We start from the raw sequence: 288,358 nt of genomic DNA, 5'->3' as shown, positions 1-288,358 counted from the left end.
ATCATGTAAAAACCATATGGTTTTACCAGCCTACAGTTCCACCGATCAGCTCCCAATTAGGAAGTAGACAGGAGGGATCTCAAGCTTACCTTCATTTCATCCGAGTAGACGAAACCGTTCGAAGTAATTTTAATTTGGCTCAATTTGTCGGCCAGGAAACAATCAAAACTTCCATAATTGATTTCCCAAACAGAAGGAGGAAAAAGTCATCCTCAGCTTAGCACATCTTTGTGCCCAGAATTTAATTAACACTCAGCCAAGGAGCTTCTCCCATAGATTCGAAAAATGGGCCTCATTATAGACCTGAGCTCCCTTTCTTTTAGCGCAGCCAAAACCTGGAGAGCAATGAGTCTCATCTCACTCCGATTGCACCTCCCCCTGCCAGATGTTACCTCTACAAGAAGAGGCCTGAGCAGAGCACAGCTGTGGCACCTGTCCTGCTGCATGGTTAATGCATGTTATAAATGACCATGGTCCTTGTCATTAAGGAGATAGCAATTAAAGACAGATTGCAGATGGTTTATTCATGCCCTTCTAGTTAGGATAATGGAAGTGGTTATGTAGCATGCCATTCCTAATCATTGGGCCACATCAATTACTCAGGGCAAGGTTGAAGGAATGGCGCAGCCAGAGGCAGGGAAATAAATAATGGAGATAAATAACAGGAGATCATCTGGAAAACATACAGGGAAATTTGATGCCAGCCACCTAGGTTGCTCTTGACATGCCATCTTCCCCCCGCCTCCTCCTTCTTTGCTGTGGAGAAACAAAGTAGCAGTTTTCAAACCCAGAGCCCTCCTCCTTCAGAGAATGAGAGAGATTAATCTGGGATGGGGTGTGTGGACAATCTGGGATTTGCAATTGACTTGGAATAGTTCAAAGGAGAAAGAACTGGATGCAATCAACTGGAAAAGGATAGAACTTTTCAATTAAAAAAAAAACCAAGAGCTGTCTTTAAAACACATTTGCTTTATCCCAGATCAGACTTTTAAAAGAAGAGCTGAACGCCTTCAATTTTAGACTTCAGCAAACAGGCATTTTGCTTCAGCAGATTTCAGCAAACAGGCATTTTCTTAAGAGCAGGATTTCTTTTTAATCACAATAGTGACACTGTGATGGAAAAATCTCCTAAAATAAAGAGTCAAATCTTTTCCCGCGATTTAACAGAGACTGTTGGACTAGTCTCTGATTCTCACAGACTGGAAAAGTCCCAGCAGGTTTCTTGACAATGATTTTCAGAAGTGGTTTGTCATTGCTTCCTTTCCAAGGCTGAGAGAAAGGGACTGACCCAAGGTCACCCAGCTGAGACTAGAACACCCAGTTCCCCGGTTTCTAGGCTAATGCCTTCACTGCTACACCAGACTGGCTCGCTAATGCATGACTTATTCATTTATCAAATATCTATCCTGCCTATGAAAGAAAGAAAGAAAGAAAGAAAGAAAGAAAGAAAGAAAGAAAGAAAGAAAGAAAGAAAGAAAGAAAGAAAAGGATCCTTACTGCATCTCCCTATGTAAATGTATTTGATTTGTTGCTTGAATAATGCAGTCATAAAACATTCTCTTCTCATCTTTTTTGTATTCTGAGTGTGCCTGTGTGTGTGGTCTAAAACAATTCAAAATGAATAAAATGTGTGTGTGGAGAGCACTGTTTTTACACTGATTCCAAGATTGGATTCTTCTTCTTCTTCTTCTTCTTCTTCTTCTTCTTCTTCTTCTTCTTCTTCTTCTTCTTCTTCTTCTTCTTCTTCTTCTTCTTCTTCTTCTTCTTCTTCTTCTTCTTCTTCTTCTTCTTCTTCTTCTTCTTCTTCTTCTTCTTCTTCTTCTTCTTTTCTCTCTCTCTCCTTCTCTCCCTTCCCTGCCATGAATACACAGTGAGTCAGTCTGGGCAATTTTGATGTTTGAATAAGCTCTTTGGTTTTTGAATTATTTTGAGATTAACTGAATTTGAAATGTGTGCAGCCTGCAATGTCTTGCTGGCACAGAAAGATGAGTTGGGTTAGCGACAGAGAAACTTGCAAAAGTACATTTTCCCTGTCATTACTTGCTAACGCCGAACCTTGTCCTCACTTGTCAGGCTGCCAGGTGGCCATTAAGGCAAGGAGAAGCTGATTGGAAAAGTTCCATTTGATATTGTCTCTCTTGACCAGCTTCATAGAGTTAGAAGAGGGTTCATTTGGCACAAAAAATGCCAGGTTTTTTTGTGCACACCCAGAAGGCAGGATAGGGAAGACAGCTGATCCCTGATCAACATGTATAAAAACCTAAGAGAACAAGTCCTAGGGTAGTAGAAAAGGAGAGCTTTGTTCCACAACCTGAGTGCCAAATAAATCCAGACATAAATCCATCTCTGCGTAAAACAAACCAATGTTCCTTATGTTCAAATTGCCAGCATATGAAGGTGAGAAAGAATTTTAACTGGAACCAGACAGAGAAATGCTCTTGTGCTTTTTTTTTCCTACCTGATCTTTTCAACGAAAAATAATTTGCATTTTTTTAACAAAATAAAGGAAGAGAATTTCAGGAAAGATCTTGCAGGCAGGGGAGAAGGCGCAGTTCGTAGTCTTACCAGCAAGGGGTCAAGGTGTCTATGCATGACCTGGTTTGCATAAGAGCATCTTTTTTGCAACTGTTCGCACACGCCTCCCTTCTTACACCAACCCACAAAGAATGACCTCCAGAAGGAACTTCTATCACTCTTCTTTCAATAGTTGGTGTCAGAGACATTTGCAAAGAGTCAAGGGATGGAGCAAGCAGAGGGAATGGCCTTGAGGGAAGGAAAGTAACTGGAAAAAAAATATGTTTCTATAGTTATTACAATAAAATAGTACAAGTAGCACTCAGCTTACAACCACAATGGAGCACCAAATTCCTATTGCTAAGTGAGGCAGTTCTTAAGTGAGTTTTGCCCCATTTTGCAACCTTTCTTGACACAGTTGCTCAGTGAATCCCTGCAGTTGTTAAGTTAGTAACACAGTGATTAAGTGAATCTGGCTTCCCCGTTGGCTTTGCTTGTCTGATGGTCACAAAAGGTGATCACATGATCTTCCCTTCCAACTCTGTTATTCTATTGTGCATGTCTGTCCAGCTGCTAAGACTTTCAAAATCTGTTCTCCTAATCCATAACCTTTGAACCAGATATGAATTCTGTCCTTTCAGTAGAAAATTACCTCAGGTAATGAAGCATCTTTCAAGTAGCTTTGCCATTAGAAAAGTTGTTAAAATAAAGTCCACGGACATCCTGTCTGAAATGTATCTTGATGTGTGTGGACCAGTGGTGTGATTCAAAAAAATTTACTACCAGTTCTATATGTGTGGCTTGGTGAGCGTGGCAGGGGAAGGATACTGTAAAATCTCCAGTCAGAGGTGGAATTTGCCGATTCTCCAAACCATTCAAAATTTCCGCTACCGGTTCTCCAGAACTGGTCAGAACCTGCATAATACCACCTCTGGTGTGGAACATATAGAAAGGTGTTTGAATTTAAAATTAAAGGAGATTTTTTTTCTCACTCTCTCTCGAGTAAAGTATCCTCATATCCTAGATTAGCTTTATCCACCCTAGCAGCCTCATGGAAGAAAAAGCTATGAATGCAGTGGTGGGATTCAATTTTTTTTACTACCGGTTCTGTGGGCATGGTTTGGTGGGCGTGTGAGGGGAAGGATACTGTAAAATCTCCAGTCAGAGGCGGTATTTGCCAGTTCTCTGAATGACTCAAAATTTCCACTACCGGTTCTCCAGAACTGGTCAGAACCTGCTGAATACCACCCCTGCATGAATGGCTTCAGTTTATTTTACAAATTTGGGCAACGATAATCTTCTTGTCTGTAATATGTTTCATAAGTCCTTCACCTGTCTTGTTGGTGTTTGTTTTATTGTAGTATGCATAAAATCAATATTTCACTAAATGAAATTCAGTCTTTAGTTTGGGTCAATACCATAAAGATACCTTCTCCATTTCTTCTTTCCATGAAAACCTAGCAGATGTAATTGATATCAATTCTGTATTTTTCTTATGCCATGGTGCAAAGCTCAGGATTTATTTTAAAATTTGATTACCTTCTTACATTAGACAGAAGTTGATATTTCAGTCTAGATTTCAGTCTCCTCCATTACATTCAGTAGAGAAAAAAGTATTAAAATATTCACAGGTGGTGCTATTATTATTTAATATTATTATTATGTGGCCACCAAATCTCTCTTTTTTTAATCTGCACCACTAAGTACTGAAGAAGGCTCCTTCCATCTGCAAAGCAGATACATTTCCACTGAGTGAAGACCTCTCTCCCAAAGGAGCCCAAAAGATGGAGCAGCATACAGCTCAATTGCGATTTTATCCCCATTTCAAAATCTCTGCAGACAGTGCAAAGGAAAAGCCATTCGGGATCCAGCCTTGTTAAGCTGGAAGCCCTGAGCAATGGAGGCAGACTGTGGTCTTACATGGAAATAAAGAGGGAGGAAATTCTTTGCAGAACTATTATTAGGTTTTAACAGTTTGGCATCTAGAGAATTACCAAGAGAAACAGTAACAATCTTTTCCACTGCCTCCAAAGAGTGCATGAAAGCACCCTTGGTTAAAGCTTCTTTTATAACAATAAAACATTTCTGCTATTGTCATTTTAATGGAAAAGTTGCAGAAAAAGAGGACACAAAAGATCAGGACCTACCTGGAAAGTCCTCCAATTTTATGTTCAACATGCTTAAGACTAATTCATATTTCATGCTTAGTCCCAGTGAGGTGTATTTGGTTTTTTGCTTAACAGGAACTCACCCACTGTGGTTTAGAAAGCTATAATTTATGGATTACCTTGCTGTATCAACTAAGCTCTAAGGTTAACTTAATAAATCTTGATTAAGTATATTGTGACATGCATATTGCAAATCCAACCACCAAGTTTTAACCACCACCAAGTTTTTTTACTCTGCATTATAAAGTGATGTTCAAGTGATATTTGGTTGAAGGTTACATCCATGCATCCCACAGTCTGGAATCCTGCTGCAGTAAAACTACTATCTATTTATGTATTTATCATATGATTTTAAAAATATCTATAACAAGATGGTGCCCACTAGATTTGGCCTCTATTTTTCTCTCACACTGATGATGGGACTGACAGATAACCTCAGTCTCAATCTTACCAGGGATTTACTACATAGAGCAATAACACTTACACTTATATGTTGATTTCCAGCCCTCTGTAAGTGGTTTAAAGAGTCAGCCTGTTGCCCCCAACAATCTGGGTCCTCATTTTACTGACCTCAGAAGGGTGGAAGACAGAGTCAACCTTGAGCCAGTGAGAATTGAACTGCTGGCAGTTGGCAGAATTAGCCTGCAATACTGCATTCTAACCACTGGGCCACCACGCCTCATATACATATGTGTATATGTGTATATGGTGTATATGGGGAGAGGAGGAGAGGAGAGGAGAGGAGAGGAGAGAAGAGAAGAGAAGAGAAGAGAAGAGAAGAGAAGAGAAGAGAAGAGAAGAGAAGAGAAGAGAAGAGAAGAGAAGAGAAGAGAAGAGAAGAGAAGAGAATCCTGATTTGCCTTGTTCTCAGCTAATGCAACAGATGGCTTATCAAGGAGATATCCAACCTGGAACTCAGGAGAAATTTCCTGACAGTGAGGACAATTAATCAGTGGAACAGCTTGCCACCAGAAGTTGTAGATGCTCTATCACTGGAGGTTTTCAAGAAGAGACTGGACAACCATTTGTTTGCAATAGTATAGGGTTTCCTGCTTGAGCAGGGGTTGGACTAGAAGACCTTCAAGGTCCCTTCCAAGTCTGTCCTTTTGTTGTTACTGTGTTAGTCAGTCCAATATATTTCACCTTCCTTTCTTGCTCTTCTCCTTTTTACAGCCTTAGCAGTTCACAGCGCCTTCCCATACTAGCTTTCATTAAATGGCAGATGCTTTCACAAATCCATCAGCCTCTCAGCAGAAACCCATGAGAAAAAAAAGAATCTAATGGTCCCATTTACTTCTCCTTTTTTTACACAGCAGAACCAACAGCCTTTTTCTTTCCTCCAATTATTTCAGGGAGAAGGGGGTGAGTGTAGATGGCTTTTTAAGGCAAGCTTTGCCAAACGAATTCAATCTACTATTAGAATCCTCCTCCGAACTGGACTGCTCCTAATTACACAAATGCGGGGCTTCCCATTCACATTGAATACACAGAAAGCACTGTTGTTCCGCAAGAGTTTCCTGAGGATAATCACATACTTTTGTGCCTATTTTCTAACTCTGTCTAATTTTTTTTTTTCAAAAAAAAAGACTTATGGGAGTTCTCTCTCTCTGTCTTTCTATTTCTGTGTGTGTGTGTCTCTCTCTCTTACTCCCTCGCTCTCTCTCTCTCCCTCTCCCTCTCTCTCTGTCAATCTTGTGTGTCTCTCTCTCTTCCTCCCTCCCTCTCTCTCTCTCTCTTTCTATCTCTCTGTGTGTGTGTCTCTCTCTCTTACTCCCTCGCTCTCTCTCTCTCCCTCTCTCTCTCTCTTTCTATCTCTCTGTGTGTGTGTCTCTCTCTCTTACTCCCTCGCTCCCTCTCTCTCTCTCCCTCTTCCTCTCTCTCTGTCAATCTTGTGTATGTCTCTCTCTCTCCCCCTCTCTCTCTCTTTCTGTGTCTCTCTCTCCCTCTGTCCCTCCCTCCCCTCCCAGTGGTGGTTTTCAATTTCTTTTACTACCTTCTGGGCATGGCTTGGTGGGCGTGGCAGGGGAAGGATACTGTAAAATCTCCAGTCGGAGGTGGTATTTCCCGGTTCTCCAAACGACTCAAAATTTCCGCTACTGGTTCTCCAAAACTGGTCAGAACCTGCTGAATTCACCACCTCTGCTCCCCTCCCCCCCAACCAAGAAAGTCCAGTTGCTTCTTGAAAAAGCCCCTTTGGATTTCTCTCCTAAGGAGCTGGAATTTCAAAGGTTTTGAAACTAAAACACGGGGTGGGGTGGGGAGTTAAACCAATGACTCACTTGGTGTCTTTATTTGGGGGGTGGGGGAGCATACTACCATTATTCACCATGTCAATTTAGAATAATATTTCGTGATTTTGACCGGCTTTTTTTTTTCCTGTCCAATGATATATTTTCTCCAAGACAGCCTAGACAAGTCCCTGAAGTCTCCTTGATAAGGTTTTTCAGAAGTAGTTTGCCATTGCCTGCTTCCTGGGGCTGAGAGAGAATGACTGGCCCCAAGGTCACCCAGAAAGCTTTGTGCCTAAGGTAGGACTAGAATTCACCGTCTTCTGGTTTCTAGCCTGATGCCTTAACTGGGGTAAAAGTTATAGTTGTTACCCAGCTATTGAGTTAAGGCAGTTAAGTTAAGTTAAGGCATCAGGCTAGAAACCAGGAGACTGGGAGTTCTAGTTCTGCCTTAGGCATTAAGCTTTCTGGGTAACTTTGGTCCAGACTCTCGATTTTGACATAATAAACTGTATTTTTTGTTTAAAAGAAAGAACTACACTAATAAACATGTAAGTCTTTAAGAAACTCTATGACCCTTCACTGCTATTCAAACATTACTTTTACTTCTACTGTATAGTATTCATGCTGTAGCCAAACCAAGTTTAAAAACTAATTTAAAATAAACCAGACAAAATAAGACAAGCTCACTACAAACGTTTATTGCTTCCTTGATCTCAGCAATCAGCAACACAAACCAATTTTTTTTTTCTCCAGAAGCAGCTGCAAAGCAGGCAAACATTTCAAGTGCCGTGAGAAGGTGGGACAGCTTAGGCAAACAGGAGGCTAGTATTTTATACATTAATTTCTGCCATCATTGCTACAGTTTAATCTCGGCCTGCTGTGCTCAGAATATTTGCTACAATGCTATAAAAGGAGGGAAGGTGTATCTGTGCCCTCCCTGTGCCTCGGTTCTGTCAAGTTGGCATTTTGAAATCTATCCATCAATCTCACTCCTGTGGAATGTATTACTATTTAGCATATTTCATATAACCGCGTAACGTTTATTTCAGGAGGCTCTGGCCAATGCATTGATTTCCTTCGGTATTTATAGCTGTTGGTGCTTAGCCTCGGCTAAGGCATACTTTCACCATAAAAGTTTAACATTAGATGGATATTATATCACATTGGTGGAGGAAGTGAGCCAAAGGCCAGAGAATTTTATGGACGAGGTACAAGGAGTAAATTCAATCAATCAATCAGAATAGAGCTGGAAGGGACCTTGGAGGTCTTCTAGTCCAACCCCCTGTTCAAGCAAGAGACCCTATATCATTTCAGACAAAAGGCTGTCCATTTGTCTCTTCTTAAAAAACCTCCAGTGACGGAGCACCCACAACCTCTGAAGGCAACTTCCGTTCCACTGGTTAATTGTCTTCCCTGTTAGGAAGTTTCTCCTTAATTCCAGGTTGCTTCTGTCCTTGGCGGGTTTCCATCCATTGTCATGTGGTGCTCCATTCAAAATTCAAAGAAAGAAAAACTTAGACTCTTTAGATTAGAGCAAAGAATTCTTTTACTGAAAATGAAGTGGTAGCATCAAATAGAATTCTGAATCTGAGAAATTAGGGCGCGCAGATCACATATACAAAGTGTTGGAAACGTTCCCACCCCTCATAGTCCAAATGAGTCTTCCAATTAAAAGTTGGGAATACGATCATGTGAGCATCTTCAGGTGGTGATGAGGCCTCTGTCCGTTGACCTTGACATATTTTGATAAAGATTTGCAGCTGCGCAGAGAAAAGGAAGCTAAGCGAGGAATAGAAAGTTAAGAGCAAGAATTTATACTCCCCCCCCCCCCAACTCCTCATTTACACAACACAGGAATGTAACACCTCCAGCTCTCTTCCCAGACATATCCCCTCCCCCTGTTACTTATGGCAGCCAAAAGATGCAAAGCAGTAGAAAAGGTCTTGAAGACTGACACTTGCCTTGGTTTGGAGAATAGATTGACTCCCTCTTCTTTGGAGCAGTCCCTCAAATACTGGAATACTGCTCTCCTGTCACCCCTAGTCCTTCTTTTCTCTAGACGAGCCTTGCCCAATTCCTGCAATCAGACCGCTGCGTATTGTTCTCTACCCATTATCAGAGGAAGGATAATGAGCGACGTGGTGGTTTAGGGGTGAAGTCACTCGCCTCCTACTCAGAAGATTGAGAGTTACCCTTTTCTTCTTTTCATCCCTTCCCTCAAATTTAGTGAGGAATTTCAAAAGCATGATTATAGAAATACGATGGGTTTTTATTGTTACTATTAGACAGTATATTGTGTACTTTTATGGAAGGACAGAGAGGAAGGGAGGAGGGGGAGGAGGAGGAGGAGGAGGAGGCTTGTAGGTACTATGAATGGTACAACTTCTTTTTTTACATGGATGCCCTCTCAGACTAGAAAACTACAGAAGTTAATTGCCTCACATCAAAAGCCTCAAGATTGGTATAACTTTGTATTACAGTTTGTACATTTATTCATGTCAGAAGCATCACAATTAAAACGAGGCATACTATAGGATATAAAATATAAAATACAAGTTTTCCGCAGGTCACCACAATCACAAAAAACAGAACCAACCAGATAGCCCTATTTGTTCAGAGTGTTTCTGGATCTTATACCTTGCAGTCTATTCAATGATTTCCATATTTCCCAGCTTAAAACGACTGCATTAAAAAACCCATTGTATTACAGTGGTCATATTACTTAAAACCACTGTATTACAGTGATTATTATATTATATTATATTATATTATATTATATTATATTATATTATATTATATTATATTATATTATATTAATTACATCTCCTTGCAGAAACAAAGAACTATTAACAAAAGCTTTGGATTAAAGAAAAATAAGTGATTCTTTGTCACCACCATAAAAAAAAAAAAGTATCCTGAATTATTATTACATGGCACAATGGTAGCTTTACCCCAACAGCTTGCATTGTGTGCTCTGCATCTCCCTAAGTCCCAAATAATTAAAATTATTTATACAAACCAGGAAAGCTGCAAACCAGGAGAAGCATTATACTCTAAATAACCCTTTTTTCACCACAAGTGCATTTCCTATTCCCCCAAACATGTCACTGAAATTTGGTCCCCTTACGAAAAAAACAACCAGCTTCGCTACAAAACTATGTGATCGGGCTTAGTTTTGGGGGGAGGAAAATTAGGGGGGGAAATTGTGCCTACCAGCAACCATTGGTATTCATCTGGCTAGCGTCCTGTCAGTGTGTGAGAAAGTTGAGGACTGTTTGGAAACTGAAACATGGAAACAGAAACAGTATTTGCTGTGTGAGCAAGAAGGAGACAGCAAGGAGCCTGGGCGTGGCTTAGCTCAACAATTCTGTATTAAAGCTGCTTGGTGCTGTGAAACTGAAACCGAAACTCCTGTCCTCTGCTTGTGTTTTGCATTTGGAACAGATTTCTTTTGTATTTGGAACAGGGGGAGTAGAACTCCTTAGCATCAGAGCGTATTAATAATAATAATATAGGAAATACCAATGCTCTAATGGTCATTTTGAAAATTCCTTTCTTAGTGAGCACCTAGAAGCCAACAGGAACATACGTGCCAAATTTCAAATTTGTAGGCTTTACGGTTCTGGAGATTTTGTGATGATGCATGAGTGGTTTCTATATATATGAAAACCTATGACGTGGTCCTAATACAGATACTATCTGTGTAAAGAAAGAGCATAAAACACTCTCCAGAGTGATCTCGGCTTTCTTGTCTTTTCACAAAGAGAACCCTTCAAGGGCTGGCAGACAATAAACAAGGAGTGCTTTGTGGCCTATTAATCCTTCCCCTCAGTGACGCACTTTGCCAGTGGAGCTCCTACCGATAATTGTTTCTTTATTGCGATGAAAGGAACTGTCGGCTAAATCATGATGTTTGGGAACAATAGCACATTGGAAAGTTCACTAAAATGGCAAGCCATCATATGAAGGCCAGGTTTCTCTTTCCCATATTTGGGGTAAGAAGGACGCCAGCAAGCCATCACCGGGCTTACAAGGTAGAGGCCAGGCCAATAAGAACTGTTGACTGCTTTTTATCCCAGACTAGGGCTGAGGTTAAAGAAAATCGGCACTAAATGTACAGAATCCCCTCCCTTTACAGAAGATTGAATGCATGCTTAAAATTAATTTAGGCTTTATTGGCCAATCATACCTGCTATTTTGACTTTCCTGATAGCCCCTCAGGCCCATGTCCTCTGTTACAGGCTATGTGAAGGGATGAGCTAATTAGACCATCGGGGAATGAAGAAGAATTTTCTGATTGGAAGCTTCTTCTTAGCAAGAAGCAGAAAACCTACTTAAGTTTCCATTTTCTAACACTGCTGCTTCCATTTGAAAACTCTGGTTTGGTTTGGGTTAGTTTACTGTCCCAGCACTCATGGCCACCATTAGCCATGGGAATAAAAAGATAGGAAGATAGCTTTTAAACTCATATATGAAGAGAAGGAGAAAGAGAAGAAGAAAGGGAAAGGGAAAGGGAAAGGGAAAGAGAAGGAGAAGGGTGGGAAAAAGAAGGGCAAGACGGAAAAGGAGAAGAGCAGAGAGGAGAGGGAGAAAGAAGGAAGGGGGGAGGAGGAGAGGAGAGGAGAGGAGAGGAGAAGGAAGGAAGGAAGGAAGGAAGGAAGGAAGGAAGGAAGGAAGGAAGGAAGGAAGGAAGGAAGGAAGGAAGGAAACAGATAAACATACAGCCTGTAAAAATTCAACTGAGAGGAGGAGAAGGAAGGAAGGAAGGAAGGAAGGAAGGAAGGAAGGAAGGAAGGAAGGAAGGAAGGAAGGAAGGAAGGAAGGAAGGAAGGAAGGAAGGAAGGAAGGAAACAAACAGATAAACATACAGCCTGTAAAAATTCAACTGAGAGGAGGAGGAAGGAAGGAAGGAAGGAAGGAAGGAAGGAAGGAAGGAAGGAAGGAAGGAAGGAAGGAAGGAAGGAAGGAAGGAAACAGATAAACATACAGTCTGTAAAAATTCAACTGAGAGGAGGAGAAGGAAGGAAGGAAGGAAGGAAGGAAGGAAGGAAGGAAGGAAGGAAGGAAACAAACAGATAAACATACAGCCTGTAAAAATTCACAGTAGCAGATGGGCTTGTAAATCTTTCATCTCTGAGAGACAAGTCAAAAATTGCTGGTCCTAAGAAGAAGAATGTAACTTTTCCTTGCTACTATATACACTCAACTGAAGTCACTCCTTGGATAATGTAAAGACAAGATGCAGCTAACTCACAAACTTTGCATCCATGGTATCTGAATTCAGCAGCTTGTCCCGAATGCTGCAAAACATGGTTTCTAGCAGTGAAGTTCAGAAATTAAACAATTACAGGGGCAGATCTCCACAAGGAATTGCTCTTGCTCTTAATCTGCAAGCATTCATTATACAGATAATCAGAGTTGGAAGGGATCTTGTAGGTCATCTAGTCCAACCCTCCACCCAAGCGGGAGACCCTACACCATTTCTGACAAATGGCAGTCCAATCTCTTCTTGAAAGTCTCAACTGATGGCGTTCCCACAACTTCCAAGGGCAACTTCTGTTTCATTGGCTGATTGTTCTCACTGTCAGAAATTATCTCAAACTTAAAATCATCTAGTGAGGAAGAGATTTCCTGAATTCATTCTTCCATGTAATTTAACAAATGCTTCTGCAGCTCAACATCCAAAGGTACATTAATTATTTTTAAATTATTTCTGGTCAGCTGCCCATGTACTTTAAGTAGTTCAGTTTGTAGATCGGTAATGAGCTTATCGTGATGAGATTGATCTTTTTCTTCTAAAGTCTTATTTCTGGTTTCATGAGAAATAATGGTTTTCTTCAAGGCTTCCAATTTTTTTATCAAATATTAGAGCCTGAGTTTTCATGATTTCAAGGTCTCTCTGGATCCCAGATGTGCCAGTTTCCAATTTATAAATTTACCGGCCATCTGTTTAGAAAAGAACTGCATTTCACCATTCATTCAAAGCTCATTATTTGTTCTTGCTAAGAAAGCAACAAATCCAGAGCCATTAATTGTGACTCTTTATCTAATCCATCAGAACTTGGAAGAGGGCATCAGCCCATTTTCTCTGTTCAGGATTTCATAAGCTCATCTAGGTTTATTCTCTCTTAATTAACTGGAGTGGAACTCAAAATAAGTCAGTGGGAACGGTCTTCTTCATTTTATGAGCCATGCCATTAAAACAATGTTAAATTGTAGGAGCATTTCACTATTATCTTAGTAATTGAAGTGGTATGGATTTTTTTCAACCTAGGTATATGATACAGTGTGTGTGTGTGTGTGTGTGTGTGTGTTGGGAAGTGGGAATGTAATTATTTGAACAGGTATGACCACAATTGTGCCCAGAATTTCTGTTGCTAAGTGAGACAGTTGTTAAGTGGGTTTTGCCCCTTTCTTGCCACACTTGTTAAGCAAATCACTGCAGTTAAGCAAAATGTTAAGTTACCGTTGATTTTGCTTGCTAGAAGTCACAAAAGGTGATCACATGACCCAAGACCAGAGGTGGCATTCAGTAGGTTCTGGAGAACTGGTAGCAGAAATTTTGAGTAGTTTGGAGAACCGGCAAATCCCAACTCTGACTGGCCCCGCCAACCCCATCTCTTCTCTGCCTCCCATCGAGTCCCTGCTGATCAGCTGGGTCTTCTTTGGTTGCCCTGCACAGGAGAATGGAGCTGGAAAGCAGGTTAGTGGGGTGGGGAGAGAATGGAGATTTTGCAGTAACCTTCCCCCGGAATGGGAGGGAATGGGGATTTTACAGTATATCCTTCCCTTGCCACACCCACTAAGCCATGCCACGCCCACCAAGCCACACCCACAGACCGGTAGTAAAGAAAAATTGAATCCCACCACTGCCCAGGACATTGCAGCCATCATAAATATGAGTCAGTGGCCAAGTATCCAAATTTTGATCACATGATGTAAATGTGGAAAATAATCACAAATCACTTATTTCAGTGCTTTTGTAACTTCACACGGTCACTAAATGAACTTTTGGAAATTGAATCTGCTTGTATAGAGAGGAAAAGAAAGTAACCAGCCCCCCAAATTTTTTTCAGAAGGTCCAAATTTTCAGACTCACCCACTCCAGTAACTTCATCTTGGCTATCTCCCTCCCATAAACACAAAGATAAAGCATAAAAATGTCCTATCTAAACCAAGAGCTTACATAAGGATTGACATGAGACCTATATGCTTTTAATGCTTGCATATCTATCAACGGCAACCCTTAATTTCTATCGCATCTTAAATAATCCCAGGCCAAATTTTCACCAACTGTATCTTCGTTCTGTTCCTGTCTGGCTGAGATCCCTTTTCAGTTTAAGAGCAGCTCGGCTCTCAATCGATGGCTCCCTACATTCACATTCAGGAAGCAGCCTCCACTTTGCTTCTAAACAAATAATTTCATCATAAGATAATTCTCAGTAAAACCACAATACATTTTCACAAGATGTTACAGGAGCTGGAGCCATTTCGTTCTAAATAATGGCTTCTTTGCCAGACAGGTAAATTGAAATTGATTTGTTTCAGACTCCTGTGTGGGAGCACACAATGCCACTTTGCAACATCACTATTGACTTCGGCAAAGCAGTCCTCAACCTTGCTTTTTCAAGGACCCACAACAGATGTAGTCTTTTTTTCCTTTTTTTGCTACTGCTTGCTGTTTCCTATCGAAGCTGCAACTTTGTCACTCTGGCACTGTTTAAATGTCAGTTTGCAACAAGAACGTTTCTCTAAAGTGATCGCCAGTTTGCCACCCTTGAGAGATGGTAAGGATTGGTCACAATGCCCAAAAGGGGCTCCTAACTCCTCCCTAAAAAAAACAATATTTTAATTCATCAAAATCTACTAAATTGCATGTGTGTGAATACATTGGCATCTTGCAATATCTCCTTTCCAGGTCATTTATTTATTTTTAATATAACTCTAGTCATTCAAGAAGAAGAATAGAATAACAGAGTTGGAAGGGACCTTGGAGGTCTTCTAGTCGAGCCTCTTGCTTAAGCAGGAGACCTATATACCATTCGGGACAAACAGCCATCCAGTCTCTTCTTAAAAGCCTCCAGTGATGGGGCACCCAAAACTTCCAGAGCCAAGCTGTTCCACTAATAAATTGTTCTAACTATCAGGAAATTTCTTCTTGGTTCTAAGTTGGATATCTCCTTGATAGGTTTCCATCCATTATTTCTTATGAAACCAGAGGACTGCTACAGCTTTCTGCATTAGAGCCTGTAAAAGGCTAATGTACCCTTGATTCATCTACGGAGGTATACAAATTTGAATGGATTAATTGGGGAGAAGGTAATTTTAATTAGATAGGTTATAAACTTCTGGGTTAAGACCTCTCATTAATTTTGAGCACTATATTGGCCTGATGTCTTACAGAAATGAAAAATAAGAAGAGAACCTTACAAATAGCTTTTGCCTTCCAGCACTGAACAGTTGCTTTATTAAACTGAAAAGCATCTTATATTTTTTGAGATCTGAAAAGAAAGCCCACCGTAATGTGTTAGAAATATGTACATTTATTTAAACTCAATTGTTTTATCAATAAGCTAAAAGGCTTCTAACTAATCAACTTAGTTTTCTTTAATTGGTCAATGGCCTTCATACATTATATTTGTTTGACAAATAGACCAAGGCTGTAACCGCAATTGGAACTCAAGTAACAATAGGAAATGTGTTTATTTGCTTAAAACACCAATCCATTATACTGAGTACCATTTTTCTTCAGTTCTAAAGAAGTCTTGGGTAATCTGAACCAGGGAATCTTGGTCATGATTAGAACCATGATCCAATAGATCTGGAAAACCCAGGATGGGGTAATCTTTCATTTAGCATCTGCTTCACTTAACAACTGAGCTCCCAATCCCAATTTCAGTTGCTAAATGAGGACTACCTCTATAGATCAGTAAGTTCACATGGTTTGCATTGCAACACATTTTATTATATGCCTCTCCTACCCCTTGTATACACTGATGCCCCGAAGCTGATTTTTTCTTTGATAAGAGGAAAGGTTCTAGTATTGTGCCACATACTTTATTCATTCCTAATCCAAAAACCTGCCGTGTCTTAGCCTCCTAAAGCCATGTTTTTCTCACGCTTGACAACTTGGCATGCTGGCTGGAGAATTGTGGGAAATGAAGTCCACACATCTTACAGTTCTTGTTCTTAAAACCCTTGTTCTAAAGGGAAAGGACTCAATAACATCTCCGTCTTCTTTAAAAGGCAAGCATACCATCTTACAAAGAACGTAGTTATTGGAGCAGGGAAATGTCATCAAATCTTTCATCTTGCCAGCCACAAATTCTCCCCAACTTCTCTTCTGCTCTTTATGAATTCAGATAAACACCAAACACCAGGAACCATACACGTCTATCTGTCTCACCATACTAACTTCTCCTGTTATACCCATTTGTGCCTATGTTTTTCTCTGCTTCTCACATAACATGTTTCTCCTACCTTCCTTTGCTGTATAAACCATCCTTCAACTCTACCCATTTCCTGGGCACATTTGACCAGAATAGGTTCATTCTATAGGTCTTTCCAAGCTGTGAAGTTCATCATGTCATACAAAGAGACTGGCTTTCCTAGGTTCTCATATATTCTGCAAGTCTGAATTGGTACTGTAAATCTGCGCCTTTTGATGGACTGCCTTTCCCATCCTTCCCTATTACTAAAAATAACCATGCTTTATAGTGGCAACATTTACGACTTCGATACTTACTTTTGAAGGGTAAAGGAAAAAATGTTCTGTCCTGGAAATTTATAGCGAACAGTGTGCGCAGTTTCCTGTGTCCAAGTGTGTATGCCCTTTTACACCGTTTTCATTAGTCTTATTTGTTTTATTTCTGATCGAGAACCACAACAGGATATTATTTTTAGAAATTCTCTTATAGCTGGTCATCGTTGCCACAAACGGACATTTAAAAACAGTCTGAGCCCACAAATGCTCCTGTGTCGAAGAAAAACAATTTTCAAAGTCTATTGAAAGGATAGAACATTACTGCAGTTTTACTTACAGCAGGGTTCAGATAATATCTCATGCCGTGTTTGGGGATTAATTTAACTGCTCCTTCATATACTCTGGAAACCTCTGGGATGGCTCTAGCTGGAAGCAGAGCAATAAAAAACTTCATAAAAAACAAATCTAAAAAATGGTTACTGTCATGATTTCCTATCTTATTGTAAAGTATCCTGAGCTTTGAAGAAGAACCTATTCTCCAGAGAACTTGAAGGCAGGAGAAGGAGCAATGGATAGAAACGAATCTACGAGAGAAGCAACCTAGAACTGAAGAGAAATTTCCTGAAACTTAGAACAATCAATCAGTGGAACAACTCACCTCCAGAAGTTGTGAGCGCTCTGTTACGACTGTTACGGCTTTTAAGAAGAGGTGAGACAGCCATTTTTCCAGAATGATGTAATATCTCTTGTTTGGGTGGAGGGTTGCACCTCCAGGATCCCTTCTAGCTCTATTATTCTGTTCTGTTTTGTTATTCTGTTATTCTTTCTATGATCACGTGTATCCATCCCATCAAGCCCAGAAAGTAGGAACTCCTGCCCCGGGGAGGGGATTGAAGTAGAAGACCTCCAAGGCTCCTTCCAACCCTATTATTCTATGTTCCACGTTCTAAGTTTCAGCCACCTTACAATTTAGCCTGTAGCAAAAATGCATTTTTTCCCCCGTGAGTTCCAGTCCATTGCCAGTAGTTCTTGCATTGTGTACATTCTACAAAGAAAGCAAAACAAACACAACAAACCAGAAGTGACATTAATACAGGTGTCCCAAAACAAGTATCCAAAACATCAGACCTGAATATTTTCAGAACATCTAAGTAGACTATTTGTTTGCAGCATTTGCAATACAGGTAGTCTTTGACTGCAATCGAGCCCAACGTTTTTGTTGCTAAGCAAGATAGTTATTAAGTGAGTTTTGGCCCATTTTATGACTTTTCTTGACACAGTTGTTAAGTGAATCACTGTCATTGTTAATAACAAAGTTGTACAGTGAATCTGGCTTCCCCATCGACTTTGCTTGTCAGAAAGACGCAAAAATGGATCGCATGACCCTGGACACTGCAACTGTCATAAGTACATGCCAGTTGTCAAGCATCTGAATTTTGATCACATGACCCTGGGGATGCTGCAATGGTTGTCAAAAGTGTGAAAAGTAGTCATGTTACTTTTTTCACAGCTGTTGTAATTTTGAATGGTCACTAAATGAATGGCTGTAAGTCAAGAACCACCTGTATCACCTTCCTGAGATTATCGTTTTGTCATGGACCTGTTGGAGCTTGAGTCCAAAGGAGGAGGATGAGCTTGAAGCTGGAGCTGATGGAGGTTGAGGGTGCAGCCTTGTTGACTCCCAGAGGAATGTGGGAAGGAGCAGGACAAGGTAGCCCCCTGTCCCTCAGGCTTGGGACAGATTGCCAGCAGGGAAGAATGGGGGCAGGACAACCGAGAGAGAGGGGAAGAGAGGAAAGACAATGGAGAGGAGGAGTGACAGAGCTCAGGTGATGAGTAAGGATTTGCCCCTTCCTGATCCCTGAGCACGAAGAGTGGAGAGGAGGCAGGAGCAGTGCAGACTGACCCAACAACTCAGGAGGAGAGCACCGCTGGGGACTGAGACTTAAAGAGACACCATGGGGAGGGGCACTTGTCGGAAACAAGTGCTGAATTCATGGTGTTTCATGTGCCGTTGCTGACATCGGCAGTTCACTGGACTCCTTGCCTTGTTGCCACCTTGTTCCCTTCACCTTGTTGGATTCCTTGCCTTGAAGCCATCATGCTAATAGTGTTTTGCTGGACTACTCACAGCCAGAGACCGTTGGAGGTGTCTGTGAGCACTTTGCTCCAGGACTTATCATAAATGCAGGAGTGTTTAGGGCAAAGTTGGGGCAATCAAGGGGATTTCAATCTATCAGCTGGCTGTGTTGCCTCCGTACCTTGCCCCAGGTTGTCATACATTTTGGTTTATTCCATTCTTTAAATAGATGCTACATTTCCAAACAGTCAGCTATCTCAAGGCAGCTTTTTTTTCTATTTTCAACTGCTGTATATAGTACCTACCGTTAAAAGGGAGGGAAATCCTAGTTCTCCCAAAAGATACATTAATACAGCAATGTCATGTAAAATAAAAGAGTATTGAAACAACCCTAAAAGAGAACAAGGTCTTTCATACAGCAACTGCTCATAAAACATGTATTGAATGCTACTGCTTATTTCTGCCACCTGCTAGCTGACTGCTCCATCTCTGCCACCTCCCATTTCTGAACCTGGCTGTGTCCCAAGATTGTGCACTCAATATTTGGCAGCAAAATGGCTGATTTTCAGCAATATGATCTTGGTGCTTGTTTTTGATGTGCTTCGTTAGTTTTAAGAATAGCAAAAAAACCTGATGCACCCGTAAAGCCTCAAACCGTCCAATAAAAAATGAAAAGCTGCACCATCAAATCATTCTGTAGCCTCCTGACAGGCCAAGAACCTGAATTGTGGATTTCGACTTACAATTGCCTACTGTTCTATTGTGTAATGTGCCGATAGGAGGTTTCCCGGAGCCACGGTGGCTCATAGGGTAAGATGCTGGGCCTGTGCACCGCTAAGGTTGGCGGGTCGATTCCCGTGAGTGAATAAACTGTGTAGGGACAAGAAAGGAGCCTCCCCCGAATGCCTACCAGCATTCAAGCATCCTGTAAGTAAAATATAACACCATCTGAAAGAATTCCTTTCACAGAGGCAGCCAGCCACCTCGGTGATCCCTGGTTAATATGTGCCATATGCTTAAAAAACAGAAAAGTTTCCTGAAAAAAGCTCCTTCAATCTCTTGGATGTCATAATAATTGAGGAAGCAGTAATTTCAAGAGCAGATATTGTCTAAGTACAAGAGGAAGAGGAAGAGAACATGGAAGGAGATGGTTTGGATACTCATATTTCAATTCTCTGTTATTTTCTGCTTTTTCTGCTAAGACACAGAGAGAGATGAAAGTCTTCTTGGAGGATCAAAAGTGACCATCTGCTCACTGCTATATTTCTACATCAAGAGAAACCAGCTTCAATTTTTTACCAATAGACATTCAAGACTGATGGAACCAAAATCTTGAGGAAATCTTGCCTATCCTTGACCTATGACATATCCTCCTTTTTTCTTGCCTTCTTTTGTTTTTCCCATGAAATCACCAAGTTAAAGCTTGTAGTTTAAATAACTACAAAATGGACAGACTGATCTAAAAAGAGTTTACAGACAATATCATCACCGACGTTTGGAAGTCTATTGGAAAAAATATCCTATGCAGCTCCAGCAACTTCCACCTTTGATCAAAGTCAACACTGTTGACATTTACTTGACCAATCAGTTTTGGCACAATCATGGTTCAGCAGGGAAGGACAATACCAAGAAAGTTGTCCTCTCTTGGTATGTGTAGGAGATGATCGGGCTGAGCATGTAGGACAGGTCAAGCATGCCGTCAGTCTTGAATCTCTTCACACCCACAAGAGATTTTAATCCACCCCACCTTGAATTCTGTTGATTCTTATCTACCGCCAATTTGCGTTGACTGTTAGTAGTTCAGATTCTTTCAGAGAGCATTAGTATGTATTCCTGTGCTTGACAGTATGCTTGATGTCAACAGGTAAGGGTGGGAACAAACAACAGGGTTAGTAAGACCCTGTTTAACAAGGATGTATTGATTATCTATGTGTCAGGATTCCGGCAGTTACTTCAATTAAACCATGAGCCTCGAGCCACACTTGACTTCTATCACCTCTGCTATTATCTATCATCTGTCTGTCTGTCTATCTATCTATCTATCATCTATCTATCTATCTATCTATCTATCTATCTATCTATCTATCATCTATCTATTTATCTATCTATCTCTATCTACCATCTATCTATTTATAGTGCAGGGCCATATTTGAATTTAGCAATTTAGGCTGTCATCTTGAGGTGAGGCAAATAAATCTAATAAATAAATAAATCAGATCCAATCCACTACTTGAAAAATCCGAGCAAAGGCATTTCAAGAAGATTCCTATTAAATGTAAATAAATTGTTGAACACATAAAAGAAATCCACCGTTTGTGAGCAGGAATGGTTTCACTGCTGAACTGATCTTGCTATTAGCAATAGCACTTTATACTTATATACCACTTCACAGTGCTTTACAGTACTCTCTAAGTGATTTAGATCCTCATTTTATTGACTTCAGAAGGATGGAAGGCTGAGTCAACCTTGAGCCGCTCAGAATTGAACTCCTGGAGTGAGCAGTGAGTTAGCCCTGCAGTACTGCATTCTAACCACTGCGCCACCACAGCTCTATTAGAAAATTATTTATAACATTCAATCCGAATCTGCCATCTTATAAGTTAAAATCATTATAGGATGAATAGATATTGGAATAAGTTCATGCCTTGCACTTTTGGCCTACTAAATCATTGAAAAATGTCATCATACCCCAGTGAACTGTTAATGCCCAATCAAAATGGTACTAATTCAATTTGCTGAGATGTCCTACAAGTTACTACAATTGTGTTCTTGAACAAGTCACATAACCCAAAAAGAGTAGCCAATAATGCCTCTTCCATCATTTGTTCGGACAATACCACTGTCTACAGACCATCACCAGAAAATAAATGGCATTTATTAGTTTTAATTGTCACATAAGAGGGTGGAGGTAGCCTCAAACCTCTCCTACAGATCTTCTGGGTCTTCATTCCCTTACCCATCCTCCTGTCCTTGGACTAGAAGTTTTGGAGGTGTCATTGTAATTCCCTACACTCTAGAGGATACTATTCTTGATATATTCACCCAGGAGGTTTGTGAGAGAGAAGGGGCTTCAAAACGCTATCATGCTTCCAGTGAGTACTATGATTAAAACATAAAATAAGTTAAGAGTGAAGAAAAGGATAGACTAGAGACACCGTGTAGCCATGAGCAAACTAAATCCAACCCTTCTTGAGTGCCGTTGACCCTTACCTAAGTCTAAGGAGGTGTTGGCCATTAGTTCAGAAGATTTCTTGAGTATTGGTTATAGCAATAAATCAGTTTAATTGAACCTTCATGTGTGGACCTGATCTTTCTCACCTGACATTAATCTTCTCAACTCACAGTCAACACCTGCTTAGATAAGGGTCAATGGCACTAAAGGAAGATTGAACTTATTTGTTCATAGTTACAGGGGGACTCTAGACTGCTCTCTCTTTTCTCCTGCCCCCAGGTTCTGCCACTCCTTCTCCTGTGAGTTATATTAGCCCTTTCTCACTTTTGGAAATAAACTGATCTCACAGGGAATAAACAAAATTAAACTTTAAAAAAAAAACAAGATGCAATTATAGAAAACCTCATTTTATCTCTAATTATCAGAAGGGAGATAATTAGTGCTGAAAAAGATAGATTGTTTCAGTCCAGGAACCCAGCAATTGCAAAAACAAGGCCTCAACAGAATATAAAGATCAATCATAAGGATTCCAGAAGACCAGAACATGGCACTTATGCAACAGGATAGTCTTCTTTTAGCCCAGAGTCCCTCAAAGTTTGGTTCAAATTAAGGAAAAGGCAATGGCTTTAAATTGTGAAGGGAAATTAAAAAATGCTTATCATATATAGAGAATAGAGGTAAAATAATGTCTATTTTTATCCTTGAATCCTATTTTCTTTTTAATTTATTTAACCTTGATTTCCTTTCTGCTTCTATGAAAGTTCCAAATTTTAATCTGGAACTGAAGAGTGATCTTGGTTTTCTTCTTCTCTCCATCCAACACAAAGCTTCTGCCAATAAAGAGAATATTCGTAGCTCAGGGTTAAAATAAAGGTTAGTAATCTGAGAGAGTCTTCGGGGCTCTCTGAGCTTGGTGGTTTTCTTGCAGACATTTCATTACCCAACTAGGTAACATCATCAGTGCTAGTGTAATTCCAGCACTGCACTACAATAAAGCAACCAAGTTCAGCAAGCACCAAGTATCCCTCACAGAGCTTCTGGAGATCAGCTTTCTTCTCCTGGAGATCTGTCTCTTGTTTGCCCAAAACCCAAATCTCTTCCTTCTTCAAAGATTGGGAACAGACTGAGTAAAATGAATGCAAGTTGGCTTTCTGCAGAAGACTGAACTCATCACCCGTCATTTAAATGAGCAGAATATTTTCCGTAATCCAGAGTTTTTGCAAAAAGGGCTAAAACAGCCCCATCTTCTCTTTCATTGGAGAGCTTGCTTTAGAAAAAGGAAAACTGAAAACAAGCATGGGTATGGGTGTGTCAAGAAAAGAGTGAAGCCTAAAAGACAGCAGAGAAGCGGGAGTGGAACAGCTTGCCTCGAGAAGTTGTAGATGCTCCATCACTGGAAGTTTTTAAGAAGAGATTGGACAACCATTTCTCTGAAATTATAGAGGGTTTCCTGCTTGAACAGAGGGTTGGACTAGATGACCTCCGAGGTGCCTTCCAACCCTGTCATTCTGTGTTCTCAATAGAAACTCAAAACCCCAAAGCAAGCACCTCGACAGCAGTTTTCAGATAACAAGAGAAAACAATTCTCGGTTACCAGAGCTGAAGACTTGGGGAGAAAAGGAAAAATTTAAAGAAGAAATAGTTAAGATAAGAAGATAAGAAAACATAGCATTAGCACAGAAATAGAAACATGGAGATAAAAATGTATAGATTAAATAAGAATAGATATAGAATAAATTTACAATAATAGAAAGATAGTAGAGTAAGATAGAAGTTTAACTTTGTACAATAAAACAGTTTCGCGTGGGAAAAACAAATAGCCATTGTGCTATTGTGCTCTCTACTATATTAAACACAAACCCTAACGCTTCCCATCATTAATATAATCTCCTGCTGTCACTTTTATTCTCTTAAACAGTGAGATTGATTGCATTGCATTTATTATATCTTCCATTTCTTCTCCTGTATGCAACATGGTGAGCTAATTCTTTGAGGAATATCTGTCCCTACTGCTAATAAATAAAGTGTCATCAGTTTCTTGCTAAAAAAAATATTTTCAAAGGGTAATGGTTTATTTTTTTTTAAAAAAAAAGCAAACCTCAGCAGGCACATGTGCCTGGACCTTTAAAAAAAACAGGTTTGGAGAAATATCCTTTCTTCTCCTTTTTCATAATATAAGAATTCAAGAGACTATTAGCAAGCAGTAAGATTTCGGTATTCCCTATAACACTCTGTGAAAGTGAAAGGGGATTTTGAAGCAGCAGCAAAGAAGGAATATCGATGCCTTTGGTGTTGGAGAAGGCCCTTGAGAACACACACACACACACACAAACACACAAAAACCAATCAATGGTTGAACAAATCAAACCAGACTTCTTACTCAAGGCACAAATGGACAGGCTCAAATTATCCAACTTTGGAGAAACATATTGTGAAGACTTGTCTCTCCAGAGAAAGCTGTAAAGGTTGGGAAAGTGAAAGGAAAGAGAAGAAGAAGACCAGCAGCAAGACCTGAAAGACCAGGTCAGAGATAGGTTAAAACTCCCTTTTGACAACCCTGTTATCTCTTAATTTGGGATAGAGTTGGGGTGACTGAATGGAGCTGAGCATTTACCGGCCGGATGCCCTTCCTGACAACCCACAAAGTTCACAGCAGGTTCTTTTATTCTTTGCACCCTAGGAGAGAAACATCTGCTGCCATCTAGGATTGAACTCTCAACTTTCCGAGTGGGAAACAAGCATCTTCACCACTAGGCCACCATGCCGCTCAAGGTCAGAGATAAATTATCATGGAGAAAATCTATGCGGTCCTTAGGAGTAGAAAACAACTTGATGCACATCATCGTCAATCAGATTTAAGTGTTGGAAATAAATGCTGCATTTGTTCTTGAGATACTGAGAAGACCACTTACATTAATTGAATTTCAGTAAATACATGCAAGTGTAGCAATTAGTCACTATCAGTAAATTTTCAGTGGTATCACGCCAGCAACTGTGGAGTAACTGATCAATATTTTCCTCCATGCAGACGGATATAGAGTTATAGAAAAAGAAGCCCACTTCAACATCCACCATATATATGAACTTGAACTCACAGAATTCCCTAGCCAGAATGGCAAATTCTAACAATTCTGGGAATTGAAGTCCACATTTGTGGAATGTCTTCAAGTTGAGGAAGTTTGTTGTAGACTCTGGATCTTTATTGCCTCAACACTTTCACTAAAGAGCCAGTCTAGTAGTATCACCCATGGATGGCAGAGAGGAGATGCAGAAAACTCTTTGTTATCTTTAAAGCTGTAGGAGAAGAGCAACCAGAACTGATGAGTGGAGTTAAGTATGTCATCAGCTTAGAGTCCTTACATTCCCACAAATGGTCCAAGTCTAATGCCTCTTGAATTCCATTGGCCCTTATTTGGCTCCAATTTAATGTGGAACTTTGGTTGACTAGACTCTTGTGTATAGGCTTAAATAAATCTGTGCGATTTAATGGATGGTCCTAAGCAGTGGTGGGATTCAAATAATTTAACAACCGGTTCTCTATCCTAATGATTTCTTCCAACAACCAGTTCACCAAACTGCTCAGAAAGTTAACAACCAATTCTCTTGAAATGGTGCAAACTGGCTGAATCTCATCACTGGTCCTGACCCTGAGCACCTGATCAAAGATCATGAGGCTTTATCCAAGATAGATCTGCTGTCAAAGAAGCTTGTCTCTCTTCAGGTTTTAATCTTATATGCCCCCCAAAACAAGACTCATCTTCAATACTGAATTCCATTTGTTAACTTTCAAGAAACTGCATACCATCCCCATAGGAACCTGATAAAATATTGAGGAGATCCATTCAATTTTCCCTTTTGCATCTGTGATCCTTCCTTTCACCTGGAAATCCTAGAACAGGCTAACTAATGTACAGCTCTTCAGATATTAAGCCACCAGCAGCAACCACAACCAACACATAATTCAGTCCTTTCCAAGAGAAACCTTGGCCACCCAGATTTGGGAGTGGATAATTCCAAATGACTACTAGAGCGCAGCAAAGAGTATACCAAAATGGAACTTTCATAGAACTGGGAACAGCCGTCAAAGATGGTGGTCTGGATGAAACTTACAGGACACACAATGTTAGCTCTACAGTGTACTTTTAACTTTTTTTAAAAAAAAAGAATTCTTTTTTATAAAAAGAGAGGAAGAGATGTTTCCCTGGAGACATTTATTTCTGAATGACTCTTTTCCTACAAATCTTGCTGTCAGTTTATTGATGTTCACAACATTAACAATGTCCCTTTCAAGTACAATTGTGTTAGACTCCTTTCTTCTGCCTGCCTTACTATTTCCAGGCATAGCAGGAAGCAAATGACCTAGAAAAAGAGGTATTAACCACTAGCATGGCGAATAGCAGGGGCCCCCTTGCTCTAACCAATGTTGAAGGCCAGGTCCTTAGAGCAACACATTTCTCAGTCTTTGCAAGTTCTCGTCAATCCTAAAAGAACACAGAACATAAAATAATACAGTTGGAAGGGACCATGGAGTTTTTCTAGTCCAACCCCCATACCATGCAAGACAAATGGCTGTCCAATCTCTTCTTAAAAGCCTCCAGTGATGGAGCACCCACAACTTCTGAAGGCAAGCTGTTCCACTGGTTGATTGTTCTCACTGTTAGAAAAATTCTCCTTAGTTTTAGCTTGTTTCTCTCCTTGATTAGTTTCCATCCATTACTTCTTGCCTTGCCTTCTGGTATTTTGGAAATTAATTTGACTCCCTCATCTTTGTAGGAGCCCTTCAAATATTGGAACACTGCTATCATATCTCCACTAGCCCTTCTTTTCATTAGACTAAACATCCCCAATTTCTGTAACCATTCTTTGTACATTTTAGCCTTCAGCCCCTCTGTTCACCTTTGTTGCTTTTCTCTGCACTCTTTCCAGAGTCTCAACATCTTTTTTTATATTGTGTTGACCAGAACTGGGTGCAGTATTCCAAGTATGGCCATACTAAGGCATGGAAAGTAGTTACTAATACTTCACATGATCTTGATTCTAGATCAAGATAAAAAAAAAGTCAGGAAGGTTGATCTAGAACATCAGCATGATGGGGCACTAGTGAGACACTTTGCCAGCTTGAGTCCATGCATGTGCGGATATTCTCTAATTTTATTTTGATAACGAAAACCAGTGAGATGGGTTGCATTGAGAGAGAACAGCTGATACAGTCTATAGCCAACAATTTAGCTATTAGATTAAGCTTGGCACTTTCACATGTGATCAAAGCTATGAGTCTGGAGAGAGTTTTTTTTATTTTACATTCACAATTCCCAAGTGGGAAAATAGATTTTAAGTGTTGGACTAACGTTAACACCTAGAAAGTCAGGGATGTGCAAATCAGTGGCAAATCAGTCCTGATTCGAGAGCTTACAGTAAGAAGAATCTACTCAAATTTGCAACCTGAACACAACAAGGCTGACAATAGGAGAGTCAATTTGTGTTCCATCAGATTTCTGAATCTCCTTCAAATCTTTCCAAAGCAATTTGGAGGCACCTTATTCAATCTGACACTGTAACTTAATTTAGAGATTCGATTGGAAGACTGAACTCAATTCGGAAACCATCAAATCTGATTTGGAACAAAGCTGGGAATCGAGACTTCACACAGACCTTCTGGCCTTCATTTGCACTGTTTTACAGCAAATTCTTTTCAAATATATGTATTTAATATATATATATTTATCCAGCCCATCACCATCCCAAAACGTATTTCCCTTTAGAAATGTGGCTGTTTTCTTTTTATCCTACACACAATGCCCAGATGTGCTTGACATCTAGCTGAAGGGTACAATGAGAAATACCCCACCAAAAGAGGGCAATTAAATAGGGACTGAGAAATGTTTGCATGACAAAAAATTCTCTCTGAAAGACGCCATCAATCAAAGTCCCTTATTATCTCTGAATGTGACATCAAATCCATGTACAGTATAATACATTTTCTTGTCAGGTACATGACGGTATATGTCATGTACCTAATTACTCTGCTGAAGGGGAAAGAGTGTCTCAGACTTGAATAGCTAGCTGGGGGAGAAGCTGAGCAAATAACTTCATTGCTTACACCAGCACAGTTGTGAACAAGAGTGTCTGAAACAATCTAAGGATGCGTTTTTCTTAGCTCATCACTGGAAGGTCGACACATCTGCTTGTCTCCTTCCGTGTACCCATAGAGGGAGGGCTTCTAGCCCCGAAAACCATTACAATTACACCGTAAATGGAAGAAGGAAAGGGAAGCAGATTTAAATGCACTACAAGCCAGGAAGCGCATTTGATGATGCTTTTAGCAATGCACATCCTTGAAGACCAAGTACAAAGTGAGGCACATTCAATCGTCTTCTACAGAGACAGAAGATACTTCTTCTCGCCAAAAATGAAGTGGCATCTGTACATGAAAAGACCAGAACTTAGAACATAGAATAAAAGGGTTGGAAGAGACCTTGGAAGTTTTCTAGTCCAACCCCTGTTCAAACAGGAGACCCTCTATCATTCTGGACAAATGGTTATCTAATCTCTTCTTTGAAAACCTCCAGTGATGGAGCACCCAGAACCTCTGGAGACAAGCCGTTCCGTTGATAATTGTTCTCGTTGTCAAGAAATTTCTTCTTAGTTCTAGGTTGGATCTCTCCTTGATAAGCTTCCATCCCTTACTTCTTGTCCTGTCCACAGATGCTTTGGAGAATAGCTTGACCTCTTCTTCTCTGTGACTACCCCTCAAAGGACTGAAAGACTGCATACCACTCCTACTCCCACTCCTCTGATATCTCTCTGAGTCCCTCAAGACAGCTATCATGTCACCCCTAGTTCTTCTTTTCTGTAGGCTAGTCATATCCAGTTCCTACAACCATTCATTGTATGCTTTAGTCTCCAGTCCCCTAAGCATCTTCTAATTTTTTAACCCACTTAACTGATGACAGGAAGTCTCTCCCCCTTGCATGGCGAATAGAAAGCTATTTTATGGCCTTGTAGGATATACAAGCAACACACAATGTAAGGCTACAATTGAAATGGGTCAGCAGTACACACCTTCCACATCATCCATGTAGGTGGTCGTTTTTAGCTCACTGAATTGTTGGAGGATAATATTGTTTTTAGTGCTTTTCTTGTCACTGTTTGTTGCTGTTGTTTGCTATCCAGCATTACAGTTGCAAGATGGGTGGCTATATAAATTGGTATCATAAATAAATATAATAAAAAATAAATGTTCCAACAACCAGCTCATTGCAGCAAGCAATACATTAATTTGTTTGCTTGGGGCACAACATTATTTATGTTACTTAACTCTAAAAGGCTCAGGTGTAAGGGAAGATTCTCTTCCTTCTTGTAATGCACTATGGAGAAGGCCTAGTTCAATCACAACCTGTTCTTTTCATTTGGATCCAGTTGGGTTAGAGCAATCAATAAGCAAATCATTTGGGTATTAAAGATTCAATGAAATGAAAGCTTCATTCAAGCCTATGTTTTAGTGATAACTTCTGGGAAGAGGTCACATGGAGAATGAAACTGGCTGTAATGTTTTCAGATGTCCTTATTCTTTTTTAACTACATACATACTCCATGAAAATTAATGAGTTCTTCATGCCTTTTTTATTGCTAAGCTAGTCCGTTAACACTAGAAAAAGAAATTTATGGCTCCAGTTACTAATGGACTCAAGACCTGATGTTACTAGTGACTCATGAACAAGTTGCCTGTAGACATAAATTATTTATGTACAGCTGCAATGAAAAATGGTCATTCTTTCTTAGCATTTTTTGAGAGAGAAGGAGAGAGGGGAGGGAGGGAGAGGGGGAGAGAAAGAGAAGGAGGGAAATGTTTTCCTTTCCTTTTTTTTTTTTTTTTTTTTGGTGTGATTAAATAAAGGACAGAAAAGAAAGTCATGGTAAAAAGCAGATTGTTGATTTTGTCAACAGGAATAGGACATCCCGCAAGGAATTTGGATCAAATGTACGGCTGTGAAAGTTGGACCATAAGGAAGGTTGAGCGCCAAAGAATTGAGGCCTTTGAACGATGATGCTGGAGAAGACTCCTGCAAGCTCCTTAGAGTGCAAGGCTATCAAACCGGGCAGTCCTAGAGGAGATCCATCCTGACTTCTCTTTAGAAGACCAGATCAGGATGAAACTCAAATACTTTGGCCACCTAATGAGAAGGAAGGACTCACTGGAGAAGAGCCTAATGCTGGGAAAGACTGAGGGCAAAAGAAGAAGGGGACAACAGAGAATGAGGTGGCTGGATGGAGACACTGAAGCAGTTGGTGTGAGCTTGAATGGACTCTGGAGAATAGTAGAGGACAGGAAGTCCTGGGGTCGCGATGGGTCGGACACGACTTTGCAGCTAACAACAACAACTTAAGCCTCTCATCACTGTCAACCTACAATATTCAGTAAATTAAGTAACCAATATGCAATGAAATTAATTAAGTTTCCCTTTTCTTTTCTGATTGGAGTTATTGCAAGGTATGAGTCTTCACCTCTCGGTCTGCCATTGTGCATTATTTCACAGCATGATCGGGCTGGAGGGCACCTCATAGGTCTTCTAGTCCAGCTCCCTTTCCAAGACAGGATTGGAACCCTGACTCACAATAGTTCTGTCTTGCCTACACAAGGAGTGTGAACTGTGATAGAAGGAGGGAAAGCAACAGGCAACTAATCCTGAAGAAAGTCCAGACCCTTATTGGAAATTTAAGAAACAAGGATACTAATTTGCATCCAACTCCAATGATAATTGGCTCTTTCCAAAGGTTAGCCTTTTGGCAGAAGGCAACAAATATGAACTCGTCTTGTTGATTTCTTTGTATGGTTTATATAAATGCTGAGCTCACAAGATGAAGGTTCATTTCCTGAACTTCCTGCCAATTAAAGTAACATAAGCAATAGAGGCTGTCAGCTCAATGCTAAATTCACTGAGTTATTTGCCTATAGTTTGGGGGGGGAAAGGAGGGGAACCACATTTACAGGTGTTTGGCACACCTGCACACATCTCCTTTCTTTTCAAAGCAAGGCTTTGATGCTTCTAAGAAATAAAAATAGAGTGGAAAAGAAAAATCCTTTTTTTAAAAAAAAGATGATAATGAGGCTTCCTTTTAATCCAAAATTCATGTCTCCCAACTCTGAGGAATGGAAGACATGCTGGCTATTTTTCCAGCCATCTTAAATCTATTTATCTTCTTGCTGCAGCATTAATAGTTAAAAAAAAATAAAGAGGATTTGAAAGTGGGGTCAAAGCGGCCACCTACCTTAAGATTGTACAGCTCTCTCTCAATAGGAGGGAGGAATATAACATCACCTCTCTCCTGTTTACAACACAGTCCTTTCAGAAGTTCCAAGAAGGTTCCACACCCACTTGCACTATTCAGGTGACCGTGAGGGCAGAGATAAACCTCCAAGTGGCCTCAATGATTCTCAGAAAGAATGCTAATGACCAGATGACTGCAAAGAATGTAAATCCTACCTACGTCCACCATCAGTCAGAACTTCTTGGATGAGAAGCAAAATGCTGTCATGCCCTTGTTGGAGTCTGATTCTGAGGGGGAGATTGAGCAGCTGACAGGGAGTGGGAGTGTGGCTCTGGTGGCTGGGGAAGAAATGACGGGAGGGCACAGTCTGGCTGGGCATTCAGAGGAAGACCCAGGCCCACCCCCTCTTCATCCTAGGGCATGCAGGGAGGAACAGAGAAGGGAGCAACGTGGCTTACAGGAGACAAAAGGGCCCTGATCCCTTCCATTAATTGCAGCTGGAAGAACAGGAAATAAGAAGGGAGTTTGCACATAGCACCTTGATGGAAGCAAAGCGTGCATTATCTTTGTTGAGGCTTATCTGGGTTTTGACGTCCTCCTAACTATGTGTGCTGCATTATCTTTTGGAAGTCTGCAATTTATTATCCTGGCCTGTCATGTTAATTACTTCAGCGTGGTTTGTGTTGGTATTTTTATTTCTAATTTATCTTTACTTTGGGTTCAGACTGCATTTCTTCCCTTCATAGACTGTTTTTGGAAGAGTCTGATCTCCAGCCAAGGATAACTGGACATTGGGGGCCAAGTTAGAGGCATTAAAGGGAATTTATCTACTTTTGTGACTTTGTTATTTTTGTGCCATGCCCCGGGTCATCACAAATGCCTTCAAGGGAAAACAACGTCCAGTTGCCTTTTTGAAAAAAATGTACCTTTGGGACAACTTTGACCTGGATGGCTGAGAATCTCCACAGACATTTTTTTTAAGAAAATAAAAATGGGAGAACAATGAGGCAGAAGGGCTCCATACTTTCTGTGATATTCAGAAAGGTCAGCCGAAAGTTCATGTCCATCACTTAGTATTAGAGGGAGATAGGAAAGAAATGGTTTGCAAACAACTCATTCACCCCAAGTCCAAGGCCTTGGTTTGCAGTGTTTTGTTCTGCTCGCTTTGCAACCTTGGAGGAAAGAAAACGAAGGCTGCCCCTGTAGAAAAACCTCTGTTTAATTTGCTCGTAGGGAATAATGACACGCTTGGCCGTCCGAGAATGTTATTACCAACGCGTCTGTCTTAATCAGGAGTATCTGAAAATATTAACTGACACCCAGGTCATTGCCTCACATTCATTGTGTCCCTGCAAATAATTTCCACCATCACCACCCCATTGAAAGCAATGATCCAAGCAGAAATCGAGTTACATGCATTTTGAGAACTATACTGATTGTGGACCCCAATTTCATAATAGCTTTTACTTTCAAGCCATATTTAAGTAAACTCTGATAATTGCCCTGCGCCGAACAGATTTAGAGATGTTACAGTGTGATTCTCTCTAGCTAGCATGACTGTTAGCATTGTTTGTCACCGCAATTAGTTTTCAAGAATCTCAAAAAAGATCCTGCATGGAAAAATGGGTGGCTTATAGCTATAGCAATAGCACTTAGACTTATATACCACTTTATAGTGCTTTACAGCCCTCTCTAAGCGGTTTACAGAGTCAGCCTCTTGCCCCCAACAATCTGGGTCCTCATTTTACCTACCTCGGAAGAATGGAAGGCCGAGTCAACCTTGAGCCTGGTGGGATTTGAACTGCCAAATTGTAGGCAGCTGGCTGCAAAAGTAGCTTGCAGTACTGCACTCTACTTATGCTAGTTAGAAATATGATCAAAATTGAGGGTCTACATCCGTGTTTTTTCAAATGCTGGGGAATTCTGAAAATTGAAGTTCACATATTTTAATAACTGCCAAACTTTTAAACACTGATCTGCATGTCTGTGGAGATTCTCAGTCATCCAGGTCATCCAGGTAGTTGATCCTGCTAAAAAAAATTATGTTAATAAGTGAAACATCTGTTAAGTGAGTTTTGCCCCATTTTTGCAGCTTTTCTTGCCACAGTTGTTAAGTGAATCATTGCAGTCATTAAGTTAGTAACATAGTTGTTAAGGGAACCTGGTTTTCCCTTTGAATTTGCTTGTAGGAAGGTCGCAAACACTGATCACATAACCCCAGGATGCTGCAACCATCATAAATATGAACCAGGTATCAAGCATCTGAATTTTAATCATGTGGCCATGAGGATGCCGCAATGGTTGTAAGTGTGAAAAACAGTCATAAGTCACTTTTTTCATCGCTGTTGTAACTGTAATTGTTCTGACCCAAACCTTGTTCCAAGGAAACAAACACCAAACAGAGGTAATAGCAAAACCTTTTAATGATTCTTTACTAATTCCGTTCCTTCACGGTTAAAAGGCTGTTTCAAACTAATTGTCTCTGATAAGAACAAGCCTTGCCAAGGTTGTGCATGGCCGCCAAGAACACTGGATAAAGTTACTAAGAAATATTTCAAACACAAAGAATCTCCAAACACAAAACAAGATATTCTGAACATCCACAAAGGCGAGTGCAAAAGCTTCTTTGCTTCCTGAAAAGAACTCCAGTTTCTCAGCTGCCTTTTAACTCTTCAGGGAGGGGCCATTACCTTGCAGCCTTACTCTCGTTTTGTCAAGGCAGGAGCACAGCTAAACTCCTGATCTGTTTGCATGGCCTATCTACAAAAGATTGTTATTTTTCTTTAGCAGGAGAACACTGTTGGAATAACTTGTTCAAAATCTGCTATGCAGGCAGGTGGATGATCAGCATGGGCTCTACCCCTCACAGGGATCTGTGTTGTGATTTCCTCTAAATTATGAATTAGGTTCCTCCTGGCCAATTGATGAGTAGAAACAGTGATGGAATAAGGGCACAGCTGTGCTAGATTTTCCAATATAAAGGAAAAAAAGTATCCCCCTCTGATAAAATACAGTATAAGTAAAATCAAGCTGCCTCTAACTGCAAGGCAAGGTTGTTAAAATCAAGAATTCTGGGACCAGTTTGTTCTTTTTGGTGGTTTCAGAATTTTCTTAGGCTGGAAATCTAAATGTCTGGAAGTCATTTGACCTTTTTCTCCTCCACCAAGAGAGTTGATGTGAGCACAGAGGGGAGGATTTTATTTAATTGGTACTAAAAAAAAATAGATAAACTAAGTAGGCATTGTAACTCAGAGCAAAAATCCAGTAAATGGATTTATGGCAGTAGTAAAACTGGAAAAGCAAAAAAGATGGATAAAAAATGGATAAAAACTATTTTTTTTAAAAAAAAATGCAGAAGCAGAAACGAGGCATTCTGCTGTCCCTATCATACCCGCTTGGAAGTGGGTGGTGGGAATCTCTTAACAGCATCCAACATAGTTCAAGGCTTCATTTAGCGCTAAGTTTTCCTCTATGGCACCACAGCAATCCAGCCATTTTGAAAAACAGAACAAGACTACTTCATCTTCCATGATGTAGGAATCTTGTTTTACTTCCCAAACACAAATTTTGCTGCTTGTTCTTAACTCTGTTTTTAATCTGCATCATCTAATTGATGTCCTCATATGGCTTTACAGGGTTGTTGTTGACTGCCCGGAGTAACTTAGGGGAGATGAGCAGGGTAGAAATGTAATGAATAGGAATAATGTAAGCTCAAAACCTTTGTTGAAAGTCCTTTGAAAGAGAAGAGAAGAGAAGAGAAGAGAAGAGAAGAGAAGAGAAGAGAAGAGAAGAGAAGAGAAGGGAAGGGAAGGGAAGGGAAGGGAAGGGAAGGGAAGGGAAGGGAAGAGAAGAGAAGAGAAGAGAAGAGAAGAGAAGAGAAGAGAAGAGAAGAGAAGAGAAGAGAAGAGAAGAGAAGAGAAGAGAAGAGAAGAGAAGAGAAGAGAAGAGAATTCTTTATTGTCCAAGTGTGATTGGACACACAAGGAATTTGTCTTGGTGCAAATGCTCTCAGTGTACATAAAAGAAAAACTACATTCATTAAGAGAATCATAAGGTACAACACTTAATAATAGTCAAAAGATATAATAAACAATCAAATCATACAAGGAAACAGTCAATATAGATCATAAAGATACAAGCGACAAAGTTACAGTCCTACAATCACAAGTGGGAGGGGATGGGTGATAAGGAGTGATGAGAAGGTTAATAATAATAGTAGTGCAGACTTTGTAAATAATTGGACAGTGCTGTGAGAATTGTTTGTTTAGCAGAGTGGTGGCTTTTGGGGAAAAACTGTTCTTGTATCTAGTTGTTCTAGTGTGCAGTGCCCTATAGCGTCGTTTTGAGGGAAGGAGTTGAAACAGTTTAGGTCCAGGATGTGAGGTCTGTAGATATTTTCACAGCCCCCTTTTTGACTCCTGCAGTATACAGGCCCTCGACGGAAGGCATATTGGTAGCCATTGTTTTTTCTGCAGTCCTAATTACTCTCTGGAGTCTGTGTCTGTCTTGTGGGGTTGCAGAACCAAATGACTTTGGGTAGACAGGTAGTCCTTGACTAACAACCACAATTGAGCCCAACATTTCTGATGTTGAGTGAGACATTTGTTAAGTGAATCTTGCCCCGTTTTATGACCTTTCTTGCCACAGTTGTTAAGTGAATCACTGCATAAGTTAGTTGATAAGTTGATATATCAGTAACTTGGTTGTTAAGTGAATCTGGCTTCCCCGTTGACGTTGCTTGTCAGAAGGTTGCAAAAACTGCTCAATGGTTGTAACTGTGAACAATGGTCATAAGTCACTTTTTTCAGTGCTGCTGTAACATTGAACGGTCATTAAATGCAGTGTTGTAAGTTGTGGACTACCTATATCCTCTTGAAACTGAGTTCACTTGAGGGACCTACTCACTCCATTGCCATTGGCCCGTACCACTTGTGCCGACAGAGGAGGTATTATCTATTATTCCAGCTGGTAGGGTCGAGGAGGAAGGACTTCTCTGCAGTTGTTCCTGCCCTCTGGAACATCTTACCCCCACCCCTCACCCTGATGTGAGGTTGACCCTAACCAGAAGTGATATTCAGCACGTTCTGACCAGTTCTGCCAAACCGGTAGCGGAAATTTTGGTTAGTTCAGAGAACCAGCAAATACCATCTCTGACTGGCCCTGCCAACCCATCTATTCTCTGCCTCCCATTGAGTCCCAGCTGATTGGCTGGGTCTTCTTTGGTTGCCCTGCACAGGAGAACGGAGCTGGAAAGCAGGTTAGTGGGGTGGGGAGTGAATGGGATTGTGTAGGAACCTTCACCTGGAGTGAGGTAGAAATGGGGATTTTACAGTATTCTTCCCCTGCGATGCCCACCAAGCAACGCCCACAGAACTGGAAGTAAAAAAAATGTTGAATCCCACCACTGGCCCTAACCCTCCTGTCATTTTGTAAGGGCTTAAATACAAGGCTGTGCCAGTCAGCTTAGGACCCTGGTGGGGGATCAGCACTATGGAGGTGAGTAATAACAGATCTTGCCTCCCACCTTCTCCTACTCCACCCCCTCCCCATGTGTTCTTCGTGTCAACGTCTGTTTATGTTTTTAACTATACACACAACTGTAAGCCCCCAGTTTTTAACTTTATACACAACTGTAATATTGTTTTATTCAGTTTCCCAGAATGATTTATGCTGATTGTTTATTTAGTATCCTATGACTGTTGCTGATTTGTGGTGAATGTATTTATGACTATGATCATGATTTATCACTTATAGCTTTTATGTACACTGAGAGCTTATGCACCGAAGACAAATTCCTTGGGTGTCCAATCCCACTTGGCCAATGAAGATTCTATTCTATTCTATTCTAATTCTGATTCTAATTCTATTCTATGATAAGATGGGAGACCAATAACATTTATCAATAAACAAACAAAAGCGGAACTAGTGAACTCAGTCTGATGAAGGAAACTTTTGGAGAGGAGAAAGTACAATTAGGCAACCGTGTCTCTCAGGATGCTGTTTGCTCCCATCAGAGAAGACAAGACTGATCATGGGACTCTCTCTGGGGCAGGAGGTGAAGTTCTCCACTGCCCAACCCAACTCTCAGGTGACACCACAATTCATCAAAGGGATGGGAAAAATAGTCCTATCAGTTCCCAAAGAAGACTTTTTGACCTGAGCTATGCCCTTCTGACAGGCTCCATTACTATTATTGAAAAGCCTCTCCAGGATCTCACATCCAAGTATTTATATCTCTCGCCACAAGTCCTTGGGAGGGAAAAGAGAGGGGGATAAAAGGAAGAGAAGAATTTGTTCTGAGTTGATATTGAAAGCCCTACTATTTTTTTAAAAAAAAAAATCTTCTTCCTCTTTAACAGTACTTCGAAAAACAGACAGGAACCTTTCCAGGTGTATCAGGGGGAAATGTATGTGGGCTTTTAAGCTACAGAGTGGCTGGACTCAGTAATTTTTCTGGAATTCCAAGAATAATAATGATAAATACCAGGTGATATATTTCAAGCTGAGCCTGAGAAGTGATGGCAAAACAATGTTATAGTGCTAAACAGTATAAATGGATCAAGAATGCCACCTGCATAAATCACTATCAACAGAACTGTGCCAAGGGGCATAAGGTGAGACCTGATTCCTTTAGATACTGTGCAAAGCTTTCTAATGTCATAAATTACATCGTTCCATTGATTTGTAAAAAATGTACTTCTCCTAGGAGAACCCAGAGGGACCTCTTGATGGAATCATATTCAGGATCATCTGATCTTTTTTCCTAGGCTGTATTCTTTTCCGGACTATTGTTCAACTGATCCAGAGTGCTTTGCCAGGTCAAGTAAGATTTTGACCTTAAACCATTATGTACTGCATTGGGTTGAGTAACCTGAAGTCATTTCCAGGTGCAGCAATATCATCTTTCACCATTAGTTTTTCAGCTTTCCCCGCATTGAAGCCTTTTCCAGAGAGCTGGGTTTTCGCATAATGTTGTGGTTAGCCAGCAGCAGGTGCAGACGGTGGAGGAGAGCAAGGACTCAGATGAGGGGCTGGGACCATCAGGGAGTAGACTGCTGCCTTCGGGGATTGTAGGGGCTGGCAGCAGTGATGAGGAGGTTCCCGAGGAGCCTGTGCCAAGTGCGCATGAGCGCAGGAGGATTTGTAGAAGAGAACAGCTGGAGCAGCACAGGTAACTCGGGAGTAAGGATGCAACATAATGGCCCCTCCCTCCAGGGAATATAATCTTGTTTTCAAAAGGTTTTTGCCTTTGCAGAAGGCAAAAATGCTCTAAGGACCCAGCATTGTCTGTGGAGACTCCGGTTTATCTGAAGAATTCTGTCAAGGCTTCTCTGGTTGGACTAATTGGCTGCAAGCCATCTTTATCTACAAAGAAGTTTATTTGAAGATTAAAGCTGTGAAGGTTTGAGTTGCTGCATTTATTTGAGATTATCTTGCTGGTAACAGGGTAGGGTCAGAACACATAAAGACTAAACTAGGATAATTAAACTAGGATAGGTTGCGTCTGATCCTTTGTGCCCGAAGAGAGAATTCTAGGTTGATTGAACCATTGTCAGCATTAAATGATTCCACTGAAATGGATGGTGATTTCATCATTATACTAATTACTATACTGGCAGGAACAGCCAACACCACAGGACGACAAGCTCGGGATCCAAAAAGATCTTGACAGTCTTGAACAATGGGCCCTACCCAACAAAATGAAATTTAATTTGGAGAAAAGTGAGACTTTACACCTGGGCAGGAAAAAAACAAAGGTACAAATACAGATTAGGCAAAACCTGGTTCAAAAGCAGTAACTGTGAGAGGGACCTTGGAATCTTTTTGTGGACGATCATTTAAACACGAGTCAGCCGTGTATGGCAGCAGCCAAAAAAGCGAATACAATCCTGGGTTGTATAAACAGAGGCATAGAATCAAAATCAGGTGAATGAGTAGTACCACTTTATAAAGCCTTAGTAAGATCACACCTTGAATACTGTGTCCAGTTTTGATCATCATGCTACAAAAAAGAGGTTGAGACTTTGGAAGAAGTGCAAAGAAGAGCAACTAAGAGGATTAAAGGCCTGGAGACTGAAACATATGAAACAACAGTTGCAGGATTTGGATTTGGCTAGTCTAGAGAAAAGAAGGACTAGGGGTGACATGATTGCAGTATTCCAGGATTTGAGAGGATGCCACAAAGAGGAGGGGCTCAACTTATTTTCCAAAGCACCAGAAGGCAGGACAAGAAACAATGGATGGAAACTAATCAAGGAGAGAAGCAATCTGAAATTAATGAGAAACTTCCAAACAGTGAAAACAATTGACCAATGGAACAGCTTGCCTTCAGAAATTGTGGGGGCTTCATCACTGGAGATTTTTAAGAAGAGAGTGGACCGTCACTTGTCTGAAATGGTATAGGATCTCCTGCCTAAGCAGAGGGCTGGGCTAGAAGATCTCCATGATCCCTTCCAGCTCTATTCTGATACAATAATACAATTACATACTGTATTGTTTTTCATTTGTGATGTCTCATCAGACAGAAATAGCATGGTTCCACAATGGCCTTCCAAAAAAGAATTAATGTATGAATGAGAAATTTAAGAATACCAGAAGAGGACAAGGACTCCCCTAGCTTGCTTTCACCCCACTCTCTCTGGACCTCCAACTATGTGGGGTACACTCAAGAGGCATTTTCTGTTTGCAAGTCTTGGATTGGCAGATTCTTTCTGAAAATACCCAAGTCCCATCTATTCTTGATCGATGATAATCAGCGCCTTAAATTGCATTAGGAAACAAATCCATCTCCTGTAGCAGTACAGTTAAGTTACAGTAATACAACTCAGCTCTAACCAGATGTATTTTATACCCGCTCACTAATCTTTAAGTTAAGGATTCCCCTGCCCAGTCATGTCTAACACATCTCCATTTCTTAGCTAAGGGAGCCAGCCTTGTCCAGGGTCATTTGGCCTGCATGATTATAAGCCAAGATGCACGGAACATGGTTACCTTCTCACTGAAGTAGTACGTATTTATCTACTCATATCCTTTCAAACTGCTAGGTGGGCAGACTCGGGTCTCAAAGCCAGGCTTTGAGCTTTCCAGCTTAGAAGTTCAGCATCTTTAACCGCTGAACCATCAGATTCCTTAGGATTAAGGAAAGGCAGGATTCAGTTCTCCCTCATCTCTCATTTCTAGATTCAGCAGCTGGATTTCCCACCTCACCTCTTCTTTCTCAATCAGCCTATTTTACAAAAATGTTGCAGAGAAAACTGGGAGAAGGACATGTGGTACAATCAATGACCTCCTAGGAGGAAAAAGAACCCATATTTGCAAAATGGTCAGCCATATAAACTGTTTCAATACATTTAATTAAGTAGCAAATTAACCAAATATTTGTTACATAAATATCCAGAGCTTCTCCCTACTGAATGTACACCTGGCCTCACTCTTTGCTTACCTCAAAATTACTCCCAAAGACACAATCTTTTTGTATATTTTTGGTCAGTACAATTAAGCTTCCTTTTCCTCTCCAGCTCTCAATTTAAGTATCATCTAATTTTCTAGGGTTCTGCACAAAATAATTGCTTGTTGCTTGGAATAATTAGGAAGACTACTGACTGTAGTTTTCCCAATACACGAACCTAAATATGAAATTGTGGCTTTGTCTCTATATTCTATAATACATTTTTTAAAAAAGAAGTTTTAAAAATAGAAAGGAGAGATCTAATTATCTGAAACATACCTGCCAACATTAAATGTACTGAAGTGCAGTGGCAGGTTACAAATCATACCTAATAAAACAGAAGAAGTAGAATAAATAGATAAGTAAAATATAAGGCATATCAGTAAAACAGACTTTTACTGATCCAGGGAAGGAAGGGAGGGAGGGAGGAAAGAAGGAAAGAAAGAAAGAAAGAAAGAAAGAAAGAAAGAAAGAAAGAAAGAAAGAAAGAAAGAAAGAAAGAAAGGAAAGAAAGAAAGAAAGAAAGAAAGAAAGAAAGAAAGAAAGAAAGAAAGAAAGAAGGAAGGAAGGAAAATGAGGGAGGGTGGAAGGGAGGGAGGGAAGGTTTAACAAATTCAGCATTCATTCTACCAACAATTTCTGCTTATATGTTGTATTATTATAGCAACCTTCATTAATTGGATGCCCCTCCAATGTTTTAGGATAAATAGGGTCACGTGAGTTGTACCCTAAAGCATCTGAAAAGCAGGAAGACTGTCTAAAAAAACCTCTAGCAAAAGTTTGCATTGTTTAATATTGTTCAATGTTTGTGCATTGAGGTGTGCAGTTCCATGTTTTATTGTACTTGGTTCTATTTGTTTCATTAGCATCCCCTGATAATTTCCCACAGTTTTCCTCCTTGCATTTTTCTTTTGTATCCCGACAGCTTGCAGAACTTCTTTGTCTCAAGATTAAATCTATCATATCTCGAGTTTGTATAATCAGATCATTAAAATGCATGGCTAATGTGTATAAATCCAAACTCAACTTATTACCATGATCCTATGCTCCATAATTATTAAATAAACAAGAGTTGGAGAAATTCAGAAATGCACTGAATATGCTATTCCAACAATGTTTTTCTTCATTGGGTAGGGACTTTTCCCCCATGTCTAAAGGAAGGTTTGTTTTAATAGCACTAAGGGATGGTGGAAGGCTTAATATAGAACAGAATGGAAAGTCACAGCAGCCAAAAAGGGCAAGAATTGTCAACTAAGTAATTTCGGAGGCCACGTCATAATCTTAAACACAAATTATATAATCTATTTAACATTAGACAATTTTGAATTCCAAAGATTTCAATGGAAGAACCTCAAAAGGTTTCACATCCATCTAACCTTGATATATTCTTGGGTAGAGAAAAATATTTTTCTACATTTCCTTTTTATTGTGTTGCTATAAATCTTGATTATACTATTATACTGTTTCAATAAACATAAAATCCTTAGATTCTTAACATTCTATTATTTAGAGTATTGAAGGTAAAGAAGAAGAGAGGGAAAATAGATATTCTGTCAATATTAGTTACAGTTTAAGATATTAATCTTATGAGAATTATGATTATTGGGCTTTTTCATTCGAAAGTAAATATAACATTGGAAGTGAGGCAATGCAGAAGAGCTCACATCGAGGTATTTGTCATGTAACAAAGATTTCAGTCTTAAACTAAAGTGCTTGATATCAAAATCTCCATTGTATTGTTATTTGTGTGTCCGCGTCTGTTTATACATGTTTTCAAAGGAGAAAAAAATAGATGAACCAGACAAGTTTAACAAAATTGAAACGTGAATAAAACAAGAAGCTCTAGAGCAGGGGTGTCAAACGTGATTTCACGGAGGGCTGCATCGGGGTTGTGTTTGACCTTGGAGGACAGGGTGGGCGTGGCCAGGGTGGGCGTGGCCAGCTCAATATCACTCATCAAGGCTCCGTTTTCAGCCGCGATAGCCTTCTGCGCCCTCCGCCAGTGAAAATGGAGCCCAGGAGGCAGCAGAGACACCACAGGCCGGTCCTTTGCCATTTCCAGAGTGGCCCTGCAGGCCAGATCTCAGCACCCTGTGGGCTGCAATTGGCCCACAGGCCTTGTGTTTGACATCCCTGCTCTAGAGTTTCAAACCTCCCCTTTTTTACATTGAGTTGAATAAAGGAGAATATTTGCAGTTGAGGGCTGAAGTGAGGGATCCTCTGTGCTCTTTGTGTCAGGGCTCTGGCAGTGACCCCCATTTAAATCATGAGTCTAAAGCTGAATTTCCAAAACTTAAAAAGTATTTATTGGGAGTTAACGTGCCGGCGCTGCCTGGGTATAGCCAACTCTGAGACACATCATTCACTATCACCCTTGACCCTGGTTTTCCCCCCACCCCTCTGGGTGTATCATAATTCATATTCTCCAATGAGACACATCCATAGCCAAGAGTCATCAATCATGTTCTCCAGTTAGAATTTTGTGTGGCAGAAACTTCGGTCACCTAGAAACTATCTTTGAAAACATTTATGGAATGCAAGCTGCCTACTGCTCCCCTCTTCAATTTCTGTTGGCAACTTTAAAAAAACCATGCAGACATTTCATTACCCAACTAAATAACAGCATCATGATGTTAGCACCGATGATGCTGCCTAGTCTGGATAATGAGACATTTGCTACAAACCAATAAAGCTCAGAGAGCACCAAACACTTTTCTTATTTAGTTAATTTTTCAGCCATGGTGCTTTTGTGGATCTCTTGAAGAGCTTAGGGCATCCAGCCCAAGACTTAGGACACTAGGTGGTACACTTTCTTGTAGATCATTGAGGTCGGCCCTGGAATCACAGATACATATGCTACTAAGAGTAAAAAGCTGGTTTAACCTTCCTTCCTTTTTCCCCCAAACTCAACCTAAAGATGTGACAGACTCACTTAAACAAAGAAACCTGAGTACAGTTTTGTGATGCAGGTCGAGATGTTCATTAGGAGGAATATCTCGGAGGCCAAGCTTTAAAAACCTGTTTCCCCAACCTGCCCTGTCAAATATGCAACTATTATCATATTTTTTAAAAAATTAATGATACAGATTTTTTCTCTCTCTTGTGAATCAAGCAGGTCAGTCTTCTATTTGGCCTTGAGATGTGTAAATGTGTTGAAAAGTGTTTGGGGCAGGATAACTGATCATATCACTGCCACGAATCACTTGTTTGAGATGGGCAACCAAACTAATTGGAGGAAGGGGAAGGGAGGAAAGGAGGAAGGGAGAAAAGAAGGAAGAAGGGTGTTGGGGAGAGAGGGGGGGAGAGAAAGAGGGAAAGAAAGAAAGAAAGAAAGAAAGAAAGAAAGAAAGAAAGAAAGAAAGAAAGAAAGAAAGAAAGAAAGAAAGAAAGAAAGAAAGAAAGAAACTCTAGACGCCTTCAGCTTTTGCTTGTTTTCCTCAGTGAGCCCAAAAAAATGAAAAAGGCTATATTAAATATTTATTGTTCCCGGACCAAAAGCTGTTTCATCACTGTTGCATTTCTTTTTAAGAGGAGAAAAAGTCTTCAGCAGACTTTACGTCAATTAGATTTGACATTTCAGGTCTGCTTACATAGGAAACTGACGTGCAAGAAAGTCTCCGATTAGACTTCCGCCGTAACATTTTGGTGCCTTGAAGTTTCCCTTTGGGACTGCGCTCCAAATTTTCCAAGTGGGCAGTGGGGAGTTGAGATGAAATTACATTTCACAACGCATTTACGGGACAGAGCGACTGTTTTTAATCTTGGATGGTGTGGGAGGGATAAAGGGAGGAAGATCATAACATGACGGAAGCTAAAATAAAAGCCTTTGTACCCATCCTCAGGAACGTTCTCCAGCTAGTGGGCTGCACCCTGGGATTTCATAAGTCCCTTCTTTTGATCCTTTAAAAGTTGCAGGAACATCAACAAATCAAAGCGCTGCCATCTAAAGAGGACAAGATGAAGGACAAAAGAAGAAAGGAGAGAAAATTAATTGATAGGAGTAAAAAAAAAAAACCATGCAAAACCTTCTGCCTCTTTCCTTATGCTGAATCTAACAATAACAAAAAAGCCTGTTTACTTGGAGCATTAAAAACGTGAAGCTCCACACCTTCCGGAATCCATTAAAGGCTCCAACTCGGGGCTTCCCTGCAGAGCCATTCTAACACAAGGCAATGTGCCAAATGCATGATGATTTGTGTTCTGTGGAACAGAGAATCGGGGGTCATCTCAATCATTTAGTGAAAGGTAATATTTCTGTACGGCTTCAGTGCCTTTCAAATCATCGCAAGTTACCCAGGGTTGGAACAGGAAGGCAATTATAGCTCCCTGTCAAAGAGAGAGTTTCAAACGTACAAAAGATCACCGATCACATTTCAACCTATCCAGGTAGGTTGACCAAGAGCTGCTAGTGGAGATTTTGAAGGTTGGTCAATAGGATGAGCTGTTGCATACAAAAGGCAATAAGAGGGAGCAATGCTGCACATGGGATTGTTGGAAGTTATAACCCACCCACCCTCCTAGAAAAATGAAATACTTGAGGATATATTAAAAAGGCAGACTATTTCCCCTGAAAGAGAAGTAGAAATTCAGAAGCAGAAACTCACCTCAGAAGCAGAAGCTCTCCCCTCACCTTTGTTAATGGGTGGGCCAGAGTATTCTACATAACAAAGCCCTCTACCCATTTCACCACATGGCCTGGGAAGATTGTATCAACCAGCACTCAGGTGAAGCCATGTGGTCCAGAAAAAGCCTACAAAGTTAGCTAAGACCCTGCCCCTGGGAGTCTGACAGCCAATGGGATCCATTTCTTGCACAGGAACAGGAAATACTAAGGTGTGGCCCAACAGAGGGTATATAACTAAAGGTCTCTCAGCATCTTGGGGCTTCTTTTCCTTCACCCAACATCTTGAAGCATGTGATCGTCCTTTTCACTTTAGAGTTCCAAGCCATGTGGTCCTGTCCACCATTAAACCATCTTTTTAAGCAGTCACCAGGCAGTGTCTTTCTTCCCCACTTTGAACTGAACCCAGAAGGATATTTCTTCCAACAGAACGTATGGCATCATATTCCATTGTTCCCTCTTATTGCTTTTGGTATGAAACCTTTTTGGCCAGAGGTGGGATTCAAATTTTTTAACAACCAGTTCTGTGGGCATGGCTTAGTTGGTTAGCGTGGCTTGGTGGTCATATTATTGGCTGGGCATGGCCAACTCAATATCACTCACATTGAGGCACGCATCTCCTCGCTTGGCCTCTCATGACTGTGGGGATGCTGCAACAGTTGTTAAGTGTGAAAAATGGTCATGTCACTTTTTTCAGTGCCTTTGTAACTTTGAATGGTCACTACACACAAGCAAGGTACCAGCAAAGGAGGGGGAAAAAATTCCAGAGAAGTTCCTGAGACAGGAAGTCTAGTCCTTCCAAGAATGTAACAAGGGTTAACGGAGAGGCAGTTTCTGTAAGCAACACCAGAATGTTTTCTTCCTGCCTTCCTTACAGGATTAGGCCCGTAATTTCGTCTAACAACCGGTTCTCCAAACTGCTTAGAATGTTAAAAACTGATTCTACCGAATAGGTGAGAACCGGAAGAATCCCACCCTTGTTTGTGGCTCTCTACACAAGGAGCATTTTATAGACAAGAAATGATAAGTAAATATAGATGGCTAACTTATTTTGTTGTACTAAACTATTCTCAAGGGGGTTGTAAAATAAAATTAAGAGAAGATTGGACAACAGAAGGATATACACATCAATAGTTTTCTTATATACATTTTTTTTAGTTTGTCAAGCTTGTATGAGAAAACAAGTATAAGTATGAACATAACATATAAACATATAAGTATAAACAGGTATAAATATATACATAATAAATGAGTACGAATAAATGGGAACAGTAGGACAAGGACGGGAGGCACCATGGTGCGCTTATATATGCCCCCTTGCAAACCTCTTAGTAATGGAGTGAGGTCCATGGTAGACAGTTTAAGGTTAAAGTTTGGGAGTATGAGGATGTAACAACAGAGTCAGGTAATGAGTTCCAGGCATTGATCACTCTGTTGCTGAAGTCATATTTTCTGCAATCAAGTTTAGAGAGGTTTACTTTGAGTTTGTATCTATTGTTTGCCCGTATGTTATTGTGATTGAAACTGAAGTAGTAATTGACAGGTAGGACATTGTAGCAGACAATTTTGTGTGCTAAGCTTAGGTCAGACTGTAGGCGGCATAGTTCTAAGTTGTCTAGGTCCAAAATTTTAAATCTGGTGGCATAAGATATTCTATTGAGAGCAGAGGAGTGGAGTACTCTTCTCATGAAATACCTCTGGACTCATTCAATCGTATTAATGTTTGCTATAAGGTGTGGATTCCGGGCAGATGAGCTGTATTCAAGAATTGGTTTGTCAAAGGTTTTGTATGCCCTGGTTTGCAGTTCAATGTTACTGGAGAAGAAGCTTCACAAAATTAGGTCTTAATGCCTTTTTGGCAATGCTCTGGGGCTTAGAACTTTTGAAGTGAACACTCCTAGATCCTTGACAGAGTGAGAGTCATCTACGAGGTCGTATCCTCCCAGTTTGTATTTAGTGTTCTGATTTTTGTTGCCAATGTGCAAGACAGAACATTTGTTGAGATTTGAAGATGCCGATTGTTCGACCATTCTGACACATAGTCAAGGTCGCTTTGTAGGGCAGCAGTATTGTCAGTGGTGTTAAATAGTTTTGCATTATCAGCAAAGAGGACGCAGTTGTTTTTGATATGATCACAAAGGTCATTTATGTCAATTAGAAAGAGAGTGGGTCCTAGCAGGCTGCCTTGGGGGACACTGCTGTTAACTGGTGCAGGGTTTGATAGGGCACTCCTTATTTTGACTACTTGTTGCCTGTTTGACAGGGATGCAACTATCCATTTGTGCAGTGATCCAGAAATGCCACAAAAGCGTAGTTTTAACAGTAGTTTGTCGTGTACCACTGAATCAAAGACTTTGCAGAAGTCTATGTAAATTGCGTCTATTGCTTTACCCTGGTCGAGTTGGGTAGTCCAAATGTTTCTACAATGTAGGAGTTGTAGATTACAGAACAAATTTTTCCTAAAACCAAACTGTTTGTTAGACAGTAGGTTGTTTGTCTCTAAGTGGAGAGTAATGAATTGGTTGATTATTGATTCCATGACTTTTCAGATGACACAACATAATGAGATTGGTCTGTAATTTTCAAATAGGCTAGGGTCTCCCTTTTGAAATATAGAAATGACTGTGGCTAATGGCCATAGGTCAGGCAAAGGGCTGGATCTAAAAGTTACCTCGTAGATTGTGCTTAGTGGTTCAGCTAGGGCAGTGGAAAGCTTTTTTAAGAAGTAGGCACATCAGGGCCAATAGATAGAGATGGTTTTAGTTTGCATAGTGCCTTTTCAACATTCTCTTCTGCAAAATCAATATGTAGTAGGTCATTGCAATTAGTTGTGGTACAATTAGGAAATGTGGGGCATGAGCCATTGCTGTTGAGAAAGACCGAAGAACGTGTTGAAAATATTGGCTTTAACGGCTTCATCATTACAGTACTTATTTATTTATTTATTTATTTATTTATTTATTTGAAAGAATCAAAGCAGACAAAGAATTGTTGGTTTTGAACAAATAGAATAGAAATAGGATTTGAAACAAAATTAGATACAAATGATGAACATGTTCAGAGATGGTATTCAGAAAGTTTTTGAATAGTTTGGAGAACCGGCTAATCCCACCTCTGACTGTCTCCATCCCCATCTATTCTCTGCCTCCTAAGTCCCAGTTGATTGGCTGAGTCTTCTTTTGCACAGGAGAACGGAGCTGGAAAGCAGGTTAGTGGGGTGGGAAGGGAATGGGATTTTTCAGTATCCTTCCTCTGCCATGCCCACCAAGCCATGCCCACAGAACTGGTAGTAAAAAAAAATTGAATCCCACCACTGAACACGTTATTGCTAAAATGTATAAATTTGTATTGAAGTAGGAGACAGAAGAAAAACAAGTGAAAGTGCATGATAAAATAGGTTAAAAATTTGGCTACAGTGTACAAATGGATCAATGGGAAAATATGTGGTTGAAAGGATTGAAATTTACCTTATCTTTTGGCACTAAATAAAATGAGTCAATAACATAGAGTATTATTGGTATTTCTCACTGAAGAAACTGTCTAAAACTGTCTAAAATTACTTCTAATTTATGCTGGAAATGTGAACACATGAAGGGACATGTGTGGTAGACTTGTAAAAAAACCCAAAATCCTGGATATAAATAAATATTCAGAAGACTTTAAAGACTAATGAACAATTGAAACCAGAGACTATTCTTTTGGGATTAATGGACAAACTAGCTAGGGAAAAAAAGCCATAGAACTTTCGTTTTAATATATGACCACTGCAGTGTAATTTCTAAATGCTCAAAACTGGAAACATTTAACATTACCCTCAACGGAGGAAAGGTTGGTGAAAATGATGGAACTTACAGAGAAGATATTGGCTTTCTTGATTAGAGAAAAGACAATCTCTATATTTATGGCTGATTGAAACACTCTTATAGAAATTTTGTGTGAAACAGAAAGAGATGCACTTATGACTTGTGGTTTTGGTGATTAGAAAATGTTAGGGGGGGAAAAGCAAGCTTTTTTGTAATCACAGAGGAAGAGATAACTTTGTAATCGTGCTTATACTTAATGCAAATGAAATCAGAAGTTTTGTTCCTTTTTATTTTCTTCCTTTCTGCCCTTTTGTCTTTTTCTTCTCTCCCTCTTTCTTTGCTTTCTTTATTCTGCACTAGCTTATGATCTCTTCAAAACTTTTAATAAAAAATTATCTGAACTGTTCCTTTATTCCAATATAAAACTGTGTAAGTTTTTTTCCTCCGAAGATCATAATCCCATTTGTTTTCATTAGTTAAGGCCTTGTCTGCTTCATTATCCATTCATGACATTCATATTAATTCCATTGTGCTTGCATTATATTTACGCTCTTTTTTTTTGCTCATTTCATAATCCTTGTCCTTTCTTTTATCATTTATCTTGCTAGTGGCACTATTTTTTTTTAAAAAAAAGATGATTGCAATATCTTGGTTTTTATCTTGATAAAGATACCAGCTTTTCTTGGTTAGATGGGTGGCATATACATTGGTGATAGATAGCTTTATAGATATGATTGATTGATTGATAGATACATAGGATGGATGGATGAATGGATGAATGGAGGAAAGATAGATAGATGATAGATAGATAGATAGATAGATAGATAGATAGATAGATAGATAGATAGATAGATAGATAGAATAGTTAGGATAGATAGGTATGTATGATAGATGGGTCAAGGGAGAGAGGGAGGGAGGGAGAACAGAAGGATGAGAGATGACTGAGAGAGAGATAATGTCAGGATTCCGGCAGTTACTACCCATTTAAATCATGAGTCTCAAGCTGAATTTCCAAAACTTAAAGAGGATTTATTAGGAGTAAACATGCCAGCACTGCCTGGGTGTAGCCAACTCTGAGACACGTAATTCATTGTCACCCTTGATCCTGGTTTCCCCCACCCCCCCACCCCCTGGGTGTATTGTAATTCATATTCTCCAATGGGACACATCCATAGCCAAGAGTCATCAATCATGTTCTCCAGTTAGAATTTTGTGCAGTAGAAACTTCAGTCACCTAGTTACTATCTTTGAAAACATTTATGGAATGCAGTTTTGGTTTTGCAAACTGCTGCACTGCTCTCTCCTCCTGTTCTGTTAGCAACTCTAAAAAGACCATAGAAATATTTTATGAGTTGACAGATAATAGGAAAGAGAGAAAGACAGGAAGGAGATTGGTGGCATGGGTGGTAGAGAAACACAAAATTGGTTCCTGTTCTGCACTACAATTACTAGCCAAATATTAGGCAGACAGATAACTCCACAAAGCATTCATACGAAGTATTTTTATTGGTTCATCAGGCATCCTCACGGTCACATTGAGATTCATCTCAATGTCCAAATCTTTGCATATCTGACTTTATGGTGTAAAATGATGGTAATCAAAATGATGGTAATCAATCAGCTGAAGTTGGAGGTGTGCAGGGGGGAGCATGTGGGGGCCCTCCCCCCAGAGCATTAATTGAACCTGCCAGCCCTTGTTTGGAGGAGATGATGGATGCTTTCTGGATGGCAGTAGGAGAAAGAGATTTGGGAGCTATACCGAAGCATTTCAACTCAAGAAGTTGTTATAACCCAGAGGTAACCCAGCTGTCTGAAGAGACATCTTTCTCTATCCCCAGGCATATGGTTATTCTGTCAGATTGGAGGGAAGAGAGACAACTGGGGTTGGATTTCTCTCAAGAAGACAACCCCCAGATTATTCCTGGAAGTCCATCAAGGGCAGATTTACATCAACAGTTCCATAATTTAAAGATGACAGATTTGATCTCACAGTCGGTTTGGACAGGAGGAAGCTTGAGACCACGCATATTCACTTACCCAAATATCATGACGAATGAGGAGACTATACAGATGCCAGTTGGAGGAAGCCATAAAGAAGCATCAACTAACAGAGGTAATGTTGCAGCCTCAGAGGCAATCCCCTCATTTTCCAGAAGGAATTTTGCCTCCTGCAGAGACTATCCATCCAGGGTGGGGATTTTATCCAGGCAATGGGTGGATTCAATGCCAATGGCAGCCAGCACCAACACAGCCCTGGTCTGAAGGGGGGTTGCCCAGACAGCAGACAGCAGCCACACCCCCTCTGTTATGATATTATGATATTAGCTGTTATGATACGTACAGAATAACCCTTGAGTAATAAGGATATGCACTTGAATACATTTATGAGAGTAGTTATGAATAATTATTCAGCCACACAGAGATACACTAAATTGAATTAAAGTTTACTTTAAGAAATAGCACAGTCCAATAAATGGTTCAGGTCATATACGTTTAACAGTCCAAAGAATATCCAATTACAAAGTCTTCTTACTGGTTGCCTTTGTCATTTACAGTAAACAAAGATATCAAAGTATAAGCACAGCATAATACAACAGAGAACCTTAGATACCAACAGAATGTCAGAGAGCGCAAGCTATGATCTCTAGCTCCATCTTATGGTAATTTGCAATGTAATCAACCAATCAGAATATAGTATAAATCAATACAGTGATTTTGTCTTAAAGCTACAAACATGCATTGTTGGTTAATATATTGCCAACCCAACTAATTGGTATACAGATTCCTAACAAAAGCAACCTTAATGTTCTGAGAAATCTTTTCAAGGCCTTTGACATATTCTAAATACATGGAATTGGTGGTCCATTGGTAGAACTCTTGTTGCAGTAGAATTCCACGTGACCCATTAGAGCAGGGGTCTCCAACCTTGGTGACCTCTACATTAGAGACAAGTTGGTGCTTAATAGGATTGCAATCTTGATTATATTGAAAACGGCCTCATTTCTTCCAACCCTGTTATTCTATATTCTGTTTCTTTAGTATTGCTTCATTAATGTTGCTTCCAAACAGTTATCATTTTGATGGTACAGCTATTAATTCCAGTGATTGGTGATAGTTTTCTTAAGAAAAGTCTCTAATAGTCTGTTCAATTGATCGTCTTCAAGTATTTATATAGAAAGAATATTACATATGTAGGTCCATTTCTGTGTCTCTATGGGCATTTGTTTACAGGTGTGAGTATGTATGTGTGTGTATTACATATCACAATACCACAATGAAGCTCACATCTCTAGAAAATGGAAGCAACATTCTAGAGAAAGGTGTCAATGTTCCGACTGATGAACCCAACCAAAGTAAGCACAGCTGAGACAATCCAGTCTCTTAACATAAAACTTTATGGAGTACATCATATCGGCAAAGATGAGGGCAAAACCAGAACTAACCATTTCCCTGCAAACCCATATAGTCAAAGCTCAGGTCTTCCCTCCCCTCCTATTAGATCATTGTTCAATGGAGACTTTTGGTATTGTTGTGAGAAAGTCTTTTCCGGCTCTGGTAAACACCTGCCAAAATGCCCTTGGTTCCCACACCTAGCATCTTGATGTCTGGAGCTTAAGTTCTATCTCCCCCTTCTTTCCCCTCATAGTTCATTGGCAAGCTGAGATAACGATATCTTAGAAGTGATCATAGCAAAAGCGCCTTTTGAAGCTTGACACAGGGGTGTCTAACGTTGGCAACTTCAAGATTTATGGACTTTAATTCCTCTGGCTGGGGAATTGTGGGAATTGAAGTCCATAGGTCTTAAAATTGCCAACGTTGGACAACCCTGTTCTAAAGAAAATTGCCTTCCAAAATTCTCTGCCAGTTGGCTGTTAGAAAGTTGCACTAAGAAGATTGATGGCCAAATCGCCAAGGACCAGGCTTACCAAGATATACCTTTTGCACATGGTGATTCAATAATATGCATATTATGCATACCATTTAGCTTGTTTCTCACAGCATTATGCTAATTAATTCAACATCAACATGTTTAACTTGCAAATACATTTCAGTGTGATAACAGCAGTGTTGTATTAACAGCTCTAAGAGATTTGCTGAGAGGAGAGAAGTCATTTGTTACTGAAAATATAAGCAAGTCATGGGAAGTATAACAAGACCATTATGGTACCCTCTCCCCTCCCCCCTCAAAAAAAGTTGCATTAAAAAAAGACATTAAAGTGCCTTTGAAGTAACGTGGATGGCACTACGTTGCAAAACTTTTGATTTAAAGGCAATAGCATCAATAAAACAGTAACTCATTCCAGCCTTTCCTAATACAGGTAGTCCTCCACTTATAACCATTCATTTAGTGACTGTACAATGTTACAGTGGTACTGAGATAATTGACATAGATCATTTTTCACACTAATGACCATCGCAGCATCCCTATACTCATATGATCAAAATTCAAACTTTGCAGTGTCCCAGGGGTCAGGTGATCCCTATTGTGATTTTCTGACAAGCAAAGTCAATAGGGAAGCCAGATTCACTTAACAACCATATTACTAACTTAACAACTGCAGTGATATAGATGGATGAATGCATGGAGGTATGGTGGCATCGTGGCATCGTAGGACAGATTGTCCACTCATAAAACATTCCTGGGTTGCTCTCAAGTTGCCATAAGAAAGAGGGGAGAGATCTGATGGGCCAGTTTGGTTGCTAGGACCAGTAGCGCATTCCACACATACATTTCTCCAGATTGTGTTTCAGGTTACCAGAGCCAGCCGGAGAGGTGTGCTTTCTACAGCCCTCGAAAGTGCTTCATTGGAGAATATGATTTATGACACACCCTGGGAGGAGGGGGGGAAACAGGGTCATAGGGGGGGCAGTAAATTACATAGGGCAGAGCCCTATGGGCTCTGGGCTCAGAGCACTTGGGAAAAGAGCCAAAACATTGTTCCTAATAAATAACTGGATTTCTCTTGAAACTTGGCTTGATGCTAATGAATTAATTAGGGCATCCGTCAGAACCCTGACACAGATAATATCATGTGCAAAATATTCATTTCAAATACTCTGCTCTACTCTACGACAAGAAAAGAGGCATGTTCGCAGCTTCTTCCATCCCCATGAAGTGTTTAGGACATTTAACATCAAAATAAAATCAATTCAATGTCATGCCATCTTACATGAGATGCGTCACCAAACCAGGCAAGTTAATCCTTAGCTTCCCACAGATATCTTCTCAAAGAGCCATGGCATAAGAAAGTGAACTGAGAGAGCATGGTTTGCATGTCTGGGTAAAAGAAGAACAACCATCACTAGGAAGACTTGGCCAAACCCTAACACAAAAATAATGACCTTTGAGAACCACTGACCATTTATTTAAGATTATCAGAAACCAAAGCTTGCCAAGGAAAGAAAGACATATAGAACTAGTCTACAGTAGTTCTTCTAAACAAAGAGATGATGAGTCTTATAAGTCATTATGTTCACTAATTAGTGCCATTTTGAAACAACAGGCATTTGGAGGTGAGACGGTTCACAAGTCACAAAAATAAAAATGGTTCAACAAACACATCTGGCTGATCCTTGTGCAAGTCCTAATACAAAATACATTTGCTAGATCCTATTCAAGGTACTCAGTCGCTCATTATTTGGGCTTTTCCCCACATATTTCAAGTCTGTGTGGGTGTGTTTTGTCGTGAAGGGCTTCACTGTAACCTCTGAGGCAGCAGGACAAACTGAGCAAAGAAAGCTGTTAGTAAATCAATCCTAAAGTGATTTATTTTCCCAGCGACAGATCCCAAGCAGACAGTGTATATTTATCATTTGGACAAGACTTAATAAAGATAAATTTATGGTGTGAAGCTTCTTTGGAAACAGTCAGCTGCCAAAACATACTTCTGTGATAATTAGCCAGTATTCATCCATTATTTCAAGAAGTACAGCTCAATAACATAATTCAGAAATTGAATTCACTAGTAAAATGCAAGCAGTTTCAATAGACAAAGGGTTGGCAGAGGTCTCTGTGCTGAAGGAAAATATTTTATTCAAGATCTGGATTCCGTAATTGTAATCCTGATATCTACAACTCTTAGAATTTACAATCTAAATGTAGACCAGCGATCACAAAGGAGAGGACGGAATGATACAAGTTTAGTTAGGTAATACCAATGTTGAAGAACATACCTCAACAGTGGAGACTTGATGCAGTCAAGACACTTTCATACCAATGTATTGGACTTACACTCTCACCACAACACAACACCATTAATTCAATATCTGGAAAGGACATCACACGCCAAGTAAGTATCAGCATGGCTTTTACCAACAGAAGTTTCGTTGTTAGAATTCATTGAGTAGAAGAAAAAGGCTAGAAAAAAGCAATGTATCAAACATTATTGCACTTAGTACTTAGACTTATATACCATTTTAAAGTGCTTTACAGCCCTCTCTAAGCTGTTTACAGAGTCAGCATCTTTTCCCCAACAATCTGGGTCCTCATTTTTACTGACCTGGGAAGGACAGAAGGCTGAGTCAACCTTGAGCCCAGTGGGATTCGAACTGCTAAATTGCAAGCAAACGGCAGTCAGCAGAACTAGCCTGCAGTACTGCATTGTAACCACTGCACCTTCATGGGTCATTATGGGTTGGAGTCAGGCTAAGCTAGTTCCACTAAGCCAGGAGTGTCAAACTCATGGCCCATGGGCCAGATGCGTCATGTGCTGGTCCCGCCCCTGCCTGGTTTAGTGAAGATGGGAAAGTCCCTATACATCACATGACTCTGCCGTGATGATGCAAGTTTGACACCCCTGCACTGGGCCATTTCTATATGCAAAGGCTGATAACTTTGACCATGCACCATGTGAACTACAAGTAGTGCAAGTAGTTTTGATAGGGTTTTGCCAATGGAGCCAATACTCTCTCCAGGGAAAATATTGTAAAAATCATTTTATGGGGTTTTCTCTGGAGCTGGATACTTGTAAACCTATACTAGAATAGATCAATCTTGCAAGGAACATTGATGAATCTATATGCCGGGGGTGGGGAGGTAAATTTAGTTTAAGAAGAGTGTTGAGTTGATATCCACTCATGTAAACCAAAAATTTGGTGATAAACCACATGAAAAATGCTCCAAAAGTTCTTCTCTGGTTCTTATTTTGACATGGGCATGAATTATGAATCCAAAGTAGCCACTTATTAAAAGTGACTCCTTGAAAGTAATGGGGGATTTCTGTCTAACAAATTTTACCTAGACAGCAGCCTGTCAAGTCTCTGGAACATGAAATGGAGATCTCTGATGGCTGTAATTAAAAAGCAAGAAATTGGCTTCAGTTCTGAAGAACTGGAAAGTTTCTTGGATGAGAAGCAAAGCGTTTTCAAGAAAAAAACTAAGAAAGTCCCGTTGTCCTTTGAAAAGCACCTTTGGGACAGCCATGACCTGGATGATTGAGAATCTCCATAGACAAGAAATTGCCTTAGGTTCTTTTTAACATAATCTCCCCCACCTTTGCTTGTTTCTTTGTTAGTTTTGCTGAAAAACAATCCTCTGAATTGTGCAAATAAACAGCCCTCCTTGGGGATCACAGCCAAAGGCTGTGAAAGGTTTCATCAATGGGAAGAAGTGGGGCTTCAACCTGTCCTCCTATTGATATTTGTATAAATGAGCAGATATGATAACACCTCCTTTAAGGACAATAAATTTATTTGCAAGGGGGTTAGTTACATTACTGGGAAGTTTGAAAAGTAAAGTAACAGGGCTCAGGATCCCACCTGAGATATTTGAACATAGATCTCACAACCAAAGGTGGTGAAAAGTGATTTTTTTCAGGACCTTGGACAGCTCCAGGACTCTGAAATAGGCACATATTGTGTATATAATTGCAAAATCATTATAAAATGTTTTGTTATTGCAAGGAAAGCCAAAGACCCATCTTTAAAACAACAATAATTCCAATAGAAATCTCATTTACCAGAATGTCTGAGTATTTAAACATTTGGATGGCATCCAGTCATTCAACAGGATGAGCTACATTTAATGGGCAAGTATTTTTTTCAACCGGCAGTTGCCTTTCAAAGAGTTCAAATAATACCTGTTCTCCCTGATGGCTCCCTATGGCTGATTCTGTCCTCAGGTGACCTCACTGTCAGATCCATCCAGAAAGCCTAATTCTGGGCTGATTTTTTAATGCCAAGATAAATAAAAACAAATGCTTTTTAACAACTTGGCAACACGATTTCTCCAAAACAATTCTTCTGTGCATCGACTGTGTGCAAGAAAGATTTTCTAATTAATTAACCTGCACGTCTCTTTCTCCTTGCAGCACTACTAGTTTCCATCAGTGCTGACATCAAATTGTCTGTTTGCTTCATCACAAGGAATTTCTTCCCTGGAATTTCCCAGAGGTCATGTGTAGACCAATTTTCTCTTGTGCACCTTCCAAAACTCTGCTGCAACATATCTGCAAGTGCATATGGGAGGCCAAATGGTTCTTCAAAGGTTAGAGATCCTTCCAACTGACCAAGCATTGCGTCCAATAGAAATGGAAGCTCAGGAGGTATTTTGACAACTCCAACAAATAAAGTCCCTGAAGAAGATGGAAATTTTTCAAACAAGGGAATCATTATTTTTTAAAGGCCATCATCCCTCTCCCAAAACAAAACAAATCAAACCCTACACAAAGGTCAATATAAGAATGACAAGAACAGGCTCCCAACTGTAATCTGAAAGTAGTTTCATGCAACATTTCTGGAGTGAAAGAACAAGCGAGGAAGGGCAAGAGGAGATGGGATATCTTTATTTTAAAAAATCCCATAGGACAACGTTTGTTACAAAGCTTGGGTGGCATTAATAAAACAGAGATCGAGATCTCAAAACCCTGCTTTTCATCATTCTGGGGATAAATCTATGATGCAAAGATATTGACAACAGAGCAAATGATTCTTCTCTTTGGGGTGCTATCAGGTTTTAAGGGATGAGCTATCATAACCAGAGTGGTCTTCTTTGCTTCCCTGTTGTTCCTTTCAAATATCCCCGATGATACTTGTCAACGAAAAAACTCCCTGGCTTAAGAAATCAATACTGAACATGAACTTTTCAACTTGATAGCAACTCTACCTTGTATGTGACCTGCCTTCATGTCATTATTCCAGATAATAAAACCAGCATGTTAATATTTTATTTGCAAGAAAACAAGACCTTTTATATCATATTCATTAGATACCACAGTGGAACCTTAGAAATCAAGTTTATTTATTGTGTTATGGCTGAGCTCCACAAGATTCCAAATGACAATTGTATCAATCGTCTTTTTCTTCTTTCTTGGGCTTTCTTGTGACTTTTGAGCATGCCCTAATTCTAGAAAGGACCCACTGAAGGGAGGAGACAGTTTTGCCTTGTTCTTACCAACCTCACTGCCATCTAAAGTGGGCATGCACAATCAAGCTCCACATCCTACCAACCCTACCACAGAAACTCTTCTTAAAGTAGAAGATCCAAAAGCTTTCATCAATGGGAAGAAATAGGACTTCACCTTAGCCTGCTAATGACATTTGTATGAGTGAGCAGATACAATAGCATCTCTTTTATATGGGCAATAAATTTATTTGCAAGGGGGATTATACATTGTTTAGAAGTTAGAAAAGTAACAGATAAATGGAATGGAAAAGATCCAAAATAGGCTGAATAAACAATCAGTTATAATTTAATTACTCAGGAAATAATAAGTCTTTGGCTAATTTTGCACAGTAAAGTGATGAGTTGATTTTCTTAATGGATATTGGATAGTATTAAAAATGCCTTAAGCAAAATGAGTTGGTAATTGGGTTGAATATGATTCCTTCTTTCTTTCTCTGAAGTCACATAAAAATTAAATTACTCACAAAATTGAGATATTGCAGTGCAAAATGAAGGGGACAATGTGAAGGAGAACTTTCCATGCTTCTCCATTTGTAAAGTGGGGATTTTTTTCATGGTTAGAGGGAAACCATTGTGAAAGCATGGCTATCAAGGAAGAAAGGACCTCTTATATGATGCCAAGAAAATGCTTTCGTTGTTGCATTATCAAGCTATGTGTCAGGATTCCGGCAGTGGCCCTAATTAAATCATGAGCTTCGAGCCAAGCTTCAAATTCCCAATTCTGGCTCATAGCAAATCACTCTAGGGCCAGAACCTAGCAAGAACAAGTAGATTATAGGTCACATATGGTTAAGGAGTGTGAAGTTATACTGGACAAGGCATGCATTTGTATAGAAATATCTCTCATGAGATTTACTCAGATTAGGCACTTGTACCCACATTGTATTTAAATAGGATCAGGATGTTTCCTATTGTCTCCATAGTCACCTGATTTCACCCGTGAGGAGTGAGTTCAATTTTAACTCCTGGAAGACTTTGGAGACAGGCAGACTAGCTATATTCCTGGGTTCTAATTTGCAACAGATAATGCTTCATCAGTAATTGCTACAAAGGAGGTACCAAAAAGCAAAGGTATAATAGAACAGAATTCTTTATTGTCCAAGTGTGATTGGACACACAAGGAATTTGTCTTGGTGCAAATGCTCTCAGTGTACATAAAAGAAAAGAAACATTAGTCAAGAGTCAAGAGTCCTAAGGTACAACACTTAGTAATAGTCATAGGGTACAATCAGCAATCAAATCATTCTAGGAAACAGTCAATACAAATCGTAAGGATACAAGCGACAAAGTTACAGTCATACAGTCACAAGTGGGAGGGGATGGGTGATAAGGAGTGATGAGAAGATTAATAGTAATAGTAGTGCAGACTCTGTAAATAGTTTGACAGTGTTGAGGGAATTGTTTGTTTAGCAGAGTGATGGCATTCAGGGGAAAACTGTTCTTGTGTCTAGTTGTTCTGGTGTGCGGTGCTCTATCGTGTCATTTTGAGGGAAGGAGTTGAAACAGTTTATGTCCTGGATGTGAGGGGTCTGTAAATATTTTCACAGCCCTCTTTTTGACTTGTGCAGTATACAGGTCCTCGATGGATGGAAGGTTGGTAGTAATTGTTTTTTCTGCAGTCCTAATTACTCTCTGTCTGTCTTGTTGGGTTGCAGAACTAAACCAGACAGTTATAGAGGTGCAGATGACTCAATAATTCCTCTGTAGAACTGTATCAGCAGCTCTAATTTGTACAGATAGTCCTCAGGTTATGACCACTTGTTCAGTGACCATTCAAAATTACAATGCAAAGTTGCAGCTATTGCAGCATCCCCACAGCCATCTGCTCAAGATCTAGGTGCTCAGACTTATCAAATCTCAACATCACAGCAAGGCATTGTCACACAATTGTCATTTGCAACTTTCCCTACTGGCTTCCAACAAGCAAAGATAATGGTGAAGTCAACAGGGAAGATCACAAGTTACTCCCATAAGTCAATCCTGGCTGCATTTTCTCTTGAGGAGCCCTGTTACAGAGCATGAGATCCCAGGGACTTCATAACAGATGTCCTGGCCTGCCCATGCCCTGTAGCAGCTACTATGGACTCTGCTGGCCTACTCGTGCTCAGTGAAGCCTGCCAGGGGATCCAATCTGCAGAATGGGATAACTTTCTGCAGCCAACTCCCCACGGCCAACTCACTGCAGGACAACTTCCTGTGGGACAATTTACCAATTCAATTTAATTATTTAGGAAGTGAATTACTATCATTCACATTTCATTTGTCCCTCCTTTTGCATCCTTTCTTTAATTATTTTATCCCAGCTCTGCAGCAAGGTGTCCCATGATGTCAAATTGCCTGTGGTGAGTTGGCCAAGGTGATTTGGCTGTGATGCGTTATCTGTAGTGACTTGTCCTAGAACCCTTCTCACCTGTCCATCCATTGCTCACACTGGCCCACTTGCAGGCCCTGCCAACCTACTGCACACTGTAGCACCCACTTACCTATCTACCTGCAGTTCTCACCCACCAATCTGCTTACCTATAACTCCTGTCACATAAGGTCCTCTCTTAAAAGCTCATGTTGTCTCTGGATTACAGTGGCAACCACAACTCCTGAGATTACACATCACATCAAGTGTGCAGTCATGTAATACTGCATTTTATGACCACATTGTTTAGATTATTATTAATACTATCACTTTAAAAAGTGTACTTTGATGGCAACTAAGAGAAGTTACCAGAGTGCAAGATTTAAAGGTGTGCCATGGGAGGTGACGATCTAAACTCTAGAATACAAGCTATATTAAATGAGGGGGGGGAATAATTGAATTTTTAAAAAGAATAAATAACATTATTTAGAGGTTCAGTTGAGGCTTGTCATTTCTCTTAATAAGTTGGAATATTCTTCCATTATCTCTTATATTCAAAATGCTATCTAATTTGTTTTTATATCTTAATGAACAGCTACTAATAGGATCTAGATTAATGAGGACATGAGTGCTATATATAGCAATAGAGACAGTCAATAGGTATAAGGATCCATAAAGGAATAGTGGGGGGAGAGAAATAGAGGGAGAAAATAGAAGGACAGTGAAAATGGCGTAGTCATCCCATTATCATGAAAATTACTTCAAGACAGATCATCAAAAAATACTGTTTTATCATCAGCGAAGTCAACAGGAATGAATACCACACAAAGCCTTAGACAGCTTCATGAATATCAAAGCCGGTGCCATTTTTCTATTCAAGACATATATATATATATATATATATATATATATGCATTATTTTGTTCATTTTTATTCATAAAAAAAAACAGAAAAGGATTTTTCTCACTCATATCCTTTGTTATTTTCTTTTCAGAAGAAACTAAGGCTCAGCCTTTGGCTAGAAGAAAGAAGAAACAAGAGACTATTAAAATTAAGCAGTTCCCTTTTTCAACCTAGCTGAGAGCACAATATGGAGAATTTTTTTTTTGCAAAGTGGGGGGGAGAGGAGGAAACAAGCACTGGAATAAGGTAATTATATGTTCCAAATAATATTATAGTTTAGCATTCCTTAACCAGGGTCCCACCCCAAACATATATGAATACGGATCTCACAGCTAAAGGCTGTACAAATTTCAGAACCTTGGACAGCTCCGGGACTCTGAAATAGCGCATGTATTCCAGCTGCTGAGTTCTGAGATATAGTAAGCCTCCCTCCAGGTTAATTTTTCTTGTTCTTATTCTATTTGAGAGAAAGTAGTGAGAGCACGTAGGGTGAATAAACTCTTGCTTTCCACTCCTGCCATACTTTTCTTTTCTTTTCTTTTCTTTTTCTAAACAGATAAGCTTCCAAGTGATGTGAAGGGCTGAAGGGCTGATGAAGGCATCCATCATTCTTGTTTTATTACTTTTGTTTTATTATAAAAGATAAGGAATCTAAGCCTAGATAATCTCTCCAATGTCAGCCAATTCAAACATATAAAGATCAGCAGGGAAGGCCAAGTACAGGTTATTTTCAGTGACATCCCTCAACCAAGTTCAGAAAACATTCTGATTCATCCAGTATCAGCAGGATAACAATGACTCCACCTGACTGCCTTTTGGATGGCGGTTTTCAATTGTACAGTTTTAATTCTTGTGTTTTCACTGTCCAATTTTAGAACAGATAAGATTTTTCTTTGTTGAGCTCTGTGTTGTTCTTTCAGTACGATGTGTTGAGTTCCTTTAGGAGGAAGGTTGATCTAAACATAAGCAGATGCATTCATCCATTCATTAAAAAAGGCAGGAAATGCCAACAGGTGCCAAGAGACCCTTGAGCGGGGAGTTAATGTCTATAAGCACCATGTTGCCTAACCTAGCCTTCCTACCAAGTTCCTTCACAGCTCTTAGAAGTTAATCCCAAAATAATTAATAATTTCTCCTGCAGGAACTGCATTGACTGCCAATTCCCTTCTGCATCCAATTCAATATGCTAGTTTTCACTTTCAAATCCCTACATGTCTTCAGAGCAAGTTATTTGAAGGACAGTCTCTTCCCAGACTCATATACCTGACCCACCTGGGGGGGGGGCAGGAATATTTACAGGTCCATTGAGCAGGACCAAGAATAAGAACCTTCTCTGTGGTGGCTCCATCGTCTCTGTGGAAGAACATCATCTCCATGGAAATAAGATCTCCCCCTCACTCTTTCATAAGATCCTGAAGACGTGGCTTGACAACAAGCCCAAGGTAGGACCCCAGGGTAGGATGGAGCTCATCAAATGGTTCATTTGATTTTGTCACCAGCAGGGTGGGGGATTACTGCTTTTTATTGGTTTTATATTGGGCTTTCATCTTTGTAAGGTGCCCAGAGTCACTGAGAGTGAATTGGGCAGACATCAGAGGCGGTATTCAGCAGGTTCTGACCAGTTCTGGAGAACCGGTAGTGGGAATTTTGAGTAGTTCAGAGAACCGGCAAATACTATCTCTGACTGGAGATTTTACAGCATCCTTCCCCTGCTACGCCCACCAAGCCACACCCACAGAACCAGTAGTAAAAATAATTGAATCCCACCACTGGCAGACATATATATTTTCTTAAATCAATCAATAATACAAACAGCTGTGTCTCCTAGCTGCTTAGAGTAGCCCCATGGAAAGATAGTTGCACATAAATTTAGCAGAAAATACATCCTGTGGAATGAAATTCCTCTCTTCTCCATCTTCCACCTTTTGTGCACGGAATCCTGCATACTTGCAAAGACACAAATACACATGCACAGACACAGACACACGCTTATTTGGATCAATCTGAAGTGACGCTTCTCTTAATTAAGTCAAAAGCACAAATTCCATACATATTAATGAGCACTCTAATGAGCATTAATTTTGTATGCTTTCCTCATTAACAAGCATTCAAAACCTTGACCAATTTCAGTTTGACTGAATGCCAGCACTCAGGCGACCCGTCGGTAGGAAAAACATATGCTAGGCAGGTCTCCAAAGGGATCTGAATGCTAGATAGAACCTTGGCAGTTGCAATGTCAAGTTAGCAAAAATAAATGCCACACAAGAGGTACCGGGGAGTGCCCTTTTCTTCCATGTGTCTAGCTGAGAAAGAAAATCACTAGGAAATAACGGAACTTAATTGCTTTATTTCAAAAGTTGCTCTAAAGAAGAAAGAACATGAAATGCCAGAGGTGGAAAAAAAAGCAATCCGACTAAAGTTACTTAGGTGGCCTTTGTAAACTATGTCCTTGAATATTTTAAGAACTGAAACAAAGCTTATGAATATATAGATACATTTTCACATTTCCAGTCCTTATCAATTATTTATTTACAGTACATTCGTGTCCACGAAAACCTGAACTTCTCTGAGCTGCAATTTCCACATGCCTGGAGGGCACCAAGCTTTGGAAAGTTATGAAACCCTTTCCCAAGTACCAGTCTAAATATATTTAACAACAGATACAAGATAAAGAAAGTTCAGTGATAATCGTCCTGACAGAAAGAAAGCAAAAATGTTTTTGGACGATGTAGCTTCTCAGATCAACTTCTGGCATAGGTGTTATTTAGTGGAGCAAATGCAGAAATCACTCCATGAGCGAGGCCGTAATCTAGATTAGCCAAAAGATTGGGGTGCAATTTTGTAGATTGGGGATTAACGGGAAGAATTTTACTCCTTATTTATGTGATGTATCAAAAAGCATTCTCTCTGTATAATTTGGTGTCCTCTCCACCATGTTTTTGGAGAAGAGTCCCAAAGGTGCTTTTTCAAGAAGCAATTGGACTTTCTGGTTTTTCTTTGAAGACGTTTCACTTCTCATCCAAGAAGTTTCTTCAGCTCTGTCTGAATGATGGGGAATGGAATGATTTATACTCCTTGCAGACAGGTGGTTATTCGCATTCTTTTAGAGAGTCACTGAGGTCACCTGGAGGTTTATCTGTGTCATCGGGGTCACCTGAGTATTGCAAATGGTGTGGCGCTTTCTTGGAACTGCTGAAAGGACTGTATTGTAGACTGGAGATAGATTATAACATATCCCTCCCCCTCTGATGAGAGAGGGCTGTTCAGTTTTGACATAGATGGCCTCTTTGACCCCTCTTTCAAACCAGAGATCCTCTCTGTCCAAAATGTGACCTTTGCTGTCTTCAAAAGAGCAGCCTTTGTCTTTTAAATGCAGATGGACTGCCGATTCTTGTCCTGGTGGGTTTGTTCTGTTATGTTGTACCATGTGTTTATGAAGTGGTTGTTTTGTTTCCCCAATGTGCACAGATCTGCACATGGCTCACTGAATAAGCCTCCAAATGCTTATTAAGCTGTGCCGCCCGGACAGCTGAAAAGCTCTGCGTGTAGGTTGAAGCATTTGAAAAGCCTCTTTTTTTCCTGTTTTTTCAACCTCATTTGTGCCACGCAAAGCAGCTGAGGTTGAAGAAGCAGGAAATAAAGGGCAGGTAAGAGCCCGGGAGGGTGGGTGGGCCAAACAGCAGCAAAAACACAACCGGTTTGGTGTCTGCTGCTCTTCAGAGCTACCAGTTCTATAGAACCGGGTAGAACCGGTAGCATCCCATCCCTGCAAACTAGGAACTAGCTTGGGGACATATCAAGCATATTTAGGAATCTGAGCAAGGAGCATTTCTCCCTTCCCCTCTGGAATAGAGAAGACTCTTAACTATAAATATCTTTTTGGAGGATAATCGGAGCTTCAGTAGCAATGCCAAGCAAATGGCCTAAAAAGGAGAGCAGAGTGCATTTAAAGAATCTATAGAGAGAAAGCAAGAGATTAAGTGAATGGGATAGGAAGAAAAATGGAAGGTACTTCCTCTGGGAGACCCCTATTGTCCTTTGTGTGCCAAGATAATACAATAAAAGAGAGAGCTTGCTCTTTCAGGCCAGCCTCGGAAGAGAGAGTGCTATTAAGTTCTGCAATAAAACTCTGTTTTCAGAGACACCCAGCTTAGATATGCAGGCTGAAGCTGCTGGATGAAGCAGATAAGCCTCCATATTTCTAAGCGCTTATCTGAGATGAGCCAAATATTCCAAGAAGCATCCTTTTTTTGTTAAACATTACCACTCAATGAGCCTGGAAATGGAGAGAGAGAGAGAGAGACTGACTTTGCAGAAAGTTGCACAAGTTCAAAATCCCATGCAAAGACGCAAAGGATTTCCATCCCCCACTTTTTTTTAAAAAAAAAAAAGGTCTAAAAATGGATTCTGACATGAAATGCCATTCAAATTTTGTCCAGAAAATTAATGACCACGGGGATGCTGCAATGGTTGTAAATGTAAAAAAAAAAATAGTCACAAGCCATCTTTATCAGTGCAATTGTAAGTTTGGTCACTAAACGAATGGTTCTTCTAGCCCCTTTCCAAATCTCTGGTATCTTTCCTCCCTGTAAAATAACATTTACTGTGTTTAGTAGAAGTTGTAAAAGTTCATCTTCAAAACATTTGTAGCAAAACCCCATTAATCCATTTGGTCCAGATTTGTCAGGTTAAACCAGTTTTCTTGGTTGAATCTTTGTCATGTAGCTCTTGTAATTTCATACTGTGGTGACCTGGGGTGTGGCACTAAGGCAGCATAGTCACATAAGTAAGAAAAGTCCCTTTAATACCCCCAACATCCAGTTACCTTCGGCTGGAGAAAAAACTCTCCCAAGAATAGTCTTTAAATGAAGGAAATTCAGCTCGAAAACAAAGTACATATAAACTCTAAATAAAAATCCACACAAACCACGCTGCAGCAATTAACTGGACAGGGCAGGATAAGGAATTGCAGACTTCAAAGGCCAACAAAACACACACAGTTGGGAAGAATAACCTAGATAACCCTCAACAATAAAAGATAACTCATGATTTGCTTCCAACAAGTTGCTGGGCGCAAATTCCCTTTTTAAACATTGTGTTCCCAGCTGCAGCTAATGAAGGGAATCGGGGCCCTTTCCTCCCCTGTAAGCCATGCAACTCACGTTGCTCCTTTCTCTGTTCCTCCCTGCATATCCTAGGATGAAGAGGGGGTGGGCCTGAATCTTCCTCTGAATTCCCTCTGCCTTGCTCTACCTCTCCTCTGCTCTGTCCAGATGGACTTTGCCCTTTCCCAGTTTCTTCCACAGCCACTGGAGCCACACTCCCACTCCCTGTCAGCTGCTCGGCCTCCCCCTTGGAATCAGATTCCAACAGGAGCATGACAAATACACTGGTAAATTCAGAATAATAAAGTTGGAAGGGACCTTGGACATCTCCTAGTCCAACTCTCTGCTCAAGCAGGAGCTCCTACACTAATCCAGACAATTGGTTGTCCAATCTCTTCTTGAAAGCCTCCAGTGATGGAGCACCTACAGCTTCTGGAGGCAACCCATTCCATCACTTAATTGTTCTAACTGTCAGGAAATTTCTCGTTAGTTCTAGGTTGGTTGTCTCCTTAGTTGGTTTGTAGCCATTGCTTCTTGCCCTTCTCATGCTTTCTCAAATGGCTTGACCCCCTCTTCTTTGTGACAGCCCCTTAAATATTCACTGAAATTCAAATTAAATTCAAATTCAAAATTCAAGGTTCCCTCCTTGAATTCAATGCAAACCCAAGTTGACATCAATTTGACAGGGCCAAAATGCCAGGCAGGGGGGAAAAAAATGTATATTTGTTTTTGAAATGTATTTGCCATATGCTTGCAGTTGCCATGGCAAATGAGACAACTTATATCTTACTTATATAAACAACTTCAGTTGCTGTTCCCTCTGTCAACATCACCAACAAAGAGCACTACACAGAAAAACCAAGTTCAATTTTTAAAAAAAACCAAAGCACTTTGCCAACCAAGAGCAGAACAGTAATCTCTTTGACAACAGAAAATATTTAAGAAATTAGAAGATACAAGCCGCTAGCACAATACCCGCTCCAATCTCACTATGGAGGATATTCTGAAACTCCACATTTCATGTAGTCTGATGAAGAGAAGGATTAGGGATGACATGATAGCAGGCTTCCAGTTTTTGAGGGCTGTCACAGAGAAAAGGATAGGACAAGGAGTAACAGATGAAATCTTATCAAACAGAGACCCAACCTAGAATTAAGAAGAAATGTCCTGGTGTGAGAATAATTAATCAGTGGCATGGCTTCCCTCCAGAAGTTGTGGGTGTTCCATCCCTTGGAGACATTTATTTGTCTGAAATGGTGTAGGGTTTCCTGCCTGAATTGGACTAGAAAACCTCCAAGACCCCTTCCAACTTCTGAAGCAGGAAGTACAAGAGTATGGAAGCAGAATTTAATAGCTCTTTGGGAGCTGTTTGTAAAACCATTCACTCAATAAAATGAGAAGACATTCCATTTTTAATTTGTTTAAATATGTTTCTCAGCTTCATCTTCTCACTTTGCTCACTTACAAGACCAGCAACTTGTTCTGCAACAGTTGTCGTCTTCCAGCAAGCAAGCAGTTAGCATTAGTAAGCTCAGATGTTTGTGTGAAATGGTATAAGGTCTCCTGCTTGAGCAGGGTTGGGCTGGGAGAGCTTCCACATCCCCTTTCAGCCCAGTTATTCTGTATTCCACTGGGGCACCTCTTACCTGGCTATCTCTCTTCAGCCTGAAATAAAAGATGAATAAGGATCATGAGCTGCTTCACTACAAGTGAAGCAGTTCATGTGCCATTCAACTCATGCATTCTAGTGTTTATCTTACAGTTCAACTCCAAATCACTTCACCTGTAATCTGTGCAATGACAAGCACCCATAGATCTAAAGCCGAATCACAGAAACAGATTCATCTGAATCCATATAGATCTGCCTGCCTATCATATCTAGAGGTAAGTTAGAACTGAAATAGGTCAACTTCTGTTCTATAAATAAGAAGTATCCTTTTGAATATGCAAGGAAAGTCTTTGTTGGGTTTCTTTTCCCATTGTCAGCACAAAGAATGAGGCAGTGATAATATATTATTTTACAGCTGCATTAAAGCAGAAGAAGAAAACAAAATCATTAAAATACGTACAGTGACATATTTGTATCTTATTTGAAAAACACAAGATAGATACATGTAAAGGGAATTGTCAAAACAGGATTAATAAAGTACAACACATTGCATTTGTTTGAGATTTGATTGTCATCTTGTCACAATAATTCTAGGACAGCTGTGAAAGTCTGCACTTCAATTTGCAGGTCTGGGCTCAATTTCACATTAGCAATAAATCATTCCATATGAATAGGTTATTTTTTCCTCCCGATGTACAACACACAAGTTTATTAATGGAGGAGGGGCGCAAAGCATTAAATAAGCAACAGAGTTTCCTGGAACTGAAGCTGGATTTGAGATACATGATACTTTCAAGGTGCATAAAACGCACATACAGCAAAGGGAATATGGGAAGCTTTATTGGGACCCTCTAGGACAGGAATTCTGGGAGTTGAAGTCCACAAGTCTTAAAGTTGCCAAGGTTGAACACCCCTGCTCTAGGAGCTGTGGTGGCACAGTGATTAGAGTGCAATAGTGCTGGCTAATTCAGCCAATTGTCAGTGGTTCAGTCCTCACTGGCTCAAGGTTGACTCAGCCTTCCACCCTTCTGAGGTCAGTAAAATGAGAACTTAGATTGTTGGGGGCAAAATGCTGACTCTATAAAACCACTTAAAGAGAGCTGTAAAGCACTGTAAAGCAGTGTATGTCTAAATGCTATTGCTAAGTGCTAATCCAATGTTGTCTTCATCAAGATGGGTAGTAGTTGGCTTCCCTGATAATTGGGAATTATACTTTTCGTGACTCTTAATCTACATGGCCATTGATGAGGATTGTAGTTCCGTTCCTGATCAACCTTCTCTGGCAGGCAAGCTAGTCTCTCTTATAAGATGAACAGAAGATCTTCCATAACCTGATGCATACATTGCCATGATCGATTGATTGATTATGCGCCATCAAGTCATTGTTGGTTCTTAGCAACCACATTGATAGATTTTCTCCATGGTAATCTGTCCCCAATCGGGCTCTCATGATGCAGCTATTGCTGCTGTAATTCAGTCTATCTATCTTGCTGCTAGTTGTCCTATTCTTCTCTTTTCTTTCACCTGTCTCAGCATTAGAACCTTCTCCAGAGAGCTGGATCATCACAAAAATATGTCCAAACTAGAATAATTTGATCCTAATCATTTGTGCCTCGAGTGAAAACTCAGAGTTGATTTGACTGATGAGCCATTGATTTGTTTTCTTGGTTGTCCCCCTATTCTTGACAGTGTGCTTCAACATCAACTTTCAAAACGTCAATATCTTCAAACTCCATGCATTGTGATGGTCTTTCTTATATGCTGAAAATTTATACAAAGTACAGTCATACCCCGGCACACAACTGCTTCAAAACTCATCAAATTGAGTATTCAGTGCATTTTGAAGCAGAAATCTTGTCCTGGCTCTCTTTTGCTCCCAGTAGTTGACACGCAAGGAAAAACTTGCTGACATTGGCTGCCTCGTGACTCACTATTTTTGTGACCAAAATAGATAGGTACTCATTGGCTTTAGTATTTGTCATGTCTTCTGGAACAAGTTTCCAATGGGTACTGAGAAAACCTGTATCTGCAAGTAAGTCTTACTGAATCCAATAGAATAATGAATAATATTTACATTCAAAAGTAGGATATTTCACTGAAGTAGGATATGTCTACTTGAGAATTACACCCATTAAACTAAGTGGGTTTATTTTTTAGTAGTCTTAGGTGAAATTATGCTCCTAGAGCTTGCGAAATTCAATCTTTCCAAAATACAATATTTAATTGTCATCTGTAACACTTTGAAATAAATGGATGAATTAGTTGAGAGTGTTACCAATATATTTTACATTTCTCCAAGTATTCATCTGAAAGAGATTTAGAGAAAAAGCAATCAGATTCAGATTCTGAAAGGAAAATATGCTGTTTAAACACACAAATAAATATTTCAAAGATACAAATTGAAATAGAAATTCTGAGACTGTTGCTTTTAATTATAAATTAATGTGAGTCAGTCAGATATGGAACAGATGTTAAAAACAAGCAAAAGCAACATGGATGAAAAATGGATAAATTTATTCACTTCTAATGTAACAGTTTAATTAGCCAGTATTATGTATCTGCAAGTTGCTTATGTTTGGTTTTATACCACTGTATATATCAATATATTTCTCAGGGCATTTATGAAAATAAGCAGTGTTCATTTTAAAAATTGTACAATTCTTATCAGGGGGTGGGGAGAGAGTGGGAGAGAGAGAGAGAGAGAGAGAGTTTTGACCAATTCAGATGACACCAAGATGTGTTTGTCTCTTATTCTGTTTTGTAAAGCTAGTTAGAATTGTGTAGAACAATGTGATCGCTTCCACTAAATAAAAATTGATTAAATGTTGGTATCCCATTTTAGTGTGTTAATTTTGCTGTCCTGACAAAGTTAGGTAATATCTATCTGCCTCCTGAAGTTGTGGACGCTCCAACACTGGAGGTTCTTAAGAAGAGATTGGATAACCGTTTGTCTGAGATGGTAGAGGGTCTCCTGCTAAAAAAGGGGGTTGGACTGAATGACCTCAGAGGTCCCTTCCAACTCTGTTATTCTGTTATCACATACAGTAAAGAATGTTCGGTTCTCTCTATTTTGGGAAACTCTAAAGACATTTGAGCTCAAATGTGGTCTGAAGTCAAGGACTACCTGTATCCATTGAAGGCAGTTGTCTCTCAACTGCTTTAGATGCTGCATTCGCCACATTGGCTGGGGAATTCTGGGAGTTGAATTCTGCACATCTTAAAGTTGCCAATATTGAGTGACACTTATCTAAGGGGAAGCAAAAACTGAGCCTTTCTTGAAGTTCTCCCATTTTGATTTTTTCAAGTAAAAGTTAAGATTCCCTTAATAATTATTTTCCATGGTGATAAACGTCTCTTTTTTTTCCAAATAGGTGGTCTCCCAATATTATTAGATTTTTACTCGCATAACATCAAAGCAGTATCGAGAGGGCAATAAATCAAGCAAAATTCATTCAATATCAAAAGAATGGCTTTCTTTGTTTTTAATAAGAGATATTGCACAGGAAAGAACTATTAAAAAATCATTACTACAAAACAGGTTAATTGAAATGCCACATTAATCAAAACCAGTTTTCTTCGGAGAGCAGACTCACCCAGCCAAGAACAAATATGCAATAACAATTTTGAAGTCTTGTGTTTAAAAAATTGGGCAAGCCAGATTAAGAAAAAAATGCAAGTATTTTATGTATGCATGCCCATATTCAACAATTGCCTATATTTAAGTCAAATCCACAATACTTAACAAAATAGTTATTTTCCTTTTAATTCATAACAACAATAATTAAATATTTCTGCTCCATTCTGTTGTGACCACTACAGTTTTTTGTTTAAAAATGCATAAATAAATAGAATAGAATAGATTCTTCATTTAAAAATAAAAGATCTTAAAATAGCTGTAAAAATGGGTTTACTGCATATAATCCCAACTTCTTCATCAGAACATAAATTAGCAAGGATGAAAAACCTGGAATAAATCAAATGGAATAACCACAACTGGAATTTTTGGAAGCAGGGAGGTTTGTGAGGGGAAAACAGCAATAATCATGCTAGGTTATAAAAAAATGGATAAAAATATTAAACCAACAAACCAGTTTTTAATGAAAGCTGAACGCCTAAGGTTGAACAACTTGCAACCCTCAAGACATTTGTGATCCTAGACTTCCGGTTTGTTCCTCGTCGGTGTTGGCATTGCGATCATGGATGGATGGATGGATGGATGGATGGATGGATGGATGGATGGATGGATGGACAGGATTAGGTCCTTACTGCATGCATCTATATTTACTCTCAATAAAGATAGGGAATGGAATTGTGTCAGAATAAAGACCCTTCAAAGAGACTTCAAGTTTCATTAAGTATAACGTAGGGGAGGCAGAATGTCTGTTTGATTCAAGAGCAAGAACACTTGGGACCCTGCCTATTTCCAACTGGCATTCTCTCTGTGTTACACACCATTAGGTAAACGGCTTGGCCTGCTTATACTCCATGCTGAGTAGAAACCCTGGAGAGAAACCCAAGTATGAGGTTTTAATTGCCACTGCTCATTTCCAAACAGATTAGAAGTCATCACTCATAGTTAATGGGGCCAGACCGAGAGAGAAATCCTCTTGCTCCTAAATAAATGGACACCGAGTTACTTCACTCTCTGGATTAGCTACAGCAGATATTTCTTTTGAAACTGGTGGACTTCGTTGGGATTTCAAGGGCATAGAATAGAACCATACGGCTGGAAGAGACCTTGGAGATCTTATAGTTGAACCCTTTGCTCAAGGCAGGAGATCTTATATCATCCCAGTCCATTTTTAAAAATTTCTAGCGATGGAGCACCTACAATCTCAGGACATAAGCTGTTCCGTTGATTAATGTTTGCTATGGGCATATTATTTGGATCCCTGACATTATGAGCAAGTTCACAAAACACCTACTGGGAAAAATTTCCCTATCTCCAAAATACCTGCCCCGGGGGACGTAAGCAAGCATGAATTTACTTGAATGCTATTCACTACAGACCCATCTAGGTCTCTATTCCTGCTTACCTTTGTTTTCTATCCAAGTGGATGGAATTCCAAAGAATGACTTAGGCGGAGAGATTTACCTTTTTCATTTGCTAAGAGCGCTTTGAGATTCTATTGAGGTCTAGAAGGAAGCTGAGCTTTTGTTCCGTCGCTTCATTCTGGTTTGTTGAAAATGGAAAGAAAATATCAAGAGATAGAACCGGAAGGCTATGGAAGAAAATAGAGGATTGTTTATGGCAGAGTCATGTCCAAGCACCCAGGTGAAATCTGATTTACTCTTCCAAACTGCATCCTCAACATTACCTGGACACACCTGATTGAATCCAACTTTTCCTATCTAAAGTGTTTCATCTCCACCTTTTTTTTAATTTTACTTTTATTTTAAACATTGAGAGCATCCTCTGTTTCTGGGTGGAATGGGGAGGCGGTGGCTGAATGAAGCTGAGCATTTACTGGCCGGATGCCCTTCCTGACCCCTATGCGGAGCTCACAGCAGATACTTTGCTCTTTGCACTGTGTTAGGGAAACATCAGTCAGTGCCTAGGATTGAGCTCTCAATCTTTTGAATGGGAGGAGAGCATCTTCACCTCCAGGCCCCCATGCTGCACGTATACATATACACATACATATACATATGCATACACATATACAATACGCCCTTTCCCAGTTCTCGTGCAAATAAAGAGAGGGAAGAGAAGCAAACTCAGGCTTACCATTATAGCTGTTACAATAAAAGTAGCCCTGACCCATATGGCATTGATTTCTTGGCTGCTTTATTTTATAGGGCTGGCAGGTAAGCTGAGGCTATTCTCTCCTTCAATTCATTTTACTCAGAGTTAAAATCTTGAGTGGGACAGTGACTCCTTTTAAATCGCTCTGGGTAAAGAAGCCAAGAACAGATAACTAATTGCAAGCATCAGAAGTCAAACCAAAGGAAGTTGAAATTTCAGTTAATTCCTGTCTCTCCTTTTTCTTGGAAGCAGAAGTTTGGATGCTCGGTCTGGCAATCCATTAAATCGAATTAAAAAGAAAAGTGGTGTTGGCTGCAGCAGTTTCTGTCCTTCTGCCTTCCCTTCAGAAGTCAGGAATGCCTCCTCGCTTGTAAAAAGGTCGGCAACCCTTTTCTTTCACAGTAACTGGCTGCATTTCTTTCAGCCTGGCGTTTCTGCTTCAAGATACAGCTCAGATCTCCACCAGGGAAAGGAGAAGTTTCAAGGCCACGCTTCTTTGAAAAGGCTGAGGAGCTTTGGAGACTTGAAGAGAGAAATTCAGCATCCATCTTGCCTGTTATTCTCTGTACCATCAGCTTATTCTCATAATCTGCCTTCTCCTTCCCCCTCAAAATCCCTCTTCTCATTCCCCAATAATAAGGCTTATCCTCAAGGAAGCTGGGGTTTTCCCTTCCTCACACAGGCCCAAACAAATATGCCGGTTTAATCTCAGAATATGCTGCAGCCATCAAAATTGCAGTTCATCGTTGTAAAGCTTAACTCCTTCCTTAAGTGCCCTGCATGAATTTCTTTGGGATAATTATATGCAAAGCTTCCCAGGTCATGAATGGCTAAGCGAGCTATCAAAAGAAGAGAATCTGGGGAAATGCTTGATCTTGAAAGCATTCAGTTACACCCTTTATTTCTCTAACAAAGCTGCTTAAGCACCAGATAGCAAGAAGAACTGGAGGGGCAGGTCATCCAAAAAAGAAATAGCAAACGGAAACTTGATAGAACTGTAGCAGAAAAAAATAAGTTCAAAGCTAGAAAGATACTGCACCCATTTCAGTGTCTATTACTTTCTAATATTTCTGTTAGTCAGATCCTGCCAGGTTTTTTTTTTTTCCCTTCAATCGTGTCCCATTCTTAGAGACTACCTGGACAAGACTCTGCACTTTTCATGGCAAGATTTTTAAGATGCGGTTGGCCATTTCCCAGGGTTGAGAAAAAGTGGTTGGCCCGAGGTCATCAGCTAGCTTTGCACCTAAGTTGAACTAGAACTCTATTCTAGTTCCTAGGATGGAAATAGACCTTCTAGTCTGTAGCTTGATACGCTGGCTACTATACCCAATTGCTTCTCTGGCAAGGATTATTCAGATAGATGATAGATAGATAGATAGATAGATAGATAGATAGATAGATAGATAGAGCTATAAACAGAGAGAGGTGGGGGAGAGGGAGATGTAGATATGTTAATATGTAGATATGTAAGGGTGTGTGTGTGTGTGTGTGTGTGTGTGTGTGTGTGTGTGTGTGTGTTATGGTTCGCCGGCAGCCTGTGCAGACGGCAGTGGAATCGGAGAGTGGGGAAGAACGGGGACCAGTCCAAGAGTCTGGAGAGGACTCAGATGAGGGTCCTGCATCTGATGCAGAGATGGAACCAGGACCACCTGGGAGTGGGGTGCTGACTCCGGAGCCTCCAGAGTCTGGCAGCAGTGAGGCAGAGGAACAAGGGGAGCCTGTTCTCAGTGTGTGTGTGCAGAGCTGCTAGAAGGCAAGAGCAGCTGAGACAAAAGGGGCGACTCGGGAATAAGGCTTGGAGGTGATTGCCCCTCCCCTAATGTATAAAGGAGGTGCAAAGGTTGAGAAACCTTTGCAGGAAGCAAAGTCGTTTGCTCTTTTCGGATTAAACCCTAAAGCTCTGTGTGGACTTTGTACTTTGTCTGGTTTTTTTATAATTCATTTGGCACTTTAGTTGTTGGCAGCAATTCAAAGGAGCGAAAGGTGGGTGCTTATCTCGAGGGACTGTTTGGGACTCACTACAGGCTGGGAATGAACATAATTCCCAGCATTGAAATAAAACAAGAGTTGTGTGGACTAACCGTGTGCTTAGTTACGGTCTCAGGAAACCTTGGTCAGAACAGTGTGTGTGTGAGAGAGAGAGAGAGAGAGAGAGAAAGAGAGAAAGAGAAAGAGAAAGAGAAAGGGAAAGAGAGATTACAACCTCTTCAGAGTACAAGCTTTTCATACTATGATGGGTTAGCCTTGAAGGGTGTCCCTTCAACTGATGCAAACTGCAAGCGCCAGATACCAGGATCCTCCTTCTAGTTTTCAGCAAGCGGATCCCGGTATCTTTGCATTTGCCATTAGAAAATGCTTGCTTGATTGATTGATTGACTGACTGACTGACTGATTGATTTTAAAAATGTTGACCCACTCAGCCCCCAAGTAGGAATTCATTCATCAAAAATGCACACGACTATTTACATAAGCTGAAAAGGAAACGTGTCCTTCCAGTCTAACTCAATTCCCAGGGATTAAATGCACGTGTCCATGCAATTTTCAGGGCAACAATGCTTCACCTTCAGCTCTGGAAAGGATGCCATGATCAGCCTGGGAAAGGATGCAGATGTTTGTAAAACTTGCCGGCAGTTGCTACCTTTCTCTTCCCGTGCACTCCGAGTCACCTTTCTGGAACTGAATCCAAAACCATTCTAGAAAATAAAACATACCAAGGCCAATTAGGCCCAACGCCCTGCTGGTTTAAGGCCCTTCTTGGCATCTTGTCTTCAATAACCTCCAGGAAAAAACCCAGAAAGGGAGTCAGTAAGCCGCTGCTTAGAACCACTATCCCGCAGCACTTTCGAAGAAAACGACGGTAGTCAGTTGACAAATAGCATCTTTTCCCTGCATCAGCATTTGCCAGGAATTTCTTTCCGTTCTGATTTCCAGCCTCTCCCTTTATGATCCCCCACTTCTCCTTTCTCTGCGGCATTTTATCAATAGACCATAAATCTGAATGCATTTGCAAGTCTAATCCCAAATTCGCTCACTGCACTTCTCTTCTATTGCTTCCCAAGTGCCCATTATTGTTTTAAATTTGTACTTACATACTGTAGGCTTTGCAGCTTGCATTAGTCACCGACATGGTGTCCTAAGTAGAAATATAGCATTTGATGGCAGAGAAAGGGAGGGAGGGAGGGAGGGGAGGAAGAGGGAGAGGGAGGGAGGGGGAGAAACTTTGATGTACCATAAGCAACAGTATTAGACCCCTCTGAGAGCTTGAAATTTCCCATAATTCTGGAGAGACTGAGGTATAGCAAAGGTGCCAGTATAATCAGAATCCAGGAAATTATGTTTTCCTTTCATAACCCCAGTTTTGCCTTGTATTAGTCTGGTGCACATTCATCATCCATCAAAATGGCATTTGTACTAGAGAGTTTAAGTTCCAATGTGCTATTTTATAATGTGTGTGTGTGTGTCTGTGTGTAAGGGGGAAGTCAAGAAGAGTTGAGAAGAAAAGTTGAATTCCCAGGTATGACGCTAATAAAGATTTAGTCCTGTCCTTTCCATCGTGGTCCCTCCCACAATTAATTCTATCAATAATCATATTAAAGAGCAGAGACGGTATTCAGCCGGTTCTGACCAGTTCTGGAGAACCGGTAGAGGAAATTTTGAGTAGTTCGGAAAACCAGAAAATACCTCCTCTGACTGCCCCCCACATCTCTTCTCTGCCTCCCATTGAGTCCCAGCTGATTGGCTGAGTCTTCCTTTGTTGCCCTGCACAGGAGAACGGAGCTGGAAAGCAGGTTAGTGGGGCGGGGAGGGAATGGGGGTTTGCAATATCCTTCACCTGGAGAGAAGTGGGAATGGAGATTTTACAGTATCCTTCCCCTGCCACGCCCACCAAGCCACGCCCACAGAACCGGTACTAAAAAAAGTTTGAATCCCACCGATGTTAAGGAGCAAAGCACCCAATGCCTGGCTTATCTTTCCCTTTCCTTTACAGAAACCTGTTGCTATAAATAATAAAAATGAAAGGTGAACTGCTGACCGAGATCAAAATCCTAAATCGAAAAGGCTGAAGGAATGACATCATTCACCCACTGCGTGCCTACCTAGAACGGCCACAGTGTTTGTTGCTTTGGAGAAAGCATCCCTCATCCTTGCAATGCTTTCAAACTTTGTTTTGAAACACCTGTCTTGGCAAGCACAACATCCAGGCTTTTAAAACAGTGGGAAGCTACACCAACACTTGTCTTTGCCTTAAAGCACCTCCTCTGTCAAAGCCTGACAGCCTCTGATTATCTCTCGCCCCTCCCGGTTGCCTCATTCTGTTTTATGGTGCTGAAGTCCCCCAACGTAAGATGATCAACCTGTCACAGTCGAAGGAACAGCCAGTGGCAGGTTGGGATAGAAGAAAGAACCCACCGTGCTCCCGCCTCCAAATGTACTTCATGGGGCTTTCAATGAATTTGTAATGTGGCTTTGACATTTGTGAGTACCTCCAGCGGTGGCTTTCAGATTATTTCATGTGCTCCATTGTTGGTAGGTAACCTTTAGCAAGGCATTAAGAGCACAAAGGAAGGTGTGTAAATTTCAAATAATAAAAGGCTGATTAATTCCCCGGCTTCCATTGCACGCGCACAACGCTAACAAAAGAATGAAATGCCTCCAGAACCCCCAGGAATTCCTAGGCCTTGAAAAGAGGATTATCAGAGGAGCACCTACAATATTAACGGAAAGTATGAGAACAATGGAGTAAAATGGGGTAATATTTGAACAAATGTATTTGGATTCCTATGAAGCACATGTCCATTTCTGGCAAGGACTGAGAAAGAAAATTGCAATGGACCATGAAAGGAATAGATTTCTGATGATATTCCACAAAAATAAGAAGTCCCAAAGATGTTTCTCCAAAAAAGCAACTGGGATTTCTTGGTTTTTCCCTTGAAAACATTTTGTCTCTCATCCAAGAAGCTTTTTCAGTTCTTGGATGAGAGATGAAACATTTTCAAAGAAAAAAATAAAAGTCCAGTTTCAGAAAAGCACCTTTTGGGACAATCATGCATGACCTGGATGATTGAGAATTTCCATGGGCAACTTATCCTAAAAATTTGACTTCCGTGCCAGTTAAAGAACAAGCGATGGACCACTCTGTTACTAATTATGGATCTGATCTATGCAATAAGTATAATACCGAAAAAAAATTCCCCCAGCCTTTCTGGAGATAAATTTGAAAATGATGGAATCTAGCTGATGTTCTGATCAAGGGTTCCAAATCGTAATTACACACACACGTCTTTTAAAAACAAGAGTTATATTATTGCAATGCTGGGAATTGTTTTCATTCCCAGCTGGAACTGATCTCAAACAGACCCTGAGATAAGCACACACCTTTCAGTTCTGTGAAGTGCTGCCAAAAACAGAAGTATCAAATGAACTAGAAAAGAAACCAACCAAAGTACAAAAAAAAAACGAAGTACAAAGAGCTTCAAAGAATGGCTCTGAACCAATCGAACTACTTTGCTTCCTGCAAAGGTATCGTCATCTTGGCCTGACCTTTATAGCTTATGGGAGGGGCAATCACCTCCCAGCCTTACTCCTGAGTTGCCCCTTTTGTCTCAGCTGCTCTTGCCTTCTAGCAGCTCTGCATACATGTGCACTGGGAACAGATCTTAACAGATTTAACAGATAATCAGAGTTGGAAGGGACCTTGTAGGTTATCTAGTCCAACCCCCCCACCCAACCCTACACCATTTCTGACAAATGGCAGTCCAATCTCTTCTTGAAAGTCTCAAGTGATGGGGCTCCCACAACTTCCAAGGGCAAGCTGTTCCATTGGTTGATTGTTCTCACTGTCAGAAAGTTTCTCCTTATTTCCAGGTTGAATCTCTCCTTGTTCAGTTTCCATCCATTATTCCTTGTTTGGCCTACAGGCACTTTAGAAAATAGCTTGACCCCTTCCTCCCTGTGGCAGCCCCTCAAATATTGGAAGATTGCTATCTTGTCTCTCCTGGTTCTTCTCTTTGCTAGACTAGCCAGGCCCAGTTCCTGCAACCGTTTATTGTGTGTTTTAGCCTCCAGTCCCCTGATCATCCTGGTTGCTCTTCTCTGTACTTTTTCTAGGGTCTCAACATATTTTTTATAATGTGGTGAACAAAACTGGATGCCGTACTCTAGGTGTGGTCTTACTAAGGCTTTATAGAGGGGTATTAGTACTTCCCTTGATCTTGATTGTATCCGTCTGTTAATACAAATTAGGATTGCATTAGCTTTTTTGGCGGCAGCTGCACACTGCTGGCTCATATTTAGCTGGTTGTCCACTAAGACTCCAAGATCCCTCTCACAGTTACTGCTATTGAGCCTGGTTTCACCCAATCTATATTTGTACTTTTGGTTTTTCTTGCCTAAGTGTAGGACTTTACTTTTCTCTACATTGAATTTCATTTTGTTAGATATGGCCCAGTGTTCTAGTCTGTCAAGATCCATCTGGACCTTGAGCCTATCTTCTTGAGTGTTAGCTATTCCTGCCATCTTAGTATCATCTGCAAATTTGGTAAGTTCCCCTTCTATTCCCTCATCTAAGTCGTTAATGAAGATATTGAAGAGTACTGGGCCTAAGACGGAACCTTGTGGCACCCCACTGCTTACTTCCTTCCATGTAGACTTAGACCCATTAAGGATTACTTGTTGAGTAAGGTTTGCCAGCCAGTTGTGAGTCCATCTAGTGGTGGTGCCATCTATTTCACCTTTTTCTAGCTTACTAAGAAGTAGGTTGTGGTCTACTTTGCCAAATGCCTTGCTGAAATCTAAATATATTATGACCACAGTATTTTGCTGGTCTACTAATTTAGTCACTGTGTTGAAGAATGAAATAAGATTTGGTTTGGCATGATCTGTTTTTAACAAACCTATGCTGACTGCTAGTTATTACTTTATTTGTTTCTAGATGTTGGCAGATCTGTTTTTTTTATTATCTTTTCCAGTATCTTCCCAGATATTAATGTTAGGCTGATTGGTCTATGGTTTCCTAGGTCTGGTTTTTTTTCCCCTTTTTTGAAGATGGGAACCACATCAGCTCTTTTCCAGTCCTCTGGTAGTTCCCTGGTGCTCCAGGATTTTTGAAAGATATGGTGCAGTGGTTCTGAGATGACCTCTGCCAGCTCCTTTAAAACTCTGGGATGTAATCCATCAGGCCCCGGTGATTTGTTTTCATCAAGATCAGACAAGTGTTCTCTTACTATTTTTTTGCTTATTTTAACTTTTATTTCTGGTCTGTCTTTTACAGTTATGTTTTTGGTGGGTTGAGCTATAGTTTCTTTTTGCGTGAAGATGGATGCAAAGAATGAGTTAAGCAGCTCTGCTTTCTCTCTGTTGCCTGTTACTTCCTTGCCAACTTCTCTCTTTAGTGGACCGACTGTTTCCTTAATTTTTTTCTTGTTATTTATATGTTGGAAGAAACTTTTTTTATTATCTTTGACTTTTGTTGCAAGTCTTTGTTTGTTCTAAGTCTTTGCTATCCTGACTTCATCTTTGCAAATTCTGGCTATCTGCTGATATTCTGCCTAAGTTGTATGTTCTTCTTTCCATTTTTTGTACTTGTCCTTTTTTTCTTTCAATCTGCCAGAGAGATCTTTGTGCAACTATGCTGGCTTCTTCTTGGGTTTCTTGTTTTCCTTTCTCAGCTGTATTGTGCTGGTCTGGGCTTCTGTGATCATACTTTTTAGAGTTTCCCAAGATTCTTGAGTTGTTTTCCCCTTTAGGATTTTCATCCATAGAATCTTTCCCAAGTTCTCTCTGAGTTTGTTCCTCTGCCTCGCTGCTGCCAGATTCTGGAGGCTCCAGAGGCAGCACCCCACTCCCAGATGGTCCTGGCCCCATCTCTGCATCGGATGCAGAACCCTTGTCCGAGTCCTCCCCAAACTTCCGGACTGGTCCCTGTTCTTCCCCACTGTCTGATTCTACTGCCAGCTGCCGGAGAACCACAACAACTGGTAAGTTTCTGGTTGTAAATCATTTGTTTCCAGACAATTCTTTTAGATGCAGAAAAATGTCTCCATCAACACCCCAAACTTTAATGAGAATGAATGAGAAACAAATCATGCACAAACAGAGGAAAACAGCCATATCTTAGCTGTTGGAGATGTCCATAAACATATTGGAAGATATGGAGACCATAGTTTGAGATAATGGCAGCCACCTGTTGCCTTTAGAAGTCTTGAACTTTAGCTTCCTTCATCTCCACCCTGAATGAAATATTTGGAGGGATCAGGCTTCCAGATATCTATTCACCAGATTGCCTAACCTGATCAGCGAGGAAGGAAAACAAAACATTGTAAAGAACATACAAGCAGCATAAGAGACAGCTTTAAGATCAAATTGAGTTTATATTCAACTCAACAGATGTTACTATCTGACTAATCTTGTAAATCACCCAGAGTCACTTTGGTGAGATGGGCAGTGTAGAAATTCAATAAAAACAGTCAATCTTGTCTGGATTTATAAATTAAGCAGCATTGTGCTTGCTTAATTCTTGTTAAAAAAAATTTCAATGTATTTGCTGCCTATGTCATGATGGGGCTACTCTAGGTAGATAAATAAATAAATAAATACCTTAATATTTGGAGGAGAGGTCACCAGGAAGTCCCAAAGATGTAGACTAATCTAGGAAGTGGGGGGAAAACATCTGGCAAAGTATTTGTATGAGTTACCAAAATTATTATATGTCTATGCCCACGTTTTCATAAAAGTAGTCTAATATTTTGAAGTCAGTCAGACCCATCTCTAGGACGTTTTTACATTTCTGTTCACATTCAAATGTGAATTAAATCATTTTTTCCCAATCAAAATATATTTATGATCCAACAGAAAATACAGTCAAAACCCCCTATCCATCAACAATCCCTAGAATTACATTTCCTAGGTCCATCCATAGAAATTCAGCAATGAAAAAATTACATTGGCATTTGCAGAATATTTAAACTCATTAAGGAAATTGTTAATATGAATTTACTCAAGTAATTAATACAGAACAATTTACATAGTTATTACCACTAATTATGAAAGTACTGTACCATCAGATCTTTCAATATTTATCCATGCTGTAAAATATGTTCCTTTTCATTGACATTCACACAAATTCTATTATTTTCTATTTATATTTATAATGTTTTCATTATTTCCAGTAGTTTGAAATTTGTGTCCAAATGCTTCATTCTAGATTTTCCATAATCAAATAAATCACTGTTTAGCAACTTAGGCAGGTCTGAATATTTCTCTTAATTGAATTTTGGAATATAATGCAGACCTCTTTTTCTTTTAAAAGGCCTTTTTTATTAATATCTGTTAATCATTTAGGTTTATCTTGTAGATGTAAGCTTGCATTAATATAAAGTTATTACAGCGAGGCCTTGAAAGTGTGTGCACAAAAATGAGACATTCTTTTTCTTTTGTTCCACGTTAAGGCAAGTGAAATAAAGGATTGTAATGGAATGAGAAGAACAATAGTAAGAATGGCCCACATTATTTTCCAACTTAAACTCCATGTTGCCATTTTAACTTGTCTGAAAAGTCAGGAGATTGATGTTCATCATCAGAAAATCTATTGCCTGAGCAGAGGGTTGGGCTAGAACAGGGGTCCCCAAACTTGACAACTTTAAGACTTGTGGACTTCAACTCCCAGAATTCTCCAGCTAGAATTCTGGGAGTTGAAGTCCACAAATCTTAAAGTTGCCAAGTTTGAAGACCTCTGAACCCTTCTAACTATGTCATTTTGTTATATGGTTGCATCTACTATTCTTGTTAGGGTTTTATAGACCTTCTGTCTTTACACTGGATCAGATATATGCCATAAATATGATGTCTTTGTCAAACATTATAAGTTCAAGGCTAGAAAGTCCAGGAGAACAACACAAACCATGTTTCCGGAACAAGAGATGATGTTCCATGCCAAAGTTGACAGAAGAAACCCCATATCATCTTCATTTCTGATCTGTGAAAGTGAAGTTATCTTGGATAAACAATGCTAAGACCGGTTAATTTCACAGTTCTACCACAAAGATTTTACTCAGTGATAATTATATGCTTCATATGTAGAAGGTTTCAGTACCTGACATTTAGTTAAGCGAGAATTGCTATCAGTCAAGAATGAAAATATTGAGTTTACCCATTGCATTAAGCCATAATACATTTAATTTGGCTTGACTTTAGCAAGATCTGTAAACCAAGCATTGTTTGGTTAATACTAAACTGAACTAATGATTTGAGCTGGCATTATCTACTAACCTAGAATTCCAAAGTATTGGTTTGCTTTAGAATAGATTGTAGCTTACAATAATATGTGAAATATCGAAAATAACTCCCCTATAATATGAGCATCTATATGTTGAGAGAAGGGCAGGGTATGATGGAGAAGACCTAGCTTCAAATCCATAGTCAGCCATTAACCTCACTCGGCAACTGAGGGCTGGTGACTCACCCATGTCATTAGGTGTTAAGGGGATAAAATAGCAGAATAATTATAGGTGCTATCTTGAGCTTCTTGGACCCATATAGGCAGCTACAAAAATTGACTAATACAGAGAATCAGATGAGGATACCATTACCTCTTTATTGTTTTCTTTACTGGGTTTCTTTGAAGAATGTTAAATATAATTTTACAATGGCATTTTAAACGAAGTAGAAGAGACTAAGACCTGTTGTGAAAACAGTAACATCATCTAAGTAGTTTTAGTTCTATAGAGGAAGGTTGGAAAATATATCAAATCAATCTTTATTGCAGACATAGATCAAAATGAGAGAGTTAGAATTGCTGTTTTGATCTCTTGAGACAAAATTACATGTTACAACAGAATGAGGAATCTAGGAATCTTCCTGTTGTTATTGGACTTACAAGTTCTAGCAGTCTCAAATATTTGCTCTCTGCTGTGCTCTGATGATATTCTGCTACATTATATATGAAATAGACGTCCATTTTGTTCTATTTTGCGGGGAAAGTAATCATGCAATTGTACTATGTGTCCACTCCAATCTCTTGGCATGTCTCTAGAAAACCACTCTTGGCAAAAATTAGAGTTTCTGTGCAGTTTCCCCTGAAATACACACTTTATGAACTGTTCTCTCCAAAGTGTGGATTTTATAGTCTTGCATTCTCCTGCCCCAGTTTACACATTTTACATGCACTTTCCAGAGCTGACAATCAAGTCTCAAAGGTCAGAGAAGGGAAAATGTGAAGCGTTATACTCTGATTCTACACATTTGCCAGGAAATGTAAATTAGTTTAGCACATTTACAGGTGAAACTCGAAAAATTAGAATATCGTGCAAAAGTTTGTTTATTTCAGTAATGCAACTTAAAAGGTGAAACTAATATATGAGATAGACTCATTACATGCAAAGCAAGATAGTTCAAGCTGTGATTTGTCATAACTGAGATGATTATGGCTTACAGCTCATGAAAACCCCAAATCCACAATCTCAGAAAATTAGAATATTATATGCAATCAATAAAACAAGGATTGTACATAGAACAATATTGGACCTCTGAAAAGTATAAGCATGCAGATGTACTCAGTACTTGGTTTGGGCCCCTTTTACAGCAATTACTGCCTCAGTGCAGCATGGTATGGAAGCTATGAGCCTGTGGCACTGCTGAGGTGTTATGGAAGACCAGGATGCTTCAATAGCGGCCTTCAGCTCTTCTGCATTGTTTGGTCTCATGTCTCTCATCTTTCTCTTGGCAATGCCCCATAGACTCTCTATGGGGTTCAGGTCAGTTGAGTTTGCTGGCCAATCAAGCACAGTAATCCCACAATCATTAAACCAGATTTTGGTGCTTTTGGCAGTGTGGACAAGTGCCAAGTCCTGCTGGAAAATGAAGTCAGCAATCCCCAAAAAGCTCATCTGCGGAAGGAAGCATGAAGGGCTCCAAAATCTCCTGCTAGACAGCTGCATTGACCCTGGACTTAATGAAGCACAGTGGACCAACACCAGCAGATGACATGGCTCCCCAGATCAACACGGACTGTGGAAAATTCACACTGGACTTCAAACATCTTGCAGTGTGTGCCTCTCCATTCTTCCTCCAGACTCTGAGTCCTTGGTTTCCAAATGAGATGCAAAAGTTGCTCTCATCAGAAAAGAGGAATTTGGACCACCGAGCAACAGACCAGTTCTGTTTTTCTTTAGCCCAGGTAAGACGCTTCTGACGTTGTTTGGTGTTCAGGAGCGGATTAACAAGAGGAATATGACATTTGAAGCCCATGTCCAGGATCCATCTGTGTGTGGTGGCTCTTGATGCACTGACTCCAGCCTCAGTCCACTCCTTGTGAAAGTCCCCAACACTTTTGAATGGCCTTTTCCTGACAATCCTCTCCAGGCTGTGGTCATCCCTGCTGCTTGTGCCTTTTTCTTCCACATTTTTCCCTTCCACATAACTTTCTATTAATGTGCTTTGATACAGCACTTTGAGAACATCTGACTTCTTTTGCAATTACCTTTTGAGGTTTTCCCTCATTATGGAAGGTGTCAGTGATGGTTTTCTGCACACCTGTCAGGTCAGCAGTCTTTCCCATGATTGTGCTTCCTACTGAACCAGACTGAGAGACCATTTAAAAGACTCAGGAACCCTTTGCAGGTGTTATGGCTTCATTAGCTGATTAGAGTGGGACACTTTGAGCCTAGAATATTGAACCTTTTCACAATATTCTAATTTTCTGAGATTGTGGATTTGGGGTTTTCAAGAGCTGTAAGCCATAATCATCTCAATTATGACACATCACAGCTTGAACTATCTTGCTTTGCATGTAATGAGTTTATCTCATATATTAGGTTCACCTTTTAAGTTGCATTACTGAAATAAATGAACTTTTGCACGATATTCTAATTTTTCGAGTTTCACCTGTAAACTTGTTGAGTGCATGACATTTCTGTCTTTAAAAACATGGAAAAAGAAAGATCTAAAATAGGAGCATTGCCTTTTCTCCCCAAAGGTCAGACCAGACTTACTATATGACTAACTTGCTGGTTGAGGAACATTTTAAGAAGATATTGGTGCAACCAAGAAAGAGGAGAAAAAGAAAGTTACATTCAGATAATTTACGTGTTAGTTAAAAGAAAGACTAAGGTTATTCACCAATCCCACATTCAAGCACTCCTCATTCTTCACAAAATAAAATTACAAGTAGATAGCAGTTACTCCCAATTCTGGTCCAACCCTCTGCTCAAACAGGAAACCTCTACCATTTCAGATAAATGACTGTCCTATCTCTTTTTAAAAGTCTCCAGTGATGGAGCACCCACAACTTCTAGAGGCAAGTCGTTCCACTGATTAATTGTTTTCATTGTCAGAAATTAGTTCTAAGCTAATTTTCTCTTTCCATCTGTTACTTCAGGTGTCCTGCCTTCAGGTGCTTTGGAGAATAGGTTGGCCCCTTCTTCTGATTTAATTCAACCCTCTGAATTAATGTAATTAATTCAATCCTTTGGATTAAAGTTGTAGGTAATATATTTGAGCGAGAAATTCTGAGATTTCTGGTTCTTGCCCATCTGAACTTTCCACATTGATTTGGTCTCCATCTCATACACGTTGCCTACTTTCCATGAAATATGATGTTTACAAGATATCAACCCCCGGCATCCAATGGAAAGAAAAGGAGGGTAGGATAAGTCATCAAGAATATCTCCGCATTATTGCCATTATCTTGACAAAAGAGCAGAGAAGGCATCGCCTGCCCGTCACAATTAGGGTGATAGATGTCTTGTTCTTTGAAGCTTGTTTGAAAGTCAATTATGCAGATTATTTTGAGAATGCCGACAGATGGTCTTCTTCCCCCCTTATGAGATTATCAACTTGAACTTTGATATGTGCATAAAGATGCCATAATTTGTCAAGCTCCAATGAGGCTAGTTAATCTCATGTCACCAAAGGACTCTGTAGATTGCTATATTTAGTCCTTCTCTTTCCACTGTCATCGCCGGCATTCTCACTTTTATTATTATTATTCAGAATATTTCCTCTCTTTAACTGGAAGCTTTGCAACACTGCCCCATAAGCCAAATATTGATCTTATACTCTTATGCTTCAGGGTTTTTGATTAACACCAAAGGTGGTTAAGGAGCAGCTTTCTGTCGGCATCCTACTAATTTTAAAAATTATTATTATTCACTCGATGCAGTCGCAAACCTTTCTTTTTTACTGCTCAGCCTCTGGTAAGTGGGGAAGAGCTACCGATTGATCCGAGAGAACCTGAATAATTCAAAAGTCAGGCTTTTCCTGGAAAGCTGAAAGAAAGAATGACCTTCAACATGAGTCCTTCCCTTGCCAAAGAAACAGCAATTCTGACATTTTAATGATAGTTTTAATGGATCAAAGATTTGAGGAGTTTATTGGGAGGAGGCAGGGGCTTATCCGCTTGAACTAAAGTCATCATGACCATGCAGTGGGTCAGCAAACGGAAAGAATATTTTGCCTGGCAGGGGAGATGGCAATTAAAAAAAAAAAAAAACTAATTGATATATTTGGGAGTTTGAAAGAAAGGCAGTGATGCGCTCACGTAATAGGAGAACTCCAGCTTCATCAACATTGGTGGGATTCAAAAATTTTTTACAACCGGTTCTATGGGCGTAGTGTGGCTTGGTGGATGTGGCGGGAAGGATACTGCAAAATCCCATTCATTCCCCACCCCACTAACCTACTTTCCAGCTCCATTCTCCTGTGCAGCGCAGCCAAAGGAGACCCAGCCAATCAGCTGGGACTCCAGAGGCAGAGAATAGATGGGGGCGTGGCCAGTCAAAGGCGGTACTCCGAACTACTCAAATTTTCCACTACTTGTTCTCCAGAACTGGTCAGAACCTGCTGAATGCCACCTCTGCTCCATTCCCTCCCCACTCCTAGGGGAAGGTTGCTTCAAAATCCCCATTCCCTCTCCACTTCACTAACCTGCTTTCCAGCTCCCTTCTCCTGGGCAGGGCAACCAACGAAGACCCAGCCAATCAGCTGGGACTTGGGAGGCAGAGAATAGGTGGGGTTGGCAGGGCCAGCCAGAGGTGGTGTTTGCTGGTACTCCGAACTACTCAAAATTTCCGCTACTGGTTATACCACCTCTGTTCACCAACTGGATGGCAGATGAGGAATAATTAATGACAAGTGTGCTCTGAATCTCTGGCTACTGCTTGAATGGCTGGATACAAAAATGTCTAATTTTTTTTCCCGCCAATATTTGAGGGGCTGTCACAAAGAAAAGGAGGTCAAGATATTTTCCAAAGCATCAAAAGGCAGGACAAGAAGCAATGGGTGGAAACTAATCAAGGAGAGAAGCAACCTAAGAACCAAGGAGGAATTTCCCGAGAGGGAGAACAATCGTCCAGTTGTTGCCTTCAGAAGTTGTAGGTGCTCCATCCCTGGGAGGCTTTTTAAAAGAGACTGGACAGTGGGCCATTTTGTCTGAAATGGTACAGGGGGTTGGACTAGAAGACCTCCAAGGTCCCTTCCAACTCTGTTATCCGTTTGGTTAGTCTGCTAACATTCTCTAACCTCGTCAGTCCAGCCAAACTTCTGTATAGGAAAAGAGGATTTTGTCATCTTTGCCTTGGGCACCACCAACTGCTGAGCAGTCAATGTTTTCTGCCAAATTCACAGCAGTGATTCCAGATGATCCTGGTGAAACCTTACAGCCCAGCAATGATCCCTGTGGACCAGGGGATGTTGGTGCTACTTCCGCATGACCCTGGGCTCCTCCCCTGCTTCTCACCAGGAGTGACCTTTTAATCCAGACCGTCTCTGTATTTCAAAGCTGCATTTTGACCGGATGAAAAGTTTACATAAAAAGTCAAGGGTGGTACTGGATTTTTTTTTCCTTTCTCCCCCCTGCCCGCTTTTTTTTTTTGATGAATGTCACACTTGAAAGCAATTAAGGGGGTTGAAAAGGAAGACACAATTTCCCATTGTCTAATTGTCTTGCAGCACCTTCAAAGTAATAAATTTGTCACATTGAATTATTAATGAGAAACGAATATTTGACTTGCAACGCGGAATAGAAAAGAGTTCATTATCCCTTGGCATTGTTCCTTCCAAATCATCAGGGTGACACCGGGGAAGGGAAGAGAAAAGGCATAATTGTCTGTCTGGTTCGCACACCTTCCCATTTCAGACTCCTGCAAGAGGAGGCAAAAATAAAGATGGCAAAAGCCGTCTCAAATTAAAACTCCTGCTTGACTCTATTTACCTTTTGGGCTGCTGCAGGGCGGTGGGATAAACTGACATATCACGCTGTCCAACTCCCTGTTTGGAATTCTATTTTAAAGCATGGTAAGTGTAAGGCAGAGAGCACTAAATCGATTGAATTATGGGGGATGTTTTTTTCTTTCCGTCTTTGCCCAGCATTACTAGTTCACTACTCAGACTTAAAGGTTAGATTCAAAGATGCAGCTTTTTAGCACGCTGCTTTTATGACCGGCGCTAGAAATGGCACAACAGAGCAGCAAACCAGCAATGCTGAACTATAATCCTCAAGCCATACTTAGAGCAGCTGGTTAACTTACATCTATAGGAGAAGGCCGACCTAGCGTTCAAAAGCACCTGAAGGCAGGACAAGAAGCAATGGGTGGAAATTAATCAAGGAGAGAGGCAAACTAGAACTAAGGAGAAACTTTCTAATAGTGACAACAATTGGAAGTGGAACAGCTTGCTTTCAGAAGTTGTGGGTGCTCCCTCACTGGAGGTTTTAAAGAAGAAATTGGAAAACCTGAAATTTTATAGGGTTTACTAGCTGAACAGGGGGTAGACTAGAAGATCTCCAGGGTCCCTTCCAACTCTGTTATTCTGTTATCTTTTTCCCCTTCTTGTGCACTCCAACAGATGAAGACTCTGTGGTTTTTCGATGGTAGATATGGTAGGCTTCCACTTTTCTGCTCTCAGAGGGTTTGCTTTTGGCTATGATCCTTCAAGTTTGCAACTGTCAGTTTTCACATCTAAATCATCCAGGCTTGCAATGGAAAATGTGAAGGTATTTTTCTTCCCAAGTATTTGGGCTGCAAGCTCTTTGCTGCTCAGCTGCAGAGGTACCCACAAGGCATGTAATAAAAATCAAGAAGATGGATATGGTGGCACAGTCAAAAGTCTACTGTATTTTACACCCATGTTGTGTTCTTGCACTTATTTAATTACCAGGTGGTCCAACTGTGGGTGAGCATATTGTGTGTATTTGTGTGAACATCCAGACTTTCATTATACAATCTTTTCTTCAATGGTCCGAAAACTTCTCGGTTTCCACAATTCCACTCACTTCCAAGGAAAGATGCTACATGGGAAATCTCCCAACCCATCAGGATTTTTCAACTTGAGAAGTGTATCCAGTGAGGGATATTTCATCTTTAATGAAAAAGGTGGAAGAGAAACCAACAGTAGCAATTGCCACTAATCTACTATACCCCAAACACCTCATTGGTCAATTCAACTTCTTCTGGGTTCAGAAGCAACGACCACACCAACACGAATATCTTGGTCATCTATCAGATGAGAGAGATTTTCAGTTTGGGACTTCTTTTATTCAATATTTTTAGCTCCAAGATATGACGAGAGACCAGAGTTGTGGCTGCAATGGATCAGGAAGTTGCCGGTTAGTTCCAGAGTTAGGCGAGGTTAAGGTTATGCATAACAGGATCCCTGAGAATGAGGTAGAAAAACAGAATCCTCTTTTTCGGGAGACAGAAATTTTTGTGACATTGCAATGCAGATTTCAACCCCGCAGAAATTTCTGAATGCCTTCTGGGCAGGGAAAAATCAAGTCCGGGGAAAGAGTTATTTGCTTTTCTGAATCTATCCTTTCATTTCCGCAAATTGCTGTCCTGCATTTTTGATACCATTCTGCAGGAAAGAAATGGCTTGTGCCAAATCAAGTGAGGGTGACAATTCACTGCAGCCAATTCACCACATCCAACTTGCCACAGCCAATTCACTGCAGGACAAGAGTTGTCTGAATATCGAAGAAATGGTGGACTAGAATAATGAAAGAAAGGATGCAAAAGGAGGGACAGAACGAATGGCAAAGATTAAAATAATTTATTTATTTTATATAATTAAATAGAATTGCTAAATTGTCCTCCATGGCTAGTTGTCCAATAGCAAGTTGTTCCATGGTGAGTTGGTTGCAACAACTTGGCTGTGGCAAGTTGTCCCAATCCGGATAGTGATAGTACAGTTAGAGCAACACTTGTAAAGAAAAAAAAATTAAACTCAAACTATAAAAGCTAAAAAGGACTGCCATAAACTAGAGGTTTATATTGCTCTTCCAGGCATTCTTCCTTATCAGCTTCACCACAAAATATCATTCCCATATATCTGAGACAGGACAGGTACATCATTAAATTTATTCCGACTCTACAGGCATCGAACTGAGCATATTTCAACTGAAGTTATTCATTTTATTATCTCAAATTTTATATGTATCTGCCTGTGTAATTAAATAGATGTGGGCAGATAAAGTAGAAGCTATGAGCTGATGCAAGGCAGAATTAGCTATCAAGATCCCATCTTATGCGTTTCTGGATTCAGCTCTTAATGATACATAACCACTGCAGAGAGGCAATGGATTTGCTTGGTACTCTACTTGCTTCCCCAGAGGTCAATGTCAAAGTGAGGTAATCTTGGACACAGATCTAAGATGCCTGATTTGGTTGCCTACATATATCTTATCTGTAGAATTTTCAATAGCAATTTCCTTGTGCTTACAATGATTACATGCACAAAACACCAGATGAGAAGGATACAAGGACTGCATTTAAAGATCTGTAATCTCTTTTCATATTTTTTTTTCATGTGCAACTGGCACATTGAATGTGTGACAGAGCAATTTGGGATTAGTTGATGGAATGGATGGAGAGAAAATTGTAACTTTTCCATTTGAATAGAAAAGCACTTAATTATGCATACTTACACGAAGACAGAAGCTGAAATGCTCCCATCTGAAATTCACTCCCCTCCACTAATTTTGCAATGCAGATGGTAAACATTTAAAACAATGTATAACAACCTTTCCAAGAAGTAATGGATGGAAATTTATCAAGGAGAGATCCAGAACCTAGAAGTAAGGAGAATTTTTCTAACAGTGAGAACAATTAACCAGTGGAATAACTTGCCTCCAGAAGTTGTGAATGTGCCAACACTGGAGCTTTTTAAAAAGAGATTGGGCAAAGATCTGCATGAAATGGTAGATGCTCTCCTGCTTAAGCAGAGGATTGGAGCAGAAGACCTCTAAGATGCCTTCCTTTCCAACTCTGTTATTCTGTTAATGTTGTGTAGGCGTCTCTCTTTACTTTACTTTACTTTACTTTACTTTACTTTTTTACTTTATTGTATTGTCATTGCACATCGTACAATGAAATTAAGTACCATCTTCAGTGTACTATACAGTAGAATTCAAAAGAGCTACTGCCCTGGGATAGAAGCTGTTTTTCAGCCTATTTGTCCTTGTTTTTATTATCCTGTACCATCTGCCAGATGGTAATAGTTCAAAAAAAAAAAAAGAGTGCCCAGGATGAGATGGATCTTTGAGAATGTTTTGAACTTTCTTAAGGCAGCGGGAGCTCTAAAGCGCTTCCAAAGAGGGGAGACGGCAACCCATGATCCTCTAGGCAATGACGTTAACCCTCTAGAGTGCTGTCCTATCTGCCACGGTGCAATTGGCATACCACACACAAGTGTAGGAAGTTAAGATCCTCTCTATGGTGCAGCAGTAGAAGGTCACCAGCAGTTTTTCATTCAGTTGTTGTTTTCTGAGAAGTCTCAGGTAGTCTAATCTCTGACCTGATTATTTCATGTCCTTTGTGGTAAGCTTCATTGTAAGCGAGTGTATGGCTGGCCCAACTGAATTTCATGGCTGAGCAAGAATTAACAGATTTTTCTTCAAACTTGATTTAACATACTAACCACTCCATACAATGGCATATTAGCAGGCACGTTGAATGTCAATTTAGTCATTTGTCTTTCCTCTCTGACACACTTTGCAGGCCTGATCTAAGAAGGACTTTTCCATTAGGATAGAAAAAAAACGATTCTCTTCTGTATTCTTGTGCATTGTATGGTTGAATAAGATTTTCAACATAACCAGCCTTGGCCCACTTTGTTCTCCAACCTTGCCAAGCTGTTTCTCATTGTTTGGAGTCTTGTTTTCTGATGCAGCCTGGCTCAAGAGTGTAACTTCATTCTTTTAGAAGTGATTTGCCAAGGTCAGCCTCTGTGGCAGGAAGAGTTTTGCTACTCGTGTCCCACATATACAGACAATAAGTGCACTTAATTAGAAGGAGGAGGAATTGGAAGAGAATAGCATATAAACTCTAAAACACACCTTGGAGATGAAATGGGCAAAGCCCAATTCAGGAAAGGGTCTATGCAGTAGCTATAATATTCTAGAGAACCATTTCTTTCACTTTTCAAAAAGATAAAACTCCCCAAAAGTTGATCTGCACTTACTCCTTTATTGAAATCTGCTTCTTCTGTGAATGTTTCCACCTGTCTATATTATGAAGTTGTTATTTTCTTGTTTTTCTCTGCTTAATAAATCCTTTGCCTTCAGAAGTCATGGATGTTCCATCACCGGAGGCTTTCAAAAAGAGACTGGACCACCATTTGTCTGAAATGCTATAGGGTCTCCTGCTCAAGCAGTGGATCGGACTAGAAGACCTCCAAGGTCCCTTCCAACTCTATTGTTTTATGTTCTATGTTCTGTCTACTTCTACTTCATCTATTTGTTCACGGGCTTGTCCTTCAAATCCATAAAACATCTGCACTGTGGCAAAATAATTAGTCACTATTGTCTATAGACTAATTTTATTCTGGTAGGCTTTGGTCGCACATGGCAAGAAGCATCATCCCCCCACTTTTACTTTGTCAAAGTAATGCAACCTGCATCATGGTGGGGAACCATAAGCTTCACTACTTTAGGTTTGCTGGATGAGATCAGAACATTAAAGGGTAGGGTTTGAGTTGTGGCAGCACAAGACTGCTTTTGTCATCCTGTCCTCTTTGACCTTCTCCCCCTACCAATGCTGCAAGCAAGTTGACCTGTTGGTTTGGTTAGCTTGAAGTTCAAACCCTCTTTCCTTGTTCTTGTAGAATTGTCATGTATTGGATCAGTGGTGGGATTCCAATTTTTTTTTACTACTGGTTCTGTGGGTGTGGCTTGGTGGGCACGGCAGGGCAAAGATACTGTAAAAACTCCAGTCAGAGGTGGTATTTGCCGGTTCTCCGAACTACTCAAAATTTCCACTACCGGTTCTCCAGAACTGGTCAGAACCTGCTGAATACCACCTCTGTATTGGATCCTTCTGTGTCCCCTGGGAAGAATTGGCATGTTTCTAGATTCTGCGCCTTCCAAACACAAATGGGATGCTCGTGTTTGAGATGGGATCGATTTATGCACTCCCACTAGGTCTAGGGTGGTGAGGATCAGCCAAGAAAGAAAACAAAGAAGCTCAATTCATACCACCATCCTTTCTCCTGAGCTGGACCATATTTGAACATACTGACAGTTGCCCTGAAGCCATAGGAGATTATGACTGTGCCTGTCAGTGGGTCAAATGCGTTATTAGTTTGGAGTGTCTACATCCCTATAAGAGGCCTAAATCCAGCCCTTATTGAAGTCTGTTGATTCTTATCTGGTGCCAATTTGCCTTGATCATTAGTAGATCAGATTCTTGTATATCAGTAGTATGAAATAAGTTGGTAATACTTTTGAACTCAATCCTCGCTCCTGACTTTTTTCACCTGAAAGAAGCTATCCTTTGTAAACCTTTTCTGTGGGATTAATAGTATAATTACCTCATTTTTAAATCGGATTTGTATTTTATGAATATAGGAAAAGTTACATACAGATGTTATAATGTCAAAACGAACGGGCTATAACCTTCAGCACACACAAATAGTAAAACACTGTTCTTAACAATAAATGTTCTTTTGGGTACTTGGGTCTGATATTTTGTACTCTACAGCCAACCAAAACTGACGGTTGTATAATTCAAAATGTGTGGAATTTCTCTTCAGTAATTCATCAGAGTTATTTCCTGAAGGACTTTGACAATTGTACAGTAATTTGTCCTTGCCTTGTTCATTCACTTGGGCCTTCTACTCACTATATTGGCAAAAGACAATTCTTTTTCATGTTCTCATCAACAAACGTTGACCCACATATAATCAGATTTACTGAAAGTGCCAAAATCAGTTTTTCAATGCTAACCAGAGATCAATATCCTATCATTCAAAAATGATTGTCAAATAGGTTGGTTGAATCCTCAAATGCCTCTTTTGAATTTGAGACTCTTTTTATCCATCCACCAAGAACCAAATCATATCCCTTGTTGGATAAGACCAAAATCCTTTTAGATGAGGGGGAAAATTCATCTACCAAGCCTTGAGGAATTAACTGAGACTATGAAGATTAATCTGCTTATTTCATTTTCCCCTTCTTTGTACAGATTTTAAGCTTTTCATTATATTGTGCCTACACATACCTATTCAAGAAAAGGGGATACAGAATGCAATTAGATATGTTTCCATATATCTAAGAAAGCCAGATAGCTAGTTAGTCAGCTAAGTAGATTATTCAATAGATTATAAAGAAACAGAGACAAAGAGCGAGAGAAGGAGATAGATAGATAGATAGATAGATAGATAGATAGATAGATAGATAGATAGATAGATAGATAGATAGATAGATAGATAGATAGATAGATAGATAGATAGATAGATAGACAGACAGAGATAGATAGATAGATAGATAGATAGATAGATAGATAGATAGATAGATAGATAGATAGATAGATAGATAGATAGACAGACAGACAGACAGACAGACAGACAGACAGACAGACAGACAGGAGAGAGAGAGAGAGAGAGGTAACCTTTTCCTTCTAATTCAATATTTTTTATTAATTATTTTCAATAAACTAGAAGACCTCTTCTGGATCAAGCCAAGATGCACTCAAGAATCACTCAGGGTTGGACAGAATGCAACTCTTTCTCTGAATCCCTGGAAATCTGCTACTAGCCTGCACTGAGTTAGATAGAGCTAGTTCTGGTGAGGCATTGAGCAAGGTGTCAGGCAAGGTCCTGTGGTCCTTGAGGAAGACAATCCAATGCATCCTAAGGGAATTTCTCATAACTGACCTCATGGAAGGATTTGAGGAGATAATCAGGAATAATCAGGAAAGAAACAGGAAACTGCAACCCCATCTCTCCAAAGGTTTGCAGTAGAAACAATTATGCTCAAGAAAGATTTATGCAGGGACAGACAGATTCCTTTAGGACAGGACACAAGCGATCTTTAGAAAATTTCCATCACATTACTAGGCAGATAAATTCTGGGCTGTGTGTGTGTGATTTTTTCTTATTTTCTCCAAAGGCAAGACTCACTTTTAGTGTGTGAGAGAAATTAGAGATGACTTTCCCTACTGGTGTCTTCGTCTGTGAGTGAAAAGCCAGAGAGACTGCAAACTCTTGGAGAGATGCTGGTCCCATGAAAGTGAGGACATCCACAGGCATCCCTTAACTACTTCATCTCTAAATAAGTTCAAGAACCTTGCTCCAAAATTCTTCTATCTCTTTAAAAAAAAACATAATTTCTAAAACCAATTCTCTTTTGTCACATTGAACAGGAATTGGAATGGGATTAGGAAGGGAGAATGGTTCTGCCAAGTGTTAGATTTCATTTTTCTTTTCAGAGATATCTCCATCCAGCGAGTCACCACCATTTATGAGTTTTTACTCAACTCCTAGTGAAGAATCTCTTTAATTAACAGCGCTTATTCAGCATATTTGGAAGGGGAAGAAAACAATAGAGATGAGCTCAAGTTTACTTTACCTGTACTTGCTTATTTATTAACACAATAAAGATAAGGCAGAAAAAGATACTTTAAAGAAAATCAATGCTTTCTTAGATAAAACATCAATGTAATTCAAGCAGCCCAAGTCAATTGCTGCTGTTAAATTAAGTTTACAACTTGAACAGTGGTCATATAAAGCTGGCAGGGCCTGACAAATTAAATTACTGGAGTAATACATCACTCACAAAAGTATTATTGATAGTGACGGGGTGATATTGAATATAAATTATTCATTTATATTGATTAAACAGCACTTCTTTACCTTTATCAAGGGAAAAGCCACTGACAAAGCTTCTTAGGGGCCTCTTTTAGCTAGGGTACAAAATTGGAGACATTTCAACCTAGATGGACTTTTCGCCAACCAATCAAGCCAGGTACCGGAAATGTTTGGGAAGTTAGAATCACTGGTAGAGCAGCCACATGTTCGGCGGCACTTGAAATGCAGGTAAGCTGCCTGGCAGAGGTCTTGCTAAAGAAGCCAGGATCATTGCTGGAGCTTAGAAGAAGAATGTCTGCTTCCAAAAGCAAAAAGTTGCAGCTTCAGCCTCTCCCATCTCAAGTTGAAGGCATCTAGCTTGCTCCTTCATGTATCCCAATTGCTTCCTTCCCAGAAGTCTGCTCATTTGTCACAGCCATCACTAAATATACACATTTGGCTGGCTGGCTGGCTGGCTCACTCATTATTTCTCAGAATTCAACTGGCTGTTGAGGGAAGAAATCCTCCCAGTGATAAGATCTTGTTCCAAAGCTTTGTCCCAGGTTCCATTCTCAAGGCTTCTTGAATGAGTTTCAGCTGACCCATTGGGCTTTTTATGTTAAGCCCAGCTAATAAAGTCTAATGAATTTATTCACTGCTGCTATTGGGACAATTTGGATTTGTTTGTTTTTATCTAGCATGTGCAACCAGGCATCACCACAGAAACATTTATTTATTCTGATTTACATTTTCACATGGGTAAATATTTGTGTGAGTATCTCTGCATATTATAACATGTGTGGCAAACCTTTTGATCTGCTTATGCCTTTCCCTTTTAGTATTAATCTGACAACAGGCCTCACGGTTTATGGGTTGTAATTTTAGTGTAGTTAGACCATGTGTAATTGACAGACTGGATTTTATCATAGATTTTGTCTCTTATTTATTATTTTATTCTAGAATTTTTAATTGGATATGTTTTTATTTGTTCTGGTCTCTGGTCTATGAATGTAATAAACTGGATTGAATTGAACAGTGAGGAAGGAGGAGAGAGAGTGGGAGGGAAGAAAGGGAAGGGAAGAAGAGATATTTTAACAGCAACATTTGGTAAAATCTCACCTTTATCCAATCCAGATTTCCCAACTGGATTGGCCTACAATTCCATCCAGCAATTCTGGATGAATATCATGGGAATTGTAATCAAAAACACATCTAAAGAAACTCCGTTTGTGAAAGCTGTTGCATTGCTTTTGGGTTTCCTCCATAAGCCTTCTCAGAGGATAGTTATTCTGGTTGTCTAAAGTTGGCAAATAGATTTTCTAATAAAAACCCTTCTCCCAGAATCTTGTAGCCCCTGGGATTCTGCCCCAGCTTCCTCCTCCACCAGAACCTGGGGCTCCACTCATTTCGTTGCAGCGTTTCTTCTGGGCTGCAAAAGGAAAAAAAAATCCTTCTGAAAAGGCGAAAGGCTAGATAAAAGTTGCGGAACCAATTAAACTACCCTGCTATAGTGTTAATAGAAGAAATCTGTCTTTTTGTTCCCCGCTGTGCTTTACTGAATAATAAGCTTCCAATAATAAAGCCATCTTGTAATAAATATGTACATTTTAACAATTCAGCTGGTTTTCCAATGTCAGGTTTTCCTTCCCTCCCTCCTTCCTTTTATAAAGCAATGTTCTTCCCAGCCTTTTTTTTTTTGGCATCTTTATGCTTTTTACACATATATAGATTTAGAAAAAGGATGCTTTTGCAGCAAGAAAGCTGGAGCAGCTGCCCAAATTATCTCTATTTGAAATAAAAAGGATTTTGTTTTATATACTTGACCTTTGATGGACTACTAACCAATAAATCTTTTTCATTTCTCCCTTCCTGCAATGAAAGTCTATTTAGGCAAGCACAAAGCAACCCTCCTGATTGCTAGTTCCAATAAGGAAGAGCAACAAAGGAGAAGAGATTGTAGGAAATTAGTTTGTTTCATACCTGGTTCTTGTACTTGTGTAAAAAAAAAAATGACCCTACCTCCTTCAAATCTACCTTGAATAAAAGTCATTGGGATAATACACTGCAACATTTGCAGGATGCAAAGATATATTTAAAGCAGCCCTCATTCCTATGAAAGGGTTTTTTAAGAGAATTCAGCAAAAGGTATTTTTGGCTGCTGTCTTATGTTGTCGAACTAAAAAGTTTGTTTTCTGCAGAAATCCAGGATTTCCCAAAGTAGTTGATTTAAAGCACCCACAAGCAGGATGGAGGTACAGATAATCCTGGATTTATAACCATAATTGAGCCGGGAGTTACATGCGTAAGTCATTGCATTTGTTAAGCAGATCACCATGTGATTTTTATGATCTTTTTATAGCGGTCATTAAGCAAAAACCATGGTTGTTAAATGACTCTGTTTTATTCCAAGAGGCATTTTTGCCAGAAACCTCAAAAAAAACTTCCTTAAAAAAATCACAGCAGTGTGACTTTGAGACACTGCAAATGGTCATAAAGGCAGGAGGGGGATTCTACCGGTTCAGATCGGTTCTATAGAACCAATTGTTATGATTCTGCACAGTTCGGAGAACTGCCAAATCATGCTCCTGGCTAGCCCCATCCCCTCTCCAGCCACCCCTCTCCAGCCACCCCTCCCCTGTCCTTATCGTGCATGCCTGACATCGCTGATTGTGTTCTCTCCCTCCCGGGGTATTTAGGTATTTCTTTTTTTTAAACCCTTAAGGTATTTCTTTTTTTTTTCCTCCCGATGATCAGCTGTTCTGATGATCAGCTGTGCAAGGATGCCCCTCACTGTCTTACTGCTTCATCCAGAAAGCTTCCCTGAGACCCAGGAAGCGAAGTGGGGCTCGCGATGGAGGAGCTACAGCCCCCATCACTCTGTTTTTTTTAGTATTTTTTTAGTTGACACCTTTCTGGGCCCCAGGGAAGCTTCCTGGGAGCAAAAATGCCCTCCCAGGAGGCTCCTCCGAGGCCCCCGGGAGGCTCAAAAATGGAGCACAGAGGGGTGCTACATGCCCCCCCCCCCCAGGCTCCGTTTTTTCCCAGGGAAACCTTCTGGGAGCAAACACCCCCCCCCCCCGGAGGCTCCTCTGAGGCCTAGGAGGCAAAAAATTGGGGAGGAGGTCAGAAGAGGAAGAGGAAGAAGAAGAGGAAGGGGAGGGGGAGGAGGAGGAGGAAAAGGAAGAAGAAGAAGGAGAAGGAGAAGGAGAAGGAGAAGGAGAAGGAGAAGGAGAAGGAGAAGGAGAAGAAGAAGAAGAAGAAGAAGAAGAAGAAGAAGAAGAAGAAGAAGAAGAAGAAGAAGAAGAAGAAGAAGAAGAAGAAGAAGAAGAAGAAGAAGAAGAAGAAGAAGAAGAAGAAGAAGAAGAAGAAGAAGAAGAAGAAGAAGAAGAAGAAGAAGAAGAAGAAGAAGACAGGTGCAGGCTGTTTGGGGTGAGTCTCTGTTGTCTGCATCTCAAACTGAAGTGCAAATGGTTCCTGCAATCTGCAATTTTTTCTGGAAATCCGTTCATGACCCTGCACCACTTGAAGGGTGTTCATCCCAAAGTGCATAGCTAAAAGTCTATGGAGATTCTCAAGTCACCCAGGTCACGGTCCCAAAGGTGATTTTTCAGGAGGCAACTGGGCTTTGTTGTTTTTCTTTGAAGACAATTCATCCAAGAAGCTGAAGAAGCAAAACGTCTTCAAAGAAAAACAAGGAAGTCCAGCTGGCTCTTGAAAAAGCACCATTGGGACACTCAGTTTTGAATTGGCCCCAAATGCCTTTTAGAAATGCAGGCAGATGATCTGAGAAGTCGATTTATTGGAACATGTGTAAGGGACAGAAAAATCTCTCAAGATGATGAGGACAGGACTGCTACTGAGAAAATTGCTATTAGTACTTGGTAGATTCCCAATTATGTTTAAAATAGCTCTAATGACTTAACTCATTTTCTTTATTTTTTTAAACAAACTTTATTGATTATACAACTAAAATGTCAAACAAACACATACACAACACACAGAAAGAAAAGGAAAAAGAAAAAAAATGATTAAAAAAACTAGCAATTCTATTATCGACAGTTTATGGTTCCTTGTTTGTTATCAATATTGGTGACATATTTACAAATACATCTTATTGCGAGTATATAATTACTACCTCTTTTACATTTTACGGTATTTACTAATATATTTTCTATTTTTGTTCTATCCAGTCATACCAGCATTCCCAGCTTCTATAATATTCTGATGTTTCTTTTTCCTGAAGTGCTAAGGTTAACTTATCCATCTCTGCACAGGCTGTTATTTTCTGAATGACCATGTCCTCTGTTGGAATGTCTGCTTGTTTCCAACACTGTGCAAAGGTTATTCTGGCTGCAGTAAGAATGTGCAGTATTATATATTTGATTTTTTTAGAAATTTGTCTATAAAATATCCCCAGTAAAAAGAATTCTGGTTTTAATTCAATTTGCTCCGCCGTTATTTCCTCTAATCATTTTTTTTAATTCTGTGCCAGTATATTTGGGCTTCAGTGCAGGACCAGCACATGTGAAAGAATGTTCCGTGTTTGTTTTTACATTTCCAGCAATTGAGATTCATGTTAGGAGACATCTTCGCTATTCTCGAGCACAAGAGGTGCCATCTATAAAACATTTTATAGGCATTTTCTTTATACGTTGCTGATTTTGTAATTTTATTATTCCTTGTCCACACCTTTTCCCATTCTAATAATGTAATGCTACATCCTATGTTTCTACTCCAAGCTATCATGCTGCCTTTGACTACTTCCTCTTCTAATTCTATCTCTAATAAATACTTCTAAAATTTAGTTATATTTTTTTTATCTGGGTCTAATAGGATTTTATCTAATTGTTGTGGCTTAGCATAAAGTCCAAAATTTTTCTTATCCTGACTATATCTATTTTGAATTCGCAGGTAAGCCCACCAGTCTACTTATAGCCCTAGTTCTTGGAGATCTTGCCATGATTTTAAAGTTCCTTGCACATCAAGAAGGTCTTTGTATTTTATCATTTTGTTAAGATCTAAATTATTTGGATGTATCATCGCCTCCATTGTTGAGATCCAGATTGGGATTTTTTAAATAATGTTTTATTTTATTCCAATTAGCCAATAAGGAGTCTCTAATTATATGTCTGTGGAAACAATTCTGTTTGTTTTTTCCAGTGTCCCATAAAAATGCGTGCCACCCCCTCTGTAAGTCGTGGTCTTCTAGAAATAAGATTCTTTTATTTGACAGGTTTACCCACTTTTTCAGCCAAAGTAAGGAGGCTGCACTATAGTATATTTCCCAATTTGGGAGTGCCATACCTCCCCTGCTCTTCATATCTTGCATTGCCTTTAGGTTTATCCTCAGTTTTTTTTCCCTTGCCAAATAAATTTGGTGGTTGTCTTGTTAAGTTGCACAAAGTAATTTTTATGTATTTTTATTGGTATTGTTTGGAATAAGTAAATAAATTCGGGCAGAACGTTCATTTTTATAGTGGCAATCCTCCCTAGTAAGGAGATTTGCAATTTGACCCATATCTCTAAATCCCCTCTGTCACAGAAGTAATTCTTAACAGGATTTCACAGTAGGAGGAAAGCAACAAAACAAGAACAATGGGAATAAGCAATAAGAATAGACAACCCAAAGCAACAATAATCATATCCGACAACACATGACCGAGGGTGGCACACAATGCTCCTTCACAATCAGAAGACAAAACCCCACAGCCTGGGAGTTCATCAGACTCCATCCCATCTCACAGCTGGCTGGAAAGATGCAGAAGACACATGATTGTCTAGGGAGATTCTCACGCCTGAAGGGTTTTTTTTTTTTTTTCAAAAGGCAACTGGACCTTCTTGGGGTTTTTTTCCTTTTGAAAATGTTTTGCTTCTCATCCAAGAAACTTCTTCAGTTCTGAACAAGCTTCTTGGATGAGAAGCAAAATTCCACAATGCGTTTTGGAAAAAAAAAAGCATCTTTGGGAAAAGACATAGGATTGAATATAAGCAGGAAGCAATGAAGACTCAACACTGAATAATCATCTACTACTTACTCATGCTTCTTCTGAGGATCGGGACACTAAGATGCCACCAGGAGCAGGTTACCATGCTTGGAGAAAGCCACAAGAGGCCTTGGGGGGGATGATGCCCAGCTGGCTGCCTCCAAAATAGGAAAAAAAGTGGATTCTGGACATCCTGCTACTTATTCAAATGCCCTTCTTGTTTATAAGAAATAACAAGGGATTAGCTCAATATCTATTGGCAATGCAGGCCAGAGGAAGATGGATGGAATCTATAGAGAAGCAGTATTGCTAAAAATGCCCTTGGGGACAATAAGTGTAGAGCAATTGATGCCTTAATTGATCTTTAAAATCTCTGAAGGTAGCAGGTAGAACACAGGTTTCATTCAAGGCTTTCAATCACATGGGGAAGATGTCATATCATATTTATTTACCTATTTTGTCATTCACTATAGTTTTATCCCACTCTTCCCTAACAGCCCGGGGAAGCAGGGATGAGACTGAATTATACAGGTAGTTCTTGACTCACAACCACAATTGACCCCAAAATTTATGTTGTTGAGTGAGACATTTTGTTAAGTGGGTTTTGCTTCATTTTACAACTTTTCTTGCCACCGTTGTTAAGTGAATCACTGCACTTGTTGCAATTAATAACATGGTTGTTAATTGACTCTGGATTTCCCATTGACTTTGCTTGTCAGAAGGTCACAAAAACGGGACTCTGCAACCATCATAAATAAGAATCAGTAGCCAAGCATCTGAATGACGATCATGTGACCAGGAGGGGGGTCTTGTAATGGTCAAAAACCACTTTTTCAGTGTCATTGTAACTGGGGTCACTAAATGGATTCTTGAAAGTCGAGAACTAACTGTACAGTTTTATCCCACTCTTTCCAACATCCTGAGGAAGTAGAGTTGAGACTTGAGAGTTAATTATATATTTGCTTAAAATTGTCCACCTTTGGAGTTTTCAGCAAATAATCATAACAAGGCATTCCTTTCCAGATTTGACCCCAGGACATTAATTTTATTTCCTCAGCTGTGATTTATTTCTTTCGCTGCAATTTATTCTACCAGGAAGCCTGATCATTATTTGCATTGTCCCCTCCAAAAATAAACCCCATTGCTTTAAAGGAGTATTTTCAGCAACAATGGCCTCTTTGGGAAGACCAACTAAAGCAGAGAGCAAAGGATTACATTCTTCCATTCACCCATTCCCTCCCTCAGCTCAGACGACTCTGTTTACCTGTAAATAATCCTATGAGCTGGAAAAGACTTAAGAGATGTTGACTAAATTTAAATCACCTTCATGGCCGTGTAGAGATTTGAAACTTGGCCTCCCAGGTTTTAAGTGTTAATGCTATAGCATCTTGATATATCCCAGTTTATGGACATTTGTAAATATACAGTAGTTAACTGTGGCTAGAAGTGTCCAGCTGAAATATTCTGTTTTTACTAGCTGCACTTATCTCAATTGCTGATAAAAACTGAAGTCATTTAATGAGCAAGGCACAAGACATTATTGTAGCTCTGAGATCAAAAGGATGAACTGGCCGTATAAGATACAGAAATCACGACTAATCTAATTGCCCAGTGGCTCAAATTAGGGAGCATCTATCGAAAGGAGAAATAGAGCTCCAAGCATAGAACACAGACTACTAATGAAATAAACACTTTATCTAATTTGTGTAAATTTCAGGAAAAGAAATTCAGCAGGTTAATTAACGATAACAGAAGAAATTAAAGTTTTCTTATTGCTGTCTGAAAAAAAGGCTTAAGTAGAAGGATATTTGAATATTAGCAGAAATAACTTGTGAGCATGACAGAGGACACCGTTACCTCCTAGAAAATCAATATAGTTTGCTCCTTTACTGGAGTCCTTGGTTGAGCTGCCATCTGTTGGGCTTACTCTACTGTAGAATTCTAACACAAGGATGGCTTTGAATCAAAGGTTTACATCCCCCGTCCTTTCCCAACAATTTGGAATTGTGATCAGTGTAAATAGCAACAGCCAGGTCAAGCTCTTTGCCAGTTATTTGAAAGCTCACCACCCCAAATGTAATTCTTCTGCCAAGATTTCTTCAAAGTATCCATTGAAATCCGGTGTTTTACCACAAATTCAGAAATATACAACCTGAAGAAATGAAACTTTCCTGTGCCTTAGGGCTAAAAACACATTCTGATTGTTCCTGGATCAAGTTATGAGAAGATCTGACAACATATATACAATGTATATTCAACCAACCTTCATAATGTGTACTTTGAGGCAGCACTGAAGGTTGGCATGACCTGGTCCAGAATATAAATTTGCCCAGTGCTTAGATTCAACTGTATTACAAATGTTGTATTTCCCCTGAAGTCCATCTATGGCTTAGAATGGTAAATGAGATTTTGTAAGATTCTGCTCATTGGTATGTTCAGCACAGGAGATGCTGGAGGCCAGCAAGTGTACAAGCTTCCGCTCAACAGTTATTCTAATTCTCTTCTATCATTTTCCATCAGTATTTCTTAAGAATGGCATCATTGGCCAGAAGAAAGATTCCTGTAATTATTATGACTAAAAGATGCGAAGGGACTAACTAGAATTTCAGAAATTGCAGTTCGTACACGTTCCATCTGCATTTCTTTCTCCCTACTCCTGAGATTTGCTTGTCCTCAGGATCAATGGCCGAACAGTATGATTTAGGAAGCAATGGCCAAAAGAAAATATTATTAAAATTAATTTTGGATGCTTTTTAAAATATTTATTGAATATTTTACTCATTATTATCCTGTTCCTCTGAAGGGCAATTAATTTTCCCAGGGAGGGACACATGAGAAAGTAGAATTGTTGTGTAGGGCCAAAACAATAGGGCTGTGAAGGTGCAGAGGCACGCATCCCATATACATAAACTGGGGGGGGAAATAGCAGTCGATTTCAAAATAAAAGCCACCCACATGGGCCACACAGTGACAGCCACACAGGGATTGCATGTGGCTCAGGGACTGTAATATGCCCAGGTCTGCTCTGGCCAAAATTCTTCAGGCCTAGATTTCATAGGTGTTGCTTAAGGCTTACAATTTAAAACACAGGAGGTAAGAGGGATGAAGCCAGGAATAAACGGGGACAGGTGCATAAGTACCAATTCACAAAACCTTTATCGGCCAGAAGGCAAACTCACGAGGTTTTCACACAGATTTATTTTAAATATGGTTTTACATTCTGTAAGCTGCCTCATGGGCGAATAGGCGGCAATATAAATTCAATAAATAAATAAATGATACCAGTTTATAAAGCCTTAGTCAGGCCACACTTGGAATACTGTATTCAGTTCTGGTCACAATATAAAAAAAGATGTTGAGACTCTGGAAAGAGTGCAGAGAAGAGCAACAAAGAGGATTCGGGGGGGCTGGAAGCTAAAGCACATTGTTTTTTATGTTGCCTTCTCATGCTTTGAAAAATAGTTTGACCCCCTCCTCATCCTTGTAGGAGCCCCTCAAATAATGGAACACTGCTATCATGTCTCCCTTAGTCCTTCTTTTCATTAGACTAGACATACCCAGTTCCAGCAACCGTTGTGTGATTGTCAGAGCACATTCAGCCCTGACAAGGCCTACCACCAATTAACACTAAAGAGCACCAACATTAGCTAGTGTTCCTAGGATTCTTCTACTTACGACTGGCAGTGCTTATGGAAGGGACTCAGGTTCAGAGTCTGAGTCACCCGGTGAACAGTGATGGAAACTGTGGACACTTCTCTATTCCTGCTTAGATCTGGATTTTCAGCGTTGGGCCTCTTGAGTGTCTTAACTTAGTCTTCCCCATCTCTAATGATAAGTGGTCATCCAGGACCATAACAAGCAGAGAAATCGCTGAAACGCTTCATACTTTGGGAGAAGAGAAGACCAAATCGTGTTTGGTTTAGTGATCAAGGCACCCAGACTAAAAAGCAGGAGAATGTAAGTTCTAGCCCCACCATAGGTATGAAAGCCAACTTGTGGGGCCAAAGACAATGAATTCTAGTCCCACCCTTAGAAACAAAAGACAACTGGGTGACTTTGGGCCAATCACCAGGAAACAGAAAGTTCTAGTCCCAACTTAGGCATGAATGCTGTCAGAGTTCCAAAGAAACTCCCCAATTCCATTCAGCACTCAGAGACAAAGTCCATCCAAGTAAGAATTCATTAAAGAAATCATGTTGGCACATCTGGGAAAACTCGAATCTGAAACTTCCAGGTATTCCCTTCCCCAGGTGAAAATCAAAGATCCATCTCCTGAACCCATCAGTCCATCGCATGGCCCAATCAAACATCATTCTATCCAAAGCCAAACCTTCGCCAGCCCCCATCCAGATGCAGGATGACACGTCCTTCACTTTTGAGAAGAATGTTGTTGAGTCTAATCTACTATTCACTAAGCATTCTCCCCTCCCAAATTCTCAGGCACAAACTGTGGCAGCCTCAAAGCTTCTAAGAAAATATATGGCTAATGCAAATACGGCTTCCATGGATGGCAAAAGCTGGCTGGTTGACTTTGGGCCAGTCACCAGGGGATGGTGAGTTCTAGTCCTGCCTTCGTCATGAAAGTCAGCTGGGTGACCTGGAACCAGTCATTCTATCATAGAATTACACACCTCACAGGTTTGTTGTTCGAGGGAAAATAGGAGGAAGAAGGAATATTAGGCATGCACACCAAGTAATAAATGTAGGATACAAATAAATAAACAAATATTGCAGAAAATAAATTGGTGTGTTTATTGTCCTATAGTAGCCTGACAATCTTGATAATGACTTTAAAAACCACATCAATTTTCCCCATGATTTTATATTCGTCATTATTTATTGGATGTAGGTCTCATCTTTTTGTTGGTGAGTATAAGAATAAAAGTGGGGGGTAAAGATGACTTAAAAATAATTAATTAAAATAATTAATTAACAATCAATTGTAGAAGTCATTGACTGGGCTAATTCATTCATTCAAAATAATGAATTGGGTGAGTTAGATGAATATTTAGTCTAATTAAACTTAAAAAAATCTGCCTCATGGTACACCAACAGTTTTATTAAGCTTCTTTGTTGGTTTTAACTGGTTTTGTTTTCAGATCTTTTTCTATTGATGTTTTATGGCATTTATTGAAAGCCAGCCTGAGACATGCCTATAGGTGCCGTACCGAGGGTTGCAAATAACTAAAATTAAACTACAATTAAGCAAGATTAAAAGCATAACAATGTCTACAGAGATTGAACTTCAGCAACTCAGAGTTGATGGCACAGCAAGAGCTGACTTAATAATATGATTTGGAAGTTAATATTTCCTTGCCAGTTTCCAAATTACCCCCAAATTCTTAAAAGCTACTGACTTCACAGCAGCATTTGCAGTGGGAGATATCATTACATACAGCTTTATTAATGTACTTAATATTAGTTCTAGGCATTTTGGTCATTGACATATATTTTTATATTACTTCAAACATTGTCCTTCGGTTCTCAAAATACAGTGTTTAAGTTTATTTCTACTCATGTAAGCAGAGATACTCAAGGCAGAGCTACCATTAAGGAACAGAAAACAGATATCCTTTCCCTTTCAGGTCAAATGTTAGTAATAAAGCCAGATGCAAAGGAAACATTGAATAAAAGAAGCATTACATCCATGTGGGGGGGGGAGGGAGAGGGGGAGAGAGAGATTGTGTGTGTATGTATGCGGAGGAGGGCATGATGGCTCAGCAAATAAAGACACTGAGTTTGTCGGCCCAGGTTCGAGACCCAAGGTCCATGCCATGGGGTGAGCTTCAGTGGTGTGATTCAACTGGTGTTTATACCCCAGGTGTTCATTGTGTTTATACCCCAGGTATAAACACAATAGAATACAGCATTCTAACCACTGCACCACCACCACAGCTCTTCTTCCAATATCTGAGAGGCTGCCACAGAGAGAAGGGGATCAACCCATTTTGCAAAGCACCAGAAGGCACGGCAAGAAACAATGGATGGAAGTTAATCAAGCAGAGAAGCAACCGGGAAATGAGAAGAAGTTTCTTTCATTTCTGATTGCAGTTAAATGTGCAGAGCCCTCTTTGCTACTCCTTCTGATTCCTACAAAACTGATTAATTTTCCGGGCAAGACCATTAACACTAAATAAAATGTATTCCTTTCCATCAGTCACCTGAATATCACATTGGCTATAGCTTTTATTTAAATCACAAAGTGATCTGTCTGGATAAAGATTTGTGTCCCCCCCGCCCCCCAAAAAAATACCCCACCATCCAACTGACAAAAGAAAGATTAGCTCTCAGGTTTGTACATTTTGTCCAAGAATTCAATGCTAATATCATCCATCTGTCTAGCTTTTGTTTCATTTTTCATACCTCTCAGACAGAGATTGATTCTGCATAACTACAATTATAAATCTCTATTTTTAGAGAAAACTGTGCATATATGGAAGAATTTGCCATGGAGTTCCTCTTTCCTATTTTTTTCCCCTTTATCTTCCATTTAAAATGATCTCAGAAAGCTGGCTTTGAGAAGAACGAAGGCAAGCTGTCATCTGTCTTTTCTGTGTTTGAACATTGAGTGTCTTCTATCTACAACAGGGGTCCCCAAACTGGCAACTTTATGGCTATGCTGGCTGGAGAATTCTGGGAGTTGAAATCCATAAGTCTTGAAGCTGCCAAGTTCGGAGACCTCTGACCTAGAATCACAAGATGGATTCTCAATTCACCCTTAACTTCTTCAGGTAAAGATCAGACAGGCCCATCATCTTCAGCTCGGCACCTTGTTGGCATCCTGTCATCAAAGCACCAGGAATGGGAAGGGGAACAAATGGGCGATAAATCTGTATTTGCCCATGGTGGGAATTCGGGAGGAGGGAACAGCTAAAAAAGGGAAGAGTATTTTGGAATCTGGTTTGTGCCAGGCATCTTCAAGGCCATTTCCCCTGAGAGTGGAATTTCACCAGCCTCAACACCTCAGTATTTCTCAAAACATCTCAGCAATATCAGACTGGCTAAAGACAGACTGGGGGCAGGGATGGGGAACCAAGGGGCATAGTTGTGTAGTTTTGCACAGGAAACTTAGATTCCACCTAATGTCAGACCTACCCCAGTCTGATCCCGTAGGGAAGGAAAACTCTGGACTCTGTGTGTCTGAAGCGAAAAGTATTTTTACAGTCTGCAGGAAAAAGGGCTAATTAGGCTGAGATCCACATGTCTTTCTCTAGGACAATAAGATGCCAACCCCTAGGTTCTAATATATGGGACAAGGAGCCATCAGTGCTTCCTGTAGATCATCGCTTGCGTTCAGCATCAAAAAATCACAATGGGTTTGACACGAGAGTGAGCCACTGCTTTCAAAATCTCAGGCCATTATCTGGATCCCTGTTAGGACAAACAAAGAAGGCATTGTCGATCAGACCTGGATGGTCCTACATTTCGATACAATTTCATCTTGAAATTTCTGGTTTTATCTTCTCAAGGCTTAGCTGTAGCTGAAAAAAGAGAGAGAGGAAAAAATAGTCGGTTACCGAATGGACACTTGGTAACAAAAGTCATTTAGGAAGGAAAGCTTCATTAGAAGTTCTTGATGGCTGGTTTTGCTGATGGATGCAATTCTGCCAGGAAGAAAAAGCAGAAACAGAGCAATTATTCTATGAACATTAAAGAGACCATTAACTGAGAAATAGGAAGGATGTCACACCTGATTTTCATTTCATTTTTGCATTCTTCTCCTGCTTTAAGTTTTTTTTTTTTGCTAAGCGCAATGATCCAGATAGGTTTTGCCCCAATTAACTATTGTGTTTATACCCCAGGTGTTCCAAAATAAGGCAGCACAAACATTTGGGCTGTCGTATTCCACAGGCCCCTTGGCGAAAAGCTGCAGAAGTTTTGTTCTTCAATTTTTATTAGAAACAGGAGTAGGGGAGAGATTAAAAAAAATGGAGAGGACAAGAGAGAATGTTGCCTGCACAGCAAAGGCTAACAGATATTTCACAGCTCATGAATAAACCCCACACTGAATGAAACATTGCCACTGTGTTGATCCCACTGCATCTCATTAAAGGTAACTGAACAAAGAATGCCAAAGAAGCATTTTTGAATCTTGTAATTATGAGTAATGTCAGGCGTGCATCATTTTAGATCTTAAGACCAAAAAGGGGAATGCTGACATTTGATAAACTTTCCCCAAGATGGATTTGATCTTTTGATGCATCAAGCAGGTATCGCTTCTCTTTTTCTCTCTCCTCCTCTCTCTTTCTCTTTCTCTTTCTCTTTTTTTCTCTCTCTCCCTCTTTTTCTCTCTTTCTCTTTTCTTTCTCTCTCTCTCCCCCCCACTCTCTTTTTTTGTTTCTGGTTTCTCTTTTCTCTCTTCCCTTTCTTGTTTCTCTTGTTTCTGTCTATTTCCTTTTCTCTCTATCTATCTCTCCCTCACTCTCTCTTTCTCTCTTACTTTCTTAGTAGCATGTAAGTATCTGATGACAAACTATACTGTAGCTGACATAAAGATCGGCAGAGGTGGGGTGGATGAGATAGAAGAAAACTAAGCACCATCTAATTCAATCACTGACACAGGAAGCAACTGCCCCTCTGTAACCTGGCTCTGTGATAATCCATAGATGGGGTGCAAGTTATAATGGAATAGAAGCAAAGGGCAGAAACCATATTTATAGTGAAATTGACATGACTTTGGCACTGGAAAGGAGTTATGGACTAAGGCATAGTCAGCTGAATAAGACAAGTGGGGTGGGGGAGATTCTATTGATTTGTGTTTATAGTTATTTTAGGTTTAACTTTATATTCTGTCTTTTCTACACTTCCTTTGGATGGGGAATCTACATTTCACTCCCATAAGAGCCGTCCTGTGATATCAGCTGGGTTGAGAGAGAGTGAATGTCTCTAAGACCGGGGTCTCCAACTTTGGCTACTAAGACTTGTGGGCTTCAGCTCCCAAATTTCCTCAGCCGGTCATGCTGGATCAGGAATTCTGGAAGTTGAAATCCACGAATCTTAAAATTTACAAGGTTGGAGAACTCTGCTCTGAGACATCCATTGAATTTCCATAACGGAAATGTGCCAGGATCTCCTCAATCCATGTCCTTTTTTAAAAAAAAACTTTGCATAAAAAGTACATACATAGAAAACTACCGAGAGAATCTTTTTCATCAAGTCTTTAATGGCCATATGCAAATGGCTTCAGTGCAAGCCATTGAGTATGTTCATCCAATCATTCACCTTCCAACTGATGGTTGAGGTTCTACAAGCCATAATAAGCTGAAACCTAAGGACTTCATGCAAGTAGTAGCTCAGAATCTCCAAACGGGATTCTGCTCTAAGGAAGCCATTCGCTGGACAGTTCTTGGATCCATTTAGAGCACCAGGGCTCCAAACTTGGCAACTTGTGCACTTCAACTCCCAAAATTCCCAGCAGGGCTGATGGGGAAATTCTGGGAGTTAAAAGTCCACATGTCTTAAAATTGCCAAGTTTGGAAACCCTTCATTCAGAGCATGAGATATATATATCATCAAACTTTCCAAGCCAAAAACCCCATAACAAATTATAAAGTTCGCTCAGCCTGCCCTCAGTCATTTAGAATCAGATACAACACAGCATTCTCTTTCCAAAACCCGAAGTGACTCCAGCATTAATTCTCTCTTCATATTCTTCCTAATCTGATTTATTTAATAGTTCAGGTCTCCTGTTTGACACATATTTATGGGCAGATAGCCTAAGATAATGCCTTCTTGGATCCTCAGTCATAAAACATTCCTTATCAAGCAGCTTTAGCCACGAATATATTCCCAATTTATGAAGGTAATATCATATGCCCCGTTATCTGTGCCACTTCTCCTGTTACAAGGTTTCTGTCACTTTCAGAGTTCGGCTTATCTAAGAATCAAATATGAAATTTATGAGGTTGATACCCTTTATTTCACAGCCTTTTTAACCTGGATGGTTTTTACTGACAATAGTGTCACCAGACCTCTAGATAAGAAATTGGAATAACTTCTATCAAAGTTGTTGCCTTCTCCCCAGAATGCCCCCCGATCATTCAGTGGCTTCTGTGACCAGGTGCTTTTATGGAAAAAACATTCTGTATTTGACAGCTTCCAGTTCTCATTTCGGTATTAAAGGGTGGAACCAGTGCTTCCTCAGTAACAAACTTGCAAGCTTTTATCAATTAAAAATGGAAGCTTGTTTCCTTAGTTAATGTATAGTCAGTTTCTGGGTTGTTGTTATTGTTATTATTATTTAAGATTTAATCTTCAATTTGATTCACCGTCTGGGACTGTTAAAAACTGAACAGTTTAAATCCTATCCAATCCTATCCTATCTGGGGAAGCCTAGGACAGTGAGCCCCTTTTATAACCTTCTGATAAGCAAAGTCAACGGCGGAAGCCAGATTCATTTAACAACTGCAGTGATTCCTTAACTGTGGCAAGAAAGGTTGTAAAATGTTAAGCAAAACTCACTTAACAGGTGTCTCATTTAGTAACATAAATTTTGGGCTCAATTGTGGTCAAGGACTACCTGTAGATGATCTAAACTATCCAACAGTCTAAAATGATTTAATCTATTCTACTCCTTTCTTCTGCAATTGTATTATATTAATCAGCATTCAACTAGGGAGGGTATTATGCGTGTATGTATGTTAGCGTTTTTAAGACACTTTTTCTTAATGTCTTGCTTGTGTTTTTTTCTTCTTTTGTCCTTTAAAAAAAATATTTGGGTGTTTTGTATTTCTTTCGTTCTTTAGAATAAAATAAATATAATATATATCTAACGTTTAAAGTTTAAACCAAAGTTGATTTCACTGATAGAATTCTGCTATTCATAATGTAGTCTGTAATATTTCTTAATACATCAAAAACTTCCCTTTTTGCTGCTCAGTATCAGCCACAAAGATCTGAATACACACAGAGTGATGTTTATGAGAAAGAGGAAGTAATAAATGAAAAATTAGGAGCTAACATTGAATTTTCCCAAGCAATGAATTAAAATGTGTGTGTGTGTGTGTGTCACATTCACACACACATACACACACACACACACACACTCCAACCTGCATTAAATATTGAAATTACAGTGGAGTCCTCGGAGTTTTTCTGCATATTGGTGGTGTGCATATTTCATAAGTGCATAGGCAGCGCTTCTCTAATAACTCCTAACCCCTGAGTTCCTATCATTCAAGTTTAAATTTGAAGAAGCACCAAAGGAGTATAGAGCAGAAGAAGAAGAATGACCAACATACCCAGAGGCAACATACTCTTTCCCTCATTTTGTCGGTGGAAAAGTGCCTTCGAGGTACGTAATTGAAAAGTCTAAAACCAGAACAAAAGATATTATGAGAGGCACATTTTTATAACAAAGCCTTGATCTTGCCATTCTTAAACAGGAAACAACAGAAAATTGCAAAGGTTCCGTCCCCATCTCAGGAGTTTGCCTTCGAGATAAACCTTCAGCATCCACATTATAGACCTCCCCCAAATAGGAGACCATCTCCCAAGGTACTTTTCCAAAAGGCAACTGGATTTCCTTGGGGTATTTTTTGCCTTGAAAACGTTTCACTTCTCACCCAAGAAGTTTCATCAGTTCTGAAGTTTTGAAGAAGCTTCTTGGATGAGAAGCAAAACATTTTAAAGGGGAACAAAAACAAGAAAGTCCAGTTGCCTTTGGGGTAAGCACCTTCACGACATGAATAATTGGATGCATTCAAAACATGTCAACCACCTTTATTGTGAGGGGCAGGGGGTGTGAAAAAGAAAACGGTTGTTTAGCCCAAAGCAACAGAAGAGTTTTAGACAAAAGGTTATTTCAGCTGCAGTTTTTAGATATCATATACTAGTTGGAAAACCATTAAATTGTAGTTCTTTATTCCTGTAGAAAAAAAACTACCTGTAAAAGCAATATATTTGGGTTGCAATCATCCTTCTTTTTATAACATCTTGTTTTCTTATTGTTGTAGTCAAGAGGTCCAGAAGGGGTCAAAATAACTTTTGCTTCTAAGATGCTAATCTCAAATTTAGTGGTGATATAGGTATTAAAATATTAATAAATCCCTCAAATGTGGGCCATAAATGCAAATCACAAATTAACAAGGCCATAAATAATGCAAACACCAAGTTAAAAATAACTTTTTCTCCTTTTTTTTAGAGCTGGGTGAAAGAAAGGATAGCACAGTTCTTGTCCCAGACAAGAACTCATTTATGGTTACATTTACCTTTGAGTGAAATCAATTGTAATTAAGGTTCTTTTTTAAAAATGTAGAAACTAAAGGTGAAAAGACCTAATTATCTTCATAATTTATATCACGCAACCTCATGTCCATACATATAGAGATTCAATCCTTCTTTCCATCCTTATGACATAGACCAATCCCTCAAGAAAGGAAGGAGAGAATGGAGAGGGAAAGTGAAAGAAAAAGAAAGGTGTAATGCACCTTTGTAAGGCAAACTACAAAATATTGCTGTCCTGCTACAAATAGTGTAGCAGTTTCTGTCTCAAAGACTCTGTGAAGAGATGACTTTTTTATTTCAAGAGTTTATTCATTCATTCCAAACAGATTCTGGCATAGTGCAGGAATAACACTAGGAAGAAGTTTCATTCTTCCAATTCATACGGGTACACATCACAAATTAGTGACTCTGGTCAGCTAAAAATAATTGAAACATATCCTAAAACATACACTTCCTGCTGGACCTGATGAGATACTTAAACATAATTAGGGAGAGAAATTGTCAATTTCTGAAACAAATACTCCTCGGCTTTCTTTACCTGGATTTTCTTCAGATTCCTGGAAATACCAACATTTAATCCATTATACAAAAATGATGCTGAGGTCCTAGAAAGAGTGCAGAAAAGAGCAACAAAGATGATAAGGGGTCCGGAAGCTTAACAATGTGATGAGCAATTGAGGGAACTAGATACGTCTAGTCTAACAAAGAGAAGGACTAGGGGTGATATGATAGCAGTATTCTAAGATTTGAAGGACTGTCACAGGGAAGAAGGCATTAATTTATTCATCATAGCACCTGAGGGGAAAACAAGAAGCAGTCAGTGGAAGCTTGTTTGAGGGAGATCCATCCTGGAACTAAGAAGAAATTTCCTGATAGTGAGAACAATTAGTTAATGGAACAGCTTACCTCTAGAAGTTGTGAATATTTCATCCTTGGAGGCTTTCAAGAAGAGACTAGGCAGCCCAGTGGTATAGGGTATCCTAGTTCAGGAAAGGGTTGGACTAGAAGACCTCCAAGGTTCTTTCAACCCTATTATTCTATGTTCTCTACGTTCAAATATTAAACAGGTCTGATGCTATTTCAGTTTGGTTTTTTTTAAACCAGTCAAGGTTGACTAGATGCTGCAGAGATTTTATCATCTCTGTTGTCCCTGTACATGGGCAAATTGTGGCCACAGCTAAAGCTTCTGGAGTTGTGGGTGATCCACTGCTGGTGGTTTTAAAGAAAGATTGGACAATCAACTGTCCAGAATGGTGAAAAGACTCAGACAGATGGCTGGCTTAGGAGATCTCCTTTCCAGCCCTATGATTCTATTATTCTAATTTGAAGCTAGGGAAAGCGTATCAGTCCCACCCTTTTCCCAACGGGGGTCACACATTGATCAAGATGCTCAAATCAGTCCCCAATATCCTGCTTTACACATATTGCCCCATAATTCTGTTTTGCCATTTGTACAGTCATCTATAAATCTCATCTATAACAGTCCGGGAAACTTGTAGGACCTTGGAGAGCTCCAAGATAACGCTTGCATCAGCGAAGCTAAAGGTTTTTATTTTCCTTGGCTAGAAAGCTCACTCACATTTTTGCCCACTTCGTGAACAGCGAGAGTCTAAAGTAGTTGGTCTTATAGCGCAGGGTCTGGAATTCTCTCCGCTCTGTCCAACTCCATTTTACATACTGATGAATAGCCACTGAGGAGCATGAAATCTCAGATTAAAGAAACATTAAGTACCAAGACTTGCTTCATGTGCTGTTTGTACAGTTTTCAGCGAGGGGGACATCTCTTTCAAAATGTTCCAAGTTCACAGGCCAGATTTCTGATTCTGGGTTCAATGCTGGCTTGTAGCTTCCAATATGTTAAGGTAGAGTTATTTCTTTTTTTTTTGTTCCTTCCTCGTTTTTAACCACTTAAGAGTGTATGTGTCAAGGTTCCAAGGAACGCCCCCCCAACAGAATCAAAACTCCAAGGCAGGCATGTTCCTCAAAGCACAGATTGATTAAGCATGTACGATTCCACATACGGGGAAACCCGACTCTGAACTCCCCTGAGGTTTCCCCCCAGTTAAAAGTAAAGTTTTCTTTCTCCTGCCCATGCAATCCATCACATGGTCCAAGCAAGGGTCGGTTGGTCTCAGATCCCACCTGGTGAGAAAGTCCTTAGTTGCCAGAGGAAAGAATTTTATTTTGGCTACATGTTTCCAGCTATGTCTACCTCCCCCCTCCCATTCCCACACTTCAACTCAGCTGTGGTAGCCCTGAAGATGCCAGGGAAAATGGCTTCAGGGCTGACAGGATGTTGCATATGTATTAATATTGCGCGCTTTTATTTTTTTGCTGGACATCGCACAAGTAAAGGACTTAATAGGATCCCATCTATTGCATTTCATCTTTTTTTTCTTTTGTGCTTCCAGTTTCAGAGTGATATTATGATTTAATTTGTGCTAAGTAATCACTACTTATGGTTTATTTTCCTATAGAGTAACTGCAGTTATAAGCACTATCATTATATTTTCATTGGAAGGCCTGAGAAGAGACCAGGAGAAAATCTATTTATGTTGTTAAGAGGTGACACCTACTTGATGGCATATGGTCATTCAAGTCAAAGTCATCAGATTCTGGTAGTTATTTGGTGTTTATGTAAGGAAAAATCTCTAGATGCAGATAAAATGACTGCTTTATGCTGTGATATGCTCTTCTAAGGCATCCATTTCATAAATTGGGCCTCTTTTATTCAGTACTAAAATGTTCTAACATGCCTTTTCCTCACTATTTTACAAGTCACTCAATTACCTGAAGACTTCGTTTTCTGGGTTTCCCAAACATTTTCCATACTCCCCTAAACCCTGCTTTCCTGAATTTCTGTTCTCCATTGACAGTTGCCCTCCATATACCTAAAAAGACATTCACATACTGAGTACTATTTTGGGATAGATTATCCTTGATCTGAGCAGACTATCTGGAAAATGATCTTCCTTCCAGCTTCAACATTGTTGAAAGACGATTCCTATTAACCCAGAAACACTGCAGTGCAGACAAAAAGTAGTGCTAATTTGCTATTCAGTGAAATCACCAACCTGTCCACTAATTTGCACATATAACGAAGCATGCAGTGAAGGAAATGATGTTGCCCTAGATGGAATAATATTTAGATCCAGAAAGTCTGTTTCAAGCACAAACATATTTGGTCATTATAGCAGCTGCTTCATTAGTTAACATTTCCCAATAAATTGCTATGAAGATTGACACCTTGGAATTAAGTATTACATGTTTCGAAGCAATTATAGTGCACAGTTAAGATACAGGCACTTTGGGTATGAAGAATTATCTGTGCCTTCCCTCAGCGTCTCTTCACTGAAATCATTCGTATTGGCTTTGACATCAATTATTATTTTTAAATAATCAGATTATGCTGCTGGGGCAAATGTGGAGAATTTACACTTGCAATAAAGTTCTTGTATTTTAATATTTGAATTTAGTTATAAGTTAGCAAAGCAAGATGAAGAAAAGATATCAAGAAATCCAGATACATCTATTTTCAACAGGCAATTTAGGACAGAATGTGCAATTCCCTTAAATTTCTGACAATCTTGTCCAACAATTCAGCTTTTTGCTTTGGAGTTGTATCCTTTCATCTGTTAATGTAGATGCATACAAACAGTCCTCTACTTATGAACTTTTGAATTACAAACTTTCACTGATTCTGATTATGTTACCTAGTTTAGATAATGAAATATCTGCATAAATACAACCAAGCTCAAAAAAGCTCCAAGGACCCCTCATTTCACCAACACAAAAAACCCTGATCTCTATGGAGAGTCTCCAATGTGTTTTTTCAAAAGGCAACTGGACTTTATTTTTTCCTTGAAGACTTTTTGCTTGTCATCCAAGAAGTTTCTTCAGTTCTGACTGAAGTGTGCAAGGGTGAGATTCTACCAGTTCGCACCTATTCGCTAGAACTGGTTGTTAACATTCTAAGCACTTCGGAGAACCGGTTATTAGAAGAAATTACTGGCCTAATCCTGTAAGGAAAGCAGGAAGGAAACATTCTGGTGTTGCTTACAGAAACTGCCTCCCCTTAACCCTTATTACATTCTTGGCAGGACTAGACTTCCTGTCTCAGGAACTTCTCTGGAGTTTTTTTCCTCCTTTGCTGGTACTTTGCTTGTGTGGAGTGACCATTTAAAGTTACAATGGCACTGAAAAAAGTGATTTATGACCATTTTTCACACTTACGACTGTTGCAGCATCCCCACAGTCATGAGAGGCCAGGCGAGGAGATGCGTGCCTCGATGTGAGTGATATTGAGTTAGCCATGCCCAGCCAATAACATGATCACCAAGCTACGCCCACCCAGTCACATGACCACCAAGCCACACCCACCAACCAAGCCACACCCACAGAACCGGTTGTTAAAAAATTTGAATCCCACTCTTGGAAGTGTGTGTGCATGGAGGGGGAAGGGGAAATAGGAAGAATTAGCATCCTCTTTGAGAGTCATTGAGGCTACTTGGGGGGTTTACCTGTGCCCTCAGGATCACCTGTATCAGAATGCAAATTGGTGTGGAATCCTCTTGGTACTGCTGAAAGGACGTAGACAGGAGGGAAGGGGTGTCATATGCCTTCCCCTCTGCTGACAGAGAGCTACACAATTTTACACTCTGATTCAGGTGACCCAGAAAGCACGGATAAACCCCCAAGTGGGCCTCAATGACTCTCAGGGAGAGTGCTAATGAGCAGATGACTGCAAGAAATATAAATCCTTCCATTCATCATCATTTCAGTCAGAACTGAAGAAGCTTCTTGGATGAAAAGTGAAACTTCTTCAAAGAACAACAAAGTCCAGGTGCCTTTTGGGGGGAAAAAACCTTTGTGAAAACAAACGTGACATAACTCCAACCTGGAAGGTGGGAGAAGTCAGAAAGGGCTTAGTTTATGGTGTATGCTTGGCCACATTGTGTTTTGGGTAGCCGAGTATACACCATTTGAACACCACCCCATCCTGTCTACCATCACTTCCCGGTATTATGGCATATCCACCACTTATGTAAGATATTGTGCATATTTTTTATACTTGGTTGGACTTACAAATAAACTGGACTTACAAACAGCCTCTTAGAATATAACCTATTCATGTTGAGGACTAGCTGTAATTTTTTTTAAAAAAGTGCTCGAATTATATTTGCTCTTTGGGAGATATAAAATTATCCTCCCAAACACATACAGACACTTGTAATTAAATTATATCCTCGCTACTCCTTAGATATGTGTAGGTTTATCACTAATGAATCAAAAGAAAAATAGTTTCAAATTTGGTTTATCTATAGAACATAATAGACAAAAAGAGGGGTCAAAATTAAGGAGAAGACAGAGGAGAATAGGACATAAATTAGAAATTCTAGGGGAGGAATTGACAAACCAGGGCGAATTATTTTATATGGGGCTTCCCATATAAATAATATGATGTTTACTCTCTCTGTTTTCAATTTTCTTTATACAATATATAAAAGACAATTCAGTTGACCCACTGGGAGATCAATTTGTTATTGTTTAATATAGCAGCTACAAAAGGGCAGAGCAATCACCAATGTGATTCAGCAAAGCTGACTTTCCTAATCTATTTTGATTTTGGGATTTAAGGGGTAACATGGATTTTAAGTTATAGTCAAAGTCTGGCTCTTATTTTAGCACAAAGGCAATCTAAAAATAAAAAAAAACCACCAAGCAACACTTGGCAGTTTTGCCACCAGATTTGAAAGATGTCATCTGAGTTGCGGGGATCATGAATTGTTTGAGGATTCATACCTAGCCTATAAGCTGCCCACCCCTGATCAAAAGGATATAAAAAGCCAAACAGAGGGACGTTTGGGTAAGTGTTCTTAGCAGTAGATCTCAAGACTCATTTTGTACTTGAATTTCAGGGGTTTACTAAAGCTATTTCTCTTCCAGCTTGATGTGTCGTCCCTCCCACCGCCGCTCCTCTGTTTGAACATTCAATCCATTCTGAACATCTGCAAAACATATATTGGGAGGAAGTAGATGACACATCCTATTTCCATAAATATACAAGCTCACAAAAAAAAGTCCAGCTCCAGAGGAGAATGCAAAGTTTTCTTTAAGCATCTCTTTAGTGCCCTTTGTCAGCAAAGATTCCAGGCAGAAGTCAGTGATTAACATCATGCTGACATAAGCAATCTAAGTTCTTTAAGGAGACCTAAAAAAAAAAAAAAATCACCTTCAAGGGGAAATCCGCCATACATTTCTTGCAAGCTGTTTTCGCTGGAAAGGAAAATGTCTGTTTTTATTTTCTATGCAATTATACTAACCAAAGGAATCTGCCACAATGTTAGTCCTTCTGCTTATAGAGAAATTTTCTTCACATCCAAAGTCACTGTTGTGAACACAGCCTTCATATTTTACTCAAAACAACCTTCGTTTCATGATTTCTTTTTTAAAAGGAAAGAACTGTGCAGATCCTATATGTATAGCTTGGTTTATTTTGCACTGTTGTTGTACCTATTGGTATTCATTGGTAGAATATTTATTATCTTTTTAATACTGCGCAATCTTAATATATGGGAAGGGAAGGGAAGAAAGATAGGGAGGAGGGAAGAAAGGAAAGAAGGGCAGGAAGAAAGGAAATAGGAAAAGGGAAGAGAAAGGGAAAGGGGGAGCTAAGGGAAGGGAGTTACGGGAGAAGAAAGGAAGTTAAAGGGAAAGCAAGGGAATTAAAGGCAATTAAAGAACAGTTCTTGAAATGGCTTCATTAAATTGTATACCCTTCACAAATCAACAAAAATAAAGTTATGTAAGTCCTATGGGGCAGACCAGAACAAAAAACAAACTTTAAGGAAGTCTAGAAGCTATTTATATTTAGATTGACAATAGTAAACTTGGAAATCTGATTATGCCTCTTCTCTTCCCTCTTTCATATTCATGTGAATACATGTTTATTTTGTTTAAAGCAATGTTTCCCTTTTTAGTAATGGATCTTTCCTTGCTCTGTCAAAATAATCTTTAATCTCTACAAATTATTAGTTTTCCCACTCTGGGGCGGTATTGGGGTCCACAATTCATTTTGTTTGTGCCCCCATTTTATATAGTGCTTGAAGCTACAACCACACAGCATGACCAGATAAGCAAGTTTCACTAGTCAGGTTGAATGTCCAGAAATAAGAGGTGAAGCTAGAAAATCCTGGAAACTGAATAAGCCAAACCACCTGTTCTCATTTATGAGTGAATTCATTAAGAGATACTCTGTGACTTCTTCAGACTTCTTTTCCCCAGGATACAAAACAGAAGAGCTAATTTCCTTTTCCATGTTCTGCATTGGTGAAGCACCAAAATATTCTCTCTTTTTTTCTCAGCCTCACTGACTTCTTTTTACACGCCTGTTTTGGATCTCTCCTCATGATTTCAGCTCCCTATCCTTCGCTCTCTTGAATCCGAGGCTGACCTGTGTAGATAAAAATATTTATATATCTACACTTAGACCGCTTGAGGTGCAGGCTGCTTCAGGATCAGTTTATATTTCCCCTTTTTCTAGCTCAAGGGAAGTTACTCGTTTCAGTGCCCACTGTGAAAATTTTGATTCAGAGAAGGACTATGCTAAAAGGTGCTTTGAAGCAAAAGAAACAGCCTTCACATCAGAAGTGTTATTCAGCAGGTTCTGACCAGTTCTGGAGAACTGATAGAGGAAATTTTAAGTAGTTTGGAGAACTGGTAAGTATGAGCTCTGGTTGGTCCCACCCACATCTCTTCTCTGCCTCCTGAGTCCCAGCTGATCGGCTGGGTCTTCTTTGGGTGCCCTGCACAGGAGTATGGAGCTGGAAAGCAGGTTAGTGGGGTAGGGAGGGAATGGGGATTTTGCAGTATCCTTCCCCTGCCACGCCCACCAAGCAACACCATACCCACCAAACTATGCCCATCGAACCGGTAGTAAAAAAAATTGAAACCCACCACTGCTTCCCATCCAAATCACCAAGTTCAAATGGCTTCCTTAATTCAGTCAAAGCACTTAACAGACATTTGAGAATAGCATGTATCTGCCCCATTAAATCAAGAATTTATTATAGGTTTCAGTGGGAAGCAAATATAATTACAGTGCAATCCAGTGCTAAAACCTGACTGGGTTGAGGGAACTGACCATCATAGGTAGGAAGGGACATGGAATCACAAACTACATCAAATGGATGAAGTTCTCCCAAAATGCTAAGTTCTAAAAAAAATCTGAAACCTCACTTTGGCTTAGTATGGTGTATAAAGACACCTTGCAGATCCTGCCAGATTTGGTTAAGCAAGGGACACAACCACATCTCGTATGAATAAGAGGGGGGAACAGTAGTCAGTGGAAGGCATTGGCAGTGTAGCACCTAGGGCAGTGATGGCTAACCTTTTCCGGACCGAGTGCCCAAGGCACACATGTGTGCGCGTGAATGCATGCATGCATACCGGAACCCCCCAAATGCAATGCATGCCCCCTGCACATGCCCCCTGCCCCACCATATGTGCACATGACCCCCCGCACCTCACCCTCCATGCATGCACATGCAATCTCCTGCACGCATACAACCCCTGTGCATGCATGCACCCCCAGCCCCCCATATGCGTGGCAGAGACCCAAAGGCCAGCTGGCTGGGGGGAGGCACGTGTGCATGCACATCGGAGCTGAACTTGGGTGATGACCCACCTACCATCAGAAAGGGCCCTTCATGCCATCTCTGGCACGCGTGCCATAGGTTCACCATCACCAAACTAGGTCAATAGCCAGGGTGTCTGCAGATTACTTTTAAAAGAGACTAGAAAGCCAGTTTGGTCTAGTGGCTAAGGCGCTGGCCTTGACCCTAGGAAACTGCATTCTAGTTCCCACTTAGGCATGAATGCCAGCTTGGTGACTTTGGGCCAATCACCAGGAGAGGATGAATTTTAGTTCTGCCTTAGGAGCCAAGGTGGCACAGTGGCTAGAGTGCAGTACTGCAGGCTACTTCTGCTCACTGACTGCTGCCAGTTGAAATCTCACCAGGCTCAAAGTTGACTCAGCCTTCCATCCCCTCAAGAGCAGTAAAATGAGGACCCAGATTGTTTGGGGGCAATAGGCTGACTCTGTAAAACTGTTTAAAGAGAGCTACGAAGCGGTATATAAATCTAAGTGCTATTGCTTAAGCATGCATGAAAGCCAGCTGGGTGACCTTGGGCAAGACATTCTCTCTCAGCTCAACTCAGCTCATAGAGTTGGTGTGGGCAAAATAAAGTTGAATATTGTGTATGTTTGCCACCATGAGTTATTTATAAAATAATAAAGGTCGGATAACTATCAAATTAAATGAATATTAAAAGAATTTAAAATAGTAAACACAAAATGAAGAAGACCAAAGTTCTCCCAAGATCAGGATATTTCACAACATTTCAGTAGGAAACATTTTACGGTCTCATCGGTGGCTGGTTTCAATTTTTTTTTCTTTTTGAAATGTAATGATCCTGAGATTACAGCATTTTTAAAATTATTCTTATTGAGGAATTCTCAAGACTTTCCAAAAAAAGGTGCATGAAGGTTCCTGACAACAGAACAGATTGCATTTAAGGATCTTCCAAGGTTGCTAATCTTAGTTCAATATTGTACCACCTACGAAAACCGGTTGGTATCTTGCAGACAGCCTTCTCCAGCAGCATTGGTCTCTATCCATCTCAAGAAAGCAAAAACTCAGTCCTCCACAACGTTTTCCCACCATGGAGAAAATGTTCACGGGCTCCGTTTCATGCAAGAGCAGAGACCACCTCTTCCATTCCCCACTGCACAAGCCACCAGGCCAATGGTACCGATCTGAAGGACGGATCTGAAGTTACTTTAATGAAGCAATTTACGCTGTTAAATATTAATCTGTCGAAGCAGTTAAAGCTACATCTGTAACAAAACCAAGCAATATATAATGGAGAAAGGTAATGAGGGGGGAGAAAAGCACTGCCAGAAGTCAAGGTTAAGAAGCTGGCTAAATAAAACTGAGCAAGCAAGAGAAAGAAGTGGATAAGCAAAATCAAATCCCTCTCTTTAGACTAGAGGAAGTCAAGTTGCAGACTGGACAACCAGCATGTAAAAGATGTCTCAGCACATAGAAGAAGGGGGGGCGTGGGGAGTATTTCAGAAGTCGTTCCCCCGCCCCCAGTTTTTCAGAGAGTAAAAGAAAAGGAGAAGAAAAATATTCTTAGTTTTGCAAAACTAAGGAGAAACGTCCTAACAGTGAGGACAATTTACCAGCGGAACAGCTTACCACTAGAATGTGTGAATGCTCCATCACTGGAGGCTTTTAAGGAGTGATTGGCGGCCATCTGTCTGGAACGGTATAAGGTCTCCTGCTTGAGTAGGGGGTTGGACTAGATGACCTGCAAGGTCCCTTCCAATTCTGTTATACTGTTATTCTGTTATTCATGGATCTAAAGCTTTTTGTGATTGTGGACAAATCTCACTTCTTCGTGGATTCCCAAATTAGCAACCTTCTGAACAGAGATCATGGCTCTCTGCTTAATATTATGGAAAGTATTTCAATGCTTCCAAACCGAGGTAATCCCAAAACATCACCGCATATCAAGCAACTGCAAAACAATGATTAAAAAACCATGGCAGGTGATGCACCTTTTTGGAAACTTTGAATCTCAAAGATGCAACTAATATTTGCACTGAAAACAAAGCTCAAAATCTGAGTTTGGTAGTAGGATTTGCCTCCCTATTAAAAAGAACAGCTGCCGTCTTGCAAAGCCTTCAGATCAGAGATAATAAAGTTAGCATGCAAGAAGCTAGGGCATATTTAAATCGATGTATTTTTGGAAACATCCTTGTGACGAAAACAGCCAATTTCCTCGGTAAAAGAAAATTAAGCCATCAGCTCTATAGAATCAGCTTCTTTCTCAAACTTTTAATGAGCCTGGAAAAGTGAGCATCACAGCTGTATTTATATCTTAATTTATACAGCAGGCATGGGGAACTCACAGTTGCGTGATTGAATGGGGCCTCCAAACGATTTTCTTGGTTCCTCTCACAAGCATGGTTGCTAAACTTTTGCAGCCAGCTTGTGATCAAAAATCAATAAAACCCATCAAAGAAGCCCTAAAATAAAGATCTTCCCCAGCGGGGGAAAAAAAAGCAAGAAACAGGACGAAACAACTTAAAATCCTTTTAGAAAATGTTTTAGATGAAAGGATAGCTCAGCTGTATCCTAATGGATAAAACTTAAGCATTGTCAGATCCTATGTTGATGAGTTTGGAATCTGCCATATTTCTCCAATCCTTTCAGCTGGGGCCTTACCTAATCTTTTAAATCATTCTGAACTACATTTGTCAAAATAGAGCCATAATGGCTGAAGGTATATCAGCCAGTTCATTCAACTGGATCAAGGGGTGAGAAATCAAGTTGCTGTGGATGTTTTTAAGAGTCAAGGAAAGACAAATGGGGGTGGGATTGGTGTGCATATTTAGCTTCGTGAAAATAAAAGATTTAAGTTAGGCTCAAAGCACCAGAAAACTCACACAGGAGATGAAGATAGTCTTTTAGTGTTTTTTTCCCCACAACAATTATTTAAGGCCTCTTGATACTGTTTATGGTAAAAATACACATATATAAACTGAGGTAAACTGCATTAAGACTTTTTTTTTAATACTCATCTCAAGACTTTTCTGCTATGTGTTCACAATGGACTGATACACACACACGCGCACACATACATATGTAAGAGAAAAGAACAGACACCTTGAGATCTCCGGAACTAAAATTATATTTATTATACTTACTAAGCGTTCGTCAGCCTCTGCTGACATTGTCAGAGTATTAAGCTACCATTACAGAGATCTATGCCTTTATATATCATTAATCAATTTTGCCCTTGCACGTGTAATAGGCCCTTCCAACCACCTCCCATCTGTAGTTAACTGTTGTTTTTGCTTCAGTCATGTTGGTCGATGGAGGTTTAACTCTTGTTACCTCCCTTGTCAGACCCAACTTGGATTGCTTATCTCTAAGGTGTGTGTGTGTGTGTGTGTGTGTGTGTGTGTGTGTGTGTGTGTGTCATATGTATATGTGTGTGTGTGTATGCCTATGGTTATATATTTATTTATTTTCTTTTGAGAGCGGGCATCAGAATATCATTCTTTAATGTGTACCAGTGCGTTCACAGAAAAAAAGTGACAATAAAGGTTACCTTGCCTACCTTATCTTATTATTATAATTGGTACACATCTCAACTGAATCCCTAGCAGCTTGCTAAAATTGCATGTTATTTTGATTTGTATCTGCAACAAGAGCTCAACATCTATAAAGAGGGCAGAGAAGAGCAACAAATAAATATTAGGAGACCGAAAGCTAAACATATGAAGAATTGAGGAACAGGTGAGGAATTGGGTATTGTCTAGTGTAGTGAAAAGAAGGACTAAGGGAGACATGATTGCAGTCTTCCAATATTTGAGGAGAGCTGCCGCAAAGAAGGAGGGGAACTCAACCTATTTTCCAAAGCCCCTGAGGGCAGGACAAGAAACAATGGATGGAAATTAATCAAGGAGAGAAGCAAACTGGAATTAAGGAGAAACTTTCTAATAGTGACAGCAATCAACCAGTGGAATGCCTTGCCTCCAGGAGTTGCAGGTGCTCTGACACTGAAGGTTTTTAACAAAAGATTGGACAACCATTTGTCTGAAGTGGTATAGGGTTTCCTGCTTGAGCAGGGGTTGGACTAAAAGACCTTCAAGGTCCCTTCCAACTCTCTTATTCTGTTGTTTTGTTTATTCTGAGGCCCATCGATGCAATCCTTCTGGCTGTGATTCGTCTAATTCTTTAATGGAATAGCTTGCAAGAATTTTTTTAAAAAACATGATATTTTCTTTTGAGTACTCACTCTGAATGCTATATTTTTTTTCTTGTAGCATCAGTTTCGTTGTTCTTTGATGGAGTTCTCTCTCTCTCTCTCTCTCTCTCTTTTTACTGTTGAGAAGTTGACATCCAAGAAACAAGACCTTAAGAATACTGTTCATAGTATTGATTAGAAAGTTCATAGCATTGATTAGGGAGAAGGTTAAAGTTACAACACAAGAATTCTAACAAGTATCCTTCTTTCAAATGAGATCAATAAAGAGAACTATTCAATTGTCCATTTCATCCTGCCTTCTGGCTCTTCTACGCCTATTAAATGAAACCACAGCATTTCAGCTTTTGTGCCTAAATCAGCCTTTTTTTTTAAAAAAAAAAATCCCATTTCTCAATTCTCTCCATCTCTTACACAAGCACACACAAAAACATCCCTGTGCCCTGACTGTCATCCTCCAAGCTCTATTGCATTTTTTTCCTATTTTTCCTACGATGATCCTGAGCAGGAAACTCATTAAGAAACCAAATTACTACCTATCTGAGATTGGAACTATTGTATTGACATCCATAGCGGATGTTAAATGAACTGTAAATCCAATACATGAAAATAATTTTCAAGTGAATTAAATCAGGTTTCAGTCAAAAACAAAGCACAGGAGACTTAAGGCATGCGGTTTTCTGAACAACTAGATTTTTTTTTTCTTTAGAAAGGGGGGAAAAAGCCACCCAAATTTGAGAAATCCAGGGCAAAAACCATAAAACGGCATTAATCAGATTGTGCACAATGACAAACAAACTGAGCCAGTGCTTGGGATTCAAGGACAAGAAGCTTCAAATAATGTCGGTAAACCTGGAGACCATCCAGGTTTTTTATTTCTAGGTCTAAATAGAAGAAGAGGAGAAACTGAGAACCCCCATAGAAACTATGGCTTTCCATAAACTTCTCAAGACCTTCCTTGAGTACATTCATTTAAACACACACACACAAACACACAGAGAGAGAGGAGGGGAGGGAGGGAGAGGGAGAGAGGGAGGGAAAGAGAGAGTTAGAATTAGAACTAGAACTAGAGAGACAGAGATAGGGAGATGGGAGGTAGGGAGACAGAGATAAAGATAGACATAGACATAGAGATGATAGAGATAGAGATATATACTCTGTGTGTGTGTGTGTGTGTGTGTGTGTGTGTGTGAGTGTGTGTGTGTGTGTGTGTGTGTGTCTACACAGGTAGCCAACTACAACCATTCTTTTAGTGACTGTTTGAAATTACAATGGCACTGAAAAAAGTGACCTATAACTCTTTCACACTTACAACGCCATTGCAGTTTGCCCAGGGTCACGTGGTCAGAATGTGGACACTCGGAAACCGGCATTTCTCTATGACAGTTGCAGTGTCCCAAGGTCACCTTTTGCCACCTTCTGACAAACAAAGTCAGTGAAGAAGACAGATTCATTTAACAACCGTGTTAGTAGCTTAACTGCAGTGATTCGTTTAACAGCTGGGTCCAGAAAGGTTGTAAAATGCAGCAAAGATCACTTAACAGCTGTCTTATTTAGCAATGGAAAATTTAGGCTCAATTGTGATCATAAATTGAGGACTACGATAAGTGTAAAACGATAAGTGGCATGCCTGCAAAACTTTCAAAATTTTTTGAATCCCACCCCTGATCTCACCCCACCAATGAATACCACCGACAAGCAACTAGTATCTCATGGCTGTTGAAAACGTAACAACTTACCTGATTGTCAGTTCCAACATCAATACATACAGGAAGGCACTTGTCAGGTCTTATTCCAGCACAGGCGGTGTATAAACACAGTTTGCCAACTGGTATTCCCATTCCATATACCCCCAGATCCCCAAGGCCCAAGATACGTTCTCCATCTGTGACAACAACAGCCTTGAAGGACAAAAAAGTGGATAGGGAACTGCATCAGATCACATGAAGAAGGAAAGACAACGTGACAAAGAATTCATAGTTTAGCTTGCGAGCATGGATTGGCTGCCTGTGCTTCGAAAGGGTTATATTTCAGTTTAACATGACTTACCTTTTGTTTTTAACGTCCTGCTTGGTTCTACGTTCCATTTGGTCATACTTAAAGAGTACAGCACCAGCAAGTTAGTATCAAATTTTGTAAATGATGGCCACGGTGTTTGAATGAATTGATATCATGTGCTAAAAGGGTGGCTTCAATTGTGATACTATGACCATCACATTGCAGCTGTCCCTGGTTTCAGCCTCTGGCCCAGTTAATGCTTGATCCTAGCCTAACTAACTGTTTTGACACTGGTCCTCAGCATGTTACAGAGCAATGCAGAAATATTGAACTCAGCATTCAAAGAACCAGTTTGGTCTAACGTTTAAGGCACCAAGCTAAGAAGCAGGAGAGTGTGAATTCAAGTCCCACCTTGAGCGTTGAAAAACAGCTGGGCGACTTTGGGCCAGTCCCTCTCTTTCAGCTCACCTCACCTCATAGGATTGTGGCTGTGGGGGAAAAAGGAGGAAGGTGTGTTGGATAGGTTCGCCGCCTTGAGTTATTTGTAAAAAAATAATAAAGGCGAGATACAGATAAATAAGTAAAAATAAAATGAGAGAAGGAAGAATAACGTGGTGGTAAAATAGCTGATTGCGCAACCTTGCGACTCTCAGGGTAGCCCTAAGGATCCCTATGTAAAATCTGTTGTAAATAGGAGTCTCCGACCACTTGATTTCTTAATGGTGGGAGATTCCTAGGGTGTAAAAGGAGACCGTGCAAACTGCAACGTTAGAAGATCAATACAAATGCTTCCAGTATGAGTCCAAGTGTAGCAAATATTTTCTCTGCCAAGTGTGTGTTTATGCTAGGGGGAGGAAGTTGGGAAGACGTGGAGGAGTTTCAAACAATGGACCCGAAGCAATTTATGAGCCTGCATTAAGGGATTGATAGAATGGGAAAAGACAGCCCATTAACCTGTGCACAGGAAATATGTCTGTTGTTATTATTACTCATAAATTCCTCAGTTGCCTGTGGAAAGAGGCGCCCAAAAAATAGTGTGACTGATAGAAAGCGATAGTAAACAGCCTGTTAAACAGAAATAGTAAACTCTGCACAAATGGTTTGGGGCTGCTGCTGTAAATCCAGCACAAGCCACACAAACTTGCATGGAAACCTCTCCAAAATGTGTTTATGATTCTAGAAGAGCAAAGTATTGATGAAGTGGCTGGAAAGTATTCACAAAGGTGTAGTGTTTGTTTTCAAACTCCAAGCTCTTCTGTCCAACTGAGTGTCAGCTAGCTCGGTTCTACATTAAATAATCCACTGTTTGGGTTGAAGGCACTTTTCAAAGGAAGGTGCTTCAACTGCAGTTGTATAACACTTTTACAGCAGCCTAATCCTCCTTCATAGAAATGAACCCTAAAGATATTGTTTTTTTAACCATTTTTTGAAAAATGTTTGATCAAGTCAAGAAGAGGATGAGGAAGATGATGACAACATGATGTTTATTAAAGAATTTCTGGGCTCCATGGTGTTATAAAAGATAACCTGAAGGAGAAATATGAGATTTTTAAGTCATGTCTACATTCTACAATTCTCACAAAATTTTACAAGGGTTCGAGATAGCTGCTGCCTTCCATTTGCAGTTTATTCAAAATCCATTCGAAAGGAGAGACGGAGTGGTGTCTCCAACTATTTTTTTGAAGATGGATCTCTGGAATTTCTCTAAAGCGTGAAACAAAAATTTAAGGACAGTGAATAGATATGATATTGCCCTAGCAATAAAAGAAGTTAAAAGTCTTTGCACACGTTGAGAATTCTGCCAACTAATAGGAGAAGCTGTTGTTTTGCTTCAGTGAAATGTGAATTTCAAACCAAATTTAGAATTGGGTTACCACTTTAATAAACATACTGTAAACAAAACAAAAACCCAACAAAACAGAAATCCAGAAAAAGAACACCACAATCCCAACATCCCACAGCCTTCTCAAAGCATTGAGAATGTAGTAGACTTGAGTTTTTGTTTTTCACTTTTTTAGAGGGAAGACACTTCATCTTCAAGGTATCTCCTATATGTTGATGATCTATAAAGTGATATATGATACATATTCTATGATCCCCCAACTGTTTCTGATCGAGGTATGCCTGTCAGGTATGTTCTCTTTACAAAGGGAATTGCAAGACCCCTGCCATGCTTTTGTGATTGGGTGGGAAGACTAACTTTTAATAATATGTGCCAGTGCCAGAGAAAAATTGATCTGATCACAGAGCTGGCATAATAGGATTTAATTCTGCTTCAGATGTGCTAGTTTTAATAAAAAAGGATTGAACAAAGCTCAAATAAATTACACAGAAAGGTCAGGCTTATTGCTTGTACAGTTCTGTTAACTCTTCCAAGAAATTTTAGATACTGTATTTATAAGACCTTTTGATTTGGGGAAAAACTGTATGCATGGCTCCCCCGTTATTCACGATGGTGATTCATTTACAAATGAGAATCACCCATGCTTAAAACAAATCATCTTTAAGGAGGCTTCACCTATGCTGAGGCTTTGTTTATCAAGATTTCCCCATTCCCTTAGCAAACCATCTTCCATTCACCTAGGAAATGAGGAGAGGTCTTAACTGGTTTGTGATCTATGAACAGCAATCTTGATTATGTGCTCATCTCATCTCATAAGTATATGATGGTTTTAGTCAATCACATTTAACTATTACATAGGTCAGTTTATGGGAGAGATTTTTATCTTGCAAAAGTTATAAAGAGACAGATAAAATTTAATTGTACAGTTGAGAGTGAAGCAAAGACATAATAGATTAAAGACTATTTCTGGAAAATTTATAAGTTCTAATTTCTTTTGTTTAAAGTTATTGGTTAATCAGAAGCTTTTCTAAACAGTTAACAGATTTCTAAAAAGGAGACCAACCACTGGTCATCTGATCTTGCCTGGGAATGCTGCAAACTGTTGTAAATATCTTTAAAGGAATCACAGAATTGAAGTCTGACTATAACTGATTACCTGGGGGGAAATTCCAGGAAACCTTGTAGGAGCCTAAATAGACCTTACAATTGTGCAAAAACATTTGGAGAAAAAGCAGGACTTTTTTTTTTAAATCATAACACTAATAATACAATGATCTACCCAATTTATTGCCAGTAAATATGGTGATGGACGTCAGTCTACAGTATGTAGCATTATTGATTCAATTTCTATGCTCATCTATCCAACATTTGATGTGGGCAGGTGAACAATAACCTCTTCTCCTCCCTGTTCATCTTTTTCATCTTCTTCATCGTCATGCCCCTCTTCCTCCTTCTCCTCTATTCCCCAACATCATTCTAAATCAGATCATCAATTTATACTGGTTTCGAGAAAAGACCTTTCCTTTACAGCTAGGACGTGTGAATTATTAATATCAGAATTAAACATCAAAGAAAATACATCAAAATTGCTAAACTTTATAAAGCTAGTTTCTCTGGCTATTCTCCAAACTTGAACCATGAGGATTTCAGGTAAGATAATGTGCCCCCACCCCACCCCACCCCGGCTTTTCCATGCCTCGGTGGGAAAATAAAACATAAAGTAGCACATGCACGACATACTGTGAAAGTCAGGGAAGCCACATTACCACATATGCTCAGCCACCTGCCTCTCCGAACACAAATGATTTATCTTGTCCCATTGGACTATCCCGCAGTAGTTTTTTTTTTTTTAAGAATCTTTTTCACTTACTTAAACAAAGGACCACTGAATCTTTGTTCTGAAAAGGACTGGATTGAATTGGAAGGCGTGATCTATGAGATCAGAACCATGAATAAGGTTCTCGGAATCTTTTTTATTCTCAGGAACACTTAAATTTCTGCAATTATCGTAGCCAGTATTTTGAGGACAAAGAATTTGCTGGACCAGGCCAAGCTGCAATCTGAGCATGCTGACTAATGATGATGAGGGCTACAGGCCAAAGCATCTGGAGAACATCAGATTATGGGGAAACAGCTGTATAACCCAATGTTTCTCAATTTCAGTAAGTTTAACACCGATGGATTTCAACTCCCAGAATTTCCCAGCTAGCATACTTAAAGTCATTGAAACGGAGAAACATTGATATAATCATTCTTGTCAAGTTGAACCAATGGGTAATCTCACTTCTTTATCACTGGCTTTAGAACCATGTCCTCCGTCCCTTGTGCCTATAAAGGTTGACCTTCCCTCTGTTCTGACCCAAGCCTCATTCCAAGCAAACAAACACCAAACAGAGATAAAAGCAAAACCACTTTAAGGCTTCTCTGTGAATTCTGTTCATTCACAGAAAATCTCAATTAAAATTTTCCCAAATAAGAACAAGCCTTGCCAAGGTTGTGCAAGGCTGCCAAGAACACTAGATTGAATTGCAAGGAAATGTTCAAAACCAAAAGTCTCCAAACACAAACCAGGATAGTCCAAACTTCCGCAAGACTTGAAGTGCAAGAACTTCTTTGCTTCCTGCAAAGAATTCCGATTTCTTAGCTGGCTTTTATCCCTTAAGGGAAGGGCCATCACCTTGCAGTCTTACTCCCGAGTTGCCCATGTTGCTGCAGCTGCTCTTTCCTTTGAGCAGTCCCGTGTGCATGTGCACGGGGCACAGGCTCCTCGGGGACCTCTTCATCCCTGCTGCCAGCCTCCATAAGCTCCGAAGGCAGACTCCACTCTCTGACAGTCCTGGCCCCATCCCTGCATCACATGCAGGCCCCTCGTCCTAGTTATCGCGCTCTGAGACCTCAGCCGTCTGCACCTGCTGCTGGTGAACCACAGCACCCTCTCTTCCCTTGTTCATTGAGCCTAGTCTTCTCTACTTTAAATGACAGGACTTGATTTTTATTATCATCTGCTCATCTGCTCACCTGTTTGGTAAAATTCTGGCCCTCAAATGTTGCTGAGCTATACCTCCTACATGATCTTTGGTCCCAGTAGCGAGCTTCCAACGCTGGTGGGTCCGAGCTTCTTCATATTCAACCCACTTTTGCTTATTATCCACCAGAGATGCCAGTCTGTGGATTTTCTCAATGGGAAGGACATCTTCTACCACCAATACATAGAAGGCAATCAATGCAATAAGTATCCTGTTGTCAACTGTCCCACTGGGTTAGTCAGCAAAATACATTTCTTGGGCAATTTTTTTTTTTTACCAAAAGTGTAACTTTACTGAAGATCTCATATGGGTACAGAAGTAGAAAAAGGCACTTAGAACTATTTTGTACCAAAACAGCATAGGAGAACTTTCTTTCCCCCGGACTTCCCATTGTCCATTGCCCACCAATCATTTGCGGTCTTTGTTTTGGGAACGGTCTGTCGGATTTTCCCCAGCTGGTGACCGTGAAGTGTTGGGTCTGTCTTAGGCTTCCAGTTGGCAAACTTGCATTCCAGTTTTCCCTCCCAAACCTCCCTTACATTCCAAAGTCTTCCCTTCCCGGTCCCGTTACTGTTGCCTAGTTGCAAGTGGGGCTGTGTAGCAAGTCAGCTATGACACTCACAGTGCTAATCTTGTGGTGCCCTCACTTTGAGTTGACTTCATAGTACAAAATAACCCAAAGCAAAACTCCAACTGCTCTCTCTCTCACAAATGACCAAATGGAGATCACTCCACTCAGTTTCCCCTATTCAATAACCAGTCCAAACAATCAATTTTCCCCACATGGTCACTTCTATCAGTGTCAAACTACAGTTACTATCACCCTATCTGGTAGCTAACCAAGTTCTGATCTGAAATCAATACATCAGCATCTCAAGGGCAGAAGTCCAATTTACTAAGCTGCTCTGTGAACAAGGCAAATCCATTATACAAATCCAATCTGAGCTATTTTCCTTTCTCTGATGTGGTGCTTATAATAAGCAAAATAACTACAGTAATTTTTCAAATGAGAAGAAAGCAAACAAATTCACCATGCCAGAAAAACTTTATCCTTCCTATTTTTCACGCCACATCTCTGGAATCGATAACTGCACCTATTGATTGAGGGCATAAATTCAAAACATTAATTTACATTGAGTATCTTAACCTAATAAAGAAGCAGCAGCAGAATTTGACCGAATTGATTTCCCTTTTGTTTTCAAGATTAAAATCAAACTTGTGGGAGAAACAGAGACATTGTAAGGTACAAATGCTTATCAGTATTATCAGTAACTATCACAACAACATCAAGAATCAAGTAATCCCAAGAGGAAAAATCCATGATTGTTTAGTCTGGAAAAATTACACAGGTTATCTATGGGACAGAGAAAGAGGTCTTTCTCACTCCTAAAAGTATTTAAAATTTGCATTTACACTGGCAAAAGCTGGACATTTTTCCTTGCAGATATTAAGAAGATAATATCACAGGTAGTGTTGGGCAAACGACAAATCTTGATAGTATCAAAGATGCTTTTTCAAAAGGCAACTGGACTTTGTTTTCCCTTAAAGACATTTTGTTTCTCACCAAGAAGTATCTTCATTTCTGAATTGGGGAACCTTCTTGGATGAGAAGCGAAATGTCTTCAAGGAAAAACAAAGTCCAGCTGACTTTTGAAAAAAAAACCTTTGGGACAACTCGGATGGCTGAGAATCTCCATAGATATAAATATTGGCAATTTTTAGGCTACAAGCCAAAAAGATTAACTTTCTGGCTGGGAAACTTTGGGAGCTGAATTCACAAGTTTTAAAATTGCAAAGGTTGGACCCACCCCTGATTTAAGGGATCAAAAATCAATTTTCAACCTTATCTATTCTTGCTCTTTGGATAAAAGTAAGGCTACAACTTTTCGTTGTTGCTCCTATTTCTGAATAAATAATTCACAAGCTGAGCGACCAACAATTCTTCTTCTTTGCTTCTTTATGTCAAGAAAAGGCTTTTAAATAAGGGGGCAGATGATGAAATCAATTTTAACTGACAGATGCTGTGCAACTCAAAAAGCAGTGTCAAATGCTTGCAAATGTGCAAATGAAGAAAAAAAATCTATTGACACAAAGATAATAAAAATATACCCCCAAAAAAGCTTACAGCTTACCAATATTGTAATTTATTAAGTTGCTGACTTTACTATCGGGGCTAGTCCTTTCATTTGATTGACAGCTAATTAAAATTTGACTAGATTAAAACTTCTGAAGGACTCTCACTTGCATTCAAGGCATTGTTCAGCAAACATAAAGGCCAAATGTTAAAACTATCTAAAACGTAAGCACTGATAATTTATTTAAGTCCTGGAAATTGTCTGGAATATTAAAAATCCAAGAGCAAATATATTTTGCATGCAAAACTCAAGCCTCTTCAAAATTTGCCATAAAAATTTGAAAACCTTGACATTAAACAATATCTTCTCTAGTATTTTTTTCTTTTCTTTAAAAAGTACAGTTCAAATGCCAGATTTCAAAAGCCCGCTGTCATTATTTTATGTAAATGTTTTAATACAATCTCTTGCACAACAATGATCGTTTTCAATGTCCATTGAAAGTGGAAATACTGCTATTCGTGCAAGGATTTTTGGAATAAATAGGATTTGAGTGCAGCTGTAGTTAATTTCCCTTTCTTTTCCTGAATATTCTCCCCATCCTTCCGACTCATATAAAAGAAAGTTATATTTTCTATGAATTCTAAAAAAGAATTCTGCATTGAGCTAAACCCTTGCGTCCCAGAAGCTCAGATCTGACCAATGCCAGCTTTCCACATTTTAGTGGCAGCACAATGTTTTCATGAATATGTCTCCAGTTGTGATATGCTACAACTCGTCTAGTCCTCGACTTACCACAATTCATTTAGTGACCATTCAAATTTACAACAGCACTGAAAATGTGACTTATGAATGTTTTCCACACATCAACAGTAGAGACCTTCAAATTTCTAGGTTCTGTCATATTACAAGACCTAAAATGGACACCTAACATTAAAAACGTCATCGAAAAAGCACAACAAATGTTCTTTCTGCGCCAACTCAGAAAGCTCAAACTGCCCAAGGAGCTGCTGATCCGGTTCTACAGAGGAATTATTGAGTCTGTCATCTGCACCTCTATAACTGTCTGGTTTGGTTCTGCAACCCAACAAGACAGGCACAGACTTCAGAGAGTAATTAGGACTGCAGAAAAAACAATTACTATCAACCTGCCTTCCATGGAGGACCTGTAAACTGCAGGAGTCAAAAAGAAAATATCTACAGACCCCTCACATCCCGGACATAAACTGTTTCAACTCCTTCCCTCAAAACGACGCTATAGAGCCCTGCACACCAGAACAAATGGACACAAGGAGAGTTTTTTCCCAAACGCCATCACTCTACTAAACAAATAATTCCCTCAACTATGCCAAAGTCTGCACTACTAGTATTATTAACTTTCTCATCACTCCTTATCACCCATCCCCTCCCACTTGTGACTGTATGACTGTAACTTTGTCGCTTGTATCCTTACGATTTATATGGACTGTTTCCTAGTATGATTTGATTGCTTTTTGTACCTTGTGGCTATCATTGTGTTGTACTTGATGATTCTTGACTCTTGACGAATGTATCTTTTCTTTTATGTACACTGAGAGCATTTGCACCAAGACAAATTCCTTGTGTGTCCAATCACACTTGGCAAATAAAGAATTCTATTCTATTCTATTCTATTCTATTCTATTCTATTCTACTCTACTCTACTCTACTCTACTCTACTCTACTCTACTCTATTCTATTCTATTCTATTCTATTCTATCCTATCCTATTCTATTCTGACTGTTGCAGCATCCTGATGGTCACATCATCAAAATTCAGATGCTTGACAACTGGTTCATATTTATGACGGTTGCAGTGTCCCAGGGCCATGTGATTTTGCAATCTTCTGACAGGCCAATGGGGAAGCCAGATTCACTTAACAACCATGTTACTAACTTAACAACTGCGGTGATTAACAACTTTGGCAAGAAAAATTGTAAAATGGGGCAAAACTCACCATCTGTCTCACTTAGCATCAGAAATTTTTGGGCTCCGTTGTGGTTGTAAATAGAGGACTATCTATATTGAACTTTGACAATTAAACACCGGTGGAACCCTAGAGAGATCAAAATTCAATTCAATCCTCGGCTGATGTTATTGTGACTCAGATCGGTCCTACCTCTATTGTGATCTTGTTTTCAATTTCGTATTAAAGCTCTGAAAGTGTCCCTGGTCCTCCCAAATACCAGCATAGTTTAGTGCTTTTATTTAATCCTTTTCTTTGCACTTGGACAAAGAGCTACGTCCCATTGCTAGAGCCTTGATCTAACAGAGCAATAAAAATCTCACAGGAAGTCAAAATCTTGCATCTGCATGATAGCTGTATCACTTCCCTCCAGGTTGGATGGCTCCTTAATAAGTTGTTGGCCCTGTTAAGTTCATCTTTCAGAGGAACAAAAGACGAGGGCCTTTTTTTGCAAACTTGTGTGTGGCATTTAAACCAAAGCAAGGAATAATGGCAAACCACAGTCTGAGAGCCCTCCTCAGCTGGCCTCCGTATTTCACCAATAATCAGAAAGATAAAGGAATCCGGGGCTTCAAAGTGACACAAAGAATTACCTTGGGCGCCTTCCTCTTGTTTTATTTTGCACCACCGCAAGGTAGCTTCTGTTCAAACATTGTGAAGTTCCAAGTAGGATAAACACTGGGCTGGCTTTTGTGTTGCGATTATCGAAATGTTAAATCAAAAGGCCAGGCTTGCAAACTGAGGCACTTTTGAATGGCTCTTCTGTCTTCATTTAAACCCCTTCAAACTTTGCTCTCTGCAACAGCCTGCGGCTTGGTATATGTCCAGGGATTCTCAATCATCCAGGTCATGGTTGTCCGAAGGTTGCTTTTTCAAAAGGCAAATGGACTTGGGTTTTTTTTTTCCTTGAAAACATTTTGCTTCTCATCCAAGAAGCTTCTTCAGCTCTGAAAACATGAAGGTACAGTTGCCTATTGAAAAAGCACCTTTGTTTCAACTTGGCAGAGATTAAAGAAGTGAGGCCCAACTTTTGGGGCTCAGCATGTCAGAAATTTGGAAAATGCCTAACGCCTGGCATGTCAGAGAGGAGGGGGGGAAAGGGAGAGAGAGAGAGAGGGGGAGAGACAGACAGAGACAGAAGAAACAGTTCTCTACATACTGATTTATTAAGAAAAATAGTAAGTCCAATCATGTGTGGTGCTATGTAATATACCAAGAAATGCCAAACATTTACAATGAAATATAAGTAAAACACACTCATTTTCGGAGGGTCTGGCAGTTGCACAAAAACACAACCTATTCTTGCACGGCCTCCAAAGCTCACACAAGGACTGGACATGCTTCCAAGGATAGTTGTTGCTGAGTCTTGGTGAATGCTGGCGCGTCGTCCCAAATGTTGTGGTGTGTCATCTTTGATATATGTATCATATGTTCGCCATCAATGGGCTAAAGACACTATTATATCTAATGGTTCTAGTTTTTAATTGTTTATTGCCCAGAGTTACTGAGATGGACAATCAGTAAATTTGATAAATAGATAAAAAAATCTTCCACACTTCCATGCACACAGATCTGAATTATGCACTTCTGGGAAATCATATCCCACAAATGTGCAGAAGATTTTGACTGCAAAAAGCAACTTTCAGAGAAGACATGAATGCCTGGTAACATTCGGTTGTTAGACATCGAAAGTAGCTGTTGTTTTTGTGTATTTTTGTGGAGGAATTGGTAGGAGCTTCTCTGAATTAACAAAGAATATTTTGCTTCCTTTGGAAGGCGAATCTATCATGTAAAGAATAACATAACCTGGAGTGATGTCTAAAGATGTATCCCATATTTATAATTTTTACAAGTAACTCAAGGTAGTAAATATATCCAACACGCCTTCCCCATTTTCCCTGTCAAGGTCCCAACTAATGAACCCAAGTAAAGGCTGCTATCTTCCTCAATTGGGTACATCATATCAGCACACTTAGTGTAAAACCAACTCCAAATAGTTCCCACGGTTTATTAAACAGTTTATTAACCCCTTCCCCAAGTGTCACTGGTCACACTGTCCAATTAGGTTAACTAGCGGGCTTCTCAGGCACTCCTCCCCATCTCCGTCACCTAGGGAGATGGGCCGTGGTGGTAGATGCTGGGCCTGCACACCGCTGAGGATGGCAGCTTGGCGGCTCAATTCCTGTGACTGAATAAACCGCGGAGGGACAAGAAAGGAGCCTCCCTCGATTGCCTACCAGCATTCAGGCATCCCGGGGGAAAGATAACAGCTGACAGGGAGTGGGAGTGTGGCTCCGTTGGCTGTGAAGAAAACTGAGGAAGGGCAAAGTCTGGCTGGGCAGAGCAGGCAAGAGGTAGAACAAGGGAGAGGGAGTTCAGAGGAAGATCCAGGCCCACCCCCTCTTCATCCTAGGGAACGCAGGGAGGAACGGAGAAGCAAGCAACGTGGGTTGCATGGCTTTCAGGGGAGGAAAGGGCCCTGATTCCCTTCATCTGGGAAGAGTTTAAAAGAGATGCAAGCTGAGTGTGGCATCTGCTGGGAACAAATGTTGAGTTTATCTTGTGTTGACTTTAACTATCTGCGTTCCTGGCATCCTCCCAACTGGGTTGATTTACTGCTGTTCCTTTATATCTGGAATTCCTTCTCTTGCCCTGCAGGATTAATGACCTCATCATGCCTTGATTGGACTTATAGTTAAAAGTTTTTGTTGACAACCTTTTGGATTTGAATCTCTGCAGCCAAAGGCTGTTCCTGGGAGAGTTTTTCTCCAGCCCAGAAGGGGCAAAGTTGAAGCTAATAAAGGGACTCCTACTTATTATTTGACTGTATTGCTTTTGTGCCACGCCCCGGGTCATCACACAGGCAGCCACCTCGGTGATCCCTGGCTGACAGTGCCATACGCTAAATAAAATAAATAACTAGGGAGATGACCTTGGTTACAAGAAAGCTCTGTGTTGCATCTAGGGAGGCATTCCAACCTCCTCCCCCCGTCATGTACTGTGTGGCAACGATGAACAAGAAAATGGCTTCTGCCAGGTTCAGTTCAATGTTGATATTCCCTACAATAACCACTATGTGAAATGAGTTAGGCTAAGAGAGAATGACTGGTCCAAGATCACCCAACTGACCTTCATGGACAAGGTGAGACTAGAATTCAGAATCTTCTGATGACTGGCCCAAAGTCACCTAGTTGGCTTTCATGCCTAAGGCAGGACTAGAACTCTTCATATAGTGTATAACCAGAACTCTCTTCATTCTCAATTTTACAACCAAATTAGAATGTTCTTCATAACTGATGCTTTATCTCTGAACAGCATAGATAAATGTAGACATCCTACATGACTTAGTCATGGTAATTGACATGTACTATGCAGCTTGGAAACCTTTACACTGAGAAGCTCCACGCCCACAACAAACACCAAGGTCCCAACATTTCAACTTGAGCTATGCTTATTCTCCGCTACAGCTACCATATATGGGCATCCAAGACTTCAAATCACATGCAAGTTAAAGAGAAATCTGAGTATAGGCGAAGAATATTTCTTCTTATGTGAATACCTAACAGAGCATATACCTTGCCTTTCCATGTAAGACATCAAGAAAATAGCAGGATGGAAAATAACATCATAGCAAGAAAAGGACAAGACTGATAGCCTGCAAATAAATCTCCTTCCCTTCCAAAAATGGAAGAATGATGAAAGAACATACCTGCCAATGTCAATGAAAATTCTCAAGTCATCCGGGTCACAGTTGAATCAAAAGTGGTGTTTATTTTTGAAAAGGCAACTGGACTAAAAAAAAAATTGAAGAAGAAAAAGATGTTTCCATTGGTTGTTCCAAGAAGATTCCATGCCTCTGATTCTGCTGACGTCAAGTAATCATAATGGCTCTCAGAGAGTGTTGTCTTCAAAGAAAACAACTTTCCATTCCCCCAACCACCATCCTGTCAGAACTTATCATTCCCTCCTGCCCCAATTAATCTCAACTGCCAATAACTGTCCTTCCATCTCCCACACCATCCAATACAACTGATGAACCTGCCAGGATAGGAAGCAAAATGTCATTGTCGTCTTCTTCCTCCTCAAAAAAATCAGTTCAGTTGCCTTTTCAAACATTTAAACTTTTTAAAATTAAAATTAAAAATTAAATTTTTTTGATATCCTTGCAGACAATTCTTTAACTGCTCTTTTAAAATATCAAAAGCTGTAGCTGAAAAAGAATTGAAAATGAGCAGACAACATTAAATGTGTCTTTCACCTCAGGCTATTTTAATTCCATTTAGTTCTCCACAATTATATAAAGTAGCAAACAATAATACAACTATAGAATCAATGGGGAAGTTCGTTCGTGTGAAAGCAGCAGCATATAAAACATGAAAGCTAAAAAAACTCAGCACAATCTTTAGAGGAACAAGGACCGAGTAAATTTTGCTGAAGACATGAGAAATATCACAAAGTACAAGTGCACAAAAATATTGGAATGCATAAAATATTAAACTACTCAATAGGTAAAGGAAGGCATTGTAAAAAATACAGATTTGCAAAAAATTAAAACCACGAGGAATTGAGGGGGACAGTACTAGGAATACACAGACAGCATCAAAAACATGGGTTAGAGAGGAAAATATATATTTTTTTCCAGTTGGAGACTGTTTCTCTGTTTTACGTCTTTGCTTTCTTGGCATCTTTTTTTCCGGAGTTTTCTGTAGCAGCTTCGGCTTTTCTTTTTTGAGACTAAAGGGAGGGGAAAAAGAAGAAGAAAATGTCATTTTCATTAATCACACGGTATTTTAGAAACGTAATGAAATTGAATAGGCCATTATGTTGCCAGCTGAAGGTAACAAAGAACTACCTTTCATCCATCCATATACAAACAGGGCCTTTGAAAAGACACACAGTGCTGAGAGAAAATTTGCAAACCTTTTAAAACTAGGTGGAATCTTGCAAAACGGTCCGTGACCTCCGATGTGGTCAGAACTTCAAATGAGTTCTACTAATACTAATAGCGATTTGAGTTAAACAGACACACACCTGAAACAAACTGGCATGTCATGTTTTTATTAAACTCATTAATCAAATTCAGTGACTTTGCTGAGAAAACTGAGAACCTATTCCCCCCCCACCCAAAAATCAGCTCTTTTAAAGAGGGACGCTGAGTCAGATGTTCCAGTCAATTAAACAATAACCCTGCCTGACTTTGAAGGGCTACGAACCTATAAGGTTGGTTGCCACGACTGGAGGCTGCCTTTCATAACAGAGGCAGAGAATGTGGATCATGGTATCAGGCCCGGTAGGTATACTAACCAGGAAATCAACTCCCCAGGAAGGCTAAAATGTCTTTTCTTGAGATTGGCTCAAAGAACAGCATCTTAGGTGGTGCAGTGGTTAGAATGCAGAACTGCAGGCTAATTCTGCCAAGTGCCTGGCAGGTTCGATCCTGACTGGCTCAAGGTTGAGTCTGCTAACTGCCGATTGCCAGCAGTTTGATTCTCATTGGCTCAAGACTGATTTACCTTCCCATCCTTCCGAGGTGGGTAAAATGAGGACCCAGATTGTTGGGGGCAATAGGCTGGCTTGATAAACCACTCAGAGAGGGCTGCAAAGCACTGCGGAACAATATATAAGTCTAAGTGCTATTGCTATATAAGAATCATAGTAGTGCAATGGTTAGAATGCAGTATTGCAGACTAATTCTGCCAATTGCCAGCAGTTCGATCCTGACCACCTCAAGATTGACCCATCCTTCCAGCCTTCCGAGGTGGGTAAAATGAGGACCCCAGATTGTTGGGGGCAAGAGGCTGAGTCTGTAGAGAGGGCTGTAAAGCACGGTGAAGGGGCATACAAGTTTAAATGTTACTGCTATACTGCTATCTTAGAAGTCTGATTTTGTTGAACCTGCCCCTGACCTTTCTTGTACTCGGTGGAAACGAATCAAGGAGAGAAGTAACCTAAAATTAAAGAGAAACTTCCTAATAGTGAGAACAATTGACCAGTGGAACAGCTGGCCTTCAGAAGTTGTAGGTACTTCATCACTGGAGGCTTTTTTAAGAAAAGACTGGACAGCCACTTCTCAGAAATAGTATAGGATCTCTTGCCTGAGCAGGGAGTCGGACTATTAGAAGATCTCCAAGGTATTTTCCTTTCTGTATCTAATTGTAACTAATCAATATGCCTTTTTCCAATAGAAAATGGTAAATGATGCATTTGGGCTACTGTTTAACCAGAATCATTTTATCTACTCAATGAAGCTCTAAACACATTACAGGAAGATTATGGATAGTCTCAAAAGGTTCCTCAACTTTCTCTCACCCCTGCAGTTCTAGGAGTCAGTCTTAACTTTATAAAGACTCCAATTCGTGAATTCTGTTGCCACTGTGTATTTAAAGATTTCGAATTCATTCACAACTGCAAGGCATCACATTTTAACCAGTACATTCTATGCAAACTATCCAAGAAATTAACTCATAAAACCCCTCAGAGCCTATGATCCTTATCCCTTAGAGATTTCTCCTTTATGAATTCTTACTCATTTTTTTTTCCTAACCAAAGAAATTTGAGTTTCAGATACTAGTATCTTTAATGTGAATCTCCCCACTAGTAGAAGAGTCAAAATGCAATGGCCTTGCACATTCTCAGGAGTCCATGAACACCCACTACTGGAAAAGACATAATTTATAATCTAATATTTGGAAAGCCAACAATTCTATACTTTAAAAAAAAGAGATCTTGGCAGATGTTTTATTTTTCTCCTTTCTTTCATTCTAGAAGGATATTTTTCCTCCAGCTGCAAGATTTTCCCTTATTCGCCAATGATTTTTGAATTGTTATTGAGTTATACTGGTTTATGTTTTTTGACTGAATTTGAACATTTACTTTCATTTCTGTTTCAAAGCTTCTTCACCGAAGGAAATGTAACACGTTTTAAATGTAAAAAATAAATAAATGCGACGAGAAGATATTCATTAATTACCACTGGTGTCTTGGTTCCTCGCTTCTTCTTTTCAGCTTTCTCTTTTTCCTCAATTTCCATATTTTCCTTTTCAATGAGTGATATGAGTGTATTACACCGTCTCTGGAGTTCCTGTGTAAGATTCAAAAGGAAATAAATATCAAGTCCTGCAGCACTTTAAACAAAGGAAGCTGAGTAGAAACATTAAAAGGCAAGATGACCAGGCTAGAAGGCGCGGATAATTCATGCACACTGAAAGGCTGAAACAAAGCCAAGAAATCTTATTAAAATGTGCTTCATGCTGGCAACGTAGCTTTTATGTTTGTTGACTTTAGCAGCAGGACACACTCTAAAGTAGTTTTTATCCAAAGGATTGAAGAGGAGGTGGGCCAAAGCCCTCATTATGCCCTATGAGATTGTGGAATGACTACTTTAACCGTGGAGCTGAACTGCACTTTGAATCCAGTTCCAGAAAAGCCCTCTGGAATACACAAGAGTGTGAACACGATACCAAACTGCATCTCTGTATGTAGAGCCACACCATTCCCTGGGATCACGCAGCAGTTCCAAAAGGCAGCCATTAAGACCCCAGGAAAAGATACAGCTGCGAACAGAATCCTAAGCACTCTGCAATCCTTTAGGGTAGACTGATTTTCTGGAAAGAACTGGCCACGTTAAGATAAACACAACTTCAATCTAAAGTAGGTTTGGCAAGATTCGCTTTGTCATATACAAAGGTGCGTAAGAGAATCCTTCTCAAGAAAAATTCTTTGCTTTTCTTACATTGCCCTGTTTTGCTTTTCAGTTCGATTTTTCATAGAACTGTACATTCCCTAAAACCATAAATAGCAAAGAATCAAGAGCCCTTCTTTATCTGTTTATCTGATTCTCCGTAGCACCTGAAGGCAGGACAGGTTGAAGCTCATCAGAGGAAGATTCAACCTGGAAAAAAGGAGGAATTTCTTGATAGTGAGAAAAATGAAGCAAGGGAACAGCTTGACTCCTGGAGTTGTAGGTGCTTCATCACCGGACGTTTTCAAGAAAAGATGGGACAATCATTTGTCCAGGATAGCGTAAGACGACTTCTTTGGGCAGGGGGTTGGAGTAGATGACCTCCAAGGTCCCTTCCAGCCCTGTGATTCTATGATAGCAAGAGCACTTAGACTTATATACTGCTTCACAGTGCTCTACAGCCCCTTCTAAGCTGTTTACAGTCAGCATTTTGCCCCCCACAATCTGGGACCTCATTTTACCAACCTCAGAAGGATGGAAGGCTGAGTCCACCTTGAGCCGGTCAGGATCGAGCTGCTGAACTGCTGGCAGCTGACAATCAGTAGAAGTAGCCTGCAGTACTGCATTCTAACCACTAGGCCACCACGGCTTTTGATTCTGAAAGAGTTCTCTAAATTGGGTAGCATAGGCATAATTCTTAAATCCATGCACTGGACATAGAAATTCCTTGATAAAGACCTTGATAAGAGACAAAGAGCCTCTCACTTCTCCTGTGACCACAGCTCCTGTTCTTCTGTATTGCCAGTTCTGCAGGAATATTTGCCAACAGTTGATTATTGCTCTTGTATTTAAATTTATGTGGCACTCTGATAATTTTTATCTGCATGACTGTTAAAACAATCACGATAAATTCATTTATTATGTGTAAGCTTCGCCCACAAATGGTTGCCAATAGTTCTTGTTAGAGGATAGTTTTGTGCTGCTTGTTTTATTCAACTTTTACTGGCCAATAATCAAAATAAATAAAGTTTCAGTCTGTCTGACCCCTCACTTCATCCCTTTTGCTAACCTTTATCCTTCTATTTTATTGATTTTACTGTAACTTGATTGTTATGAGCCACAAGTGAAACAAATTATTTATTATACATAGAAAAATATGAAGCCCAGCTGCCAGTTCTTTAGCTTGTGTGGGCCTTCATATGCATGAATTTCTTTTCAAGAACTGTACCATTGTAGTGTAGGTGAGGATCCAAGCAGGATACATTTATAATTGACAGATGGAAATGTTGTCAAAAAATATTTTGAAAAGTATTTTTAGTTGACCATTCCATACACTTCACAACCAGGAAGGGAGAAGATGAGTTGGTCCAATTATCTGCAGCAGTGTTTTCTCCACTGAAACATCCCTTCCTAAGCCTCACAACCCTACAATAAAATTTCCTGTACTCTCTGCTAATCAACCATTTTATATAGAGAAGCAGATTGTGTTATTTAAAATACGTCTAAAATTTGGATACGTGAGCGCTATAAACACCGCTCGTGATTTTAACACCAAACACATCAATCTTATTATAAATCTTTTTTTTGGCTTGGAATATGGTCTCGATATGCTTAATTACGATAGCAAATAATATTTCACTGAAGTGATGCTCTCATTTGAGGGCAACAAAAGCCATTCAAAAAATGAAATTACTCCTCCATAAGACCCACAAGCTACATAATGGAAGGAAAGGGGTAAAAGTCCTGCCATCTCCAGGTATCCTACCAAAACTACACTGCCTAGCATTTAAGTTCTCTGTGAATAAGCCTCTACTAAGAGTTGTTAAATTTGGGGCTTGTATTCACTATAAGACGAATTGTCCCAAAATTAAGATCAGAATGAAACAAGACCAAGTGTGTTAAAAAACAGCTACCCTTCTTCTCATGGGGTGTCATTTTGACAAAAAAAAAAAGGCCACAGGAAAGAAAAACAATTTGACCCCTCTCAAAACTGTTTGGAACGAAAACAGTCCCCAGATTCCCAAAGAATTTCTGTTATCTGAGTTTCTTCCAGTTTTTTATGCGCAACCCAAAAACGATTCAAAGTATTTTTTAGATTATTTTAAAATGTTCCCTAGTTATGGTGGAACGCACGATACCAGCTGTTTACCTTCCCACTCATTTAACACACTACGCTGGGAATTGTTTCCTTGTTCAAATATGACAACAGCAGAAGACTGGTGAGATTATGACTTCCTTATGTTGCAAACCAACCTCAAAACTGAATCATGAAAATAAAATTACCTTGAGTATTTTGGAAGTATTCCAAGCCTATTTGAGTATGAAACATCTTTACTCTGAATTCTTTCAAAATTTGAAGATTTTCCAAGAGCCCCTTCCTTCTCATATTTTTACACTAACGTGAGCATTGTTTGGCCAGGGACGCATAAGGGCAATGGAGACATAAGGATTTACTGGAAGTTATCAGTGCCATTCAGACCATCATTGTAATAGGAATATTAGATCAATAAATATTGGCTGGTACTTCTGCCAAGCTACATCCCCTGCTTTGGAAAATGTATTTATGGGAGGCACTGAGCACAATACCAACTCTGCAAATTAGCAGAGAAACATTAGCAGTATTTTGCTGTAGTATCGACTTTAGACCTGAATTTAGATATTATTTGTGACTATGCTAGCTCTTCACACGTACAAGGCACATCAAGTGTTTTGCTTCCTTATCTGCATTCAATGCTGCCCCAAATTCTAAAGATCATACTCGCATCCCCTATAAGAACAGAGAGCTGTGCTTGTTCACAAGGGCCCTGTATAATCAGTGCTATGAGCTTTTAATTATTGGATGAAACTTCCTGTAAAATGTTTGCCATATATTTTGACATTCAAATCATGTAGCATTACTAGATGCCTTAGATCTTTTTCTTGCCAATATTCCATTTCTATAAGTAGTAACCTTAGAGTGTGAAGTTTTCTAGGACAGGGGTCTCCAACCTTGGCAACTTTAAGACTTGTGGACTTCAACTCCCAGAATTCCTCAGCCAGCAAAACAAAGCTGACTGAGGAATTCTGGGAGTTGAAGTCCACAAGTCTTAAAGTTGCCAAGGTTGGAGACCACTGTTCTAGGTTACCAGATTGTTTTTCTAAATAAGAGTAGTTACTGCAACACAGCCATCATTTGGAACAGAAGGAAGTACGGTAACGAAGCGGTGGTGTTACACATATTATCAGCATCTCTCTCCATTACAAGATCTCTAGAATGAAGTCTGTGACTATTTTTTGATCATAAAGAAATTGCCAAAATACGAAATCTCCACTATGAGGGGCAGGAAAACTTGTCTGTGTCCTAAAAGGAAGAAATGTTGTTTTTCACTGATATAGACCATGAGGCATAATGGTGAAAAATGATACAGTATATTGACTAGCTCAGTACAGAATACATACGCCAACGAACCTAGACTAATAAAATGTACACTGGGAACAGGCAAACATCATGGCCTGAAAAGAACAGATCTGCAAATCAGTGGTGTTTAACGACCCCATCTTTATCACTGTCACTAAGAAGAAAGGCTGGTACCAAAGCAGAGTATCTAAAGGTGAAGTTTTGGGAAGAAGAAGAAATGGGAGTCTTACAGAAATGATCATGCCGCTTACGGATTCATACTGTGTAAGCTACATGCTTGCAAGAAAATAAGGCTTGCCATAGAATCATATGGGTTTTCTGAAAAATAATTTTTCAAATGAAAGCAGAACTGATGAGCCGCAGGGAGGCAAATCAGCTAATTTAGCTAGAACCAGAGAGACATCTTGTGGCCATCGAAACATAATGAAGATCTTCCAAGCAAAATGCAGAAACATATCGTATTTGCTTTCCCCCCCGCCCCTTTTGCATGTTTAAGCACGGGTGCAGATACAAAATGCTTCCTCTTATCCTTTTGAGGTAACAAATGATTTCGTGTAACTAAGAATTTTACAGAAAAAGTTTTACTTTTGTCCCAAATGTTGGATTTTCAGGCACACCCCTGATAGAAGCACAGACTAAAAATGTTTTGAGAAGGTTCAAGAATGGACCCAATAAGTGAATAGAATAGATGGCTGGGTATAAAAAGAGACCCGCTGGCTCACATTAAGGATTCACCTGTTTTAGATGCTCACCACGTTACCCCTCGGTTTCTCCTAGGAAGCCTGTAAGTAGAACGTTTTCCACTCCATTGTCACTTTTGAGCAATTGGCATTCAGAGATATATTGAGCCTGGAAGTAGTATTGCTAAACACCACGGCTCCTCTATGAAAATGGCTGATGCAATCTTCTACAACAGGGGTGTCAAACTCTATGTCATTGAGGGCCACATCCAGGTTGGGTTTGACCTCAGGGGGGCAGAGGGGTAGGCGTGGCCAGGGTGAGCATGACCAGTTTGATGTCACCTGTGGTGGCCAAGTGTTAAGGCAGGACTTCCACCAGATCCTTCCTCACTCATTCTAATATCCTTCCTTCCTTCCCTCTTCCTTCCTTTCCTTCCTTCTTTGCTGTCTTCCCATCTTCCCTTCTTTTTCTTTGTCTTTCCTCTCCCTTCTTGCATGCTCAATTGCAAAAGGGGAAACGTTTATCCTCTTGTTTTGATTTTAGTTTGTTTTGCTAGCCTTCTGCCAGCGAAAATGGAGCGGGGGGGGGGGGCATGTGCAGAGGCACAGGGGTTTTGCTGGCAGAGGCACAGAGGGCTGGTCCTTTATTGTTTCCAAGATGGCCCCCACGGGCCAGATCTAAGCATCTCGGCACATGGGCCTTGAGTTTGACACCCCTGTTCTACAACATGCATCCTCTAGATGTCATGCATCCAACATGGTTAGGAAGTCAAGGAATTGCAGCACCCACACATCTGGAGGGGACATATGGAGAAGGCTTATCTAAATTAGTGTCTTATCATTATACCTTGTGTCAACAAATTCCTGGTATACCAAGGAATAACTTAATGGTATACCAAGAGCTTACTCCACCTGTCCTGAATTCTCCATCAGTGCATTTTACTAGATGAAGCCAGGTCCTCATGTTAAGAAAGTGGAAATAAACCCCTTTACCCACTTTCTTCAAGTCCTCTCTCTAACCATTTATCCTTGCTAATTTTATAGGCTTTGAACTATGCTGTTCCAACTTCTTGGGCATGTTAGTTAACACTTTTTGTTCTTCAACATCTGCCTTACCCAATAACGTGTGTTTGTGTGTATATGACAAAAAAGGGGGGGTGGGGGAACTGTGACTGTATGCAGAAGACACCAAGATGTGGAAAGCTGAAGCAGCTAATTATAGAAAATGAGATATTCTTTTACATAAGCTAGAGAGTAGCATATATTTGCTTAGTATTGGTCGCTTATGGAAGCACTGGGATTTGCCATTAAATCTGAATATTCCCCAAAGGAACTCACATTTGTTGTGTCTGGTTCATTTTATGCTAGAAAAAATAGTTCTAGAAATCCATGCTGAGGTTCAGAAGTGATACACCACAGAGACAATTTAGCATTGATATCCTCTGCAATTAAAATTTAATATGTCATTTCATTTTATCAGCCCAAAGTCAAACAATTGTACATTTGTTTTTGCAAGGGAAATTTCTCTTCACTTCAGGTAGAATTTAAGAAGACAATCAACGTAAAGCACGGGTAGATTGTTTAAAATGATCCCGATATCTCCAATGGAGTTTTACAAATATTCCAGTGTGGACATTATCTAGACAGTAACCCCAAAGAGCGACTATTCATCTAAACAAATCACATTCGCATTACAACAGGCGAATTTCTTTTAAGTTTCAGTGTCATAAAACAGACGCCAATTCTAGTTCTTTACTAGTTCCAGTATTACGTCTATGGAGATTCTCAGTCATCCAGGTCATGAGGGTCCCAAAGGTGCTTTTTCAAAAGGCAACTGGACTCTTTTTGTCTCTAACGAAGAGACAAAGTACTTTGAAAAAGCATCCTTAGGATGCCAGTGTTAATTTATGTCAGTTCCTGAGGTAGTTTCTGCACAGATTACAAAAAAGATGTTGAGATTTGGAAAAAGTGCAGAGAAGAACAACTAAGACAATTAAAGGCCTGGGGACTAAAACATATGAAGAAGGGTTGCAGCATTTGGGTTTGGCTAGTCTAGAGAAAGGAAGGACTAGGGGTGACATGATAGCAGTATTCCAGTATTTGAGGGGCTGCCACAAGGAAGAGGGGGTCAACCTGTTTTCCAAAGCCCTGGACAAAAAACAATGGATGGAAACTAATCAAGAAGCAACCTAGGATTAAGGAGAATTTTCTTAACAGTGAGAACAATCAACCAGTGGAATGCCTTGCCTTCAGAAGTTGTGGGTGCTTCATCATGGAAGGTTTTTGGGAAGAGACTGGATAGCCATTTGTTTGAAGTGGTATTGGGTTTCCTGCTTTAGCAGGGGGTTGGACTAGAAGACCTCCAAGGCCCCTTCCATCTCTATTCTGACTCTTCTGAAATCTGGACATCACATATTCTTAGATGGGGAATGCATAGCCAGACAGATATGACAATGTGGCACTAGAGCAAAACAGCTCAAGAGAAGCAAATTTTTAATATTTTTTCCCCCGTTGTTCAAAATAAGTTGCAGTTAACTATTTCAAAATAAAAATAGCGTAACACAATCAGATCTGTAAAACCAAAAGGAGTTAAAAGGGCAAAGGAAAGACATGCACACATAAACCAAGACTGCATCAGCAGACCCTTTCTTACCATGGCAGTTCTGGACTTAATAAACCAATCAAATCGGAACTGGGGTGCGTTGCGCACACACTGCCTTAGCTCTTCATAAACGTTCTCTTTATCGAATCCCATTTTATGCAACATGCATATCAAGAACCGATCTTCCTCTTCTGTGTAATTTTTGCCTTTGTTGGTTCCGTACTGAATTCGCAGCTGATGGAAAGGGGCTTTATACCTTGCAATCTAAAAATTATAAAAAGATATTTTATATATATATATATAAATGTAAATATATATATAAATATATATGCATGTATCAGATTTCTTCTGCTAGGCATTTCTGTCAGCATCTCATTCAATAGCTATGCGCTCTTATTTCAACGGCAGGAAATTCACTGTAATTACACCAAGGTCAAAACAAAAAAACCCATTTCCGCTCAAAATGTATTTGGTAGTTCTAAGTATTAAGGTCTTAATACTGGTGATGTAACACCAGAATAGCATTGTGCTTATACTGGGACAAATTATCCTGTTTTGGAGACATGATGTGAAGACTTAGCCGTCTGGAAATGGCTCTAATGCTGAGAAAGTAGAAGAAAAAAGAAGAAGGGCTTTTAACGAAGAAAAGAAAAGGTGAATATTCATTCTCCAAGCTTGTGAGTTGTTTTCCGAACTTTTCATTATGAGGCTAGGTAACATCTTCAACAGAATTTAGGAGATGCTTCGTGTGTGTATGTGTCAAGTGGGAGTCCTGTGATGGGGAGGTTACATCAGGTGAGGGTCATTGGGAGGTGAACCGCTTGTGGGGCTTGCGTGGATTGGTTGAGGGTCAGTGCTGTCTCTAGTTAGCTTTGTGGTTCATTTGGATTCTGAGGGGTTCGTAGGGTCCTACAACCAGCATACAAACCCTTCAGAATCTAAATCAACCACACAGCTAACCAGAGACGGCACTGACCCTCAACCAATCTATGCAAGCCCCCCCACCAGTTCACCTCCCAATGATGTAACCTCCCCATCACAGGACTCCTACTTGACACACGCACACCCGAAGACGTTATAAACAGACGAACACTGATATTCCCTAAATTCTGCTGAAGGTGTTACCTAGCCTGGTAATGAAACGTTCGGAAACCAAACCACAAGCTCGGAGAATGAACCTTCACCCTCATCCTATACCCAAGATACAGATATTCACCATTATTGCAAAGAAAGGAAAGAATCATTGGGAGTTGGGTTGCGTACATTTACACAATAATAATGTGGATGGATTCAGTTACAGTGGCTGCACTGTTGGAAAATCTGAACTACCAGATTAAAGACAGATTGTTGGAGAGAAAAAGTATCTATGTGGTTGCTAAGTGTCTAACACAAATTTGATGTAAATTAATATATATTGGGGCATTTTAATTCTTACAGCTTTATAAATACATACACAAAGGTTAAATTTGCCTGCTTCTAAATTGGTTACGGAAGTTTTGAAATGAAAAATTAGGAAAGGACAGAGAATAATTTTGTCAGCTGGGGAAAATCACCACCTGCTGGTTTTTGAAGGACAAGATTAATTAGGAGAATATTAATGGACAGGTTTACTTTGACATCCAGTGCTTTTTTGATGCTAATCCTCCTCTGTATTCTGGCTTCTCCTCTTTCAATCTGAGCCATGATCCTCTCAATGTCCTGGAGTTCATTGCAACGTTCCCAAAATACAGCTGAAATTACAATAATAATAATAATCTTACATGTTTCATAATAAAAGGAATATTACTTCAAAGCAATTAAAGCATCGAGTTCCTTAAACCGAGCTAAATGAAATTACAGTGTAGAAAAATGTTTTAAATATTCTGAAAACTTACCAAGTTATATTTCAAGCCATTAACCTTTTTTATGCCAGTGCTCTCAGATCTTTCGGAAATTCGAAACAAGAAAGAAAATACGTATCTGACTGAATTTTATAAGTAGGTGAAGCAATCCAAATTTCCTACAAATTTTTTCAGACATTTCTTCAAAGGGGGCATTATAAGCTGGAGGGAAAATGTAACTTTAAAATAAGCAATTAAGTTTAAATCTGATTAGGTGTTATTCAAGGGAGGGTGGAAGAGGAGCAGAAAAAAGAGGTACAGACTAAAGCCAACAGGCCTTTCCATCTTATCTTCTCTGCTACAAGATGCAGTTTCCCACATTTCAAGGTGACTCTATGCTGTAAACACATAAACCATGCCCCATCTGGTCGAGTTGTCTATTCTCCCAGTGGCCAACCAACTGTGCAAGGAGCCCATTAGTTTCCCAGGAGACAGTCTTCAGGGGCAGATCCAGTGCCATCAAGGCAAAGAGCCAGTGATCCCCTGAATCCCCCTGAATCAGTGACCCCGCCCTCCCTTTTCTTTAAGCTGGCCAAGCTGACAACCAGCACTAATATTTTATGATAGTGAATTCCAAAGTATTGTGTAAAATATTGTGTCCCGATTTTTCCAGTATTCAGTTTTATAGGGTGAACCTGCTAGTCCCTCTAAATGCCTCAAAGAGGGCTATACCTTCTTCTGAGTTTTCGGTGTCGGTGTCGAACAATTGCAAAGGGAACATTTCAAAAGATGCCATCAAAGTAACTTGTACACAAGACAGAATTTTATCCATTTTTGTATTAAACTCTTAGGGATCCAGGGACTGCGGTAAAGGCTAAACTTTTGTTCAGTCTTGCCAATATCATCACAAAAACCTATTGTATCAACATTGTACATGATGTAACAACCAAAAATGCTTTCTTTCTTTATGAGAGCATCTAACTAAGCGTAACACAGGCTTGGGTGTTTTGTTTTTAAATCATAACTGAAAACTACAAGATTAAATGATATCTTAAAGTATTATAGGCGTTCAGAGGTCGCTAGAGCATAGCAACCTCTTCCATTTTCTTCTTTTAATCTCCATCATTCTCACATTATAATTATTGAAACAATGCACCATTCCAAGTGCCACAGGTATTAGCAATTAAACAACCTCTTTTCTCCCTAATTTCAATCTGGGCATATACACATGTAAGTCTTGCAACTAGAATTTGTAGCTTTGGAACTGGAAGGGTGGTTTGGGCCAATTACTCTCCATTTAAGAAGCAACTATTCTTTATTTTCTCAAATATATGTACCAGCTGTGCCTGATACTGCTCTGGAAACAAGGTGGCTTCAGCACCCAACTCTACATATGAAGGCCCTTATATGTGCGAAAATAGAGGGCACAGGATGACCTCAAATGATAGCATTGGGAGTGGAGTGTAGAAGGGAGAAGAGGCTGTTAAGTGAGAACCCTTGACTCTTAAGGGTGGGAAACAGGGGTGGGATACGACGGGGTTAACTACCGGTTCGGGATTTATGAGCTTCCCTGCAGGCTGGGAGCCGCGTGCCTGTAAATTGTCATCAGCAGCTGCCTGCTGAGAAGCAGACTTTGAAACAACCCTCTTTTCCTGCTTTTCTAACTGCAGCTGTGCCTCGTTCGGCAGCTGAAGTTGAAAAAGCAGGAAATAAAGATCAGGTAAGAGCCCGGGTGGGCAGGTGGGTGGGTGGGCAAAAACATCAGCAGACATAGAACCGGTTCTATGTCTGCTGCTCTTCAGAGCTACCGGTTCTACAGAGGTGGACAGAACTGGTAGAAACCCACCCCTGATGGGAAATATTGTAAAGAATGCTGCTGACCTTGAAAAATATGGCCGAGTTTGCAAAGCAGAATTGTGTTTGCATTGGAAATGCACCTGGGATTCTTGTGAACCCGTAACTCAACCAAATAGTGATCAGCCTTATAATGCTGTCAGGAGAAAAATCCAGCCACTCTCCATCCGCCGTGCCAGCTACAGCACTGTCAAGCGAAACATGTCATAACCATTTGTCTGAAATGGTATAGGGTCTCCTGTTCAAGCAGGGGGGTGGACTAGAAGACCTCTGAGGTCCCTTTCAACTCTATTATTCTATGTTCTATAATGTAAAACTCAATCAGTGCAGGAACAGGAACAGCTACAGAGTTATGGGGCATCAACCTCAGCATACTCCCTCAGCAGATCTTAAATCTTTCCATCCAGGACACATTTCCTTCTTTCCACATTATTTCAGACTTCTCTATCCTTGATAGACTTACAAAGGTAACCCAACAGAAAAAAAATGAACTGTTCGCAATCATTCTTAATTAATCAAGGAACGATTAACGTACCTGAATACTCGATAACTTCCTCAGGTGACTTTCCTTCCACCTCACGGGCAATATCATCTATATCGTCACGGCCATATTTTTCATTAGCTTTAATAAACTGATTGAAGTCTCTTTTGTTCCAGTTTGTAAAACCCTGTTAAAAGAAGAAGTTGTTTTTGTCAGATCTGGCATCTTAGGAGGATACAGTTGGATTTGCTCATTAATGTCTTGGTACAATGTCACATAATAATTACAGGGGTTAATGATCTTGCGGTATTTCCATAAACATCTATTATCCGGGGTTTATTAGTCAAGTCATAAAAAGCTGAGTTATTTTTAAACACATCTCCTCATGCAGAAGTTGTTCTATTCATGCTTGTAAATGGCAAGTCTCCAAAGAAACAAAGTTCAGTCCGAATCTTAGTGGGCTTTCACTTGTATCACACTTGAACAATTACAAGTAACTAACAAAAAGAAAAACCCTTCAAGAATACGAGGGCACTTGTCCAAATGTCACAGGCAATCTTCTGGAACTAAATACAGGAACATTCTGTTTCAAACACTTACAAAGCAAATGGTGAATGAAATTAACACCTGGAAGGGAAGACAATCCCTATGCATACTTTTGATAAAATATGGAGGGGGGGGGGGCATGAAAAAAAAATCTCCTACTGACTATGAAAGGAATATAGACAAAAAATTGGCACTAAAAACAGTTCCTTAAACAACATTAAACTTTTAAGCCATTATAATCAGGGACCTCTAAAGGTTGGCAGCAACCAAAGTTAATTACTGGAGAGACAAATGTCAAATATTTTATATAGTGTGCCATTGATAATCAAGTGTTTGACCAATTGCAGAACTACTGTAAATTCTGTATATGACACTTATTTCTGAGATCAGATCTATTGAAAGCCAGCCAGGGTACACAACAAACATTTCAGCCAGAAACAGCCTGTTCTAAGAATTCAGAAATGTTTCAAGCTTCAATTCTGGGGGGGACTTAAAATACTTGCCAAATGCAGAGAGTAACGTGTTTCACACTTAAGATACAGGTAGTCGTCAACATACTACAGTTCGTTTAGTGACCATTCAAAGTTACAACGGCACTGAAAAAAAGTGACTTGTGTCTATTTTTCATGCTTATGACCACTGCAGTAGCGCCATGGTCACATGATCAAAATTCAGCCACTTGGCCACTGGTTCATATTTATGACCACTGCAATGTCTCGGTGTCATGTGATCACCTTTTGCAACCTTCTGACAAGCAAATTCAATCGGGAAGACAGATTCACTTAACAGCCAGGTTACTATCTTAACAACTGCAGTGATCCACTTAACAACTGTAGCAAGTAGTAAAATAAGGCAAAACTCCCTTAACAAATGTCTCACTTAACAACAGAAATATTGGGCTCAATTGTGGTCGTAAGTCAAGGACTACCTGTATTTGGAGAGGGGGCGCTTCAAATTCAAAAAACATTTTGCATATGCAGAGTTTCTTTCAAGCTCAGGCCAGTTTTGGGAGACTAGGGATACATCATTGTTGGTCTTGTTTCAGCAGTATAGAATACAGAAGTGGCTTTCCATGGTCTTTTTGTGGCATAATTTTCTTCAAATTTTCCCAATCCAGTCCACAAACCTGGAATTTCCTGTAGGAATCTCCACCATGTACTAATCAGACTCAATTTTTTTTAACTTCAGAACCCAGACAATATCAACCATCTGCTACCATCTGCTGAAACAGCTGTAATTGCTGAAATGGACCCTTTAACATGAAGCTGTATTTCTTTGCTTTTACTGATGTTCTACCATTTTGGCATTACCCGTGTAAAAATAAAAATATTTTCAAACAAAGAACAGGACGGACCTATTGATTTGACACAATCAAAAATATGTGGATAGAAAAATGTAAAAAGAAAGGTAAACAGACAAGGGCAAAAAGATTCAGATGTTTTATGTACCTATTTTCAAACATTAAACAGTGTTGTAAAAAATGTTTACTCTATCTGTAAAGAGATTAGGAACTATCTGTATTTTCATTGTAAGATTCACTTCATCTGACACTGGCAATTTAAATGATGAAAAGACAGTTGTTAAGTCAACATTTCAAGTGTATGGGTCCTTAATATATAAGCCTAAGTGCTAATATACAGTAGAAGGATATATTAAGAATGTTATATTTTGTTGGAGAAAAATGCAACAAAGATCTATGCTTCCTATCTCATAACATGCAAAGCATGTTAAAAATTATGTTTGAATAGCCCAGCAATTCAGGCATGAAAGTAATTAGACTGATTCAACAACACTCATTAAAAACATAACAAAATCCAAATTGGTAGACTGTGCCAGAAAGTTACTGATGAAATGTTAAACATAAAGTGCCTGGAACCATCCACTATTGGTAGTCCTCAACTCAGGATCGGTCAGTCAATAGTAATCAGTTGAACGACAGGTTTATTTAGGTAAAAGCCAAACCTTTAGATTCAGTCTGAACTGTGTCAGTTTCAACTCTTCTCTTTGTCGAATTCCCACTTTCTACCTTTACTTAGCTGCTGAAAATTTTGTTAATTGCATTTTAAAAACAGAGGACTATAATTCCTTCTCTTTCAATATTTGCAAACACAAGTTCAGAGCGTAACCAACTTAAGATGGACACCTCTTTTTTCAGGAGGGTCCCGGTGCTCTCTGAGCTTGGCAATTTTCTTGCAGACCTTTCATTACCCAAACTAGGTAACATTATCAGTGCTAGCAGAAGTAGTCCTCTACTTGCAATAGTTCACTTAGTAACCGTTCCAAGTTACAACAGCACTGAAAAAAGTGACTTTAAGACCATTTTTCACACTTACGACCGTTGCAGCGTGCCCATGGTCACATGATCAAAATTCAGGCACTTGGCAACCGACTCACATTTATGACGGCTGCAGTGTCCTGGGGTCACGTGCTCCTCTTTTGCGACCTTCTGCCAAGCAAAGTCAACGGGGAAGCAAGATTCACTTAACAGCCATGTTACTAATTTAAGAACTGCAGTTGATTTAATTAACAACTGTGGGAAGAAAAGTTATAAAATGGTCCGAAATTCACTTAACCAAGTCTTGCTTAGCAACAGAAATGCTGGACTCCATTGTATCATAAATCAAGGACTGCCTGTACTGATTAAGTTACCTAGTTTGGGTAATGAAACGCCTGCAAGAAAACAACCAAGCTCAGAGAGTACCAAACACCCCTCATTTCGGCCCTGAGCTACAAATATCCTCTTTTATTGAAAGTGGGGTTTTTTTCCCCAGCTTGGGCTTACACGTTTATTTTTTTCCTGCCTCCAACAGCTGTAGGGGATGGCTGAAATGTTATGGCCAACAACATTATCTTATTTAAGGGAGAATGTGTGCGTTTCGGTGTAAAATATATGCATTAAATATCTCAATTACTCTCTCTTCCCTCCCTTTGGGGATGGAGTGGGGGGGAGGGGCTGCACGTAGACCTGCCAACTCTGCTTTCGAGTCAACGCAATTACAAATTAATCCATATGATGAGGCAGCATTTGCAGTTTTCCAGGGGATAATTATGGTAACGTCTTGCACAGCAAGCCAGACAGGTTGATAATCACAGCTTCTTCTTCTTCTTTTTTTAAATAAGAAATAAACGTGAAGCCCAGAAGCCATATACCTGGGTGAGCAGCCGTTCTTTCTCTTCGGCCTCTTCGGCAGAAAGAGGAGCCGATTCATCAATCTTCCGCTGTTCCTCCTTCTGCACCTGAGCTGCATTCGGAAGGTCAGGATTCCTGGGGACCTAAAACCAGCAAGGAAATGAAATGAATAGTAAGCGAGCAACGCTATTAAGGGTTCTGGATAGAGAGGTCTGTCCGGCTCCCTTTATGGCCTTTCTCTGAAATGCCAGAAGGCAAGACTGATGCATTTTTCATCTACTGGGGATTTGATAGGAGAGGAAATATTTCTCTGGTATCAGGGCAATAGTAGAGAAACATTCTTTTTTACTTGTGTTTACAGGCCTCAGAAAGTTCTTCAGGCAAGATGAACATAACCTATCATAATTCATCTCTTTCCCCTTCCTCCTCGATGGCTCGCAGGCACTTGCTCGACACAAGTGTACCAGTAATAGCAATATATAAGTAGCCAATACGTGTCCAGAGCTCTTTTTAAAGCTTCTAAAAGCTTCTGGGTATCATGAATATATGAGAGAGAGGACACATGTGTGTAATGTGTGGAGAAGACACAGCAAGAATACAGCGCTTAGGCAGTGAAAACCTGTTTTGTGTAATAACCTATATCCTGTTTGGAATGGGCCAGGGCTACACAAAGTTGATTTTAAAAAGGATGGCTTTGTAAATTAGGGGGAGGGGGGTATTTATATTAGAATATTATTTATTTAATATTAAGGTTGTAGTTTCTTACCTTATAGCCTATTGTCTTCCGATAATAGAGGATTTCTTTTTCAAGAAGTTCAAATAACCGCGGTGGAAAGAATTGGAAATCTTGAATATTTGGCTGCTTGGGCGGTCGCGGAGCCTTTGAAATTAAACACATACAATGTCAATGCTATGTTCTAATTTTTATTTGCGCGCTCATGAAAATGAATACATTTGCTCTTTGTGTAACGGAGAAGGTTACACTGCTAACCTTTGGGATTTTAGGCTCACTGACACGGAGAGCTTCCCTAAAATAGGCATCCACCGCGTAGTTGGCTTTGCGTTCTCGTTTTGGAGGCTCGATCCATTCCATCATGCTCAGCTACAAAAAAAAAAAAAAATAAACTCATTCAAAGGGCAGGGAAGATTGTCAGGTTCTTGCTGACACAGGTGCTTCCTTTACAAAAATCTGAACAAATTGTGGTGCGCTGGATTAATGCTTTCTGTATTTTTTTTCATCTTTTTCTGAACAGAAAAATATTGAAACGTGAATAGTAAAGAGAGGTGATGAACTTCCTTGCCATATGTTAAACCATACCAGTATTGGATTTGAGAAAATTAAGAAATAAAGGAGCACATACATTGTTTCACGTGCATGAGCCTGGGTGACAGTTTCCTTCAGAGAAACAAAAATTAATTGCATTCATGGGACTCTTTTGAGAATTCCATTATGAACTTGACTAGGATACATTTTCCCAGGCATCCATCACCTGGACCTAAGTATAATTATTATCTGGACCACTTTCACGCATCCTACATTCTGCACTGGTTGGACTACGCTTATTGTATGCATTAAGAGCAAAACTAATGGGGAGAGACATTTGGTAATTAAAGAAAAAATAATAATGGTTTGATTTAATGCTGGCTGGGGGGACATTGAAGTCCATACATATTCAAGTTTCTCTGAGCTACCTACTCAACCAGGAGACCCTATACGCATTCCAGACAAGTAGCTGTCCCAATTTTTTTAAAACCTCCAGTGATGGAGCAGCTGTAACTTCTGAAGGCAAGGTATTCCACTGGTTGATCGTTCTCACTGTTAGCAAATTTCTCCTTAGTTCTAGGAGAACTTGATTAGATTCCATCCATTGTTTCTTGTCTTGCCTTCTGATGCTTTGGAAAATAAGTTGACCCCCTCTTCTTTGTGGCACTCCTAAAATATTGGAACAATGCCACCCCCATCATGTCACCCCCTAGTCCTTTTTACTAGACTAGACATACCCAATTCCTGCAACCGTTCTTCATATGTTTAAGCCTCCAGCCCCCTAATCTCCTTTGCTGCTCTTCTCTGCAGTTTCCAGAGTCTCAACATCTTTTTTATAATATTGTGACCAAAACTGGATGCAGTATTCTAGGTGTTGTCTTATTAAGGTATTATAAAACGGCACTAACACTTCATGTGATCTTGATTCTATCCCTCTGTAAATGCAACCAAGGATTGCATTGGCTTGCATCTTTGCATCTCAGGCAACATTCAGAAGATAATAGACTTTCCAGTCACAAGTACACTCCAACCTAAATTTGTGGTATGTATGTGTGTGTGTGTGTGTGTGTGCAAAACCAATGAGAGCCTAGAATTTCACCCCAGCAACATCCAGTGCTTATTTTAAGATGTTTATGATATTACTGAAATCAAAAAGCATTCTCTGTAATGGAATTCATGCAATTGCAACACCCCATGTATATTAAAAATATACCTTTTGTTTCCCTCTATAATCTTCCCCTTCAAAATTGTACAAACTCATTTCAGTGTCCATTGTGAAGTTCCGAAGAGAGCTTTCACCCATTTTTTGCAAACGTTCATTCATTTCAGCTGTCTGAAGTCACAAGTACCAAAAAAAGAGAGCACATTTTTAGAAAATGTCTTTTTCATGTATATAAATACTATGGCTGATTTTAATCAGTCTTTATGAAAAGTTAGCTAAGCTATAACATATTTTTTCCCGGTTAGTTCAGAGCTGATATTTATTACAGATAGCAGAAAAAATGAACAAGGCACAGTATATGTGATTTATGTTCCACATTATCTCACCTTTTTTTCACCTCTTTCTAAAATAGTAGTAATGTCTTCATCAGTCAGTTCACTGTCTTTGGAAGCAAAGACATGTGTTGCTCCGTGACGGATCATTTGCAACATTTCATCTTTTGCTAGTTTGTTAGACTGCTGATCGATAAGCCTTCCTAATACATAGAACACAAAGAATTTTAATTCCAAACCCATTGCAAGTTCTACACTAGAATTATAAAGTCATATCCCTATCTAAGCAGACTATTTAATAAAATTACAATTAAAAAAGTGGAAGTACAACAGCAAAGTTAAAGGTTTCATCTTAGTGCCAAATTTAAAGCAAAGATTTACAGAAAGGACTGACTTTGATATGTGCAATTTGAGGTTAGCACCAGGATATTATCCAACTTTTACAGGACCATTACATTTTAACTGATCAGCAGCACAATATGCTTGCTAAGCATATATCAAGCAAAGCATTTATTTGGTACTGAAGTCACATCAAAACTAGAAAACAAAGACAGATACTGAAACACTCACATATTTAACTCCGGTTCCTATTCTGTTTTAAATTTGAAGGAGGGAAACATCTCAAAGGAATTGAGTTTTTTCTAGCTTCGCTACCAAATGATGCAGGTCAGTTCCTGCCTTAATACTATAAACATATCAAATACTATAAACATATCAAACTGTACCTTGCTGAATAACAATTGAATCCAGCCTCAGTTTTATCTCGGCTCTTTCTACTATTCTCTCTTCAACAGTGTTGTCAGTGATAAGCCGAAATACCCGCACGGCCTTTTTTTGACCAATCCGATGAGCACGATCCTAATCAGGGCAAATTAATAAAGGTGTAAGTGAAAAGATGCCCAACACCAATTTAAAGGTAAAGGTGAATGGATCATTATTTAGTCTATTTTAATCAACCCTCCAAATGTAGCGTTTACATGATATGTTTTTTTTTTAAAGTTATCTTATATGAAAGAATGCAGCTGCCCCAGAAATAAACCTTGAAGGTCTCCGCTTACCATCGCTTGCAGATCAACTTGTGGGTTCCAGTCTGAATCATAGAGGATCACAACATCAGCTGTTGCTAAATTAATCCCCAGGCCTCCAGCTCTTGTACTCAACATAAAAACAAACTTCCTACTGTTTGGAGCATTAAAGGTATCTATTGCTTCCTGAAAAAAAAATAAAGATTTTGTTTTTTAAAAAAAGAGACTATTAAAAATTTCCTGCAAGGGATCAAGAACCTGTTTTTTTTTTTTTTGTTCTTGTTGTTTTGCGTGGTTTCTAAAATAGTTAATACAGGGAGAACTATGGCCATGATAGAAGCACAGGGAATCAAAACTCTTTCTTTCACCTCTCCAAGCGGTTCCGCATGCAACTGGATTCCCAGCCTGTGAATTATAGAGATCTTCAAGGAGCACCGGGGATTCTCACCCCGATTCTTTGTAAATGGGCCTTTCCCTTATTTTCCCTTGAAGGGATACAGATAGTCTTCGACTTGGGACCATTCATTTAAGCAACCATTCAAAGTTACGATGTTGCTGAAAAAAATGACTTACAATCTGCCCCTGCACAACATTGCAATTCAAGCCCTCAGCAACCGTCATTGCGGCGTGCCAAGGTTGTGTGATCCCATTTTTCCTTCCCAGCGGGTTTCCAACAAGTAAAGTCATTAGGAGAAGGTGGAGTCACTTAACAACTGTGTGTGATTCAGTTAATAACCATGGCAAAAAAGATCATAAAACCAGACGGAACACCCTTAATGACTGCCATCGCTTAGTGATGGAAGTTCCAGTTCCAATGATGGTTGCAAGTCAAGGACTACCTGTAGCTGAAACTGGAAAGTTCAAATTAGAAAGTTGAATGACATAGAGGGCAATAATGAAAAATTAATCTCTTTTTATAAGGCCAGATGGAAGATAGACTGCTGACCCAGCAAATTGGTACTCAGGAAAACAGTGAAGAAACAAACATTCGTTTGGGTCGAGGACAGAAGAAAATGAATGTTCAAGGGACTAGACAAATTATTCCCACCTCTCTCTCCTCATGCGGTGTTTGCCCATCCAGGCGACAATATTCATAACCTCGCCACATGCAGTAGTCTTCCAAAATATCCAGTAAGCGAGTCATTTGGCTAAAAACAAGAACTCTGGAACCTGAGGGACAAAGGAGTGGTTGAAGCACCTTCAACTACATTTTGGGTTAAGGATAATGAGAAGCATCTACATTGAATAGTTATTATGTCTGGGAATGAACATTTACTGATATCAATAGGACCAAGGAATAATGGATCTTCATCAACTGCGTGATGAATCTGAAATTGATCATTTATTTATTAAATTTGCAGTCACTCAGCTGCATCGCAACTGGGCAATTTTTTTTTATTCCACTCATTTATCCATTCATTCATTCATTTCTATCCCGCCTTTATTATTTTTACAAATAAGGCAGCAAATATATTCAACACACCTTTCTCCTCTTCTTTTTCCCACAACAACCCTGTGAGTTGGGTTGGGCTGAGAGAGAAAGTGCCTGGACCTAAGTTACCCAGCTGGCTTTCATGGCTAAGGTGGGACTTTAATTCAGGGCCTCTTTCTTTCTAGTCTGGTGCCTTAACCAATGGACTGAAACACTACATGCTGGCAATGTGTAATATAAAACAATTAAAAATAAGATAATACAGAGATTGCGCAGAATAGAAGTCCCTGGGGGGGAGAACACAGAACCCTACCACACCGAAGTCCCACAAGGGGTCCCACTGGGCCAAAACTGGGAGGAAGGGGAAGGAGATAATCTGTCTTACCCTGTTCTTTGAGTTTCGATAGTAATTTGTCCAGGGCAACCATTTTGCCACTATTGGTCACTAAATGAGTATCAGTGGTATAAGGAGGGCCTGGTTCAGCACCATCGAACAGGTACGGGTGATTACAACATTTCCTCAGCTGCATCAGAATGTTCAACAACCGCATCTTGTCCATTTTGCCAGCTGAATTTAAGATATCGATATCTTTCATCAGGATCTTGGTATACCTGTAAGGTTAATTGGATAATTTAATAATAAAGGAACAACACATTAATGTTTGAATATATAAAGGACAAACGAGTCTTGGTCATCTAAATCCCTGTTTGGCCATTTGTATGTGACTCACTGTACAGCAGAGGTCTCATTCTCGCGGCCCGTGGGCCAATTGCGGCCTACAGGACGATATCCTGTGGCCCCCACTGTGATATGAAAGTATAATATTAGTGTATAATATAAATATAAAGTATAATATAAAGTATAATATTATGCAGCCCAGCCTCACCCAGACTCTGCCTCCAGCGGCCCCCAGGTAAATTGTGTTTGAGACCCCTGCTGTACAGCATTAATCTCCTTTGCTTTATTTTCACACTCTGAGTTTTTCAAGCCTGAGAACTCTACTCTGTTTCTGCAAACTCATCAAATTTGATATTTGCTGCAGGGTAACAGCTACGGATATTGGAAAAGAAAAGATACATACACACACACACACACACACACACACGCAGGTCTTGGTGTGTTTGGGTCTTTTCCTGTGTAAGATTGAGAGTATCTTGGCAACGTTTCAACGAGGTCCCACTCGCCATCTTCAGGCTGGTGCTTTCGGCTTCGTGCTTGTGCGAGCAAAGCGTGATTGGAGCTGCCGTCTCTCTATAAATACTGGTGGGGAGGTTAGCTGTGTTGTTATTTCTTGACTGGTTGATGGAGTTGATGTTTGCAGATTGGTTGGCTTTTTTGTAAGAACATGTGTGGCTGAGGTATTGGCTGTGTGTCTATCAGCCTCCTGTGTTGTAACGACCTGGGTAATGGGTTGTGTGATGACCTTCTGAGTTCTATTGTTGTTGTTGTGACATCCTGGGTCTTGTGCTCCTGGGTCGTTGGCTGTATTTATAGAGAGACGGCTACTCCAATCACGCTTTTCTCGCACAAGCACGAAGCCGAAAGCACCAGCCTGAAGATGGCAAGTGGGACCTCGTCGAAACGTTGCCAAGATACTCTCAATCTTACACAGGAAAAGACCCAAACACACCAAGACCTGCATACCTGTACCCATGAAAATCTACATACATACATACATACAATACTGAGCTCAAGGGAATATTAGGGTATCACACAAACACTATAACTCAGTAACTGATGGGGGTTAAGGCTAGTTATAGCCCCAATCTCACGATTGATTGAGGCTAAACTAACTTTACAAGCAAGAGAGTGAATAGAAGATTTAAATTCATTTCTTTCTGCTAAAGGTAAAGGTTTCTCTGTCCAGTCATGTCCAACTCTAGGGTGCAATGCTCATCTCAGTTTCTTGGCCGAAGGTACCAGGGGTGTCCAAAGACATTCTCTGTGGTTATGTGGCCAGCATGGCTATATGCCAAAGGTGCACAGAATCCTGTTATGTTTCCATTGAGGTGATACCTATTAATCTACTTGCGTTTACATGTTTTCAAACTGCTAGGTGGGCAGGAACTGGGGCAGGAACAGAAGCTCGCCCTGTCGAGCAGTGCCTGGGTCTCGAACCCGGGCTGTCAGTTTTCCAGCTGACAAGCTCAGTGTCTTTAACCGCTACGCCATCGCGCCCCCTTTTTCTTCATGCTACCAACATAAAAATGGTCACTAATGCTCTAGGAACTGTTGGCTACCAAGAGGAGAACCCTGGAATAAAAGGGGTGGGTGAGGCCCTCTCAATTTCCCATTAATCCCAAAATGGCCACACACATTTTCGTCCCATAAACAGTTTAAAAACAGGAGAAAGGGAAGTTGCCCCAGTTTTGCAGTTGAAGTGGGAGCCTCTAAACTAGCTGCTTTCCATTTGACCAGATCATCTTAAGTAAGCTAAAATAGCTTACTTAAAATTTATCCAATCTAATCCTACACACAGAAAAATATAAAATAAAAATTTAGGACAACTTAAAAGAGTTTCCGGGACATTAATATATTCAACTGCCAATTGTTTTAACAAGGACTACCTTGCGTGCATCACATAATCAGTGTATCAATCTCCTAGTGTAAGATTTTTAAAATTTACCATTCCCTCTGCATTTTGCTGAGGCCCAGATAAATTTTTACTTCTTTTTTAGGAGGCAAGCTTTTTTCCACTTCAGCTTTTATGCGCCGTAGCAGAAACGGCTTCAAAACCTGGGAAAAAAACAAGAAAAACACAGGAAACATTTTAGTGATGTTCCAGATTTTTCAGACATTTCTCCCTATACAGATAGTCCTCAAAGTATAACTGGAACTGGAATTGTGGTTATAACTTGCTATGGTCATAGGTGCTATGTGACTCAAATTTATGACTGATTTTACACTTGTTGTAAAGGAAAACACTACGGTCATTAAGCAAATCCAATAATCATTACAGTGAATCCATTCTATGGAATGGGCGTTATTTTCTGGAAACTCGGAAAAAATATCACAAATTGTGGTTGAATAACTGTGGGGTGTTGCAAGCAGTTGTAATATATGAGCCAGTTGCCAAAATGCAATCATGTGACCATGGGGGTGCAGGGTAGCAGTCATAACTTCGAAGACAGATTTGTAAGTAAAGTCTGTTGTTAACTCTGAACAGTTGTTAAGACAACTGTCTGCAAGTCAAGGACTACTACGAAGCTTCTGCTGTTTACCTTAAATACCAGACTACATTGCCCATAATCCCCAGCTTTACTGATATTATGGGAATTGTGTAAAGTCCTTTCATTTTTAATTGCGGAAATGGAATGCTTTGCTTTTAGAAAAGAAAACACATTCCTTCAAAAGCCATGCTGGGAAGACACGAACCAATAAATTCTGTACACTCTAAATTCTATACAGTGCTTTTTAACCCATGCTATGCCTACCTGGCCGATGGTTCGTGTACTACGGGTTGAAAAGCACTGTAAAAAAAGTGTTTAAAAAGTGTAGTGGGAGTTGTGAGCTGAAGCGGTGGCAGTGCCACACAGGTCTGTGGGAGAATCAGCTGGAGCCGTGATGTTGCCAGGGCTCCGCTGAGCGCCCAGGATCGGCACACGCAGCTCCAGCCAATGGGTAGGCTTCCGCGAGCAGCAACCAGCAGCCTTGGGGAGAGGAGTGAGCTGGAGCTGCGTCCGAAGAGAAAAGGAGGAGAGGGAGAGGACAGAAAAGGAGGAGGTTAGGGCGGGAAAGGGAGAGAAAAAAAGATGACGGGGAAAGAGAAGGGGATGGAGAAAGAGATTTGGAGAAGAGGAGAGGCTTCTTTGAGGCAAGCAGAGGGAGAGACGGGAACAGAACAGTGCAAAGATCAATGCCAGAGAAACAGGCACACGTTTCCCATTCGAAGTGTGGTAAGTGGATGTATAGATAGTCCTCAACCCACGACCAGAATTGAGCCCAAAATTTATGTGGTGATGTGAGAAATTTGTTAAATGAGTTTTATCCCGTTTTATGACTTTTTTCATTTGTTAAACAAATCACTGCAGTTGTTAGATTAGTAACACGGTTGTAAAGTAAATCTGGTTTCCCCATTGACTTTGCTCGTCAGAAGGTTGCAAAAGGGATCACATAATTCTGAAATACTGCCTTTCATCCTTCAGAGGTCAGTAAAATGAGGAGCCGGATTGTTGGGGGCAATAGGCTGACAATGTAAACTGCATCGTTTTACTTTTTTCCCATTTTTTGGTCACTGAGTTTTTGACACCTTGCTGTGCAACTGGTAGTACTCGAATATTGCTCTATCCTAAAACTGTGAAAAGACTGAAAAGCACCACTCTAGATAACTCTTATTTTACACTTCTCATGTAGACACATTTGAATGTTGTTTTAAAATATGTATTTCTGAAAAACTATAAGTTATAAACTATAAGCCAGATGGCCCATGCCCTTTCTAATAAATATTTACCAATTTAAAAAATCCTCCCAAAATATACAAAACAGGAGAGTGGCACATCACACATCAAAAAAAAAGCAATGAATTAGAAATGTATGCATATTTATCAACTGAAGTCCTGTATTAAAAAAAATCTTCACCAAAAGAGAAGTGAGATGAGCCTTGAAAAAGGAGTTTTAAAGCCAATATTCGAACACCATAATGGTTGCACTGAAAGTCACACACTGTCTCAACCATGCACTGCAGAGTCTGTGATACATGGAAGCTAGGACAATAAACTTCTATCAAGAAATACCACCATACTTACAGCATGAAGTCTTTCCACGAGTTTTTGATCACCAAGACAATTTTTAGTATCAAACCACGAGTCAAAGTCCTGCAGGTGTAAAAATGCATTTTACTATTATGTTTGCAATTTCGTATTTTCTCAGTGCTTAGGTTAGCTCAAGTAGAAATTATAGAACGCAAAGAAAGAAACATCCATTTGGCTTGGGAATCAATATATCCATGTTGAATTCTTCCATGCTATACTATGTAAAACATACCCTTTGCTCTGAAATCATGGTTGTGCCACAAATGCACATCACCAACAGCAGTTGGAAAAAGGGAGGAACCTAAACAATTGTAAGGTTAGGGTACAATATATATATTTTTCTATATGTAAATGCAAGCCATATGCAAGCAAGTCATTGTAATAAAATGTAAAAGCAATTGTGGGGATATAAAATTTAGAACTAGTTTGCTATAAAATCTGTAATTTATGCAATTGAAAGATTTCAATGTCAAACCCAGTCTCACCTCTGCAGAATTAAAGACATCTGGTAAAAGGAAATTGAGCAGTGCCCACAGTTCATGAAGATTATTCTGTAAAGGGGTTCCTGTTAAGAGCAAGCGATTCGTTGTCTTGAATTCACGGACAATCTCTGATAGCTAACAAAAAAAAAATATGAAGAGAGTTTTTTGCCAATATATTCCAAAGATACGTTTTTATAAATACTAATTCTTGAGATTTGGAAAACAAAGCTCTGGTCTATTAATGACTTCTTAAAATGCTCTTCCAGACAAATTAAATACACTGGGTGAAATCCTACTCTAAAATGTATTTTGTGTACGAAAAAGAACTTTATAAAACAATGTCACATGCCCCACATCAAAAGGCCAGAAAGACTTTCAGAAGTGTTCATCCAACTAGGCTGAACTCCAGATCATTCTAACTCAGAAGAAGACATCTTGAGCCTATGCAAACTGAATAGATAAGTTTTCTATTGTCAAGGATGACTTTTCCAGGGTGTTTGCTACTTTATGAAGAAGGCCGCAGTCTCAGGAAGGTTCATGGCATCCTTAAGGTCACAGTCAACAGGAAGCAAGGGGTAGGTCAAAAGGGCCACCCAGTTGTTCAAAACCTCTGAAGGCTACAACTGAACGCAGACTAGTGCTGGGGCAAAAAGTCTTTACCAAGAGGTAACCCAACTTGTGAAGTTTTTTCTATGAACTCTCCAGGGTCCTGAAACTGTAACAGTTCAGTTCCGTTCATCTAGTTCTACTCCTCCTTAGATACCACTTCTTTGGTTGGATTCCTCAACCAGTCCAAGCAAGCTGAAAGTTTTATATACCCAAAAATTCTTCCTTTTCTTCAAAAAAGTTACCTTCCCTCTAGGTATTGTTCTTCAGTGCTTACCAATAAAATTAAAACTTACCTTGGATTTTTCATTTTTTATCCGATGAGCTTCATCTATCACCAGATACCTCCAGTTAAATTTTTTGAAAACCGACTTTTCTTTAATGACCATTTCATAGGAGGTCACACACACATCCCACTCTCCGGGCATCATAACATCACGGATGAAAGCAGCCTGTATGAAAAACACACACAAAATAAACTCTCCAATAGAGCCAGCTTACAGTGTTGCAACAATGGCCATCTAGCAATGCAATTTCAGAGAAAACGGGCAGCAAGAAGAAATAGAAGTATGAACTTTTAGAATTATTAACACACTTAGATAATTTACATTAGTAAAAGAGTTATTAAATAATATGAAAAGAGCATTCTTGCCTGCATAGGGGAAAGGGGATATCTGTTCTAATCAAAGGTTACTAGCAGTGATGTTAAAACTAAGTTTTTTCCTCTTAAAACAGGAGATACAATATCTTCCTAGCAAACAGTAGACTCAACCTTTGAATAGCATGCCTGTACTTGGAACAGTGGATGGATCCAATACAAAATATGTAATTTGAACCTAAATAAAGCTGAGTATAACAAGTATTACTATTAATCCATACATATTAAAAATTCTATGCTGGTTTTAATGTCTGCAACTCCCAGGTGCACCAAAGATTTCAGAGAGACCCAATATTGGGACTTTACTTTTCACCTCTGCTTTAATGGTATTCATAAATAGCCTTTTTTAAAGTTTAATCTGAAATACTTGTACAATAATTAATGAATCATTTTATATTCTGAAATGATATTTCTCCACCTTGGCAACTTTTAAGACATATTATGGACTTTAACTCCCAGAATTCCCCAGCCAGCTTAAAGTTGCCAAGTTGGAGAAACATTGCTGTGTAGACCATGGTTAGAGAATTCTGGGAATCAAAGTCCACATATCTTCTAGTTACCAAGATTGAGAAACACTGTCTTGAAATTGCAGAAGGTGCAAATAAAGAATTCTGGGAACATTACATTCTGACTTACAAATCAAATCACCAGCTGACTGACTAAGAGTGACACTTACTCTGGCATCCTTGTCTCCAATAAGGCAAACTGCTCGTAATGTTGGAACCCAACGTTTAAATTCATTCATCCAATTATGCAAAGTTGATTTGGGTACCAGAACCATGTGTGGACCGGGAATGTTTCGATAATGCTTCAGATAGCCCAGCAATGCAATTGTCTGTAATGTCTTTCCTAGACCCTACAACAGTTTTAAAAAAAACAGTATTTAAATGTTACGCATCTCTTTTTAACAGTTCTGAAAAAATCTCCATCCATAATCATGCATAAAGGAAGCCTATGGTCATGGTATGATCTATGGAGTCAGAATCCGCCATAATTTCAATATATTGCGATATACAAATTACTATTCTAATTAGCATTTGTTTCCAGACAATAAAATAACTTCTTGAGAACGATCCCCTGTAATTCATAAGAAATATTACGCAGAATGAAATGTTTAATTACAATTCACTCTGAGCCACGCTGCAACTGAATATTTTAGTTGTGGTTCGTATTATTGTTATGCATTATGTATTCCTTCCTTCACTTTATATTCATGACTCCTTGGGATATGTGCTGCTTGGTTAAATTTTTGCATGCAAAAAATGATACGCTGCATTGAAATATAATGCTATAGTCATGATCACCCAAAACTCCCACTACCTGGCTTTTAAAAAAAAGAGAGAAAGAGCAAGGGAATGGGACTTCAAAATATGATAGAAAAGGGCACAAAAGACAGGTCTTTTTCCCTCCTCCTGCTAGAACCACAAAAGCTTTCCATCTTGCCTGTCCTGCTATATATAGGTTGTTGCAAATCATAAAGAGAATGTGAAAAACTGGACTCAGATCATCAACAACCCGTGAGGTAATAAATGCCAGTTCTATTACAATGGGGTATGAAATTAGGAGGAGTTTGTGGTAACATTTCTGGCTACACACATCTTGTTATATGTAGATTGGGTAGGTCGATGTAGGATTTAAATTTAGGGTCTAGTCACTCTATGCATCTGATAAAGTGAGTTGCAGCTGACAAATACCTTTTAATAAGGTGTGTTAGTCATAAAAGATGGTCCTAGACAACTCCTGATTTTTTGCCATCATAAAGGAATGTGTCTCCTCTCACACCGGGGTATGAAAAAGTGCTCGATAGCCAAAATTGCTGTTTTATTAAATCTTTTTAAGAGCTTGGAGTCTTGACAAGAAAACTAACAGTAAACTTATAGCTCTTGGTTCCTTTTCCCCTTATATTATCTCAAACTACATCCACAAACATGAGTTTCTTTACCATTTCATCTGCCAAGATGCCATTTACGCCATTTTCATACAAGGAGATCATCCAGTTCAGTCCCCTAACTTGATAGTCCCGCAATGTTCCTCCTTTAACATCTGCAGAAAGATAAAGTGCCCCTTTGTTATTCTGTAATTTAGTGGACGTATCTATGCAAGCAGAGACAATGACCAATAGGGACACTCACAAGAAGGCGATTCCTCAAATCGGACGCACACATTTGAGGTTTTCCGGCTTTCTGAAAGCAGCTCCTCGTCCTCCTCTTGTTCGGTCCTCCTGTGGCGATAGCTAAAAAAGAAAACCCAACATATGTGCTTCTGCTTCAAGGACACTTAGTGGCCAAAGAAAGTGTTCTGTTCGGTTCGGTTTTTTCCTATTCCTATTCCTACTCCCATTCCTATTCTGTCCTGTCCCATTCCGTTCTGTTCCATTTCATTCCATCTTCCTATTCCATTCTAATTATTTTTGTCATGCCACCCCTAATTGTTATTACCCTTCCAACTATTTTGTCACTGACTTCACATGAAATAAAAGGGCTGAGTGGGATGCAAACTTCTCTTGAGACTGAGATCAGTTCCTCTCATTCATACAGGTAGTCCTCAACTTACAGCAGTTTGCTTAGGGATCATTTGAAATTACAGTTGCAACTGAAAAATGCGACATGACACTTTCACACTTATGACCATTCCAGCATCTCCATGGTCACGTGATTTGGACACTTGGCAACTGCTCATATTCATTATGATTTTCCATCTTTTGCGACCTTCTGACCAGCAAAGTCAATGGGGAAGCAGATTCACTTAACAACTATGGCAAGAAAAGTCATAAAATGGGGCAAAATTTATTTAACAACTGTCTCACTTAGCAACAGAGATGTTGGGCTCAATTGTGTTTGTAAGTCGAGGACTACCTATATGAAAGCAACAAAATGTTAAAAAGTCATGGTATGTATATAGTTACTTACAAAGCCCATCTAAATGGAAGTATCTTTACAATTAAAATATCTTTACAATCCCCAGGGCGTGTCACAGCTTTTGAGCACCCCTACTAATGTTTGAAGATTGAGAGTTGAAAAATTTGACATGCCCTCCGTACATGCAATAAGTTGCAAATACAATTTCAATGTAACTTCAAAAATAACTTAGAAACAATGCATACTCTCCTGCCGAAAGCAAGCTCTGCTTTTCGTCCTTCTTTAGCCGTGGTCGTCCCAGTTTCACTTTGAGGGGAGAGGTTGGTGATTTCTGGGCTGCAGGTTGAATAAAGTGGGCAAAAAGTTCGGTCTGCTTTAGCAGGAATTCAAATCGTTTGGCTCGGTCGGTTTTCTACAGCCCACACAAGAAAAGCAAAATAAGACAAGGTGTGATTTAAGAATGCAACCCTGAACTTATACACTCTTCCCAATTAAAATTACAATCTCTTCCAAATGTCTTCCCTGCAAATATATGAACAATTAAGAATGAGTTTGGTAAGAACCTTAGGAGTCCAGTTCAATATAGAGATTGGGAAAAAAATATGCAGTATCAGTTAATAAATGCCTTGATTGCTCCTTCTGACCCAATTGTTATTTCTCAGGAAGGAAGAGTCTAAAATATAGACAATGATCTCAAAAAGATAAACAAGATTGGAATCTCCATCCAGCTCACAAATAGGCTATAAGCATTTTTATTTATAACTCTCTTTCCAACCTGGAATCAACCTGGATATATTTAATTTCAATCTCTACAAAGGAAGAATAGCTACTAGCCATACATGGTGAAGATGATAAGATTTTAATCCAAGATCCCTGGAAGGTACTGAGGCTCTAATGCACGTTTCCTTCATGACAAAGATTGCTAAAACAGGCACAGATTAAAATTTGTCTGAATAACATTCTCTGGGACAACTTGGGCATCACACTAAGTGGAATAACTATAGTAATATTGATTCCTGACACTCTAAACAAGGAACCTGTTCAGCAATTCCAAAGGCTGTGGAAAGAGGGCAGCTCTGGAGCTCTGCAAATATCCTAACTATGATCAGATTGAAGGATATTCTGATTTAAGGAAAATCACACTGATTACTAACGTCTCCTCCTTGCCTCACCAGAACATTTTATGCAAGAATTGTGGAATATTGTCTAACAGAACATTTGAAACTTGGTGAAGTTCCAGAACAATAAATCAGAACATAACTTTGTAAAAGGACTTAAAGCAGCACAGAATAAAGACATCTACATATTATTCAATAGAGGCTGAGTATTGCACATATTGTATTTTGCATTATCCACATTCTAATGAATATGAGATTTTCAAGTTTAAAACACAGCTCAGATATTTATTGCAAAATATTAAGCCTGGATCCAGACTAAATTAATAATCATACATATACATATTTACTCTTACCTGGAGAAAATTCAACAACTTAACATCCATTTTCAGTAAAATGTATATGACTCTTGATCCAAATTCTAAACAACAGAATTTATGTAATTATCATTTAATCATGATAATTTACTATTTTAATTTGAAACATTAGTCTGGATCTAAACCAATATTTCAGGAACACTGCTTTTGTGGTTGGACAATACAGAACTATGAAATTAAATAAATACTGTAGACAATGTATAATTTTACCACATGAGGGCAACATAATCCAGAACTTTTTCATGAATCCCAGAGGAAGAAACACCATTTTACACATATATAATTTGTTTATTCTTCTAAACTTTATAGTCAGCCTGTTAGGTTGAAAATGTTCAAAAATATCTGACTATTCACTATGTACTTTGCTCTTTTTCAAAAACGATGGGAAAATCAGGCATTTAAGAATGATTTTCAAAGCTAGGTTCTGTAACTTCCAAACTTCCAAACATAAAATAATCTGTAAGGGCAGCAAAGATTGAATTCAATGAGAGTTTACTCCCCAAAAATTATATATAGCCTTTTCAGGGAACCAGAAATTCCATCTAAATTCCACAAAACTTTTGGTAATGAAGAATAATTTATACATTGTTCATAAGAATATTTTAATTGTTTTAAAAATTGATTTGATTGCTATGACTGGGGGGGGGGGGAAATGTAAGTTTACTGTACTTGTTACATGCCCCACTTGAAATCTGGTTCTTAGTAAGGAAAGAGATTGAATTAGTAGCTGAAGTCATTTTTTTTTTTGTAAGAGCTATTTTCCATAATATTTATAGCCTTCAGTTTTAATTGCAACTTAGCAGGGTTCATATCAAGCTGTCCTGGTTCACTGGACAGGCAGATGGGCAACATATAAAAAATAAACAAAGCTTTTCCCTGCAACATATCTATGCAATGAAAATGTAATTGTTCCAATTTGCAATTCATTCTACATGAACAATTTCCATGGGGACTGCCTATCTCCGATTTAAGGACCTCCATTTTTGCAGGATCCAATCTGGGTCCGACACTAGGATCAGAGTTTTAGTCTTCCAAGCTTTAAGACTTGTGCTGGAGCCCATCAGGGTCTCCAAACTTGGCAAATTTAAGATTTGTGGACTTTAACTCCCAGGATTCCTCAGCCAGCCAATTCTGGGAGTTGAAATCCACAAGTCTTAAAGTTGCCAAGTTTGGAGACCTCTGCTCTAGAAGAATGTGTGCATCTATGTTTCCTGAGGATGAGTCCAAGAGCTCAGGAAACTAAACCTCTGGTCTCAGTGACCAACCCGGATTGGATCCTGCAACATTACCCTGGGATGACATGTATATTTGCCTTCACTTCCATTTTTATTTGAAAATCTTGTTGATTTTCTTCTGTTCTTTATCAAGTAACACTCCAGCAATTAGGATCAGTCATTAATCTCAAATAGATTTCAAATATGAAACCACTGAGGTTCAAGAAGTAACACCCAGAAGTGTAGCTTAAAGCTGTTTCAACATAAAGTCATCAGACTGGCAAGTTCGGCTGTTTTATCCATCCCATGCATTTCGGATAGAAGTTTAAGAATTCTGCCCTGCACAAAATACGGCAGCTGTGTTCTCCAAGCACCGGAGTCAGATGAGGATGAATCATGGTGATTGTTGTTATTAGTGAGGAGTACTGCTTTCGGGCACCAGGTGCTGGGTTTTGGGGTCTTGGGGGTTTTATAGTTTCTTATGTATTTTTATAGTTACTATGACCCAGGTGCCATGCAACGGGAAGAGCTCTCGTCCTCCCCTCCAGCTCCTTCCAACCTAGCAGTTCGAAAGCATGCGAACGCAAGTAGATAAATAAGTACCAATTTAGCAACATGACCGGGGAAATGTCTTCGGACAGTGCCCTATAGTCAGCAATGAGTAGTGGCATAAAATCCACAGGGACTTCTTTACTTTTTTTCTATGAGCCAGAGCTATGGTATACAAGACAGGTGGTCTTACAGGTTTCCTAGATAAAGAGTGGATTTATCATCAAGGTAGAGAAAAACAAACCCCATTATGGCTGTGCATTATGCAGAAGTATTTATTTATGGGACTTTCTATTATTTCAGCCTCAAAGCCTCAGGCAACATACATATATCAAGAATAAAATAATAGAGCAATAATAAATAGGAATTAACACACCCTGGTAATACAATAAAGGAAATAAAAGTTCAGATTACGATCTTAAGTCTGAATGCAGAATTCTGATATCTGGTTACTGTGCTCTTATCTCTCAACTAGCAGAAAAAAATAGCACAAAACAAGCCAGGAACTAGATGGATTCACACACTGTAGTAGGAATCATCATGCTGTTACTGTATTGTGTGACTGTTTTATTACCTTTGAATATTGTGCCTTATTCAAAAATATGGTTCATATAAATTTATGAACTCAGTACTATTTCAAGGAAGATAACAGGAAAGCAATATCTACATAATAGATATTTAGAAGAAACATTTCAGAGATGAAGCTTTTCTAACATGCTATGCCAAATTTATTTATAAATCACTAATGTATCAATGGGGGATGTGCCCTTGCGGACCTGGTTATTTTTAACTTATTAAAGTGATGCTGTTATTATATCTTATGTGCCTTTTAGCCTAGAGGCTCCATGTTTTATGTTGAGATTTTATAGCTGGCTGCACATTATTATTGCTTTTATTCTATGTACTGCACCAAGATAAAGGGGCCATAATACTTACTGCTATCTCGAGACACAAAACACTAAAACTGTTTCTCCCAAGCTATTCCTCGAGAAAAAGACTTCATTCTTAAGCTGTAGAGAAAAACCATTCCAGAACCAAATGACATAAACTTGGTCAGGAAATGCTGCCTGGATTCTAAAACATTAGCCTTTGGCACAGAAAGTTTAAGATCAAGCCTGTAATTATGTGTTGCAAGACTAACAGTAACTGGCTGCTAGAGGCCAGAAGAGACATCAAGTTGTAAATCAACCTACAGTTAACTTTTTCAGGCCAGAAAACAAATGGAATTTTTTTTTAAAAAAAAGCAAGACCCTTAACCTATGAAAGACAACAACTTGATTTCCACCAAGGCAGCTTAATGCCCTTTGTCCTCCTCAGCTTGTATAAATTACTACAGTGGGAGCTCTCCCTGACAAGCATGGTTAGAAGCCTGAAGCTAAAGAGTCTTGAGTGTCCATAGCAAGCAGGTACATCAAGAGTAGGACTAAGCAACATCTGAGGAACAAAGGGTGCAATTCAGCCGCCCAACCTGCTGGAGGGAGGGAAGGAGGAAGTCACCTGTTCAGGGAATAATATCACAGGAAGAGGTATGAACATTTTTTTTCAGTTCAATTATCATTGAATGGAACAATTGGTTAGATCATTTTAAAAGGTAAATGTATAATACAGGGACTTCTTATCAGCAAAATTAAATTTAACAAAAGACACCACAGGCAAAAAGTCCAAGTAACAAATTTACCATCTTCTCTTCATATTCCGGATCAATTTCTTTTTCGGACTTAGTTGCCTTTGGAGGAAGTTTGAGTTGAAATGGAGGATCATTTTTCTGTAAATAAAGTGAAAATTCTTCAATCACAACATATTTAATAAAGAAAAAAGACAGGTTCTTTTCCCAGCATAACACAGATTAAAACATTAAAATGGAACAGAGCCGTGGTTCTCAGCCTTTTCTTCACCACACCCCTTAAATGCCTTTTTGTGGCCAGAGACTGTACCACGGATCTCCAAGACTTAAGATTTAAATCATAACAGTTGTTCAAGCCTTACCCGACCCCATGACACCAAGCCCCACCCCAAGGGTCTGCGGACCACAGGTTGAGAACCATGGGAATAAACTTTGTCTGGTGTGTCTACCATAAAAGTATGTATTACCAATTTGAACATTACTGTGTATTAAACAAAGCCATCATAAATGGCCAGTACTTACCTAGTTTATTAGTAAAATATAAAGAATTTGTTAATAGATTTCAGTTCACAATATTTTTGAGCTGTTTTGACATTTCAAGGATTGTAAGCCTCATTTTAAACAAGTCAGAAAAATAATATGTCACCTGAGAATACTTCATGCTTAGAGTATACAAATATATTACAATAAAGCTGTATAATCACCCAATGCTGAGTAAATAGGCATTAGATGGACTAATGTAAAGTGTTTGACCTTTGGTTCACAAATAACTGATTTTGTTACAAATGAAAAAACATGGTCACTTCCCTAAAATATTTATGTATAAAAAAGTGACTGGTTTGCTTATGACATTAGTAAATATATGAGCAGATTAATTAATGTATATCCAAATGGGCAGATTAAGGCCAAAGGAATACAAGGAAAAACAGATAACTGTACATACTTTTGGTCAGCCTATTCCAGTTCAGTATAATAAACAACAAAAGCTGGAAATTCCTACAAATGGAATAAGTTTGCTGCCAGATTACACACTGGATTTGTTAAAACAATATTTGAACCCATGCTTAACTGATACAGACTTTACTGAATTAGCCCACTTGGTACGCTGAACCACAAATACACAGGCTGCATTTGAATTACAGACAGGCAGGCATTTATTGCAAAACTCCTCTAAAAACCAATGTAGCTTAGCAATTGGTTTCCAAGCTTGTGTCAAAAGCTGATGAATGAAACTGACTAGCTCTCTCTGTCTGTCTGTCGCTCCCTCTCTCCCTCCCTCTTCCTCTCTTTCCCATCAGGAAAGCCATGCTGGATCATATAAAAACTTTGTTTAACATTTGGCCCCTATAGTAGCTAGTGATGTACAGACTATAGCCTATAGCTGAATTCGTCGGTGTGAGCCCTAGGGAATCAGCCCAGTAGAGATAAGCATTTTACACTAAGAGCAAAGAAATTGAGAATTGATCCTTCATTGGATCTGCAACTCACTGGATGAACTGAATCCCAGATGTTGATGCAAAATTCCTTTTTTTTCTATTTCAAATGAAAACATTTAAAAGACAGAGAACACTATGTGTCCTCAAATGGCCCATAAATAGCCACCCTTCATCATAAAAACCAAGGAGAACCTTGCAGAACGTGCCTGAAGTATCCCATTTTCAACACTGGCCCAAAAGATGCAGCCAGGATGCTACCTCAGCAACTGTTCCCGCTTACTGTTCTCCCAGCAACTGGTGGTTCAGAGAAAGCTCCAGTTCTCTGAATGCCACTTATGAGACACACTGCCTTCCCGTCTTTCACCACCCATCCTCTTAAAAGAAGACAATTATTTTTCAGAGGAGCGATGCTTCAAAGACTGAACCTCGTTGCCTTGGAAACCAAGGACATGATAGGACATTTCAGGGGGGGGGGGCAGGGGGGGGCAGAAAAAAAACATCCTGGGTAGCCATGGCAGATACCAGGGGAACTACAGAAAAGCAAAAGCTATTTATACTGCAAATACTAGCTTGTTGATGCCCCCAAAATGCACCAGTTATCATCCCCTGTCCCTATCTGATTATTTACTTATTCAAAGTTACAATAGAACTGAAAAAAAGTGACATTTTTTCACACTTACAACCTTTGCGGCATTCCCCCTGGTCACATGATTTATGTTCGGATGCTTGCCAACTGACTCACATTTATGACGGTTGCAGTGTCCCAGGGTCATGTTGTCCCCTTTTTCAACCTTCTGACAAGCGAAGTCAATGAGAAAGCCAGATTCACTTAACAACCGTATTATTAATCTTACAACCGCAGTGATTCACTTAACAAATGTGGCAAGAAAAGTCGTAAAATTGGGCAAAACTCACTTAACACATTTCTCACTTAGCAACATAAATTCTGGGCTCAATTGTGGTCGTAAGCCAAGGACTACCCTGTATCAGATCAACCTAAAAGGCTTCATGAGATCCACCTAGTTCAGCCAGGTGTCAGGGAAAGAAAGCCTCACTGTGGTCAAACCTAAACCTGATTTTTGGGGGTGCCTCCATGCAGAGATTGTGGGTGTTCTTGTTTGTTTTTTTAAACAGCAATGCAAGGATTATTATTAACAGATTAACAGAGTTGGGAGGGACCTTATAGGTCATCTAATCCACCCCACCCCACCCCAGGCAGAAGACCCTACACCATTTCTGACTGATGGCAGTCCAATCTCTTCTTGAAAGCCTCCGCTGATGAAGCTCCCACAACTTCCAAAGGCAACTTCTGTTCCATCAGTTGATTGTCCTCACTGTCAGAAAAATTCTCCTTATTTCCAGGTTGAATCTCTTCTTGTTCAGTTTCCATCCATTATTCCTTGTCTGGCCTTCAGGTGCCTTGGAAAATAGCTTCACCCTCTCCTCCTCTTTGTGACAGCCCCTCAAATATTGGAAGGCTGCTCTCCTGTCTCCCCTGGTCCTTCTCTTCCCTAGACTAGACATGCGCAGTTCCTGTAACCCTTCTTCATATGTTTTAGTCTCCAGTCCCCTAATCATCCTGGTTGCTCTTCTCTGCACTTTTTCCAGAGTCTCAACAATTTGCTCCTGCCTTCTCCATGGATTTCAGACATATTATGCAATGGTGGGAGAAGGAGAGGAGAGAGAAGAGGGGTGGATTCAATTCATTGGAAGCCCTGTAAATACAAATCCTAGGGCTAAATCATTATGAAGAAAATACAGGTAGTCCTCAAACTTACGACCATAATTAAGCCCAACATTTCTGTTGCTAAGCGAGTTGTGCCTCATTTTACAACCTTTCTTGGCACAGCGGACAAGTGAATCAATGCACCTGTTAAATTAGCAATACAGTTGTTAAGCGGACTCGGCCTCCCCACTGACTTTGCTCGTCGGAAGGTCGCAAAAGGGGATCCCATGATACGCACCGCAACCGCCATAAATGCGAGTCGATTGCCACCCATCTCGATTTTGATCACAGGACCATGGGGGATACCGCAGCCGTCGTTACATGTGGAAAAAAAAAACACCCGTAAGTCAGGGCTGTTGCAACCTTGAACCGTCACTAAATGAACTGTTGTAAGTCGAGGACTACCTGTAATGACTAGCAGCAGGCAGACTCCGATAACAACAGTGCTGATGGGGAAGAGGCAAAAGGAACCAGTTTTAGGACAGACCTGCGTGCAAAAATTATATCCCTATAATCTCAAGGTGTGGGAAATGGCCTGAGGAGGGGGAATATTTATTTATTTATTCCAGATGTTGTTCTACTGCACTTTATTAATTTATCTGATTCTTTTTGTTAGCCTGTATTGCTTTTTCCCATTGTTTTTATTTGAAATATGGTTTTACATTCGGTAAGCCGGCTCAAGTCGCCATGGGCCAATAGGCGGCAATGTAAATTCAATCAATCAATCAATCATCAACCAATCAATCCACCAAATGTTTCCAGGGTCCACTTTTCCTCTCCCCAGTCCGGCCTCCGGAAGCGGGATCTCCCCGTGGTCTCCCATCCAAGCCCGAACCTGCCAACACGCTTCTCTCCCTGAAAGCCCGGCACTCGCCGGTCAGCTGACCCGAAAGGCCCCGGGAAGGGAAGAGAAGGAGGCCCCCAAGGGCAAGACTGAATCCAACGCCGACGGTGAGGTACCCGGTTGCCATGGGCGACGAGGCGCGGAGCCCCCCCGCCGCTTCTCCCACCACCACCACCACCACCGACGACGACGACCCACCTCGTCCTCGACGGGCTCCTGCGAGAAAGCGGCCGAGGTTGAGGGCTCCTCCTCGCCGCCCGACAGGCCCGGGGTGGCCGAGGCCGGCGTGGAAGCGGGCTCAGCAGCTGCACCGGCATCCATTTTGGGCCGGTTAACGGGGAGACGCTACGATGAAGCTAACTGGACTCCCGCTCGCGCCAAGCATCGCGAGAGGCCCGCGAGAGCTCCGCGGCGCAGGCGCGTTTCGGAAACCGAGGGGGGCGGGGGGCGGGGCCAGGCAGCCTTGGCTGCGCCTCCCGGGCGGGGCTCCCACGAGAGCGCGAAGAAGAGCCGGTGAGCGTCGGTTTGCTGCCCGCTGAAGGCAGCTGGTTCTCACGTTAAAATGGTTGACTCGTAAAATGAAAAGGTTTCCCTGGAGGAGCGCCCTTCCTTGTTTCAGCTGGCCCGGGAGCTGCTAAAGCTAAGGAAGGTTGGACGGGAGACCACGCGGAGGGCCAGGGAAGCAAGTTGTTCCAGAGGGGGCGCCCCGTTTTTATTCCGAAACTGAAGAGTGAGAGGGAAAGGGATTCAAGACGCACCCAGTTATCTCTTGCCTTTAAGCCAGGGGTCTCCAAACTTGGCAACTGTAAAGGACTTCCAACTCCTTTGCTGACTGAGGAATTCTGGGAGTTGAAATCCACCAGTCTTAAATTTGTCAAGTTTGGGGATCCCCTGTTTTAAGCCCTCTGGGGAATTCTGGGAAATGTATTCCCCATGCCTAATAAAGTTGCCAACTTTGACAAACACTGCCTTAAACCAAAACGAAAGGAACACATTAAGACAAGGTTCTGCAAACTTGGCAAGTTTAAGACTTGTGGATTTCAACTCCCAGAATTCCTGAACTAACATGACTGGAGGAGGAATTCTGGGAGTTGAAGTCCAGAAGTCTTAAAGCTGTCAAGTTTGAAGACCCCTGGAATAGATAAAGAGAGGTAGAATAGATAGAGAGAAAGAGAGATAGATAGAATAGATAGACAGAGGGAGAGAGAGAAAGATAGAATAGATAGATAGAAAGATAGAATAGATAGAGAAAGGTAGAATAGAGAGAAAGATAGAATGAATAGATAGATAGATAGATAGATAGATAGATAGATAGATAGATAGATAGATAGATAGATAGATAGATAGATAGATAGATAGATAGATAGATAGATAGATAGCTCGATCAGGGGTCTTCAAACTTGGCAAGTTTAAGACTGGTGGACTTCAATTCCCAGGATTCCTGAGCTAACATGGGAGGAATTCTGGGAGTTGAAGTCCACAAATCTTAAAGCTGTCAAGTTTGAAGACCCCTGCAGTAAGATATAATAATAATAATAAAATAATAATCATCTGTTCGGCAGCTCTAATGAGCTTGTAAACAGTGGATGAAGTGAAGAGTTGAATTAATCTACCGAGACCTGCTCAGCTACTTAAAGTTAAAGCAAAATGTAATTTAATTCACGCTGTCTTTCCCTTTCTGGTGTATTTGGCAAAAGTCATTTTGTGCTGAAAAGTGGAGTACCTCCGGAAGGCTCGTAATCCATGAGCCCGACTAAAGATGCAGACTTTGGATTCTGGGCTCTTTGCTAATTCATGCGATGCTGTGAGGTTGGTTTACATTTATTTCCTAAGCCAGGGGTCCCCAAACTTGGCAACTTGAAGACTTGTGGATTTCAACTCCCAGAATTCTCCAGCCAGCTCTTCTGAGAGTTGAAGTCCTCGAGTCTTCAAGTTGCCAAGTTTGTGGGGGCCCTGTCCTAAGGAAATATCTTATTCAAAACAAGTTATTCACCAGCTCCTTCTGAGATGCATTTGTTCTCCAAATCGCACAAGCATGGCTGGATACAGTGGTGCATATTTGACATACCAAAAAGAATTCAGTCTAGACGAATGGGATTTATAACAAAATTCTGTAGGCTGGGAAGGGTATTCTTCCCCCTCCTTCTTAAGGATACACCACTCGGTTCTTCTTCCATCCATTTTCCCAACTCCTCCCTTTCCTAGCAATCCCTCCCTGTTTCTCTGGATCCTAAATAACTTGGGTTCTGGATTTCCCCTGTTCTTCCGTTTTTACAAACCACTCTAGAAAATCCCAAGCCCTTTAATGTGTATTTCGGTGGGTGGTACTTCCTAGTAGTTAAGGTGCCAGGCTGGAAACCAGGAGACAGTGAGTTCCAGTCCTGCCTTAGTCCATAATTTCGGGGCAATGTCTCTCTCTCAGCCCAACCCACTTCACAGGGTTGTTGTTATGGGGAAAATAGGAGAAAGGGGTATTAGGCACGTCCTGAAAAGAACTTCTTGCATAAAAGCATTTTGCTAGCCATCGGAAACCTGTTTTGCAACATCAGATTTTATACTTCGGATGTAGCGATTCCCCCCAAAGTCCATGCAATAATACATTAGTTTGGTATTTAAAAAAAACCTCTGGAATCTCTGAGAAAGGCAGAGCAAATTATTGAAAATTAGAGAGTTGCAGAATAAATCCGTTGCTTTGGGTTTTTTTTAAAAAAAGGGTGTAAAATCACATGCCACAAATGTTTATGTCAGCTGACATGAGTTCCAAATCCTCCCTCAACTAAATTCATTTAAATATTGGCCAACACCCTAACTTCCCTAGCAAGTTTGGCTACCTTCTCTAGAGAGTTTGTAGCTACAGGCTACAGACGGTGGATGCATCCTTATTCCATAGGGATGAAACTCGGAAACTCTGGAGTCTACCTGGTTGAGGAGGATGGGGGTTGGAGTCCAGAACTGTTGGGAGTTCCTGGTTTCGAATAAAAAAAATCAGCACTCGGCCAAAAACCTGCTTATCACCCGAAATATCGATTTAATGGGAAATTATTTATTTATTTAATTTATATTGCTGCCTATAGGCCCCCTGGCGACTCGAGGCGGCTTACACGATGTAAAACCCTATTTAAAACAAAAAATAAAAATAAAAAAAACAATAAAAACTAACAAGAGTAATCAAATAAATTAGTAAAGTATGATAGAACAAAATTGGGGTGGGGGGTGGGGAACCCAACTCCCACCCCTCTCCCCGACAACAGCAGATCACGCTGGCCATTTGATGGGCTCCATCCCACTCCGGGTTCCCCAGGCCCGCTGGCCAAACCAGGTCTTCAGTGCCTTTCGGAAGAGTATTAGTGAGGGGGCCATTCTAATCTCTGGGGGGAGGATGTTCCAGAGAGTTGGAGCCACCACGGAGAAGGCCCTTCTTCCAGGTCCCACCAGGTGTATCTCCCTCAAGGGTGGGACCTGCAACATTCCCTTTACCTAGTATTAGAATCAGTCCTACCAACAATAGTTATTTCAAGTCTTCAAGAGTTACAATATTAGGAGAACTTGTTCCTTGTATCTATCCTATCCTATCCTATCCTATCCTATTCTATCCTATCCTATTCTATTCTATTCTTCATTCCAATATTCATTCAATATGCTATTCTATTTTCTATTCTATTCTACTCTACTCTACTCCAATTCTATTATTCTATTATTATTCTACTCTACTCTATTCTACTCTACTCCAACTCTATTATTCTGTTCTGTTCTGTTCTGTTCTGTTCTGTTCTGTTCTGTTCTGTTCTGTTCTATTCTATTCCATTCCATTCCATTCCATTGGACTCCACTCCATGTTTTCTATTCTATTCTATTTCTATTCTCTCATTCCAATAACCTGTCCTATTCTATTCTATTCTATTCTATTCTATTCTATTCTATTCTATTCTTCATTCCAATATTCATTCAATATGCTATTCTATTCCATTCCATTCCATCTGAACTCCTGTTTGACTGTTGGCTCCAATGAAAATCTAAAGATTTGGATGTTATTGGCACTTCGCTTCCTACCAGCTCCGGGCAATTGGGGCGGGGTGGGGGAGTGTTGTTGCTGACGCCCCCGAGCGGCCGTGCCCCTTCTGTTCATCCAGTCCGGGTTTTTCCTCTCCTCGGGGCGGAGCAGCGCCTCGCTCGGGGGATCCAGGCCGGGTTTTCGCCTCTCTGCCAGGGAGCGCCGGGTCAGCTGTGGGCGAATGCCCGGGCGGGCGGGCGGGCGGGCTGGCTGGCACAGGGCGCGTCTCCAGGAACCGCTGGTGGCAGCAGCTGGTGGCTGCCCTCCTTCTTCCAAAGGGCTGGAAGGGGACGAGAGACTCTTGCTGCCGACCCCGCTGGCCCCCGCCGGCCCTCCGGACAGCACCCTCCGGTAAGCCACGGGGCAAGGGCACGGCGGGGTTTTTGCAGAAGGGGCTGGACGGGGCACGTGTAGCCTGGGGCGGCGGGGGGGTGGGGGGAACTCGACCCGCGACTTTAGGCTCAGGTTCGTTTCCTCTCGCCCCTTTCTGCTGGCTCCGCAGCCTGCCCTGCCTCGGCTGCCACCCGGGGCTGCGTTCCCACGACCGCCCCGCGAGTTTAAGCCAACTCAGCCCGGGTCCTGGCTTGAGGGTCGCGGCCGAGGATGCGGGTCACGGCAAGCTTTCCTCGGGTGCTTTCTCCGTGACTTGCGGGACGAAGAGTTGTGGGAACGGAGAATCCCGGCTTCTGAATCGGGGTGGGGGTGGGGGCGGGGGGGCGACTCGGGTGGAGCACCTGCCTACATTTCGGACCTCCGGAAGGTGTCCGGCTGTTCCGGCTTTGCCCGGCTTACCTCGAGCCCTAACGAAGATCCGAGTTTGGCTACCCGGTTGAAGCTCGACTAGATTTTCAGAACGCAACTTGTTGATTCAGGCCGTGCGCGACGGAAAGTTCACCTCTCTTCTTTTGAAAGTACTTGGGGACTTGCAGGAGAAGAACGGGAAAAGCAGGAGGATTTGATTGTGTGGTCACCAAAAAAAAAAGAGTTTTGCAAACCTTGGAAGGATACTCTTTTCCATCTGACAAAAACGGTCCAAAAGCTTTTCTTTCACTATATTTAAGCAAGCATTTTATGACCTCAAATCTTGACTTGAGAAACATTTAGAAGTGTTGACTGTGGACATATGTCGGTGTATGATTTTTCTTTTCTTTTCTTTTCTTTTCTTTTCTTTTCTTTTCTTTTCTTTTCTTTCTTTCTTTCTTTCTTTCCAGTGTCTAAAAGGAAAGCCATAAAAATGTTTTTACTGGTTCATCCTTCAATATCTCATATACATGCATACGTCTTCATTTGATTTGTAGAAAAGAAGTGTCCATTTCTGTAAAGCAAGTTTCCCTTTGTTTTTTGTTCGTTTGTTTGTTCTTTAAAGTCTGCTTTGTTGAATGAGCCCTTATTGCTTGGGAGTCACACACACCCTGCCAAACCAAAACCACCAAAGCAAATTACACCGTGGTTTAACATTGTATGGGAATCAGGCTACTTTCTGACCCTAAAGTCACAATTCCCTGTAATTAACCCATCAGAGAAACGTGATCATTTGCGGTGACTTGCTTGGGACTGTGACCTGTGACATTCCTTTGATGTCTTCCCCAGGGATTTTGAACACATTTTACCCAGTTATGTGCAATAGTCACCCAGGGAATGTAGAAGGACATCAGGATTAATGGGTGGTTTGACTGAGCTTTCTTGCAAAAGAAAAAAAAAAATAGCAACCCAGCCCCTGACGTGGCATTTTCTCACTTCCATCAAAGGTATTCCTGAATAAAATAGATCCTGGAGTAGACCGAGAGATGTTGCCCCATCAGTTTCTTTTGGAAAAAAAATAAAATAAAGTGATTTGGGATTAACAGATAAAGAACGAAGGCATATTTGTTAGGTATTTCCTGACTTTTCTGCAAAAGCCCAGGGCAGCTTTTACAAAGATCTCCCTTCATTTTTATTATAAGGAGTCAAATTCTGGTGAGAGAGAATTACAGACCTGGAGTTGTCTGCTGAATGTTCATGACTGAGGATACATGGATTCTTGGGCCCCTGCAGCCCCCACCCACAAATAGAATAGAATAGAATAGAACAGAATAGAATTATTTATTGGCCAAGTGTGATTGGACACACAAGGAATTTATCTTGGTGCAAATGCTCTCTGTATGCATTAAATAAAAGATACAGTCATCAAGAATCATAAGGTACAACACTTAATAATAAAAATTAACCCATGATGTCTCAACTTTGGCAGTTTTAAGATGTGTGCACTTCCAACTCCCAAGATACTGGGAACTAAAGTCCACATATCTCAAAGTTGCCAACAGTGAGATATGCTGCATGCTGCTTTCACCTTTAAACTCTCTGGGTCTGATGCTGCGACCTTGCTGAAGCTTGTTGGTTTTACATATGGTTTGAAACCACAATATCATGTTTATGTGTGACAACTGTTGAAGCCTATGGTCTGTATTGAGCTGTGTTCTTGTTTTATATATTGTACACACATACGTATACCCATAGGATATACCGTAAGATAGATCCCATAGTCAGATCCCATAGTCGAAGGATCTTCAAACTGGCCAAGTTTAAGAGTTGTGGACTTCAACTCCCAGAATTCCTGAGCTAACATGACTAGAGGGGGAATTCTGGGAGTTGAAGTCCACAAGTCTTAAAGCTGTCAAGTTTGAAGGCCCTGCCGTAGTCTGTCACAATACATTTTATTGAGCCCTACTATTTTCAGAGAAAATGTTCCTTTGCTTAGGCATGTTCAACGATCACGCATCAAATTAAGTAAGTATTTAGAAGAAAACGGCAACTCATTCAAACATCGAGTGTAATTATGTTGGACTTTTGTCAATGGGCCGGACTTTTGGTGTAGCACTTGAAACAAGTTATATAGCTGGTTGAATAAGCCTCAACACATTAGATTTGGTCATCATGCTATCTCTCTCTCTCTCTCTCTCTCTCTCTCTCTCTCTCTCTCTCTCTCTCTCTCTCTCCAAAGAACTCCACCTTTGTCTTCTTCCTTGATGAGTTTCCTGCTTTACACTATTTATTTGTTTATGTCACACCTTTATTATTTTTACTAAAAACTCAAAATGGCAACATATCCCACACACCTTCCTCCTCCTGTTTTCCACAGAGCAACCACCCTACAAGGTGGGTTGGGCCCAGAAGGAAGGACTGGCCCAAAGTCACCCAGCTGACTTTCATGCCTCAGGAGGGACTAGAACTCATTGTCTCCCGGTGATTGGCACAAAGCTACCCAGTTGGCTTTCCATGGCTAAGGCAGGACTTGAATCCACAGTCTCCCATTTTCTAGCCGGGTGCCTTAAACCACTTGACCAAACTGGCTTTAACTGGCTATTTAAATGAGAGGCTGCTTTGTAAAAATCAACTGCATTCCTGATTGTTGGCTTTGCAGACGTCCAGATGGATTGGCCCACAAGTCCAAGAGCAGGGGTGTCAAACTCAAGGCCCGGGGCTCACCCTGAAAACAGTGAGGGACCGGCCTGTGGTGCCCGTGCCAGCGAAAACGGAGCCCGGGAGGGCTGTGCGTGGCCCTCCCAAGCTCCGTTTTCACCGGCAGAGACGGTTGCAGGAGGCCATCACAGCCGGAAAAGGAGCTTGGGAGCCTGTTTTTGCTGGGAGAATGCTTTGCCACCACAGGCACCCCAACACAAATGATATTGAACTGGCCACGCCCCTGGCCACGCCCACCCCCACCCCCAGATAAAACACAACCCTGATGCAGCCCTCAATGAAATCAAGCTTGATGCTCCTGTCATAGAATGTCTGAAAAATAAGCCAGGGGTCAATAGAAAACTCAGCACAAGGTGGTTAAGGTATGGGATTACGACCAAGAAGAGCCAGGTTTATAGAAGCTTCCTCATGGCCTTGAAGCCAGATGCTCCCTCTCAGCCAACCTCCTCTTGCAGAGTAAGACTAAGAACAGAAGTATTATAACGCCACCTTAACCACCTGAACTAAAAGAAGGATACAGGTAGACCTGGGCTTACGGTCACAACTGAGCCCAAAATTTATGCTGCTAAGTGAGACCTTTGCGAAGTGGCATTTCGTGACTTTTCATACCGCATTTGTTAACTGAACCGTTGCATTTGTTAAGTGAGTAACACCATTGTTTAGTGAACCTGGCTTCCCCACTGAAGTTGCTTGTCAGAAGGTGATCCCATAACCCTCTGCAATCGTCATAAATATGAGCCAGTGGCGAAGCGTTCGACAATAAATCACACAACCATGGGGGATGCCACAATGGTCCTAAGTGTGAAAAAGGGTCAAAAGTCTCTTTTTTCAGTGCCGTTGTAACTTTGAACGGTCACTAAATGAACTGCTCTAAGTTGAGGACTACCTGTTTAATTTGAATTAATTGAAGGAGAGAAAACTAAGAAAACCACTGCACCACAGAGAGTATTTTAACATACTGCACCTCCGTATGGTTTGCCAATTGCACAGTGGCAGATAGGAAAGCACTCCAGAGGGTTAACGTCATTGCCCAGAGGATCATGGGCTGCCCTCTCCCCTCTTTGGAAGAGCTTTATAGCTCCCGCTGCCTTAAGAAAGTTCAGAACATCCTCAAAAATCCATCTCATCCTTGGCACCCTTTTTTTTAACTATTACCATCTAGCAGATGGTACAGAATAATAAAAACAAGGACAAATAGGCTGAAAAACAGCTTCTATCCCAGGGCAGTAACTGTACTGAATCCTACTGTATAGTGCAGTGTTGTTGTGATGTTGTGGGGTTTTCAATTCAATGTGTGGAGTGTGAAGGATGTGTGTTTGTGTTTATTTTCACGGTCATGATGTGCCCTGAAGATGGTGTTTGATTTCGTTGTACAAGGTGCAATGACAATAAAGTAAACTAAACTCAAAGGTTCATAAAAAAATTTTAAAAAATACTTTCCCAATACTTGCGTTATAATTCTCTTTCCTTTTCCACAAGGAACTCATGGCTACTTGTCTATGAATCCTAACAAAGCAGCCTGATTTCCCGAGAAAATGCATGCATAGAAACAGAAAGCATTCCCTTTTTTTAACTAAATCTCATAATTAAATTGGTGGGCTGTGGCTGAATCTAGCCCATAATTTTTCTGCTTGGGAGCTCCCTGAACCCAGTAATACCTTGGTTTCTGCTACTTGTAGACATAAAACACACATTGAGCTGTCACAGAGGGTACTTGGCTGGCTGAAATGCAAGCTTTGAAGTTTGACTTTTGCCATGAACAGCATGTCAACATTGTATATTATAAAAACAATTGCTAGAAATGCATCTGAGCTTGCAAAGGAACCCGAACATATCAAAGCAGGGGAGGGAAGTACTTTGTTTTCTATCCTGCTGCCAATCCCAAGAAAGTTTTCAATATGTACTTTTAATCATCTCTTTAATTTTCCAGAAAGCAAACCCTGTAGGTCAGTGTTTCTGCAACTTTAAGACATGTGGGACTTCAACTCCCAGAATTCCCCAGCCAGCTTAAAGTTGCCAAGTTGAAGAAACATTGCTGTGTAGACCATGGTTTTGAGTAGACTACTTGTGATGACTTGGGGCATGGCACAAAGGCAACACAGTCAAATAAACAAGAAGAGTCCCTTTATTATCTCCAACTTTGCCTCCAATGTCCAGGCTGGAGACAAACTCTCCCAGGAACAGCCTTTAACTGTAGAAAATTTGTCAGAAACAAGGTACATACAAACTGTAACTAAAAGTCCAAACAAACCATGCTGCAGTAATTAACTTGACAGAGCAGGAAAAGGAATTGCAGTCTTGAACGCACAGCAAAACACACACAGTTGGGAAGATGCCAGGAACACAAATAAGCCACGACAATACCACATAAATTCACAATTTGCTCCCAACAACTTGCTGTGCGCAACTTCCCTTTTTAAACACTGTGTTCCCAGCTGCAACTAATGAAGGGAATCAGGGCCCTCTCCTCCCTCATAAGCCATGCAACTCACATTGCTCCCGTCTCCATTCCTACCTGCGTGCCCTAGAATGAAGAGGGGGGTGGGCTTGGGTCTTCCCTCTCCCTTCATCTACCTCTCCCCTGCTCTGCCCAGCTGGACTGTGCCCTTCCCCAGTTTCTTCCACAGCCAATGGAGCCACACTCTCACTCCCTGTCAGCTGCTCGGCCTCTCCCTCCGAATCAGATTCCAACAGGGGCATGACATTACTTGTTTACTCATGATTTGGCAGAAAGAGAGGAGACATCCCCGCTTTGCTGAACTGCACTGCTAAATACTTTGGCTTCATGATGCTGGCTAAAGGGTCAACTTCATCAAAAAGCAAAGTTGTAGAAAGGTTATGATCTTTCTAGTAGCACTGATAGGGTAAGCTAGTAGAGTGATGAAATGTCTGCAAGAAAACAGCCAAGCTCAGAAAGCTCCAAGGACCCCCACAGCTCAGGAAGTTTCTTTGCTTCTGAGTCAGGCTGCCCCTCAGCTGAGAGCTTTTGCGTTTTTCACAGCAGGAGTGGGCATTTGGGAATCCTTCCTCGTTTTTGGAGAGGTTGGAGAGGTTCATCACGCCCCCTGTCTTTCTTCAATCCAGTTCGTGTCTTAAAAGAAGACTTGTGGTGTGGCACAGTGGTTAGAATGCTGTATTGCAGGCTAATTCTGCCCACTGCCAGCAGTTCGATCCTGACCCCCTCAAGGTCGACTCAGCCTTCCATCCTTCCCAGGTGGGTAAAATGAGGACTCAGATTGTTGGGGGCAAGAGGCTGACTCTGTAAAGCCACTTAGAGAGGGCTGTAAAGCACTATGAAGCGGCATATAAGTCTAAATGCTGTGCTGCAACTAATTGGATATTGCATTAGGAGCCGTGATGGTGTGGTGGTTAGAATGCAATATTGCAGGCTAACACTGTCCACAGCCAGGAGTTCAATCGTGACCAGCTTAAGGTTGACTCAATCTTCCATCCTTCAGTAAAATGAGGACCCACATTGTTGGGGGCGATATCCTGACTCTGTAAACCACTTAGAGAGGGCTGTAAAGCACTACAAAGCAGTATATAAGTCTAATGCAAAACTGGGCAACTCCCATTATTGGTATAATGCAAAACTGGGCAACTCCCCCCTCCATCTACATCCTCTGCAGGAGCAATCTATGGGGAGTTGTATGGCATGTTATTTGGGGAGGCATGAGGAAACCAAAGAAAAAATCATTGGGGTTCAATATTCTCTTTCTAGCCTTTTATATTTAAAACATAGAATGCTAGAGTTGGAAGGGACCTTAGAGGTCTTCTAGTCCAACCCCCTGCTCAAACAGGAGACCATCCTGGACAAAAGTCTCTTCATTAAAAACTAAAGTGATGGAGAACCCGCAATTTCTGGAGGCAAGCCAGTCTACTGATTTAATTGTTCTCACTGATAGGAAATATATCTTTCCATATCCAGAAAGATTTGAACTTCCGTCCGTTATTTCAGGGGTCGCCAACTCCCAGCTATGGACCAGTAACAGTCCATGGCCTGTTAGGAACTGGGCCACGCAGCTGGAGTTGAGTGGTGGGTGCGTGAGTGAGTGAGTAGAACCGAAACTATCCCTCCCTTCAGTCCATGGAAAAATAGTCTTCCACAAAATCACTCCCTATTTCCAAAGAGGTTGGGGACTCCTGCATTACTTCTTATCCTGCCCTCTGGTGCTTTGGAGAACACATTGACCCCCTTTTCTCCGTGGAAACCCCTCAAGTATTGGAGGACTTCTATACGATGTATATCATATCATAACGTATCATTCTCTCATTTCCTTTTTCTGGATCCTTCTTCCTTTCTTCCTCTTGCACCACCAGCTAGTGAGAAAACTGCAACTTTCTCCAGTGTCCTGAAGCAAAAGGACTTCTGAAACTGAAGACCACAAATTGCAATCCAAACTGGAGTAAACTGTAGAACTGTGTTGTCCTGGGCTGTTTTGCAGAATTTTTTTTTTTTCTGGAATAAGTTGAACGTAAACTTTCTGAAGTAAACTTTTGAAGTAAACTTTTGCAAACCACCCAGAGTCACTTTGGTGAGCTGGAAGGTGTAGAAATTGGATAAATCAATAAAGATGAATAAAATAAGGAGTTCCTTTGCATTATAGCATGAGGTCATGAAGTTCTTTCTTGCCTGGAGGTATTTCTCCAGGTGCATTGAGCACTGCCCCCTCCCCTTCAGTTAGAGACCCAGCAAGCACAATGCAGCCTTTGTAAGGCTCTTAGCTTTGATTGCTTCTTAAAGCAGCCTTGATATCTGCAGCCCCCAAGATTACAGCTCAACAGAATTAATGGCTGATTATCTAGAGTAAATTTCTGATCAGGTCAGCTTTTGGTAAGAATAGTAAGCTTTTTGCGCCACGCTGCCACATTATCTTCAGTGTAAGTGTTGGTCTCTCAAACTAAGAAGGATTTGGAAGTGATGCCAAGTTAGAGCAATCGGTCTTTATCAAACACAGGCTGAGTTCAGGGAATTAACCAAAATCAGTTAAACAGATTGATTTCCCCCACTCAAAGGTGCCAGATAAGCATCATTGAAAGTGGGTCACCTTTGAGCAACTAAAGTGGAAATCCGCTTGGGAAAATTTGGAGGCACGATCAGTTGGACCCTAGAGATAAGAGCCAGAGATCAGGCAAAAGTTGATCTTCTTTCAGCCTGTTTGGCAGAGAGGTTGTGGCTCGGGGGGGGGGGGAATAGAATATATCAAGTGCAAAAATTCAACCTTCAGCTTCTTCAGGTCCTGGTCAGAGAGGTAATTTAGATCCGTGGTTGCCAACCAGTGGGCTGGGGACCACAGCTGGTTTGTGAGAAAATTTTGGTGGTCCGCAGAGAAATGTCCCCCCCAAAGCAATTAATCCAGGCTGTACGGGAACACAAGGTTGCACCACCCACATGGAACCCAAAACTTGTGTCACTTGCATTGCGAACAACACGAGGTAGTGAGGGAAACAGGGAAAGGGCAGAAGGGGGGAACTTGCTCCACTGGCCCCGCGTGTCTCGCCTGACCACCAGGCTGCTTCTTTCTGCTTCTTTCTTCTTTGGCTTTTGGCTGCACACAAGGAAAGCAGTAAAAGTCTTTCTTTCCCCTCTCCCAAACTCCGCCAGAAATGAGTCTTTGGGACCCTGCAAGGCCTCCTGCTCCAAGAGGATGCGCCGGCGCGCCAAGTCTCACAAAGACTCATTTTTGGCGGAGTTTGGGGGAGAGAAAGACTTCTGCTGCTTCTGCTGCTTTCCTTGCATGAAGCCAAAAGTCTCTCTCTCTCTCTCTCCCTCCCTCCCTCCCTCCCTCCGTCCTGAGAACGGAGCTGGAGACGGTATCTGTGATCCCAAATAAAGAATGATCGATTGATAGGAAAACAGGGTAGGGAATTTTCCTGCAGACTTTTGGGGGGATTTTCCCAGGGTCTCTGCTGCTTTCTGCAGAGACACTGGGAAAATGTCAGCAAGCCACCATTATTCATATTAGTGGTCAGCGAGATTTAAAATTATGAGTTTGGGGTCCAAAAGGTTGGCGACCCCTGATCTAAATCAGGAGTGGCCAACTATGGCAACTTTATAACCTGTGGACTTAGTTCTGCATAATTAAACTTTTCTTCCACATTGAAATTTTTTTACAGCCAAAATCGGGTGACTTGCTTCCAAAATTTGGCAGCGTGATAGCATGACAGTATCAATAGCATTTAGACTTATATAGCACTTCACAGTACTTTACAGCCCTCTCTAAGTGGTTTACAGAGTCAGCCTTGCATTCTGGGTCCTCATTTCACCTACCTTGGAAAGATGGAAGGCTGAGCCAACTTTGAGCCTGGTGAGAACCGAACTGCCAGCAGTGGGCAGAATTAGCCTGCAGTTCTGCATTCTAACCACTGTACCACCATTGTCTTTTCAATCCTGGTTAGGCTTTAGGGCTGACAAAAATAGGTTTAGAAATTCTGCAATTTGCCAATGTTTCTGCTAAGCACCAAATATTCATTTAATCCAGTGTTTCCCATATTTGGTGACTTTATTTATTTGTTTATTCATTTTTATTTTTATTAATAAAGGTTTTTTTATTACTTTTTACAAATAATTCAAGACAGTGAATATATCCAACCAACATTCCTTCTATTTTTCCCTACAACAGCCCTATGAGGTGGATTGGGGTGATAATGATGGCCAAAGGTCACCCTGCTTGCTTTCATAACTTAAGGTGGGACCAGAATACACAGTCTCCTAGTGCCTGACCTGGAGCTGTAACCACTATGTCAAATTCTACAGAGGCCAGGGAATTCTGGGAGTTGAACTCCAAAGTCCTCAAGTTATCAAGTTTGAGAAACACGAAGTCCACCAACTGAGTGGGCATTTGAACCCAGGCTTGAAGATCTGGTAAGCTGCTGCCTCAATCTATTTGTTCCGAAATTCACAAGTTTTGACCTGGATTCTTTCTCCATTTCAGTTGTTGATCCCTACCACTGTCAGGTCCCTGAAAGCGACCATTTATCTTTTCCAGCCAACGCGGGCTTTAAATACTCATCTGAGAGCAAGCAATTTCACATCTTTGTCACGTACCTGCCAGGTGGAACAGGCTGCAGGTCTGTGTGGTCTTTCCATTAATCCAAACTGCTTTGTTTGTGATCAAACAGAAGAGAAATTACACGAGGAGGCTACATCCTGTGTTCCTGTGCTAGACAAACAGACTCCAGCTATAGAACTCAAAGCAGTATCCAAATATTTAAACTGCTGTTCTGAGTTGCAGCCTTGTCATAGAATCCAACATTTATTACAGAAAGTTAAGCAAGCAGTTCCTTTTCCTAAATAAATTAGATCTGCGGTGCTTGGAGAAGGAATGGTGGTGTCATTCCTTGTATCGTGAGTGGCAGCAGCCAGCTAATCTTTCCTGTGCATAAAGGGAGCTAAGCCAAGTCAGAGATTTGGTGGATGCTTTGATAAGAGACAACAAAGGGACCCTATAGCCGCGGTGGCATTCAGCAGGTTCTGACCAGTTCTGGAGAACCACTAGCAGAAATTTTGAGCAGTTCGGAGAACCAGCCAATCCCACCTCTGACTGACCCCGCCAACCCCATCTCTTCTCTGCCTCCCGAATCCCAGCTGATTGGCTGACATCTTCTTTGGTTGCCCTGCACAGGAGAATGGAACTGGAAAGCAGGCCAGTGGGGGTGGGGAGGGAATGGGGATTTTGCAGTATCCTTCCCCTGCCACACCCACCAAGCCATGCCCACAGAACCGGTAATAAAAAAAATTTGAATCCCATCACTGCCCTAGGGTTGCAAAATAGATAGAGGAGGAGGAGGAAGAAGAGGGGGAGGAATAATGATAGAAAAAGACTACAGGGGCATCTAAAATCAGGCTCAAATCAAGGATGTGCTTATTTTTCACTTTCTTCACCAATTTTCTATGCCGTTAATTCAGGACTGTATTGTGACACCTGTTCCATTGCCTTTTCTGTTTTCCTCTGTGGATGTCAGTGCACCAACAACTATATTTACATATCAGTGAATTTATTTATTTATTTATTTATTTATTTTTATTTGTCAAAAGCTTACAATATAACAGAAACAAGAATAAACATAAGTTCAAATACAAGAAATAGGAACTAATAATTGGGGACAATAGGACAGGGACGGTAGGCACGGTTGTGCGCTTATTCATGTCCCGACATGCCTTCTATGTCTTTGGCTCAGCCTCTTGTATGACTCCAAACAATGGTGGTTTATTCCACAACCATGGTTAACCACCACGTCCAAACCCAGTAGAGAGTCAAATCGGACCGCAAGATTCCTGTTACAAGCTGATTGGAGATACGACTCTGGAAACCTGGAATGCAGAATGATGATGATAATAATCATCATCTATGATTATTTTATTATCTAATAAATCATAATGATTCAGGGGCCACAGAGAAGGAAGGTTTCTTGCAAGCTTTTCAGTGGAGACTTGTGAAGTCAGACAATCAAAGCATTCAGAAGAATGAGGTTGTTTCTGGATATTGGCCAAGTCTTGGCCTGGGGGGGGGGGCGGGTGCAGGAAGTGGTTGAAAAATTGCAGGTAGGGTGGAAAAGCTGTCTGTGGCAATAACCACACAGGCTTCTTTGTTAATTTATGCCAGCTCAGCAGTCCTACCTTCCAGAAGTGTCCTCACTTGGTCTCATTCTGATGGTGTATGTTTTTTGGTTTTTTTTTTTAAAAAAATCTGCAATTAGAATAGAATAGAATTCTTTATTGGCCAAGTGTGATTTGACACACAAGGAATTTGTCTTGATGTAAATACTCTCAGTATACATAAAAGAAAAGATACATTTGTCAAGAGTCCAGAATCATAAGATACAACACTTTCTTCCAGATCTTGAAAAGTTAGCTCTCTTTTCTCCCTTTCTCCTTTTCCAACTTTTTTAGAATAGAATAGAATAGAATAGAATAGAATAGAATAGAATAGAATAGAATAGAATAGAATAGAATAGAATAGAATTCTTTATTGGCTAAGTGTGATTGGACACACAAGGAATTTGTCTTGGTGCAAATACTCTCAGTATACATAAAAGAAAAAATACATTCATCAAGAGTCAAGAATCATCAGGCACAACACCTAATAATACTCATAGGGTACAAAAAGCAATCAAATCATACTAGGAAGCAGTCAATATAAATTGTAAGGATACAAGCAACAAAGTTACAGTCATACAAGTGAGAGGGGATGGGTGATAAGGAGTGATGAGAAGGTTAATAATACTAGTAGTGCAGACTTTAGAAATAGGGGTCTGTAGATATTTTCACAGCCCTCTTTTTGACTCGTGCAGTAGACAGGTCCTCTATGGAAGGCAGGTTGGTAGCCATTGTTTTTTCTGCAGTCCTAATTATCCTCTGAAGTCTGTGTCTGTCCTGTTGGGTTGCAGAACCAAACCAGACAGTTATATAAGAAAAAATTTTATTTTTAAAAACAAACATACACATACAAAACATGAAAACATAAAACCATCTTCCATTTTATATACATACAGTTGTGTCAGTTGGTTACATATCTTTTGTGCTGTCCTTTAGAAGTCATTTACTCACAATTTATATTAGTCTTCACATTATCGAACTATGCTTATATATTTATCAGTTGTTATTCATCCATGACTAAACTATTTATTTCATCATTGTATATGAGATGTCCCAAGTTTTATCTTACAATTTATCTTAAAATTTATACTTTCAACCAGTAGTTATATATATATCTATATTATGTTTTATATCAGTCTATTAAATTTCTATCACAAAATTATCTAGTCTATTACATTACCATGCCTTTTTATCCAACCATTGGTAATATAGCTCCCAATTGGGCAAGGCAAACCCTCCTCTTATTCTTAAATCTTGTAACAGTTTTAATTTTATTCTTGCTTTTTTACCCTGCCAAATATATTTCAACACAATTCTATTTAAATCTTCAAAAAACTCTTTTCCTATAGGAATTGTCTGGAATAAATGTAAAAGTCTAGGCAATATATTCATCTTAATTGTGGATATTCTCCCAATCAATGATCGTTGCAATTTTTCCCATTTCATCAAATCTGTCACAATCTGCTGTTTGAGTTTAATATAGTTATCTTCCTTCAGCATACTACATCTTGGTGTAATATGAATCCCTAAATATTTAACTTTGTTAGTGACCTGTATTTTTAAAATTTCTTCCAACTCTTTCTTTCATCTTGCTAACATATTCTTTGTTAATATCCTTGTTTTATCTTTGTTTATTCTCAAACCTGATACTTTTCCATATTCTTCTATTTTTTCTATTAATTTGGATGCTGTTTCCAATGAGTCTTCTAATATAAATACCAGGTCATCTGCAAAAGTTGACAATTTATACTCCTCCTTTTTAATTTTCATCCCTTTTATTTCTTTTTCTTCTCTGATATTCCTATTCAAGACTTCCAATGTTAACACAAACAGCAGTGGCGACAATGGACAGCCTTGCCTTGTCCCTTTTCTTATATCTATGGATTCTGTTAATTCTCCATTCACCATCACCTTTGCAGTAGGTTCATGGTATATTATTTCAATGGCTTTGATAAATTTCTTACCAAAGCCCATTTGTATCAATTGCAGTAAAATAAATCGCCAACTCACATTGTCAAAGGCTTTTTGAGCATCTAGAAACATCAAGGCCATTTGCTTCTCAGGGTGTGCTTCTAAATATTCCAGAGTATCCAAAATGATTCTCACATTGTCTCTTTGGCAGAAATCTATTTGTCTCTTTGGCAGAAATCCATTTTGATCAGTATGAAAAAAATTATTTAAGTATCTTTTTAGTCTTTCTGCCAAAATTGAAGCAAAAATTTTATAGTCTGAGTTCAGTAAAGATATAGGTCTATAATTTTTAACCTGCTGTAGGAAAACCAGACAGTTATAGTGGTGCAAGTGACAGACTCAATAATTCCTCTGTAAAACTGCATCAGCAGCTCCTTGGGCAGTTTGCGTTCATTTCTTTCCATTTGTTTCCTAGGAGCCTCTATTTGGGAATATGCTTTCTTTCTTTCATGCTTGCTTGCATTGCCTGGCAAGCAAATATTTTCTTTGAACTCTTTATGGCTCCTTTCAAGAGAATGATAGCTTGTAAATATCCCTTTCTTCTTCTTCTTCTTCTTCTTCTTCTTCTCCTCCTCCTCCTCCTCCTCCTCCTCCTCCTCCTCCTCCTCCTCCTCCTCTTCTTCTTCTTCTTCTTCCTTCTCCTTCTCCTTCTCCTCCTCCTCCTCCTCGTCCTCCTCCTCCTCCTCCTCCTCCTCCTCCTCCTCCTCCTCCTCCTCCTCTCTTCTTCTTCTTCTTCTTCTTCTTCTTCTTCTTCTTCTTCTTCTTCTTCTTCTCCTTCTCCTCCTCCTCCTTCTTCTTCTTCTCCTTCTCCTCCTTCTCCTCCTCCTCCTCCTCCTCCCTCCTCCTCCTCCTCCTCCTCCTCCTCCTCCTCTTCTTCTTCTTCTTCTTCTTCTTCTTCTTCTTCTTCTTCTTCTTCTTCTTCTTCTTCTCTTCTTCTCCTCCTCCTCCTCCTCCTCCTCCTCCTCCTCCTCTTCTTCTTCTTCTTCTTCTTCTTCTTCTCCTTCTCCTCCTCCTCCTCTTCCTCCTCCTCCTCCTCCTCTTCCTCCTCCTTCTTCTTCTCCTTCTCCTCCTCCTCCTCCTCCTCCTCCTCCTCCTCCTCTCTTCCTTCTTCTCCTCCTCCTCCTCCTCCTCCTCTTCTTCTTCTTCTTCTCTTCTCCTTCTCTCTTCTCCTTCTCCTTCTCCTCCTCCTCTTCCTCCTCCTCCTCCTCCTCCTTCCTCCTCCTTCTTCTCCTCCTTCTCCTCCTCCTCCTCCTCCTCCTTCTTCTTCTTCTTCCAAAGGCTGATATAAAACATGCAGCCAGCTAGGATGTTCTCAGGCAGTTGATTTGCGCGATCAATGCAGAGAAGGTGAAACAAGAAACAAAGAGGAGGCCTTGATTTATTTTGTTAAGGATATTTTATTTTATTTTAGATTTTTGCTGAACCCTAGCACTATTGCTCCTCCTGGCACTCTTGCAGAATCAGAGACCCTTTTGAGGCATCTGGCAGGCAGATGCTGCTAAGGGCCTGGCCAATTGGAGAACCCCCTTCAAGAAAAGAAAGAAAAAAAAAATCTTCCTGTAATAACATGTTAAAAAATTTTCCTGCAAGATTTTCAGCTAATCTTACAAAGTCAAGCAAAGAAAAAAATTGCTTCCAATGTTTTTTTTTTCCCTTCTTTCTCCCCTCCCAATAAAGGAAGCTTTTTGTGACAGATGTACAAAAGTACATACCAAAGGTGCCCAAACTTGGCCACTTTAAGACTTGTGGACTTCAACTCCCAGAATTCTCCAGCCAGCAGGCTGGAGAATTCTGGGAGTTGAAGTCCACAAGTCTTAAAGTGGCCAAGTTTGGAGACCTCTGCCATAAAGCTGCCAAGCTTCAAAAACACTGGTCCAATCCCCCAGGAGAGAGAAAAATGGCAAGATCCCAACACTTTTGGGGATCCTGAGAATATTCTTGGAAAGAGCTGGAGATTTGAGGTGGAAAAGGGAAAGAGGAACAAGATTCCACTGTTGGAAGAATTATCCTTCTGGGTTCAGTTCCAAGTGGGGAAAAAGACACTGGAAACATGGAGACTGTTTGGAAAGATGGTTTAATGGTGGACAAGACCACATGGCTTGGAGCTCCAAAGAAGGAAGGATGATCACATGCTCCAAGGTGAAAGAAAAGATCGAGAAAGGCTGAGATGCTGAGATTGCCCGGCTTTTATAACCTTTGTTGGGATTTGAATTGGAGCTTGTATTCTGATTGGTTGTCAGACTCCCACGGGGCCATGCAGGGACAACTCTGTAGGCTGTCCTGAGTTTCAGGCTTGGTTGAACCTTGCTGGATGATGATGCACTGAAAGGGCTTTGGGGCAATTCCTATTATGGTTCTACCTGGAGATCTTTGTTATGTAAAATACTCTGGCCCAGACCTTAACAAAGGTGGGGATGAGCTTCTGCTTCTCGGGTGTTTCTGCTCTTGAGTTTCTACTTTTTTTAGGGGAAATATTCTGCCTTTTTTAGTATTTCCTGGGATATTTCATTTTTCTAGGAGAGGGCTGGTTTTAACTTCCAACAGGATGTTCCAAGGTCAGAATTTGCTCAGCTCTCCAGCAGTAGCTTCTGCAGGGAGTCCTCGACGTATGACCACAATTTAGCCCCAGATATTCACAAAACGGTTGTTAAGTGAGATTTTTTGCCCCATTTTACGCCCTTTCTTGTCACTGTTGTTAAGTGAATCGCTGCACTTGTTAAGTTAGTAGTGACTCTGGCTTCGCCTTTGACTATGCTTGATCAGGTGGTCGCAAAAGGTGGTGATATGACCCTCCCCCCAGGATATGCAACAGTCATAAATATGAATCAGTTGTCAAGCATCTGAATCGGATGGCCATGGGGATGCTTGCAAAGGCCATAAGTGTGAAAAATGGTCCCAAGTTGGCTTTCAAGTGATTTTGTAACTTCTAATGGTCACTAAAGGAACTGTTGTAAGTCAAGGACTACGGGTATTGTCTCAGTCCAAAGATTCTTCAATCTTGGCAGAGAAATGTATTTTTTTCCCAGTAGCACTGCATCTATTTGCAGGAAATCAGACTGTCCATTCTCCCAAAAACTTGAAGGTGAAAATAAAGAATATCTTAACAAAGTAGGAAGTTAGCACCCACCCTTCCTCTCCTAGAAAAATGAAATATCCTAGGAAATATTAAAAAGGCAGAATATCTCCCCTAAAAAGAGAAGTAGAAACTCAAAAGCAGAAACTCACCTCAGAAGCAGAAGCTCACCCCCTACATTTGTTAATGGGCGGGCCATTAAGGCCTGGGCCAGAGTATTCTACATAATAAAGACCTCTACCCATCTCACCACCTGGCCTGGGAAGATTGCATCAGCCAGCACTCAGGTGAAGCCATATGGTCCAGCTCCGGCACCCTGGGAGTCTGACAGCCAATGGGATACATTTCTTACAGAGGAACAGGAAATACTAAGGTGTAGCCCAACAGAGGGTATATAATTAAAGGTCTCTCAGCATCTTGGCCCTTTTTTCCCTTCATCCAACCTCTTGAAGCATGTGATTGTCCTTTTCACTTTGGAGCTCCAAGCCACGGGGTCTTGTCCACCATTAAACCATCTTTCCAAACAGCCTTCATGTTTCCAGTGTCTATTTCCCCGCTTGGAACTGAACCCAGAAGGAAAATTCTTCCAACAACAGGAAAGATCAGAATGTATACAAATGTGGCACACAAAATTTAAAATGTCTTCTCTGTGCCCTGTGGTTATTTATTAACTTTAAGCACAAAAGCTGGTGGGCTTGGCGGCCAGTTTCATGTCAAGTTCAACCAAGCCAGAGGCTTGGCACTGATGGGTGCTGAAAAAGGATGAAAACCATTTCGACTTTAACGGCTGGACTTAATGTTTCCAAAAACATGGAAGCCCAAACATTTTTGGCTTTCTTGTTCCTGACAAATCATGGCAGGTTCCCGGGACAGCCTGCATCTAATCTGGCAAAGTGGGGGGGGGGCGGGATCTTAATGGGACATTTTCCTTCTAAGAAGTTATTTTTCTTCCTTTTGATCGTGTGTGATTCTCGGAGGCTGTCTGGTCAAATCCCTGCACAGATCGCTTGGCGAGGCTTTTCAGAAGTGGTTTGCCATTGCCCCCTTCCTAGGACAGAGAGAAGAACTGGTCCAAGGTCACCCAACTGGCTTTGTGCCCAAGACGGGACTAGAACTCACAATCTCCCAGTTTCTGGTCTGATGCATTAACCGCTACACCAAACTGGTATATGCCTGTTACACCCATAGTTTAAACAGCAGCCCACAAATTGCACAAAGGAGTAACACATGCATGGTGTGCAAGATATACAAATAGTTTTTTTTAAAGCTGTAGACAGAAGCCTGAAGATGATGAATGAGACTTCATCGAAACGTTGCCTAGATACTTCGAATCTTACGCGGGAGAAAACCCGAACAACCAAAGATCCACATACAAATACCCGTGAGAACCTCAGAAAACAAATATATATATATATATATATATATATATATATATATATATATATATATATATATATATATATATATATATATATATATATATATATATACACACACACACACACACATACATACATACATACATACACATCCTTGTCTGTATCTTTATATCTCCCTTTGTTGTGTGCACACATGGAGGAGGGGCGTGGAGAGGGATAGAGGGAGCGTCCAGTCTGGAAATTCCTGTCTTTATTAGAGCCAGGAATGCTGTAGAATTCAATGGAATGTGAAAGCATTAAGGTTTTAAGACATGGGCTTCCTCAGTAACTGTTATATTTATAATCCATTGTTGCAGATCAGTGTTAACAGGATTGCAAGACAGGATAAACATAATATGAAGCGTAATGTTCCAGTTATAGAGACCTGAATCAGTTACAGGTTTATTCCAAGGCTGAGCGGCGTTCTGTTCTCAGAAGGTAGTTTCGCTGATTTGCTTACCTTGACTTCCTAACATAAAATCATTTAAGGGGCCTTACGTCCAGTGGGTCTGGTGATCAGGGAGTTGCTCCTGTTTACAAGCTGATTCTACAATCCTGAATATTTATCATTTGAGGCTTTCTCAATGGGATTTAATTTGGACTGTAAGTACTGCAAGTTAGTAAAAATTTCTTTGAATTAATATGAATTCTGCAGTCATGGTCTCTCCATATAATCTGTCACCCCAGGATAAAATCAAAAGAACTCTACAAAGCACCTATTTAGATCTCCAAAGAAGGTTGGAGTCTAAATAAAATAACCAACTTCTAGCTGCCTTGGTAGGTTTTAAAAAGAAGGATCAAGATTCAGAAAACTTTGATAAAAATGAAATTCCTTCATGGATCACCCTAAACCTAAGCTACAGAGCCCAGTTACAGATGATCCTCAATCAAATTTGGTAGATAAGCAAAGCAGTTGTTAAATTAATCACAACCAATTTTATGACCTCTTTGCCATAGTTAAGTAAATCACTGCAGTTATTAGGTGAATCAGGTGGTCATTGGGTGAATTTGGCTTTCCCCCATTGGCTTTGCTTGCTGAAAGGCAGTTGAGAAGGTTGCAGATGGCATTTATCTGACTCCAGGACGTTGTAATATATGAGGCTTGCCAAGCATCCAAATTTTGATCACATGACCATGGGGGTGCTGCAATAATTCTTAGCGTAAGGCAGGGGTCCCCAAACTTGGCAACTTTAAGATTTGTGGACTTCAACTCCCAGAATTCTCCAGGAGAATTCTGGGAGTTGAAGTCCACAAAGTCTTAAAGTTGCCAAGTTTGGAGATCTCTGACGTAAGGACGAGTTAGAATCTAGAACTTCATTGTCACTTTATATGCACACTAATCGACATACATTAAAATGACATTTCCTGTTTTTATAGCAGTAGCACTTAGACTATACTGCTTCACAGTGTTTTACAGCCCTCTCTAAGCAGTTTACAGAATCAGCCTCTTGCCCCCAACAATTTGGGTTCTCATTTTACCCCGCTTGGAAAGATGGAGCGCTGAGCCAACCTTGAGCTAGTCAGAACCGAACTCCTGGCAGTGGGCAGAGTTAGCCTGCAATACTGCATTCTAACCCCTGGGAAGGAAGGAAGGAAGGAAGGAAGGAAGGAAGGAAGGAAGGAAGGAAGGAAGGAAGGAAGGAAGGAAGGAAGGAAGGAAGGAAGGAAGGAAGGAAGGAAGGAAAAGAGGGAGGGAGAGAAGAAGGAAAAAAAGGAGAGAGAGAGAAGGAAGGAAGGAAAGAAGGAAGGAAGGAAGGGCAACAGCATTAGCACTTGGACTTCTATATCACTTCACAGTGCTTTAACAATCCCTCTCTATGCAGTTTACAGAATCAGCCTATTGCCCCCAACAATCTGGGTCCTCATTTGACTGACCTCAGAAGGATGGAAGGCTGAGTCAACCTTGAGCCTGGTGAGATTTGAACTGCCAAATTGCAGGCAGCTGACAGTCAGCAGAAGCAGCCTGCAGTACTGCACTCTAACCACAATAACATGTTCCCTCATTTTTATATCAGAGCTTCATTATATCAAGACAATGTAAATCATGTGCTAAAAAGATCTTCTGCCCCCCCCCCTTTTTCCCCTTCAACCATTCTCCTTTAGTTGGGTGGGGGAATGAACAGCTACAGCCTCCTTCTCTTCTTTAACCCAGAGAAGAAAACTTCAGTGAGATTTTCACAAAGGTCAAACAAGAAGACCAGAGGCAGCAGGTTTGCCTCCTGTTTCCTAGCGTGCAGAAGCCTCTTTCTTTGTAGGAAGTCCCACATCTGGGGGATTTAATGACGGGTCTCCATTCCCCAGGGAGTGATATTTCTGTTCTTCCATGAAGAGATCTTTCATTTACGAGCACACAATCAGCACACAGAATATTGCTTGCTTGAATTCACGTGTTCAGGCACAGGTAAATATTCCCAGTTTACACAGGGGATTGCCATATGTTGTCTTTATATAGAAGATCATCTCAAGTACATTCATTTTCCTCCCATTCTCCCTCTCTCTCCCTTTATTTTCCTTCCTTCCTTCCTTCCTTTTCTCTATTCTTCTTCCGTCCTCCCCTTCTTTTAATTTTTCCTTCCTTCCATTTCTCTATTCTTCTTCCCTCCTTCCCTCCTCCCCTTCTTTTAATTTTTCCTTCCTTCCTTCCTTCCATTTCTCTATTCTTCTTCCCTCCTCCCCTTCTTTTAATTTTTCTTTCCTTCCTTCCTTCTTCCTTCCTTCTTTCCTTCCTTCCTTCTTCCTTCCTTCCCCCTCCCTCCTTCCTTCTTCCCTCCTTCCTTCTTCCCTCCTTCCTTCTTCCCTCCCTCCCATCTTCTGCAGGTGTGAGAAAACTGGACTAGCAGACTTCTTTGACTGAAGGCAACTGATCCCGGAATGGGCAGTGACTTTGTTCTCCAGTGAGCCGTTGCGATCCTTTAAAGCTCACCATTGAGTGAGTCATTTGGACCACTCGTGCGAATGGCTTGCACTTTCCCCCTTCCCCCCCAGACGAAGAAGAGTAGGAAGGTTTTCGTGGAGAAGCATTTTCATCGTTCCACCCACCAGCTATAAGAGTGTCCAGTTGAGGCTGGGCAGACTCAAGCTTTACAGCACCAACCGGACCCTCCCAATGGTCCTTGAGCTGAATTCAGCCCGGCCTGAATTCTTGGCATTTCAGACAGCTTCAGAGTCGATGACCAGTTCACTGCTCTAGTTGTACGTTTGAAGTGCTGGCCTTTGGACTGGATTGTGGGACATCAAGGAGAAGATGTTGGACCTCAGTTTTCTGACCGAGGAAGAGTATGGCAAGCTGATGAGGGTGCTGCAGAGGGATGCGGAGCTCAAGAAAAAGGACAGCGATCGGATCAGGTAGGAGGAAGAACTTCGTGGCAGTGATCAAACTATTCAGGTGTAAAGAGATACAAGGTTATGTTTCCCAGGTGGTAGCAGAAGAGGGGATTTCTGCTTTTGAGAAACCTGGAAATGCCTCCTTCCCCCTAGGCTAGTATTTGTCAACTTTGAGATGGGTGGAGTCAGGGGTGGGATTCTACCAGTTTCAGACCGGTTCTGTGGAACCGGTTGTTGCAATTCTGCAACAGTTTGGACAACCAGCAAATCATGCCCCTGGCTGGCTCCGCCCCTCCCCGCCCGGTCAGTCCTTGCCGTGCATGTGCAACATTGCATGCATGCCCCACATGGCTGACTGCATTCTCCCACACCCAGTCACTCCTCAAGGTATTTCTTTTATTTTCCCTCCCAACGATCAGCTGTTCCGATGATCAGCTGTTGCCGGAACCCCCCTCGCTGTCTTACTGCTTCGCCCAGGAGGCAAAAAGTGGCACAGGGGGTGCTGGAAGCTCCCCCCATACTCCATTTTTTGCTTTCCTGGGCCTCAGTGAAGCCTCCTGGGAGCAAAAATGGCCCCCAGGAGGCTTCCTGGAGGCCCAGGAGGCAAAAAAAAAGGCAGAGCGGTGGGGTGCTCCAAAAAGAAGAAGAAGAAGCCATGCCCACCCAATCATGTGGCCATGCCCACCTAGCCACTCCCACAGAACCAGTAGTAAAAATAGTTGCATCCTGCCCCTGGATGGAGTCCAACTCCCAGGATTCCCCAGCCAGCCATGCTGTTGGGTTGACAGGTTTTTATATGGTGGAGTTTTCATGACTTGTTCCTTTGGCACATTTTCAATGAAAGACACTTCAGAGATCCATGGAAGGAACACGTTCGTCCAATGCCAAGCGGGGGTCCCATGCTTTTCCTTTTCCTGTCGTTTGCTCTTTCCTTCTGCTTAGGCGATTGCAAGGTTCGCTGAAGGATGAGAAGAAAAAGAAGTTTGTGACAGGCGAATGGTTCCATGAAGCCAAGGCCCAGCGTTTCCGAGAAGAGTTGGAAGGCTCCGATCTACTGCGAGCTTCCATTAGGAAAAAAAACAGCAACTCTGACGGTGAGCGCAGAAGCGTTTCGATAGCTAGACTACCTGTTCTATGACCTGGGCTTCGCAAGGTTGTGAAGCAGACTCCTCTTCCCGATAAAAACCCCTTTCATTTAGGTTAAAGTGAATTCCTCTCCAGCAAAGTCTCGGCAAACACTCCTTCATGAGATTTCACAACTACAGACCTTTATCAGGCTTGGAGAATTGCCAGGCCGATATCTTCCAAATGCCACAATGTAGCAGCAATTACTTGGCAAGAAATCTCAAACAGTTCTTCACTCTAATGAATTGAACTAATTGTCTCCTGCAAACACCACTCCCCTTTAGCTCCTCTTTATCCCCTGTGAGAGGGGCCATTCATCATCCACTTGAGCCTTTACTCCCGAGTCGGCCTTTGTTCCTTAGCTGTTCCCTTCTTCGGGCAGCTCTGTGCATGCGCACACTGGGAACAGGCTCCAGCTGTTCTTCTGCCTCACTGATCTCCGACTCCGAAGGCAGCTGATAACTGTCGGACAGCCCTGGGCCCACCTCTGCCTCCAACGCAGGGCCCTCATCAGAGCCTTCGCCAGACTCCAGGACTGGCCTATGCTCCACCCCAACCTCCTCACTGTCCTGAGTTGCCACCAGCTCTGCTCGCCTCTGGTGGACCACAGCACCAACATTCAAATCACATTGATCTGAGGTTCCCACCTGCTTTTTCCTATTCTCAGAAACTGAGCTCAGAATAGCATTTCTGATTCAGCTCAAGGGGGAGATACTAGCCAGGATTCCCACCATATCAGAGAAAAGATAGTCCTCAACATATGACCATTCCTTTAGGGGCTGTTTGCAGTTACAATGGCACTGGAAAAAGTGACTTATGATGGTTTTTCACACTTAGGATCGTTGCAGCAACCCCGGGGGCACGTGATCACAATTCAGACACTTGGCAACTGTGTTATATTTATGACGGTTGCAGTTCCCGGGGTCATGTGATAATGTATTTCGACTTTCTGACAAGCCACATCAATGGGCAAACCTGATTCGCTTAACAACTGTGTTACTAACTTAGTGTCATGGCCCGGTTGGAATCTGATTCTGAGGGAGAGGTGAAACAGCTGACAGGGAATGGGTGTGTGGCTCCAGTGGCTGTGGAAGAAACTGGGGAACGGCACAGTCCAGCTCGGCATTCAGAGGAAGAACCGGGCCCCTCTGTGTCCTAGGGCACACAGGGAGGAACGGAGAAGGGAGCAATGTGGGTTACGGGGGAGAAAAAGGCCCTGATTCCCTTCATTAGCTGCAGCTGGGGAAACAGGATAAAGTGAGTGTTTGCACACAACTCCTTGCTGGAAGCAAAGCATGAATTTATCTTTGTTTGTCAAGTCTTATCTGGGTTCTGGCATCCTCCCAACTTTCATTATCTTTTGAAGTCTGCAATTCCTTATCTTGCCCTGTCTCGTTAATTGCTGCAGTGTGGTTTGTGTTGGTTTTTGTTTATAACTTAGATGTACTTTGAGTTTGGATGCAATTTCTTTCCTTTAAAAACTGTTCTTGGGAGAGTTTTTTCTCCAGCCAAGGATAACTGGACATTGGGGGCCAAGTTGGAGGAATTAAAGGGACTTTACCTACTTTTGTGACTTTGTTGCTTTTGTGCCACGACCCTTTGGGTCATCACACTTAACAACTGCAGTGGTTCACTTGACAACTGTGGCAAGAAAGGTTGAAAAATGGGGCACAACTCTCTTAACAACTCTCTTGCTTAGCAACCAAAATGTAGGGCTCCACTATCTGCAAACAATGGCTCACGTGTTGTTCCGTAGCCTGCTTACTAGCGCTCTTGACTAGAGTGGAAACTCAAACATGACAAACCACTGCTGGATTGCAGCCTACAGAACTTGTGACCCTCTCGATGAAGTCACTAAAAATTGAGCCCATCCTGAAATGGGGGAGGGGGTTTATTTTTATTAAGAGCTTATAAGATCTAAGACAGTGGTTCTAACTTGTGGTCTGCAGACCCTGTGGGCCCATGATGTCATCACAAGAGGCCCAGATACAGATACGGATTAACAGAGTTGGAAAGGACCCAGCAGTGGGATTCAGCCAGTTCGCACCACTTCAGGAGAACCAGTTGTTAACTTTCTGAGCAGTTTGGTGAACTGGTTGTTGGAAGAAATCATTATGGCAGAGAACCGATTGTTACATTATTTGAATCCCACCACTGCAAGGACCTTGTAGGTCATCTCGTCCAAGCCCTGGCAGTCCAGTCTCTTCTTGAAAGCTTCCAGGGATGAAGCTTTCATAACTTTCAAAGGCAACTTCTTTTCCATCGGTTGATTGTTTTCACTGTCAGGAAATTCCTCCTTATTTCCAGGTTGAATCTCTCCTCATTCAGTTTCTATCCGTTATTCCTTCTCTAGCCTTCAAGTACTTTGGAAAATAGCTTGACCCCTTCCTCCTCTCTGTGGCAGCCCCTCAAATATTGGAAGACTGCTATCCTGTCTCCCCTGGTCCTTCTCTTCACTAAACTAGCCATGCCCAGTTCCTGTAACCGTTCGTCATATGTTTGAGCCTTCCAGTCCCCTAATCATCCTGGTTGCTCTTCTCTGCACTCTTTCTAGAGCCTCAACATCTTTTTTTATAGTGTGGTGACCAAAACTGCTTGAAGACATGTTATGACTTAAATCCTGAGTTAAGTCTTGGAGGTCCATGGCTATGGTCCGTGGCCACAAAAGGTATTTAAAGGGAATCCATGGCAGGGGTGGAAGGTTGAGAACCACTGATCTAAGATGTTAATGGCAAGATGGCTTCATAATCTCTGACAGTGCTTGGGGAGGTTTAGTTTCAGAGGAAAACAGCACAAAGCAAGGAGGTGCCGATGAAAGAAGGAGAATCCATTAGGTATGACTCAGAGTAATATGGCATGGCTTCCATATTGTTTTTGAGATGCGGTGCAGAAACACCACACACCGTTTTGAATTCGCATTGCTCCCTGCAGCTGTTCCAAAAGCAAACAATCCAGGGAAGGTTCTTTTTTTTTTTTTCCCCTTCTTTTCCTAAGATACATGCTTCCTGCTGAAACTCTACAGATCGTGTGCCTTGTAAGAGGAAATAATGCCAGCCAAAGTTTGCCCTCTTTCCAATAAAAACATTTACATTTAGCATGGTAGAATAAATCCAGCTGGACAGTTTTACAAAGTCCTTAGTTAAATCTCTTACCAACAAGCATTTGGCTCTGGGCTACTAGAGGAATTGTTTGCCGTAATCAGGTTAAGAAACCTGATTAAATCTTGCCCCAAATGCTCTGTTGAGCAGCCTGTTTTTAGGAAAAGGAGACAGACGTGTTTTGAAGATGGAAAGTGACCATCATTGAAGGGATCTGAAGTGAGAAGAAATTTCTTCTCTTCTGGTGGGATTTCCTGACTTTTTGTTCTGTTTTCTCTTACATCTACATGTTCTCTCATAAAATGCAGGATAGCTAAACCTATATGCTTTCTATTTTTCAGTTTCTTTGACCTTATTCCCCCAAGGCACTCATAATTTTTCTCCCTTTGTCTAGAATGTATTTCCAACAACCCTAACAAAGGACTGAAACACAGCTGGCTAAATTCACACAGCGACTAAGCCTAAGCCATAACTATGTTCTGAAAAGCTAGGGGCTTTTCTAGAATTCTCCAAAGCAAAGACTTGATAAAAAGTTTTAAGTGAAATATAAAATTAAGTTGGCAACATAGTAGTTTAATAGATAAAGAAGAATCAGTTAATATGAAATTAAAGTAGCAGATAGAGCTAATTGCTAGACCAAGTCTAACTCTGTCCTGGGTACCTGATCTTCAGTTTACAGCCATATGTAGATTTGGTGCACAGTTGAACTTTATTAAGAAATGTATACGTTTGCCTAAGTTCATTTCACATATTAAAAAATATAACCCTTTTACTGGTTGTTGGTTTGATCTGTTTTATTGGTGATATCTAGGTTAGAACCCAATTGACACATCCAACTTTTGCATTTGAGATTGATGCCCTAATTTTGACATGGCATTTGAATAAAAATTAAAACACCATATCAACCTGAATTTCGTTGTGCTTGAATAACTCTGAAGTTCTCGTGTTTATCAGGCTTCTGTTTTCAACCAGATAGTGAGTTGGTGAAGAGATTATAACATTTAAAAAGGTGGACCTTTAACCAAACAAAGAACTCAGCCAGAGAAACAGGTTGGACAACTGTTGAGTTCAGAATGTTATTCATATGAACACCAAAGTTTTTCCTTACGAGTCATTGTTTTCTTAGGCTTTTATTGAAAACTACCTTTTAAATTTTGTTAAGGCTCGAGAATAGTTCTCCAGATAGATAACTTTCAGGAAAGATAAACCCTAAAATGAACAGCTTGAATGTTAAGATGATTAGATGAGATGGAGGAATTTTTGTTTTGAAATACTGTACCCCTTAGGAGAAAAGTTGCAGTAAAATGGAATGTTATGAATTGAATGGCATGAATGAGTTTAGACAAGTTACTCTTACTCTTGTTCTTTTGTCTTAAATTTACAAAGGCAGGATGCCTGCATGGGTCTCTTCCTAGTTAAAATCTAAGGTGATCTTGCCAGATTGGCCAAGAATCGGGAGGATCTTGATCAGAGATCAGTGTTTCTCAACATTGGCAACTTTTAAGATGAACTAAGGAGAAATTTCCTAATGTTGAGAACTATCAGTGGGACACCTTGCCTTCAAAAGTTGTGGGTGCTCCATCACTGGAGCTTTTCAAGAAAAGGTTGGAAAATGGACTGAGATGGTATAGTGTCTTCTGCTCAAGCAGGGGTTTGGACTAGAAGATCCCCAATGTCAGCTGGTGCTCCATTCAAAATCCAAGAAAGAAATACTTAGACTCTTTTAATTAGAGAAAAGATATCTCTTACTGGAAATGAAGTGGTAGCAACAAAAGAATTCTGAATCTGAGGAAATAGGCGCGTAAATCACATATAAAAAGTGATGGAAATGTCCCCACCCCCAATAGTTCAAATGATTCTTCCAATTAAAAGTTGTGAATATCATCATGTGGACATCCTCAGGTGGTGATGAGGTTTCTGTCCATTGACCTTGGCATACTTTGATAAAGGTTTGCAGCTGCGCAGAGAAGAGAAAGCTAAGCAAGAAATAGAAACCTAAGCAAGAATGCACTCCCCCCCTCCTCATTTTATACAATGCTAGTTGTAGCTCGCTTCCCAACTTGCCCCCCCTCCTCCCCCCATTACTTATGGCAGCTGAAAGATGCAAAGCAATAGTAGAAGATCTTGAAGGCTGACACCCAAGGTCTTTCCAACCACATTGTTCCATGTTCTATTGCACCCTATCTTGCCACCTACCCATGTGATAATCGAAATGAACCTTCCCTTGGCAGTTCAGTCCTAACTCTACAGATACAGATTAACTCCAAGGTTTCTAAGGTTAGTGGGGTTTCGCTCTTTGCACGCTCTCTGCACAGTTTACCTGGCCTGCATTATTTTCCTTTGGACTAGCAGAGCAATTTAAAAAAGATTGTGTTCTTCTCTGCCAGGGCAAACAAGCACAGGGCATCTCCTTACTCAGTCACCTCCTCTGTTTGCTGAGTTCAAATGACTTGGTTTTCAAACAGGAGGTTGCTGGCTTCATATCCTGCTCTCCTCTTGACAGACTCAGTTCTGCCTTGTTTAGCTTTGATCTAGGGTTGGTTAGTTGGCCTCATAAAAAGAAAAAGGCAAACTGGATCTCCAGGTAGGGCTCGCCGTAAATAGAGGTTGAGATGTTGAGTTTTGATAGAGTTTGTTATCAGCCTTTTGCCCATTGCCCTGCCCATTTGCCCTCTCGTGCACTGCATGTGCTAAAGTTCTCACATGTTGGTATGGCCCTGTCAAGTGTGAACTCTGGCTAGCTTTAAATAGCCAAACATAACCAGGATTTGTGGGAACTGGGGAGAATTTTGAAGTATGGGAATAACAATAGCAGACTTATATACCGCTTTACAGTGCTTTACAGCCTCTAAGCATTTTTTACAGAGTCAGCATAATTGCCCTCCAACAATCTGGGTCCTCATTTACCCACCTCGGAAAGATGGAAGGTTGAGTCAGCCTTGAGCCTGGTGGGATTCGAATTGCCAAATTGCAGGCAGCCGGTAGTCAGCAGAAGTAGTCTTGCACTCTAGCCACTGTGCTACCAAGGCTCATCATGATAGTTCTACTTAAAGTTTTGCTCACTCAGTGCAGAGCTACCAAATACAGAGTTATAGATTTTAACCCCCATGTTTTTTCTGTTTGTTGAACGTCTGCAACATGAATTCTGGGGATTTTTTTTAAATAAACAAAGTCATAATAGAACAGAAAATCGTGCAAAATTGACAAAACCATTTTAAGGAAAAAACACATTAGGACTATGCATCCATCTGTGTATATAAACCCAGACACTTCTACAAAAGTAAACATTTTAAACATCCGTGTTTATTCAATCTTTTTTGTCAAAGACTGCTTTCATATACTTGTTATGTTTTAGGAAACCCTAACCCTAACCCCCATTTAAGGAATCATTGTTCAAGTTTAAATTTCTTTTTTTGTCAGGTCAGCTTTTCAGGAAAAACAGGTGCGCCAAAGCAAGTATGTTTTACTGTTCTAGTGTTTTGTAGCTCAAGGCCTGTCTACTAACAACTTAGCCTGGCTCCAAATTCTTCTTTGCATCACTTTATGCATAGGTAGATGGATGGATACAAATATAATTTGCATTTGCTATTAGGCAATATGGACAATAAACCAACAGCGTGATTCATTCTAAAAGAGTACTTTGCTCAGTTCTTGGAAAACTTTTAGTGAGGCGCCGCTCCCAAAGCTGGTGATAGGTACCAAATATCCTGCCACACTGGCAGTCCCATTTTGGAAGATTGCAATTAATTGTGGTACAATTTCACTAGAACGTAATCCAGCCTTTAGGTCAAGGCCTGGTGGCTTGTTGAAATAACTTGAATGGGAATTTTTCCAGCAATGATGGTGATGATGTTATGACAATGAAGAGGTGGTGATACGATGATGGTGTGATGGTGATAATATGATGATGATACGATAATAACAACATGGTGATTAAGTTATGATGGTGATGATGATGATGATATCACAATGAGGAGGAGGAGAAGGAAGAAGAGGAGGAGGAAGAAGAAGAAGAGGAAGAGGAAGAAGAGAAGAAGAGGAGGAGGAAGAAGAAGAGGAGGAGGAGGAAGAGGAGGAGGAGGAGGAAGAAGAAGAAGAGGAGGAGGAGGAAAAAGAAGAGGAGGAAGAAGAAGAGGAGGAGGAAGAAGGAGAAGGAGAAGGAGAAGAAGAAGAAGAAGAAGAAGAAGAAGAAGAAGAAGAAGAAGAAGAAGAAGAAGAAGAAGAAGAAGAAGAGGAGGAGGAGGAGGAGGAGGAGGAGGAGGAGGAGGAGGAGGAGGAGGAGGAGGAGGAGGAGGAGGAGGAGGAGGAGGAGGAAGTAGTGTTATGTCAAAAGGATGATACAGTATATGAATGATGAGGGGAAAGTGACTTTCCAATATTCCTCTGCTACAGGAGCTGCCTGGGGAGCTTTGGGGCAATCCCTCCCTCTTGTCTCAAGGTCCAGCATGGTGTAGTGCTGAAGATGGTCGAGTAGGAACAGAGAGACCTAAGTCTGGCCATTCTCCCCATCCCCTCCTCTTCCTCAGGATTGACCTTGAAAGGCAAAAAGGGACCACAGTATGTTATCTGGAGCTTTTATTCAATTTCACTGTACACATGTTGTGCATTGACAATAAAGGTTCGATTTGATTTTGATTTGGAATGAAAAGGCAAAACAAAAAGCAAAAATAAACTGGAAACAGCATTCTAGCATTGTTTACTTGCATCCTGGTGACACACGCCTGTTGACATTTGCACACCCATCTCTCACCCATGAGTTCAGCTCCGTGCTGCTTTCTGGCATGATCAGACTCATTTCCTGGAAGAAGGAGAAGGAGGAAACTATCCCAATCACTGTCAATGCAAAAAACCTCTCAACCCTGCTGAATTTACCTTGGCGTGACTGGTTGATTGCCAGTCATAATTGCACCTTGTCCTATTATAGGGAGGGCAAAGGGATCTCCAAATGTAATGGTTTAAAAAAAAAAAAACAGATGAAGTATGATTGGTGTCAGATAGTGCTCCATTCAAAATCCAAGAAAGAAATACTCAGACTCCATTAATTAGTGAAAAGATATCCTTTACTGGAAGTCAAGGGGTAGCAACAAAAGAATTCCGAATCTGAGAAAATGGGCGCGTAAATCACATATACAAAGCGATGGCAACGTTCCCACCCCCAATAGTTCAATTGGCTCATCCAATTAAAAGTTGTGTATAGCATCATGTGGGCATCTCCAGGTGGTGATGAGGCCTCTGTCCGTTGACCTTGGCATAGTTTGATAAAGAGTTGCGGCTGCGCATAGCATAGCATAGGATAGAAGCCTAAGCAAGAATCTACACCCCCACCTCAGCGTATACAGTTCTGTTTTGTAACACCTCCAGCTCGCTTCCCATATCCATGTCCCCCCTCCTCCCCCCGTTACTTATGACAGCCGAAAGATGCAAAGCAATGGAAGAAAATCTTGAAGGCTGACAATTGGCTTCTCTTAACAGGTACAGATAATGAACTGGTCGCCCAAATTGCAGAACGTGGACAGGTGGTGTTGCCAACAGATGTAGCTGTTTTGTCTTCACTTCTCTCAGAAGAAGGAAGGTAATTCTTAAACACAGGTAGAAAGCACAAACTCAATAGTGTGCTTGTCGCTTAGTTGTGAACTTATTATTATTAATAGATGACATTTATATCCTGCTTTTTCTCCAAGCAAAGACTTTATTTTTAGGATGAGTATAGGCAAAATATAAAAGCTTTAGATGGAATTTGAGGGCAAAAACTAGATGAATCCAGGGCAGAGGTGGTATTAGCAGGTTCTGACCAGTTCTGGAGTGGAAATTTTGACTACTTCGGAGAACCAGCAAATCCTACCTCTGACTGGCCCCGCCCCCATCTATTCTCTGCCTGCCGAGTCCCAGGTGATTGGCTGGGTCTTCTTTGGTTGCCCTGCACAGGAGAACGGAGCTGGAAAGCAGGTTAGTGGGGTGAGGAGGGAATGGGGATTTTGCAGTATATCCTTCCCCTGCCACGCCCACCAAGCCACGCCCATCAAGCCACACCATGCCCACCAAGCCACACCCATAGAACCGGTAGTAAAAAAAAATTGAATCCAACTACTGATCCAGGGAAAAGTAATTGTAGATTGAGTGGGTCAGTGGGCTTAGGAAGGAAAAAGAAGAAGTGGGACAGCTTAATCGTACAGTAGAATCTCTGGTCACAAATGCTTCTGATCACGACCAAATCGGGTTCCGACCGAAAAAAATTCACATTTTTTTTTTAATCTGGTCACGAACACATACTTGGGTGGCGATCAAACGCAACCCCCAACCCAGAAGTTCCTAAAGTCGAAACATAAGACGATGAAGAAATCGCCAAAGTTATGGCACAAATTATGGCCGTGACTAGAGGTTCTATTGTACTTGTTGTGGCACCTGCCTTATGGAACAAACCTTTCCTGCTGAGACTTGGACAGCTCTAACTCTGCTGGTGTTCTAGGAGGACTTCTTTTTCCCCCAAGCTTTGGGACTGAGATGTGAGTCTATTTGCTTTCTGCTGTTGGAGACTTCTTGGTTTCAAGGTGTTAGAAAACACTGAGGGTTGTCTTGACTAGGTTTTTCATCCATTATTGCTTTTACAGTGTTTTTTTTTCCTGTTTCTGTAATTTTCTGTTATATGCACCCTTTAAAGGAGAATATTTATAGCTGGGGTTGAAATGAGAGGTCCTTAAGTGCTCTTTGAATTTGGTTGTTTTCTTGAGGACATTTCATTATTCAAACAGCATCCTTTCTTGATTTCCCAACCCCAAGAGTGATCCTGGTTAAGATGGGTGGCTATATTGATGTCCTTCATCTATTCGTCTAAGCTGCTCAAACGTGGAGGCTGTATTACACGGTGATCGATTTTAACCTTGGTCTGGTTAACGTTAGGTTCCCTGTATTGAGCAAATCCAGAAAATCCAGTCCTTCACCATCCCTGCTCCGTGTGCTGCAGGAATGCAGTTGTTTGTCTATTTATACTAAAGCAGAGTTATTTTAAAACCTTTGGCAGGAATTGCCAAGATATCTTTATCCGGTTAAGGTTTGGCAACCTATCAAGCCGTGTTTGTTTGTTTGTTTCCAAATGTGATTCAGCAAAAAAGGCTTTTGTTTCCTTTGCTGCTTCCAAAGTGGAAGGTGGGAGAGTCTCTTTTGGCATTGCTGGTCTTGGGCTATCAAGAAAGGAGGCATTTTGCATTTAACCACCAGTGGAAAAGGGTTCCTTTTGTGTTTTATTTTTAATTGTGCCTCTCTTCCGGACTTTTCCCAGTGAGATTGTCGAAGTCCGTTGCACAACTATGTTTGAAATCTAGAGACTGGGCAAGTAGCAAAACCTGCCCTGTTAAAGCCTCATTGCAAGAACAGGCAGTATTTGTTCTTTAAACTGGCAGGTAAACCACAGCTGTCAATTCTGGTAGTGGTTTTATTGACTGCAAAAGAAAGCTTGCAAAGCCAGAAGTTAAAAAGAAAGGTTAATCATGAATCTTTCCAGTTGAAATGCTGGAGCACTTTAATGCAGTTTTGCTAGATTATTTATCCAGGAACAGAACGGCTTTCTGCTTCAAAGCGGTTCATTTGCCAAGAAACTAGATGGAAAAAAAAAACTTGAGCATTTTGCAATTCAGTACATTAAAAATATAGATTTACTTTTGGATCAGAGTCTGGTTTAAATAGGGCTGGCGTCTGGATCACTTGGATTCTCCAATATCTCCAATATTAAATTAGATTTCCCATTTATTACAGGAAACTTTCTCAAGATGCTTGCATCTTGCAGCTGGATTTACAATTCCAACCCCGCTTTGCTTCAGTAGAACTGCTTTAATAAACCAGCATTAGTTAAGTCCTCAACCAGCTACACATCATGGTCTATACGCCACTAAAGCAAGACTGCAGAGCAGATTTAAGTTAAAGCAAACAGCCATCATTGTTTGATCCCTGCCTGAATATATGTATGGACAAGCAGATGTGGGAGAAAAATGTGGGGTTGCAAAGATGTAACGTGGCCTTTTCCAGTTTAGAAATTACAAGGTTCTTGCTTATCTGAAAGAGCAGTGGGAGAAAATCATGAGGTATAGCAAACTGTGTCCAGGAGCAACATTCTTTCTCTTGTCTCTCATATTTTGGGTCTTCTGATAAAGTACCATTCTGTCTCTGCAGGTTGTGCGAACCTGGCTTGAATTCGGAAGAAGGGCAACTCCTCAAGCCAAGGCCAAGAGTGAAACTGTCGGCCCGGCCCTTGTCTCTAGAAAAGGTAAGTAGAGAAACTTGATCTCAACCAACGGAGGTCTTTTTAGACATGTCCTCCACCTGAATCTCAAACCCATAAAGAGGCCACTGGATAACAGAGAACCCCACCTTACTCAGTGGAAGCCTGAATTAACAAAGGCACAGACATCTGGATACCGAATAACAGAGCTAGAAGGGACCTTGTTGGGGGGTCTTTTAATCCAACCAGAGGTAGCATTCAGCAGGTTCTCATGCGTTCTGGAGAACCAGTAGCGGAAATTTTGAGTAGTTCGGAGAACCGGCCAATCCCACCTCTGACTGGCCCCACCCCCATCTCTTCTCTACCTCCCATTGAGTCCCAGCTGATTGGCTGGGTTTTCTTAGGTTGCCCTACACAGGAGAACGGAGCTGGAAAGCAGGCTAGTGGGGTGAGGAGGGAATGGGATTTTGCAGTAACCTTCTGCTGCCACGTCCACCAAGCCATGCCAACAGAACCAGTAGTAAAAAATTTTTGAGTCCCACCACTGATGTGTTCCTTTCATGCATTCAATTCCCTAGTAGAGGGGACATCTAAAAAGAGCTCTCCATTCTCCATTTTGTCATCCCTACCATTAAAGTTTAGTAGTTTAGTCCTTGGTGACCCCATAAAATTTTAAGAAACCAACAGTTTTTTTCCGTTTTGATCACAAAATCTAATCTTTCTTTCTTTTTTTCATTTCCTTCAGAAATCCAGTGTAGAAGATGTATCTCCAGCAGACAGTGGGGTTGTGGTCAGTCCATTTGTGGCTACAAGGGAAAACTCTGAAGTTGGTAAGAAAACTAAGTATGGCCTACAAATCCCGTTTTAAAAACAAGTATTATTTCCCAAGTAAACAAGGACGCTGTTTTTGTTGGTTGCAAGTGTGCGTTTAGGGTTTCCTGGTTACTCTAAACATATCCTAAAACTATCCATCAATTTATTTCTTCCATTTTTCAGCCGAAAATAAAGTTTCACTACTAATGTTTAGCAATTTGCCACCCAATTTCAGCAGTATTGATCTCAGATGAAGGAGGCTGACACCCAAATTGGATCTAAGAGACAATATGCAGTCAATGGTTTTGTTGCCCGCTGCTGCTAGTCAAGAATGAACAGGATAAACTTCGTGTTTCTGATCAGCTGAATATTTTAAGAACAATGATGAAACTTAACCTACATTGTTTCCTTCTGTCTTATTTCCACCCTACTCCAGATTAAACATTTTTCAGCAAATTTCTAACTGAACAAGAATTTAGCCGATAAGTGAAACCATAACCTAGATCAGAGATTAGCCCGCTAATAAATCTTGTATTTTCAAGTTTCCCTTCTCTTTTGTCAGAACAGAATGCGCTTTTTTTTTTTTGGCTTTGTTAAACCATGGTTTCCTTTACCACTTCAACCAAGAAACTCTGATTTGCTATCTAACTGTAGACTACAGTTATCCAGTCAGATCTTTGAGATCTCTCCATTCCGTTGTGACAATAGAATATAATAGAATCCTTACGATTTATATTGACTGTTTCCTAGTATGATTTGATTGCTTATTATACCCTGTGACTATCATTAAGTGTTGTACCTTATGATTCTTGACTCTTGGCGAACGTATCTTTTCTTTTATGTATACTGAGAGCATTTCCTTGTGTGTCCAATCACACTTGGCCAATAAAGAATTCTACCTATCTTCATTGTGACAACCTGGATGTGGTAGCAGATAAAAGTTGGATTACAAGCAATATTGGGCAGATTATTCCATCGTTTACATTAATAGCTGCACCATATTTATGTGGAGGTGCTCTTGGAAACTTAAAAATAGCCCAACATACAATGTCCCTTGCCAGAATGAATATCCTGAGACCTATCTGAGAATACCACATGTGGTCCCAGACTTACTACTGTTATCCTTTGGTGATATAAGCAATAATTCATTTTAGATGGATGGGTACCATGTTTGCTGAACACTTATCACTGGGAGTTTCCCCATAATGATGGTGTCCAGATATGTTGGTCTTCACCTTCTAAAATTCCTACGGTTCTGGGAAGTGATGGATAGTGATGCGCGCAGGGCCTGTATTTGGACTAATGGGTCTGTGAACTCAGTTCTGGAAAGTCATTTGTTTTCTTTTGTCTTTTTCCTGTAGGGTATGAACTCTCGCCAGGTAGCTCCACCCAGCTTCTTGATGAGTTCTCTTACTCAGTGGGAGATTATGTTCCTAAAGTTGTGGAAGATATCCCTGACGGTGTTAAAGAACTTGGAGAATTTCAGTCAGCTTTGCAAAGAGAAGTCAACCCACCTAGCAGGATACCAGTTAACAGAAAATCAAGCAAATCATTATCCTCTCCCAACTTCACCAACAATGATGGAGCTAAGAAATCTGGGCTGGGTTCAGAGAAGACACAAGTCTTCAAGGGTTTCAAATTTCCATCTGTAGGAGAGGAAAATGATCCCCCACAGAAACCAGATGCCAATCGCATTATCATTTCATCAGTCAATACCAAGGATGAGGAAATTGGTGTTGACCATGCACACTTCAAAAACTTGAAAAACTTTTGGGAGAAAGGAGGTGAGTCTCTTTTGACTGATGATACAGTGGAAAAATCAGTGGACAAAGCCAACCCCATAGAGGTCAATGGGAAACCATCCAGACTGAACCAGTCTCTCTTGGCCCAGTCCAATCAAGGCCAGACCAGTTATGACAAGCTTAGTTCCAACATGAACCCTAAAATCAGAATCGTCCACAACAGATCATTGACCTTATCTTCCAGTGAAGATGAGTCTGTTTATACCAGCCCACCAAGGAAAGGATCAGGCTCCTACATCCCCAGATTGTCCTATGGCAGACGCAAAGTCTCAATGGGAAGTCGGAACCATCTAAGTGAGGGTAATGGGAAGCAGTCTTCAGTGGAAGAAGAAAGGAAAGTCCAGCGTTCCACCAAGAGATCGAAATTACCTGTTTGGGTACCTTCGGTCAAAATAGAGATGCCCATCAAAGAACAGGCAGGGGTCATTTATGAGCCAGAGATTCCTGCTGATGAGTTTGTCATGATTGAAGAAAGCAAACGCAAGATGGACCCCTTGGCAGGAAGGGTTCAGATCTTGATCGAATCTGTACTGTCAGAAGAGATGGATCCAGGGGTTGATGTTGTAGGAAAATGTCCTGATTTGGACAATCTGGAAACAAATGAGATCCTACATGAAGCTGAATTCTGTAGTTTTACGGAGGACCTTCCAGAAAATGAAGTGGATGATGAAAATCAAGATACTCGAGAAGTGGATAATTATGTGCTTTCAGGTACTGACGTTTCCTACTTAAATAAATAATTGCATTGGCTAGTAGATTTATATACACATATAAAGATATACTGTAGAAGTATACAAACCCACACACACACACACACACACACACACACACACACACAGAGTGATTCATACGTCATGCAATTATTTATCTACTCAATAATATGTTTGTCCTTGTTTAAACCATTTGATATGTAGAACTTTATGCATTCCCTCATTATTTGGAGTTGATCCCTTACAATTCCCTCAAAATAGTACCAAATTGCAATGTTTTTTATATGGCAGAAAGGAAAATTGTTAACTATATGACTGGAAAAAAAGGGTAGCAACTATATTGAATATCAAAGAAATATAAAGCAAATCAAATTTTTTGTTCACCCTAGTTTATCCTTTCCCTTTCCATTTGAGAATGTCAGCCTGGTACACCAATTAACATTCAAGCATAACCCTGCATACACATAAGAATTCAGGATGGTTTACAAGACACACAAAAATGAACTATTAAAAATACTCAGTGTTCCTTTCTGCTGCTGCTGTTGCTTCCTTTTCTCCTTCTCCTCCTCTTCCTCCTTCTCCTTAATCTTCTCCTCCTCTTCCTTATCTCTCTCTTCCTCCTTCTCCTTCATCTCCTCCTTCTCTTCTGTATCTCTTCTCCTCCTTCATCTCCTCCTCCTGTTAATTTTAATAAGCAGTGTGGATTAATATTGTTTTTAATGTAGAATTATATTTAATATTTGTAGGTATTAGCAAAATATCTAGGTATTAATAACCACTACACATCTCTAGCCATCCAGAAAATGCTAATATCATTTTGTTGCAACAGACAAAAGCTCACATCGTTTTGTCAGAAAGTTTGATGGTTGAATTCAACTCAAGAAAATGCGAGCTGCTTACCCAATTGTCTCTCCAAAGCAGCATAACTTTTTCATAGCAGCAACAGTGGATAAAATCATTAACTTTGATTGCATTCCAGCAGAACAGAGAAATTCTTCTCATTTTTTCCCTGCCGGTCTTAATTGAATATGAGGAAGGAAAACTTGCTTTTAAAAAATGTTTTCAAGGAACAATAACATGTCAGAGGGGTGAGGAGAGGATGTCTGGGAATGTCCTAGATAGTATTATAGGATGGCCAAGAATTGTATCAACATCTTAACAATCCTCTCACCATATTCCCAATGCATCAGTAGTGGACCTTTTTCCATAACTATCAACACCAAGAAAGAGTCCCATTAGTGAGAAATGAGTGGTGAATTTTTAGAAAACAACCTCCCTAGGTTTCTGCCCAGAAATTCAGAGTATTTCAAAAACCACTTTGTGCTCAGTTACAGTTGGCAGTAAAAAAAATTATCTGAACACAGAACTCTCTGGAGTAGCTTTCAAGTCTCGTTAATGGTTGGAATTACATTAGTAGCCATCATAAAGTAATTAGGGTTTGTGTATATAATTTTCATGGATTGCTGTTGTTCTCCAAGGGGATATCCACCAGCAATATCAACCAGACTTTGGCTCTGGAAACACATCAATACACAACCACTCTTCTGTTTTGCTTTGGGTTGTTGTTATGCGATTGCATTAGAGAAAGGACATGTAGACTGATCTGGGCTGAGATAACCAAGAAACTTAATTTCTTCCAGCTCCCTGTAGTTTAAAATTCATGTAGGCCATTTTCCACTTCTACCACAACTGAACCCCAAATTTCCTTTGCTAATCTGTTACGTGAGTTTTGCTCCCATATTATCACCTTTCTTGCCACCGTTGTTAAGTAAAACACTACAGTCGTTAAGTGAGTAGCACAATTTTAAGTGAATCTGGCTTCCCCACGGACTCTGCTTGTCAGAAGTTGCAAAAGATGATCACATGACCCTGGGATCCTGCAACCTTCATAAATACATGCATCCAAATTCTGACCATGTGACCCCTGGGATGCTACAATGGTCGTAAGTGAGAAAGTAGTCATAAGTCACTTTTTACAGTGCTGTTGTAACTACAACAGTCATTAAAGGAATGGTTGTAAATTGAGGGCTGCCTGTACTTTTACGTGTGTGAATAATGCTGTCCTAATGTTATTTACAATAGCATTCCAAGCCCAAATTGGAGACAGGAAGCTAAACCATGTAAAGACCGGTTGCTGGAATTGGATATGTCTGGTCTAGTGAAAAGAAGGACCAGGGGAGACATGATAGCAGTGTTCCAATATCTGAGGGGCTGCCCCAAAGAAGAGGGAGTCAAGCTATTCTCCTAAACACCAGAAGGCAGGACAAGAAGCAACGGATGGAAACTAATCAAGGGGATTAAGCAACCTGAAATTAAGGAGAGATTTCCTGAGAGGGAGAACAATTAACCAGTGGAACTGCTTGCTCCAGAAGCTGTGAAAGTTCCAACACTGGAAGTTTTTAAGAAGAGATTGGATAACCTTTTGTCTAAAATGGTCTAGGGTTTCCTTCCTAAGCAGGGGGTTGGACTAGAAGACCTCCAAGGTCTATTCTATTCTATTTCTATTCCATTCCGTCCCCTTATTATTCTATTCATTTCAGAGGTTGAAGTATCAATCTTTTTTCTTCTGAAAGTTCAATCTAAAGCCTGCACTCCTTGTTTTGGTACGGCTAGTTCCTCTTTGAGGTCTTCACCTCCATCAATCAAAAAACAACAACAACCAATCCTCAAAATCCCTTCCCCATTTACAAATGACAGTTGGATGTTGGGTCAGTGGTCAAAGCCTGAGGCGGGGACGGAAACTCCAAAGTATAAATCTAGTTGGGTACACATATTATGGGTCCATCAACCAAAATCTCTAATCCTAACCCTCAAATCCACGATGAGAAGAGAAGGAGGATGGGGTTAGAAATATCAAGGTGACATCCGTGTTCATGTAGTCAAAGTCACTCCCCTTTTTAATGCTTGGAACACGTGTAACAAAGGAGTGAAGCTTTCGTTGCATGTAGAAGTAGTCCTCAAGCTCCAACAAGTTGCTTAGCCATCAACGTTCTCATGGTTCCGCCTGGGTGGGCACGTACGACCCAAATTCCTAATTCTGATGGTCAAACACCGCCCCCCTCCCCATACCCCAGTCAGGGTCTCAGCAATTTAGACTGAAGGGCAAGCTGCGTGACAGTCATAACGCAAGGACTCCCTGGATGTGGTTGTCACCTTGGTTTTTGGACCCTTCCGTGAATAGCTTTAAACACAATTAGTTCAGTTTTGGAAGTTGTGATGTCTGCCATTGTTTGACACCAGCCAATGGATTTCCATGTGTTCCAGAAGGAGGCATCCCTCCTGCCCCCGTTTTCAAGAAAATAAGACGCACCAACGGCTGCAAACTTGCAAAAAGCATGGTCAACCTTTACACAACCACTGAAAGTAAGTAGTAGTGCCCCAATCTAGAAGCGGGGGAGTTTGGACTTAACCACTAGAGGAAGACAAATCTAAAGAGAAAGATGCAATCAATAGCTACTTATTCCTTCCTTGTTTTTTTTCCCCTTATGCTTTGAAGATGCTGCCCTAAAGTCTCTCATGGTTGTGGGTGGGGGGAAGGAAACGCACAAAATTAAACAGCTGCTGCCTGCTCAAAGCCATTTGTTGCGGTGCCTTGGATAGAATTTTTACAAACCTGAAAAGTGCCTGCCTGGGGAGGGGTGGAAGACTACAACTCCCAGCATTCTCAGCCAATATCTTTCTCTCCCCCACCCATCCAGTGATTTTGGCCTTTGGGGAATTATTATATTTTTGTCATTTCTGGAGAGGTGCTTCGTGCAAGCAGTATCTTATTAACCTTGCAACTTAGCAAGGGAGAACCTTAAAAGCACATCTATTTTTGTTCCTAGCGTACACCAAGCCTCAGGTGCTGAGTCATCAGTATCTTGAGCCTGAAAGAGCTAAAGAACTCAGTAGATCCTCTCCTTTCCTCCTCTCTGAGGTAGGTTGATATTTTATTACTTTTTTTAAATTAAACTTTATTGAATTTTATTACATTAAAAACATAAAAGAGATATAATTCAATAACAGCTGTTTGTGGTGCTTATCGTGTAACAATCAATTGTGCGACATTTACAAATATTAATTTGTGCATAAATATATTCTTATTCTATCTATATTCTATATTTAATAATTACTTATCCTTAATCTGTCTTCAAAAAAAAATACATATAAAGAGTACAAAATACTTATTTTTACACATACTGACTGCTGCCAGGATTACCTTTACCCAGTGTTGGAAACATCCATATACACCTGTAGAGGAACACCTGGTTATACAAAAAGTTATGAACTGTGCTGAAGTGGATAAATTAATGCTGAGTTTAAAGGATAAGGAATCTTCAATATTTGATAAGGTAGGGGAACAATGGTATAGCTGGATAGATCGGAGACAGATTGAGGATATTTTATTACTTTTATTGTTGTCCTGGTAGATGTCTTTTACCATCATCCTCATAACCAATAACATATCTTTCCTCCTGGATCTCCAATTTAATCCACAGAGGGACAGTTTGTGAGGTAGGCAAATTGAGGGGATTAGATCGAAGTCGTGGCTGAAGGTGGATTTGAACCCCCAGTCTCCTTTTTCCCAGTCAGTTTCAACAGTTGCCTCATGTTGATTTTCTGGATTGAAGTGAGATCTCTGGGTGCTTCTTAAAAGCAAGATGTGGGGCCCACCCATCAGAAGCCAGGGTCCAGATCAGTGGAGGGATTCTGCCAGTTTCCCTATCGGTTCGGTGATCATGCCCTTCGTGCAGGCATGTACACCTTTCCACACACCAGCTGAGGCTCTGCCATGCCAATCCGCTGAGAGGAGAAAGAAGAGAAAATTGCAGAGGTGGGAAGGCCAACCCTGCGCTTTTCTCTTTTTTTTTCCTCTCAGGTGATCGTCGGAGTTTTTTTTTTACTACCAGTTCAGAGGAACATTTTTTTGCTACCAGATCAGTTGAACCAGGCCGAACCCGTAGCATTTCACCACTGGCTCAGATAATCCAGACCGTGGGATCATGTGATATTGAAATCCGTGTGAGGAGAAACAAGGGCTGATTCATTGATCAGAAAGTTCTGCCAAAGGACCAGTTTGGTTTTTTGAAGTGCTGATGCAGCCCAAAAGTAATGTCACTTTGTAGCTCTGTTGAAGGTCCATCTTCATATGGCTGTAAATTTTATCTGGTGCCAGACTTAAAGCCTCTTTTGATGTGCTTTGCAGACAGAATCAGACACAGCCTCAGAAATCAGCTTCCAGTTCAACAGGCAGAAGAAGACATCAAGCGTGGGCAGTCATTCCTCTGACATGGCGTCTGTTTCTTCGGTAGGTTTTTGAAATGTTGCTTCTGCATTAGAATTATTCTAATTCTTTTCCACCCTCCTCTCACCACCATGGTTATTTGAAAGCTTCTTGAGATCCTCTCTGATACATTGGTGAAATGTCATAGTCTTAAATGTTACCACCATGGTTATTTGAAAGCTTCTTGAGATCCTCTCTGAGACATTGGTGAAATGTCATAGTCTTAAATGTCAAAACTCACCTAACAAATTTCTCACTTCACAACATAAATTTTGGGCTCAGTTGTGATTGTAAGTTGAGGACGCACAGTAGTTGCATTACGAATTACTGATTTTACTGGTTACTGATTTTTCAGATTAGAATTGTATGTAATTCTTTCTTCTTTGTGCCTGAAGTTTTAACCAAAAGAGATGGGATATCTTCCGGTTATTATTGCGCTAGACCAGATGATCTGCAAGACTGCTTCCAACCCTTACTTTCCATGATTCTACTTGTGGATCTCTAGAGCAGAATCTGTGCCATAGTTCATGAGCTCTTGGTTTAATTGACCTGGTTGGGTTGATCCAAGCCAAGTGCAGTTTACATTAAATTCTGTCTAAGTAAGAGAAAGCAAGTTCATTAAAATGTATGCACTGTGTGTATCTTTTTCTGGCAAATTATTGTGAATGTAACTGATGCTGATTCAATCCGAAGAATCTTTCTGCACAATTAGTTTCCCTCTTCACTTCAAAAATGGCAGCAACTCATAGTTTTCAGAGGTTAGGGTTGAATTTGAATTTGAGAAAGTTTAGATTTTTTTTTATCAAATTCTGAACAAGATGTATTCAAGATTTCAGTCTTTGATAGAACATTTCTCTTCTGATTGAAGCAAGATAGTATGCTTAAATGATGAAGGCTTGCTAAACATCTGGTGAACTTTCTGGGTTGTACTCAAAGATATCGTTATGGTCTTCTCCTCTGTCTAGGTGAGTGGCAGTGTCCTGAGTGTGTACAGTGGCGATTTTGGGAGTGTCGATGCTCAGGGGTTGGTCCAGTTTGCCTTGGATTATGAGGAGAAGAACCAAGAATTCCAAATTTTTGTTTCCCAGTGCAAAGACTTGGCAATTGTGGATGAAAAGAAAGGAAGGACAGATCCGTAAGTAAAGTTGTTTTTTTAAAGTCTTAGCAATGATCTACTGTCCTGATTTTTTTTGTTAAGCATTGTTTGTTTGTCTGGAATCTGATTTGAAATATCCCGATGCCAGAGAATCCTCCAAGAATTTTACTTCTATCTCAGTTCTGCTGGACAGAACAGGACAACTCATTGTAGCCAACTTGCTCTGACCCACTTGGCCCAGTCATCTCATCCCTGCCAACTCATCCTGGCCAACTCACCACTTGCACCTTGAACCGAAAGCAGAACCAGGCCCTCTGCAAATCACTTGTCCCTCTCTTGAGCTGTCCCACACTGAAATGCCCTGCAGTGATGTGTGGTGTTGGTGCGTTGACCGCAGCTAGTTATCCTAGACCCGTGATGCTGAACTTATGGCATGCGTGCCACAGGTGGCACGCAGAGCCATTTGTGCCGGCACGCAAGCTGCAGGCAAACTTACTTCACCGCACATGCGCGCACCTCCCTGCTGATTTTGGGCTGGTTTGAGGACTTTTTCGGCCTCCCAGGCTTCAGGAAATCCTCTGCAGCCTGAAAAATAGGGCCATTTCAAAGCTGAAAAAGGCCTCAAACAGGCTGAAAATCAGCAGGGAGGTGCAGTGCAGGTAAGGGGGAAGGGGATTGCGCACGCATGAGCAGGGGGTGTTGGGGAGGGCACGCGCATTGCCTTCTGGGTGCTGGCATGCAAGCACGCATGCGCAAGCGCACACACAATTTTTGGCACAGGAGCCCCCAAAAGGTTAGCCACCGCTGTCCTAGACTGTATTGGGTGAAATTAATGGATTTGGCAAGAAAACTCATGCAAGGATGATCTGGCAAGGAATCATCTTCCAGAGGACACAACAGCTTCAACAACTTAAAGACGGGCACTTGGTTTTTTCACCAACATATCTGGCCCTCTTAAACTTTGAATGACTTTAGCAGAAACGTTCAGATTAGAAAAATAAGCGATCATAGCTTTTGTCCAGAGTTGTCCCCAAGCCCATCGAATCGTCGGAATGCAGAAGCCAGATCATCTCTGGTTGATATCCAAGAACTGATCAGTTGAATTTTTCACTTAGTGGACATCTCTTTCCAGGTACGTGAAAACATACCTGCTTCCAGATAAGGCAAGGATGGGCAAGAGAAAGACATCAGTGAAGAAAAGAACAATCAGCCCCGTTTACAACGAGGTGTTGCGGGTAAGGAAAACCAGTGTTGGCTTAGGGAGATTAAAAATAACAGGAATCTTGGAGGTCTTCTAGTCCAATTCCCCTCCCCCCACCCACACTCAAGGAGGAGACCCTATCCCACTTTGGACAGATGTCTGTTTAATCTCCTCTTTAAAAACCTCCAGTTGTTGGGGCATACACAACTTCTGAAGACAAGCTGTTCCATTATTTAATTGTTCTCACTATAAGGAAGTTTCTCCTCAACTCCAAGTTGCTTCTCTCCTTGATTAGTTTCCGTCCATTGTTTCTTGTCCTGCCCTCTGGTGCTTTGGAGTTGACCCCCCTCTTCTTTGTGGCACCCCCTCAAATGCTGGAATACTGCTATGATGTCACTCCGGTCCTTTTCGTTAAGCTAGCCATACCCAATTCGTGGGTCTTACGGCTTAATTTCTAAGGTGTTTCCCAAAATGAAGCCACGGGTGGCTTTTAAGTGTACCCATTTTCCTCTCGCCTTCTCCCCAGTATAAAATACAGAAAATGGTTTTGCTGATTCAAAAGTTGAACCTGTCTGTGTGGCACAACGATCCCTTGGGAAGGAACAGTTTCTTAGGCGAAATGGAAATCGACTTGGCGAGCTGGGACTGGAGAAACAATAAGTTAAATTGGTACATGCTCAAACCACGGGTAAGCGCAGCTCAGCTGATATTCTGCTTTAGAAGTTGAGATCTTTGGTGATTGAGCCATCTGTGGTCATTCCTGATTTTTTTTTTGGCTATTTGTTGCCTTTTCTTTTCCAGAGCCTCTCCGCCATCAACGGCGTTGACCATCGAGGGGTGATGAACCTTTCCATCAAATACGTGCCACCAGGAAGTCTAGGTAAAAGAACCCAAACCCCTCACCTCAATTGTTTTCAGAAATCCAGTGGAGATTATCGGAACAGAAATAGACAATATAGAGCTCGTGGTACTGCTAAGCAAACTGAGGCCCTTCTTCTAGCGTTATTTTATTCAGAGAAGCAAATAAATAAATGGAAAGCTGATAGGCTATGTGGGAAACTCCGTTTTTATTTCCAGAAATGCTTCTGTGACCTATCAAAACCGCAGAGACATTCTTTACGAATTTTTAAAAATGTATGTACAATTTGGAGGTATCCACAACTGCCTTGGTGGACCGAAAGTAGCCGGAAATTGTCCTTACCACTTTGTCTTCTAATAAATGGATGCTCTATAGACATTTGGTGAGGATCTAAGCCCCTCACTGTATTGCAGTCGCATTGGGAGAGTGTGTACGACAAGCTCTTATAATTTCAGTAGGTGAACCCAAGATAAGAAGGGTAAAAGAGCTGGAGCTTCTGGATTCTATCTGAGAACAAGGAGTTGGAGTAGATACTGTCAGTTATGTTCAGTGTCAACATTTATAGAGAACATAGGGAGGCCCATTATACCCAAACAACAGCCATCATCTATTCTATTAACAACCCCATAATCCCTTGCGGGGTGGAGTCTAGGCAACGGAATGGAGCTAGCAGAGTGTTTGCTGGCCGGATACCCTTCCTGTCACCAGTGTGGAGTTTTGTTCAGTAGACACATTCCCATTGTGCCCAGAGAGAGAAATATCTGCTGCTACCTAGGATCGAACTCACAACCTCCTGATTATGAAGTGAGAGCTCCACTACTAGGCCACCGCACCCCTCCGCCCAAACAATAGCCGTGTGGACTGGAAATTCAAGGGCCTGAAATGCCTCAAAGTCTGGAGGGAGGTGGACTGGGGGGGAAATGAGTTAGATTCAATTACCTGCATTGCAATAGCCTTTAAATTATGGATGTCCTTGTATTCCTTATTTGCTTTCCATGTTCATGATGCATCATGGCAGGCCGCAAAAATCCCCCATCTGGAGAGGTTCACATCTGGGTGAAGGATACCAAAGATCTGCCACAGTTACGCCCTTCTGGAGTAGATTCCTTTGTGAAATGGTAGGTGTGCCCTTTGTGGGGTTCTGATCTTTCCTCCGACTCGGGGGCCTCCAACCTTGGCAATTTTAAGCCTGGCAGACTTCAACTCCCAGAATTCCCCAGCCAGCAAAGAAATACCAGAAGTGCTGGAATGGGCCAGAACTTCCTCAGAGGTTTTCCTCAAGCCTCTGGGAGGGCAAAAATGGCCTTCCCCAGACTCCAGAGGCCCTCTGGTGGCTGAAAGCAGGCACTTCCGGAATTTCCGGAAGAGCCTGTTTTTCAGCCTCCCAAGGCTGCAAAGGCTTTCCTCGAGCCTCTGGGAGGGCAAAAACGGCCTCAAACAGGACGAAAATCAGCTGGGAGGCGCATGCATGCGCAGTGCAGATAAGACGGCAGGGTGGGGGTGTTGCACGTGCATGCACAGGGGACAGGGCACATTGCATTGTGGGTGCCGGCACGTGCATGGGCTTTCGGCAAACCACAACAAAAAGGTTCACCATCACTGACATATAGGGTTAATAATTATGTTGCTGGAGTCTTGTTGCAAAAGGAGCCTTACAGCACTTTGGAAACAGCAAAAAAAATTGTTAAATATCAGGAAGCCCCTGAAGAGAAAACTGTGGGTGTTCCACCAAAGCTAAAATGCCAGCTTCTTCTTCTTTTTTTTTAAAGCTACGTGCTCCCAGACACCAGCAAGAAAAGTTACCAAAAAACCCGAATTATCAAGAGAGACTCCAACCCCGTCTTCAACCACACCATTGTATACGACGGATTTCACACGGAGGATCTGAAGGATGCCTGTGTGGAACTGACGATCTGGGATCATGAAAAATTGACCAATCACTTTCTCGGAGGGATCCGACTAGGACTCGGCACAGGTAAGTCCATGGTGTGTCTGTCGCTTTTGTTTCGTTTCATTCCCCCGTGATAGTTGCCTTAACAGGGTTAGGATCAAGATCCCGTGAAGCATTAGCACCACTTTATAAAATCTTAGTAAGACCACTGTTAACCCATGAAATATTTCTCTGGTCTTTTTAGAGTTGCCAACAGAAAGGGAAGGGGGAGTGGTTGCAGCCGCTTGCAAAACCAAAATTGCATTCCATAAATGTTTTCAAAGATAGTAACTAGGTGACTGAAGTTTCTGCCGTGCAAAATTCTAACTGGAGAGCCTGATTGATACTCTTGGATATGGATGTGTCCCATTGGAGAATATGAATTACGATACACCCAGGGGGTGGAGGGAAAACCAGGGTCAAGGGTAACAATGAATGATGCGTCTCAGAGTCGGCCACAGCCAGGCAGTGTCGGACAGTTTAACTCCCAATAAACCCTTTTTCAGTTTTGGAAGTTTGGCTCAAGACTCATGTTTTAAATGGGGGATATAACTGCTGGAATACTGACAACCACACTTAGAATACTGCATCAGTTTTGGTCACCATATTATGAAAAAAAAGAAGCTGTAGATACTGTGGAGAAGAATGCAGAAAAGAGCAACCGAGATGATTAGGGGGCTGGAGGCTAAAACCTATGAAGAATGGTTGCAGGAATTGGGTTTGCCTAGTGTAGTGAAAAGAAGGACTATGGGAGTGACATGATAGAGGGGCTGCCACTAGAAGGCAAGACAAGAAACAATGGATGAAAACTAATCCAGGAGAGAAGGAGATCATCTTTCCAGAAATATAATTTTGCCATTGAAAAATATAATTTTGCAATGGTAACAGGCCAAAGTTCTGCAGTGAGAAGCTATATAGGGATAGATGATCAGCGGTGATAGAAGGCACTAAGAGCACAGACATTTAGCAAAAGAACACAGGATTCCTTTCAGATGGAAGGCTGAGGTTAGTTCTACCTGATTACTGTTGGGTTTTGTAGTCCACTTGTTCTCCAGAACCTAAAAGCAGTTGCACAGGGATCTCATTTTAGCTTCACAACAGAATAAGTGGTCCAGAGTCATTCAGTGAGATCCTGTAGCTGAGGATGGGCCAGAACCTGGGTTTTCCCTTTCCTTGTCCAATGCATTAACCACTGCATCACACTTATGCATGAGCCACGGTGGCGCAGTGGTTAAAGTGCAGTACTGCAGTCTACTTCTGCTGACTGTCGACTTCCTGAAATTTGATAGCTCAAATCTCACCATGTTCAAGGTTGACTCAGCCTTCCATCCATAAAATGAGGACCAAATTATTGGGGGCAAGTGGCTGACTCTGTAAACTGCTTAGAGAGGACTGTAAAGCACTGTAAAGCGGTATATAAGTCCAAGTGCTAATGCTACCGCTACACTCTGGAGTATCATGCTGGAGGACACAGTTCCCAAAACTCAGCTGAGGTAAAAGCTGGAGGCACCACTAGTGGTGGAAGACCCAACTCAAACCAAACCAAACCAACCCATTTCAACTAAATTTGTTTGTATGAGTTCAATATCAGTTTAATTTTCACCTTATGTCAAATTACAAATTACACTTTGGTGGCAAATTTTGAAATGACGTAGGGTTAGGGCAGGGCTGGAGATGGGCAGGCAAGACTCTTTTAAGGGTGGAGGGGAAGGGGCATTCATTTGGTACGTCAGCTGAGCAGTGACTTTGACCCATGTGGAGTGCTGGGTTTTTCCCCAATGCAAATAGAAGACTAAGGCAGCTTAATTTGGTTTAGCAAAAGAGAAAGAGTAAAGGATTCAAACCAGCTACCATCTGCCCCTTTTGCAACTACTATGGCAATTTGTTTATTTCACAAAATCCCTCCATGACTCAGAACACAAACGGGGTCTTACCTAGTTTGGACCCTCAAAGAGGAACATTTGGGAGTTGAACTTGCATGCTGGACCATCCTTTCTAAAGTGTTTTATTGCTTCTTGCTTTGGGACAGGCTTCAGCTATGGAATTGCTGTCGACTGGATGGATTCCACGCAAGAGGAAGTAGCGTTCTGGCAGGAAATGATGTCAACGCCCAATGAATGGATCGAAGGCTCACTCCTCTTGCGCTCCTTGGCTGGGAAAAGCAAGTTGAAGTGACACTTGGGGTTCAGCTACGTGGCAAGGAGAACACGCAGAGGCCAGCTTTGGTTTGTTGTCAGGTACATAAGAATTCAAAAGCTACTTCAAGGGGGCCAAAAATTAAGGAGGCCACTGAGCCAAAGAAAGATTTCAAGAGGAAAGGTGCTGGCGTCACACCTCGTTTTAACTCATAAGACATGGGAGAGCTACACCATACCTCAGTGGCGCAGATGTTCTTTGACTTCAGAGCCAAAAGGCAAGGCTTGAAGAGGTGGAGATGAAAGAATGGGGGAGTTAAATTATAATGCAATCGCTTTTTGCTTTTCTGCATATGAGAAACTGAACTAAACGTTGCGGGTAGCAGAAGCCTCCACCAACAAACGCACCGTGCACCTCTTAAAAACTCTCTACTGGGATGAAATGAAATTGTTGGAGATGAATGACTTTATCCTAACCTAAGGAAGGCGATCTTGTCTAGGTGATGATCTTAAGCATCTGAATGGAATCATGGACATTAACAAGCCCTTCAAGGTCTTCTAGGTCAACCTTGTTCATTGGAGGAACCAAGATTGAAGTGTTCTTGGCAGATGGCTGTCCAGCCTCACCTTGGACAGCTCCAACGATGGTGAGGTCTCTTGATAATTCTTTCCGCTGCTCTTTACTATTATGAAACTTGTTCTGAAATTCAGTCAGGGTCTCCCTCCTATGATTTCACGTCTAACTCTTTGGAACCCAAGAGAACAAGCCAGTCATCTGTCAGAGCTTCTGGCAATTGGTGGACATTTGGTTTTTGGTAAGTGAGTGAAGGGATAACAAGATGTATGTGATAGAGGAACTCAGAGAGGAAAACAGAACTTGTAGGCTCTTCAGTTTTATTTAGAAGGATTTTAACTTTCCACTTGCAATTTAAATCAGAACGTTCCTTTTCAGGATGATTTCAAAGGTAAAGGTAGCATTTTATCAGGCTGTGTTTTTTTTAAAATGCATTGGCTGTGATAAATCTGCTCGTTGTGAACTGGAAACTCTTTTTAATGAATGCCTGGTCAGCCTCTGCTGGCCATTACTTTTAAGCACACTTAAAAAAATAGTTCAAGCTGTTTACTATTCCTCTCTCTCCTACAACCCAGCCTTGTGAACTGTGGTTATCTAAAAAAAAACACTGTTCTTGGGATATTACTTTATGTATCTTGATGAAATGGACTAAAGTCCATACAATGTCATGCCATAATAAATGTGCTAGTCTTTAAGATGCCAAAAGTGTCTTGGTGTATGTCAATAAAGATTCAATCATCCAGACCAAAAGGGTTCAATGGTTGATTCAGGGCAACTGGACCAATCTTTCTTAATCTTTATTAAAGGTTTGTTAAAGATCGGTCCAGTTGCCATGATTCAACCTTTTGACACAAGGGTCTTGGTGATTTTTGCTGCAACTGAGTAGGTGGGCCATCTTTCTGAGAATTTACATCCTTATATCCCTAAAAGTTGGATTGTGGATTTTCCTCCTGAATAACCATAAAGCCCATCGGTGAATTCTTAGTCGATGTTTTGCTTCATTTAAATTGAGTTAACTGAAATTAAGCTCTGTGGAATGCAATAGATCAACGGGTGATGCTATAATTTAACATTAATATGCAATCTGACTAGCATCAATATTTAATAGGGATGTATTACATTGTTACAAGTTAAAAAGAATATTAACCTTAAATAATGCAATATATGCCTTCCAGGGACATTGGTTTTTTTGTCCCCATTTCTGCATCAACATTGCCAATAGGAAATACATCTTGAGAGCCCACGTAGTATAGTCCAACATGGTGCATTTTATTGGGCAACCTTAAAATTTTGGGATTTGCAAAGCCTTATTAAGACCACACTCGGAATACTGCATCCAGTTCTGGTCACCACAATATAAAGAAGTTGTTGAGACTCTGGGAAGAGTGCAGAGAAGAGCAACAAAGATGATTACGTGGCTGGAGGCTAAAATATATGAAGAACAGATGCAGGATTGGATATTTCTAGTCTAGTGAGAAGGATGAAGTGACGTGAAAGCAGTCTTCCAATATTTTAAGGGTTGTCACAAAAAAGGGGCCCAACCTTTTCTTCAAAGAACCTGAAAGGGGGATAAAAAGCAACAGATTGAAACTAGCCAAGGAGAGAAAAAACCTAGAATGAAGGAGAAATCTAAACTAATGGTGAGAGCAATGAACCAGCTTGCCTCTGTAAGTTGTGAGTGCTCCATCACGGGAGGTTTTTAGAAAGAGACTGGACAGGCATTTGTCTGAAATGGTAAAGGGTCTCCTGCTTGGGCAGGGGGTTGGACTAGAAGACCTCCAAGGTCCCTTCCAACTCTTCTATTCTGTTATTTCTAATCTTCCTAAGCTAACCGTGGTTTTCCTTGACCTGCAATGGGGCTGATAAGCTAACTGTTCCTTTCATGGCTAGTCCCTGGAGAAATGTTTCTCGAATCTTAGCAGCTTGAAGATGCGTGGACTTCGGTCTAGGATTTTTCAACCTCCAATGTCACAGAGCGACTTGTAACAAACGCACTGACCACGCAGCGTGAAAACAATTCCTTCCTTTTCTTTATTGTTGCAGTTTTGATCATCTGCCAGGTAGTGGTGCACACCCTCCATTGTTCCTCAGAAAGCTTTGCATAAAAGCTCCACTGTGTGGAACAGTTAAGAATGAAATTATGTGCAAAGCCCGTTCAGTCTAGTAAGACTTACGCCCAGATAAAATGGCAAGCTATGCAAGGAATAAGGAATGCAAACAGGGGGTCCTCAACCAAGGGAAATGAGACAAAATGAAACCTACCATGTCCTGTAAACCCCAAACAGTGACCAACCTAACCAGCTACCAACCGAGGTTTAAAGGGCATGTCTCTGAATAGAAGGGCTCTCTCTGGAGAGAGCGGGAAGAGTCAGAAACAACAGGAAAGATAGTGGCTGTGACTGTAATCAAAGCCCTACCTCCTTTTTATGTGTACCACACCGTGTCATTTAGTTGTTTGTTTATATCTCACCTTTATTATTTTTAGAAATAATTCAAGGTGGCAAACCTGTCAACACACCTTCCTCCACACATTTCCTATCAACATATTTTCCCCACAACAATAGCCCCGAGAGGTGAGTTGGGTTGAGAGCGACTGGCCCAAAGTCACCCAGCTGGCTATGAAAGAAGGCTAAGGAAGAACTAGAACTCCCACTCTCCCAGTGTATTGACCCACAATCACTCAGCTGACTTTTGTGCCTAATGCAGGACTAGAATTCAAAGTCACCCGGTGGTTAACCCAAAGTTACCCGGCTGGCTTTCATGCCTAGGACAGAACTAGAACTCCCAATTTCTAGCCTGGTACCTTAACCACTAGACCAAATGTGTTCAGAGTTTTGACACCCCCTCTTCCTGTTTCCAAGGGAAGCAAGTAGCAAAGGATGGGGGTTATGGCTGGAAAGACCTGTTGGCTTGATACAAACCCCATATACCCGTGACGGAGAATCTATGACACGTGTGCCAGAAGTGGCATGCAGAGCCACTTCTGCAGGCATGCAAGAGGTCGCCCAGAAGAGCCCCACTGTGCATGTGCGTGGCCCCCCGCCAGCCAGCTGATTGTAAAGTATCTGCTGTGCATGCGTGGGCAGAGACTCGCACATGGGGGATGTGCATGCATGCACGGGGGTATACAGCGTGCGGGGGAATTGTGTATGCATGCGCAGAGGCGTGCAGGGGGCATGCATGCACAGGTGTGTGTCCACGTACAGGGGGTCGTATGTGCATGCACAGGGGGAGGGGGGCATCGCGCACGCATTGCATCATGGGTGCAGGCAAGCGCGCGCACTTTTGGCACCCAATGTGGGAAAGGTCAGCCATCACTGCCATATACTGGATCTCTCAAGAGTATGAGCAGACCATCCCTGCAAAGCTGAATGCAGATCACTAAAGAGGCAATTTATGCTTGGAGCTGCATCTATGCCCAGTAAGTAAATAACACATTAATTCTGCTTTGTCTTACGGCGCTGTGGTACCCTATAAAAACAGGAACAGCTGACATCACGCTGAATTCCACTTTGCATCAATCAGCCTGAGCTCCCAGGCAGGGAGTAGAGTTAGTCCCACACCCGTGGGGAGAAGAGTTAAGTGTTTCCCCTCTACCTTAGAACCAAAGTACAGAGCCAGTTTGGTATGATGGTTCAGGCGCCAGCAAGAAACCAGGGGATCCTAAGTTTTAGTCTTGTCTCGGGCACAAAGCCAGCTGGGTGACTTTGGGCCAGCCAGTCCCTCAGCCCTGGGAAGAAAGTTCTGACAAGCCCCTTCTGGTATCTTGCCAAGAAAACGGCAGGGACCAGTTGCCCAGGCTCTCACCGGAAGTCAACGCTGACTTGAAGATGCAGGTGCAGAGAGGGAGGGCTAAAATAGCTACCTAAGACTGAGAAGACTCTAAATCCGTGATGGCAAACCGATGGCATGTGGGCCACAGGTGACATGCAGAACCATTTGTGCGGGCACACGAGTCGCAGGCAAGCTTCCCACACTGCGCAGGCGTGCACCTCATAACTGATTTTCGGCCTCCCAGAGGCTTGAGGACAGCTTCTGCAGCCTTTGCAGGCCGAAAATAGGCCAGTTTTGTCACTTCCTGTAATACGATAGAATGGGCCTATTTTTCAGCCTGCAAAGGCTGCAGAAGCTGTCCTCAAGCCTCTGGGAGGCTGAAAAAGGCCTCAAACGGGCTGAAAATCAGCTGGGAGGCACAGTGCAGGTGTGTGTGGGGGGGAGATTGCATGTGCATGCGCAGGGGGTGGGGGGGCGAATGCATAAGACAATGGGTGCTAGCACATGAGCACGCACACATGAGCGCGCACACAATTTTTGGCACAGGAGCCCAAAAAGTTTAGCCACCACTGCTCTAGATCGGTGACAGAGAATTTATTTGGTGCGCAGAAGGTTCTATGCTCAATTGTAACATGTCCACCAAGGGAAAACTGCTTATGCAGGACCAGCCCAGAGTCGGTCAGTTGCTTGCTGCCTATGATCCTCGATGAAATGGAGCCACCAGCTGGTTTGGGAGATGGTACCTTCTGCTATTCAGGGAACCTTCACCCAAGATTAACAAACCACCCTTCTGAGCTCACACAGCTGAGACCAGGTTACTGCCAGTTCTGTGGGCATGGCTTGGTGGGCATAGCTTGGTGGGCATGCCAGGGGAAGGATACTGCAAAGCCTCCATTTCCACCCCCTCCAGGGGAAAGGATACTGCAAAATCCCCCTTCCCTCCCCACCCCACTAACCTGCTTTCCAGCTCCATTCTCCTGTGCAGGGCAAGCAAAGAAGACCCAGCCAATCAGCTGGGACTTGATGGGAGGCAGAGAAGAGATTGGTTGGCGGGGCCAGTCAGAGGCGGGATTTGCCAGTTCTCTGAACTACTCAAAATTTCCACTACTGGTTCCCCAGAACTGGTCAGAACCTGCTGAACAGCAACTCTGGAGGGGGGGGGGGGGATATCTCTCGGTTTGGACCAGTGGGTCTCCAACCTAAGCAACTTCAAGACTTGTGGACTTCAACTCCCAGAGTTCCTCAGAGTTGAAGTCCGAGGAACTCTGGGAGCTGAAGTCCACAAGCCTTCCAGTTGGAGACCCCCTCCTAGTTTGGGGTCATGATTGCCAATGAGGGGCAAAGGGACCCCGGGGGGGTGGGGTCGTGGTAGTAGTGGCAGAGAGAACCTGATTCGCGCTGCCGGCTCTTTTCTAAACCAGACGGTATAAGCCATGGTGGCCAGAAGGCGGAGGAGCTTCTCTTAGGGGCAATACGGTAACGGCGGCAGCTGCTGCCAGCAGTGATGAGTCAGACGGTTCGCTGCTGCCGCCGCCGCCGCCGCCGCCGCTGCCATCCTCCCCTCGCCTGCATCTCCATCTTTAGAGCATCTCCGGGAGGCCGCCGGCTGCAGAGGTGGCCCTCGGTCCTCGGCTGGAAGCCGCGCCCGGAGAAGCCGCCTCGCCCTTCCTCCCGGACCCCGGAGCGGCCCGAACGACCTTGACGGCCACCCCCCCTCCCTCCTCCCCTCCCCTCCCCAAAAAGGAAGCGCCTCCGCCTGACCCGCCTTCTCCGGAGCATGAGTCCCGCTCCCCGGACCGGCTGCCGACCCGTATAGCGGCCGGGGACTCGGGCCCGGCGGCTCGGCGGGGCTCCGGGCGGCGTTGCTGAGGGCGTCCCCGGGGCTTTGCGGGCAGGGCGACGGCGCTTGGACGGTGGGAGGGACCCCCCTACACACACACACCTGCGCTCCCCACACCTGAGGCAGGCCGGGCGGGGTGAGCGCATCGCTCGGGGTCGGGAGGGCGCGGGGCCGGGCAGAGAGAGAGGAGGTCGGGCCGGGGCGTCCAGCCTCTTGCCGGGCTTCCCTTCGAGGCTCGCCCGCTTGGACCCTTCCCCCGGCTAGGAGAAGCAGGCGCCCCCGGAGCGAAGGAAGGCCGCCCACAGGCCGCGGCGGGGACCCGGCTCCTCTCGCAGCGGCTGCAGCAGCAGCAGCAGCAGCAGCGGTTCCCGGGTTGGGCCCGGGCCCGGCCGCCCCCGCCTCCTCCGGTTCCGCTGGGCTCTCCCTGCAGGAGCGGCAGCGGCGCCCGGAGCTCGGAAAAGGCGCCGCGTGGGGAGTGGGGGGGGGAGGGCTCGGGGGGGGGTCCCTCTCCAGGCTCGGCCCCCGGGCAAACGATGGAGGCCATTTGGCTCTACCAGTTCCGCCTGATCGTCATCGGGGACTCGACGGTGGGCAAATCCTGCCTCATCCGCCGCTTTACCGAAGGGCGCTTCGCCCAGGTCTCCGACCCCACCGTGGGCGTGGATTTCTTCTCGCGCCTGGTGGAGATCGAGCCGGGCAAAAGGATCAAGCTGCAAATCTGGGACACCGCCGGGCAGGAGAGGTTCAGGTGAGCAGGGCTGGGCTGGGTCCCGCCTTGGGGGGGGGGCGGGAGGGGGGGCAGGGAGGTCTACCTTTGCTCGGAGGGAGGGGCAGTGGGAGAGGCCCTACTTGGGCCTGGGGGAGGAGGGCCATCTTGCCTTGAGTCAAGGGGGAGTTGGGGCCTCTTTGGTCAGGTTTAATCTCTCCCCCGGCCCCTCCAAGGCAAAATCTGTGCCAAGAAGCAGTGGCCTGACTTGCTTTCCAACAAAGAAATCTCCTTTGCCCTGCAGAGACCTGGAGAGAATTTGGGGTGGGTGGGTGGGAACGGGACGACAAGGGGTGCCGCCTCCAAAGTGCATCCCTTCCTACGTTTTTCGTGCCGCAGGGTCTCAAGCCAAGCTTGTCCTTCTCCTCTTCAATGTTGGGGCCTTGTTGACAGTTTGGGAACCCAAGTTCTAGCCACCATGGAGGCGGTGCTTAAAGGGTTGCATTAAACCTGGGTAGGCCCAGGTTCAGATCCAGCCTCAGCCCTGGAAACTCATTGGGTGGCTTGGGACCAACCGTTTTCTCTCAGCCTAACCTACCTACCAGGGATGTTGTGTGAATGGAAGATTCCCCTTGTACATCCGTGATAGTCTAGTCGTTTCTGGCTCTAGGGGGCGGCGCTCATCTCCCTTTCAAAGCCGAAGAGCCAGCGCTGTTGGAAGACGTCTCCGTGTAAACGCCCAAAGCACACGGAACGCTGTGACCTTCCCACCAAAGGGATCCCTATTTTTCTACTTGCATTTTTTACGTGCTTTCGAACTGCTCGGTTGGCAGAAGCTGGGACAAGGAGCGGGAGCTCGCTCCATTCCGCGGCGCTAGGGATTCGAACCGCCAAACTGCCGACCTTTCTGATCGACAAGCTCAGCATCTTAGCCATGGAGCCACCCCAAGAGACCTTCCCTCAAATTCTCCAAAAGAAAAAAAAAAGTGGAAAGTAAATGCACAAAATCAAATTCAATCTTCCCAGGGACGAAGGTGCCACGATTCCTCCATCAAGAGGAATACAAGGAAGAACGGGGACCAGTCCGGAAGTCTGTGGAGGACTCAGACAAGGGTCCTGCGTCCGATGCAGAGATGGGGCCAGGACCATCTGGGAGTGGAGTGCTGCCTCCGGAGCCTCCAGAGTCTGATAGCAGTGAGGCAGAGGAACAAGGGGAGCCTGATCCCAGGGCGCATGTGTGCAGAGCTGCCAGAAGGCAAGAGCAGCTAAGACAAAAGGGGCAACTCGGAAGTAAGGCTGGGAGGTGATTGCCCCTCCCCCAAGGTATAAAGGAAGTGCAAAGGTGGGAAAACCTTTGCGGGAAGCAACTTTGTTCACTTTGATCGGTTTGGAATCTGAGAGCTCCGTGGTGAATTTATTCTCTGTTTGGTTTTTGGAAAGACTACTTGGGACTTTAGTCGTTCGCAGCACTTCACGTAAGATAAGGTGTGTTCTTATCAGATGTCTTACGTTTGGCAGACGTCCCTGGGACTAATTCTAATCTGTTAAGACTCATTCCGGGGCTGTGAATGATGATAATTCACAGCCATTGAACTAAAATAAAAGAGTTTTGGATTTTATAGGTGTTTGTTAATGTCTCAGGAAGCCTTGGTCAGAAAACTAAGTGCCCCAGCAGTGATGGTCTTTTGGTGACTGGGATAATGACAGAGGCAGAGCAGGCCATCAGCATGGAAGCCATCAAACCATGTCAAAACCGAATGAGTTAGTTTCTCCTTTCCTCTATCAACAGAATGGCAGTGGAAAAACCAAGCTGGATATAATGGTATGTCCGAGGAAGGGGGAATGAGGCCCAGTACAACAGGAACGACACAAACATGGCCTACTATGGCACCCAAAACAGGAGAGGAACATGGTTTAGTCTATGCACACAGAACATGGTAGTGACACTTAGGTTGCCTCTCTGTGTGTGAAACAGTCTTCTGGGCTAATTGATAAATGAGTTTCAGAATAACTCGCGTGGAAGAGAACCTGGGAAAGAAGGGAATGGCTGCCCTTATCTCCAGAAGGCCTCAAATGAACCATTTTCTTCTCCATTCTTCATTTACTTGCAATCTCCTTTGCATTTGCACAGAAAAAGAAGTCGGAGACCCCAAAAGTCACAATGAATAAAGACCCAGGAAGGAATTGGACATTCACCCTGGCAGTATCAGGAGCAGAAAAAGAATGAGAAGAACAAGGAGATGGGCCACTGTCCCTCAATCAGCATTTTCAATTAATAGTGCAAAAAGTAACGAAGAATCTGTTTATCCTGCAAGAACTGGAGAATTAGTTATGTGAGATGCACATGGTTCATTCTTTCTGGGACTCAGATTGAGAGGAATTTTTCCCTGTATTTTTTCCCACCAGAGATGCTATAATGTTGACATATTCCTGGTGATCTTAATAAGTTAAGAGCGGTATTCATCCTGGATCTGGGCTTCAACAACCCCACAGTCGGTGCCTCTGCAAATATCCCCTTCAGTTTCCAGCAGAATGACCTTTCCATATTTTTTCAGAGAGAAAATCAAGGGAGTGGATAAAGCCAATCAAACTCAGGACTGCTCCGGATCCATGCTGGAAAACAAGTCGGATCTCCCAGCCAGGAACATCATGGATCCTCCCAGCTGTATCAGAGACTGAAAAGCTGGTAGCTTCATTGATTTCCGAATTGGTGCTGCCAAGAGAGTTAAGAGAGAAGCTCACAGAACCAACAGAACTGGGGTGGCTCAAGCAAATCCATAAAAGCCAGTTCTAGAACCCATAGTTGAAGTCTCCACTCCTGTATCATCTTCAGTAGTGTAACCTTCTCCAAGAAGTCCCAACAGAAACCAAACACCAAAGAGAAGGCATGAACAGGTGATCAACAGCAACCGACTGCTTACACTGAAATTAGGTCTACAACCTTTGGAACGGTGGCGTTAGGGGACAATGACTCAAGCATCCGGAGATGAATCACCAGTTATTTGAAAGCTAACTATCTAATACAGGAGTCTCCAACCTTGGCAATTTTAAGACTTGTGGACTTCAACTCCCAGAGTTCCTCAGCCAGCAAAGCTGGCTGATGAAGTCTTGAAATTGCCAAAGTTGGAGACCCCTGATCTAATAAAGGCCTTCTTGGGGGAAAAGCAATCTGAGTTAGTTAAGTCAACTCAATTGTCGTGAAAAATATAAAGTCCTTGCCCTAAATTCTGAAGATCTGGAACAGGAGACTTCTGTCTCTTTCAGAGGCCAGCAAGATACGAATAGCCCTATGATTCTATGTCATGGTGGCCCATTTACCAGAAAAACTGACCTGTGCTTTCTCTTCAGTTCCAGTGCTATCCAAAAGAAGGCACAAGGTGAAGATGCTTGAGACGGGGGTATTAATTGCGTTATTATTCTGGCCCTGGAGAACAAACATTTTAATGGATGAGCCAGGAGGCTGAAATTCAGACTTCCTGCCCTCCGGCGGCTGACATCCTAGACAAGTGAGGGATATTTACACAAGCTACATGACGCAATTCAGTTCTTCCCTGTTTCTCCTCCTGGGACTTGTCATTGGTTCTTAGGGTTTTCGTGACTGCTCCCTTTCAACTCCCAATAGCAGGCTAAGCCAGAAGACAGTAGGGCAGTCTTAAATCTGTCTAAGACCGTTGAGGAGAGGTGACAAAGGATGTGTGTGTATTCCATTAAGACAAAGTGGTGCTAAGATTGGATCTCTGCTTCATGCCCCTGGTCAGTTCAAGATGCCACCAAATAGGGGAGATTGTATGTTCACATATCTGCCAGAATGAACCAGGAACAAGTTAGATGTCTGCAAGGTACAAAGAAAATCCTTTAACTCAAGCAAGACCAGAGGGTTGATAGTGTATCTAGAGTAGGACACCTGAAGAGATGAATTATATGATTCGCCATCAGCAGGAAGACCAGGGAACACTCTTGTCCAGTCATCCAGCCAGATAACTGGACAATTCCTCCATTGGCAACAGAATGTTTGATGGTGGCTGGGTTGACTACATCAATAGGCACGACATTTGAAGTCCTTTGTAGAGCAATCACCTGGACAGAGCTATTCATGTTCATAGACATATTTGTCTCCAAAAACACAATCTTTGAACACACGGTGCCATTGTCTATGGACGTTCTTAGTCATCCGGGTCATAGTTATCGCCTAGGTTCCTTTTCAAAAGGCAAGTATTCTTTGTTTTTTCTAATAAAGTCCTGGACTTTGTTAGGAAAAACAAAATCCATAGGAAAGGACTAAGTCCTAAAAACAAAGTCCTAAGGAACAAAGTTCTTAGGAAAGACAACATCCAGTTGCCCTTTGAAAAAACATCTTTGGGACATGGTGCCATTTACGGACCCTACCTAGGAAGTCTAACCTAGTTTATACCTTTCTTATCAGCTAACTTTTCAATGACCAAGAATGGTGGTAGAATTACTGCACAGCAATAGGAGGCCTTCCATGAATCTTTCATGAGAACAGTTGGATGTGTATAGTTGTGATGTTGTATCTAAAGCAAAGAGAATTTGCAAACTTGAGAAAGGAAAGGAATTTGGATTTAACTTTTTCAATCTTTGAAAGAAAGAATTAAAGGCTTCCTTGTTTAACATTCACAACAACCTGTGTGGTGGAAAGGGTTTGATGCAAAGTTATCCAGAAGGAGCTTTGTGGCAGAGTGAAGGATACAAACTTGTGCCTGCCTAATCTTAGTCTACCGTAGTAACTGGATTCCCACTACCCTAAAATGTGGAGGGTTTTTTGGGTTCTGATTTAAGTTGAATCCAGCTATTTTGATTTATAGTTTAGCCTGCTAAAAAGATTCAGCCATATCACAGGTTTATTAAAATTATGACTCACTGTGATGCATGAACCCAGTTACAGATGAGTTAAACATCCCAGCCATTCTGGCTACACAATGGCTTAGCAAAACTTTAAACCATTCTGGCTGTATTAATATCACACTGAACAGCAGGCAAATCAACTACATTTTGCCTAGTATGTGTGAATTCTGCTGGGTGTTCAAAGTGTTCTGTGCTCTCAGGCAAAGTATCACATATAACAGCCAATACTTAGTAATATTGTGTTCTCCCTAACTTATTCTAGTAGGATCATGCCAAACCAGGAACCCTGTTTTGCTGACCACAATGACTTGACTTAGACATTGTGCTCTGAAAACAGATTGTGTTCATCACAGTGTGTGAAACTTGTCATGAATGAGTGGACAAGATAGTCCTCGACTTAAGACCACAATTGAGACCAGAATTTCTCCCATTTCTGTTGTTAAGCAAGGCGGTTATTGAGTCATGCCCAATTTTACCACTTTTGTTTGCCATGGTTGTTAAGTCGGTCATTGCAGTTTTCAAGCACGTGGAGCTTTTCCTTTGACTTTGGTTACTGGAAACCAGCTGAGAAGGTCATAAAGGTTGGTCACCATTGTAAATACATGCCCGTTACCAAGCAACCAAATTGTGATCTTGTGAGTGTGAAGATACTATGTGGGTTGCAAAGTATGAGGACTGCTGGTAAGTCACATTTTTCAGTGCCGTGGTAACTTTGAACAATCACTAAACAAATGCTTGTAAGTCGAGGACTAGCCTATATTGCCCTTGTAGGAAGTGGTCTTCAAAACAGTGCATTATCTCCACGATAGTCTTTAAAATGCAGCATTATCAGTTAAATGAGCACCAGCCATTTGGATTTGTGCAACATGCTAAACCATCCATGCAATTTATAAACTGGAATGGCTGAGTTTACTCAGCATTGTAAGCCAGGGTTTGCATAACCAGCTTGTTGAATAAGCCAGTTGATCTCTATACACAATATAAACCATAAGCCATCATTATATTGCCATAGTGGCTGGGCCTGAATTAAGCCCAAAGGAATCCGGCTTGGATCGTATTCATATAGCAAACTATCTTTTAGCTCAGTGGTCGCCAACTGGTGTGTCAGGGACCACTGGTGGTCTGCGAGAAAATTTTGGTGGTCCACAGAGAAATGTCACCCACAAAGCATCCCCCAAAGCAATTAATCTGGGGTGCGTGGGAACACAAGTGCCACCCACATGGCCCATGGGAACACAAGGCTTGTGTCACTTGTATTGCGAACATGAGGTGGTGAAGGGAGGAGGGAAAGGTTGGAGAGGGGAAACTTGCCCCATTTGTCCCCACGCCTTGCCTGGCCGCTGGGCTGCTTCTTTCCGCTTCTTCTGCTTTTGGCTGCACGCAAGGAAAGCAGCAAAAGTCTTTCTTTCTCTCCCCCAAACACTGGCAGAAACCAATCTTTGGGACCCTGCAAGGCATCCTGCTCCAAGAGGCTGCACCGGCATGACAAGTCTCACAAAGACTCATTCCTGGAGGAGTTTGGGGGAGAGAAAGAAAGACTTCTGCTGCTTCTGCTGCTTTCCTTGCACAAAGCCAAAAGTCTTTCCCCCTGAGAACGGAGCTGGAAACTGTATCCTGTGATCCCAAGTAAAGAATGATTGATTGGTAGGAAAACAGGGTTTTCCTGCAGACTTTTGGGGGGATTTTCCCATGGGATTTAAAATTATGAGTTTGGTGGTCCCTGAGGTCCAAAAGGTTGGCGACCCCTGTTTTAGTTCAATGTGTATCTGATGGGTGCCCGAAAAATAACTAGGATTTCATGGTTGCATTTTCTTTCTGATGATCTTTCTCTCTTTTTGGTCTTTGGTCTCTTCCAGATCCATTACGCGAGCATACTATAGAAATTCCGTCGGTGGCCTGCTCCTCTTTGACATTACCAACCGCAGGTCCTTCCAGAACGTCCACGAGTGGCTGGAGGAGACCAAGGCCCACGTCCAGCCTTATCAGATTGTCTTTGTTTTAGTGGGCCACAAATGCGACCTGGACACGCAGAGGCAAGTCACCCGACACGAGGCCGAGAAACTGGCTCTCGCCTACGACATGAAGTACATTGAGACCTCAGCACGGGATGCCATTAACGTGGAGAAGGCCTTCACTGACCTGACTCGAGACATCTATGAACTTGTGAAAAGAGGGGAGATCAGCATCCAGGAGGGCTGGGAAGGGGTCAAGAGCGGCTTTGTGCCCAACGTTGTGCATTCTTCGGAAGAAGTGGTGAAGTCAGATCGGAGGTGCCTGTGCTAACTGGGAAGTTCCCGTGAGGAGGAAGGTGGCTGACTCTTGAGCAGCCCCAGCGGCTTCCATTCTACTCCACAGACTTGGTGGGAAGGCAGAGGAGGTGTGATTCGGGAGGCGAAGCACCAAGCGCTTGGACTGCTGGCGGACAAAAGCCACAAGGAGGCTATAACCCCACCCTGTACGAATCAATCCAGATGCATGTTGATGTGGTAGAGATAAGGCCATGGGAGTCTGAGAAAACGGGGTAGGGATAGTCACCATCAAGGGGTTTTGTGTACCCTGGTTTAAATAGATTCATCTATCATTGCTTTTTACTTTTCTTTTTTCTTTCTTTTCTTTCTTTCTTTTTGAAGCCATCGTCCAAATCGCCTACAATTAGGAAGTGTATTTAGAAAAGGAACAAGGGAAAGAGAAATTATATCTTCTCCAGAAATCGTCTGCTTGTTACCTTTTAATAATCACCATGGCTGAAATAATAATAATAATATAATTTTTTTTAAAAAAAGGCTTGCTGCAATATAAATTAAACTTAAAACATTGCAGAAGCCGCTAAAGTAACAGCGAGACCATTACTTTATGAGGAGTTCTAATTTTGATGTCTCAATAGTTTCCGGGAATTTGATAGCTCAGGTTCTCACCAATTGAATTGGCAGGGTCAATATTGATTGGTTCTTTATGAGATGCATAGCCGCATTCCTTCAAAAGCCTAAGGGTACATTGTGCTCCCCCCGTTTTATTTTTCTCCAGAAAAGCCCCACAGCAAGACTTTGATCACCCCATGATCACCTCCTTAGATCACCCTGATGTAAGTCCAGTTCGTTACCCACTACATCCGTTAATGAAATGTCGGAGGTTACTTGGGCCACCTAGAAAGTTAACAGTCTTATAAGGGATAGGAAGAGTGGGGCTGATGTGTGTATGTGAAAGAATTTTAATCAAGGATGTTCTATTTTTCTTCTGGAAAAAAGCCAACTTTGATTAAAACTGTAGTAGCATTGAAACCGTGCTTCCTGCTTGTTGCACGTGGCATTTCCTGCAAGTCCCAGCTGAGAAGAAAGAGGATGTAAGGTAAGATAGACAAGAGAGAAGAGATGCAAAGCAATCGTTGTTTTTGCAGGTCGGTTAACTTGCAAGTGTTGTAGTTTTAAAGGCCTTTCTTTCCCTTCTGAATTTATTGTCAATCATTTAAGCTTTAAGAAAGCAAGCTAGATTAGTTAAGCAAGGGCACTCGTGACACACAACCTGGAATTCTTAGAGGAAAAATCAGTGTTTTCAAAATAAAAACTGATTCGCTTGGTTGCCAAGAGATGAATGGTGAGCAGAGGGAAGAACTCAGCGACTTGCAAGTGACATATGTCGTTTGGGAGATGCTGAATGATGGGAAACTGTTTTTAAAGCCAAGGCGAATCTCTGCATTTTCAGCACCAGTTTTTTTTTTTTTTCCTTGTTGATCATTTTGCATCTGGAGCTGTTTTTTTTGTTTTTTTATGGCCACCTGAGAATCTGAATGCAGAATGGAAGGAAAGCGGGGTTGGATTCCTTGAGAGCATTGTAAACATTTCTGAAAAACATTTAGGAAGAAGCCAGTGTTAAAAGAAACAATATTAATTGGAGTCTTGCTTTCTTTTAACAAAATATTTTGCTTTGAGGCAGAAAAGGGCTATACTGTTTCTAAAGACCTATATACACCCAGGGTGTTTTCTTTTTTGGAGGTGATGGTAATAATGTAATAATCAGCAGAAGACACAAGTAAACATACATCTCATTTGTTTAGGCCATTGGGCAACGTTTTTATAGTACTACAATAGAATAAGGGAGAAAGCCCATATATACTCAAGACAATTTTTTTATCAGTAAGTCCGATTTAGACTAATTTCAAGAATGTTACTAGTGTTGAACCCAGGAGTAAAATAGATTGTAGGATTGGTTATATTTTGCATGCTCTGGCTCAAATTGTAGCTTTATATAAGGAATAAAGATAGAAAGGCAAACTCTTCTGCCTGTTAACTAATTAAAGACGTTTTAGTCAATCATCTGAATTTCTGCTGAACAATTACTTAAACCTGCATACAGGGGAGGGGGGAACATTTCTATGAAACAAAGAGGTTGGGTTCTTTTTAGATAGTTATCTGTGTGGGTGTGACAAACAGACATTACTATTGTAGAAAAATTCCAGCTTCTCACATAAAGGATTGCTGCTTATGACCTGGTATGTGCTTGCATTAAATATGCTTTTTTTTTAAAAGGTCTATTTCCCCAGGAAGGGAGGGGTTGTTATCAGTTTATGTCAATTAATCAAATTGTTTTTTAGAGTCAATCTATCCAGCTGACAAAATGTTAGAGCACCTTTAAAAAAAATAGCTTTTTTCAGAAAGCCGAATAAAGGTTGGGAGGAAGTGATGATAAATCCATGTAATACTTTTGATGAGTGTCAGTACATTCGTTTGAACTTTTGTTTCATTCTGAGATTCTTCTATAGTTTCCTGTTTCTGCATGATTTAGATAATCTTCAGATTATCTGTGACTTCAGATAATTTCTGTGATCAAATTAAGGCAATATTTAAACTACTTTTTAAATGCCTGTTTACCAAGTGTTGAAAGATATGCTTAAGTATTTTAGGTTACAGTTGCTTGTAGATTTCATCTGGACTTGCAATAGTTGGATTCATTAAAGCAAAATAATTAATTCAGAAGTGATTTTATAAATATGAACTTTATACAGTATACTCTTCCATGTACCGTTCAATTCTCTAGAGAATATTTCATATACATGTACGTTGTGCCTATGCGCACATAGAGTTTAAAAATTGGGCTATTATGGGAGATCAAGACAGAGAAGAGCAACAAAGATGGTTAGGGAATTGGGAGGCTAAACCGTACAAAGAATAATTGCAGGAATTGAGTGTGTTTAGTTTAATGAAAAAAAGAACTGGGGTGGCATAGCAGCGTCGTTTTGAATAGTTTAGGGATTGCCACAAAGGGCAAGGGGTGGAAAGCAGGACAAGAATAGAAACTGATCAAGAGAAGCAATCTTAGAACTAAGGAGGAATTTCCTGATTGTGAGATCAATTAATGAGTCCAAAGGCTTGCCTCCAAAATCTGTGGATACTCCCAACGCTGGAAGTTTTTAAGAAGAGATTGGACAACCATTTGTCTAAAATTATATCGGGTTTCCTGCTTGAGCAGGGGGTTGGACTAGAAGACCTCCAAGGTCCCTTCCAACTCTGTTATTCTGTTATATATTTTTTCAGTGACACAACTCATTTCCTCTGGATTTCAGGATGCATTCAGGCCCAGTTTGGTGGTATTCTTAATAGCACCCTAACCTTTGGTTAGTTTTAAACTCGGTTAAGTACTTTTTGTGGCTCAGCATTTTATAGGAATCCAGCCAATGGCACTTACCTGACGTTAAGACAGAATTTAACACGTGCAAATCCAAGTTGGTCTAATCTGCAGTCCAAAATCAAGAACATCTCAATCAGCCTTTACTGGATGGGTTATGGAGTGAACAGGGGTCTTTCTACATGTATAGTTAAATTGAGAACTCTCACCAACCCCAGGGAGTTTTTGATTCCAAACCTAACATTATAAATAGTTGACTTTATACACATATATCTCAGTATTGTGTCCAAATGGACTCAAGTATGATCCTCCTTGGGTGGTTGTTGTTTTTTTACTGTCACGGGAACACTGCATCTCCTCGGGATATGGCAGGTGACAGGGAACTGTTTTTCCTTGATTAGAAATTTCCCTAGAACTGTCAAATTTACTGGGCAAAAGCATTTTTATACACTTTCAGCAAATTTTCCAAGTAATCATACAATCCAACAGGAAAAAGGAAGGATCTAGAAGATCATGTAGGAAGATCTAATGGCCTTTTGGGGGCCATGTGCTAAGATTATTTAGTGATTAAAAAATTACATTTTTCTTACTGCCATTTTAAAAAAGGATTTGTACTATTATGTATAATTAGGATGACAAAGACACACAGAATATATTTAAATGAAATGGAAGGTCTAATAATTCTGATAAAAACACATTAGTCTTTTTATAATAATTTACATTTGTAACCCCTCTGTACTATTAGTTGTGTACCAAGGGTGGGACAGGAAAAAAAAAAAAGTATTCCTGTCCTTTAAAAAAAAACACGGGACTTGACATTGTAAACCTGATTTTCTGAACTGATTTGACTAGATTTCTGACTAGTGCAAGAGAAAGGACTAAACAAGGCTGTAGGAAGCTCCGTTTTCTATCTGATACTATCTGGCAAAATCCAGCAAAAATAGAAACAAGCCCAGTTTATTAGTTTCAAGTTCACAATCTTAGTCTGCATGCTGGATTTAAAGAAAAATCCAGACCCTCCAGATGTAGAATTATATTGTACATTTTTGCTAGCTTTCTGTTATATGACTGTAATGAAATGTGACGCAATATGTTGTATTCAGCTGTGTGTGAATGAAAATTATGCTCGCGCTTAGCAAAGCAGTTAATGTGAACATGTGACATGCAATACATGTAAAGATTTTTTTATTTTCTGCCATTTTTCATGAAACCTCGAATAACTGTATACATGAACTGTGGTGGGGAGAAAAACCCCTTCCCCCACAGATTAGGTTAAAAATAAACACACCCACTATTTGCCATGAAATCCAGTGGTTTTTTGTTTTTACTTGTGCCTTTGTTTGAAATATTTTGAAAGTGTGTCATTAAGCACAACTGTTATGAAAAGATTCTAAGCAACATAAATGGGATAATATTCCAATCGGATGACTACCACGATAACCCCTTGAGCTATTGTCTTATTGGTATCATGCATTGCAGATTAACAGCCCCTTTCTGAGGGGGACAGGACAGGAAAGATGGAAAAATATGCAGAACTGCTCTAGTAGAATGATAGATTGAGACTTAATTCCCAGAATTTTGCTTTAATAGCTGCCTATATCCAGGTCATTTCAGTCTTGAGTCTATTCTTATTGGGAAAAAGGACCAAAGGACTTCATAGTATACAGGTGCTGATTTCATCATGGTGCAGAAGCCAATATTGATTTTAAATATTTTTGAAGTATTATACAGTTATTTTTAATAATAATAATAAACACTGGTTTTAAGGAAGTGTTGATAATTTTAATCAAATTATATATCCACTTTGGGAGTACTGCAAAGAAATCTTTGTATTTTTTTATTTAACAAAGCAACTGGAAAGTTGCATGTTTGTGCAACAAAATAGATTTTTGGCAATATAAGTATGTTAATGTCTGAGTTTTTCATAATCAGGAGGTTTGCTTCTTTTGTTTCTGCTGAAACGGAACTAAACAAAATATCCTTCTTTTGGTTTCTTTTTTGGTAAAACACAAATATATTACTTTGGAACCTTAAGGATGTAACATCTTGAGGCGCCATTCTTGAATATACCTGTATGTTATTTACTTAACCTGTCTTTATTTTTTTCTCAAGTATATGCCTAATGCAACTGTTTTGTCCTATTTCTGCACTATTTTAACAAGAAACATTTTGGAAATGTTAGCACATTTTTAAGTTTCACTATTTTAATATAAATGAAATAATAGTACAAAACTTTACAGATATTGTTTATTAAATGAAACTAGAAGCCAGTTAACATTTGCACTGAATGGTAAAATGAAACCTGAGCAGTTACGGTAGTTACACTGCTAATTTGGCCACCAGGTGTGCTTCAAAGAAAAGGTGTCAAGGCAACATTTTTGCAAGGCTTCCTTAATAAGTAACATGGGAATAACATTCAACCTGACAACACGGCTGAGCTGCAATACACCATTTATGTTCCAGAAGTTGCAGCAGGTATCCTTGCAGGGGTTGAGACATCTGGACCAGGAATGCCCAGCATGCCAATAAAATGCAGCAAAGTATTAAAAATTTTGGCTGCCCGTTTGAAAAATCGGAAGGAACTGATGTTTACGTATATAAGAACCAACTAAGACCACAAACAGGATTCAGTGTTTTATTATTTAATCCTTCAAAGGCTAATTGTGATCTTCTGAAGTACCAAGATGAGCCATTCTCTGGAGCAGAATTAAACAGAGAACGTCTGGAGGGCGAGATTAAAAGGGTCATTTGCCAAAAACACAACACTGTATTCACTTTGTCACATCAGCTGTACGTTTTTCCCCATGATCTATTCTGTGGACCTCCTTAATAAATCTTGAACATCAAAGACTATCTGTGACTTACAAAATGACCCTTTCTAATTCCCTTGACTCAAATCCCAGATTGATGAGGGGCTTCTTTACTACATACTGTTGTGGCTCCTTTTCCAACAAGGCAATCGCATGAAGCATGCATGGACCAAATAAGATTTGCCCTTTTTTAAAAAAAACAAAAAAAGATGCTCGCCATTATGTCAACAACCAAAAAGATTAAATTAAACACAGTCCATCAAAGGCTGAACCGAACGGTAGTTTAAAAATAAGAAAAAACAAAACAAAACCGTATTTAAAACTAGCAGAACTATGCCATGTTCTTAGGAGGGTCATCCTTGTTTCTTCGCTTTACATCCCAGTTATAAACTCTGGCCATATCTGAAAACAGAGATTAAGGAAGGTACGGTTCAAAAGCAGAGACAATTCCCTTGCATTTCCCTGCTGCGCTGACACTAAGGCAGGTTTGTTTATGAATATAAAGGGCTCCCCAATGGTGCTTAGGGAATAGGAAAGCGGATTTTCCCAAGCCAATGCCTTCCAGGTGGATTTCAAACTTCCATAACTCCACACCCAACACAGAAAGACCAAGAAATGCTGGTATCAAATTTCAAGGAGGCTTTTTCACTACCCCCCTGTAAAGTTCCCCATTTAGGACATCCCGGATATCTCCTGCTTGTTTGGAGAAGCAGCAATGCTCATTTGAATAAAATTGCTCTCAACTGAGAGGATAGAATATTGACAGCCAGATAGTTTATTTGTGTAGTTTTGAAAAATTTGCTGATATTTGTTTATAAGATCAACGGCTTCACCGTCTACTAAATGTAGACGTGGGCTGAAATTCTTTCCATATCTTGCTTAACTAGATGCTTATAATGATACAGGGATGATTATTCCAGGCTCCAATTCATTAGAAGAGAAAATCAATTATTCTTTTAACAAGCAGCCCAGTGAGAAAACAGCAACAATTCAAGAATGAGCATAGAGATGGGCAGAGAGAATAATCAGCCTACTCAGCAATGCAATGTATTTTCTATACCTGCTTCAGAAAAGATTCTATAAAAGACTGTTTGGAATTTCTCCTGAAAGGGCTCCCCCCACCCCTGCTGCAAATGTTGGAAACCACTGCTTGTAAGAGGAAAGAGCTTAAAGTCCAGATTGAATCTGCACACTATCAAAAAAAAAAAAAAAAAGAAAGTGATATGCAAGACAGAGGAGCTATGTTATCCACGATCGAGATAATACAGATCATTTTTTTCCCCACAGATCCTTCATTGGTTATGCATCCACTGTCTGTAAGTGGATTTGATGGTACCTGGCTCCGAGAGTCCACTTTGGCTGAAATACACAACAGAAATACAAGTCTTGGAACTGCAATTCCTTGACACCTGATACTGTGTGCAAATGCAATGAACAAGCAGAGGTACGCACAAGACCATTCCAACCTAATATTTGAACCTCAGAAAGGATACTGACTTCTGTCGTTGTAAACTGATCTCTAAGGAAATCCAGATCTTCTTCTAGGGACTCGAGGTTTTTTGTAGCTGTGCTAAGGTTTTTTTCTAGCAGTGCCTGGGCTTCATCAATATCGTATTCCAGCATAACATTGGCCTAAGGGCAGCATTAAAATGAAAACATAGTTTTATGATTCCTTAAAGTCAAGGTAGAGTTGAAGCTTAGCTTTTGCCATCTGGAAGATGCTGGCCTTATACTTATGCTCTAGGCATGTAATTGGGATTAAGGACAGTGACCTCTGAGTTTGCCCATTCCTCTCTACTGGTTTTGCTGAACTTAATACCAGTTATCAGCAAACACCCGTGGAACCAGAAACCTGACTCCTAACAGATTAATGAATCTTGAAAACTGCAAAAATAATGGATGCAGGTAATCTTCGAACTGTGCCACGAAGATGAGAATCACATTACTGAACAGCAACTTTAATTCATACATTGTTTCAGGGTATAACTTTCTGTTTATTTCCAAACTGGCAAACTATGTTTTACAATGAAGCCATGGAAGAGAATTACACATTATAGTTTGCCGTATCGGACATAATAAACAGAAAATAATAAAAAAGCAAGAGTTTCAAAGTTTATTCTCAAACATCAAAGCAAAGTTTGGTGTCAGCATCTAAAATAAGTTTACTAAAATAACATCCCAGGGCTCCCTTTGAAAGTGGCGTAGGTTTTCTAGTTATTTAAAACAAAACTAGTGCTGCCTTGAAAGACAGAGATTCCTACCATGTAAGCAAATACGTTACATTTAATTTTTACTAGAAAATTCCCAATAGGTTACAACCATATTTAGAACTAAAATACATTCAGCATCGGAAGAGATGCTTCACTTTCTACTAATTACTTACCCCTAACCAAAGACAAACTTTATCTGTAGGAGGAACTGATGCTTTACAGTAGACATTATCTGCCAATAAGAATCTGGTTTCCATCAGATCTGTAGATTCCTTTGGAAAAGGTAAATCAACATAATCAAAGCAATGGTCTATAGAGTACTTTTAATTTTATACCATGATGAAAGCTAACCTGTTTGTTATAACTAATGGCGTAGTGATATGCACAAGATAGGATATTTCACTGAATTTATCTAGGAACAATGCTGCTTAGAGCGAGTGAATTATTTTATTTTTCAATTGGACACGGACAACGATGCTATATTTCCAAAGGCATTCACTCAGATAAACATTCAAAAGTGCTTAGGTTTAGCCGTAAAATAGGGCACGACTCGCTTACCTATGGAATTCTGGGCCCAATTGTGGTTGTAAATCAAGGACTGCTTGTACTTACCTTTTTCTTCTGCATGTGTTTTAAGATCTCTAATGTCTGTTTAATTTCAGGAATTTGACTTTTTAATCTGTAAAATAAAACATTTTAAATATTATTTTTATCGTTCTTTATTTGGGAAAAAACATCCAACATTTTGATTCAGACTAAAAATGTACAAAGTGAGGGCAAGGAAGAGGACCTTGACAGAAATTCTACAGGAATCTTGACAGAAATATACAGTAACTGTTACCGAGGCAAAAGAGGCAAAGCATTTTTTAAATCCTGAAAGATGAGATAACATTCAGAAGTGGTTCAGGCACACTTTCCTGATTCACTGGAAGAAAAAAAAGGGGGATAGAAGTACAGCACAATCCAACTTGCAAAACTGTGGCATTATAGCCAATCTTAAGTAGTTTTGTTTTAAGCCTTCTATAGAATTGATTTCCTGGACAGTCCAACTAGTGAGACAGCGGATATTAAACTTTCTCTTAGGAAGAAAACAGCTGAGTCACAAATAAGTTACTTGCACATACCATTGTGACTATGCACGACAACCCCTCACACAGCACATAAAAATAATTCTCTTCAGATATAAATGTAAGAACTAGGACCTACTGTCAGTTTACTTGCCTCTGAGCTGATACAGCTTTTTTTAATTTTTAAAATAACTTTCAGCGTTCCCTATTACTGAATGGGGAATAAGCATCAAAAGCTCTGCTTGTGGCAGAATAATTTACTGTATTTTAGTGCATTTTATGCAATTTCTTCCGATAACCTCAAATGTGTTTCAGGACACACAACATATAGATGTGTCCTTATGAATATCTGAAAATTAGTAAGCACGAAGTTAGTTATAAATACCATAACCTAGATGGATATGATTGGAGGACTTCCTGTAGTGTAGAGGGAATAAGTTATCTATTAAAACATACATATTTCAGTTGCTATAAAGATGTATGTATGTATGTATGTATGTATGCATGCATGCAAATATGACTGGAAAGAAAGAAATGTCTGAAAAGTGTAATGAAATAATTTACACCATATTATGCTTGGCAGAGAAGAATCCAAATTTTAGAACAGCCCTTGTAAAAGTTATTGTAAACATACCCACCTTCTTTTCTTCTGGGCAAGATTAAGCTCCATAAATTTATATTTTTGATACTGTTCATCCAGCTTCTTGAGAACTACATCTGCAGTTTCATTTCCTGGTTGTTTCATGAAGGAATCTACATCTTCCTTAGAGTAATAATACACATATATGGTTAATTCCAAAAACACAACATCAGAACTGATGAGCCAATAATTCAAACCCTTTCACTTTTTTCACATCATGGCAAGAAGGATTGGCAAAAATTGGAAAATTGGACCACCAAATGCTCTTGGGTCTGCTCTTCAAAATCACTTCCACCTACTGGTTCAACTTAGTCTTTCTGGTTAGCTGAGAGGGAAGCAAACCCTGATGGACAAGAAAAACAAAGCACAGAACTCCTAGAAAATATAGACCGATTCATGCTCTTTCCTAGGCAATTACACAATATGTTTCTTCCAGAAAGTTTCCTGTCTTCCCAGACTGGTCCAAACCAAAGCATTACATCATAATGGAGTTAACTCTCTCTCTGCTTACCAAATTGGTTGGGAAACCTTGGACTGATTATTATCCCTCTGCTTAGCATATTTCATGAAAGACTTTTTTTTTAAAAAAAGAACAGCAGTCAATAGAAAGGATGCTACATTCTAGGAAAGATGGAAAATGAGTTATGTTACAACCAAGAAAGTATTTTCTGCATTAAACCTGCCATTCAGGTTTGTGATACAGGAGCTTAAAACAAGGAACCAATCTGGCTCCTTCAGCACCTGAAGATAAATATTGACAAGAATCGTGTTTTTTGGGGGGGCGGGGTTGTTGTTTTTTTTTGTGCCTTTAGTAGCTTTCCTCTGGTGGCTTTCTGGATGATTCCTGCAGTCTGTTTTGCCTTGCCTTCTTCCTGGGTTGAGACTGACTGGGACCACAGTTAACTGGCTAGCTTTGTGTCTAAGGTTGTGTCTAAGGTTGGATAGCTTTGTGTCTGGGGCCTAGCCTTGTACCGAAGCCACAATCCCTAAATGGCTCTTTATTGAAAGTGGTTTGTGCTTGCTTGTCACACTGCTTTCTTCACAAGGCTATGAGAGAGGGACTGTCCCCAGATCTTCCAATTATCTTCATTTCATAGGCAGGACTGGAACTCAAGTCTCCCGATTCCTAGTCTGGTGCCTTCAATCCCAATGCCAAAATGACTGCCTTTGCTTTTAAGTCAAGTCTTGACTCTGAGCAATTGCCTAGACAAGTCCCTGCAGGGGCTCTTTTCAGAACCAAGGTTTTTGGAACTGCTTTGCCAATGCTGACTCCTTGGAGACGAGGGAGAATGAGCGGCCCAGAATCACCCAGCGGGCAAGGCTAGAACTCACCATCTCCTGGTGATTGGCCCAATGACACCCAGCTGGCTTTTATGCCTAAGACAGGACTAGAACTCAGTTTCCCGACTGGGCCAAGAGGTACCAGCTAGCTTTTGTGCCTAAGGCAGGACTAGAACTCACTTTCTCCTGGTGATTGGCCCAAAGCCACCCAGCTGGCTTTCATGCCTAAGACAGGATTAGAACTCAGTTTCCTGATTGGGCCAAGAGGTACCAGCTAGCTTTTGTGCCTAAGGCAGGACTAGAACTCACCATCTCCTGGTGATTGGCCCAAAGCCATCCAGCTGGCTTTCATGCCTAAGACAGGACTAGAACTCAGTTTCCCGACTGGGCCAAGAGGTACCAGCTAGCTTTTGTGCCTAAGGCAGGACTAGAACTCACTTTCTCCTGGTGATTGGCCCAAGGCCACCCAGCTGGCTTTCATGCCTAAGACAGGATTAGAACTCAGTTTCCTGATTGGGCCAAGAGGTACCAGCTAGCTTTTGTGCCTAAGGCAGGACTAGAACTCACCATCTCCTGGTGATTGGCCCAATGACACCCAGCTGGCTTTTATGCCTAAGACAGGACTAGAACTCAGTTTCCCGACTGGGCCAAGAGGTACCAGCTAGCTTTTGTGCCTAAGGCAGGACTAGAACTCACTTTCTCCTGGTGATTGGCCCAAAGCCACCCAGCTGGCTTTCATGCCTAAGACAGGATTAGAACTCAGTTTCCTGATTGGGCCAAGAGGTACCAGCTAGCTTTTGTGCCTAAGGCAGGACTAGAACTCACCATCTCCTGGTGATTGGCCCAAAGCCATCCAGCTGGCTTTCATGCCTAAGACAGGACTAGAACTCAGTTTCCCGACTGGGCCAAGAGGTACCAGCTAGCTTTTTGTGCCTAAGGCAGGACTAGAACTCACTTTCTCCTGGTGATTGGCCCAAGGCCACCCAGCTGGCTTTCATGCCTAAGACAGGATTAGAACTCAGTTTCCTGATTGGGCCAAGAGGTACCAGCTAGCTTTTGTGCCTAAGGCAGGACTAGAACTCACCATCACCTGGTGATTGGCCCAAAGCCATCCAGCTGGCTTTCATGCCTAAGACAGGACTAGAACTCAGTTTCCCGACTGGGCCAAGAGGTACCAGCTAGCTTTTGTGCCTAAGGCAGGACTAGAACTCACTTTCTCCTGGTGATTGGCCCAAAGCCATCCAGCTGGCTTTCATGCCTAAGACAGGATTAGAACTCAGTTTCCTGATTGGGCCAAGAGGTACCAGCTAGCTTTTGTGCCTAAGGCAGGACTAGAACTCACCATCTCCTGGTGATTGGCCCAAAGCCATCCAGCTGGCTTTCATGCCTAAGACAGGACTAGAACTCAGTTTCCCGACTGGGCCAAGAGGTACCAGCTAGCTTTTGTGCCTAAGGCAGGACTAGAACTCACTTTCTCCTGGTGATTGGCCCAAGGCCACCCAGCTGGCTTTCATGCCTAAGACAGGATTAGAACTCAGTTTCCTGATTGGGCCAAGAGGTACCAGCTAGCTTTTGTGCCTAAGGCAGGACTAGAACTCACCATCTCCTGGTGATTGGCCCAAAGCCATCCAGCTGGCTTTCATGCCTAAGACAGGACTAGAACTCAGTTTCCCGACTGGGCCAAGAGGTACCAGCTAGCTTTTGTGCCTAAGGCAGGACTAGAACTCACTTTCTCCTGGTGATTGGCCCAAAGCCATCCAGCTGGCTTTCATGCCTAAGACAGGATTAGAACTCAGTTTCCTGATTGGGCCAAGAGGTACCAGCTAGCTTTTGTGCCTAAGGCAGGACTAGAACTCACCATCTCCTGGTGATTGGCCCAAAGCCATCCAGCTGGCTTTCATGCCTAAGACAGGACTAGAACTCAGTTTCCCGACTGGGCCAAGAGGTACCAGCTAGCTTTTGTGCCTAAGGCAGGACTAGAACTCACTTTCTCCTGGTGATTGGCCCAAGGCCACCCAGCTGGCTTTCATGCCTAAGACAGGATTAGAACTCAGTTTCCTGATTGGGCCAAGAGGTACCAGCTAGCTTTTGTGCCTAAGGCAGGACTAGAACTCACCATCACCTGGTGATTGGCCCAAAGCCATCCAGCTGGCTTTCATGCCTAAGACAGGACTAGAACTCAGTTTCCCGACTGGGCCAAGAGGTACCAGCTAGCTTTTGTGCCTAAGGCAGGACTAGAACTCACTTTCTCCTGGTGATTGGCCCAAAGCCATCCAGCTGGCTTTCATGCCTAAGACAGGATTAGAACTCAGTTTCCTGATTGGGCCAAGAGGTACCAGCTAGCTTTTGTGCCTAAGGCAGGACTAGAACTCACCATCTCCTGGTGATTGGCCCAAAGCCATCCAGCTGGCTTTCATGCCTAAGACAGGACTAGAACTCAGTTTCCCGACTGGGCCAAGAGGTACCAGCTAGCTTTTGTGCCTAAGGCAGGACTAGAACTCACTTTCTCCTGGTGATTGGCCCAAGGCCACCCAGCTGGCTCTCACACCTAAGGCAAGACTAGAACTCATAGTCTCCCGGTTCCCAGCCTGCTTTCTCTGAACTCCTGAGCCAAGCTAGCTCTTGACCCGCTCATCTTCCACAAACTTCCACAATCTCCCTTTAAAACCACTTTCAGTCCCACCCTTACACTGCAGGGCCCCAAAGCCACGCAGGAAAACTGAGCTCCCCACAGCCTAGAAGATTCGCTTCCAGCCTTTACCTGCTGGGGATGCTCCCCCAAAGCGAGGAAAGAGGCACCAGCCAGACGCCTGCTGCAGCTGGACACCCTGGATCTATATAGAAGCAAAACTGGACTAGCTCCTTTATACGAAACTGCTTTATTTATTTCGTTTAGATCCTGCCTTTATTGTTATTATTATATTTTTACAAATAATTCAAGCTGCCTAGAGCAGACCCAGAGCAAGATAGGGGGGCAAATAAATTGAACAAGCCAATAAAGTGTCGCGCATACCTACGACGCCTCCTCCTCTTATTTACCCCACAACAACAACCCTGTGAGGTGGGCTGGGCTGAAAGAGAGAGACGGATTGGTCCGTGAAGGTCTTTGAACAGAATGAGCCTCTACCTTCAAGAGCAGTATACCGGTAAATTAGGCAGCCGACGCCCCCCCCCAAATCACTTCTTTCCCAAGAAATGGGGCCTTTCCATCCAAGGACAAGCACCGAGTAGCCTCGCCGATCCCGGCCGGAGAGGAGCCTCCATGGAGACAGGCAGTCTACCTCCAACGCCCGGCCGCGCGGGCCCTAACCGCCCCTGACAGAAACGGAGCGCGCATGCGCAGGAGAAAGCGGGCGGTTGGAACGCCGCCGTTGCCTTTCCCCCCGGCCCGGCCCGCTTCGCCAAACCTTTCCCCCCCGCTCCCTTTCTTACGACGAAAACGGCCTCGGGGATGCCCAGGTGACCCCTCTTGCCGACGTCGCCGGTGCCGCTCGCCGGGCCGTCGCCACAAACCGCCTCGCCGCCGGTGGCCGCCGCCATCTTGGGGAGGGAAGGCGACCGCGGCTGGCGCGCGCCGTCACGCCCGCACCCGCATGCGCGGTTGGAGGCAAAGGCGTGCAAGGAGGCGGGGGGGGCGTTACCGGGTGTCACAATCGAGGCGGGGCCCCTGACGCTCCTATTGGCTGAAGGAGGCGCGCGCTCGCCCGGCGCCCGGGGATTTTTGCTCGGGGAGTGGTCGCTGGCCGGAGAGGGCGTCCCCGACTGGGATCAGGCTCCTTCGCTGGAGTGGTGGCTCTTTGGAACAAGCCGGAATGGACCGGTTAATGGGAGAAGTCGTTGCCGAGCTGGCTAAGGCTGAAATGCATCGGAAGGACAAGAGCAGGTTGCAATGCATCCATCCATCCCTTCGTTGCAATGTCAGTTCAAATGCAAACGCTGAGCTGCTGCACCGAGAGACAAAATTCCTTGCACGTCCAGTTTCGCTTGGCCAATAAAAGAATACTCTCTCCTCTCTTCCAGATACGTAATTGCAAAAATTGACCTTTTAGCGTTTTCCACCTTCTTTCTTGTGTTGGGGCGATGCGGGGTGACCTGACATCCTCATTGCATCCTCCGATGCACTGCCCTTCAAATATGCGTTTGCTCGGTGTGGGGTGTTAAGTCGTTTTTTTCTCTGGACACGAAGGGCATCTATCCGTAAGAATTTTGGGACGTTTTAAAAACGCCAATGGCACTAGAAAGGTGCAAAGAAGCTATGAACTCCACTTCCCTGCAGAGCCCGAGTTTGTAGGCAGCACTTCATTCATGCCTGCTGCAATCCAGGGACTTTTGTAGTCCAAACAAACACAGGGGCCAAAATTTTGCAAAAACAAATTGCAAACACTTTGGGGTGAGGGGCAGAAAAACACAGGGAATAACAAACATATTAACCCTTGCACCCTTCCCCCCAAAAAAACTTCCAAGGAAAAAAATTGTTCTGCTGCCCAAAGGCATATGACCTCGGTTTGCACCATCCCATGTCAACCCAGTGTTGGTTCCCAAATCACTAAATGTGCCTCTTTAAACACACACACACACACACACACCCTAGGCCAAGGGGATATTAAAAAAAAAGACATCTTTTGCTTCTTTTTGGAACCCTTGCTTCCCGTTCTTCTTGTATATTTATGAGACCGTTTCCCATTCTCTAATTTTAAAGACCCAGCTCTTGGGAAAAGGCTTCTAAATGCTGGGAAAGGAGGAAGAAAAAGATGATGACAGCAACAAGGTGGAGGGACTCGGCTGCAGCATTGAGGGAAGGGACCGACTGGCTTGGAAGGGTCGATCTGTTTTCTAAAGCACCTGAAGGCCGGGCAAGAAGTCATGCCTGGAAACTGAACAGAGAGAAGCAACCTAAAACCAAGGGGAAACTTCTGATTGTGAGAACGATCAGCCAGTGGGACGGCTTGCCTCCAAGAATGTATAAGGGTCTTCTTCCACATTGGAGGCTTTTAAGAAGGGACTGGACAATCATTTGTCTAAAAGGGTATAGGTTCTCCCCCTTGAGCAGAGGGCTGGGTTAGAAGATCTCCAAGGTCCCTTCCAATTCTGTATTCAGATTAGGGACAGATCATTGTGGAGAAAATTGCTAGGACTTGAAAATGACTTGATAAACAGGTCAATTTTAGAATTAAAGGACGTGGATACCTATGCAGCAGTGATGGGAAGCAGAATCTGCTTTGCTTTCCAGGCCCTTTGAAGTAATCTTAATGAGGCATCATCTAGAGTGGTTGGACTACAACTCCCATCACATATAATGTGTAATATGAGACAAACTGCAGGCCATCTAATTTAGCAAAGACTGATGCTAGAATTGCTCAAAAATTACTTTCTGAAAATTAGTTCAAGCCCCACATTAGTTCTTCTTTCCGGACACCGTTGAAGGATTGTTAGGCACAGTCTCTTCCGCTAAAGGTTTACAATATATTAGATTAACATGATTGAATCATCTAAGGAAAGGCATTTTTTTTATTTTTTGAAAAAGCTTTCCTCTTCAACAGCACTGTAGGGACTCAGCAACTGACTAGCTAATGTTTCAGTTGTGCAAAATTAAAAATTATCAAATTGAATACAAAACAGAGCCAAAATACTTTGTGCCAAAGTTTATTTTCCAAAACCTGTTTCTTTAACAAAATGGAGTCTATACAATAGTCTCAACCACTTCTTTGTTTTATATGCTGTCAAGCCAGTTAGCGCCAGAATCTTTGAAGTGTTAACATGGCAAACAAAATATTTCAGAAAAATATTTGGGGGTAGGGGGGTGTTTAAACTGAAAGTTTGTGATGGCTAGATGTGTTCTCCAACACTTTTGCAATCTAACATGAGCTGGACAAAATAAATACTTTGAGAAGTACAAACAGAAAATCACAATATACTTAATTATATTTCAAATGTTGAACAAAAATGTCAACTTAGAAAAACATTTCAAATATGAAAAAATACAAACACTTTTGCAGAAATTCATTAAGCATTTTCAAAATAAAGGTTACATTCCTTCAATAGTGCCTTACTGACACAAAAAACATCTTGGAATTTTAATTGTACTTGGATTTTAGGCTTACAATGACTTCAAATAAGATCTACATACAAGTATCGATCCTGGTAAATAGCAATTTACAACTAAATGGTTCAAGTTGTTTTCACTAGAACTACTGTATGAAGTTCATAATAATTTCAGTTAATGAATGAAAGAAATTGGTGTGAATAACCGTACATTTCTATTATATTCTAGTTGAATATTTTGTTATTTGGCTAGAGATACTCAGACAACATACAATATCTTTATCATCCGTTACCCAAGTAATATTGCAACTACTGCTGGCCTTTGAATTCTAAAAAATATGCATTTTGGAGAACCAAAACAAAAATCTTATGTAAGGTTTTCCACTTACTGCCTTTATACTCAACAGTTGGGTATTTTTTCTGAATATCATTGGCTTCCTATAGGAAAGAGCTGTAGGGTACCAAGGAGACCTCAAATTGCAGGCTTTACTTGCAAAGTATCTTTACCTGTATTTCCAGGTTTGTCACAACCAAAGTAATTGTATTGGTAGTACAGATACATACTTTGTAAAACAATGGCTCACAGGTTAGCTAGAATTACAAGATGGACAATTTGCCACAATTTACCCTGCTTCCACCAATATTGGGTATGTGTGTCATTGGCTCACCAAGTTCACCGATAGAAATGACAGGCAACGTTCTCTCCTTGGCTGTGCCAATCTTCTTTTGCAGGGAGTTTGTCTGGCACCGAGACAAGCACAGAAGGGGTTTTCTACCAGCTGTAGTTGTGAGGTTGATTTAGCTCACTTTTCCTGGCTCTTTAACAAAAAAGGGCCCTACAAACTATAGACACCATGAGAAATATGAGTTGCATTTTATGTGCTTCTAAAAAAGGGGGGGTGGGGGTGTTTAGGGGCAAAGCTGCAACGCTTTCCTAAATACTGCTATTTATACAGGGAACTCTGATGCTTTTGGCAAACTTGGCGGTTTCACAACAGAATCAGTACCTAGCCAATCTTAGCTGAACTAAAAAAAAAAAAACCCCTTAGGATCAGTATTTGGATGTACTAAGTAGAAATTAGAATTAAAATCAGCCAGGCTGTAGATTAGAGAGGAAGTTACACATACAACACGTCCAAATTAGGCAGCCACAAAACACTTCCACAAAGCTATCACAAAATGTCCACTTAATCTTCAGGAGCTAAGACTGACTCAAGGGGTCCTTCATCTTTTGGCACAGATTTTTTTCCCCTTTTGAGCAGGTCTTCTGTGGGGCATGTCTTGCCCTCCTCACTGCATATCAGTATTTTGATCCACACCCTGTTCTACCTGACAACTATTTAAAAATGAAAGTAGGAAATGTGTCCTTGATTATTTCCCTTCGCCCTTCCAACTCTGCTAATCAACCATCTGGATCAGTGTTTCTCAACCATGGCCAACTTTAAGATGTCTAGACTGCAACCCCCAGAATTCCCCAGGCAGTTTTCTGACTGGAAAATTCTGGGAGCTGAAGTCCACACAGGTTACTGTGGTTGAGAAACACTTATTCTAGATAGAGAGGCTCAAACAGAAGTCCACTGCCAGACGCACGCCAAACACCAAACCAGTCCCTGCCTTCCCACGTGAACAGAGTGCTCAACAGCAGCCCCCATCAGTATGAGTAACAGTAAAGGATGCTGAGAAGTAGCATCATCTTGGAAGACTATTCAGAAGCTGCTCACTGCAAGCTTGCTGATGGGCATGTGCTCCACTAATTCAGCCTGGTGAGTTAGATCAAGACTAAACTACTTTCATTGCACTCTTACCCTGTTTGAGTGGGAATCACACTGCAATCCTTCTCAGCGGGATTTAAAAGTCATTACTATAATCTGAGTCCAATTCTACATATGGCCTAAAATCTGCTTTAAAGCTTAGCTAAACTGGAAGAAACACTTGTGGGGAGGAATCGGAGTGACAAAATTGCTGCACTGGCTCAGGGATTCTGGGAGTTGAAGTCCACAGGTCATAAAGGGGCCATAGTTGCCCAGCCCTGCTCTAAACCCTACAACCATTGGATACACAAACACATCCAAAGATTTATCAGTTTTGCAGAATACTACAGAAACATCTGTGAAAGGCTGGGACAAAGGGAGAAGAGAGGCTGCACCAGTTATTACAAATTTAAAATGAGTGTCAGACACCCTTAGAGAAAATTGAATGACACAATACATTTTTCAATCGGTACCTGACAATCAAGAAGTCAGAGTACACCAGAATCAGATGCAACCTTTCTATTTCTAAACATTTTCTAGAAACTGCAGTGAAAACATGTAGTTTCTCTAACTCAAAAATATAATCTTTAGAATGGAAATAAGCAAGCAGTACACAAAGCATTTCAGCATTATCCACAAAATGTAGACTACTTGAGGAAAAAAGGATTCTCTTTCATTACAAATAAAAGCACTGATCCACAGTGCATTCTACTTAAAAGCTGATATCCCAACAAATTCTCAAACCACACCTGAAAAAAAGAGCAAAACAAACCAAAAAAGCAAAACAAAATCAGATTCTGTACACCCTGTATTCAATTTTAAAGATAATATTTCAACACACACACCCTCAAATAGTCTTGCCTTAAAAAATGGTACTTATCCTTACTATATACAGAGGACTAAAAATATTTATTGTTCTTTGTAAAATGTATTATTTAGAAAGAGGAACCTTCAATTCGGAACAGACTTTTTCAAGTATGACAAAATCTAACTTTCCCATTTAGGGCCAGCAATGGGATGAGAAGGACAGTCTGACTGGGATGCCAACATGCCAGAGGCCAATCAGGAGACACAGACAGGGCTTTGCTCCAAAATGTTAGTACTGGGCAAATGTCAGTATTGAAACCAGCTGCAAGGATGTTTCTCTACACCAAGTTGATTTCTAGCATCAAAGAACAACTGTTGGGGAAGCGGGCAAAGGTATTTAGAAGATGGCCCAGGGAGACGGGAGGGAAGGCCACTTCATTTCTGGATGCCATTTTAAGGCTGACTATAAGACCATATACATGCCCACCATCCTATGAGAGGTATTGCCACTGTGCATGGTACACACTAGGGTGCTCAGCAGCATTTTCTAGAATCTCACTCAACTTCCTAAAAGCCAGGCAGCAGCCCAACTGTCCCCAGCTCTGCCTAACAGCTTAACATGGAGCTGCCTCTGTGGAAAGGTTCCAAACAAGCATCCGGCCATCTTCAGATCCATCCTGCTTCTCTTGGAAAAAATCAAAACCCAAATGTTTTGTTAGTATTGTAAGGGGGAAACAAGAAATGACGTTGACATACAAAACCTTATTAATGTGTGTATGTGCAATACAGAGACCTCCTTTTCTTTTGACAAACATCATCTCTGAATATCTGCAGTTCATTTTGTTCTGCTATCTTAATTTTGGCAAATCATAAAAGCAGTATTGACAGCTAAACCCAGGACGTCCCAATTTCAAATGGAGATTACTTGCAAACAAGTCCTGCTGGACTTAACTGGGCTGATTTCCCAGTAAATAATAATAGGTGGCAGAAAACAGGCACATTCATCTTAATTTGGGTTGGTTTTTCTTTTTTCTTTAAATAGAAACTTTAAATTCATCACTGATCTAAAAAGAACATTGTAATGGGAAGCATCCTCTCTTATAGCAAACATTTGAGAAGTAGAAACATTTGCAGTAAAAATGTTAATGGGTGAAATATTACATTCATTACATTACTATTCTTTAGCATCACCAGTATATTTACAAGTACGTGTTCAATACTGGATAGGCAAATGCCAATTTTGAACATGATTTTTCTCCTTAAATTTATTATTATTTTTATATACTTCATTACTGTGGAGCACACAGGAACACAAAGATGGAACTTCCTAGTCCCTCTTTAAAGCAGCGGCGTCTTTTCCTGAGGCCTGAGCAAGAGCCACCACACAAACCTGCAAACTCAAGTGCTCTACCGAGTTGCAGCCAGGGGTTGCATTTGTGCACCGAAGCACCTACTGGGATTTATTCCCGAAGGTCTGTACAGCCCTAATGATAACCTAAGGCATATGAAATCAGGTGTGTTACAGTTCATGTGCTGAAGTCTCAGACTGGAGTGTTCCTGGATTTAGCTGGGATACAGTTGATAGATAACATTCTGGGAAGTTCACCTTGATCTATAAATAAATATATAAAATCAGGGAGAGGGGACTGTTTTAAGTATGCACAACATATACACTTACTGTCCAACGTGTCAAGACCATTTAACTATAACAACACTAAAATCACTGTAAACAACCTTTAGCCAACTGGAAGTTGAAAATGGTACAGTTGCCTGTACAATGGTAATTTCTGGCATGAAGACAGAAAATTCCAACTGTGGCAGGTGCAAAAACACTTGCAATAAAATTAACATAGACCACTTACTCAGGTCTGTTTTTTTTTTTAAAAAAAGATCTTGCAATCTTGCAGCAAGAAATTGTAATGCTGCACCCACCATCAGGAAGACAGGAAGATTCCAATTTTTCTATGCAGAAACTGTTCTATAAACACAATTCCTGTCCTGCAGAGTCAGCTCTTCAGTGCAGTCGTAAGTACTACCACCCAGGCCCTGGTGCTCTGATGCCAATTTTATCACTCTCCTCTCTTATGCCAGTCTATTGGGAGGGACCAATTTTGGGACACAGTGGCTGGTCAGGAGATAACAGACAACTTTCACCTTGTCTAATTAAAGGTCTGGTAACTAAGCAATATTATTTAAACATCACCCAGATAACTACATACTAAAGATTACTTCCAATTTCAAAGCTAATATTTACAGCTGATACACAGCTAGGGACAGCTGAGGTTCGGAAACCACTGCTTGACAGAATAAAAGCAAAACTGCTTACTGTCTAAAATCAGCTAAAATATAATCACATCCAGGATTTGGATATGATAAAAATAGAAGCCTCAAATTAAACCTGTTAAAGATGGGATGAAATCCTGATAGAAATCACACAGTTCAAAGGCGTAAAAGCACATCATCATGTTGTCAACTGCAGCTCACGGACGGTGTTATTCACAGGGTCAACTGGACACCATGTTTATTTAGAAAATCACTGTGGAGAGGTGTAAGGAGAATACAATCTGAGAAAGAGGTTGTTATTGGTTGTGTGTGAACTGGTTAAAGGCTTTGCAGGCACAGGAGGTTGTGCATGTTCAGAACATGCTGAGCTGCAAGTACCTTAAGCTACAGAGAAATTAAAGTCTATTTTTATGAACTGTGCTGGACATGAAATAGAAGGAAGAATTTGTAAATATCAGAAATTTTATACATCAATATGTTGCAATGGGAACATTGTGGTTATTATTTTGAGTTACTATAATTACAATAAAATTAGTAAGTACACATATTATATCAAGCAATAACATAACATACTTTCATCTGGAGAGTTGTTTCTCTTTCTCTCTCTCTGTGATGAGATGGATATTGCAAGATGTTCCTTGCTGTAAAATTGCAGCCAGTAAATGTAATAAATTAAACATCATTAAAATTCCATGATTAGACAATAATCTCTGGGAGTTAAAAAGCTTGCTGCTTATATTATGGTTCACATGATCACAATGTCTGTGATAAAATATTTCTAATTATAAAACCTATATTATTTAAAACACATGTACTGGTCTAAACTGGATTGAAAGAGTGAAAATCAATGGGAAGGTGAGTTTATACAATCTTATATGAGGATTAGTTAAATTAATGCATGAAAATATCAGTTCAAACAAATCCCACAAATAAATTGCTCCAGCTTATACAGGGTCAAAATAAATACTGGTTTGGGGCAAATCTGGAGAATACAGTAAAGTCAAAAGCCCTTGAAAATTCACTTTCCACATTTAATTACATGCATCCAGTTTACGTCTTTGTCAGTACATGTCGAAGATTTGGTCTAAAACGTTTTTTTTCCACTTGCACATTTAATCCATACAAAGTTAGTGATTACAAATTGCAAACACATATGTAAAAATGATTCTTTCCCTTAAAAAATCATGTTTAGCTTGACAAAACAAGTATATCCTTTTTGAAGCAGGCTTTTTTTTTTTTTTTTTTACATTCTTGGCACAATATTAACAAACACAAAAGACACATATAGAGAAAAAAATGGTTTTCTGAATTTGACATTCTGATCTGCAAAAATGTTTTTTTTTTCTTTGTAGTTGCTGTTAAATCCCTTTTTCCTGGGAACAAAACCCATAATTTTGGCAAATGCTTGAAAGAGCAAGATCAATTGCCTTATCTTAAGAATATGTGGCCAAGTTGGGGGAAATTCTATGAAAGAAGAACCACACTAGCATTATCTGTTATCCTCTGTCCTGCTATTGCTGGGGTAAAGGGCCTAACACCAGAAGCCTGGCAGTGATAAAGGAGGCTACTCTTCTATTCATTAAAACTCTTCTTTGATTTTAAAAAGGGATTTTAAATCCTTTTTTTTTTTTTTTTGCAATTCCCCCTGAAAAATACATGCTGAACCAGCTGGGTCAATTCTCATGGTACTGTTTAATCTATCATTATTGTTATTGTTATCATCATCACAACCACCGCCAGTTTTGGAGGAGAGTTGAAAATTACGGACCATCAAGCTGTATCATCACATTACATACGATCTCCTAAACTGCAGTAACATCTCACATATTTTAGGAACAATAATTTGAGCTTTTCAATACCAAAGAAATTTGGAGCTGTATATCTTTTAAGCAGTAAATATTCATATTTTGAATGTTACAAAGATAAACAACAACAAAAAATTTCCTGCTATTCTGGAGAAATTCTGTCCCTTAAAGGTTTACACATTATTTACAATTCTTTCTTCTAAAAAACGTTACCTTATGGGCATCTTTTCCTTGTCTCCCTTGTTGACAAAAACTAGGCTATGCCATGGATGGACCGTTCAGAAATCCACCTTTCCAGTTCTTAAAGTGCACCACAGAACATGATGAAACACAATGAATTATATGTGATGCCCCTCTCAGGACAAGCAACCTCTCAGGTTTACAACTTCTGGCTGACCATTTACTGGTTTTTTGTTTAGCCAGGATAGAAGTCAACTCTCACCAGAGTCAGAAACAATGCTACTCGTATAAAGTATTGCAGCTGTTGCCCTTCACACCAGAGCCCCACACACTGCTCAGTAATACGCTGTTCCAGCACCCCTGGGCCCAAGTGTAACCCTACAGATGGGCCAAACAATCCCTCTGTTTGAATGCCAATTAATTTGTTTTCCATTAATGGCCAATTCAATGAATGCTAATGGCCCGTTTAATTAAAGTTGATTCACAGCATTTGAAAGTTCACAGTATAAAATCTATGAATCAGAAGAAGCCAGCCTAATATGAGGAAAAACAGTTGGTTTCCCGAGATAACCAGCTTTTCTCATAATGCAGGATTTACTCCTGTCTGAGTATTGACTGTTTGGGGTCGTCCTTCAGGGGATCTAAAATGTTTATTGCTCAACTTTGCTCTATAGTGCCCATGATTACATCAGCCACCAAGTTTCAAGGAGAAAATAAATAGAAGTTTGAGGCTGTCCACTTGCTTATTACAGGCTCAAAATTAAAAAAAACAAATCCTTCCAAGGATTCCTAAGTAGGCTTGTCTTTAAAAGCAACAAAAAGTTTTTGAACCTGGATGACCTTTAGTTTCAAAATACTTAAAACTTCTCGTGGAAAACAGTCTTAACCCCATCCAAACCCACACATGATTTTAGACCATAGAGACTGTTATAAAAAGAATCTCTAAAGCACAGCAATTAAAAGTAATTTTATAGTATACGCGGAGCAAGTATGAGCTCTGGCAAAGGCTGCAGTCTAAAAGTTTCATCTTCTCTGTACCAATTTGGTTGTCAAAGAGTCTCGTTGTTTTGGCAGATCTACATAAATTGAATCTGTAACAGAAGAAATAAAGCCAAATTAAAGCTATTAACAAATTATACTCAACTTATATGGGAGTTTCAGAAAAATCAGAAAATTGTGTTAAATCAGAGTTGCAAAACAGTATTTTGCCCTTGCAATAGTTTTTAGCACCATCAGATAATGAGACTCACTGATGAAAAAGGACATAGCAATTTTTTAAAATTTAAATATCACTTTCATAAGTCTGTTTGGTTTGTTCTGAAAACCTCTCCTAACCAAAGGGAGGTAGAGATGAAGGAAGTATTCACCTGACAAAGGTGTTTTTCAAAAAGCAATTAATCTTATTTGCCAAACTAGACATTCACTTACCAAATCCTGAAAAACAATTCTGAAGGCCAACTTCAAGTTCTATCACAATCCACTGCCACTTTCTGTTTTTTACATTCTGTTACAATTCTGCTCTTATAACTGATTATGTGTTTCCCTTTCTATTTTTTGCCTCAAAGCCATTAGAAGTATTTTGTTCATTTCTACCATCTCCACTCGTTTTCTTCAGCTCCTCATCCAACTCTCCACAATCTGCAAACAAGACAGAATCTGATTTCTCACCATCGTTTGTTCGATGTCTCAACTTGTGAAAGGCAGATTTTTAATTTGTTATTGTTTTCTCTTTCTCTCTCTCTGCCTGGGTTCTCCTGGGATCTTAGGATTCTATTGTTTCTTTTTCCTCTTCTATGTAATGCTTTTAGAAACCTACTCATAATCTCACCGTGAAGTGCTAACCAACTCTTATTTAAAATCTTTCCAAAAATCTTGAATGAGCTAAGGACCCAACAACAAACCACTGAAGAGGTTGTGGCAAAATGCCAGTAGCAAAACCTTTTAACATTCACATTCTCCTTTAGGGGAAAAAAAATACCACCACAAACCTGTGTTCCAGAGATAGGTGCAAAAGGATTGTTTGGCCTTAGACCGGTCTGGGTATAAATCATGGGCTGAGGTGTCATAATAGGGGCAGTTCCAATCTGCGTAGGTACCTGAAGATAGAAAGAATGAATGAAGTTGTTTGTTGCCCTCCGAGCTTGAAAAATCACAATGTAATTCATTTTTCTGCAGTCATAAATGTGAGCCAAACAATGATGTACAGCGGGGATCTCCACATCTTCCCCAGCCAGGGGTCATGTTGTCTGGGGAATTCTGGGAATCTTAAAGTTGCCAAGTTTGGAGGTCTCTGCTGTACAGTATAATCCTCCATTCAGGAAACACTGTGAGGATTTCCCAAAGAAGGACCGTCTTTGGACAACTCCTGGAACAGCTGCTACATCTGCATTCACGAAACAACTTTAGCAGGCTACCACTGCACAAGAAAAAAATAGCAGCTCTTTATTACTAGTTGTTCAAGGACAGTGAGGCCAAACTCTAGCAACTGTCATGTTGGTTTTCTTTTTTAGTCTAACCAAGTAAAATCAAATTGTATTTTAGTAACTTTATTTGAAAAATTAGAGTGGGGGAATACTCATATTCCCAACATAGTAATGATGACCACCTATAAGTCCTGGCTGAATCTTACTGCTGTACCCTGTACTATTTGGCTGTGTTGATTGTATCTCATCATGCCCTTGGAACAGCATACGGAAGCTTCAACTATTGCAGGATGGAGCCGCACAGGTAAAAAATGGTGTTGGTTATTCAACACGTGAACCATCAATAAGCCGAGAGCTGCACTGGTTGCCAGTATGCTTCTGGGTGCAATTCAAGATACTGGCTGTCATTTTAAAACCCTTCATAGCTTGGGTTACTTGAGGGATCATCCTTTTCCAATTGTTTCCAGAGTCTGGCATGCTTTGAGTTGGTTAAGGAATGCTGGTTGACAATGCCCAGGAGGTATGCCTTTTCTGCCTTAGCACATGCCCTACAGACCATTTCTCCTCCAGGTATTAGGATGACCCCAACCCATCTGACAAGGCCCCCAAATATTTGAAGGATCTGATCTCCTGGATATCAAAGCTAGCATCTTTGTATTTGTGATGGGATTTTTTTTTATTTTTTAACATTGTTTGCTGCCCAGAATCTCTTGTTGAAATGGCTTTCCAAACGAATAAATAAATAATTCTATATACCTGGGATTCAGTCAAGATTGAGTAATCAACATGGCTCAAGAATATTCAATCCCGTCCAAATATTTATACACTCAAACTTTTCTGGCACATTGATGCGTTAGCTTTGTTTGGATCATTATGGAATAGTCAGGAACTATTTAGTATTTGTTTCTTATTTAGGAACTATGCAAGACCCAAAGCATGTCTTCTGAATGTTTATGAATGAAATTTCCACAGCTCTAACATCATCTTGTAAAAAAATCCTAGCACAGAGAGTATGTTAGTTTTCCATTCTGCAGTTTTATTGTCCAAATATGCCATGTGTTTAATACAAAGATTATGAATCTTGCATAAATGTCCTGAGTAAGCAGATGCTACCCAATGCAGAACATGTTAAGCTGCCAGGTGCAAAAGGACCATAAGTGAAGTTCCAATTAAACTGATTTATTACTCATGCACAGGGATCTACTCAACTAATGTTTAACACTATTTTGGCGGCACTAGTAAAAGTTAAAGGAATTTAAAGGGGTTTGGACTTAGTCCGTTTGAGGCTACATAGAGATTCTAGGCTGATTCCTTTTTTAACTTTGCCCCTGCATTGTACTGTCATTCCTTCTCTACATAACCTTAGAAAAATCACAGATATTAAAACTGGGGGTGGCTGGAGGGGGTATCTCTACCATATAAAGATAAACCTATCAACCCTGAATAACTTACCATTCCATACACAGGCACTTGAGGTGTGTTTACTGGGTAGGTTACTGGAGCAGGTACCTTTGATGGAAGAATAAAAAGAATCTGGATGTAACATTCGACTATTGCCTTTTTTGAAAACTCCAAACAAGCTATTTAATTAAGACATACTTATAAGTCTGGTTGAAGAAAAAAAAAAAACCTGGATCATAGCACAGAAATAAGGAAAAATCCAAGGTTCATTCATTTATACAGTTCTGCAAGTTGAAAATATAAAAAAAGGGTTGAAAGTATTTTATTGTAGAACAAAAGTGGTAGTTTTGCTAAAACCAATCAGCTCTTTGAATTCTGACCGACATTAAGCATACTGCAAATACATAGACTTTTCTTCTGAAAGTATCTTAGCTGCTATACTCAAACTTTACATTTTAAAAGTAAAAATTAAAATAAATAAATGCTAATTTAAATTTAAAAATTACAATTTTGTAAAAATAAAGATGTAAGCACGTACCATCTGTGGAGCAGGTGGTACAGGAACGGTGTTCCACGTAGTTGAGGTGCTCGTTTTTGCTTGCCAGTTGTTACCCCCAGTAAGTTTCTTCTCTGTAGGCTGACTCCACTGCATATCAGATCTAAAGGGAAATGTACAAACAAAGCAGTTTTATTCAGCAACCTATCAGGGCTTCCCCCATATTCTCATCATTGCAATTAGAAGTCACAAAAACCTCTGAACAAATGCTAGCATTCCTCAGATTCCTTGATTTGATTTTTATTCCACCTTTATAACTCAAGGTGCCAAACATACCTAATACCTTTTCTTCCTCCACAATCAAAGCCCTGCGAGGTGGGTTGGGTTGAAAGAACAGGACTGGTCCAAAGTCATCCAGCAAGCATTCATGTCAAAGGCGGGACTAGAACTCAATCAGTCAAATTTTTATTACAGATATAGACTAGCATAAGAAGAGTTGAAATACAAACAATGTTCTTTATAATAATGTTTCAGCTTTTTAAAATGTTTGTGTATTTTATATTTTTGTAGCTTTTAAAATTGTTTGTATTCTATCCTTCTTAAGTTGGCCTATGATTGTAAAAAAGATTTAATGAATTGATTGGACTAGAATTCATTCTCCTGGTTTCTAAGTTAGCACCTTAGAAGCACCACTACACCTAACTTTAGATTTTCTAAAAATAGGTATTAAAAAGTGGTGTCATTTTGTTTTAATACACATTTTGCTTGGAAAGGAGCTGGATGGAGGGCATTTTTGTATCATTTAACTTATCCCAGAACCTAACCTACCACTGTGTATCAAATTGTGGCTCTGGACCAAGAGGAAAAAAACACAAAGGTCATTCAAAACTTGTCCAACCCCGTATTAATGCCTAGGCTTCTTTTCATAGCCGTTCTCATCACATCACATGCCCCTGTTTTAAAGAAGACTAACTGGATCCTCCAAACTGCTTACTTCTGCAAGCCAGGCAAAATAGGGAGCCAAACATTTATTATGAATTTCAGAGATCCAGTTGTTGTTCACAATCAGCTCAACCACCTGGATATTTTGGAGATGGGCATGGCTATAGTTTTCACAAAAGCAGGAACTCCTCAGTAGGCAGGTACTTTTTGATGGCCAAGTTCTATGTGGAACAGGCCTCAGAAGATGCATTACATGTTTAAGGAGGTGCGTTTCTTCTCCCATTATGGTTATGAATCATTACATGTAGTTTGTTATTTAAGTACAAACTGTTATTTTATAAAAACACCACCACATTCTGAATACCTGTACATACAGCATAATATATAATGTATATACAACAAACCCTTCGTTTAACAGACTAGAGGGGGGAGATTGCTAAAGGAAAACATCCATTTAGTGTGCATATTTAACGAACTTTGTATACCTTATGCATGCATAAAATGGAAGTTTGCACATGATCAGAAATATGCCATGCATGGACAGATATTTTTCTGCTGCGTTTGAAGTTTGCTGAATGGAAAAGTATATTGAGGCCTTTACTGCGTTAATGCTTGCATGTATTTGTTTTTCCTCAAGGTTAAAAGGGATTGGTTGAATACCCCCCAAATTCACAAACTTTTCATTTTCACTGTTCAAACAATGCTATTCAAGTGGATAATTTTCGGATAATTCAAGTGGATAATTTTCGGATTATGAGATCTGTTTGAGCAACTAGAACAGAAACTTGCTAGCAAGCAGATGATTATATGCTTTTAACTGGTTGCTATAAATGTTTGAGTATATTCACTTATGCATAACCTCACTTATGCATTATTTTGGATAAACAAAACCAAACAAACTACTGTTTACTAACATGAAATGTTGCAATATCTGTTTCAACATAATGTAGCAATCTTCTTAAACTGCTGACTTCCTATAATTATTCTGCTGCAGTGATCAGATTGTGGAAAGCCGGATTAAAAATATCAACTTCAATTTTAGGAACTGTTTATCAATATACAAGCAATTATTTTAAGATAAAAATATGTATGTGTTCTCACTTTTTGGGTGGTGTCCCTCCAAATCCAAGATCTGCAAGAAAATCCATCAAAATAATTTAATTTCAAGAAATGAGGATTCCTTTATATATAAAAATATGGAATTACATTTTAAAAAAAGCTTTGTACTTACTTCCTACTAGATTAGCAAGTGACGAGTCAAGGTCATTGGCCAAAATCCTCCCACTTTGTTGCCCAATTACATTTCCTCTCTGATTTTGTGCAGCTACTGTTGGTTGTAATACATCATCTGAAAATTAAGGGTAGTTCATTAAGAACTAAGTCATGCACAGGCAATTTTATTTTGGCTTCCTAAAATTATAAGTTACATAGAACAGAATTATAATGGACCCTGGAGGTCTTCCAGTCCAAACCCCTGCTCGAGCAAAAGACCTATTTCAAACAAGTGGCTGTCAAGTCTCTTCTTAAAGGCCTCCAGCAACATGGCAGCCACAACCTCTGAATGCAAAGGCTTCCACTGGCGGTTCTCACTGTTAGAAAATTGCTCCTTAGTTCCAGGTTGCTGCTCTCCTTGGTTAGTTTCTACCCATTGCTTCTTGTCCTGCCTTCTGGTACTTCTGAAATATGTTGACCCCCCTCATCTTTTTGGTAGCCCCTCCAATATTGGAACACTGCTATCATGTCTCCGCCCTAGTCCTTCTTTTGTCACGCCCCTGTTGGAATCTGATTCCGAGGGGGAAGGTCGAGCAGCTGATAAGGAGTAGGAGTGTGGCTCCGGTGGCTGTGGGAGAAACTGGGGAAGGGCACTGTCCGGTTGGGCATTCAAAGGAAGGGGCCACCCCTTCTTCATCCCAGGGGAAGAACGGAGAAGGGAGAAACATGAGTTACGGGGCTTACACGGGAGAAAAGGGCCCTGATTCCCTTCATTAGCTACAGCTGGGAAAACAGGATTTAAAAAGAGTGTTTGCACACAGCACCTTGCTGGAAGCAAAGCATGAATTTATCTTTGTTTGTCAAGTCTTATCTGGGTTCCAGTGTCCTCCCAACTGTGTGTGTTTTGTTATCTGCAATTCCTTATCCTGCCCTGTCCCATTAATTGCTGCAGCGTGGTTTGTGTTGGTTTTTATTTATAATTTTTGGGTACTTTGGGTTTGGACTGAATTTCTTCCCTTTAAAAGCTGTTCTTGGGAAAATTTTTTCTCCAGCCAATGATAACTGGACATTGGGGGCCAAGTTGAAGGAATTAAAGGGACTTTACCTACTTTTGTGACTTTGTTGCTTTTGTGCCACGCCCCTTTGGGTCATCACATCTTTTCACTAGACTAGCCATACCCAATTTCTGCAACCGTTCTTCCTAAGTTTTAGCCTCTGGTCCCTAACCATCCTTGCTGCTGTTCTCTGCACTCTTTCCAGTGTTTCAATATGATGTGTCTCATTCTTCCATGGTGGAACATTCAATATTTTCTTTTCACAAATAAGGGCACAAGTCACAAAAATAAAGTTAAATGCTATTTTATGTTAAGTCTGAAGCTAGTTTATGGTTTACAAAGGCAGGGTATGACACCATGATTTAAAAGGCTAATAGTGACTTGACTTTTTCCCTCCAACATGAAACGGCCATGTGAAAGCAAACAGGATTCATTCACAACTCAGCTTAACAAGCCATGACAGGAGTATAATAGCACAGCTTTTAAATTCCAAAACAGTCCTGTAAGCTGTTAAGTAGCGTTTTCATTTTTACAAAAGGCCCTATCAAGATGCAAGTTTGAGATATTATTAGTCAAGGGAGAAATTGTTTAGGTATTATACACCTCTCCTCTTAAGCAATAAGTGGTGGATGGATACCAGGTTCCTCTCTTGCTGATGAGCACATGACTTTTCCAGCAGGGTTTTTGATAAATTACCTTATTTAGAGAAGTATAAAGCTAAAAGCTAAGCCAAGCTTTAAAAAAAGGCATGAGAAAAATAAGAGCTTTACCTGCTGTAGTTCCAAAATCATTTATAGTTGATTTTCCACCAAACACAGCATCAAAGTCCACATTGATTGTTGAAGAGGTTGTTTTCTGTGATGCAGAATGAAGAGGGTAGCCTAGCAAAACATTGTCAGATTTAACAGAATTAAACAGTCTTGAAGCCTAAAGGAACAACAAAAACTATTACAGGGACCCCAAAACCAGAGGAGAAAGTGAAGGAGCTTGACTATTGCACTCATCTCAGCAGACAGACAGATTGCAAAGGATGAATTGAAGCAAGGGCATGAAGAATGGAGAAGAAAATGAAAGGAAACCCCAATGTATTTTACTATGATTCTAAAACTATGCCAAATAGAAAACATGCACTTTTCATAGAATTATGCCACTTGTAGTCCAAATGAAAATCACCATAATTATTCATTGAATTAAAAAGAAATGGCAATATATTCAGAGACTGAATTTCAACTGACGTACATATATAAGAACGAGAATTACAATTTCTATTGGTAGGAAAGAATTAGAGAATTTTTTTTACCACTAAATAGTTCCACTGTTTGTTTGGAGCCAAAGGTGGAGCTCACAAAAGGAGTTGTACTTTTTACAGCTTCTTCAACCGGTTTCATATCAAAGACATCCAGATGGGGTGGAGACCCAACACAACCATTTGTGGATGAGAAATGTCCTTTCAGGTGACAGCATTAGATAACAAGAAAGAGAAAGAAGAAAAACCAGAAGACAAAGTAGTATTCAGGAGAGAAAGCATAGTCACAATCTGCAGAGTTCACAGAAGGGAGATATTTTTCCCCAAGTGGATGCCTTCCAGATGTGTTCGTTCCAACATGCTAGTTGATTTTTCTTGGAGTTGCAAACTAATACATCTAGAAGCTACCAGATTAGGAAAGGATAATACTGAAAAGCCAAGTTGTAATGTGTTTGTTTTAAAAAAAGAAAGATCTGATCTCAACCAACTTAAATTTGGTTTGCAACTCATATCGGTTTTCTTGCTGTTGTTCTCCAGAGATGGACAACAGAATTCTTAAATGATTTATCATTTAGGCTTTTAACATGCAGTAGTTAGTTGATTTGGGAGCCATCAACTTCATCCTAAAGTATTTATTTCATTTTTATTTATTGCATTTTTATGCCACTCATCTCTCTTACAAGGTGACTCTGAACAGCCACTTTCCACAAAGGGTTAGATCATTTTATTATGGGGCCAAGGTTGAAAATGATTGTTGTAATTCTCTTGCTCGGCTTTAAGCGATGGAAGATTGGGAAGATCCTGTCTTATCCACATATAAAAGTGAACGCACAAGCTGGACAATTATGCAGTAGAGAAACTATCGGATCTTTATTGGGACTATAACTTTTATGTATCTAGAGAATCAGGGTGAAACATCGGAGTCAAATGTGCTGCTGCTGCCTCAGCTGATTTAATTATGGGCTGAATTTTTTTAAAAAAGGAGCGTAGCAGGAAAAAAGTAAGAAAGTGTCCCTGTACGGCACTTAATTATAAGTACATCTTAACCACCAGCCTCTTGAAAATCTGGGACACCAGGGGTTCATTCACATGTTATTCTAAGCCGGAAAACATGGTTTACGTATCACAATGGCTAGGTTCATACATTGCACTAAGTCAAGCAATTATATTATGGCTTAGTCTGTTGTGTAAAAGTAGTCCAAAAGTTGCCACAAAATGTGTGATGCCAAGGAGAGAAAGGAGGGGGTTGAAAAATTTATCTGCACTTTACACTTTAACCAATTCAGACTGGTAATCTGAAATTCAACTTTTCTGGCAGAATACCACTTGAATTTGCATAGGCAACTGAGAAATGGCAATGTGCAGTACGTAGTAATAGATACATGAACTCTTT

General features: G+C 40.8%; 5 protein-coding genes across 14 annotated transcripts in view; 2 read left to right on the top strand and 3 right to left on the bottom strand.

Moving 5' to 3' along the window:
- Positions 1-144,397: 144,397 nt before the first annotated feature.
- On the bottom strand, positions 144,398-186,229 carry LOC113437982 (SWI/SNF-related matrix-associated actin-dependent regulator of chromatin subfamily A member 1). Its single transcript, XM_087940930.1, has 24 exons — positions 185,995-186,229; positions 181,845-181,931; positions 177,157-177,323; positions 176,186-176,286; positions 175,996-176,096; positions 174,730-174,909; positions 173,692-173,847; positions 172,793-172,924; positions 172,302-172,370; positions 170,183-170,292; positions 167,941-168,167; positions 167,172-167,293; positions 166,157-166,309; positions 165,824-165,956; positions 165,153-165,301; positions 164,818-164,937; positions 163,332-163,442; positions 163,107-163,220; positions 162,361-162,483; positions 158,719-158,851; positions 156,121-156,239; positions 154,561-154,773; positions 147,120-147,230; positions 144,398-144,883 (listed from the first exon to the last, which is right to left on the bottom strand). Exons 1-24 carry the CDS (start codon positions 186,115-186,117, stop codon positions 144,812-144,814), a joined length of 3,126 nt encoding a protein of 1,041 aa, XP_087797056.1. The 5' UTR covers positions 186,118-186,229; the 3' UTR covers positions 144,398-144,811.
- Positions 186,230-189,871: 3,642 nt separating this feature from the next.
- On the top strand, positions 189,872-241,217 carry LOC113437870 (synaptotagmin-like protein 2). Of its 6 annotated transcripts, none has more exons than XM_087940922.1 (18): positions 189,949-190,198; positions 210,623-210,768; positions 211,185-211,712; positions 212,634-212,785; positions 221,387-221,486; positions 224,078-224,171; positions 224,872-224,956; positions 226,301-227,452; positions 230,716-230,814; positions 231,279-231,370; positions 232,640-232,741; positions 233,683-233,852; positions 234,946-235,048; positions 235,541-235,702; positions 235,816-235,894; positions 236,892-236,991; positions 237,643-237,848; positions 239,833-241,217. In XM_087940922.1, the coding sequence occupies exons 3-18, from the start codon at positions 211,612-211,614 to the stop codon at positions 239,976-239,978; spliced, it is 2,943 nt and encodes a 980-aa protein (XP_087797048.1). In that variant the 5' UTR covers positions 189,949-190,198; positions 210,623-210,768; positions 211,185-211,611; the 3' UTR covers positions 239,979-241,217. The 6 variants fall into 6 exon arrangements, with proteins under 6 accessions (XP_087797046.1, XP_087797048.1, XP_087797051.1 ...); XM_087940923.1 differs by having other exon boundaries at positions 190,023-190,198; positions 210,669-210,768; XM_087940921.1 differs by lacking the exon at positions 210,623-210,768 and adding an exon at positions 200,064-200,171 and having other exon boundaries at positions 190,048-190,198.
- Positions 241,218-246,639: 5,422 nt separating this feature from the next.
- On the top strand, positions 246,640-254,122 carry RAB39B (RAB39B, member RAS oncogene family). Its single transcript, XM_026703068.2, has 2 exons — positions 246,640-246,874; positions 253,552-254,122. Exons 1-2 carry the CDS (start codon positions 246,660-246,662, stop codon positions 253,976-253,978), a joined length of 642 nt encoding a protein of 213 aa, XP_026558853.1. The 5' UTR covers positions 246,640-246,659; the 3' UTR covers positions 253,979-254,122.
- Positions 254,123-259,547: 5,425 nt separating this feature from the next.
- VBP1 (VHL binding protein 1) lies at positions 259,548-268,931 on the bottom strand. Of its 4 annotated transcripts, none has more exons than XM_087940937.1 (7): positions 268,755-268,931; positions 268,336-268,393; positions 264,040-264,164; positions 262,947-263,013; positions 262,508-262,606; positions 261,618-261,756; positions 259,548-260,526 (listed from the first exon to the last, which is right to left on the bottom strand). In XM_087940937.1, the coding sequence occupies exons 3-7, from the start codon at positions 264,144-264,146 to the stop codon at positions 260,456-260,458; spliced, it is 483 nt and encodes a 160-aa protein (XP_087797063.1). In that variant the 5' UTR covers positions 264,147-264,164; positions 268,336-268,393; positions 268,755-268,931; the 3' UTR covers positions 259,548-260,455. The 4 variants fall into 4 exon arrangements, with proteins under 4 accessions (XP_087797063.1, XP_087797064.1, XP_026558855.1 ...); XM_087940938.1 differs by having other exon boundaries at positions 264,040-264,160; XM_026703070.2 differs by lacking the exon at positions 268,336-268,393 and having other exon boundaries at positions 264,040-264,160.
- A 7,718-nt stretch (positions 268,932-276,649) lies between these two features.
- Positions 276,650-288,358, bottom strand: part of LOC113437872 (phosphatidylinositol-binding clathrin assembly protein-like) — a 21,835-nt gene continuing 10,126 nt past the window's right edge. Inside the window, exons 7-14 of one of the 2 annotated variants that reach the window (XM_087940917.1) lie at positions 287,020-287,166; positions 286,490-286,600; positions 284,684-284,800; positions 284,554-284,584; positions 282,553-282,673; positions 282,066-282,122; positions 280,179-280,286; positions 276,650-279,281 (exon numbers count right to left, since the gene is read on the bottom strand). In XM_087940917.1, coding sequence (XP_087797043.1) covers positions 279,267-279,281; positions 280,179-280,286; positions 282,066-282,122; positions 282,553-282,673; positions 284,554-284,584; positions 284,684-284,800; positions 286,490-286,600; positions 287,020-287,166 — 707 coding nt within the window. In that variant the 3' untranslated portion in view covers positions 276,650-279,266. The remainder of the gene's footprint in view (positions 279,282-280,178; positions 280,287-282,065; positions 282,123-282,552; positions 282,674-284,553; positions 284,585-284,683; positions 284,801-286,489; positions 286,601-287,019; positions 287,167-288,358) is intronic. The other variant, XM_087940918.1, reaches the window with a different exon arrangement.

Source organism: Pseudonaja textilis, chromosome 12 (genome assembly GCF_049901715.1).
Source record: "Pseudonaja textilis isolate UNSWEBS1 chromosome 12, rPseTex1.2, whole genome shotgun sequence".
NCBI classification, from domain to species: Eukaryota; Metazoa; Chordata; class Lepidosauria; order Squamata; family Elapidae; genus Pseudonaja; species Pseudonaja textilis.
This window is presented reverse-complemented; position numbering and strand designations above follow the sequence as displayed.

Bases quoted from the DNA above. Each gene is read 5' to 3' on its own strand.
- LOC113437982 (XM_087940930.1), bottom strand. From the start codon at position 186,117: ATGGATGCCGGTGCAGCTGCTGAGCCCGCTTCCACGCCGGCCTCGGCC. The intron at 181,932-185,994 runs GTGGGTCGTCGT...CTTTATTTACAG, and splicing joins AGGAGCCCGTCGAGGACGAG to AAAAATGATCCTCCATTTCA. The intron at 154,774-156,120 runs GTAAACCTGTCC...TATAATTTTTAG, and splicing joins AAAAAGCACTGGATGTCAAA to ATTGCAAGGTATAAAGCCCC.
- LOC113437870 (XM_087940920.1), top strand. From the start codon at position 211,612: ATGTTGGACCTCAGTTTTCTGACCGAGGAAGAGTATGGCAAGCTGATG. The intron at 224,172-224,871 runs GTAAGTAGAGAA...CATTTCCTTCAG, and splicing joins GGCCCTTGTCTCTAGAAAAG to AAATCCAGTGTAGAAGATGT. The intron at 237,849-239,832 runs GTAAGTCCATGG...GCTTTGGGACAG, and splicing joins CCGACTAGGACTCGGCACAG to GCTTCAGCTATGGAATTGCT.
- RAB39B (XM_026703068.2), top strand. From the start codon at position 246,660: ATGGAGGCCATTTGGCTCTACCAGTTCCGCCTGATCGTCATCGGGGAC. The intron at 246,875-253,551 runs GTGAGCAGGGCT...GGTCTCTTCCAG, and splicing joins GCCGGGCAGGAGAGGTTCAG to ATCCATTACGCGAGCATACT.
- VBP1 (XM_026703069.2), bottom strand. From the start codon at position 268,862: ATGGCGGCGGCCACCGGCGGCGAGGCGGTTTGTGGCGACGGCCCGGCG. The intron at 264,165-268,754 runs GTAAGAAAGGGA...TATTACTCTAAG, and splicing joins TCCCCGAGGCCGTTTTCGTC to GAAGATGTAGATTCCTTCAT. The intron at 260,527-261,617 runs GTATCCTTTCTG...CTCTGTTTTCAG, and splicing joins GTTTACAACGACAGAAGTCA to ATATGGCCAGAGTTTATAAC.